The sequence below is a fragment of the Tympanuchus pallidicinctus genome, unplaced genomic scaffold (genome assembly GCF_026119805.1).
Source record: "Tympanuchus pallidicinctus isolate F22 unplaced genomic scaffold, pur_lepc_1.0 scaffold5, whole genome shotgun sequence".
NCBI lineage: Eukaryota > Metazoa > Chordata > Aves > Galliformes > Phasianidae > Tympanuchus > Tympanuchus pallidicinctus.
The window spans coordinates 48,368,532-48,654,356 of NW_026294769.1; the positions used below are offsets into that span (position 1 = coordinate 48,368,532).

Sequence of the window (285,825 nt, forward strand, 5' to 3'; positions counted from 1 at the left end):
TACGTTATGAATAGTCAGAAAAGCTAAATACACAAAGACAGAGGAGATCCATGAAGAGAAAGAAATTAATTGTAGCGAAGTGGAGACAGGCATGAGAGCAGTAAGTTCAATGTTGCTGAGTAAAGATGTAAGAGATTAGGATGAGCAATAAGCAGAAGGCCTCCCAGCTATAAACAGGCTGGGAAATGAGGATGCTGGGAAAGCTGTACAAATAAGCAGAAAGGACTTAAAAAGATATTTGGAGGAGCAAAAATAAACCCTGAGTGCAGCCTGACAGAGTGCTTTTCAGCAGCCCCGTGACGTGGCACTGGCACTTAGGGAAGGGCCAGGAGCATGCTCCTCATGGCCCAGCTGGATGATGGGCAGGATGTAGCCCAGATCCATGTAGAGCAGGCTGAGCTCTGAGCTCTGCAGGTGCTGCAGGTTCTGCAGGAGGTTACGTGAGCTCTGAAGGACTGCATTTGGCTAAAAGGGGATATCACAGGAGAGAGGTGTTTCCTAAGCAGTCAGGTTTTGATTTCATCTGAATGAAAGACCAGTAGTGGAATAATGAGAATAAATAACGATACAAAGATTAAATCAGATTTACTCTCTATTTTATTAAGATTTGGAAATGGTATTCTGACTGAGTAGAAGTGCAGGTTAATAGGACACAATCTAGGGTATGAAACTTTTATCTGTCAGCTAACAGTGTTCCGCAGACAACTTTTCAGTCCCCTCACACATGACATTTTCTGCATTTACATAAAAAAACGCAAAGCAGAAAATGCTATGATAATTTTAATCTTCTTCTAGCTTGAATTGCTGTAGAGAAAAAAAGAGAGAAATTGGCTTTTTCATTATTTCCTTTCGGAAGAAGATCAGATACCACATGGTCTTAAAGACTTGAATTAAGAGAGATAACAAGTCCTCTTTCCCAAAGAACTTACACTGTGGAGACGGGAAAAACAGTGGCTTTGTGTGCAGAGGGGATAAATGGTCTTTTCATTTCCAGAAATGCTTTATTTTCATATGAGTCATAGCTGGTTTAAGTCCTTCTAAACGGCTCACATTTCGGCACAGGGCACGGAAAGCCTCTGTCAGAAGTCCAGTTCCTTCAAGTCATTCTAAGGACGTGCATGAACTAGGGAAGCTTGCAGCCCTTCCACTGCCACGGTCTGTGTGCCAGTGTCACAGTGCTGGAGACATCGCAGCCATGCCACCACAGCTTTTAACGTTTGCACATGAGCCTTGCTTGCATCGCACTGAAGGGACACAGCTTTCCAGTGTCAGCAGGGACACAAAACCCCAGCCAGGGAGGGGGAGATTATTTGGTGCTAGCAGCAGGTTTTGGGGTAGTTTACTTTTGTCATGTTGTGTTTTCATCTAGAACACATCCCTGGGGATGGAGAGGGTGGCTCCTTTTGGGGAAGTCTTTTGTGCTAGCATTTAAACAGGATCTGTTCAGGATACTCACACTTAATTCATACCGTTCCACGTTTTCAGAGTCTTTTTCAGTCCTTTTACCTAAGCCTGAAAACTTTCAATTGTTTCCTCAACATTTCAAGATCGGAATCAGCTCGTGTCTCTGGGTGGAGATATCCTCTGGGCCACGGTATTGTTGCCCTGTCCCCCTGTGCTTGCTGGGACACCCAGCAGGCCTCCCAGAGCTGCACAAGTGCTGCCAGAGCCGCCACGGGTGTACGTGGACAAGTGCATCCTGAGGGATTTGGGGGCATGAAAGAAAGCTAAAGCAATGGGAGGCTTTGTAGCCTTCTTGGCTTGTTTTCCACCAGTCAAAAACAGCTCCTCATCCATCCCTCTGAGGGAGGTGTGAGAAAGACAGGGGAAAAGCCTCTAAGAGCTCCAAAATCTGCCACAGCTCTTGCTAAAGGGTTTCTGGATCATGTCACGTGTTTCTTATCACTAGGAGCCGCACCTGAGAAACAGAGAAGTCCTCAAACAAAATCTCATCTGACTGTTTTCTCTGCACTTATCAGAGTTGCTCTGTGTTATTTTGGGAAGAAATGGGAATTTTCAACCAGATGCTTTGGATTATGAAAATGATTTCCTTACTTGCTAGAAGAGCTTTGCACCTCCTCTTTGGCCTGTGTGGCTTCTGCCAGGGCTGCATAAGAGTCATTAAAACTCCCAGCAATTTTTGCTACTAACTGGATCTGATGTGGAAGCAATGCCATCCCTGAGGATCTTATTGAATCTGACAAAAAAATGAACATTACAGTCAGTACGATAGTCCTGCTTTGCCTGTTTTATATTAAGATCAGCTTTGTCCCACCTGTTCACCTTCCAGCAGACTTTGAATGCACCTAATGACAGATTTCCACCACTGGAGCTATCAGGAGAGGCCATCCTGCCCTTCTTCCTTTGTAGCCACCAGTCTATGGCTTGATTTGTTCCTGACACATTGGTCATACATCTGTCACATCCATATTTTCTGATACAAGTCCATCTTTACAATTTCTTTTAAAGGAAGAAATTTCCCTTTTAAAAGAAATTTTGAAAAAGATTTTCAGTGCAGTTGGATCAGCTCTACTCTGGAAATTTAGCAGTTTCAAGCAGTCTCAGCTGCAACCTATAAAAATTGTAGTCCTTCTCTCAGGAATATGCTGGATTTCCCAAAGCAGGAACACCACTGTGGCTCTTGTTTAACTCCACTGACTGGATATAATTTCCTTCCAAGGATATGTATCCCTCACAGAGATAAAGCCAGAACCCTTTTCCCAAGAACAATGTGTTCTTCACACGTACACATTTATATTGCCTCAGTCTGCATGTGGGCACAGCTGTAAGAAAGCCCTGGAGGGAGAGGAAGAGCCAGGAGGCAAGGCAAGGCAAGACTAAAAGGATTCATCCTCCTGTAGCATCACCTTATCTGACTCCAATATCATTTGTTTTACCTGCCCAAGCAGCAATGTGTCTCTCCACCTCTACATGCCCACTGTGAATCAGGGAAGAGAGCATCAGCCAACTATGGAGCAGTGCTTGGCACTGGGGAAGGATGCTGTTGGGGAGAATTTCAGTCTTGTAGAAGTATCATGGGCTATCTTAAATAGCAGCTTGAAGCATGGTGCCTTGTTGAAAGGAAAAAGGTGATGAATGTCCTAACAGGTCACATCTTGCTCCTCACCTCTGCCCTCATCTGGCATACCAACCCTCTCCCATCCCTTAGAAGTTTCTTATAGTCCAAAGGCCAGAAAACATTATTGAAGGGAAAGAAATCCCCAAAGTCCTGCAGGCTCACATGGAAAAGCTGTGTGTGGGCTTCAGGTCCTTCTGGGCTATTGTACCTGCAGTGATGGTGGTGGTGGCCGTGCTGCAGGGTATCCTGAGTGTGGTCACTGTGCGAGCCAGGGTGCTCTGGTGGGAACAGCAGGGCTGGTGCAAATGTCAAAGCTGAAGCCAAGAAGGGTGACAGGTAGTAAAACAATCAGCAAAGCCACTAGGAGCACAGTTCTGCCCTGTCATGTCAAGAGGTGAGAACAGAAGTTGTTCTGGTACCAGAGGCTGGGAAAAGAGAAAGGCAGCTAGGTGCAAAGAGAGTCAGCCACATCAAGAGCCAGGAAGGACAAAGACACTCCTGCTGAGCCAAGAGGAATGCTGGCTTTCTCCCAGTTCCTGGGCTCAGCCTAAAGGGAACCCTTTCCAGACTATGCAAGCTGATGTACTGATCAAGCTCGTTTCCATCCAAGCATAATTGGAAAGAAATTTCAAAAAGACGTGGTTAAATTTGATGTAAAGCAGAGTTGTGTTTTCCTCAAACCTTCCACAAAGCCCTTCAATTCTAACCCAAACTTTAACACTTCTATCTCTCCTGAGATTTACTTGATGTCTTGTGATAACAGGTGTTTCTCCACAAGCCCCAGCTCCTGAATGGAAATAATTACATTCCCACTGGGTGGAAAATATTGGTGATAGGTAGATGTTCGGAGTAGATGAGTTTAAAGGTCCTTTCCAATCTTGGTGATTCTTTGATTCTATGATCCTATGAATCTCAGCTTTCATAAAAAAGTAAATTTCTGTATCTCAGGGTAATGAAAGCAAGCTCAAAATTGTGAATCAAGCAAGTCATCCTGGCTTAGAAAACAGAAGATAGAAAGAAGTCTGCACTAATTACTGTGTCCACATCTCACTATCATTCAAGGTTCAGGACGTCTGGAGCCATCAGTGTGGTTCCTGAAGGACCATGATTCCATTCTTGGGTGAACTGCTTCATGCCAGCAAGAACTGCAGAATTGAATAAACTCTTGGTTGGTGGTTGTTGGACACCTTCATTTTATTGCATTTTGATGTGTGTAGAGGCTGAAACAACTTCTTCAGTGTAGATCAGGTGACCCCCAGAAGTCCCTTCCAACCTAACCCATTCTCTAGGCACTTGCACAGACACAGAGACACATACCCAAGTCAGATGTCAGGGTTGCTGGTTTAGATAAATCCATTGTTTCACCAATGCAAAACTTGAATTTGTCAGCCCCCAGTGCAGATTCTGTTCACTTGCAGTGAGGCTGCAATAATAAGATTCAAAGATTTTCAGCTTTCTGCTCACAATAATGGGAAGAAGTGTTTCACAGCAAAAAAAATGACAAGTGGTTACACATTGCTTCCTGACTTTTACAAACACTGAACTCTTCCAAGTACAAAAAATGAGGTACAAAGAAAAAAAACTCAATCTTCACCCTAAGGAGGCAGGAAGAACAGGACCTACATCTTTTGCTTGGCATCTCCGTCATTTGTTTTACAAACAGATTTCATTTCGGTGCACATTTAAACTGTTATATTTTATTTCTCAAAACACAAATACCTTCTTTTCAGTACAGAAAGAACTGATTGTTCCCAGTCACGATCATTGGCCCTTCTGCTGGTGAAGGACAGTGTTTTCAGAGCAAGCACATCGCTGGCTTTGCTGCCCTTATGCAGCGAAACACACAGTAGGTGCTGCATTCCTGCATCGCTACTGTTTTCTCCTGGACTGAAGGCAGCTGCTACAGGAAAGAAGCAGAAACAGAGAGTTTGAATTGATCCAAAGGGCAAAATGTTTCGTGACCTTTGAAACAACACTGCAGAAATGCACCCGTGCGCCAGTAACAGGCACAGCATCACTAACGAGGTTTGCATCGAACGGATCGGTCCGAAGGTTCGTTTGGAGAATGTGCTGCTTGAGAGGCTTTTAAAAACTCGCTGCACACCCTGCTAAGCAAAATATATTCTGAGCCTTTTCCCTTAACACTTCTTATTTTCTAACTAAGATAATTGAATGACTCAGTGAACATGGCTGGCATTAAAATCTTGGGGGAGGGAAAGGCAGAGGTAGCGAGCTCTAAATCCTCTGCCAAATCCCCTTTTCATAATTTATAGTCTGTCACCAGTTTATCACAGAGAGCTGCCCCTCTTTTTCTCACTCTGCAGGCTCCTTTCCCAGTGGACAGTCCATGCCAGCTGTCTCGGCAGCAGGAACGTCCTTTTTTTCCCAAGCCTCGACCTGTGGGAAAATCTTCATTGGCCAGTAATTGATTCCACCCTGCCAGCTCCATTACTTTAGCCTACAGTCAAACTGCCAGCAATCTGGAGACAGGCAGCCGCAGCCCTCCCTGCTCCCACCATTGAAGCCCGCTCCTACCCGCGCCGTTAGCTACCGGGCTGCGAGCTGATGTGTCAGCCCGCCCTGCAATTAGCACTAATCTGAAAATTGGCCTTTGCGAGCAAAGCCAAGCACCTGACAGCTAATTGTTTATGTCAGATTGATGTGCATTTAATATGGAAAGGTTATTTATCAAAGGGTACTTTTTTCTGTTTGTCTTGGTTCAGAGCGGGGAGAATTGCCACAGGCGCTTACAGCCCACAGCCCAATAAAGATCTTATACTTCATTTAACTTAAGGAGCCTTCTAAATACCCTTTTTAAACTCGCAGGGTAGTGCGGCGCGGTACTCATCTATTCACATTGTTTATAAAGAAACTGCAGTTATTGTTTTCAGTCTCTTTTTTGGGAATCAAAATATTGAGGGGTGAAGAGAGGTTGATGGCAGAACAGCAGCTGCCCGTCAGCCCTGGAATTAAAAATGAATTAAGATTTGACTCATCCCCAAACTCTTTCTTTACACCGGGTCACTTTGTATTTACAGTATTACCTAGGCTTTCCCTTGCTGCGAGCATCATAGAAAAGACACAGGGGAAACCATTGCTTCCAGTGATTGTAACGCAGGTTTTGCCACTCTTTGCAACTGAGCTGGGATTTCAGTGGTGATTTTGCAGAGACAGAAGGACCATCTCATTTGGCTCCTGACCCTGCGATCAGATGGCAGAAGGCAGAGGCTTGTGTGTGCAGATAAGCAGAAAACCCACTGATGACGATGAATTTGGCTAGCGTTGGTCCAGGGCGAAACACGGTCACTTGCTATCAGAAGCCTTATCTCAGAGTTTTCCAAGAGCAAATGCAATCATGAGACTGAGAAACAGGGAGCCTGCTGCAATTGGAAGCATCTTGCTGATGTTGCACAGGTCTCCATTTAGCAGTGCTGCGAATGGCTTAAGGAAGCAGACCCACGAGGTATTTAAATGGGAGACATTTATTTGGGTTGGACATTTCACATTGTGTGAAAGTCCCACTACAAACAATGTGTTTTTGCAATTTCTCTGAGGAAATGAATGCATCCTGCAGAGTCCATGAGGTCAGCAAAGATACTGGTGGTACGCAGCAGAGCTGCAGTAAGAAAGAATGCCAATGGAAAAGACAGTCTCCAGTATGGAAAACAAGTATGAAAAGTAGTAAATCAGATAGGATACAAACACAACAACTGTTTCATACAAATCATATTCTGACAGGGAAAAGCACCAGTGCACTCTGTATGAAGCAATTGTTCCCATTCATTCCACAGGTGGAAGAAAGCTTTCTCCGTGTATATCAAGTGTATCTCCTTTGTAAATGAAGCTGGTCAAAGGTTTCACGAAGTCTCTGTCCTCTAAATACTGTGTTTCAAAATACAAAAATACGTGATTTTTTATTCCTCCATTAACTTTGCAAAAGTTTTAATCCAACTGCACAGTATTTTTGCGCAGAAGAGATATTTAAAAAAAAAAAAAAAAATTAATTCAAATCTCATAATTGACTGAGCTTGCCTAAATAATAACATCTGTGCATTAATTAAATATTAAATGCTGCAACCGCGCAGGTCGAGGGAGCTGATGGTGCCCCCATTGTCTGCTCTCATGAGATCTCACCCGGAGGACTGCATCCTGTTCTGAATCTCCCAACACAAGGACATGAAGCTGTTGGAGCAGGTCCTGAGGCACGAATATGATCAGAGGGCTGGAGCACCTCCCTTGTGACGACAGGATGGGAGAGCTGGGGCCCTTCAGCCTGCAGAAGAAAAGGCTTTGAGGAGACCATATAAGCGGCCAAGTCTGCTGCACGCCTGTGCATCCCAGTGGTGCCCAAAAGGGTAGCTGATGGGCAAAATATTCAGCAACACACAGGGTGCTGCTTTGCCAGGCCCACCAGAAATCATGGCACTTGCTCCGATGCGTCCTGGGCACGCTAATTTTTTTAGGTGGAAACTGCAGGTGTTTTAGGAAGAGGAGCACCGGGCAGAGCAGAGACAGTGTGAGGCATGCCAGCACTGAGAAGCATGGTCAGCCTGTGCCCCTATGCTCATGGCTTTGTGTCCCAGGCACCACACTGTGCAGTGTGACAGGCCATCAGCAACACCTCTGCGTGCCCCATGGGTGTCCAGCACGGCACGTCTTCCCACTGCAAGAGCACCAGACCTGGGCATGGAACTCCACTCTTGGCAGCTGTGCAGGGAGCATTTACACAAGCAAACACTTTGTTTTAAATATGTGCTCGGCCCCCCTGGGTTGGTCTTTGACTGGGATTTAGAGATGTGTTGGAAAGTTTTGGCAGCGCCGGTTTCAACTTGGCCAGTGAGGAGATGCTGAAAGCTGCATTACTGCAGCCACACTGGAGTTTTGAAATGTGTTAATTAAGACATTCTGTTACCAGCCCTTTCCTTCCTACACAAGACAAAACCCACCAGTTTTTAAACACATCTGAAATGATTCGTATGGTTTAATGCTTTCCTGAATATGGATCAATTTTAATACTTTTATAACACTTGTATCCCAGCCAAAACAAAGCCAGTGACTTCAGCCTGATGGAAGCCCTGTTTAAGGCCCTCCATGGAACAGGTCTCAGAGCAGATGGGAGTTCAAGAAGTCATCTCCCATGCTCCCCTTCTTGGAGCAGGGGAGCAGAGGGGCGGATGTTGATTTGTGGTAATGAAAGCTTCACAAATTCCCTCAGGTAATCTATCCTACTCATTCAGTTTCCTCACTGATAGAAATCATTTTTGAAGTCTAATTCATCTCTTCCTTACTTCAGTTCAAACCATTACTGGTTTTCCCATCTTCCACACACATGGAGGTTGCTGTTCCCAGCAGCTGATGTGTAGGTATTTGATGCCCTCCCTATTCTCATTAGTCCAAACACCATCACAGGTATTTCAGTATTTCCTCAGAAATGCACTGCATGCTCCTGGGCACCATTTTCTTTTGCTTTCTGGTCTGGCTCACATCCTTTTTCAATGTACTGCACCCAAGACTGGCACTGCAGGAGGCCACAGCAGTGTGAGCAGAGTGGGAGGCTGAGCCCTGCCAGACTGTTCTCCTGTTACACGTCCCAGTAGGAAACTGGCTTTTTCTGTCATGATGTGACAATACTGAATTGTTACCCACTGCCATGCTTGTTCTGCAGAACTGCCCTTGATCACATCACCGGGAGGGAGAGCTGCTGGGATCAGGTGCTTCCCCACAAACCCTGTGTAGCACTGGGGATTTAGGCCAAATTCCTTCAAACCATCTGCTTCCAAGGGGCAGCCTCTTGTCTCTCCACATGGTCTTACATCCTGGGGACCTCCCTCTGTCCCACAAAAATGAATTCTCACCCAGCCCAATCCCAACCTCTCTGCAGAACCCTTCTGGTACTCTCCAGGCCGGCACTGCAGGTTACGTTTGGTGCGAAAGACACAGATTGCATGAGACAGGCGTCCCTGACCCCATGGAGGGAGGGACTGTTTGAGAAGAGATATAACTTAGTGAGACCAACACAGGATCTCTCCATTAATGGCAGGTCTTGGAGAATACACAATTGTAGAATCACAGAATCATTTGCATGGGAAGGGACACTCAAAGGCCATCTAGTCTGACTCTCCTGCAGTGAACAGGGACACCCACAGCTTGATCAGGTGTTCAGAACTCCATCCAGCCTGACCTTCAATGTCTCCAAGGATGGGGCTTTCACCACCTCTCTGGGCAGCCTGTTCCAGTGTGTTACCATCTTTACTGTAAAAAACTTTTTTCTTATATCCTGTCTAAATCTCACCTCTTTTAGTTTGAAACCATTTTCTGTCACAACATAGTCATGACAAGTCTTGGACAACATCACCCTTGCGCAGAACTGAGGCCACGAGGCAACCGTCAGACTTGAGAACTGAGGTGCACAAGCAAGGACAGATGCTGGAGGCTGATAGCATTCCCTTCTCCTTTGTACAAGGAAGCTGAGAGCTCTGCTCTCTGCTCTCCCAACATCAGTCAGCACCTTGGGGCAGCCGCAGGTGAGCATCTTCCAAATGCCTCCATCACAAAACCCAAAATATTGCTCTGGTGTCCTGTGTCCTTCTCATCTGAAATTTACACAAATAAAGACTTTGGATATCCTGCTATGTACAGGGTCACCAACCACCAGACCAGGCTGCCCAGAACCACGTCCAGCCTGGCCTTGAATGCCTCCAGGGATGGGGCATCCACAACCTCCTTGGGCAACCTGTTCCAGTGCGTCACCACCCTCTGTGTGAGAAACTTCCTCCAAAGAGGAGGAATTCCCATGCATCATCCATCCATCCTCACGCATCCTGGCCTGCATACAACAGCTGCCAGTTCAGCAAGTGTTCCAGGAAAAAGAAGGGGGGTGGGGAAGAGAGAATTTTCCATTATATAAATTTTCTCTTACTTAGGTATTAATATCACTAGATAATACATATCCCTGTAATCTAGAACAAGGGCTTACATCTTAGGATGTAAAAGCCCATCTCTATCAGATTGGAACACGCATGCCTTGTTTAGTTTGTATCTTGGGTTACTGCAAAAAGAAGAAAAAATATATGACCATTGCATCAGCTGAAACAAGGAAAGGATCTAAGCATATCCAACCAAAACAATGACCTGATGCAAGACTCAAGTTTATCAGGTAATGCTCAAGGGAATGTTTTAAATAAGGAAGAAAGAGTGGAAGTTAAAAAAAAAAAAAAAAAAAAAATCATCATTGTATTATTATTCAGTAATGTTCCTCTACCAGCATTAGCAGCTTATCTTGCCATCAAAGCACTTTTAGATAACAGGCTCAGTTTTATGTTGAGTACAGGCTGTACCAAGTCACTAAAACCCCACTATTGTTAAAGATTATGTAAAATGGTCAATCAAAGTGTCACTCCTTCCCGCCCAGCCCCCAGGCTGTTATGCTGCACAGTTCCGTATAAAAGCTGAGCACAAGGAGGGATGCTGGGAGCAAGGTGTTGAACTGTAGAAAATGGCACGATACAGAGCTGGTGGGAATGAGCTACTTTCCAGAGCCTGTGCTGTGTGGCTGCCTAAGGGAAGGAGGCAAAATATCCCATTTAATCTTGCACAACGATTTGCCCCCTTAGGCACCAGGGCACCTGCAGAGCTGCTGAGGACCTCCCTGATCCCAGAGCCATCCAGCAGCTCCCAACACTGCACAGGAGCAGATGCAATGCTGGAATGGGCTTGAGCCAGGTTGTTTTCATGCAGCTCCTCCAGACCACAGAAATCATGCAGACCCCAAGGAGCATCAGGACTTTAGGGATGACGCTCTTTAGCAGTGAGGGCAAAGCAATTACCTCAGCCAGGGAAATACCAGAGGACCTCAGCACGGCTTTGACTGAAGAAAAAATTGTTCTCCCAGAGCCATGGTGCCACATTCAGTATGTTGCAGTCTTTAGCTTTTGGTTTAAAAAGGTGTACATTCCACTTCATAAGCCAGCAGAAGCAAAGTGAACTTTCAGGCATACCACTGCCCCTAGGTTAGACACAGGTAGGCACCAGCCAGCATGCAGTGCTCCTGGAGTGGCCGCAGAGGACTGGTGGGGTTGGGTGGATGCTGAGGACTGAGCCCAGCATTAGCCAGCTGCTGGTTGATGCACACACGCATTGGATGTGGACACCTCATCTGAGAGCAGACCTCCATTTGGGGTCAGTGATAGCAACAAGAACAGCTGTACCGAGTCAGACTGGCATCTGTAGAGGCTCTGAGCCTGCCCCTTGCTGGCTTGTTCTAGACTTGTTCTAGACTTGTTCTAGACTAACCAATCCCCACTACACAGCAATGCCACAGACCTCTGACACACCTGCCCTTGACCTCTTTTTCTCAGCAACCGGTAGGCACAAACTGCTGCACCTCACTGCTCACGTAGCTGGGAAAACTGAATGGGCAGGAGAGCAACATATGTACGTGCAGGGTTTGCGTGAGCTTTTCACATGGATTTCCTTAACACTTGCACATTTCAAGACAGAGGAATAGAATTATAGAATCACAGAACTGTAAAGTTTGGAAAAGACCAGTAGGACCATCCTAGCCAGTGCAACTGCTGACCCATCCCCACCATGCCCACATGTCCCTCAGTGCCACATCCTCATGTTTCTCAAACACCTTCAGGGCAGTGACATCACCACCTCCTTGGGCACTCTGTTCCAGTGCATTACCACTCTTCCTGAGAGGAATTTTTTTTCCTAATATTCATTCTGAACCTCCTCTGTGCAATTAAAGGCCATCAAGGCAATCAATCAAGTGTACTGGAAGGAAAGCTTTTCAGAAATTTTCACCTAGATTCAACCACATACTCCAAGTACATGAATAGACAGGGAGGGAAGATAGGAAAGAAGATTTGTGCTGCTCGCAATTTGTGCTGGAGAGTAAATAAGAGTAGGAACAAGGAAAATGCTTCCTGCTTCTCAGATGTCCAAGAGGTGTCCACCACTTGTAGCTATAAGAGCAGAAAACATCCAGCACATCTTGTTTTCCTCTGATACACGTGGGGTCCTGGCAGTAATAGATATAAAAGAAACGTGTGTAGCATTGCACCAGGATACATGTTCCCTTCTGTGCAGCATGCATGCACACACAGGCACAGCTGTATCATGTGTTAGCAAGTAACAGAGAAGTTTAGCAAACATACCAGAAATAGCTCACATACTCAGAGATGCCGAAGAGGCTCACTGCACCGTTTCCAGAGGCTTGTATTTACTTTTCCTCAGCCATTCTAAGGGCAGGTGCTCATTTGAGTTTGCAGCCTGCAGTAGCCACCACTGAATAGAAGATGACTTTAAAAATCATCGTTTGTCTGTCACTGCATCCAACACCACCCCTCTCTACAGAGATCCCCCTTGTGCCCAGCTCTGGTGAGGAGCTTCCCTCAGCCCCAATTTGCTTCCTCCTCTTCCTTCTCCTCCTCCTTCTCCCATGGACTTTATCTGTTTGGCAGAGAAATCTGAAGGTTTTACAGAGGGTACCTGAGCAATTGTGCACGATGACCCAGCCAAGGGTAGGGATGTTAAACTGGAAATGACAAAAAAATGGAATCATAGAATGGTTTGGGTTGGAAAGGATCTTTAAGATCTCCTAGCTTCAATCCCCTGCTATAGGCAGGAATACCTCCCACTAGACCAGGTTGCTCAAAACCCCATCCAGTCTGCCCTTGAATGCTTCCAGCTAAGGGGCATCCACAACCTTGCTGGGCAACCTGTTCCAGTTTGGCTTCGTTGCTTAGCCTCCTGGCAAATAAATCTGTGAGGTGAGAGGAGGTGTGAGATAAGAAGAGGTGTGGACTACTTGTCTGTAATTGTTTAAACCTGGACTAAGGAGAGATGTTGGGACTGCAGAGACGGGGAGGAGACCCCAGAGGACAGCCAGCCCTGGTGGCCCTCATCCCTGCAGCGTGCCCTGTGCTGGGGAACCCCTTCCTCCACAAACATGTGGTGCCTATCTTCAGACCCTGCCTACAGAACCCCTCCCACTCCAATGACCCCAAGGTGTGTGGCCTCTGCTGGGTTTTCAGGGGGAAACAGCATATGGGAGTCACTCCATTCAGCCTTGCAGTTCAATTAAACAATAAAATAAAGCCCTATTCCCCACACAGGGCAGAGGGGAGGGGAACAGCCTCGGGTAGCTGCCTAATCACTCACAGAGCGACAACCCCACTCCTGTCAGCACAAACCAGCAATTACAATTAATGGGCTGTGGCAATCGGACGCCGGCACTAGCGGAGACGGCCGGTCCCACCATTTGCATGCAGTAAATTATTCAGGCTGTCAGCTGCTAGGGCGGCACCGGTCTGAGCCGCGGTTACCGGTTAACCGGTGCTGCGGCTAAACGCCTGCCACATGGCTCATTTGAGGAGCATCCAACCGGTCTGGTACCACTACTCGTCAGCCGTGTGCCGGGATGGCCGATCACAGCTGTGCCAACCGCATGAAGGGACAGCGCCCGCTGTGCTCACAGCTCATCTGTGCCATCCTTTGAGCAAAAAAGCCCCAGGAAAACCTGCAAAACCCACTAGCGTCTCATAAAGGTAAAATTCATGGAATCACGGAATGGCCTGGGTTGAAAAGGACCACAATGATCGTGTAGTTTCAACACCCCTGCTATAAGCAGGTCGCCAACCAGCAGACCAGGCTGCCCAGAGCCACATCCAGCCTGGCCTTGAATGCCTTCAGAGATGGGGCATCCACAACCTCCTCGGTCCAAGAGGCTGTGCACCTGAGAAGAGAGGAAAAGTGGGATGCTGGCGAGCAAACCCGAAGTCTTGCTGCACATGGTCACTGCTACTTTCACATGTGGTCATGAGCAGATGCTTCACCATAGGAAAATGCACATTCTGATCAGAAATCATATTCCTATACTAACGATGTAGCATCACATTGTAGACTCAGGGTTTGTCAACTAAATCAGAACTTCAAAGAGCCAAAAGCAGGGCTCCACAAGCTTCTTCATATAGTTTTGTGTCTTTCTGTAGAATGCGGATGGATGTGAATAAATACCTGGGACAGCTTTGTGTTCCCCTGGTCTTGTGATGAGTGGAGGTCAGTGCCCATAGCTTGGGGAAGGCTGATCTCATGGGCACCAGCTGTGTCCCAACCCACTCATGCCCCTCAGCAGCAGCTGCTGCCTCATGCTGCACCTTGCCACAGAGACAATAAGACAGCAATGCTTATACTCTTCAACCCAACAGTTCCTCAGGCTCAAGCAGGCACAAATATCAGTCCTGAAGAACATTTGATGATACAAAGGACACCAGAAGCTCCCTAAAGGTGAGAATGCAGCAGGTCCCTGGATGAGTGACGACAGACTGGTTTGGGTGAAGCCGATGTGCGCAGCCAAAACCAAAAACAGCCAAATCTGTCCATCTGCAAGAGACATATTTTAATGTTCCCACCCACACACAAAACATAATTATTTCATAATAGTCCCTGAGGATGAGGATGCAGAAAAGAGAGCAGAGAGCTGTGAACTCTCCCAAGCTAAGACACTGTGTTTCGGAAGCACAGCACAAAGAGCAGTAAATGTGAGGCAGAAGGAAGAGAGCAATTTGAAAAGTGCTGGGAAAAAAATACCATGAGCTGTTGTTTATGCACACATTCATCCAGTTCTTCATTCCTATTTCCCTAGGAGGAGAGAGGAAAGTGATGGCTCTGACACAAGCAAAAATAGGCAGTGTGTTTTCCTGGTCTCAATGACCAAGCTGTTTCTTCACTAGCACCTCAGTGTGGACAACTGCAGCAAAGCCCATTCTTTTTAATTCAAATCAGACTTGCTTTACACTGAAGTCAACATATTTTCATTGGTACACAGCCTGAGGGTGAATATATTTCATGTCAGGATCTTCAAATGGTTTAGAGCTGTCCCATGTGGCTCAATATGGCCCTCCCAGCAACACGATGGACTGCAGCACTGTCAGTTTTCTTGCGGGTACTTGGGACTTTCAAATACTAAGGGTTTTAGTAGAAAGGAAAAATCTGACTTAGAAATATAAGTAGTGACATGCATATGAAATAGTGGCAAACACAGCTCCATCCTCAGACATGGAGAGTTTGACATGAAAAATAAGGAGAAATAAAAGGGGAATGGCAAAACCAGCAAAACTCAAGCTTAAGGGTAGTTTGTCACTTTGCTTAGGAGTTACCTGCCTCTGAACATACAGGCAGATGAAGGTGCCTGTGTCAGTCCAATTTCCTCAGCACTGAGATCACACCTATTTGAAAACGTCTGGGTATATCTCATTCGGGCTGCCTGTATTTAGGACAAGCAATTAAGAGAGTGTGATTGTCAGCAGGTCAAGCTATTTCGGATCTACAAAGACTTAAAATCCATTCAACTGCTCAAATGCATGCACTGAATAGTCCCATCACGACCAAAGGGCCATGTAGCAGCATGGAAATTCAGACAGCGCTATGGGTTTTCGCACATCAGAGCCATATTTTTATCCTCATTGAGTCCCAAAGTACTTATGCATATATACACTAGCAGTAAAACAACAGAGTGATCCTTTATGACAGTATGACCATAATCCAACCTGACAAATGCAATTGTCAGCATCCCTTAAAGTAAATTATAACTATGCCCCCTTGGCTAAATCCTGAGCTCTTTCAAATAACAAAACAAACTGCTCTCTCCCAAGAATTGTGTTCTCTGCATTGTATTTTCTGACATGCTTTCCCACCACCAACCTTTCATCCTGTTGAACTAATTTCCATTGTGAGCCACAGAAGGCAGGGAGGATAACGCCTTTCATTGGCGGGTGAAGCATGGGGCTGCCCTGAGGACAAGCAGTAGAGAGACACATCTTTGCTGGGCCTAGCAGTGAAGTCCTGTCTCAAGGAGACCAAATGGAATAATTTGTATGTACAACTATGCGTTTCAGTGCATAACACGCAATGGCAGCTGGGGCTGACAGCTAGGTAAGGTGTTCCCCAGCTGCCCCTCTGCAGAGCTCATCAGCAGAGCATCACGGTGCTTTGGTGTATCTCTTTCCAGCCTGGTGCCTCACTGCTACCAGCAAATGAGGCACCTCCAGAATAAGGTCAGAGGCTTTGCAACCGGCCTTCTGAGAGGAGGGACTCAACTAAGCTCTGGATCTTACCGTGCTGGAAGGAGACACGGAGAGGTGCTGCCAGAGGCACTGCTGCGGCTCTGCCAGCTGCACACTTTCCTCTGTCTGTGTAAATGGAAGAAATATACCTTTTACATCCTATCATCTGCACACAATAACCATGCATGTTTGTACTATATACTGTGCACTATATATCTGGGTTGCACAAGGGACCATGCTCTTGTCCCATCCACTTTTGTGCACCTCAAATCGAATCTTGCTGCAGGAAGATCACATGGCCTTTCAAATCCACTTCAAAAAGGTGAAATGATAATGAAATTTCTTTCTCCTGAACACTTTGCACGTAGGCCTGGCTTTGCCCTTAGCTGGGGTGGGAGGGCAGTGATGCTGTCAGGGACATGTGCATGCTTTATCACAGGGATACTTCCCATGCCTCTTATCTTACATGCACAATGCAACACTGCACCTGCAGGGAAGGAGAATGAAGAGTGAGTTAAGCAGGTTTGTTTCCTGTGTTTTCACTTTGTTATCTGTATTTTCTTTACCATCAACTTTTGAGTTCTGCCTGTAAAACTCCAACCTTTGCTTCCTTTCTGATTTTAGGGTCAGACACAGAAATGTGCAAAGCTGTACTGATGTGATTTTAACTTGCAGAAAATTAAGTTTCAGGCCTGAGCCAAGGCTGCCCATATCACAGCTCAGATGAATAGGATATAGTTCAAGGAAAATCAGTCTAGGAATTAGTGGTGTCAATTCATCTGGTGAATCATTCTTTCTATGTCAGAGCTGGATCTCTACCCCAGCTTCCGAATGATGATATCAAGGGAAGATGAAGACTGAGGGCCCTGCTCCCACTTATTCCATCAAAAGAAGGGCTGAACCTGCCAAGTCCTGACCTCGGGGCTGCACTCTGCCCCTGTACCCGATGGCCTCACCCATCGTCGTCTTAGATATAATCCTCTCCTGCACACGTGCTTCACGTGCAAGCTTTCAGCAGCAGCACAAAGATTCAGAAGACTAACAGGTTTATCAAGTCATGCACAAGTCCCTGCTGTAAATGTCTGCCGCTCCTACTGCTGCAAGCGGCACAGCAAGAGGGTTCGGCAGCGTGCCCAGCCCTGAGTACAGCTTGCTTCCAGGGCATATGGCAGGAGCAATGAGTGCATCCTGCTGGGTGTCTCCTTGTGTCCTCACCCAGCTGCTAATAGCACACAGAGGCAAAGAAAGAATCAGCTTAAAGCCCTTCTCCTTGGCCCAAGATAATCAGAGAGTGACGGTGTGTTCAGCCACTGCTGCCACCAACCTTCGGAGGTCCCAGAGGACAGCATCCCAGTATTGAGCTGAAGACCTACAGCACTTCATTATGTGATCTAAACAGAGTTTGAGAAGGAGACCTCACAGATGCAGGCTGCAGCTGGATGAAAGTAATTAAGACCAAGGTTGAACTGCTTGGGAGGACTCAGCCCACCAGTCCAGTCACAGAAGCACAGAATCACAGAATGACTTGAGTTGGAAAGGACCTCAACCTCCCTGCCACAGGCAGGGCTGCCAGCCGCTAGGTCCTTGATCAGGCTGCCCGGGCCCCATCCAGCCTGGCTTTAAGCACCTCCAGTGACAAGACATCTGTAGCCTCTCTGGGCAGCCTGTGCCAGCACCACACCACTCTCTCTGTAAAGAACTTCCCCCCTTTCCCACAGAAGCCACCTCGGTGACCTGGCATCAGCAGTGCCTGACACAAGAGGCCATGCAGGAGTGCCTGTCTGCTGCTTCCAGAGCAGCCAAGCAGGAAGGAAGCAGGCAGGGCATCGAGCTCTGAGACAAGTTTGTAACACGTGTAAGCAGCAGCACACAGCTTGCCAGGTGCAGCCAAAGGAGGAACAGTGCCAGGAAAGCGATGGGGGCTTGCATGGATGCAGGAGCGATCATGCATGTGATGCCCAGCGATACACCTTCACACACAGAAATCAAGGATCTAGACAAAATGGAAGATTCAAGCTTTCCTTTTTTTTTTTTTTTTCTTCTTTATTTTTTAATAAAGATTTCCATTCAGCCATTTACAATGGTTGAAACCATTTATAAGAAAACTTAAAAAAAAAAAAAAAAAAAGGCTCTGGGAAGTTATTGGTGTGAACTTTCAGAGCTCTAAATTAAGGCCAGCCCAATTTTCCAATTAGGCAGCTTGATAGGCAAGATGACAAGTGCCGAGCAGCAGGGCAGGCTCTGAAGCGCGTTTTTATGGCCATTTCTCATGAGTACAGCAGCCTTTCTATACCCAACAGCTGAGGAGTGCACTTTCCCATGCCGTCAGGGGTGAGGAGGTTACGACTTCAGCATTGTGCCGGTTGTTTTTCACACAAGAACCCAGCGCGCTGCCGCTCGCTTGAAAGAGGCCAGCGGCCATGAAAGAGGGGCTCCCGGCCTCCCCGGCCTCCCGGCCTTCCGTGCCTGCCGCTCCAGCTTGCTTTAACCCACCGCTCTGCTGGGTGACCGGCGGGGCTAATTGGGAACAGAGACCTTTTTCAGAGCTGTTTAGGCTGTGAATGAAGCTCCAGCTCCCCGGAGGTGCAGCACACAGAGGGCCGCAGCCTGAGGTGCAAAGGGCGGGCAGGGAGGGCTTGGGGCCGTGCTGCTCTTTCACAGCTCCTGCTCTTGCCTCCTGGCTGCTCGCCTGGCCGAGGGAACGTCCAGCCCTCACCGTGCCCCACGATGGGCCTCAGGCAGCATGGCCCTGCCCGGCTGTCCCTGGACACCGGGATGAACACAGCAGAGGGGCCAGTCAGGACAAAGTGAAGCCACAGAATCGTGGAATCACAGAATCACAGAATGGCCTGGGCTGAAAAGAACCACAGTGATCACCCAGTTCCAACCCCCTGCTATGTGCAGGGTCGCCAACCACCAGACCAGGCTGCCCAGAGCCACATCCAGCCTGGCCTTGAATGCCTCCAGGGATGGGGCATCCACAACCTCCTTGGGCAACCTGTTCCAGTGCTTCACCACCATCTGGGTGAAAAACTTCCTCCTAATATCCAACATAAACCTCCCCTGTCTTAGTTACAAATAATTCCCCCTTGTCCTATCACCAATGAGCCCCTCAGCCACAGGCAGTGGCATCTAACTTGCCACACAATGACATCACACACCAACACCTGCTAGGCATTTCTGTGACTCTCAGCAAACACACCAGGCCCAATTAAATGTCTTTTTGGAGGTCACTTGAAGGAATTTAACTGCTAAGTCAATGCTGGCTTGCAACAAGTCATGGGAGCTCATGCAGGGGCTTTGGTGGAGACGCAGGCAACTGGTGAAGGCAAGAGGTAGCAGGGAGCAACAGGAGAGGACACCTGAAATATGAGCCCTTGGGCCGCTGTCGCTCTATCAAAACATCTCTGCTGTGCCGGCTGCCAGAAGGTAGTGGCAAAACACTGACACAGCTGCACTTTGACACAGCACGACTAAATCAAACTCCAAGTTGATGCACACCCTCACCACAGCATATGGGAGTCCAAATCTGAGGAAATCTGTTTGGCTGAACCTGTTCTCAGCTTGCACATATATGTAACAGGATTAAACCTGGAGGAACAATAACTGTAGTGAAAGAAGAGGATAGCAGTAGCCATATTTGCACTGTCACTGCAGGACAAGTGAAGGCCATGCTGAACAAAGAGCAAGTCAGCCTCCAGCATACACAGGAGGTACCAATTTCCACCTTAGCAGCCAGAAAACCCTGATTCCCTGCAGCCCTTTAGCAACCAAACCCCAAAGAGACAACCATACCTATCCAGCTCAGGAGCTGAACATCTCCACATCAGCAAAAGTAGAAGCTCTAATTTTTAACAACTTCGACAAAGAAAAAGCAGCAGTGTTCAGAAAGAGTGGCAACAGAAATAGAATGCCAACTTATCACAGGATGACTGAGATTGGCAGGGACCTTTGGAGGTCATCTGGGTGAACCTCCTGTGTTCCAGTTTTTGCCCACTGCCCCTTGTCCTGGCGTGGACACCACTGAATTGAGCCTGGCCCCATATTCTTTGCAACCTGCTCAGGGATTTATGGATATTGATGAGATCCTCCTGAGCCTCCTGTTTTCCAGGTTGAGCTGCCCCAGCTCTCTCAGCCTCTCCTCGTAGGAGATGCTTCAGTCCTTTCATCATCTCAGTGGTCCTTTGCTGGACTCTCTCCAGCATGTCCATGTCTCGCCTGGGGAGGGCAGAACTGGACACTGCTCTTCAGGCTCATCAGTGCTGAAGAGATGAAAAGATCTCCCTCAGTCTGCTTTCAATACTTGGCCTAATGCAGCACAAGGGTGCCATCAGCCTTCTCAGCAGCAAAGGGCACACTGCTCATGTTCAACATAGCATCCATCAGAGCCCCAAGGTCCTTTTCCATAAAGCTGTTTTCCAGCCAGTTGGCCCACACCATGTACAGGTGGCACAGGTTCTTTTGGGCCCTTTCTGAAGACAGGAGTGACATTTTATTTCCTCCAGTCCTCAGGAACTTCAGGTTGTCACAGTTATTCAAATGTGTTCAACACAATGTCCACATACTCATCTGCAAGGTAGGTCAGGCTGCATCCTGAACTTTATTCTCTGATGTCCCTGGTTGTACGTTTTGGTAATTGGCACATTAAATGTTGGCCTTCAATTTCAGTTAGTACTATATCTTATTTGTATTCAGTTGAATCATTATGAAGAAAAGATGATCGCTCCTCTGCCTGGTAACAAAAGTCTTAGGGCCTTTAATTCTATTTTCTATGCTGCTGCACAGGGACATTGAAACAACACAAGTTCCTGTGTGTGCCATGTCTTAAACCATGTCTAAGGCAGAGAAGAAAAGCAAAATGCCAACCACCAGCAGTATCAAATGAGATTTATAATATTAGCTGAGCTCTGTAACAAAAAATTATTTCTTACACTTAAAAAAAAAAAAATATCCACAACAAACTTGCTCTGTAAATCAAACCCTTAACATTTCTCATTTGGCATCTTAACACCTTATCACTGTATCCCACCAGCAAAACAGTCATTTCTTCTAACTTCTAAGCAAGCAAAAAGATGTCCAAAGTAATTTAAGTATCTTGCCATTTTCAGAAGTTTGCCCAAAGTTGTCAGGCCCCTATAGCAACTACCCAATAGGCTGAGGATGGCTTGGATCCACTTGCCCATAGGAAAGCAGCTCTCAGCTGCATATCTCACCCAGTGTAGCAAATGGGCTGAAATGCCAATAAATGGCAAATTTCCTCATCAGAGCTGCAGCACAGTGCACAAGCCTACTTCATTCTGATCGAACAGGACACAAGCCAGGAGGAAACAAGAACACTTGGGAGTATTTAAGGACTTACTGATGTTAGTCTAATGCAGTCATGGGAAGGATAATATTTGTCTTGGGTTATGGCCAGATGACAATGTAATGGTCTCATCTGGGTAGTCTAGACCCTTCATACGTGATAAACACTTCCCCAGAATGCATAATTTACTAAAAAGCTCATGTAAAGTACATGCTTGCACCCAGCAGAAATGCTCTCCAGACAGAGCACAGACTGGAAAGCTTTCCTAGCATAAGGGAATAATGATGCCAGAGAAAAAGTTGAACAATAATTTGCCTCAGTTAGAAATGGGACAGTAAGGAATGAGGAGGATCCCCAGCTTTACAAAATGCTCCAAAGAAAACATAAAGTATTCTTCAGAAACAAGTTCAGTGGCAAAACTTTGATGGGAAGATGCTAATTTGCTCTCAGTAGCAGGCCTGATTTTTTCAGCATTTCCCTTTTTCCCCATCTCATCACCTTAAGGCCTCAAATATGAAAGGGCAGAGAAGCCCCAGGGATTTACCAGGTCCTGTCATGGCACATCAGTCATCAAAAGAGCATTCCACTATTTTCATTTTTCTTCCAAATCTACACCATGAGAAAGCTATTCTGTTTTCCAAGTGCATGCAAGCTGTTTTGATGTTTAATTCCTAAAATAAAAGGAAAAAAAAAATCAGAAAAAAATTACTATGTCCTTCCAAATAACACAGTATTTCTACAGCTAAAATCCAGACTGGCTGTGGTTCCGTTTTTATGGAAGCTAATACTGCTCATACATACATCTGTAAGAGCACTGCAAGTGTTCAGGTGTTGTACATCCGTGGAACAAGAAGTGAACGTGGAGTAGAGAGAAGTTCATGGGCACTTCAGTTCACGGGCAGGCCTAGAAAGTGACCTCATGGCAAAATGCATGGCAACATCTGGAGCTGCGTACCAGTGGAGCCTGGTACCCAACGCAGCTGCTTGCTGCTGAGCCACACTGCACACCAATGTCCGTACGAATGTAGGGCACCCGGTGGGGTGGGACATGGAGGCTGAGGAGGCGGCCATCTCTGCTCTGCTGAGGATGAGTCCCACGCTGTTCTCTCATCATTTAGTATTGCATCGGAGCGTAACTTTTCCACTGCACCAAGGATGAATTACAACTCCTTGAAGTGGATCTATCATGGTTATCCACATTTGTCATTTTAGAGGTGTGGGTGGGACACAAAGCGGTACTCGACGGGAGTGGAATGGAGGACGGATTACCACTCTACTGAAGTGGGGTCTGTGCTGCTACCCAAGAATTTTCCAAGGAGAAACAAACCTTGAACACTTCCAAAAGTCAAGACTCTTCCAGGAAAGAAGCCTCTGAAAAACACATCAAAGAGCTAACATCAAATGTCTTCTCAGCTGCAGAATCTGAAAGATGAATTTTAGTAGCTATCTTTCAACCCATCTGATTGGTGCTTCAGAATAAGTCAAAATGCAAAAACGTAAAAGAAACACAAAATGCTCTGCAGAGAAATTCCTGATTTTGCAGTCCTAGTCAGATGGGATAAGACCTTCACTTGTGCTGGCCTAAGAATTCTCAGCAAATGGTGTGCTTCTACTTACAACTAAGTGCACGTCCTTATGTCCCACTGTCTCACTACACTGAATCAGCAGCATTTACTGGGCTCATGCTGATCACACGCTTAGTGCACTTGAGAAGAGTATTCTAAGCAGTGCTGGGATCCAGGCACGATGTCACAGCACCTGGTGGGATAGCTCTTGCCCTTCCTTTCTGTTGGTCGAAATGAGTTTTCTCAAGTATGAAATAATGTCCTCCAAATAAAACTGATACACGCAAGAGGTCTATGCAAAGCCATTCAGGAATCCATAACATGTGGATAAGGAGATGGCTGTGCATAGTTGGGTTGTATGGGTTGTATGAATACTTGTGTGCATTCAGAAGCAGAAAAAGTAAAAAAGGTGCAAAAAGATGGTGTGAAAAGAGGGAACACCTGGGGGTAGGTGGGCAACTAGCAGAAAAGGGGGCTGCATCTGATGTCATTCCGTGGGGATGGCACTACAGGTATCTGATCGTGTTGTCCATTTCTGCTCTGCTACAAGAGTTGAGTAAAAGCTGAGAATATCATGGCTGTTCTGTCATGACCAACGTTGGTGATACCTTAGTTTGCACTAAGGACATGCAGCCTATGCATGTTCTTGGTGTGTGTAGGTATTCCAGAACAAAACAAACAGCCCACAACAAAGACATTTCAGGATTCCCTACTCTATCATTGAAATTCTTTATGTGGGAGCTGTACAAAACCAAGGCAATGTGTAATGGGCATAGGCTACCTCAAGCAGAGGCTCATCTGAAAAGCCTCATTTTCTCATTTTGAAAAAGCAAATTATACATTTAGCAACCACTACAGTGTTTAAACGTCATCCTTTTTGATACCCTGTTGTAAAGCCAGCTTTAACTTCATAGGATGTCCCCTAAAAGTGAACACATGTATCTCCTAAATTTCCTTGTTGAAAGTTGATCAAGTACGTAAGGGTGTTACTGGAAAGGATTTCTCTTTGCTATTTTAAATCCTTTCTGGCTCCTTAAAAAGGCCTTCTTTCCCTACTTCAGTGGTATCTGGAGGCTAACACCCAACCACAGAATCATAGAATATACAATGATTCATGTTCAAACTCCCCTCTGTAGGTTCATTGAGATGAGTGAGCAAATTAAGGCAACAAAAGCAGCTCGTACTGCTTGCTTCCTCTTTTTACTTGGACCCCTGCTTATTTCAGAAATACAACTTCAGTTTGCAAAACTATAAAAATGACCTGTAAAAACAAATCCATCCCCTTCAGAACTATCACGCATTTTCCATGTGATTCCTCACAGTAATTTGAGCAAATAAATACCTTATATTACAGCATTCTTCTTGACAGATCATGCATGAGAAGTGCTTTAGAGACTTTCAGTGGCCTGCACTTAAAACTCTTTTCTCATTACAAATAGGCACAGGTAGGAACGGAATTTTGTTTCTTCTGTAAAATTTTTCTTCTGGGTAGAGGAATCAGGGAGAATCAAACTACTTGGCAACTGAGGCTGTGGAACTAGATACAAAAAGCTTTGCTTTCCCTTTTCTATTCATATGCTATTAAATGAAAGAAGAAACGAAGACAACCTTTAAAGAAAATACAATGCTTTTGGAAAAGATTTCTAAACAGATTACAGCCTTTGTGTCCTGAATTTTCTTGGACCACAAGAACAGTTCTGGAGTTTGGGAGGCAAAGCTGACCACCAGGCCAGCTACAATTTAACTGAATGACTCCCAGCCTCTGCTTTCTGATGCCATCTCATCCAAGTTTCCCTCAGATCTCGACAATGAAAGAGATACCTTTCATTGCAGTTGCAGCAGCACGCTGCTGGCTCTCTGCTATTCTGCTTGTCTGGGGACCCCTTCTCTTTCCTGATGTGACTGAAATACCATTCAGTGGTTATGTTGTAAAACTGACCTGACCTCAGCACATCTGCTAGGATCTATACGCATCTATACGCATCTATACAGATTGCAAATGACTGTGCAGAACCAGAAATCAAAAATGGTCTGATACCAAAACCATAGCATGCTTCTTTCTTTGTGCATTCAAATTCTCATTATATTTACCTTAAATATACTTGCAGAAATCTAAGGCATTCGGCCTACTATGTTGAAACGTTGCTTGGCCTTTTTATTTTTTTTAGTTTACATTAACAACCAGAGAAAATTTACTAACATGCCTTGGAAATGAGAAAACAAATTAAAGCAATGAATAACCTCTATTCCTTAATGCAAATGGAGATAAAATAACGATGTAATATAACGAAGACAAAGACTAATATCTGCAGTAAATATCCTACACTGTAACTTGGAAATGAGGAACCCTTAACACTGTTCTGAATGAAGCATCAGGAAGGAGCTCAGCAACAGGAAGCACGATGCCTCAGATCAACATCCATTTGGGATGAGAAGACTAACATTCAACTAATATTACCTGAAGAGATTTAGTTAATGGTCCGCATTTAAATGCAAAGGCAAATAGCTAGAAAGATGAGTGAATAAAAAATGAGCAAGAATCGGGTACAATGTGCTCATTGTCTTTTATTGATCTCACTATTTACATAACCAACCGGAAAGAAACTTTTTGTTCCTCTCCCAAGGGTACATTTCATTTGTATAATTTGCTCTAAAGCACGAAGTAGATTTATTTACATGAAGTTTACTCCTTTTGCTTTGTTTGCTTGCTTTCCACGAGCCCTAAAAGCACCGCGTCAGCTTCCAACAAAGTCGTATCAGTCGCTGCACCCAGGAACCGAGATGTGAGTTCAAGATCCAGCAGTCTCAGGCGCACTCGGGATCCTCTCTGATACTTGCTGCAAAGAAAAGGGAGAAGTTGAAAAAGCTAAATTTTGTTAAGTAAGGGTCTTCATCTCCTTACAGCTGCTCTCCTGCCCGCAGACTGAAGTAGCAGCCCCATAGCAAACAGTATGTTGTAATGGAACTTAAGTCCGAACCAAAATGCATCAGCACTAAAAGACTGGATTTCTGGTGTAAAGATAAACTAAACACGGAGTTTCTCAAAAACATCGGTGTTTAGTTGTATGTCTCTTTTCCTTTCATGCATACAGTCTTCGTCAAGGCTCACCTGCCACTGAAACTGTTTTCACCAAGAGGAAAGACAAATAGTAGATGGAAAAGCTTTATATACTCAGTGATTGAAAAATTAAGTTGATACACAATAATAACTGTGCAGGAATCTGCTGGGACTTGGTAACATTGCAGAGTTTCTCTTCCTTGACGTAATCCTGCCCAAGGAAGAGAAGACACTACCAAATCCGACTGAAGAGCAGTTATTGTAGAGGAAATTGTGTTTTCTATCAGGTATTTCACTTTACTATCTGGTATCATGCATACAATTATCTGCAGGGCAACACATCATTGAAGGGGAGGACAAGTCATCATTAGGTCAGTGGTGACACTATTATCAGCTAATTTTTCTAACTTTGGACCTCAGGCAAGAAAATTTCTCGTCCCAGTCTCTCTTCTAAAGCTAAACCCCACAACTATTGCCCTGCCTACAGAGTTGTGTTTTCTTTTTCTTTTTTTTCTCCTTTTGTTTGCCCTTTAAGTCACAGAGCTATAGAATGCACTGTGTTGGAAGGGACTCACAAGGATCACAGAGTCCAACTGCTGGCTCCACACAGCACCACTCAAAAATCAAACCCTATATATGAGAGCAGTGTCCAAACGCTCCCTGAACTCCGGCACTCAGTGCCGTGCCCACTGCCCTGTGCAGCCCGTTCCATGCCCACCGCCCCCTGTGCAGACCCTGTCCCTGACCCCCACCCTCCCTGCCCTGACGCAGCTCCATGCCGTTCCCTCGGGCCCTGTTGCTGTCGCACAGAGCAGAGCTCAGCGCTGCCTCTGTGTTCCACCCAACACACTTGAAACACCACCTACTTTCTTAAAAAAAAACCATAAAATTGAAGACATTTATTTGCCCAAAATGTGAGTAAAAACTGCCATGGTGAAGATATGGCACAGCCACCAAAGCCAGAAAACATTTTATGAGGGGTTTGATCAATTCTATCCCTTTGTCTGTTTGCATTTCAAAAGAGAACAGTTTCACAAGTGATTGTAATAATCCATGCAAGCTAACGTGACATTTAAGAATCATAATACAGAGGCAAATCAAAAAAAGACAATGCGTAAGACCCATAAGGATGGAAAGTACCTGCCAGGATTTGCTGGGCTCATTTAAAAGAGAATGTTCCCCAAAGATGTCAGGATGTTTTGCGATAAGGTGGAGGAAGAGAAAAGATTCTCAGTACTTCCTGCAGCCAATGTCCGAAGAGCCTTAAATGAAGATAACTGCTGGCTAGTGGTTTGTACTATTTAGGAAAATGGGCGAAATCTGTAGAAAATTCTCTAGTATTAATCCAAACTCTACCTTCTTTGACAGCTGCTGGCTAGGTGGGGTGCCTTAACATCCAACTGTCAGGCTACCCTGGTCCCTAATACTATCTTTGGCACAGATAACCACACCTGTCTGCCTTCATCACTGAGTGTGAGTAGTGGATGAAGCATGAGAGAAGGCAAACGGTCTAGAAATGAAGGAGACTGTATACAAAGACAATACAAGATTCACTGAAAAGTAGATGGTACATGAAATTATTAAAGCTTGAGTGACACTACATAGAGGGCCATGAACTACAGCATTCTGAGCTGTTTTTGGAAGATAAGGATATGCTTCCAACCAACTGAAACTTAATACTAGAAGCAGTGGGCTTGTGACAAATGTTAAGAGACCAGTAATCCCTCTGCCTTTTGCCTTCTCCCTTCTACAGGGAAAGCAGCTCACCAACAGTGTAAAGTAGATGCAGTTGTGAAACTGTTCAGGGTCCAACACTTTTCTAAGCAATATTGAACTGAATGAGGCTTAGAATGCAATTGGACATCCTCACTATATTTGGCAGTGCAAAGCAAGGAAGACACTGAGTTACATATCTCTAACTGGAATACAAAATATTACTTTCATCATCCAACAGCTCCTTTTGGTCTGTTTGCTAGTCTATAGGGGTGCTTCACAGAATAGATGGAATTATTTTATTCTTATCAAAACTTTAAAAGTGCTATTCAGAAACAGAAAAGCCAATGAAGGAAAGCTGTGCAGAAACTGTGCTTCTCAGAATTCATAAATAAATTAGATTTAATAAAACATATTAAGCACAACACCCCCATTTTAGTATTACAAAAATTTTGTTGTACAGTTTATACAGGACTCTCCTCAAGTTTTCAGACATGACTTCTGCATATATCTGCAAGGAAAATCCAAGCAACTCTACTTTTGTAAAAAACACTACAATCCAGATAACTTTAATCATGCTAAACTCATCTATTAAAGAACATTTTCCAGTCACAGCACATCTGATTACAGAGATCCTGAAGAACATCACTTTAAGAAGCTGACACAGTTGCCAATTTGTGTGAATATAAACATTTAGGTTTATGACAGATGTCCCCTAGAGCTAAAGCGCTTTAGAATAAACAAGAAGCTGTAGATAAATAGAAGAGTGATACAACTTGCAGTGGTGGTCTATCCACCACATTTAGGACAAGATGAAATGATAGGCTGCTCTATGCAGAGTAATCATATTCTATCCACGAAGGTATTTATCCTAAAACAGATAAAACCAGACTACATTTAAAGCAGATGCTTTAAGCAGGACCCAGAAACAACAGCAGGCATTTCATTATTTTCAGAAACTGCATCCTAGTAGACACAGAACACCAATGTAAAAGGAAAGAAGCTGTCTACTCCATTCTGCAAAAGGACTTGCTTTGTTCTTGAGTAACAGTGCTGGCATTCAAGACCATCCTATCTCATGACCATGGGCAGGAACCACTGACCATCGCCCAATCCCCACATGTGGAGCCTGTCAAGGATGCACATGTTTTTCCTCTACTACTTCACAGAGGCAGGTGAAAGCATTAAAATCACTTTGAAGCAAAGAAAATTTGCTTGCATATATATGTATATGCAAGGTATGGTAATATGCTAAAAAATTCTTTTTCAAGTAGTCAAATCTTTCTCTACTTCCATATGTCTTTTTTATAAAACAGTCATCAGAAGAGAATGACGGAACTCAATTCATGGAGACAAAGCACATGGGACAGGTATTTCATTCGGACCCTTATATCCTACAACACTTCTACACGTAACATGCATCCACATGAGAAAGCACTGCTTTTCTCTGCTTCCTCCTAAATGGCACTATCCCAGAGCACAGCTGTTCTCTGAATCTGCTTGCTATCAATCATACTTTATCAACTCCTAACCACCTAGCAGCAGCTTCTTTTTAAAAACAATGCCCAATTTTCTTGCACAGACATACTCCAAAATATAAACAGACACTGAGAGCTGAAAGCCAACCTATTCTTTTCCACTAATAAGCCTTTCCTCACAAGAGCTATCATCTTTAACTCTTTGAGAACAGTTTTTGAGTCAGTTGTGGCTGGAGATACTCCAGCTAGCACCCAGCCTGAGGTAGGAACTCACCATGGCTGGTACCAAGCCATGATCCCGACCCAGGCCAGCAGTGGTAGTGATGTGGGCACCCATTTGAAGTACTCACCAGAAACCTTCACCTGAAATTAAGCCATGGATCAAAGCGTTCCAAAAAGCTTTCTGTAGTTTGAACAAGTACACGCAGGCTTCTCTCCATCTGTTCTGGAGTGGGCAAAATGCTGGGAATAAAGGCACACCTCTCCTCAAGTGTCCATTTACAGAATATGACTTAAGTTGGAGGTCACTCAAATAATTGTTTCAGTGCTTTTTCTTTAGACTGTCATGGAGAAGAAATTTGAGAACTGAGTAGAAAAATCTTCTTTGAACAATAGGTCTATGCAACCATACATCACTGACGTATTAAATATGTAGGAGCAGTGACAAAATGCACAGTGGAGCTTTGACAGCACTGCTTACACTTCTTAAAGACACTTTAAAAGCAAATTAAAAACTAAACATTTATGGCCTTTTATTCCATTGAAAGTAGCGTGGGTTTTTTTTCCTCTGACAGTGCAGAAGTAGCACAGTGTGTGTTTTCAAACCCAAGCAACATGGCAGCTTCCTTGTGACTAACTACAGCTCTTTTATGGCCACCTGGCCCTTACCCTAATCCTTTCCTCTTTCCACTGAAGCTTTACATCTCTTAAAATGTTAATAAATTAAAGGAAACATCCCCCAAGCCCCAGGTCTCTTCAGTAAAGACTTTCAGCTTATAATTTTCACAAAGTAAGTCATTTTAATATGTCCCCTTAAAACGTATTTATAAACTACCCTGACAAGAAATAAAAAGACGTATCTTTACACAGTGAGATTGAAGGGGGAAGGTATGGCATGGCTTATTTCAGCTCTTGCTAACTTTCAAGAAGCCTGGGGAAGGAAATGTTATTTTTTAATATCAAAGTCATTTCTAGCTACAGCAAAGGAGTTAACTTAGAAAGCAATGAGCATGTGAAAATAAGGAGACTGTAACTGAAAAATATTTTTTATCATAATTATACCGTTTGCTACCAGGAAAATGGAAGAGCAGCTTTGCAAGTATGCAGTTTCACGTTGAGGAAGCATCCTCATTACTAAACAGCATCAAGAATTTTATTCACACACTAAATTATAGGTGCAAACATTAAAGTGTTTTGTTGAACTATCCAATATTTAATATTGCGTGTGATCTCAAATTAGCAAGCAGTCCTTTTTCCATTAAAACTACTCAAGTTATTATTTTAAAGTTCAAAGCAACAAACGTTTTGTTCTGGAGAAAGGTGCTTCACAAAGAATACAGTTACAGCAATGGCTGAGTCCCACGGGGTCTTCCCTACTATTTCTCATTGTAAAGATTCACTCACAGGTATCCTCTGTTCCATGTCATGAAAATGCAGGGCTGCAATTTTGAAACACAAACAGAGGATTTTAGCTCACATTCCTCCTATTTTACTGCTGTTTTTCAATTTCCATCGCTTTCTTTTGGAATGGTAAGTGGTGTAATTCAAAGCTAAATGAAATATTTAGGGTGCACTACAACCATTTTTGCCCACCATCCATTCTTCCACATCACCCACCCCACTTCATAAGCCTGCCTGTCTGAAGGGAACAGGAAAACAGCTATTAATCCTGCCCTATACTGAAGGCATTGATTTTTGTTTTTAACATTTTTGTTTGTTTTTAACATTTCCTGATACATTCTAGCTTTCCAAAAGTGAAATCAAAAGAATTACCTTCCTTGTAAAATGTATTTTAAAATGCACTTCATATCACATCAGAGATGAATGCCACAACCTTTTCTCTATGGCAAGTGAGGCAAGTTTTGACAAAAGAAACTTGCAAAAGGTGGCTGCTGTCATCTGAGAATGTGTATCATGTACAGTTATGGTTTCATGAAATAATTTATGCCAGTTACTTTGTCAGTCTATAACATAAAACTTGAGAGGAAACATCACTCCAAAAGAACAGAACTAAAGAAATCTGAGTCTTTCACTCAGATGGTTACATTTTTTCTCCTGTTTAAACTATGTAATGAACTATTTTGATTTAAAAAAAAAAATATCATAACTTATAAAACGCTAAAAAATAAAGATTATTGTATGCTTTGGTGTAATAAATATACTAATTTAGACTACAAAATATTGAAAAGCATAGCTCTTCATGCTTCTAGGCACCAGAAGTTCAGCAAACTGCTTAGAAGATGAAAGAAGGAATCCAGGAAAAAGATTCCACAAAGCATGCTCTAGCAGACACTCTTCTGTCCATGTGTCTGCAACTGATCCCTGTTGCAGTTTCTGTCCCTTTCCTCCCCCATGCTGGGACTACTCTTCATATTCTAAGTCTTCAGCCCTCCAAATCGCAACCAGTTTCCACGAGTCTGATTTTTGTGATCCTCTCCATCTGTGCAATCTTGATCTTTCTCTTTTCCTACACTCACTCACTGTTTCCCTAACCACGTCCTCATCTGATCCTCTCTCCCTAGAATCCCTGACCAGAAGCGTTCTTCTGTCCCTAGAAGAACTATGAGGTATTTTCTCCGGTCCTCTCTTACTTTGCATCCTCTTCTTCTTCTTTTTCTTACAATGCTTCTCAGTTTTCTCAGCCAATTCCAGTCCCATTGCACCAGCAATCCCGGCAGGTCTCTCATAAGGGATTAAAAACAGTGGGTTTCGATGAACCAGACAGACACTGTTTTTTGAAAATTCAAATCAGGCTGTTTTTCCCCCTCTTTCTGGGTAATGACACAAGCTATGGGAACAATGGCACTGCATTTAAAAACTTGCTCAACCTTTGCTCAACCCTCAAGGTTTGTACAGCATGGAGAAGCTGACACACAGGAAAAACATCGGCAAGCCAGGATAATTCTTGTACCGTCAGCAGGTTTTTGCAGACACATCTTCCAATCCTGCTCCCATCTGAGCTGATAGTAACTCCCACACCCTTTCTTTGTCTTTAAAGTCCACTGTCGCTATAAACCAGACCGACTTCCTCCTGGGAGAAGCCTGATGCAAAAGACGGGTGAAGAAGTTAGAATGGCTTACTGGTGGCAGAGCGCTCACATAGAAAATGGAGTTGCTGAACAGTTGAAAGAGATACCTGAATCTCCACTTGCATGTGAATCCAACTTTACAGATGGGAAAGGGGCTAAAGAAGGGGGAAGTTTGGGCACTAATGATTTTGAGGCCTCTATGAAGGGAAAATACTCAGAGAAATACTGGGAGGTGGGAGTGGTGTCTGGAGGAGGTGCAAGCTGAGGAGTACCACTCTGGAGCATGAGAGTGATGTCTTTGGAGAATACTGGGTTAGTAAGAACTGCTGTGTCTGAGAGAAAGCAGAGAGGAATGGATGGAGCTACCACTTGGTTCTCCTTAATCAAGCAGCTATGGCCACATGCTGAGGACTGCTCTTTGCCGAAGGACTGCTGGAAAGTACCAGCCTCTTTCGTGAAGCTCCCTATTCCCATGCCTTGCCCAGCTCTCTCTCTGGCTGTCGGGACCTACATAATGGCACCATCCATAACAACTACCCTCTGGCTTGCTCAGTCCCTTTTACCGTGACTTACACACTTACACAACAGCTGGTCTGTAAGAGGCAGACTGCACAGACGTACCCGAGTCACTCAAAAAAGAAGGAACAGAAGATTTTAGCTATGGATATCTGACAGCATTAACGTCGTGGTAAAAGTCTGAGAAAGCTGACAATAGGAAAATGGGATCATGAAGGGAGAAAGTACTGCTCTAGCAACAGACTATAAGCCTCACAATTTTCACTGCACACAAATTATCCTGAAGCATCACGGAGTGTGCAGGTCTTGAATGCATACCTGCATTTAAATACAAGAGAATACTACTCACATTTAAACACGCTAAGTAACACTTTCTAAAGTTTCAATTACTTGTTAGTGTCCCTTTAATCCTAATGTCTCAAGAACAATCTCGGCTACTTAGATTATGAATGAACAATACAAATACAGAACAGATTTTCTGATGAAAAAGAGGTCATGATGCTCCTGTAAAAGGGACATTTTCAGATTCCGTCAGGAACATTTCTTTGCATGCTAACACTTGCATTATTCATTCAAATGCTTTCACAGTTAATAAAAGCCTATTCAGAGACAACATGAAAATCTTACTGGGGAGTGGCACCTTATAAATACGAATGCTTTGACACTGTCAGTTCAATTTTCAAGAACTGGCAAGGAAGAGTGCGAAGCACGGGGTAAAAATACTTATAAAATCCAGCAGAATGCCATGCAGCTCTCTCAGAAAACCCAGTATTTGATGGCTTCTCTTTCTGCTAAAAACAACTACTATAAGAGAAATAGAGACGGAGAGGGGCAGTTTTGCAAAAGGTATGTTTCAGATTAAAAAAAAAATGTATTTCATGAAGCACAGAACAAGCAAACATAAAAATATCTGTGAAGAGCACTGTGGGTCCAAACAGGACTATTATGATGCTGGCAAGAGTGAGCACTGACTGCTAGGGCAGCTTCTAGAAATACTAAAAGGAGGAAAAACTTTTAAGAAATAGTGGGAAACGAGGTATGGCTAGACATAATTAAAACATTAGAAATAACAAAGATCATCATAAAGCTATGATGTCTGATGCTAAGGACATACAGATCACACCACTGAGTGTAACTATCAAAGGAAACTAAGAAGGTACAGCAGAAAGTTAGTTTTGAAGGCAATAAAGAAGAAGTGGACCGCTGGATATGTCAAAAGAAATATCAAGAGACATGGAGGGACAATTGGAAGTTGCAAACTGGAAGCACACAAGGACAAACTTCCAGGAAAGAAACTGTGTCACTGGGTCCACCACCAAGATGTGCATTGGGTTCCTGAAACAGAAAGGAGCAGAACAGTGCTAAGGGGAAGAAAAAAATATCTTCCCTATCTACCTGATCTATGTGATCTCAAAGAATATGACTTGGTAAAAACCAGTTAGGAGCATGTACTTCAGCTGTTTAAGGCATTACTGGATGCTATCCTCTGGGAAGCTTAGGGACAAAGGAATGGAGCAGAGCATTTATCATGGTCTCTTGTGACTTCATTATCTCAAAATTGGAAAAATATGGATTTGAAGGGTGGACTACTCAGTGAATAAGCTAGGGGGTTGTGGTCAATGGCTCTATGCTCAGGTGGAGGCTGGTTGATGAGCAGTGTCCCCCAGGGGTCCATGCTGGGACAGGTGCTCTTCAAAATCAGTGACACAGACAATGGCATCAAGTGCACCCTTAGCAGGTTTGCTGATGACATCAAGCTGAGCAGTGCAGTTGATACAAGAGAAGGAATGGATGCCATCCAGATGGACTTGGACACGCTTGAAGAATGGGGCAATGTGAACCTAATGAGCTCAATAAGGCCAAGTGCAAGGTGCTTGTCAGGGCAATCCAAGATACAACTACAGACTGGGAGAAGAATTCATTGAGAGCAGACCTGCAAATAAGGACTTGGGGGTCCTGACGGATGAAAAGTTGAACATAAGCCAGCAGTGTGCTCTTTCAGCCCAGAAGCCAACTGTATCCTAGACTGCATCAAAAGAGGGGTGGTCAGGAAGGAGAGGGAGGTGATTGTCTCTCTCTGCCTTGTGAGCTCCCACCTGGAGCAATGCATTCAGGCTGGGGGCTCCCAGTATGAGAAAGACACAAAAGTGTTGGAGCAAGTCCAGAGGAGGCCCCAAGAAAGTCTAAGGGGACTGGGCTTGTTCATCCTGACTCTGGGGAGACTTCATTGCAGCCTTTCAGTGTTTAAAAGGAGCTTATAAACAAGATGTAGACTGACTTTTACACGTTCTGATAGTGACAGGACAAGCAAGTTTTAAACTAAGAGGAGAGATTCAGATGAGATATTAGGAAGTTATTTTTTACTGAGAGGGTGGTGAGGCACAGGAACAGGCTGCTCAGAGAACCTGTGGATGTCCCACCTTGGAGGCATTCAAGACCAGGTTAGATGGGGCCCTGGGCAGCCTGATCTAGCAGTTAGCAACCCTGTCCGTGGAGGGGGGGCTAGAACTTGATGGTCTTTAGTGTCACTTCAACCCACACCAATTTATGATTCTATGACTCTATGATATTTTGATACTATGATACTTTATGTGTATTCTGATCAACAAAGAAACACTGATAAATTCTCATTAAGGCGGTATACAAAGACAAACTGAGAAAACAAGTAACTAATGAGGTTTTGGGTTTTTGTTGTTTTTGTTTTTTAATAGCCGTGAAACAATTAAAGCTCCATAGGAAAAAACATGAATCATTTCATCTTTTTCAACAGTGAAGAATCCAAAGATAGATAGTTAAAAATATCTGGGTAAAAAGGAAAAAATAGCTTCTGTTGTTAGAGGAACAAATTGAGAAGTAGAATTAGTACAGGTCTTCGCACAGTCAGATAACCTTATCCGCCACAGCCCTGACTCCAAACTCTCTTGGGAAGCAGCTTCCTCAAGGATTTTAAACAGTTTTGAAGTGGAGACAAATGTAATTTTCTCCATCCACCTCATCCATGTGATCTTTCAACTGGAGCTGCGTAAGCCTACATTTCAAACCAAAACGTATTTACTGTATTTAGAACTGCCAGCCAGAACAGAAGAAGTCATGACAAATCTGTGCATATTTCAGCAACTCCCAAAGAACGGGGTTCTCTGACAGGCTGTAGCAGAAGAAACAATTTGAAATATTTCCCTTTCTATGAAAACTAAGGCAAACACTTAATGTTATTTGTTTCTTATTTTAAGACATTTTCTCAGAACTGTTATATGGAAGACCCTGAATAGATGTCCTAGAAACAGTTTCAGAGAAGGCACATATAGTTTCAGCTCTTTGTACAATTAAACAATTAAGACCTGAAAGTACATCAGCTATACCTGCAGAGTCAGACCGTTTTTGTCAGTTCATCAAATTAGGCTGTTAAAACAACTACTCAGTGCACCAGCATTGCTGCACATGCTTGGGACAAACTCGTGACCATCCAAACCATGCCAACCATACCTTGTGAGCCTGCTTGCCAAGGAGAGAGTGTTATTAGCCGGGCTTGGCTCAAACAATTCACTGCCCACAAAGCTACTTTAATGTACTGTCTCTACTGGGAAAAAAAAACACAGTAATCCAACAATACATTACGATACTTTCCCATCACTGCAGCAGTTCCCACCACAGGCAACACTTTGTCTCCAACAAAGAAGCCTCACATTCTGCGTCTGCAAAAAAACCTATCCATACTGTAGGGATGCCAAGAGGAACATCTGTGTGCTCAGAACTACACAAAACTGGCTTTTTGTGTGCGTGTGCCCGTGTGAAAGAGCCGGGGGTGGGAGCGCGCAGACAATAGCTCGTGTGACTGCCTGGTAAGGAAATGCTCTTTCATTCCCTTCCTCCCTCCTTTAATTTATTTTTTAATCTGAACAAGGGAGTCAAACAGCCACTGCAGCTATCAACTACTTCTCCAAGCCTAAGGAAAATGGTTAAGTTTTTCCCACATTACTGGTTTTAGCTTGGGCTTACTTTCACCATAAAGGATTTCTTTACATGCTAAGCATATAATCTGAGGATTCTGGGTCTAATTTTCCATTTAGCACTAATTATTACAGCTGTACTTATTAAATGCTCAAGTACAGACAGCAAAATGTCTCCCACAGTATCTCTGTCTCCCGTAACATCCTTGTAGGTAAGCTTAGGAAGGAGTCTGGGATAAATGAGTGGAAAGTGAGGTGGACTGAGAACTGGCTGACTGGCAAAACTCACAGGGCACAGGTCTGGTAGGAGGCCTGTAACTAGCAGTGCTCACCAGGGGCTGGTACCAGATCCAGTCTTGTTCAACACCTTCATCAATGACATGGATAGAGGGATAGAGTCCACCCTCAGAAAGTTTGCTAAGGATATGAAGCTGGGAGGAATGTCTGATATTCAGCAACACCTGGTCAGGCTGGAGAGTTGGGCAGAGAGGAAGTTAATGAGGTACAACAAGGGCATGCGCATAGTCCTACATCTGGGGAAGAATAACCACATGCATCAGTACAAGTTAGGGGATGACCCACTGGAGAGGAGCTCTGCAGAGGACCTGGGTGTCCTGGTGGACATCAGGATGGCCATGAGCAGCAGTGTGCCCTTGTGACCAAGAGGGCCTGTGATATGCTGCAGTGCAATAAAAACAGACCAGTAGGCTGAGGGAGGTGATCCTGCCCCTCTACTCTGCCCTGGTGACGGTGTGTCTGGAGTACTGTGTCAAGTTCTGGGCTCCTCAGTTCAAAATAGGGAAATTCTAAGGAGTCCAGCAGAGAGCCACAAAGATGACTAGGGCCTGGAGCATCTCCCTTATGAGGAAAAGCTGAGAGACCTGGGACTGCTCAGCCTGGAGAAGACTGAGGGAGGATCCTTGTCAATGCTTATGAATATCTAATAGGTGGGGGTCAAATGGATGGGGCCAGGCTCTACAGCGGTGCCCATTAACAGAACAAGGGGCAATGGGCACAAAATGGAAGACACAAAGTTCCACACAAACTTGAAGAAAAACTTCTTTACTGTGAGGGTGAGAGAGCACGGGAACAAGCTGCTCAGAGAGGTTATGGAGTCTCCTCTGGAGACAGCCAAAACTCACCTGAATGCTTTCCTGTGCTTTTACTGTAGGGAACCTGCTTTAACGGAGGAGCTGAACTAGATGAACTCCAGACTTCCAATCCATACATTTCTGTGATTCAGTAATATGGATGCCTTTGATGGCTTTGATCATGAATATAACCAGTGAAATTTAGAAAGAAGAAATAATGAAAGACAACAAAACATATAAATAGTGTTGCCTTTCTGAATGGAGGGGATCAGTCATTTGGGGAGCAGTGCTAGAGAATGTGAGCTAGGAAATTACTCTCTCAAGAAATTAAAGTTGCAAAGCAATGAAAAGCCCAGTGCAATGACCATCGCTTACAAGAGAGCATCTGTATTTTGTTTCAGTACAGATCTACTTCACCAGCCATTTAAATAACCCAGCAATTATTTGCTGATGGACAGAAATACACTGTTTTGTTCCTCATTTAAAAGCATCCCCCAGTGGTGTGGACTTTTGAAGCAGTGACATTTAAAGATGTTCCAATTCCAGGCTACATATGAAAACGAGAAGGAACTCAAAGTTTCTCTGGAGCTACGGTTACTAATGCCATATCCTCCTCTGCTTCCTGCCTGTGTGGCGCAATCCCAGAGCTCAACAGATATCAGTAACTCTGCCTGTTTCATGCCTCACCTTTAATGCCAGCATTGTCTCCAAAACCGGGAGCAAGTGGCCCAGGGAATCAATTAGCAGTGACTTATCTGTTTCCCTAAATATTTGTAACTCTTTAACCAAGGGTCTGAAATTACATCTCTCCCTTTGGGGAAAACGGAGACAGGAGATGTAAATCTGGAGCGGTGCTCAGCCTTTCAGTCAGCCCCCAAAGTGGCTCACCTGGCAGGGAACGTGCTCAGGCCTGAAACCAGTGCATGTGTGATGGGGGCCCAGTGACAGTGTGGAACCACGCAGGTGTTCCCTGTGCACAGTCTCCAGCAGTTGTGAGATTCTGTGGGTTGGAACAAAACGCGTATCTCCACTGCAAACGCCTTGTAAAAGAGGTGAGTGCAAAGAAGGAAGTGCAAACTAAGGGCTTGTTTAGATAAACACAATTGAATGTGTGAATGCCCCATCCACGTTGTGGATGCCTCATGCCTGGTTGCATTCAAGGCCAGGCTGGAGGTGGCTCTGGGCAGCCTGGTCTGGTGGTTGGTGACTCTGCACATAGCAGGGGGTTGGAACTCCATGATCATTGTGGTCCTTTTCAACCCAGGCCATTCCATGATTCTATGATAAAGTCAGAGCATTTATTTATTCCCACTACTGTGCAAAAGAAAAATGTTTGACCTCTTCCATGCATGAATACGTATTGCCAGAGAAAAATACAAATAATTTAGTATGATCTCTGCAGATATACAGTGGATTTTAATTCCCATTTTGCAGTTTTGAGTGAAACTAATTTATTAAAATAGTCACGAGAACAAGGTAAAAGTGGTTGAAGTTAGTCCAATATGAGGAATACATACCCTTTCTAGGGAATTTCCCACTTTTTCTCATTGTTATTGCCATACCTCCAACCCAATTTGAGAGTGTGACTGTGCTGGGTTTTGAGCAAGTATGCATATAAAAACACCAAATCCTGCAGTATTTCCCCCTAGCAGCCCCCCCGGCCCATATCCTGACCTACTGGAGTGGAAAAATACCCTGCTAAATGTTGTCTCACTTCTCTCTCTGTACATTTTGCAGCCAATCCTTGATAATACACAACAAATATTCAAACCTTGTATCACTATCTTAATTCATTGCTGCAGTTCCTCTGTAGTGCCCTCAATTCCTGACCGTAAGCCCTATTGCCAAACTGTCTGCAATCTAAGGAAGTGAAAGTCCACATCTTTGTATGTAGCAGTTCTGCAAGGTCTGCACTTGGTCCATCAGAAATTATTTTCACTGCATCTCTGAAAGCTTTCCCCAGATTATGTACGAAATCACAGGAATAGACTTAAAGCCTCTCACTAATTTCTCTTTTCTCTATCAAACATCCACACTTCTCAAAGACGTCGAAAAGGCACTTCAACAGTTTCACTTGCTTTTCTAAAAAAGAAAACATTCTGCAGCAAACAGAAACGGAATGCTTCATTTCGTATTTTCACCTTAAGTTTACAACAAACGAGTTTTGTCTTTCAATCAGTTTTGAAGCTTTTCAGGAATAGAGAGCTAGAAAAATCCTGCTAGCGAATTACTGCAGATTTAGAGCGGAGGCACACATGAACAGAGCAGAATATTGGAAATATTTGCAAAGAGGCTCAAGCACGTTCACCCGTTACCCTTCCATACACTCCTCTAGGTCACACAACCCTTTGTTTTCCAATCTAATCTTTCAGTCTCTTTCTTTATCCAGCTTGCCCTGAAAACCAGCTTATCACCCCGGCACTCCCAGGTGTTGCTCTGCAGAGAGCTGCCGTGGAGGCTGCGCACTGGCTTTGCAGCGGGGCATTACCCAACCGCACCGAAGGAGAGTTGCGTACACCTGCAGTCTGATTTTTGTTCTGCTGTGGAAGAAATGGGTATCTTGAAGCCTATGAAGCCTGGACTGCCTCAGTGTACTTATCTAGCATAAATCCGAGCTGCCAGATCTGACCCTTCTCCCAGCTGCTCCTGAGGCCATCCCCATGACACTACAAGCTCTCTGACTGTCAAGCGGGTCAGGGAACTGGATCCCTGTGAAAACTAACCGCAGCAAAAAAAATAAGGTCAGTTTCCTTCTGCACCAGCTCCTGACAGCTCTGAATGCAGCTGCACAAGGGAGGCGGCAGTGCCAGCAGCTGAGGATGATGCCAGCAGCATCCTACCTGCTTCTGCTCACAACTGGAGACAGCACCACAAAAGGGCTGGAGACTCCTCTGCCTCCCTTTCCGCTACTGAAGAAAATCAAGAAGAATCAGATGGAGAATAGGGGAAAGGACAACACGCTGTGCTGGTCTATCGTATTAGCAGGATTCTTTAAAGCAAATGAAATCAATAGAGAATTCACAATTTAGAAGCCTAGAATAAAAAGGATACCTGAAATGTTAGAAACTAGCCTTGCAGTAAAGATGGCTTTTGGTTTAAATGCCAACTTTTTCCTCAAGATTCAGTAATATTAACAAAACAAAGAATTGTTTTGTCTCAATCGATGTTCAAATGAACTTGGTCATTGAAAATGGAGCTGCTTATCACTTTGACCTATCCAAGAATTCAGAGCTTGTGCTTGTATTTGCTAGCAAAAGTAGCAGAGATCTCAAGATTGCTGCTGTACCTTTTACTTCTTAGTCTTTTCTTTCTTGTTCAAGAATTTCAGCTCCTACTATTGCTTACATTCTCCTGGAATATGGTAAGACACAATTAATCATGATAACAAAATCCTATCTAACTTGTGAGTAAAACTAATTGTGGTACAGTATTTCTTTTCTATCATCTTATAAGGTGCCTTGCAACTTTCCCACAGTATCGAGTTCCCAGTATAAGCACACACACACACAGAGTGCCTAGGTGACAACTCATTCCAACCTAAACCACTTTTTCAAACAAACTTCTCCAAACAATGTATTATCTACATTTTAAGTGGGGGATGAAACTCTACCACTCTCTCCATAAAAAGGACAGGGAGGCCCATTGTGCTCAACAAAAGATTTAAGGGAAGTATTGACCGTACCAGCAGTCTGCAATACTCTAGGGTGGAAAGAATCGCGCTAGAAATTTTCTCACACTGAGAAAAGAAAAAAACTACCCAGAAGAGATTTTGTCTATTAACGAGCCAAACCTATTGCAATACTTTAGTAACTCCAAATAAAAGCATCTACATACTCATTTTAATTGTGCCTGCAGTAAAAACGCTTCTGAGGCTCCTGGTGTTAGTTCTAACAAGAAGGAATAACCATGCACAGACAAAAATAGGCATTCAGTCAGCTATCCGTATTCAAAGAGGTCAAATTAATTTTCACTTATGCTTGGGAATAAACTCAGATTACCCAGGTGATAATACACCCACGTAAACCAGAGCATGCTTTAGCAGCAGGAAAGCAGGAACAGGCTGATATTGTTACAGGATAGACGTTCAGTATCTGCCCAGCAGTTTAGCACCTGTAGATCCTGAACACTGTCAATCCAAAGGCTTCTTTAAGCCCACTGGACTCATACCCCTGTGCATTCTGCCTTACACACCTCCCACATTTCTCCACTCTACCACTGCCCACACCTGGGGAGTTAAACCAAGCATCAGAAGAAACCCAGGCGAAAGTGGGCTGCTTGAGTGGAAGCTATTTAACCTCAGTACTGATGGATGTGTACAACTAACACATAAAGAAAGTTATTTCAGTTCAAAAGCCAGTACTTATTCTGCTCCTTATTCTGCTCAGTAAGTCTTCAATGGACATACATATATATTTTAATTCATGTTCCTTGCACAACATATGATCAATTTGTTTAGCTTTTCACCTACAGGAAGAACAGTTATATTGTTTAAATAACTGGTCAAGACAAATCACCCCGGTAATACAATGTGACAAAATAGTTAGGTGTAATTAACTAAGCCTTACAGTTTCACTTTTTTTGCTCAGGAATCATTTTAATGCGTGAAAAGTCAAGCTATTTATTTAGCTTACAGGAGTTTATCAACATACCATATTTACCAGTAACACAGCAAAAAATTGCAAGACTGATGGCTTTGCTTTATTGACTACACTGTCAGACAGCAGTTCAGCTAGAACTACAATTAGTGCTAGATATTTGGAAATCCCTAGCAGGGGACTCAGACCGTCTGTGCCTTGGGCTTGCTCAAATAAGAGCAACGTTTGAAGACAACAGAATCACAGAATCACAGAATCACAGGGGCTGGAAGGCACCGCAAGAGACCAAGTCCAACCCCACTGCTAAAGGAGGTTCTCTACAATAGGTCGCACAGGTAGGCATCCAGATGGGTCTTGAATATCTCCATAGAAGGAGACTCCACAACCTCTCTGGGCAACTACAAAGCTGTTAACTTGTATATTCATTTTGCAATGAACAAACTCTTTCCCTCAAAGCATGTGCGAGGGAATTAAGAAATTAGGAGGAGAGAAGCAGAGAAGACACATCATGAGGTTATTTGTTGTTAGAGCAAGAGCATGGTGAGCCAGAAAATGTGAATTTTCTCAAGCTACAGCTTAGAAAGCTTGTTACTAACTTGTTTTGGAGATAAGATGATTTGATTGATCGCCTCAGATTTTTCCAGTGATTACCTAGCAAATGGAAAGGAATGAGAGCCAAGAAAACACAAATGAAGCTGAGGGAAAAGAATCAATTCTGGGTTATATCAATATTTCACTCAAATGCTTCCCATCTTGCTCCTAATTATTTCACAGTCATTTACAAAAGAAGTTGAGCAGATTACTTTGAAATTGAGCTAATGAACACTTCTCAGCTATCTGGGTCACTTAGAAGGAAACACAAAAAAGATGGTATGTTATATCCTGTAAATACTATTTACCCTGTACAACCATTTGTTTGGGGAATTTTGAGTGATTACTGGCACCTATTCTACTGGAAAGCTGGATTTTCTGCTTTCTTTAAAGCGTCTCAAAATGAAGGAGATCTCCAGTCCCACCTTTCACACTAAAGAAGGTCACCCCAGACAAATATTTACCTACCTTGTTTTTAAGAAACTTCGATGAAGGAAAGGGTGTTTTAAACAGCCTCAAGGTAAGCCCTCTCAGAGTTTCACCATCGTAACAGTTGAGTTTGTTTACTTAACATCTAAGATAATTGTCTAAGCAAATTGCCTAAACCAAGCCAGCTTTTTTTTCTTCTTCCTCCAATGAAGATCAACAGATATGACAAACCTTCTATGTACTGGAAACATTTCAAATACACACATTAAATACTGCTGTCTTGAAATCTTTTTGATAAATACAAATATCTTAGATATCAACGCTTCCTTTAATATTTGGTTAATTCTGATATTTATGACATGAAGGAAAGCTGCACGACAGCTAAGGTGGCAAAAACAAACTTTCAAAAGCAAAAGATGAAATTTAAGGTTCTCCAACATTGCCAATTCCATTCCTTTGAAATATCCAGGAGTTGGACCTAACATTGCTGGTTTTACTGCTACAGCAACCATATCCCTGAGCAGAAAACAAACCAACTTTTCTCAATCCCAGTTCAGTTTCTAATCCCCTTCTTCCCCTGAGGAAAGCAGCAATATTACTAGCTGGTACTCCTGGCTCCAGCAGAAACCACCCTGTGCAAACTCTGTTATCCAACACAGAAATTGTATTTGTTTCCCTCAGAATAAGATCGATGACTGACACATTGATAAAGAGACTGTGAAATGCAAATCATTCTTATTCAGTCCAGGAGAAATAAAACAAAAAAAATGTCTAGAAATCACTGTTTCTTCCTCACTTGCTATCCATCCTCCTGCCCCGGGCTGTAGGACAAGCATTTCTGCTCAGCTCGCATTCAGTCTGGGAGAACAACTGCAGAGACCAAGGGGCACTGAAAGTACTTGGGGATGAGCAGTGCTAAGAAAAGCTGATGCATTTAAAGATCCTGGCATGAAGGACCCAACAAATCCCCGTGTGTGTCCAATCACCATTTCAGCCCAGCCTAAGGGGCTTATCAAGGATTGGTATCAGACACTTCCCTAACTTTTCAGATTTCAAGGTTTTGCCCTGAAGCAGGGCAGGATAACAACTCCCCCAGCAAAACTCAAGGCCTTGTATTTCTGGGAACATTTGAAATATTTCTACAGTACAGAAAGTAGAACAAATAAATAGCAGACTCAAGAAAAAACGATGGTGGATAATTTAATTCCAAACATTCCGAATCTGACGGAACTTTGACAGACCAGAAACAGCGGGTAGAACACAAAGCATAAGGCAGGCTAGCTTGGGCAACACCACCATCAATTCTGCCTACATGCTACACACAGATGTATTTATTTAATAATTGCTTGCTAATAATGAACTTCACTGAAGAATCGCTTTGCTATGGGAACAACTGCCTCACATCAAAAGAACCTAATTTGTACATCAAAGTAAAAATTATGTTCAATCATAATGCCAGATGATGTTTCTTTGAATTGCCACCTAAAAAGAGCCTAGGACAAACTTAACTTTTGGCCTGAAGACTTTTGAAAGGAGAATAAATCTTCATTACAGTCAAAGAAATGAAAGAACACACTTTCACTCCGCATATTACAAATACCATCAGAAAGAGGGGAAACTAATTTTAACCATGCAGTGTGAGGAGGTGGGCGTGAAAAAGACAACTCCTTCTTATACATACTCCAAAGCTTCTCAGCAAGATCAAAGGAAGGCACGCCACATTTTCCAAGAGGTGTTTGCTTACATTCCTGAAGCAGCTTATGGTGCACGGGCCTCCTGGGCTCACAGAGAGACGCACTTCCATCAACAGTGGGATTCTGTCAGGCTCTCCTGTGTACTCCTCAAATATCTTCTCTATTCCACAAGCCTTATGTTGACACTTGTGGCAGACTCAAGATGTCCACATTATTGTACCACTGAAGTCTGATCTGCCTGCTCACAACGGAATACTGACTTCTTGCTCGCCTTTTCTCTGCTGCTTTCCCCTTTCAGGAACAACTTTGGTGTTTCTCTGTTGAATTCTTCTACTTCATTCAGCACTGGCCACAAGTTCTAGTGGTGGGCCCTGTGTAATTTACTGACGATGGCATGGCTTTATGTCACACACAGCACTTCCAGGCTTTCCCTTAATCCCCATTCTTCTTCCGAGCATTTCTTTTTGTGCAACTTCAGAATCTGACAGGATAAAGTTCCATATGGACAAGACCTTCCAAAAATTATGTGCTAGTAGTGACCAGAGCAAATACAGAAGAATGCACAAGCCATAATGCAAGCTTTCATTCTTTTTCTGTAAATAAAGGCAGAAGAGAAAGCTCCAAGTTCAAATCCATTTAGGTCATTAAAGCCTGCAGACCTGTATTTAACAAACAGCCAAGCTACAAGCACAGGTGGCAATTACGTACTTTCCATTTTATCTTTACATGTATGCAAACTCCAAAAGAAGTTAAACCTTTCGTGAACAGATTCTAATTGTAAAGTGAAAAAATAATGTTATAAGACCTTAAGTTCACTAGAAATCTTCAATTCAACTGGTTAAAATTAAGCAACAAAACCATTTCTGCTTATAAAAAAAATCAAGTCACACAGTCACTTTATCAGCAATGTAAACTCATAAAGTGCAGAGGTAGAGAACTTCAATGTACTCAATTACTTCCATTAATTGTTTATACTTCCTAATGAAATCAAACAGTTTTGCAGCCCGAAACAATTCAGCTGAAAGATGAAAAAGCAGGCCGTACCCTCCTTGCTTCGAAGTCCCTCTGCTCTTATTAGCTGCTGCTCATAGGAAACACCCTTCCTCCAGCTGTAAGGACAGTTGAGCAGCTGCCTTCACAACCAATGCCAACTCCACATATTCATACATAAAAGCAGCTGCCTGCCTGCCCATACAGCTGAAGGAGAAGTGCTGGAGGCACAAGCCAGTGTCTAATGCTGGCACTAATTGCAAAGGCAGCTGCTTGATTCATACAGCTGCAGGAAGAGAGCTAGGTATCAAAGTGAGAGGAGAAATGCAGGATGGAATGGCTGAAGCTATGTAATCCCAATTCCCAGAATTTATAAGAGATGCTTGCATCCTTACTCTGTGATCCTTGGCTGCCCATTTGTGAACTGAGGATAAATATGCCTATCCTAAAAAATGAATTCATTTGTGACTGTGAAGCGTATCAGGATAACGATGTCATACTGATACCAAGAAGAAACAGGGAATTCTATCTTCACAAACTATCCAAAGAACAAGAAAATATAATGAACAATTAGGGGTATAAATGTTACGGCATAGCTGTTCATTACAAAAATACCATTCATTGTATGTACTGAACAGCATTAATGACTTAATAAATTCAAGATGAAAATAGAGCATGGAGGTAACCTAAGCACTTTCAACTTCTGAGTGCTAGGTAGATTTTGAAAACAGTTATAACAAATGACAGGGATCTTTCCCCTGTGGTTGATTTCAGAAACATGTGCACGAGAAAGGAGTGCACATATACACAGCATGTACATAGCAGAGAAACGTACCTTGGTTTCTCTTTTGTGGCTCAGAGGACATTATGTAGTAGTCTATACTTCCCTGCAGGCAGTTCTTCATTTCTGTTTTGGAAAAAGCCACCTGCACAGATACTCTGCAGCTGATGACAAACACTGAACAATCTACATCCTCTTAAACTGGTAAAGAAATTGCACAAAATTCATAACACCAGGGGCTTTCATATCCCATTCATTGCTGAAAGGGCAACTACGAGGCCAAGGGAACAGACAGAACTCTACAGCTGGAAGTGATGAATAAATGGTAAAAGATGCACAGAACTAAAAGAGTTGGAGATATCTCAGAATCACAGGAGCTTCATTGGAGAGGACTTCAAGAAAGGGACAAAGCACAAGACAAAGCATTGGAATGGGGAGCAAATTCAGGGGCAAAAGGTGTTGAGGAGCTTTGTGAAGCCCTTCCAGCACAGTGCCACCTGGTAACTGTGGGTGTCATTTCCAGAGTGAGTCCAGAGGGCTCCTCCCAGCTGCGTGAGGCAGGGACTCAAACGTGGGAATCTCCAGTGCCCGTGGGAGCCAGCATCACACTGGTAGGTCCTCATGCAGTTGGGCACTTCTACATCAGGATCACAGCGTGCTCTTCAGTGCAACACTGTGATCCGCTATTCTCCATCCACAACACCTCAGCTATCTCAGGGTGAGATGTCCCCCCTTCCTGCCATTTTGCCTTACCTTCTGAACAAGTATCCGGGGAAAAAAAGAACAACCTCTGCCACTCAGAAATCAACGTCTCCGTTCTCAACTTGTCGTATACAATTATTGGCTATGAAATGACATAAATGCAATTTAATACCTCTACTATAGCTGCTGGGAGAGTTCAGTAACAGATAGCACTCATACACTGACTCATCAGAAACAATGCTTTTCACAATCCCCCTTAAGAAAGATTGATCTGATACACAATGGAAACCAACTACCTTGAAGCCTTCAGAAATGTTCTATATCTTCCTGTATTATTCCCTATAGCACTATTAAGAAAAAGTAAATTGAGTAAAAAGCGTAATAGAAAAAGTCTGTGTTTTTAGTCAAGCACACTGCTAAAAGCAAGCAGAGGATAATATAAAGAGCATGAAATCTGACATTTTTATAGATTTCTTACATTTTTTTTAAAATGCCTCTAGGGTTTGGTGATGTTTAAAGATCAAATATTAAAAATGCTTTAATAAGAGAGTGACTTGGGAAACTTTGTGTCCCAGACTTGGTCTTCTTTTCAACATTCTTTCTCAACTTTACTATGAAGTCATCATAAGCAAGCCAGCCCTGTAGGGTGGGCTGCAGACAGCCTTGGTGGCACCACCTGTAAGCTGCTTGGGCTCCTCTCATTCATCCACTGACAGCTGCCTTCAGTGCTGACATTACAGTGCAATACCATGGAGACCAGCTAGTAATGAGCAGTGCTATTTCCACCTAAAACAAGGAAAACATATCCCCATCCTGCAAGTGAGGATATAATTTTACATATTGTATACCATGTACGTATATATGACTGGGACCCTGCATATGAATGCAGTACACCAAACACCAAATAACACTGGTATCAAATTGACAGTGCACAAGGACCATTCTTCGCTGTGCTGCTAGCAATGTTTTCCTGTCTCAGAAGTGAAGCACACATTAAACCAAACACCCACACTTCCCATTACAGGCCCTGAAACAATCTATTACCAAACGCTCCCATCTCTGCAGGTGTTCAAGCTCAGGCTGGATGGAGCCGTGGGCAGCCTGACATAGTGGGTGGCAACCCTGCCCGTGGCAGCGGTTTGGGTCCACATGGTCTTAAAGGTCCCTTCCAAATCAAGCCTATGATTCTACGAACACATGGTCTTACATGGTAAACATCACAAAAGAAATGCTCCCATTTACACTGCAAAGAATGGTCACATTCACAACAGTATCTTTAAGCTGTGTACACACTATGCAGCCTTAAGCTGTTGCTCCTTTATTCATAGGACAATTGCTTCCTACAAGTTGTTTCCATTATATTCCAGAAGCAGTGTTTGGAAAGTCTGGAGAATCTTCGCACATGTTTGGAGAACATGATGTTCTCCATTTTGTTTCCCCAGCACTGTGTGTTACTATTCATCTCTAAGGAGTTCAGTGTTGTTGTATTGCTTTTCTACATTGAAAGCAATTAGGTTTTTAACAGGAATCTTCCTTACAAGCAAGTCTTAAACAGAAAAATACCACCAAACAATTGCAGTCAAACAATGGACAATAAATATTGTGAATTTAGCAAAGTCTATAGCTTTTAAAAACATGCAATTCTCACCACCTTTATCCAAAATATGGAAAACCATCTGTTTTCTGGACCATATACAACATTGCTACCTTAGCATTCAGCAATGCTTTTTATATAGGCAAAGAGACAGTGAACACGACTGAGGCATGACAAGGTAACCACTTTTATACAAATGTTGTTTGTACTAACTTACCAGAATTTATTCTCACAAATCTCAAGTAAGCAAAACACAAATTTAAATACTAATGAAAATGTCAAGCATTAAGGTCATGAGAAGAACCCTGACCACATCATTACTGCACAGCTCTGCAAAACCAAACAAGCAGAGAGGATGTTGCAGTTGCTCAACGTCACTCTTATCTGACTGCCAGAAACCAGGCCTGGAAACCTTAGGAACACTTCACCACTTGGTGAGGTGCTGTAACACGTGGCCCAAAGAAGTTGTGGATGCTCCATTCCTGGAGGTGCTCAAGGCCAGGTTGGATGGGGCACTGGGCAACCTGACTCAGTGCCTGATTTAGCAGTAGGCAACCCTGCTCATGGCAGGAGGGTTGGAACTACATGGTCTTGAGGTCCCTTCCAACTCGAGCTATTCAGTAATTCTGTAATGTTAAAGAATACCAAGATGGACCCCTGGGGGGAACACCACTTGCCACCAGTATGATCTTCGAGGTCCCTTCCAATCTGGGCCATTCTATGATTCTGTAATGTTGAGAAACGTTTCATTAATATATACAACATTCCTCTTGAGGGTTTCCAACTCGGAAACAGAATTTACTCAACCCTGAGTTTACTCAGAGTTTACTACAACTTATGCACAGAAATGTGTCTTACTGATGGCTACCCATACAAACTCAGGTATGTACGTTTAACAGACTGTTTTCCTCATAATGTTATCAACTCTTTAAGTGTAAGGAAAGGCACTTGTGTCATATGAATGCAACAAACAGGCAAGATGAGAAGCCTATAAATTTATTTTTAATGAAAGAGTAACTGATTTTAAAACAGCAGGATGGAAGAAGGAGAGATGAAGACCAACCTGCATGTGGATGAAGGACTTCACAGCCTTGGAGTCTGCCCTGCCCTGTGCTTATTATAATTAAGTGAATTGATGGAAGGAAGAAGATGGGACTGAAGTCCTTATAAGCAACTCCTCCTCTCTTACTGAACACATGCCTCAGTGATAGAAATAAGCAGGGCAGGTTAGATGAAGATAATTTTGTACTTTTCAGTGCCCTTCTCCATTTTTTTGTCAAATACTTGAAATCAAAGCCTGTCCTCAAAATTAATGTTTTTTGCTGGGTAATGTGGATCTATGAAGAAAGTGACATTTCTAACATAACAAAAGGTGAAGAAGTAAATAAAGGCATTTATGTGATGCTTGGAATGGAAGCCCCAAGGCAATATATACATTAAAAGAAGAAGAACATTTAAAAATAGTCTCAAATATATTTTGCTTTTAAAACACTGTTTTGTTTCTATAGTTCCCAGGAAAGCTCTGGAGTCACTGTCCCTGGAGGTGTTCAAGAAATGTAGAGCTGTGGCACTGAGGGACATGGTTAGTGGACATAGTGGTGATGGGCTGAAGTTGGGCCAGATGGCCTTAGTGGTCTTTTACAACCTAAATCATAAAATTCTGTGAAACGCTATGAAAGTCTATAATGTCACTAAGGACAAAATGTGAAAAAATACAGATCTTGATCTGTCAGAACTATTTTAAACAAAATATAGAGTACAGTTCACTGTAGGAATTGTGCATACCATGAAGAGGTTGCAATCAAAATGGTATAAAAAACCCCACAAACACTGCTGTGAAGGACAGCCAGAAAAAGAAAGGTAGAAAATACATCAGAGAGACAAGGATATAAACACCAAGACAATGTGTGCACAGCCAGGGCTGCAGGGCATATGCCTGAAGGGTTCCTATAACTGTGCACAGTACCACACACTCCTGTACTGCGCCTGCACACTCTATACCGATGTGACCTAAATACCCACCAACCCTAGCAGCAGGCCAGTCAGCACTCCTCAGCCTCCTCGCCTGGCCTCCTGCTGGGAAATGCTTTTGGCAAGGAGCAGCAGGGTCTGCAAGGAGCCACACGTAACCACGCATGGGACGCAGTCCCTGCAACCCACCCACCCAGCCCTGCTCCCACCACACACCAACAGCCCTGTGTTTAAGCGGGTGAAAAGGTTTTTACGCTTCAAACGCAGTTTGTTTTCTTCCAGCAAGCTCGCAAACAAAGGAGGGGATGTCTATACATTTTGTGCAGCTTTCAAAGCCATTCAGAAAGTAAAGGGGTTTTCAGGAACTATTTCAGGGCGCAGCGAGTCACGATGTTCAGTGAGATGCTGCCAATCCCAGAGGAAGAGAGGGGAGAGCTAATGCTTTATCTGCAATGCAGTCGCCGGACTTGGCGGGGCGAGCAGTGGGACGGGGCAGGCTGCCCTCCCGCGCACAACGGCACTTGTGTCTCTGAGGCTCCTTGAGCTCCTACCAGCCCTGTTCTGCTGCAGGGAACAAGGGCGCGTTTGTTCGCTTAAGCATACTTCTTCATTAAAGAAGAAATTTTGATTTGGGTGGCTGTCTCAGAAATGATTATAGGAAACAAAAGCATCTCTTTAGTTTGGGATTACTACCTAGGAAAACTTTGAATTATTCTTCAATATGCCCAAACCACGCACAATGGGATAGCAGCACATACACCGCCCGGAGTACCATTCGAAACGTCACAATTAAACCGCAGACTTTAATTAGCTGAGATTTAAAAAAACAGACAAGAAGTACTAAAACAGGCAAGCACGAGATCAGAATCAGAGCACATCATCACATGTAAGAAATTATTCATATTTCGGATGCCACCCTTCACCGCCCCCCTAATGCACCTTCTCCAATTCCAACATATGTCTGCGTCTCTGCCTGAGATAATTTCTGATAGCGGGCGAACTAATTAAACATTCCTCAGAAGCCACGGAGCTGAAGTCAGCACGTAGTGACTCAGTGCTGCAGCTGTCAAGAGAAGGTTCCCATCCTAATCCCACCCTGACCTCAGAGCTGAGCATGAGAACCTGTCAGAAAGGTGCTCTCACAGCACAGACAGCGAGCAGCAGCTGCGAGTGCTCAGCAGGCTGCAGACACAATTTTTTTTTTCCTTTAGCTCTTTCTGTCCTTTTTCTTTCCTAAACTGTCACTCGGTGTTCATGCAGCACAATGCTCATGCCTGCACATCCTTGCTCCTGTTGAGTGGGAGCTGCCAATAGCTCTTCACCAGCCCTACAGCTGCTCAGATGAAAGAATCGCAGAATGGCTCGGGTTGGAAAGGACCTCAAGGATCATGATGCTCCACCTGCCACATGCAGGGCCACCAACCTCCCCATTTAATACTAGACCAGGTTGCCCAGAGCCCCATCCAATCCTGTCTTGAACACCTCCAGGGACAGGGCATCCACAGCCTCTCTGGGCAGCCTGTTCCAGCACCTCACCACTCTCATAGTAAAAGAATTTCCCCAACATCCAACCTAAATCTTCCCTCCCTTAATTTAAAACCATTTCCCCTTGTCCTGCTGTTATCTACCCTTTCTAAGGGTAGATATTCCTCTCCTGTTTATAGGCTCCTTCAGGTACTGAAAGGCTGCAATGAGGTCACACTGCAGCCTTCTCTTCTCCAGGCCGAACAAGCCCCAGCTTCCTCAGCCTGTCTTCACAAGGGAAAGCAATGTGTGCCTCCACTCTGAGCCCAGGCAAAATGCTTACATCCTCCTTGCATAAAGCCTAAAAATCAAGGGCAGTATTTAAAGATATTTCCAAACCCAATTATATGTAGGTATTTGACACTGTTCATTCTTTTATTTAATTAACAAAATCATTAAGCTTCTTTTTCTTGAAAACAAAATCAGCAAAGTGCACCAGTAATGAAAGAAAGCAGGAAAACACTTATTTACTTGTGCTAAATGAGCCATTAGAACAGTGTAGAAGAACTGAAGAAGCCATGTGTAACAGAGTGACTGGGATATTTTTTTTTAGATATTCTAACTGCAATGTAATGCATACCTAAATATAATAGTAACTCATAGCAGAAGTGATCCATCAGAGCAGGAAATCCTGAAACTTGCCTTTGCACTTGGCATTCATTCAGACAAACCAATCTCAGCACTTCAGGTAGGCATGGCTTGTCCACAGCTTTCTAGATATACTGAAGGACAGCAATATTCTGCCTGCAGACCAACAGTGGCTGTGGTTTATCACCCTATGGTCATCACATTGGTTCCCAGTGAGCTCCTTGCAGAACTGAGAAAAGCCTGATTTTCTAAGAGAGGAATAACAAGGAACACAAATGTGATCACTGTTCGTGGAAGGCTAATTCTGAGGGAAAAAGATCTGTTTTAGGTTGTTTCTTTTTTGCTTGGGTTACTGAATTTAAAGAATTGCTCAGCATACAAAACTGCTTTCTCAGCCTTGCTTATCACCCAGAGCAGGACCTAGCAGCACACTCTACAGAGACCTATCCTCAGCACATGTACCCTAAAACTGCCTTTCATAACATGATTCCACCCCCTGCCACCAATTAAACAAGTTGTCAAGTTTCCATCTGTTCAATACTTGCATATGCAAGAAAATACATAATCCTAAGGAGATTTCAGTCCAACTTTGCTGATTTGACCCAGATTTTTCCCTGATTTTGTACAAGTGAGGCACTTCCCAATTGGAAGAGCTGGTATTTGTTTCAGTGAAGAAAAAAGTCTTCATTACAGGTACAAAAGTCACATCTGCACTAAGGTCTCACACAACATTTAAAAGAATACACACTGATACCTAAGACTATTTAAAAAAAAAAAGGCTTGATTAATACATAACCACATCTTCAATAAATTAGACAATAGGATTACAGACTTCTGAGTCATTTTCAGACACACAGCTTTCTTATGTTTGTCAAAGGTACTATTGTTTAGCTGACAGAAAGGTTAGATTCACTCTAAGGGGTGGGAATTGAGGATAACACGTGAATTCCACCTTTTCTCTCCCTCCCAGGAACAGCCTTTTCCATCTCATTTCTGGGACTGCATCCAACCAGCCAAAGACTCAAGTTCCATCTTTCAGAGTAATAGGAGAGAGGTAGGCTTCAGGCTCTTGGACAACGCTGTCATCTTTTCTCTGGCCATCAGGCTACTCTTAGGGAAACAACAACCACATAACCTTTCGATCAGCACACTAACTTAGAAAGCATGGCACTGTACTCCACAATCTTTGTCCCTTGGACAAAACTTGCATATGCAAAAGAGCTAGGGAGCAAATTTAAATTATCTAAAGGTATTTTTGCAGCTGAAACACATGGAGTTATTTACTCACAAACAAAATCTAAGGCTTGGAAACACAGACTGCTTCCTGAGGCTGCTCCATACACATGACAAGAGATCCCTCAAGCAAAAATCACTGAGGCACTCATTTATTTCCAGTACTAGCTGTGTTGCTTTAGCCAGGGCTTCCTCTATGAAGCAAACTTCACAAATGAGATATGAATTTAAATCTGTAAAAAAACAATTTTATATGAAATATTACCCCTGGGAAAAGGAAACAGAGACAAAGGAAGAATTGCATGTGACAGATGTTAGTCATGCCTCTTACTGTATTGCTACAATGCGCACGAGTATGCGGTGATGGGTGCAAGAGATGGGATCTAGCAGGAAAAAATTCCACTATCCCTAACCTATAAGAGCAAACAGAAAACTTTGCTTTTAATATTCAGATTGCAGTTTGGATCACCATGCCATCTTACTTAGCCAATATTCAGAATGACTCAAACCTCGGCCAAATAGGTTTGTGAACTATATGAAGCTGAGCCTGACTACAGTGACCATATAACTTGAGGCTCTGCTATGAACAGAACATAAAATATTGATCATAACTCTGTGTAAAAAGTTTTTGGCTTGGGAACAAAAGCAAGCACAGATGAGCTCTGTTAAATGAAGAATTATTCTTGCCATAAATGAGAATTCTGAGTTAAACATGCAGACCATTTTTTCCAATCAGAGATCTTTAACAGCCCATTATTAACTAAATTAATGCTTTTTTCCTTATGTATCAAAATGTCTTCTCTATTTTGTTTCTTCTTATCCTAGAAGTTACTTGATTTACTGACGTGAATACCAGGAAAAAGTTTAACACTTTTGCCAGTACATGCTGCTTAGTTCACTCTAGAATTTATAATTAATACTTTCTTCTGGGATTAAATTTAGTTACAAAACAAACTTCAGTGAAATCAGAGGTTCTACTCCAAGCTTCAGAAAGAAAAAATACTGTAATGAGAGATACTCTGTTAGGGAAATAATGGTAGACTGATAATGTTGTATGTGCTGCCAACCGGCCCAGGTGTCTGTCTTCGGTAAGAGGCCACATCACTGCTCAGATAAATGCAACTATCTGTCAGTTTGTAGCTGACATGTGTCAATTCCAATTCCCATAAAAACAAAAGTATTCTTACCTGTTTCTTACCACAAATGGTTCTATCAGCTGCAGAGTGCAAAAAGTTGAAATACAGTACTCAGACAGATGTTAGCCACACCGTTAGATTGCATGTTACATGCACTAACTGCCCATTTGTTCACTCAGAAACCTTTGAGTATATTTAATATTTTAAGGGGAGAACAAGCAACTTCTCTGGGAACAGGCTTTGGAGAGGTGTGCTTACTTTGCATGCTTTTCTTTACAGAGTTTAACCTTCCAAAACCTGACTTTCTATTCACTGTACTGACTGGCTAATTACATTTTTGTCTCTCTTCCTTGAAAACAACAGTGACTTTTTATTTCGTGTTCACACAGAGGCAGAGTAGTGTTCTTGTTCTCCATCTGCTGGCACTGCAGCAGCAGCTGACGATGATTTCCACAATGCTCACAGTGCTGATAAGGCAGCAAGAAGAACAAGGAAATAGACATAAAGGTTTTATCCTACAGCCATTACTATTAATATTTGATGAAGTTGTGTCTGTAATGAAGTGAAAGCAGACATAATAGAACCAGAAATAATCCCAAAACTAATCAGACAGAAAATATGAAGGTGATGACCTGAGCTTTACAACAGCAATGAATTTGCTGGTTTAATCATACTTTTTCTGAGTAAATTTACTTCAGAATGGAAATCTGTTAGCAATGCTATTGATTTTTATTTATTACATCATTACTTTGAGCACTTTTGAATTATATCATTGATATCACATTACTGATCTCATAACTTATATTGTGTCATATCCTGTGGTCCTTCTATTTGACCCAAGCTTTAATTGAACTTCAAATTAGTCCCCCACACAGACTAGAATGGATTTCTAACAAAACGTACAGGAAGATTAAATTAGTTTTAAAATCAAATCCCAAATTAAAAGTTAGAGATGTGTTCTGCACCCTTGCATGTCCAGCAAGTGAAAGAGCTGCTTCACTTGTTAGTGATCTAGAATGTGCAGCATGATTAAACTTCCAGTGGAGTCAAAAGGCCAAATCCTAAGAAAGAGCTCCTCCAGCTTCCCCTCACTGTACTCTGTCACACAGCTATTGCTCAAACTCTGGAAAAGGATAACCTAGTTGGCAAGAAAAAAAATTGCTTTTAAAGAACATTAATAGTGATTGCCACCATCCTTCAAATTCTTCATGTATCTCATTCCACACTCACTGGATTTAACCCAAATCTTGGTTTCCTTTCCCCCTTCCTGAGGTTCTGCATACAAGAGGGGAGAGACGCAGATGTTTCAGATGGTGCACTGACATCCCCTCCAGCCTCTCTTCACAGCAAGAAAGCTATGAGAGATAATCTAACTGGGATCACATGGCTTGTCGCAAGGATGAAAGGCGCAACACTATAGACCTCTGGCTGGGACAAAGCTGGGACTAAGTGGCTTTACAGAGTGCCATGAAAATGAGCTCTTCAGCATTTGTTATGAACAGCAGCACAGGAGTATTTCAGGCTCAACATCCTTGCATAACCTTGCAACATTCACTTGCTGGAGATCACGGTGTGGTCATTACCCCTCTCTAGCTAGATGTGGCCACTGTACAGCTGCCTGATGGCTGCCTAAGGGCTGCCTCTCATGTGCCAAGCAGGCCACTCACCCTATTGTGATAGGAGCCACCGCCAACGTTCTGCCCACTGTGACAAGGACATTGCATCGCCAGCATGGTGCCAGGAGCTGGTGGCTGCCTGCAGTGACACGGCCATGGCACCACCAGGGCTAAAGCGTCACTGTGACAGAGCTATTATCTCTCACCATTTGAGCAAGAAGAAATGCTTACATAATGAAATAAGTAAATAGGGAAGAAAAGTAGGTAACTGTAGCAGCAATTTAGAGAACGGCAGCTTAAAAAAGGTTAAATGAAATTTAAAAGAAGCAAGTCCTATTCACTTCCCAACTGTTAAGCCTTGTGTTGCTGCGTGATACTGAGAAATGTGGCTTGAATGCTAAGTTCTGGAAGAAAAATGCTTCTTGTGTTGGCTGTAGGTAAAATTTCACACTAGGGTATTAAAGATGTGCATAAGGATGTCTCAACATGAATGGTCCCTGTATGAATGGTTGTCCTCCTCCTTCTACCTTGATCCTACTCACCAACCAGAAGGACTGAGAATGGTAGTTAAGCTTCTATCCCTTGTAGGACTTAAGACAAAACTGTTAGTCTGCCTGTTTCAGTGTACAACACCACACATCAATTTCTCTCTTCACTTTCACAATACTACTCTGCCTGGTGATTTTCTAATGTAACCTGGCTACCTACTCGAGAAGTTCACTGAGCAAGGCACACTAGCACCCACCTTCTGCCCTCAGAGACATCAGAGAGAAACATTTTTATTTAAAGCTACCCTTCTACATAAACTTCAGTATATGCAAACCAGGAAATCCCATCACTTGCCTGAAAGTAAAATGTACTCAACATAAAGGAAAACACAGATGCTCTTGATGGAAACTCTCTGTTGTACAGACAAGTATGAAAAGTTTTTAAAAACCATTAGTTTAAAAAATATGACCCAAAAAATAAGTCTGAATCTAAACTGAAGATAATTCAGCAGTTACTCCTTCTTCTTTCCAGGAATGCAATCTTGCTTTAATTTGGTTGAAGATTTTTCATCTAGTTCTTGCCTGTATAGCCTCTTTCACTTGAGGTAATAATAAACTAAGCAGTGACTGAAAATTGTGTGCCTAATGAATGTATAAACAGGAAGGGGAATGACTGCTTACGAGGGTGGACAGTGATAGGACGAGGGGAAATGGTTTTAGTGGCTTTTACCATTCATGTATTTATATGTACTAAAATGCAAGCAACTATCTCAGCTCTTTGTTTTAACATAATTTAATCAAAATGAACATTCCACAGAGCTTTTCCAGAGCTAATCCTTTTATGCTGAGGGCAGCCCTCAATCACTGAAAATGCACTGCAGTACGGTGACTGACTTTCATCTGACATAAGAAGAGGTCATGCTAAGTACAGGTATCTCAGAGAACTAAAACCACACTTGCTGAACAGCCTGAAAGGCCACAGAAGTTTCTTTAGACCAGTGATTGATCTGCAGGAACCACAGGACATCACAGGTACTCTAAGGCGAAGGTAGCAACTGTAGCCTATAAAGATGAAGGCAGGCCATGGCAGCACTCCCAGCCCAGCACATTTTATGATGCCCAAGGCATCTTGGTTGGTCTCATCTGCTGGCCTGCAAAATCCTCTCTGGTTTCTAAGGGGACTGGAAATGGACAGGAATAACAGAAAGAAGGGAGCTCCATGAATCATCAGCAGACAAAGGGTGTGGAAGAAAAAGCCAACATGGTCCAAAAAGTCCACGGTTTCTTATGAGAAGACCACTAAGAAGGCAGAAAACACTGACGTCAAGCTTATGACACATAAGCTTCTCTCCTGTCCACAAAGCCTGTTAAACTACCCCTCATTTATTTTTTGTTTTAAAGAAAGTGAAACTCATTTAACAGAATTTTTAATAGATCCACAGAGGCTGTTCCTTATCTTGCAAGTTTTTGTAAGATATAATAATAAGGAAATGATTTAATTTCCTAAAACAAAAACAAATTCCAGTTATCACATGCTAAGTGGTGAAATGGAAATGGTTTTAAATGGTTTTAAGTTGAAGGAAGGAAGATTTAGGTTGGACATCAGGGGGAAGTTCTTTACTATGAGAGTTCCCCCGTCTCAGTTTAAAATCATTCCCCCTTGTCCTATCACTATCCACCCTTGTAAACAGTCATTCCCCCTCCTATTAATACGCTCCCTTCAAGTACTGGAAGGCCACAATGAGGTCTCCCCAGAGCCTTCTCTTCTCCAAGCTAAACGAGTCCAATTCCCTCAACCTTTCCTCAGAGGTGCTCCAGCCCTCTGACCATCTTACTGGTCCTTCTCTGGACCCGCTCCAAGAGCTCCACGTCCCTCCTGTACTCGGGGCCTGGATGCAGTACTGCAGATGGGGTCTCACAAGAGCTGAGTAGAGGGGGACAACCACCTGCTGGCCACCCCTTTTTTCATGCAGTTCAGAACACAGTTGGCCTTCCGGGCTGCAAGCACACACTGCTGGCTCATGTCCAGCTTCTCGTCCACCAGGACCCCCAAGTCCTTCTCCGCAGGGCTGCTCTCAAGGAGATCTTCCCCCAGCTTGTATAAATACCTGGGATTGCCCCAACCCAAGCATAGCACCCTGCACTTGCCCTTATTAAACCTCATTAGGCTTTCATGGCCCCACTTCTCCAGCCTGTCCAGGTCCCTCTGGATGGCTTCCCTTCCTTCCAGTGTATCGACTGCACCACTCAGCTTGGTGTCATCCGCAAACCTGCTGAGCGTGCACTCAATGCCATCATCGATGTCACTGATGAAGATGTGGAAGAGCACCGGTCCCAAGACCGACCCCTGAGGGACACCACTTGTGACCGGCCTCCACTCTGACACAGAACCACTGATCACAACCCTTTGGCTGCAACCAGCCATCAAGTTCCTAATCCACCAAACAGTCCACCCTTCAAATCCACACCGCTTCAATTTAGAAACAAGGATGTGGTGAGCGTCCATGTCAAAGGCTTGCAGAAGTCCAGGCAGATGACATCCACTGCCCTCCCCCATCCACCAAAGCCGTCACTCCATCATAGAAGGCCACCAGATTGGTCAGGCAAGATCTGCCCTTGGTGAAGCCATTTGGCTGTCTTGAATCACCTCTTTATCTTATATGTGCCTTAACACAGCTTTCTAGGAGGATCTGCTCCATGATCTTCCCAGGCAGGTTCACTGGCCTGTCATTTCCCAAGTCTTCCTTTCTCCCTTTCTTAAAAATGGTAAGTAATGTTTCCCTTTTTCCAATCACCAGACAACCATGATTTTTCAAATATGATGAGAGCGGCTCGGCAACCACATCAGCCATCTTTCAGAGCCCTAGGATGAATATCATCTGGCCCCATGGACTTATACACATTCAATTTTATGAGGAGGACTTGGACTTGTTCCACCATTACAGTGGGACAGAAACCACTCCACACACCCTCACCTAAAGGCTCATGGTCCTGGCAGACATGGGAAGCCTGACCACCTGTGAAGACTGAGGCAAAGCACTCATTGAGAACCTCAGCTTTTTCTGTGTCTGAGGAAGCCAGCTCCACACTACCTTCCATCAGAGGGGGAACACTCTCCTTGGCCTGTCTCTTCCTGCCTATGTACCCGTAGAACCCCTTCTTGCTATCTTTCACATCCCTTACCAAGTTCAGCTTCATCTGTGCCTTGGCTTTCCTAATCCTATCTCTACACACACAGACAACAGCCCTCACAGGATACACAACCTGCTTCCATTTTCTGCACATTTCCCTCTTTTCTTTCAGTTTAAGCTGCAAGTCCTTGCACAGCCTTCCTCCCCTGCTTGACTTCTTCTGCTGGGGAATGGAGAGCTGTTGGATGGAGAGAAGGGTGTCCTTAAAGAGCTGTCAGCTTTGTTCTGTGCCCATGCCCTTAAGGACAGTTTCCCAGGGGACACCACTCAGCAGTTCCTTGAGCAGACAGAGGTTTTCTCTCCTAAAGCACAGGGTCCCAGCTCTGCTTTTTGCCAGGCCCGCATTCTTCAAGATCACAAACTCCACCAAGGCATGGTCACTACAGCCCAGGCCGCCTCCAACCTTAACCTCTCTAATGCTCTCCTCTGCATTAGTGAGCACAGATCCAGTAAGGCTTCACCTCGTGTTGGTCCATCTACTGCCTGGACCAGGAAGCTGTCCTTGACAGACTCCAGGAATCTCCTGGATTGTCTGCCACCCACCATACAGCTATCCCAGCAGATATCCGGGGGTTGAAATCCTGCATCAGGACAAGAGCCCACGAGAGTGACACCTCCTGCAGCTGAAGCAAGAAGGTCTCATCAACAGCCTCCTCCTGATCAGGTGGCCTGTAGCAGACCCCAACCACTATATGCCCTTTGCTGGATCGATCCCTCATTTTTACCCACAAGCTCTCGACCTGATTGTGGCTGCTCCTCAGACACAGCTCTTTGCAATCTATCCACTTCCTAACATAGAGGGCAACTCTGCCACCCCTTCTATCCTGTCTATCCCTTCTGAAAAGTCTGTAGTCCTCAATCAGGATATTCCAATCACGGGATTCATCCCACCACGTTTCCATGATAGCAATTAGGCCATACTTTCCCAACTGTGCCACAGTTTCTAACTCTTCCTGTTTATTTCCCATGCTGCACGCACTGGTACAGAGGCATTTCAGCTTAGCTACTGGCCTCATTGCCAGTAGCCCTCCCTGGTACCTCCAGGACAAGTCTAGGGTTTTCCCTTACCACCTCCCAAGGTGACAGAGTTCCCACACTCTTCTCTGTCACCTAGTACATCCCCTTCTCCCATCATATCTAGTTTAAAGCCCTGCTAACTAGCCCAGCCAGCTTGCTCCCAAGAATATTGTAGCTTCAGAACTTTACTGTAACCAATGACTGCCTGGCTGAGTTTCTGCTCTATTTAAAAATGAATTAGACTAAATATAGATGGATTTATTTGTCTTTTCAAACTTCGGCCCTTGTAATTTCGTTTTCCTTGCTTCAGTATCTGATTTTAAAGAGAAAATACCCTGAACAGGGAGGAATTTGCTTTCTTTGTGCACAGAAGCCTGCAGCAAAAGTGCTATATAAAATACCACACAATTATACAACAATACCAAAGATCAAGTGTTGTATTTTCTACCTTTGAATTCACTTCCCCTTAACTGAAGGGGAAGTCACCCGAATATAATAATGCTACACAAAGCATAGATCTGTGTGAGGGCCAAATTTGCCAAGCTTTATATGCTACAAAGCCTCACTGAAGTTAAAATGGCACTACACCATTTACATCACAGTACAAAGATAGTGTCCGTAAGAGTTTCAGGTACTTGAGTTTGGTCTAAAATGGCGCCACGCTCATTCACACCTCTAGACATACACATTCACTTTGTATTGAGCCACATATAACACAACATTACACACACAGGAACCACCACGCTTGGTCTTTGGTTATAAAACACAAAAGCGCATTGCAGAAAATACGCCGGCTCTTTCCCCACAACACGTGCTGATCCTGAACATCCACACTGCACATGAAGGTATGAGGAATTGGTAGTAGATGTGTTTCTCACTCACTATTAACTTTTACAAACCCATATGACTACTGCTCCACAAAACAAGAAATATGAAGAAGTGCAACATTCATTATAGTTTCATAGTTTAACTGATTTGTAGTTGGCAACAGTTTGGCTGTCACTCTCCTCTGTTCAGCTAAACTGGAAATAAAATATTGTGCAGGCACTGTAAGTGCTATGGGAACAGGCCTTGTTTTGCTCTACAGTGTGAACTTTCTCTGATGGAACGATCCACCGGGTTCCCATGAAACAATGCATGACCCCAGGAAAAGAGACAAACTAGTGAGCAGGAGATATAAGACATATACAACAGGAAATAATCTTTATAGGGTCATTACCAACTTCCAAGAGTTTTTACCAGAGCACACCACAGACGGCAATTCACATCTGACTTCTTAAGACTTCCCTTCATACAGCCAGAACCTACTTGAATAGTGCAGAACAGGCCCACAGGGCACCAGCCAGACTGGCACAGGCAAGGCATTTCTCTGCAGTTCCTCCACGGGGAATTGCACAGTTGAAAACCTGAGAAACACTCCAGTGAGATGTGACTGGAGCAGGTGACTGTTGGCAGGGATTAAACGACAGTTCAGCACCTAACTAATTAGATGGGCTTCTACTGCTGTGACTTGCAGCAACTATTGACACAATCTACCACGTTAGAGTCCCTGAGGTGATGATGCTCCACGTAGAGACTCGAAGATACACACAAGCATGTTTTTTATTCAATCTTGTTACTTATTATTAAACATTAACTAGTAAGGACTATTTTTAGCTCTAAGGCTCAGTAGAGTCAGACTACAATGTGCAATATAAAATGCTGTCATACCTCAAGAGGAGATGATGTTCAGGCTTTCAGACTGGTACAGGCACTGAATTTCCACTGAAATTCAGTGAAAGAACTTCATTACTGTTTGCAACTTTGGAAACTCTCTCAACACATTTTTCCTCTTTTCAAATAGAAGCATGAGGCAAGTCAACCCACTGACACAGACCCCAAGGTACAGTCTTACAATATCTGTTTGCTAAAAGAAGGTGAAATATGTGCCTTACTGTGCACTCTACAGACATACCAACTTGAGCAGTTGTACATCTCCTGCTGCCTCTCTGAGTATGTGCCTATACATGCTCAGTGTTATTGGCTCACTCCTATCACAAGTCTCCATCTCTGTACTTCTCAATGTAAGATTCAGCAAGCAAGTTCAGAAAGTATACACAGTTTTATTGTTTGGTTTTTAAATTACAAGTTTGGTGTTTATTTAACCAGTATCATCCAGCTGCCCATCTTTTGACAATATATGCTTAACTGGACCAGCTGACACTTTATTTTTCCCTCCAATTGTTGTTAGACTATAAGTAGACTACAATCTTGGGAAACCAGTATGAATTAATAATTCCTATAAATAAATCATCAATATTCTTTTAAAAATGCAGTAATTGCCAATCTTAAAAGTATCATCACAGTATTTTAAAACCTTCTCAAACTCCTAAGTTCTCCCATTTTCCCATTTTCACACAAATATTCTTCTCAGTTTGCAAGAAGAGATTTGCTCTGCGGTTTTAACTAGCTCCTCCTTTAACTGCAGGCTGCTATGTGCAGCAAACTGCTGAAAAGCTTTTACTGACAGGTATCTCCCCTGCTCTCCGCAACCCTGCATCCCTTCTTTCTAAGGATACAATGGCAAAGCTGGGTGGGAAAGTGCTGGTCGGTTTTGTTTCAGGTCTGGACAGCATCTTGCTTTCCCACAACAGGTAGACACAAGCACAGAGTGCTCCTGAATGCATGAGACCTTGCCAGAGGCTCCAGCTACCAGTGACTGCCGCTGTCTCAGGCACAAGCATTTTCTACTGCCTGTGGCTCTTTGCCAAGCCTTAATTAAGACACTTCAGCGTGTCAGTGTTAACCCTCTAGTGCACCTACTTCTTCTCTAGAAGAAAAGACGACGTAAACATCTTCCAAGAAACAGCAGAGGAGCTTTCACAATGCCAATACTGTGAGGGCTCCAAACTTCCACACTTTCACACTGACAATTCTATAAGTGAAGAGGAATTAACCAGATAGTTGGCAGCATTGTTTTTAATTTAGCATTTCTAAAATTGAATGAGCACATGAGCATTCCTTCTGTGTGAGTTTGGTATGCAGTGTTTATTCTCTTTCTAAGAGTATCAAATTGTCAAACAGCTGTAATTTCTTTAACAAAATAAAGAAAGAATAGATTGCTGGCACTTAACCCCCAAGTAGTAATTTGGTGCATTTCTGAACGCCGTACAACAGAAATCTTTTCATTACAGAATTGAGTGGTATTTCTGTATTACCAGAGATGAAATGTAAAAATGGTATTTGCTGATCTATCAGTATCACCTATTGGTTGCATGCAAAGAACAACAACCTCCAGCTGAATGGGGGGAAGCTGTGACAATAGTCAGAGGGAGTCAAAGGAAGCTCGTGTCAAGGCTGACTTACACCGATTGTAATCTATATTTTCACGTTCCAAAAGCCTGTTTAGCCACTGCATCCTGCTTATATGCAGAAACCTTCCCTAATGAAAAGCAGTGCAAATCACAATGTGTTCATTCTAATAACTGGGAAAAAATAGCTTAACTTGAATGTGAAAAATGTCTGCATGCAGTAAAACCAGTACTGACAAGCAAACTGTTTGAATGTTTTTAGACTTATAAAAACATAGAAAAGTTAGTTAACTAGCCAACTACCCCTCATTTTACAGAGTATCACAAGACATCTGAAGCTGGCTTTAATCACTTTGGATTTTACACAGTCCAAATGAGGTAATTTATAATCCAACTCCACTTCTTTGCTCTTACTATGCATTAGCTCCCAGGTTAGGAAAAACAAACCATACTCATCTGATCAAAGTTTCCCTTTTTTGAAGTAAAATTCTCTGCCTTAGACAGTATGTTAACAACAAAAATGCCTGATCCTCCCCCATCCGTTTTTCTGTAAATCAGACATCTGAGCTCCTCAATTCAACATATCCAGAACTGGACGCATTACATCAATGTGCTCATAGCTTTTCTCATCATTGCATTACATTGCTAGTTTCATAAACTAAAATAAATAAGCTACCCAGTGGATTCATCTGCACTTTGAGTCACAGCACCACCAATCATTTTCTATAGGCTGTACAAAGACAGCTCTTAGAAACACCACTGACAACACACTGGCCTTAATCCATCGGTATTTTCCATTCTTGCTACCAGACCTGTACCGCTGTGATCCACAGGAGCCATGCACTGGAAAAGGGCTGTCCCACACCGTACGCTATTTGCAGAACTCACAAGGAATGACCTCTAACATATTTTTAGAATGGTTATTTCAGTTTCCGTGAAGTTATTCTGAACTCACAGGTGTGATCTGTGTGCCAAGGAACCGCTGTTTTTACACACAGGTTACGATATCCTGGGGCCCTTTGTAGAAACAAGCCAACTAATTTACGTTAGAAACATTTTTTTTCCCCCTTTTTTCCTGCTTTGATTCACACTTTATTTTCTTTCTAAGAAAGACATATAAACCATGCCCATTTAGTTTCTGGCTACGTACACATCATATATAAATGGTACATACATATGCATCATATTTTGGGTTGACTTTAACAGAAGGTATACCAGTTTCAGAAAGAATATCATTCATTTTCACTTCCAATGTGCAAAGAAAGATACTGATAGACAGTCTGCTATGTAGCATTATGATTGAAAGCTCACACAGGCAAACTCAAAGTAAAATTAAAAAAAGATATGTTAAAATTTCATTATTATCTATTCCACTATACTAACAACTTGAAAAAAAAATAAGCAGAATTCTTCATACAAGGCACATTAATTTTTATTGGCTTTTCATTTGATACATGCTACTACCACGAAATGCAAAGGAAAAGCTGCCAAGTGGTGATCAGAGAAATGCTGTTTCCCATTTAACAGTAAATACTTCAAGCATTATCATCTCCAAGACAAAAAGAATCGTAACTAACTCCAACTGAAATTCGTTACGCCTATTTGTCTGTTTTTAATTTTGTAAGCTACCACTGCTCTGAGAAAATGAATTAGATCAATGAAGTTACTAAGGATTATTCATCTGGGGAAAACTTAAAGAGCCCATACTGAGGTTGTTGTCTAAGATAAGGGGCCGGGAGGTTAAATTAGCACACTGCACGTAATCAGGAAACCTGCTCATTTCTGATTCTCAACTGAGCAATCAGTCTTCAGTGAGTATGCGAGAAGTCTGCACTCTCTGCTGTCTAAAACTGTAAGAAGTCTGTCTATAATGCCTTGTTTGTTGAAGCAGGAAACTACACTACCATGATTCCTTACATATTACTGCCTCAGTGCTCCAAACCATTGAGCATAGTTATTTCTACTCCCCTTTTTCAACCCTCCTTTCACTATATGAACCTTTCAAAGGTATAAGAATCCCACTGTGATTAACATGAATTTGTTGATGAGTCCAAGGAAACATCTGAAAACAAGAAATTGTCTTCACCTCTTTGAAAAACACAGTTTGTAACTCAGAATACCTGAGATGTCACAGGATGCACGTGCCATCCAAATTTGGAGTACCAAAGTTAAAACTCTGCTGACATTCTGCATAAAAGGCAAATGAGGGAAACATACAAACAAACCAAAATTAACCACAAAGCTCTTACCCTTTCTTGGGAATTTTCAAATGGTTCTTGGCGTTTTACATTTGGAGTGAAACAGGTGGGTTTTTTTAGACATGAAGTATTTTAAAGAGTGGAAGACATTTACATACTTAGGACTAATCCTCAGTATCATATATGTCCTCTATAGAGTTGAGGAGAACACTGTTTTAGACACACAGAGTCCATTAAATAAATATTCTTTGGTCTCTCCTCACAGCATGAAAAAAAAAAAAAAAAAAAAAACAGTAGATGCTGAAAAAGAAAGGCTCTATTTTGAATATTTTCTTTCTTTAACTAAAGAAATGGGTGAGTGGTTCAGGAGACAGCTACAAAGATGGGGAAAAACAACTTACTGTCTAGTATTTTTACAACATTATGAACCTATGTGAAAACAGATAAATAAAAACAAGAAAAAAAGAGAATATAAGTAGACCAGATACATCTTAGAAAGGTCTACAGGGAAGCTTATTCTTTTCTACAGGAATGAACAGCCTCAGAGTATTGTAATGGTGATGATTCAAGAATAACCAGCAATGTCTCTTGTTTGTAGATGGATTTGCTCTTTCCTTATTCTAAGATGCAAAGGCTAATCTATTTTGGATGCATTTTGGCTTTTTCACCATTGCTTCTTCCCTGTGAATGAAGAGCCAGTCTGTCACTCAGGACCAGCAAACTCACCTTTGCAGGAGCAAGTTTCACACTTTGAGTGATTGCAGACCTACAGAGATGAAGGACTATATACTTTTGCCATAGTGCTGAATTGAAGTATCTGCTCTCCCTGTTGCATTACACTCCAGGTTGCTACAGCTCTTCTAAATAATTAGATGCTAAGGACCAGCACTAGGACACAAATGCAAACAGAAGCAAACCAGTGATTCCTGCAAGAGATGGCTGGAAATGGGGGCTTATTGACTGCCCTGCTGTCAGGGCACTGCAGCTCGAAGCTCTGATGTGTCACGGAGGTCACCTATATGGGGAGCATTTCCCTCCCCCGTATTTTCTGCAGTGGTTGTCGTCTATCCTACCACAGAAAGTTGCATGGTGTTCTTATAATTATGTATGTTGTGCTGGGAGCTTTTCCTTTCCTTCCAGCAGAAGAGGACAGGGGGAGGAAAGGATGTGTCAGACCAATTTACATGCAAATCCTGCGCCTCCGCTCCAAAGCACTTTAAAAGCACAGTTGTCCAAAAATAATATATGGCCAGCAACGTTTTATTGCCTTTGTACACTTTTGAGATGTTGGCTAGTGATGATAAAGTTTGTTAACTGCAAATCCTGGCAGCATGGCCTCTAACAACCACAGCTATTGTAAGCAACTTGATAAGAAGAAATCAGTTAGTTACTGTGGGTGACGTTTGCAGAGATGTACCACACAGGCATTCTGAAGGACATGACTACAGAAGCATTTTACACTCTTCTGGTGTGAAACAACTTGGTAACAGCTGCATGGGGAGCCCAGCCATGCTACGTGGACAACCACAGGTGGAAGGCGGCAGAAACACACTAGCAAGTGTGAGTGGCCTTCTGTGGGCCTGCATGAGTAAATATCCACCTCGCTGCTCTGCCACTCTTGTTAAACCACCCCGTTTCCAGGTAATACTGAAGCTCAGCACTGGGAGCACGCAGCACATTGCTCCAAGGCAGCACCCCGATGCTAGCAGCTGCAGCCCTGACTGGGGAAGCACCTGAGCCAACAACACGGCGGCCCAGTGGGGCGGGAGGTGCCAGCTGCCAGACAGCTCACCCAGCACCATGGCTGTATGGCACCGCGGGGAGGCCTCCCACCCCGCTGCACTTCAACGCCTTGACAAACAAAATCACACCACCACTGTTGTACATGCTACTCTGTATTAACTATCTACAGCAGAGAAAAAGCAACTCTTTTTTTTTTTTAAGCGTTTTAAGTTAAACAAATCCTTGAACTTCCATGAATGGAACACCAAGATCTTTGCTCATTCTGGCATCAACAGCCAAGAAGACAGTGCAAGTTTTCTTTCTACTGTTCTTTCAACTTCATTTTTAAGCTCATAATCCTGTAATCTTGTTAGTATCCAATAAAAATAAATAGTTACAGAAGAAAGGCCTAAAATATTAAAAACATGATATCTTTAAAGCTGGAAAAAAAATCAAATGCCACACACTGAAATTTTCATTATGTGTGAGCTAGTCAAAAGGATTTTTTGGAGTCTAAAGCCATGACTTTCACTCTTGGCAAATGAGTTTGAGTGAGTAACCTGAAAGATATGTGAAGACAATCATTGCATTTTAAAATATTCTATCTTAAAAGCGCACAGGAACTTATACATTTTATATTGATGTGTAGCTTTATTTAAATAAAGCAGACATGACTGCTTTGAACACTAGCTGTGAGACATATGGCTGCACTTGAGTATGTATGTATGTATGTAAGTATGAGGCACTGAGTATGTAAAGCAGGCAAATGTTTGTACAAGTGTCAAAGTATGCCGTGATCCTACTGAGAACCTGACTGATCACAATCCTGAATGGCCCATTTTTAGTTCAAGGAGAAGAATCCTCACCTTTCAACTACTATCAGGGTTACTTCATGCCCCAGCACAGATGAACTCATAGATCCAAAGCCTGATAAACAGGAATATTTAGCACCATTCTTACAACGAACTCAAAACTCTAAGCAAAGACAGACCTTCAAATCCAAATTTGGCCTATGGTGCGAGAAGATAAAAAAATGGAGAAATAACCTGCTGCATTGATTCTTTTAAAAGAATGATTCTAAATGTTTTTTTTCTTTAGCTTAAATGACAGCAAAGCATGTTAGATGTACACTAACCTATTCCAGTCTTACATTAGTCCTTCCCAGTGGCTTACCATAACCCACAGGTTTAGCTAAATGCACCACTGATAATTGACATGCACATCAGACCAAAGCCTAGCACAGTCTTAATACATCTTGCAGAAGCAAAGGAATATTTCAAGAACCTTCATCTTATAGCAATGTGTAATTCAAGTAAGGGAAAGACCGAAAAGGGGATATTGTGTGCTCTGCTACACATCACTGCTGCTTTGTGTCCCCACAATGCTGGCAGCCACAGGCAGGCGATGCACTGCCAAGCAGAGGCTCACCACTTGTTTGCAGAGCTCTGTCTGGAGGAAGCAGGGAGCATTTCATTCCCATCTCCAGCAGACCTTTCAAGGCAGCTGCCAAGAACAGTCTCAGAAGGCTTCAGAGAGAGAGCAAACTCCAGTATTTATTCACTGAAGAGACTGGTGTGGTGCTGGGCGCTCTGAAGAGGAGTGAGAGGGAGTAAGCACAACCCTATCCAAAGGGTTAAAATGTTTTCACAGAATTTCAAATGTACAAAGTCATAGGAAAATGTCCATGAATTCAAAGTGAAGGACAGATTAGCAATCAACATATAATTAGCCTTCAGATCATGATCTCTACACAAATATTTGACACAAATGAGTACAAATTACAAATAAATTAAACTTCTATGCTGTATTTCCATATGATATATGGAAAAGTCCTAAATGTTTGGTTGGGATTTAATGCTGTAGAGGGTTACATTTTAAATGCTTTAATTTTTAAAACAAATACTCCATTAGTTCCAGAGGGTTTCAGAACTGTTAAACAAGCACACTGTATGCTTCAATACAGCCATGCTCCATGTAGATCCATACCAGCTGTGAAACTGGTTCATGAGATCCCATTATCTTTGGAAGAGCCTACGAGCTAATATGAAAAGAAAGACTAGAACAAGAGGTTTCAGAGAAAACTAATAAGCAATCCTTCCTTCCTTCTTATGAAATCATTAATAGAAGTAAAATTGCTTAAGCTCTTTTTCACTTAAACTACCACTGTGAAGTCACCAACGCTGATAAGTGAGATACAAGCTTTGTTGTATGGTTACTTCTCTACCTTTAGAGTCGTACTTCAGTTTCTCAGTTCAGTGGCTATGTGCTCACGCACTGTGACCACATTATGTGCACTTCCCTGTGTCATCGGCGGGTGCCAAGTCCCAGAGCAGTTCAGTAAAAAAAAATCTCCACTATTTTCTCAGAACAATTCCTTCAGGATTTGGAGGACTTGGGAGGTGGGGCATTTTCACTTACCCACGCGGGGTAGCTGGATATGCAGTTCTTAAGATAAAAATAACAAATAGTTGTGAAATGCTAAAAAAAGGAAAACACAAAATTTGCCTCCTGACAACCAACACAAAAGTGAGAAGTGAAAAGCTTTGTTTTGCTAGAAAAAGAGTCCCATGATTGACTATCACCATACTTGATATGTCAGTGTTCACAAAGCACAGAAACTTGCAGCACTGCTTGGCTGCTGCCATTCCCAAATTGCTGACACAGCCCCAGCAGCAGTGACCACACAGACTCCACAATTTATTAGGGCAAGTTTTAACAGCTACTGAGTACTCTCAGAATAGCAGTACTCCTTTCTTTTTAATAAATGAGTCTTTATGTATTCTGCATTTCCTCCAGCACAGCAGCAATACCTGCTAAAGATTTTTAATTTAATTTTGACTATTTGGGAAACACAGGCAAGGAAAAACAACAGCAGGGGCTGTGCTGTCAGCAGCTCTTTACACAGTATGGGTAATTGCTTAAAACGAGGTGTTGCTGCAGTGCTTCTATTATCTCTGCTTAATCCACGAGAACATTTGATGCAAAAATTATATTCAATTTCTATTCCCATTCTAGTCCCACACAAATGCATGTAAAAATAAAGGCAGCAACAACTGTGTTACTTTGTTAGCATATTAGTGAGCAGAAAAGGAAAGAAAATGACTCTCAAGTAACGGGCATGTAATAGAATTCCTTTTTTATCTATAAATAACATTTTTTATTCAGATCTGCAGAACTGTCTAATGTTAGCAAAGAAGCTGAATCCCCTACATAGGTTGGAAACACTCAGCATTGCAAGATTTGCCCCTCCTACTGGAATTTACCTGCTTTTGTGCTCATGTTGGGTAACGGCAGGTGAATAGGCTGACAAGGAGTTACAGAAAGTGACAGTGGAAAAAAAGCACCTTTCAGGCATTCTGTGTGTAGGAGTGACTGACAGAGTTAATTTTATCAGTCTTTCTGGCTTATTCCAAATGGCAGTCAACACCCACAGCTCTCACTGCTGAAACAGCCCCCTCTGTACAGCTGGCTGCAGATACAAATGCACGACTGAAGCATCAGTGGCACGCTTGCTCATAGTCAGACAGACAGATTTCTATCAAGTTGTTATCTTAGAACTGCAGAACAGCTCATGTTGGAAGATATCTCTGAAAATAGTCTGGCCCAATCCCTGCTCAACCAGACCACGCTGCCCAGGACCATGTCCAGGTGTTTTCCGGAGATCTCCAAGGAGACTCCTAAACCTCTCTGGGTAACCAGCGCTCTAGCAGCCACAGCACAGAACTGATCCCTGTGTTCAGAGTCACGGTGTGCCAGTGTGTGCCCACGGTCTGTGCCTCTTGTCCTGGCACTGAACACCACTGAACAACGCCTGGCCCCATCCTCTTGGTACCCTGCTTTCCAGTATTGATGGATACTGATGAGATTCCTGAGCCTTCTCTTCTCCAGGCTGAGCAGTGCCGGCTCACTCAGCCTCACCTCATGTTAGAGGTGCTCCAAGCTCTTCATCATTTTCACAGCCTTTCTCTGGACTCTCTCCCTCCAGTAGCTCCACATTTCTCTTGAAAAACACAGTACGAAGCCAAAAAAACTAAAGAATTCAAAAAGAAACTGGAGTAAAATCAGAAACAAAATAACAAAAAAGCCCAACTTTAATATTATGATTTGTGGGAGGCTTGACTCATGGTTTTTGAACGTGACGCTGATCTATCACCTTCAGAACACTCCCCTGGCTGTGTTAATCCCCTTCTCAGACTCTCTGACTGTATCTATTCTAGAGGGATGAATAATGACCACTCCTCAGCTTAGTGTTATATGATAGCATTAATTTTCCTGAGTAGGATTCACGTTACATGAAGACTTATAATTCGCATTTGGTCCTAGAAGTAATTAATTCAATTTCTCAACCTATAAACTAAATAGCTTGTGTCTCTGGGCAAGCCTACACCTCTCCATGGGTTGCAATGCAGAGATCACGAGCCAGATGAGGTAAAATGGCTGCCAAAATGCAAGGAAAGGCCACAGAAGCACAGTGCTGCAGCTGAGCCTGCTGTGCTAACAGGAGGGCTGAGAGCACAAGCACATACACCCTTATACAGCAAGTAGGGTGCTTCTGTAAGCTGGGCTGTTATTCCTTCTCTCCTACATATCAGGATTTAAGCCAGGAACACATGAACATTGATCTGTTGTGTGCTGAGTAAAGCACAGCTCTCTGTGCCCCAGGAGTACACGGCACCCACCAGCACTGCCAGAGTCCCTCATGCTGGGGAGGATGGGGTTTTCAGCAGGAACCACAACCTCCTGCATCTGGAGCAATTGAGATTCCTACAGCCTTACCAGGCTACTGAGGAAATTAATTGTACCTCACTCAAAGTATTTCAGGAAGAGACTCACTCCCCTAATGCAAGGTTATCTAATAGCACTGAAAGACAATAATTTCCAAATAGGTTCCAAAAAAGAGATTTAAGTCACTTATTCTCATAGATATCAGAATGAAATACTAGAAACAATTTTAATTCTTCTGCCAAATGATGAGTTTGTAATTCTAGTTTCTATAGTTTCTGACATCCGATATGTGAATTAGGGCAAAAGAGAGAGTGAACCCACCTCATGTTCTACAGACAACACTCAGGCGTTCCAATGCAGAAGTCCATTTCCCAAGCTTTATTTTCTATCGTGTGTGTGTGTGCACGTCCACATATGAGAAAATGTGTGGCTTAATGAGTACAGCTTTGACACAGCCAGAAAAGCCCCAGGCCTCCTATGAACTGCTTTGTTCTCCCAAGACATTTTATACAGCATATTCCATCTCCCATTTATCACGGTGCCCTGGGAAGACAGAACTGGCACGTTTTCACCAGTGAATGCTGAAGCTTTTTTGGGTTTGGGTTTTGGGGCTTTTTGTTTGCTTGTTTGCTTGCTTTGTTTTCAGTTTGTTCCTCCAGAGACCATCAAATCTCATAACTCTCTGCTACTTTAAACTAATGTAGGAATTACTGTCAGAAAACAAAGACAGAAAGTGATTTGCAAGACAGCTTGTGGAAGTAATCCTGGGTCCACGCTGAACTGCTCTTTTCGTAAGCAACACCTGTCTCATGCTATTATTACATTAACCAAAGCCAAAAGTATCTATCTGTGATGAAAAATCTGCAGTCCAAAAAGAAGTTTACAGACAGTGGGCTCCAGGAACTCTGGCAGCAGTCTTGTGTATTACAGAACCACACAAAGCCAGCACCTCAATTTGGGGTTGACTACAACCACCAAAGAAGGATCTGCAGTGGGTGGCAAGAACAGTCACAATTGTAAAGTAACCAAGCAAATAATAAGCTGTGTCCATAGGGGACAGAAATGCTGTAATTTCAGAATTGCACGCTGCCATAAATAAGTGCGAGGTTATTTACTGAAGCACAGACTAGGTTTGCAATCACATGGCTATTCTGTGAGCATGCTTTTGTAAAGAAAGCTGAAATTGTTCGACAGCAGACACAGCGGCACCGCACGCATTGTTTGGGCGAGTAGCAACGGTGCATTGCTATACGGTAGCTCTGTAGAAAAGGGAGTTCGTGCCACCTCCTCGAGTTTAGCTGTCTTAAGTATAAACAATAAGGCTTCCTTTTCAAGTTGAAGTATTGGTATGTGGGAACAGGACAACAAGATCAGTCCTGCTTACCATTTCTCCCTGGAATTTGGGCAGAGTTTGTGACCGAGGGCTGGCAAGAGTGCCAAAAGCTAATTTTGCTGATGAGTAGTGCCAACCACCTCGGTCCTCAGAGGATTTCAACATGGCATTTTGGTACTTTTAATCACAGCAAGAGACTGGTTTTCACAGAGTGGAGACTGGCTGTCTGATGATGTTTTTTGTAAAAGATACAACTTGGAAAAGTTTCAGGAAAGCATGTGTGAACTTCGTTTTATACTTCAGCAAGTTTGACCGGGTCATGATTATTCAACAAGTCAAGAATAAGCTGGTCTACGTTCATCCCTTAAAATGCAGAGGAATTTGGGCCTCCAATAAGTGCGTGCTTATTCGGATGGGTAGGACAACTTTCAAGCTGAAGAGGCTGAGGGGCGAGCAGGCAAGTCTGAAGAATGCTCTAATGACAGGGAGGTAATTGGTACTGCAAATTTATCAGCGACACGGCTCTGATGGACTGATGAACTTAAACCACTTAAAATTATAGAAGCACAAAAGAGATCATTGTTACACAAGGTTACTGAATTGTCCCAGGCTGTTTACTTATGTCACAACACGTATTTGTTGTTCTGGTTTGGGTTGTTTCGCTTTTGTTTTTCTTTTTAAATAGACAAAAATACTTAAAACGAAAAACAAAACAACAAAAAAAGATTTGATGATGAAAGTACAGAGAAAACTCTAACTCAGCCAGCTCTTGCTGATTACTTAAGATGATGTTAACATCTACGTTAGCAAATTATGCAATTTCTGCTGCAGTTATTTATCAAGGGGAAAAAATGGATATCTCATAATTCCCTACAGCATTATTATTACATACTCCTACAATACAGGCACCTTTAAGACATGCTAGCTGCTTAAAATCACACAGTAAATCTACAAACTCTACCAATTTATTTGGAAAACTCACTGATTAAGAAGTGAGCAGTAATATGCAAACCAAAAAAGTTTACTAGCTTCTACAACACTGAATAGATATAATAATATTAAAATAATTATAAATGTAGTTGCACTGTATATTTTAATATATTAGAAATCATAATTGGGGAAAAAAAAAGAATACAGAACAGCACAAACAGAAGCAAGATCACGTGAGCAAGGCAATGACACTGAATGATTAAGGAAGGAAGAACAATTCATTCCATGTAACAGAGTGCACCTTTACTTCATTTTGTTATCATTCTTCTACAGAGATGAACAAGAGCTACGCTCTTAAAAATCTGGATGGTCATCTGGAATGTGGCTTCTTTTTGACATCCCTGTCAGCACGGCAGAAATGCACCATCCAGCACCTCACTGTGCTCACACGCACTGTCTGATCTCCATAAACCTTTCACAAGTGTCGATGAATGTCAGTGGGTGCAAATTTTTCTGCATGGAGGAATTTGATGCCACACCTTTGCTTTACGCACACTTCCATGTCAGCCACTATTGTGTCAGAGTGCCCCTCTGCTGCCATCTGTCACACGGCAACAACATGGAAAGGAACCTCAGTGGGAAGGTTCAACCTCTGCTGCCATCCCACCAACATCCACCTCTGATGGCATGCAGTCATAATGAAAAAAAATCCCAACGCTACATTTCTATGGGCTTTCAGCCCCTGCTTTTTGGCATCTGCAGGAATTCAGCAATGGTACCTGCAAATCCATCACTAGTATTGTAACTCTCATACAGCTTGTTAGCAACTTCCTTCTTTCCCCTCGAGAATTACACACCATGCATAGATGCTATTTTGCTGGCAATGGACAGTAAAAAGGAAGTAGACTCCCATAAAAACAAACGTGTAAAGTTAAAATCAGCACTGTCGCAGCAAAAAATGTTTCCTTTATACATCACATCATTACTTTCTTTTTTAAAGCAGTAGTAGTAGCTCCACCAGTATTAGGAGTTTGATACGAAAGCTGTAGGATGTTCTGGGCTACCAGAGCATTGCGACTTTCCTGGGTTTCCTTCACTGACTCCAATCACACTCTGCCTTCTTTTTCCTCCAGAGCACACCTCTGGGCATCACCTTCATTCACTGTCTTAGATAGCTATCTAAGCAAGGGTTTCACTGGACACTTCCCAACTCACATTTTTCTTCCTGTTTCCCATTTCTTTTTCTGGGATATTTTCAGCTTCTCTCTGCCCTATCCACCGAGCACCGTTATGAACATGAACTTATGATTCCCAACAAGTTTAGTCCTCCTCTCATGTTGAAGGCTACCTCGTCTCCTCTCTGCCCCCACTGCAAAGGTCTGAAGCAGAACCTTTCTCCTTTCATCTTTCCTTAGGATTTGTGCCTCTCAGACAGAAAACAGGGAAGTCTAGCAGCAGTGCTTTAAAGAAGAAACATGCTTCATCATGCATGTTCTGTGAGGTGGGAACCTCATCACAAGGGGCACAGAAAAGGCTCAGGCATCCAATGCTTTTTTGTCGAGGTTTTCAGGCAAAGGTCTGCTCTCAAGCCTCTCGGCCATGTGCAGAATGTGGAGGAGCAAAATATCATTTGCAGTAGAGAAGGAGAGAGCTAGAAATCATTAAAACCAATTAAATTCAGACAAGTCTGTGGAACTAGCAGGGACACATCCAAGAGAGCTGGTTAATATCACTGCAAAGCCTTCTATCCAGACAGCAATGATGACTGAGCAAAAGCCTTCTCATTACTGGAAAAAGGTAACTAACTGTTCCTTCTACTGCTGTTACCTGCGAGAGGTTTATGCTTCCAGATATGCCCTGCTGGAGAACAGTTTTTCAGTGGCAGATGTCACAGTTTTCAGTTGTGCAAGTGTCACAAACAGCACAACAAAGAGCCAACTGATGAACTTTAGTGACCTCTGTTCTTGTACATGGAACTCGGGGACAGCAGTCAAGTGCTGGAGGATCCTGACGACTCCCCCGGTGCTCCTCCTGCCTAACTGGCCCAAAAGACAAAATCTGCTTGACAGCATCAGCAAGTGTAAAAACTGTAAAGCATTTCATGTGCACAGCACTATCAGAATTAAAATGAACACAAAGTAAAAGACTGTGGCACTTAAAAAGGACAAGCATCATCAAAATGCTTTATTTAATGTTTAACACAGTAATCTAGACAACTGAAACAAACCTTTATTTTTCTAAAAATCTCTCTGCTTCTCGGCCTAAATGCATGCTGGCTTATTTTTATAAAGAAACCAATGAATCGAGCAGCTAGCACTGATCAGAAGCAATTTTTTTAATTAAAAGAAAAAAAAAGCCACAAAAAAAAAAAAGCCATAAAGCATCACATGGATTACTGGAATTATGTCCACAGGAGTATCTACGGAAGAGCCACTGATGTCATCTGTCCAGACTTCAGTAAGGCCTTTGACAAAGTACCCCACAACATCCTTCTGTCTACATTGGAAATATACGGATTTGATGGGCACAGCGTTCAATGAACAAAGAACGGGCTGCAGGATCGAGTCCACAGAGTGGGGCAGGTCAATGGCTCAATGTCTGGATGGAGATCAGTGATGACAGGTGTCCCATACGGGTCACTGCTGGGAATGATACTCTTCCAGTATCTTCATCAATGACATTGACAGAGGTTGAGTGCACCCTCAGCAAATTTGCTGATGACACCAAGCTGTGGGGTGCAGTCAACACATCAGAGAGACGGGATGCCATCCAGAGGGACCTAGACAGGCTTGAGCAGTGGGCCCAGGAGAACCTCATGAGGTTCAACAAATCCAAGTGCAAGATCTGACACCTGGGTCAAAGCAACCCTCACTACCAATACAAGCTGGAGGATGAAAGGACTGAGCACAGCCCTGCTGAAAAAGCCCTGGAGGTACTGGTGGACGTTAGCCAGCAGTGTGCCCTCACAGCCCAGAAAGCCAACCGTATCTCAGGCTGCATCAGAAAGTGTGGCCAGCAGGTCCTGCCTCTCTACTCTGAACTGAGGCCTCACCTGCAGTACTGCATCCAGACGTGGAGTTCTCTGTATAGGAAAGACATGGACCTGTTGGAGTGAGTCCAGAGGAGGGCCACAAAAATTAACCAAGGGATGGAACACCTCTCCTACAAGGACAGACTGAGAGAGCTGGGGCTGTTCAGCCTGAAAAAAGAGAAGGTTGCAAAGTGACCTGATAGGAGCCTTTCAGTATCTCAAGGGATCTACAGGAAAGAAGGGGACAGACTCTCTAGCAGAGTCTGTGGCGAGAGAACAAGGGGAAATGGCTTCAAACTCAAAGAGGGGAGATTTAAGTTGGACTTAAGGAAAAGGTCCTTTATAGTGAGGGTGGTGAGGCACTGGAATGCCTAGTGACATGGTTGATGCCCTGTCCCTGGAGACCTTGAAGGCAAGGTGGATCAAACCCTGAGCAACGTATTTTAGCTGTGCACGTCCCTGTTCATTGCAGGGAAGTTGGACTAGATGACCTTTAAAGGTCCCTTCCAACTCTAAGGATTTTACAATTTTATGATCTATTAGAATCTTAAATATGAAAAGGCTTAGCCCTGGCAGTGGTCTGGCCTTTTTGATTTTTAAAGAAAAGAGTTGGAGAGGTTATGTGTTCACCACTATCGCTCTAAACCTTGCCAGAGCCAACCTGGACCACAATGCACTCAACAGCAAGGGAAACGAGACTTCAGCAAGCAAAGGGTGAAATCCGCCGTACAGCAGCACCTCTCCTTGTGCAGTTAGCTGTCAAACACTGACTGTGAGGCAGACTGCTTTGTGCTCTGCTGTATGAAAGATTGTTGGTTCTGGCTGGAAGAAGCACTACTTGCTCGAGAAGCGCAGTCCCATGGAATGACTTTGGAGCAGGTGACTCCAAACTCACCCCTAGCTCAACACTCAGTAACTGCTAATACACCACCTCAAACTGGAACTAAATCAAATGCTGTCATACTGAAATCCTTCCACCTTTCTCATGGACTTTTTTGGGGACACTGGTATTTTTTTTCCATTTTGTGAGATTATTTAAAGTGTCACCTATCACAATTAACTTCTACTTAAAACAGCCTTAATAAATTAATTCGCTAGAAAACAGTCAACATTGTTCACAGCACCCAGCCTAAAAAGACATGCTGTTTCTAAGTGGATTTCACACCATCCCTATCTATAAAATATTTTAACAATAGAACAAAAAGAGAAGAATTTGAAATGTTTCCCAAATAAAATTCACCCTGGCAACCATTCAAACAGCATAAACATTTTGATACAACTTACAGAAACAACATTAGGTAATGTTTTATGATGCTCATTAAGCTGTCATGTTCTAAATCACAGCCAACATCAAGTGATTTCTTCCACTCCTGTACTATTTAAGTCTGGCAAATATGCACTGTATATGAAAGGTGTCAAGTAAAATTGCCACAGGATATACTGGAAATCCCTGCACCGGCTGCATACTCCAACAGAAAGAAAATGTCTTTTGATTCTATAGCCTGATAAGTTGCTGGAATTGCTGGAAGGCTACAGCAATCTCTGAAAATAAAGCTTCATTACACCTGCACGGAAGAGTGCACTTAGTCCATTTTGGAAGCTGATCCTTTCAGAAAATTGCTGAAAGCCATTGTGATTTCAGTGGGAATTGGTCGTTAACAGCACAGGTGCAGATCATGCAACAGGCAGTGTCAGCATAACACCTTCCCACATTTTCTGGTTCTTAAGAATTCCATCTGATAATGGCAGAAGCAGGTTGTAACAGCAACTTTTTTGCCATAGATTAAAGCGCTGCTCATTTGGAGACAACATAGAGACACGTTCCTCTTCAGGACTTCATTTCCTCTGTGAGTTAAAAGAAAGGAGCAAAAAAAAATCATGTTCTTCCTAGCTGAAAAGTTATTTTACACTGGCTTTCCTACAGACCCTTTCAGCCAATTGTAAAGTCTCTGCAGTGTTCACTGAATTCCTATATTGTTGGCATAAAAGTCAAATTTAATACAGCATTCACGTCAGTGTGTACCAGGAAAATATATATTTATTAGTTACAGTGTATATTTAATAAGTAAAGCACATATTAAATAAGATCCTGTAATCATAACAATAAGTATTCCTGTTATGTGAAGTAAATCCCACATAGCAACCCACCATTGGTATTTATAACCAAATGCATCCTTGCCTGACCCTGGTGACATTTCACCAGCAGTACCTTTGGTCTCCAAGCTGATACATGCTTCCAATCTCAAAACAACCAAGACTGATAAAATATGCTTTTTCAAACCCAAGAAAGGACTTTCCCAAAGAAGATGGAAAGAGGGAGAACAGCCAATGAAAAAGAAAATTCAAATGGGCTCAATTCAATTTAGATTTTGTATTACTACTCTTTGAAGATTTATTTTACTTAGTAGTTTATTATGGGATGGAGTATTCTGTTGTTGGTTTTGCTTCTTTTTGTTTTACTTTGTGTGTGGCGGGGTGGTTTTTGTTTTTGTTTTTAAGGATGAAGAAGAACTGACAGAAAAATATATTCAGGTTGCTACTTCAAATTTGCCAAGCTAAGGATATCATCTTTTCCCTTCACCAAGGACAGTCTTGAGGATGAAGTCCCTTGCCATGTGTCAGTAGAACTGCAGTCTTTCACTTGCACATCCCTAGAAATCCTAACCATAAGGCTGAGGACTGAACAGGTTAAGAGCAGTAGTTTTTCAGAGAATCAGAGAATCATGATGTTAGAAAAACCCACTGAGATCATGAACCAGAATGAGGAGAATCTCACATGGAATTTCACACGGTTTCAGTTTCTCAGTAACTTCCAGCACTTTCAAAAATCAAAGGACATTACATAAGTAAGCACACAGTACCAAAGAAAACAAAGAATGAAACAACCAAGAACGCACCAAAAGCACGTCCTCATTAAGACACCTCCTACTTAAATGGCAAGAGAAAGGGGTTTCCCTCATAAGAATTCTAAAGAGCTGCTAAATACCATAAGAATTCTAAAGATACATTTTGGTGGAGCTGCTAAATACTAAAAAGCCAATACTCAGAAGTACCAGAAGAGCCATGCTCACAAAACAGACGTCATAAAACCAGGATTATGAAATTCCACATTTGAATACTAAGTTTGATTCTCTTCTGTTAAATAGCTGGCCTTCAAGAAATTATCTATCTGTAGATTAGTATGTACTTCCTTCTCCTTGGCACAAACAGTAAACATTTTGGTAACAAATCAGTAAATATTCTTACTGATAACATGCCCGTAAGATACCGAGAGAAAGTCATTTTCATCAGCAAAGGCATTAACAGAAATAACAGCAACGGAGCCTTAAGGCAGCCACCAAAGGTATATAATCACATCACTAAATACAGACCTCAAATTCTACAGGGTTCCTTTCAACTTCTGGAAGAAGGTACTGTAGTACTGTTTTGACTCTTTTTCTGGTGATCAAAAACAGTTAATCCCTTCCAAAGGGAACAACTTCTTATTTTAAGGTGCATAAGCAGCAAAAGACATTAAGCATCTGCACTTACTAAAAGGCCAGCATATGAAAAGATCGTATTTGTTTTGTTAAGGTAAACTTTATACAGTAAATCAATGAGCCACTGCCTTTACTAATTACACAGATGGAAACAATAGTACAAGATATTTGTTTGCGTATTTTTTCTACTACATTTTAATAAGCAATGAGATCCAAACTCAGCAACATCTCAATAGCATTGATGGTACACATAGTTGACTTAGACAGCAATTTGCTGGGTTTATTTCTCATTCCAAACTACTTTTGCAAATTTCACATTACAAACCCACTCAGTAATAGACTGGAACAACTATGCTATATGACACAGCACCTTACAACAAGTTAACGACAAACTACAGAAGATTGCCTGCAATTGAGTTCTTTGATAAACCTCAATAAATTTTTTTAAGTTCCAATTACAGAAATATAATCAACTTCACAAAAGGGGTAAGATTTATTTAAATTATTACTTTTCTGATGCAAATATTTCTACTTAGAGGATTTGGTCCATACAGCATTTAAACGCTTATGAAAGCATCAACAAATTCAGGTTCTGGGACTGAAAGCGATGTGAAATGAAAGCTGGGGACGTAAGGGTGTACTGGGATTAACGCTGCTACTCCACTGACACCACATTCTTGGTGCTGGGGATGCTGCCTGTATTACTAGGTGAAGAACTGCCTTCAGTTCCAAAATGCGCAGACTCTACTGCCACTCCAAGGCAGGGGGAGGCACGACAGTTTGTAGGTCTACCTGCTTTGATCACTAGAACAGACAGGCAAATTATTATTAGCCTAGATCCTCTCAATGCCAGGTTTACACTCCTAGTGCTGAGCACCAGCATGCGCCAACAGGAAAGAAATCCAACATAAAGAGCAAGATGAAAGGAGTAAGAAACATCAGACCAAACACTTGCCCACCTGGGAGATTTTTTTAGAAAGATGTACCTCACTGAAATACATTTGTATCCACACACTGTCTCGGCATCTCAGTATTACAGAGCACCACTACAAAACAAGATGCTAACAACACATGAGGAAGCATGTGACAGAACACTGGTTAGTGACTTAAATCGATACAAGAAGTTCACTATCACAAACTTGTGCATAAAGATGTCATTATTTCTGATAAAGTTTTTCTTAAAAAAACCAATCACTTTAGAGCTGTTCGTCACAGGAAACGTACTTAATGTTTTAGACACAGTGGTCTTGCAGACTAATACAGATGCTTCTCCTCTCTCAAGGAAAAAATGAGGAAAAGAGATGGATCTAAATGTTTTAATGTTATAAATTTTAAAAAATGGTATTTTGCTTCCATATTAAAATCAAAGCAATAAAGCATCCTGGAAACAAACAGGCAAGATATCTTTAAATAATACATAATCATAAGGTGTTAAGAAAGCTTATAAATGTGACTTCCACAGATCCAACAGAATCTGTTGCTCACCTACTTTTCCAGTTTAACTACTGCCTTCCCAAGTGTACTTGCTATAGTTCAGGACAGCACACTGACTCCGATAATCTATTCAGAACTGCAATATCACAAGTAAATAACGTACAAGCTCCCCCGTGTATCATCTCACATACATATATTTAGAAAAGACAGTTCCTGCCCACGGTTGCTTTCACTTGATACAGCATGAAAATTCCATATTCAGTAAATGGAGAAGCACGTCCATAAATAAAGCTTATTTTAAGAACTCAGATAGTAATGACTTCCCTGTTTCTCAGTGACTAAAGCCCCACTGGCCAAAAGGCGAAGCCAACTGCATCAGTGGGAATGGGACAATGAGAAAACTCCCTTCAGGGAGATTTGAAACAACAAAAAAAAGGAGTTTCTCAACTGCAGCTGCTGCAGAGTGACACAGAATTGTTCACTGCAGGGGAGTAGGACTAGACATCCTTCAGAGGTCCCTTCCAACTCTAAGTATTCGATTGCTCTAACTGAGGAGAACAAGACTCAATCAGTCTGCATTCTGTTCACATGTGCTATGCTGTCTCCTTAAAAATCACAGAGAGCAGAGGTTTCTCAAACACACACAGAAATACTGTTTATTTTACAAAAGTAATGGATTAGGCTTAAGGCCTTCACGATGAAAACCTGACTTTTCTTTTTACAGTACCACCTTCTTAAACTGACAAGATTTCCTTATCTGTAACTGAAGCACTGCTGTAACTAAGTTGTTCTGTGGCTTGATCAGAAATTGCAAGGATCTGTTATTTTCAAGAAACAAACTGAAGAGCACATTAACCGTGTTGAATCAAGCAGGAACAAAAGCAAAATCACACACAAACACAATGTCATTTTATCACAAAACTTATCAGTCCATTATCAATTTTGTGCCAGCATGCATTTCAGTTGAAGAAAAATTCTGTTACCTTGAATATACAAGTTATCACAAAATGTTAATGGCAATGTTAACAAATCACTCTAGAGCTGTAATTAGGGTTCTGCAAACAACCTACACCTTAAAGAAAACCAACTTCCTTTGGTCTTCATAAACAATGTAGATATCAGTAAAGCAAATTTACAAAAAATATATGAATACAACAGAATGACTCCTGAGCTACACAAATATTAATTCTGCACGAGGATTAAACTTGCCTAGTTTTAACCACATAATTCATACAAACCATGAAAGTCTAAGATCAAGTCCAATTACCTACTTGTTTGATATTCACCGATTTTAATCACTTACCATAATTTATTACTTACTTTCCATCTACTTCTGGTCTTTTGCAGACACAGTGAAACTTGCCACCAAAATCTATATAAAGGTCATCTTCTACAACATGGAATATTTGACCAATGGCGATTTTATCTTTGGCAGGTCCCATCTGAATCAAAGGTGAGCGTCTCAACATGGCTGCAAAGGATTCCGATTTCTCTGAAGAAACCTACAGATAAAGACAAGTATCATTTCACAAAAATACCATCTCCAGGAGGAAATAAATCGAACTCATAGAATAGAAAAAAGCTTCACTCACTAAATTACAAGTAAAGATTTCATGCCTCTGGTGCATTTTTATTAAGACACCTCGGGAGGCATCTGTTACATTTCTCCGACCCAAAATATTTCACATACTGAAGACCAAGTCTAAGACTACAACATATTCTACTACTGGTTGGGCAAGTTAACTCTAAAATGTATTCGCAAAATTAGCCCTGCAAAGAACATAGCCCGTATCTTTGTTACCTCCTTTGTGAAAACCAAAGCAGAGTTAGTACTCTGCAATCATTCATGCAACTATTTTTTAATGAACAGTACTTAAATCTTCATTTTAAAGAACAAAACCATTTTGACAAAACAGCAAAAGTAGAAAGCACACACAGGACTGATCTAAGACGTTAGAAAAATGAACCATCACTTTTCTCATTTTTTATTCTACAATCGCAAATAATATTTTGATTCAGCGACTAAATAAATATAATGCCAGTTATTTCCCACAGAGCTTTAGGAAAATGTGAGAACATACACCCTCCTGCTCTTCTACACTTCTGTTCTGCAGTCTGAGACTGATGGTCACGTGCTTCCCATGTCATCCTAGGCACACATACCCAGCTACATCAGAGTGAGGTCCTTCTCATACATTATTCATCTGATGTACTAAACACGACCACTGCTTAAGATTACTACCACTGAAAGGGAACACACATTGTGGAAGCAATCTGTATCTGAAATCCAGAAGGTGGATCAAAGGAAATCATTTTATTGGAGAGAAGAAATACTGCTGAACATTCTCATCGTGAGTTACTATTTCCAGTAAGATACTACAGTGACTAAAGATGTTCAGAACAGCTTATGAATGCGACAGGGATACATGGGCATATTCAGAATTTGTGGCCACTCAAAGCTCTGCTCAGTGGAGAGGAACTTGGGCCTGCAATTGCCCCAAAAGGTTGGATACCAGGAAAAATCTCTTCTCTGAAAGAGTGGTAACGAAATGCAACAGGCTGCCCAGGGGGTTGGTGGGGTCACCAACCTGGATGTGTTCAAGAAACGTGGAGATGTGGCATCGAGGGACGTGGTTAGTGGGCATGGTGGTGATGGGTTGATAGTTGGACTACATGATCTTAGAGGTCTTTTCCAACCTCAATGATTCTATCAATTCAGGACATGAAGTTTAACTAAATCACACCCCTCTCCCCACTGAGAAAAAAAGAGTAATCTAGAATTTGTAAACAAAGCATTATAATCTCTCTTTTGTAGTTACTAAGCCCTCAGAACAGAGGCTAGCCCTGACTGCTTCTCCCTGGCTTTCCATGGCACTGCAGTACAGAGCAGTGGGAAACAATCACAACATAGCGTGTAACACAACAGCAAAGGTAATGCACATCAGGAATTTTCTTCCTTCGCCACAGAATCACAGAATGGCTTGGGTTGGAAGGGACCTTAAAGATCACCTAGTTCCAACTGCCTGCCATGGGCAGCGTTACCAACCACCACCATCAGGCTGCAAGGTATTTAAATCACAGAATCAAAACCATGCCTTCCTGGAGCACAGACAAAACACACCTTGCATCTGCAAACATGTTATTTACCAAACACGACAGAATTGGGGGGCGGGGGAGGAGCAGGGATACTTTCCTCTGGCTGCTTCAAGCAAACACAAGAAAAGTCATCTACATTTCCTATGAACAGAGAAGAATGCCATCATTTTCAATTTACACATTTGAAAACTTTTACTCTCAAGGAAATCAAAACAAGCAACAGTTTGGAATTCCAGTTTTCCTGGAACGCGCAGTGTGCGCAGCTCAGACGCGATACAACCTCAGGAATTAAAAGCTAGAAATCTGACACCCCGCTCAGTTTGCTGCTTCAGAACATGGAACAGCTTAAATGTAGCATCCCGAGGACAAGGATCAAAGACGTGCCTTCCAACACACACATGCACACAGACAGAAACCAAGCTGCTGGTGATAGCAAACCACCAGCAGACAAGTAGGACTTCATACAGGAGTGCTACCATCATGTACGGTTTCAAGCATACGAATTTACAATGTAATCTAAAACCAAATACATAAAAATTAACTGCATAGGACACATTTGTAAGTGCTGCAAGAATAAATGCAAAACAGAGGAATTGAGAAAGTACTTACATGAGATGTATCATACAAATTGATGGAGCAGTGGTAACAATCAACATGCAATTTAATTCAACATAGAAGCCATAAGCTTGCATTCAAAGTGATCACCCCTTCAAAATGACTCTTTGGGCAAGAGATTACACATCAGTCCTCATACAGAAATTGGGAAATCTGCTTTAGGGGAAACTGCGGTACCAAAAAGTGCAAAATTCAAGTTTTCCCCTGATGTTCTCATTATAAAATCACTATAGAGTTTCAAAAATCACTCACTTGCCTTGGAATCCAACCGCTTGCCTCTCTGAAGTTATACAGTGATAAACCCTTCTCTATCATCTATTATCATTTGGGATCACAAATATTGCTTTCAAAGATGATGAATCACATCTTAGTTGCAGCTTGCCACTCAGCACCAAGCAATGCCAGCCGAGTACAACAAAACTCCCTATTTAACTACTTTGTCCATTGCCTGTGGCTCTTTTGCTGATTGTTTTAATCCCTCCTTTCCCAACTACTCCATTTCTCACTCTGTGCTCCTGAGTTCAGGGAAAATTATACCAGAAATGCTCACAGCAAAGGATTTTTTCTGGACATCCAGAAAGAGCAGCCAAGCGCCACACAGAAAAACAACTTTTCCAAGCAAAAATTAACATAGTCAAGAGGTAATGTATAGAATCTTAGAATATTATGGGTGGAAGGGATCCACAAGGATCATCAAGTCCAACTATTAGGAATCCTGTGTGCAGGAACTCAAAAATACATATAATTTAAATCCAGAATGGCAGTATACCTAATAATGAAGACAGAGACACAAACTCAGCTAGCAGAGATGCCAGCTCTTCAGAAGACTGTGTTTTCAGACAGATCATAGTCCCACATACTTCACCTGCTTTGAGACTAAACGTTTTACAAAAATCTCTCTAGGGTCCTTCAGAAATTCCTTTAAGTCTTGGTAATTTATAATAGAGCTCTTTTCCAAGCTGAGCAGTTCCAGCTCTCAGCCTTTCCTGTTTTAGGCTCTCTTGAGAACATCCATGTCTCTCCTGCACTGGGGAGCCCAGAACTGGACCCAGCAGGGTGCAGCCTCACCAGTGCTGCAGAAAGGATCACATCCCCCACCTGCTGGCAAACACTTAGCCCAATGCAGCCAGGCTACCACATGCCTTCCTGACAGCAATGGCACACAGCTGACTCATGTTCAACTCGGTGTCCACCGAGACCCCCAGGACCTTTTCTGCCAGCACTGACCCCTGGCACACACTGCTACATACTGACCTGCAACTAGGCTCGTGTCACTGATAAATCGCATTCACATCATTGCTGCTCCTTTCACACAATGGCACACTGTATGCAGTATCACAAAATCATAGGGGTTGGAAGGGACCTCTGGAGATCATGCAGTCCAACCCCCCTGCTAAAGCAGGTTCCCTATATTAGGTTGCACAAGAAAGCATCCAAGCAAGTTCTGAATATCTCCAGAGGAGATTCTAGTTAATAACATCGTTCTATCTCCCTGCCAGGAAAAAACAGACCCAAAGCTCTCCTCCCCCACGCAAACTCGCCTGGGAAATAATCTCTGTACACAACACACAAGTGCTGTCTTTATACACTGATAGATGTACTGGTTCCTTCCTAGAACATAAAGTCAGAGAGACCCGATTTAGCTCACGTACCAAGAATTCAGTTGTCATTCTTCACTGTGGAGTTTTCCAAGAAAATAATGCAATCTACTTCAATGGTATCACTGATCTGCAAGTGCACAGTTTTCTTCATCCTGCTCCCCGGAGAGGAACTTCTCAGGAGCATGAAGATCTAATTCCAGTATACAGGAATCATGGAAAGACTCCATTGAATCATCCCATCACGAATATGGCTGGGAATGGCCTACAGACAGACAACAAGCTAAAATACAGCACTTATTCCCAGTTCTTTGCATAATCTAAAGGAGCTTTCATTAGGAAGGAACTTGCCTCAAATTTTTAAAGAGATTTAATGGCATTTTGAGGAGTACCTTCCTCCATGATTTCTAAATCTCCTTACCTGCAATCCCCACAACGGGGCTACAAAAAACAGCGAGACAGTAAAACAGTGCTCTTCTCTGATTCTTACTGAGCATTACTGAGCTGGGATACATACAATGAATTGATCACTCATCTAGTTACAAAAGTTGGAGACCACAAAAAAGTCAGAAGCACAAAACAAAACATTCTTTCCAAGAACCTGAAGTGCAAAGACTTTCTTCCCCTTAAGAGCCTGTTTGATTTTTGCCTTTTCCTTGCCTACTTGATTTGTCTTTTAATTTTCTAGGTTTGAAAGTTATTCATAAATATTTGGATGCCTTCCACTCTCTCTGTACATAGTTTAATAATAATAATAATAATAATAATGCAGCTTTTTCAATAACAAAATATTCTGCAAGGTTATAAATACTAGCCGGAAAGCTTAAGAAGTCAATAGATTTAAAGCAGATTTAAACCCCAACAAGGTCCAAATGAAAGGAGTTACTCCAATGGAGGAAAGTAGCATACAGATTCTGGAACAAAGCCTATGACCACACAAGCAGGGTGGTCCTATCCCACCCACTGCACAAGACATCTTTCAAACTCCAGCTACGTGTTTTGTGTCTGCTTGCAAAGACAAGCAGCCCGCATGTTGGAATGCTAGAGATATGGATGAAACATGGAGAAGTGAGATGGGAGATTGGTAATCAGAGGGCTACAGCTAGGGGGGTGAAGACAGCAGCAGCAAGCAGCATGCAAAGATTGCAGTCTTCTATTCAACTGTGAAATCTGTCTCCTCAGCACTGCCACCCATAGCTAGAAAGGTTTTTACATCCCAGCTTAAAGTAATAAAATGAAAAAACTGATGTGGAATAACAAGTTGGTACAATGCCACATAGCTAAAGGAAAATGGCTGTGAGATGCCCAAACCTGACTGGAAAAGGTCCTGAGCGATCTGACCCAAGGTTGTGTTGGTTGGAGCTATGGGTCTGAACCAAAGACCTTGTTCAACATGCATTATTTTATTTAATGAATAGAGAAGACTGAGATCCTGCTATAAAGAATATTAAAATTCATTAAGCCTTCACCTGACCATATACGTACATTGATAAGGCCCTTATTTCGACCAGCAACCTAAAAAGACTCATGGCTCTCTACTGGCCTACCAGACTTTTCTTTTCCATACACTGTAACTACTAAGAGTGCGCAGTGTTAACTGGATATAAGCCTAAATACCAGGAGTTTTTAAGAAGTTGTTGTAGCCTCAGTAAGGTAACGGCTCCCAGTGATTCACAGCTTGGTTTTGAATTCCTCTCCAGTGCTCTTTGGCTATTTTTAAATCTAATTCCACTTTTTGCTAAAACATCCTTTTGAAATCAATTCTACGCTGTAAGCAAAGTACAACTAAAAACTCATCGAAAAACTGAAAAATTAGTAAGGAAAATATTTAAATGTTACCCAGCATTTTAAAAAACTTCATGGACAAAGCAGATGTGAAACTATGCACAATATAAAAAAAAATTATTCTTCACACAGCTCTGCACAAAGCAAAGTAGGTCACAAGTGTGAGCTGTAAGCGTGCAAGTAATTTTATACAACTGCCAGCAAAATTCAGCTCATAAAGTTCATGAGCAGCTGAATGGGATTCAAAGCTCAACGAAATCCCATCGATAGCATACAGTAATAATCAAAGACAGCACAAACTCAAGAGTTTACTCTTTGTGTTTCGCAACACTGTGTGTTTTGCAACGTTCCCACTGTAACAGAGCTGTTTTCCTCCTTATTAATGGCCAGAGGTTTTGTCCTATCTAAGAAAACAAAACTTAAAAAACTGAAACAATTGAAGTTCAGACTGCTTGCCAACAGATTGAACTCACAGTCCAAATTGGACCACCACAAAGACAAGGAAGATCTCTTCAGTTTCCCCACAACGAGAGACTTTTCCATTTTATTCCATGAAAACAGATAATGGTGAGAAGCTAGCATATCATTCTTGCTAATAAAGGGTTTTGAAAATTAACTACCATAGAAAAACTGAAACAAAAGCAAGATTTGTGTTATTTAATAAAGCTACTGAAGGAAAACGGTCCAAAGAGAAAGCATAAAAGAAGGACCCGTGATTCAAAGCAGAAATAAAAGCTGTGATTCAGGGAAAAATCTATGATTAATGACTGTAAAGTCACAAAGGACGGCTCTAAAAGCAATCAAGGAGAAAACTGGAAACTTCCCTGGTAGAAAGCAAGAAGACATTAACAATAAGATTCGTACAATTTCCTTTCCTTGCAAAGACTTTCTATGCCCAGACTCTGTAAACACAAGAGTTGTACCCCATCTCACACCATGATGATCTGAAAACTTCAGGGGAAGCATTTTAGCTGCAGGGAATGCAATGTATTCTAGCATTCATCATTTCAAATCTGCAGCCCAGCACAAGGAATAACAGAAAGCTCTATCTGGGATCACAACGGAGCAGATGCCAAACATTTATCTTCCCAGCTTTAAAGTCTCCTTTGCTCTTCTGCACATCATGTTCTGAAGACAAAGGGATTTGGACAGTAAGGGAACAGCATCATTTCTAAAGGCACAAACAAACAAAAGCAGAGAAATTCCAGCAGTAACACATCCATAAATTTCTATCCAAACCTGAGTAATGATGCAAATTTCAACCTCAGTGATAGCCAAAAAAACAAACCATCCAGCTCTAGATCCAATATAAGTAGTGTCTACAGCCATGTCTTCAAAGGAAATTTGGGGGGAAAAAAGGAAAAAAAAAAAAAAAAAAAAAATTAGAAGGGAGAAGAAAATACCTTTTTTTTTCATTAACATAAGGTGATATATCAACAAGAGAACCATGGAGTGGTTTGGGTCAGAATCGATGACTGAAAAAGGCAAAAAGCTCTTTTACCTACAATAGGATAAAGGAAATTGACTGCTATGCTTCCATTCTTATCTTTATTAAATCTTAATTAACGTTCAAAAACTCACATATTTATTTTAACTGTCCAGAGGTATTTCCCATCAGAACCTTAAAATTAAACGCATCCCCAAAGAATCACCAAAAAGCAAAACACACTTTTTCAGTCGTTCCAACCAAAAGAGGAACATCCATACATTTTCCCCAGTACAAAGCAGAAATGTGGTTTCAGTTTAGAAAGCAAAATAAACAAACCTCTTCAGCCAAAAAGGCTGGAAGTAAAACTGAAATTAAACACTTCGGCATCCCTTGTGAAAAGCAGTGACTAAGTGTGCTGGCAAAGCATCATTTACATTTCACTGAAGATATTAGAATTTTTGGCAACTAATTCACTGTGCAAGCCCAATGATTTGTAAGGCACTCTCCTGAAAATCTTGCCCCCTTTTTTTTTTCAGTAGTGCAGATGGAGTGTGAAGCAGCACAGCTATGGCCCAGGTATCTGCATAACCTCCAGGACCACGAAGGTAAATGCTGGCAGTGACTTGCCAATGCACCACAAGTGCCAACGCTCCCATGGCGCCTGCAGCACAGGAACTGAAGTGCCTGAGGAAAAGACCCCCACCCTGAGGGCACTCTGAGAAAGCAACGCCTCTCTGTACCACTTGTGGGCAGCTTGGGCAAAACCTTCCGACACTGTTTTAAACCTCTGTTGTAAGCCAGGGGACTCAACTCTGCTTTCACTGATCCATCGGCAGTTGGCTCAGCTATGGGCTCTGGAAAGTGAAGTGAATCTTATTTTTTCAATTAATACTTTTAAAAGCCCTGTTAGAAATCCCACACGGATATCTACGTGGATATCCAACACCAAAAGAAACACTGGAACAGAATCTCTGATGTTGCCTTCTTACATGCATGTTTTATGGTTGACAACTTGAAGGGAAAAAAAAAGTCTACGATTCTATGGCTGAAAATGCAGTACTTTATGTGAAGGTCAGACTAGACAGCTACAACGACCCTCTGCAGCCTAAAACTCAGTTGTTTAATCTTCAGTTACCTAAGTACCTATACAGTGTCAATAACACAGATACCACTTCTCCCTATGCTGTATGCAAGCAGTGACATTTCCAGACACGTAACTCCAAGAAAGATCTTAAGAGCTGAGCCAATTCACTGACTTCCACCTGGGAAGAGTTGGTACTAAGAAGGAGGCCAGTACACAACAGAATCCACAAAGCTAATGTGAACTGCACGCTGTAACTGATTTTCACTGAAAAATCTTCATTTTGTGCCCATTTTGTAAGAACCAAACCTCAGTTACATTAAGAATAGGACTTCCATATTTTGCAATAATATCCTAAAAGAACTAAAAAAGGTCACAAATGTTGTAAGAGACAAGAATGACTGCTGTCATACTTGCCATGAGGCACTGAAAAATGATGCTTGAAACTTATTAAACACACATTTTCCAAGCCAACTCCTACACTGGTTTTTGGTTTTTTTTTTTTTAAGTGTTTTTAAATTATATATTGGTTAGCAATTGAGAAAGGATTAGTCTTGTATTTTAAAAATAATGAAGGATTCACCATACAGTATTTGAAAGCGAATGACGTTCATACTTCAAGTTCAGTCTCTGCCTTGCTCTTAACTTTCCACCAAGCTCCGTATTTTGGCACTTGTTACAGTGCTGACTGAAGAATGGCATTTTATTTCTGCATGCAGAATAACTTCTAATTAGAATTGTTTCAGCTGTGCAGACAGCATTATATTTGTATGTTGCAATTGTATATATATAGTCCTCACAATAATGAGCAACATAATATTCTCAAGTAAGCGTGTTCTAAAGAGATGCAAATAACACTTACGCAAATACACGTAGCACTTAACCACGACAGCATCGTGGTGGAAACTACCCTTCCATATCTTCTAATTACATTTTTCAGCTAGGATCAAGCAGAACTTAAAAAAAAATAAAATAAAAAAGATCACAGGAATATTATTTATAAGCTGTGCGGAGTTCAGGTTTTCCTGAATTGCACTTTAAATATCACAACCTCTGAGCTGCACAGAAAACTCTTCACAGCGCTGTTAAGGCTTTCCAAAGCTTCTACCTGTTTCTACATATTTCTACATATTTCTACAACTCATCATCTAGATGCAGGATGAGAACAGTTCTTTAAACTTACAAAAGAGCACGTATTTTGGAAGATGACTTGTCACCAATGGATTACTACACACAGCTAAATCACAGGATCACAGAATGGCCAGGGTTGGAAGGGACCTCAAGGATCATGATGCTCCAACCCCCCTGCCACATGCAGGGCCACCAACATCCCCATTTAATACTAGACCAGGCTGCCCAGGGCCCCATCCAACCTGCCCTTGAACATCTCCAGGGACGGGGCATCCACAACCTCTCTGGGCAGCCTGTTCCAGCATCTCACCACTCTCTCTGTAAAGAACTTCTCCCTGACATCCAACCTAAATCTTCCCTCCCGCAACTTAAAACCATTTCCCCTTGTCCTTCTAATATCTATTCTTTCAAAGAGTTGATTTCCCTGTTTGTAGGTTCCTTTAGGTACTGAAAGGCTGCAATGAAGTCACTCCACAGCTTTCTCTTCTCCGCAATCAAAATCAAATGTAGGAACAAATGTAGGAAATCAAACCAAATGTAGGAATGCTGTTCATACAACAAATGTAATTTGTTTTTCTTTCAGAATTTACAGACTGCCCCTGCATGCCTTATAACACATACTGCACTACCTTAGTAAATCTAAAACCAGGTGAATTCTGACTCAGCTACACGTAAATCTGCCCCTTACTAACGTTATATAAACTATACTCTGTTTTGTTGGAGTTTGGATTTTATGTTATATAAATTGTCTCTGTATCTCTCCTGTGACTTTAAGCAGCCATGGTTAGGACGATCAGCACAGAACCACAGAGCACATCTGGAGTGGGGAAAACCATCACAGCTGTGTCACAAGGAATTAAGCACCTGTAGCTGTTTCTGGCCCCTTTCTGAAACTTCTTGTGATGTAAATTCAATGTCCATTTGAAACTGAGAGCGGTGAGGTTACATTGCTAATGCATTTGAATGCTACCAAAATCACTAAGGGTTACCTTCGCCCTCCCCCTCCCCAGATCCTATACGTTTGCAACCTGCTGCACTGGCTGACTCAATACCAACTTTCGTTGTCATAAAATGAAGGTTCTCAAGGTATTTTCAAATCTTCATTAGATACACTTGGCAGAAACTGGAAAATAAGAATTGTTTAAAATGCAACCCTTACTACTTTTTGAGATACATGAAAAGAGATGGGGAAAAAAAAAAAAAGAACCAGGAGTTGCAAAGAGTTCCTAAACAAGATCAGCTCTCAAAAGTGGGATTCCCACCCCACCTGCATGCTGAGCACAACAGGACTCACAGCAGGCACGATACCCAAAACATTCAGCTCTTCAGTTTAGTTCTGAAGAGAAATCATCTCATCTCTACACACCAGGGCAATCTCTAGCCCAGGGTGAGCCTATTCCTTGGATCCATGGATCCCCAAAAGGGAACCATCCCTGCTGATTGCTGGGAAGGATTTCAATTCCTGTCTAACCCTCAAGCTATCTAAAACTATTTGTTAAGACTGAAAGCGACCTCCAGCCACAAAGAGGTTATAGGTGCCCCATGAAACACTACAATTAAGTGAAAAATGTGCTACGTATTCTAGTTCTCAAGGAACTGCAACCTCAGTAGAACCATCTTCTGACTGATATCTCAGGTAGAAAGACAGATCAAGAAAACCAGTCCATATTGATCAGTACACTATAAATTACGTTATTATTATTATTCAAAACATCCAGTGTTACACATTAGTTTTAATCCAGATGCTGCTTAAGCAACACAGATATGTATTCTTCATGAAGAATATATAAGTACCTTTGTAACAGAGTGATACACTCCTTCAAAACTACTGCTTTTGTGTCTTGGTTTTTAACCTCTCCCCTGAAATACAAGCACCTATGACAGTTCTTTCTATCACCTACTAAAACACTTTTTATCATCCTTCTTCTCTTTATGACCAATGATACTTCATTTCTGAAGACAGTAACAAAAATTTAAGAACCTGAAATTCCTGAACATGTGACTTGCAAAACAAATGTGAAACTAGAAGGGTTGCTCGGAAAGTAATGCTTCCTATTTTATTCTGCTGGTCCAACACCGCAGAGGTGGATGTTGGTGGTATGGCAGCAGAGGTTGAACCTTCCCAACAATATTCCATTACATGCTGTTACTGTGCAATAGATGGCAGCACAGGGGCACTCTAACACAATGGTGTCTGACATGGAAATGAGTATGAAACAAAGAGCTGTCATTTAACTCCCTCACATGGAAAAAAAATGGCATCCATTTACATTCATGACGCTTGCCGAATGGTTATGGAGACCAAAACAGTAGCTGTGAGCACAGTGAGGCAGTGAGTGCTGCATTTCAACACTAACACAGATTTTATGAGTGCAGAACGCAGGCTCTTCTTCATCACTAGTGAAAACACACGGCTAATGGTGGGACTGTGTTGAAAAAGAGTGCTATGTAGCTGAGAATTTCCTCTATCACATAGTCATTATCATGCTCTTTGTATCTACTGTAGGTTAAATGGAAGTAAAAAGGAGGCATTACTTTCAGAACTACCCACAGATATACATTTTTGAAGGAATAATTTCTTATCTATTCAGGAAATCAGCTGTGATTATTGAGTGATACCAACCCACTGAAAAGTCACCACTTTGTAGATCTCTGTTACTTTTCTTTTGCAGAGATGGAAAATCACTATGAAATTTATTCTGTGGTCTGCAGACCAAACTACATATTTTTCACACAACTGCAAGTTCTTAGGCATACACATTATTAAATATGATAGCCCCTAAGGTTACAAAGTGAACATTATGATCACTGAAGTGAAAATCGAATTATAACACCTTCACAACAAGGATCATAGAATGGCCTGGGCTGAAAAGGACCACAATGATCATCTAGTTTCAACCCCCCTGCTATGTGCGGGGTCACCAACCACCAGACCAGGCTGCCCAGAGCCACATCCAGCCTGGCCTTGAATGCCTCCAGGGATGGGGCATCCACAACCTCCATGGGCAACCTGTTCCAGTGTGTCACCACTCTTAATACACTTGGTTCTCTTCTCTAATACAGTTGGTTCTCTTTAATATCCACATAAAGAATTTAACTACAAAGAAAAGACACGACGGACATGCTAAGCTGCTGCATGAGAGCTGTGGTTTTGAGAAGCGCTATGCCGAGGTGAAGGCAACCACAATAAAGACTGAACGCTGAGAGGTAGAAATTCAGAAAGGCAGGGCAGTCTCTGAGCAAAGCCCGTCCCTTCAAGGCGAGCTTTAAAAAAAAAAAAGGAACAAACGGCAAAACGTGGCCACATTCGCCGCTAACGAAGGCGCTCCCCACACAGCCGGCGCTGCACGCAGCCCGAGGGCGGCTCCACAGCTCCGCGCAGCGCGGCCCCCCCCTGCCGGCAGCACCGTCCGCCCGGTCCGCGCTGGGTGGGGATGGGTTCATGGCGGGTTAATGGTTGCACTGGATCATCTTTGAGGTCTTCCCAACCTCAATGATTCTGCGGCTCAGTAGCTACACGCGTAACCCCTGTTCTGAGAAAATGCCGGCAGGGACGCAGAGAGCCTTACAGCTGCGGAGCAAACGGCGCCGCCGCTACGGAAGGGGACCGAGCGCGCCTTGCATGGAGAAGGGCGGCGTCAGCGCGGCACAGGCGGCAGCAGAACCCCGCCCCGCCATCGGGAGCCCCGCCCCGCCCCACGGCGCCCTCACCTGTCGGGGTTCCGTCGCCGCGGTGCCCCCCGGCCCCTTTCGCGGCTGCTGCCGGAGCGACGCGGCGGCCGACGGCTCCTTAGGCGGGAGACCGCTGCACCGCCTCGCTGCCGTCTGCAGCCGCCATCGGGCGACCAGCCGCGCGGCGGCCCGGCTGCAGCCCGGCGCCGCCATGTTGTCCTGCGTGGTGGGCGGGGCGCGAACTCTGACCCCGCCGGGCGCGTGCGCGCAGGACCCGACTGAGGCGGACAGCCCGCCATCTTAGCAGGGAAGGAGAGATGGAACTGCACGGCCCGGCCGGCCGCGGCGCTCGCGCCCGTCGAGGAGAATCCGGGGCGGTCCGCGCGGCCCCCGGGCCTGCTCCGCACCACGCGTGGCGGGCCTGGCCGAGGAGGGATCCAGCGGCCCCTGCCGGACGTGGCGCTTCGAGCTCCGCTGCTCAGAGGAGCAGCCTTGTGACACAGCCTGAGAACACCGCGCTGCACAGACACTGCATGGCTCACACATGGGTTTTATTGAACTTCGGACATGTAATTGAGCATATATACACTGCAGCTGGCGTGCTAATAAAGGCGTGGGGAACCTTTTTTCTTCTATACATCTGCAGCAGTTGAAGGAGCACAGATCAAACACCACCATTTCAAAGCTTGGTTCCAGTTCTAAGTGTGGCGATAAAAACATTTGCCAATAATTGTGATCTTACCCACATCTTGTGTCAGAAACTGAAAACAGAATCTGAAGAGAACAAGGGCACAAAGCAACAAGCAGGAGAGCAGCCCTGGAAGGAGAGCTGTGCTGCAGCACAACGCTGGGCACTGCTTTTAGGCGTTAACAAGAGCAGGACGCTACAGGTCCTTCACAGCTACAGAAAAAAAAAAACACAAACAAACAGATTTTACCAATGGCCGGGCTACAGGGAAAACAACATCAGCACTTGAAAACAATTTGATGCCTAACAGAACAACTTTCACCCCAAGCTCATCCTCACATTTTTGTAGGTGTAAATGGGAGACCACTCTGTGAATTAAGATAATTCACAACTGATCAAAAGTTCAGAACAGTACATCTTCCCCATTATTTAGGACAAAATGCAATGTTGACAGCATCATCATAGCTGAACTGAACCAGCACTAATAGGCAACTTGCTTCTAATAGTCAGAGCCTTCCTAGTTGGATAACTCGTGGACAAATCTTAAGCCTGCTGAAGGCCTTTCTTTAAACTGGGAGTGCCCCTCTAAGTCCAGTGTCCCATGCAGGCAACACTTAACTGAAATAATGACAAGGGAGTGAAGTAGCAAGGTTCAGTTTGGCAGCAGCATAGATTCAAAATGGCTAAATTGAACAGTAGTTACAGATTCAGAAAGAATTATGTATCCACATGTATGTACAGTATAATTAACTTCTTCAAATAGTTTTTCATTGCTATATTTTTTAAGGTTGCCTTCAAATAAGGGATAAGTCCTTTAAATGCTTGAAAGGCATAAAAATTCCCCTCCCCACACAAAACCCCAAACAACCAACATATTTTAGTTTCAAAAATAATCTGAACCCACAACAAGCTTGTTATCAGTTAATCTGGTAAAACAACTACGTGCTAAATAAAAGCACATCTGGTGGAAAGAGCACAAAGAATGTTACAAGTGTGCTTGGTTCTTGCTTGCAGCAACTGGCAGTGGGGAGCAGGATAGAGGCAGGAATCTCAGTGGGTCTCCTCCTGTGTCTCTTCTGCAATCGTTTCTGTGGCACTGGCATTGGCAGCTGAGTTCAGAACTTCTCCAAAGTCTCCGCTGGCAGGTTTGCTTCCTCCAACTTTAGACTGAAGCATAATAAAGACCCTCAATGTAAAACTGCAGTTATTTGGCATGCCAGTTAGCTGCACCTCTGCACAAAGCAGCTTAATAACCCTCCTCAGCTCAGCTTTTCCAGAACTGAGCTACATCCAAATAAACTTCAGATTTTTTAGACAACACCTTAAGAATCATAAGCATGCTTCAAGATACAAAAAGCATGAAACAGCCCAAATTCCAAGGAATCCAGGCATGCAGCCTTTCAGGCCATTTATGTTTTAAAAGATTCAGAGATGAAACTAGTTGCTGTATGCTCTGTATGGATCTCAAATGGTTTTCAGTTGAGGCTGAGAGCACATCTTGAGTTCCACAGTGAAACCTGGCAGCTATGATGCTTTCACAAGGCAACACATTTACCTCTTTATTTCTCTCTGCAGTATGTATTGTGTGCTATTGTGTGAGTTTAGCTTGCTAGACAGTCATCAGAGCTGCATGCTATTGTTTGCATGCTTCTCATCTAACCCAGTGTGCCCAAAAAAGTAAAATCTAATTACTGGTACTAATTGTTTTTAAAAGCTGAGCTTGCTTTTTTGTTTCCTTGTTTAATTTGAAGAAGCTACTAATAGCCAAGTCAATTTATTTTTACAAACGCTGTCTGCAAATTTAAGATACAAACATCTTGCACATTTTATGTCAGAATCAAGACAAGCATCCCAAGCTGTACTATATATTTTCAATATATAATACTAGGTATGTTATACTAGCTGTTTGTGGAGGTTAGATACGTGTTAAACAATCTAGTTAAGGCATTTTCCTGGTCTGTTTTCTTCTCCTCAAATCATTAGGCCGAGAAACTATTTCCACTGTACTTAAAAAGGCATCACCTGAACACCTTTGACAATTTACCAGTACCTTTAAAATTGGAACAAAAAAGTTACCCAGAGCTCACAAAGGTCTTTGCTCCACATTCACAGCTCCACAATCACCAAGTAATGCTTACCTTTAAGGTTTCAACTTTCTCCTCAAAAGATTTGAAAGTAGGAGAATTTCTAGGAGACAAAAAGGAACCACAGAATTAAAAACATATCTAGTCAACGTATAAGTATCAGAAAACAAGCAAACAGTGGCTTTTTCCAATGTCAACATGCATTTTGTTTGGGGCTTTTTCCTTGTTTTTAAGAAAAGCCCAAAATACCTACTTACACTACAAAACTAAAATTCAACAACACTCAAGCAGAGCTCATTTATATCATTGCAATTAACAATTGCCAGTCTCAACACTAGGTTCTTGTATCACAACGTGGAAGGGAAAACAAGCAATTTTTCAGATTTAGCTTATTTATTTTATTTAGCTTATTTTTAGCTTATTTTTCCCAATGAATTTCAGCAGTTTTCTGGCTTATGGGTTAGAAGACTTTGTCATCCTAAATAAAGATTGGCTGTCAGATTTTTTTTTTTTTGCTTGTTCTAGGAAAATAATTTAACAGGCTGTGTGTTTAATTAACAGACCAGTTCACAACAGCATTTTCTGCTAATGTAAATTTACGGGAGACTCCTCTTGCCTTTTAATTGCTAGAGACAGCTTGATTCTAAATGCACAAGAGCAGGACAGCTTATGATGTTCAATATAGAGGTTCAGTGTACTGTTATTACTAGGATCAAAGGAGTGCCTTAATACTCCAATTAGCTGTCAATGCTGCTTGCAGATTTGTACAATAGCTTGCACAGCTTTCTGCCTCATGCAGAGTGGAAAATGCTTGCCTTCACTGGACCAAGACTGAAAACTGGAAGCAGACAAAATAAAGTTAAAAATGAAAAAAACTTCCAAAAAGAAGCTTCCCTTTACCCCCTTTGCTTGGTGGCTGTGTATGCCAGCCATGCCTGGATGCACTCTGTGATTTGAGAAAGTGCACAGGTATTCATAAATGGATTCTCTCAGGAGATGAAGGAACAGTGTGAAGCAACAAGAGGCAAGCACTGAAGTGAGCTAGGCACTTTTTGTGAAACATTATTTTCTACTCACTGTCACAGACAGTTCTAAAACAGACACCAAGCAACTGTCTTTTAAACTTGCACAATATTGCATGTCTAACAAGAAGGTGAAAGTTGTTATAGCTCTCCAAACAGCAGGAAAGCACAGTTAGTCACATTCCAGGTGTGCAATACCATCACTGTTAAGCAGAAATAAAAACAAATTTCATCCTACACATTAGTATACGAAATCCAGTATTTTATCTGTTAAATTCCATTTTGATTCCACGCTTGACAATAAATAAACCCAACAGCTGTTTTATGCATACATTACCTCATAATAGGCATGCTAATTGAATGTTGTATGGAGCGTATACTAAATTGCCAGCATTAAGGAAAAAAAGAAAGCAAGAAGTTAGTTGAAATGACAGAGGAAAAACTGGCTTAGAAAGATGACTTTTGGACACCACCTTTGGTAAACAGTCCATCACATCAAATGTTTGGTTTTGCTTTTTTAAGTTGCTTAGCCATGCACGCACACACACACAAGTACAAAAGAGCAAAAGCTGCAACAATTCTTTCCTTTCTAAAAATATTCAAGTGCCATGCTTGTTAGTAAGTGTGTGTTGTTTTTTTTTAAGCTGCAGTCTGTCTACCTGTTAAGTCTTCAAGCAATGAGACATGCTGCATTTACAGTTCTGATGATATCAAATACAAGGCAAACACTCAACAGCTATCAGTCAAGTCCTCCTGCTCCAAGGATTAGTCTGACAGTCAGAGTTCCCACTTCACTACAACACAGAAGTTTCATACTCATCAATATAAAATCAACTATTAGGAGAGAGCAGTTCCATCCACCTATATTCAAGATCAGCTTCTGGGTAGGGACAAGGGGGAAAGTTCTAGCTCCAATGCTGTTCTGAAACTCATGAAAATTCCTGTAAGCTGCCCACACTGCCATTCTGTAACTGTTTGTCTACTGACAACATGTACCTATTCCTATAAAATGACTGCAGTTGTATTATGGAGCTCCCAGGTAACTTCTAAGACCAACAGTTTCATGCGCTGAAAAATCAGTATTTACTCTTCAGACAAACTAGCCTTACATATTAAATGTTTGTCAAATATCACAGCAGCAAGTTAGAAAAACCTGTTTTTCACAGTAATTCAGGATGTTGAATCTTGGCTGGGCTTTATGGCATCTTTCAAGAGAATCTGTTTCAAGCAATTGCCAGGGTGCGGTGCAGCAACTAAAATCCTCACAGGATTCACCTTCAGAAGCCAAAGTAGTATCGCAGCACAATGGGAAGTACATTCACAGATGCCAAAGGGCTCCATGTTCATTGCACAGGAAGGTATCAGAGGCTCATTGAAACAACAGTGATAGAAAGAAAAAACACACACAAACAAATTGCCTTAAGGTTGGGATCCCTTAAGGCAGATGCACATCTGAAGGATTTTGTGGGTGCAGAGTACTGGGAAACAGATTCACAGAGGCTGGATGCTGTCCCACCACATCAGCCATATGAGCCACGTTTCATCCCCTTACCCTAAAGCCCTTTTCTGCTGTTTCTCATCTTCACTGGTGTTTTGAGTTGAGCCAAGTTTTTTCAGAGCGCACAAAGATGACAAGCTTCACGAGCACCATCTGCATTCTTTGCTCTTTGACTCAGATTACTGACATTCTGGTTTTGCTGCTCTTGCCAAGTTTCAGCATAGAAGTAGGTTGATGTTACCTAAATCTTCATGCAGTCACGCTGAGCCACTTCCACTTACCCTGCAAGAAGTGCCTCTCTAATTGAGAAGTTAAAGACTAAAGAGGGTGAAAATTACCTCTGTTTCTCCACATTTACAATCTGCTTGCACAGAAAAGCAGCAAGCTGTGTTATACTGCTTATCTTTTAACGGCTACCTAGAGAACTTTAGCTCAGTCCCACAGAGATCTTTTAATGGAAGAACTATTCACATCCCGAAAAGTTAACTTGTTATGCAATATATTTCACAAAACATCCTCAATATGTGTAAAGTATAACCAGAATAGATGGTTTTTGCACAGAATCATCCGGTTTGCAAGAGAACTGGATTAGATAAGTGAAGTTTATCCTTAACATCAAATCATTTATTCAACTAGCGCAAAGAAGCAAGACAAAATATTGAAGAACTTTACAAAGACAAGTCCTTTTTTCTTTTCCCAAGTGACAGAGTACCACAAAGCACTCAACCAGTCCAAGAAGTAGGATGGTTTGAAGACTAGAAGCCCTTTTTATAACACCCATCATCAAGTCCCTATAGTAACAAAAAAGGTATAGTAAGTTGCTCTCTAGTTTTCCATACACTTTTGTACACTTTGTACTTTAGAAATGATTATTTTTACAGTCACTACACTGTACAGTACATTTTGAAAATGCACAGGGAGATGTGTCAGTGTCCCTCCCTAGAAAACAAAAGCACTGGTTATTTCCTTTGTTAATAGTTGGGTTTCCAGTTGATATGCTGATAAATTGCGACATTTAGAAGTCCATGATCATATACTGTTCCCAAAGCAAGCAAAGGAAATTATTCTAAGACCTGCAAACAGGGTAAAGATGAGTATTTCTGCTCCACAGTATGGATGCAGCAGAGTTACGATTGCTCAGGAAGCTTACTAGGACCTGCAATCCTGGTACTACTGCTATTTTGCCTATAATGCTCATGCTGCCTTTACAAGATGTCCAGTTAATCAAGATACTCATATCAAGAAGAATAAAGGTATTAAGAAAAACCTAAGAAGGTACAGAGTTTTCAATTCCAACAAAAACCAGAAGACAGACAATGAAAGCAATAGTGACCTGAATTCACACTATCAGCTCTCTATTTCCATACTTTTCAAGTTCACCCCAGCTCCATTAGCTAGCCCCCTTGCTTCCAGGTACAACTCTTTCCAAAGTCAGTTTGTAAGAATGAGGAGCTGCATGGAATACATAGAAGTAGTCCAGCACAGAAGGAATCACACTATTACAGCTGAGCAGTCACTAAGCTAAAACAGTGCAAGAAACAAAGTCACAAGGAAAGAAAATGATTTAAGAAAATGCACCTGAATGTTCAGTACTTATTCAAGTATCAGGCCCATCACTTCTCAGTTCCAGGACAAGACTTTGACATCTATATGCTTCTAAAGTTCAGAGCTGTACTACCTTTGTAGTAGGCACTGCTTCAGTAGTCATGTTACAACCCGACCTGAATTCACTGTTTGAACCCGGTAGAATTTGGTCCTTACGAAAGCAAAACACCCTAAGTGTTTTTAATCTCTTGTTTAAGTGCAGTTAAGACCTAGAACAGCACTATTTTTATTTATTTAAAATCCACCTGAATTTATATTCACACTTTGAATTTCCACTGCTGCGATTTCTCCCAAGAAATGCAAGAAAAATGTTACTACTTAGGCTCCGTCACACCCCTTCCAGTGGCACAGGTTCTGATAGTAGCTATGTTGGCATTGAGTACTCCAACTTGAGCAGATGGTTGCATATTGAGGTATTAAATTCTTCAGGCCAGAAGAAAGCTCTGAGTCTGTGCTCGTCCTCATCAAATGAGCAGACCAATACAAGCACGGCAACACCACAGCCTTTAGGAAGAAAGCTGAACCCTGACAAGTGAGCAGCTAAGCCTTGCATCTGAGAGACAGACACCTCCCAGTCTCCCTCTGTCTTACTGATGACAAAGATGAGATTTAAGATGGGCTGCTATTCTTCTGCTTGAACAAACTCAACTTCCCAGGCACTACAGACAGGGCTAGAACTCCTCACTAGTATTCTAGGAGCCAGATACCTACACCTCTTAATACTGTCTGTGGCTATTTAATGAGAGTCAAAAAGATGAAGTCAGACACTGAAGTGCACAGAGGACAGAATATAAGATAAGAAGTTGCTATATAGTCAAGTTAACTACTGAAAAGTTCACACTCAGTATTTGCTTACAAATAAGCAGATGAAACACACTGCAGGCAAGGTAACTAAAATATCCTGTGTCTGGAGCTGATAAAGTATTCAGCTGAAAGACTGTTTCATCAGACAAACTGTGACCAATGAATTCATCAACTATTTTAGACTTAGACTCCATTGATTTGAGTAAAACCACAACACTAAACAACTCTTGTCATACACACCAAAAAGGGAAAATTTCTACTCTCAGCGCACAAACACTGTACAGACAAAGGAGGAATTCTGCACGCCATTGACCTCAAAGACAAATTTCATCTCAAAAAAAAAAACAATTCAGACTAATTTTCACAGATTCCCTTTTTTTTTCTTTTAAATAAGAAATAGAGACTAATTGATTATTACGTATCATCACTATTTCATGTTCTGGGACAGTTACCAGGTGAACATGAAGAAGGATCTTCCCTGACATCAGATGAATTGCAGTTTTACAGTAACACTGGAGAAAAAAAGAAGTTACCTTTTACAGATAAAACTCATTAAAAGCTTTTAATGGAGGCAGTCTGACTACATGCTTAGTTTCAGAAAAAATTCTTGCGTCCCACCTTACCTAAAGGAATGTGAAAATGCCTGTAGTCTGCACAATGCCAGAGTAAGCATTAAAGAGAGAAAGGAAGTTCTGATAAATCTGAAGCAAAATATTGAACTACGTTGCTCCACCTCAAAGTTTCTCACTGATCTTCAAGAAGCAAGAAGGAGGTTAATGGCAGCACTTGAAAACCAATGGCTGATTTTATTACACTGTTGTCCACCAATGCAGCAATATTCTGTTAGATTGTGATTTTGTGACTTGCTCAGTAATTGAAAAGTAAGTTTAATCCACTATTCACAGCAAATTAGAAACTGAGATGAGTAATTATGTGTTCCTGTTGTAGAAATTATATAATCACAGAATTCTAAGTTAAGCACATGAGTAGTTTGCATCCAGGAAGAATCCCCATGCAGCTAACAGCGCATTTAATGCTAAAAATTACCACCAAACTTACCTAATTTGCATGACAGGACTTTCTCATTTGACACAGTCAAAATATACTGCTGTATACCAATATTTAGGAATTAACAAATATCAGTAGTCTTTTAAAAGGTAATAAAATCAAGCCACTGTGGTAAGGTGGAACAGCTTACAAAGAAGTAAGACACCTTAAAAGGAATCCACACACATCCAAGACAACACAAGACAAAAAAAATCAAAACAGGAAAGGACAGATAAAGACATTGGTTGTTTAAAGGTGGTGTTCCACAAGCTGAGAAAAAACAGAGAAGTGATGATGCCATGTGCACTGGGCACACAGAAGCAGGCAGGAATGCTGCCATCAGCAATCCCATCAGAAAAATCAGAGCAGCAGTGTAGGTAACAGCTTTTGTTGATTTTCTCACATATCTGAAATACACACCACGTAACTCTTCCGCATCAGTGAAGAGATTCATCCGCACACAAGCAGATTTTGCAGCAAATCAATCAGCATTCCTAAGACATGCTGAAGGTTCGTGACAGATTAACTTTTTGAAGTGCTAGGTACGTTAACAGCACAACATTCAGCAGTCATCTGTTTCAATAAAGAAGGGCAACTGCTTGTTAAAAGTTAAAGAAACATACTTGACATCTTCAAACTTCTTCGTTATGACTGAACCAACAGAGGAAAATGCAGCAGAAGCCTTCTGACCTGCCTGAGACAGGGTTTCTGATGTTTTCTTGTACCTGTGTTCAAAGAAAATTAAATTTGTAATTTTAATAGGACATAAGGAACTTTCCAGTATACATTAAGTTTGTTTCAAACCCAGAAGTATATTACAACTTTTAGGTGGAGTAAACAAGCCACTTGAGAAGCTATTTTGAATTCCTGAAGTCCTTTCTGGCAATGGCATCTCTGCAACCTCAGATTTCCAATCAGGTTCACCAAGATGCATCTGCCACCCCACCCACGTGATTTTCTGCTATTGTGGGGACTTTCAAAACAGAAAAAACACTGCACAAACACAAAGAATGGCAGATGTTACTTTTGGTGCCAAACATCTAAAATTCACGCCAAATGGCTTTGTGAAAAACAATTTTCACCAGAAAAGATCATGTAGTAAGATGTACTCTGAACTATAAGGAAAAGTTTTGTTTTGCTGGAATATAGTGATATTGTATTCTTCCTACATGAACTACGTTTACATTTTCTCAGGTCAGAAAAGAACTCTGCTGGACTTGGGATATCTCAGCAGTCGCATCTCAGTTCTTTTAGTCAAATATATTAGAACTGCCCAAATTACAGGCAATAATTTTTCATGAGATGATACGGCCAGTAGGGTTAGCTATGGCCTTCTTGGAAGAAACCTATGACAACTCCCACAGGTTCACCTTAGTACAACTTAGCACTGTTTTATCTACACTCAGCTTGTTTCACAAAAGTCGAGTATTTAGATGTATGAGTTGCATAGTTTTCACTTCAACAGCTGGGACAGACTATCATCAGGAAGCAGTACATACGCTGCAGTTGATGTAACATCTTGCCAGCTTTTGGTGATATTCTGCTTTAGTTCCTGTAATGAGTTAATTCCCAGCTTTCTCTTGATTTCTGCTAGATGCTTCTCTTTGGCAGCTAGCACTTGTGAGAGTGTTTGGATTTCCTCTTCCACCTGTTGCAGCAGAGATAAGAGAATTGAGTTAATAAGTGATCTACATTGTTGTAAAACTATGCATTCATGAAAACATCTACTAGACATTAGTTATGGAAAGGATAATGTGTTTTTAGCATTGCCTCATCATTGTTTCCGACTACTAAAATGGAGTTTGTTAGTCAGAAAGCAGTCTACTTGCAGCTAGCTCTATCAGTTCAGTGCACACTAGGAAGCAGGTAGCACTGAGACTGTATGGTTAGAAATCAGTACCTTCTGACAGCATTGGCCTACGTGGAGCATGAAGATTAGTCAAACCTGGGACAGCTGCCAAGCCTGTATGCTCCAGGAAGCTCAGAGTATCTGCTCCACACAAGTTTGCCTCCTTGCTTGACAGAACTTGGAGAGGAAGTGGGGGAGGAGGGAATGGAAACAGTGGCAGACAAAGCAATTTAAAAAAAAAAAAAAAGCAACCCATACACCATACCAAAACTTGCTTGGTAACTAGAAGAAACCGTTGTGTGTGCACTTTCTCATTTACATAAATTGCCAAATGAGTCTCTCAGAATCATGGCCAGAGCATGGTTAGACACGTCACAGTTTTACAGCACTAATCCATAGGCTGTACAGGTGTGACAAAAGCCAAAGGCATGCATCTATCCCTACCACACTGGACCACACTACTGCAGGACATGAGGCTGCTCACTCATTTAGGTGCCCCTGAAGGAATCTCATTACCTCAATGTACCTCCTTTTGGATACCTCTGAAAATCAGCATGATACACCCTGCTAGGACTGGATTTCCCCCACAGTCTTCAATTGATTCTTTCAGCATGGAATATACTCAGAACTACCAAACACAAGGCTGTACTGAATACAGCTGTACATTTATTTCATAGCTAACGTTGGTACGCCAAACTTAAGCTTAAGTTTGCAGGGAGCTACAAAGGAGAAGAAATAAAATTAAAAAAACCAGCCACTCAATGAATCTTGACTTTGACAACATTTTACATGTAATCAGCAGGCTTGAATATTTGGCTGTTCCTCAACAAGTGCTATTTCTATTGCTTTTAATCTTTCTGCTACTACAAATTCTGGACAAAAACAGTTACATGATTAGCCATCATCAAAGCAGTGTACACAGAGCATCCTTCATGAAAATAACAGTTTTAAATCACACCACATCAGTTCAGACTATATTTGGTTTTGGCTTCAAATAATTTTCTCTTTGACAGCCTTGTTTACTTGCTTCTCACATAAGGGGAAAAACGTTACACACTTACAGATTCTGTTTTAAGCACTGTATGCTAATTACTTCTAGCTTAATTCCTCATAGATTTAACATAGATACCTTCCTTTTCTCATCACTCTCCATGCTACAGTACAGAAGAATCCCATACCCAGATTCAGAGGGAATACAAAGAGCACTGACTGTGCATTCACAGACATTGTTACAGCAGATTTTTGTTCTCAAAACCAGTTAAGAACTACTTGCAAGAGATTTACCTTGGCAAGCTCCTTTCTCAGCTCATTCTGTTCTTCTTCAGAGAGAGTTTCTGACATGCCAACTGTAGCAGCAGCATCCTCTCCAACCTCAGGTATAGAATCAGCTCTCAGCAGCCCTAGTGGTAAATAAAATGTTAAAAGCCAAATCAAAACATGCTGCCCAGATAGCAGATGGATGTACAGCAGTTGATGTACAGCCCCTTTATGGCAGTGCATAATAAAGACTAATGAGAGGACATCAGAGTCACATTCCCCAAGCATTATCATCATTGAATGGTTTGGGTTGGAAGAGACCTCTCAGATCACCAAGTTCCAACTCCCTGCTATAGGCAGGGACACCTCCCTCCAGACCAGGTTGCTCACAGTCCCGGCCAGCCTGGTCTTCAATGTTTCCAGGGAGGGGGCATCTATAACCTTGCCAGGCAATCTGTTCCAGTTTCTCACCATCCTCACAGTAAAGAATTTCTTCCTGATATCTAGTCTAAATCTACCCTCTTCCAGTTTAAAACCATTTCCCCTTGTCCTGCTGCTACATGCCCTTCTAAAAAGTCTCTCCCCTCTCTTCTCACTAAAACAAGATCTGCCATAGACAAAAGCAAGTTCAGCAGCAGCAGGAAAAGGATTACACCTCAAGTAGGAACTCTTCCCTTGGATCTTGCGCAACTTTCTGTCCTTAGTGTATGCCTTTTCCTTCTCCCCTTCCAAATCCAGAAACCAAAACTCCACCAGTTCCTTCTGTACGAAACACCCCTGTGGTCCTTCACAGCTTCTGGCAAAGGAGGGAGAACAATCTCCTTTTCATCACTCAGTTCACAATTTGTTTCCTACTCTTAGTTAGACGCTTTCTTACAGCAATTACAGCATCACAGAAGTTCCCAAACTGGAAGTGACCTGCAAGGACCATTGAGTCCAACCATCTCCTATATCTGAGATTGTTGTCCAAACGCTTCTTGAATTGTGACAGCTCGGGCCCTGTCGCTGTCACACACAGCAGAGCTCAGCGCTGCCCCTCCGCTCCCTGTGAGGAGCTGCAGCCGCCATCAGGCCTCCCCTCAGCTCCTCTGCTCTGTGCTGAGCACGCAGTGAACAACAAAAGATTTCCCATTTTGTAGCTTTGCCGTGGATACTTAAACACACAGCTCACCACAGCGAATAATCCTACGCTCATTTGCAAAAGACCAATCTGCAGAAAAATGGCATCCCAGGACTACCACTCTACTCAAGTTCTAAAATTCAACAAATTAAACTAAGGGGAATATTTTGTTTGTAGGGATAGAGAGGTGTGCATGAGTGTGTGTGAGAGCAGTAAATCAGGCCTGGAGCAGTTAGGCATGGTTCCCCCAGCCAGCCGTTCTGCTCGCAGCAGCCTGGCACTGCAGCGCCACGGGTAACCTGAGAACAATTGCCTTCTCTATCCTTTCATAGAGTTCAAAGCATACATTCATCCAGACTAGCTGAGGACACATTATTTAACATTCCCTTACTAATCACTACAGTAATTAACCAGATGCAATTCCACTCTCATTTCAGCAGCTTTTGATGGCATTACACGACACTATTTGGCTTGGGAATCCAGCAACTCATTAACGAGCAATGAGACCATTCCTCTGATTTCCTTGTAAGACTCGGTATCAAATAGATATATTTTGATAGATATATTTTGACAATCAAGTCAAAAAGTCTGTTAAAAAAAAAAAATAGATTCTACAAGGTTGTATATCTGCAAAATACTCGCAGCAGATAGCAGTTGTAAAGCCTATAAAATAACAAGTAAAGCTCAATTTCCACAGATTATTTCCTGTATGTTTTCTACCTGTATTTGTACAAAGAATAACTCTGCTCTCTGCTCTATGGGCAGACATTTCTAAGAGGCAAGGCAGCTGCAGAGTTACTGATGGGGGAGCACAAAATCAGTATCACGTTTTCCCAGAAATTTACATCTGCCTTACACAAACATAACTGCCTACAGGTTTCCCAATTATTTTCTGGCAGAAGCTTAAGGAAAGGAAAAAATGATTTAAGTTCAATGTCTAAATCAAAGCACAGCACTACAACCCTGAACACAAATGACTACGGCTCTTCTACAGATAAATTATCTGGTTGTGGGACATTGAACATATTTCCTTTTCTTAGCATCAAGCTGTTAAGAATGCCTAACTTTTTATCTGATCGTTATCTATGCTATTAATTACACATGTTCAACTGAAGGAAGAAATTCAAATTGCACTTTTTCCCCTATGTTGGCCTTTGACTGTCAGCCTACCCTCCAGGCGCAGTCCTTTCAGGGGCTACAGAGCTCGCCCTTTCAAAACCAAACAGCAGAAGCTTTTCAGGCACTAAAGAGCACACTGACTATGGAGCATTAGCAAATCCCACTGAGAGGTTGTCCAATCTCATTATGAAAAGTCATCTGGATTAGCTCACCAAAAATAGATCAAGTGAATTCAGCAGCAGCAAAACGTGCTGGATCATCTCCTGCATCAACAGCTTGTTTTGGGCATACACCCTTTGGAAAACTGGTATATTAATGCAGTTTATGCTGCTTGTTGCAGCACATCACCAAACTTGAGATTCAACACTGAGAAGGAAAACGTTAAGGAGCAGGAAGAGACCTCTATATGCACGGATTCTTTAGGAAGATAGGAAATCAACTGCTACTGAGACTCCTCCACACCTCACCCAGTTCATCCCATCACATCTTCCCCTTCTTGCTCTCTGCCGCCCTGCCATTTAACTAACATGTCTATCCAGCCACCTATGCTCTCATTACCAATCACCTCTACACTTGTTTTATTCCCATTTCTCACTTCAATACTTGTAGGACGCAGTGCATCTGCACTACTGGAAGGCAATGCTTTATTTTTATTTGACAGTTCTTTACTTTGGAGTTGAAAAAACAACGCATTTGACACTCTGCTACAATCGAGTTTAGCATGATCTTTCCTAGTCTCTTAAGCAAAGGGAAAATTCTGTAGAGATAACCCAATAGTTGGAAACACTTATCCTGTACTGGGAAAACCTGCATCATTTTAAGGTCAGTATTTAGGTGTCCGTATTTCTAAGACTGACATATAGTCACAAAAGTTTACTAAATCTAGTTAAATTAATCAAATAGAGCCATTGAGAATTTAATTGGTTGAGTCTTATAGAAATCATGAGCAGTCAGGAAAACAGAATCTAAGCCCACATTATTCTTCCAGAGTAGACAAAACATGAAGCTTTCACTCAGGTTCTGCTCTGGGGTTTGCTTTGTTTATCTTCAGAGCAAGTTTGTTACTTATCCTGACCTAAAGTACCACCACTTCTTGGCCTGAATTTGGAGATAAGCCGTAAACACAAGCCATTTAAGGAACCACTGGTCACTTAGATGAGCAGCAGCCTCTGGGGTGGGGAAGGGCTAGCCTTTCCAAAGCCTACATTCAGGCAGACAGGCAGTGCTAACATACTCAAGATGAGTCCCTTTTGATCACTACACAGCTGACAAAAGGTACTTGTTAGAGCTCAGAAGAACAAGCTATTGGAATGATGCTAAATTTCTAAGACTTGAATAGTGTGACTAACAGAGTATATTTATTCACAATATATAAGATCAAATTTGAAGTACAACCCATTTGTCTGAGTGAAAGTAGCAGTCAGGTTTTCTTTTGCCAGCTTGGGCTTCTCCTAAGCAAAGATCAAAGTGAATGAATATGAAAGCAGCAAAGGTTGGTGCTTACTGCCATACATCAGCAGTACACACAGAGGACAGCTGCTGCCCCCCTAGAGGAGGGGTGAGATGCAGAGCTGACTGCTGCTCTTCAGCACTCTGTGGTTCATCTAGGTCATGCAGAAGTTTGGTTTTATTCAAGCAGAGCCTTCTCAGAGGACACACTTTAAAATTTTAAAGAGCAAGACTACGAGGAAGGAAAAAAAAAAGAAAAAAAAGAAAAAGCTAAGCTTTCTGTATTTATAATTACCCTGGAGAGTCAGGAACTGGAAAATAATATGCAACAGCATGGAAGAAAGATGGCAAAAAGCAGACGAGGCTGCACCAAGAGGCATGGTGCTGGCTATGTGCACACCAGGTTACCAGCTGGAAGCAGGCTGGAATTAGCACCAAGCTCCTGCAGCACAGCGTGCAGCAGCCACTGGCAAGTACACCAAGTGCATGCATGGGTAAAATATATGGCGTTTCAAATGCTAGGTGGAACAGAACCCATGTTTTAGAAAGTATTTCTGGCAGTCCATGGGTTTTTTTTATACCAAGGTGGCAGCAATGAAGTAACTTCAGAGCTCTAGATAGCTTAAGTACGCAATTCCTGCATTTTCCTCTTCACTAAATAAATAAAAATCTAACAGTCAAAATAGTCTGGCTACAATATCTTGCAGATATTGCCCTTCTGTTCCTAACTTTATTGCTTACTTTGTTTTCCCTAAGATTGCTTCTCTACAGAGTTGAAAAAATTAGCCGAAGCTGGTAAATGAGACATGACCTACATGACATACCAAAGCTAACAGATCACCACAGTTACCAGCAGGACTTTGATCTTCATTTAATCTATCTTTCAGCCAAATCACCTTTCTACAGATCTCAGCCACCGAGCTTCCCACATAAGTTGTTAAAAAGAAGTTACCAGACTTGGTCAGCGTAGGTGACTCAGGTGGAGTAAGGTTTATGCCAGGTGACAGGTAAAGGTAGTTTCTGTCCACTCCTGTATTGAAATCAAAGGGTGACTTGTAATCCTCGTTCAGATCCATGCCAGGAAGCTCAGAGAGCACCACCACCCTCTGCTTCTACTGAAGGAGGCATCTTCTCTTTGGGCAGCCGCACCAGAGCACGGGGCTTTCTTCACCCCCTGTTTCTTCACCCGGCTCTCGCTGTACCTCATCAAATTCAGCCAACACCTCTCTTAAATTCGATGCAGCCGTCCAACAAGTAATTTCTTAACCATGTTGTAGCTTCTGCTGTTTACACAGCACAAGACTGAGTTCTTGTCAATTTATAACCAGAGCCGGACTCAAAGAGACCGTGCCTTTAACAAACACCCACGGTGCGCTGCTCCCAGGCTGCTGGAGAAGCCTTCCTCCTTCCTGCAGGACCGCATCATGAATTTCCAATCATTTAAATAAAAAAAGGTCAGCTGACAGCAGCTACACTAGGATCTCCTTAATCTTCTAGGACACAAAAGGATTACCCGCAGTAATCTATCCTGTATACCATCTGTGTAGGACTTTTTCCTCTGATTAATGGAAAATTCTGCCCGCATAGCTCTGCTTCCCCAGCATTCCCCAGCAGTGCAGCAACCAGTGGCTAAATTCAGTCCCACTGCCCAGCATCACTCTGCAGGGTGAGTCTGAAGGTAACAGCAATCACCTCCAACGGCTGCACCGATATCTGCCTGGCTTATTTTTTTTTTAGGAAGGTGCTGATGTGCATTATGGTATTTGCCCAAGAGGCTAAACATACCCACGTATGAGACGTGTTTGGCCTATTTTTTTTTTTTCCTTTCTTAAAATAAATAGGAGCACACTGCCCTGTGCCCTTAGAGCTGCAGTCACTCATAGCAGCCAGCTTTAAGCCAGGAACCGGTAACACCGGAACACATGGCCATGACAAAATCTATTTGTTTTGACACGTATACTATGAAGAAAGACCAGCGCGCGCAAGCCATCTGACTTCGTGCTATAAAGATCCAGCCCTGGGAAGCAGAAGTTCTTACTTAAAAGAGGCACTTAGCCCAGTTTTGCAGCTCTTTCCTACTTTTTCTCCCCCTAAGGTCAGCTCCTTCCACTGCAAACACAGCTCCACTAACAAGAGAGCAGCTTCACAGCTAAGCAGTTTCCTTCACTGAGCTCTCCCAGCTCCATGTTTTGTGCCTCGGCTGTGAACTGCAGTCTGAACACACAGGAGTACAATCAGATGTAAGCTAATCTTCTCCCCCTCCACCCCCCAAAAGTGACACTGTAGGGCAGATCTGACCAGAGCCATTCCACCACTCTCTGCACAGCCATAAAAAACAAAGGAGTGCTGCCACATACTCAAGTCAGTGTGATCCCGAGGGATACCAGAAGAAAGCACACCACTTTAGCTTTAACTCCTCCTTTCCACCGCAGGAGCAGACCTCCAGGCTAATTAAAGAGCAGTCCTTTAGGCTGCAGACCTAACCTGGTTTCTGGAGCAGGCAACCTGCAGGCTCCTAACAATGCGAGTACAGCAGCCCGAAATACAGATCCCCACTATTTCCCAAATCCACTCAAAAGACAAGAATATGATGTCCCTCTGCATTGCTGACATGTGACTTGAGCACCACACAGATTTTTTATTTTTATATATTACAGTATTACAATATTACTAAATTTATCTAACAAAGGTCAAACCTCTGGTCACAGGTATTGGTTTAAGCATCCAGAAAAGGTAGAGAAGAGTACCATAGCTGCAGCAGTCATAGGCTGCTAACCAAACACATCAACATGAAGAGCTACCGACACTGTTCTGCAGCCTTTCTTCACACTATCCTGCACAAAAGCTCACGCAGGAGCTGCACTAACTGGATTAGACAAATGAAAAGTTATTAGAAGTGGCAAGGTGGAAAAGCAGGATGTAATCAGCTGTCATTCTCCTGACACAGAAAGCACGAAGGTGAGTTTAACCACCCCAGAGACTCATTCTTTGTAAACTAATCAATGCTAGCACATTATGACTGTTAGAAATAGCGACTGCAGGAAAAAGAACCTCTAATGGAGATTCATTCACTAACACTAACAGCTAGGAATACCATTTCCTGGCCAAGGGCATTTAGTTAAAGTCTATACTTACATTCTTGTCTCTTACAGGAAACTCCCTGCATCGCTTTCTAATGAACGGTATGAGGATAAACAATCTGGCCCTGGCACTCTTCCTGTATCTTCACTGCACCAAAGTTGGTTTCAGATCCCTACTGACATCCAGATCGACAGCCTGAGAGCTCTGATCCGGACACCAGTTACATCACAATAGAAGTGTGTATGAGCCAAACTCTGCTATTCACCAGCACCGTAAACCAAGATGAGTTCAAGGCATTGCCCATCACTCCACTGTCACTTCAGGCGTCAGGGAAAGTTTGACACATTACATATCTAAGCTTCCAGGTTAAAGACTGAATTCTTTCACCCTGGCTAATGCGCAGTCTCTTTGCTCAGATTAAGCTAGGTTGCCATAGAGCTAGGTTGCTACAGCAGCACCCAAACAAGCCACCTATATTTCCCATCAGCCTCCCACTGGACTTGCTCAAAGAGTGGGCACATGAGAATCTAATGAGGTTTAACAATGCCAAGTGCAAGGTGATGCACTTCTATGATTCAGTTGAGGCAATCTCCTTTGAAGACTGGCAGAAGAACTCACTGAGAGCAGCCATGCTGAGAGGGTCCTGATGGACAAGAAGCTGGACTCAAGGCAGCAGTATGCTCTTGTAGCCCAGAAGGCAAACTGTATCCTGGGCTGCATTCCCAACTCCCCACTCCAGGGAAGACAGATACTCCCCTGTCAGCCACTGGAGTCTGCTTGTTCCTCCCCAGTGCAGCCAGGAATGCGGAGCAAAGCAAGACTGCTTGCAGAGCTGGGCCCTGCTAGCTCTCATCTTGGGTGCCCTTTGATGTACAGCATGAAGCTTTTGGACAAGGTTACTGACTCACCACACTCTAAGCATTGCTAAACAGTGGCAGACTCCCCTCATTCTGCAGCCATTCTAAAGTGTCCTTCCATGACCAAAACATCCCATTGCAAAGCCTTCCTCCCCCTCACTCCTCAAGGTAATTCACAGCGCATTGAGATAGCTCAAGATGAATTAAGACCACATAGATGTACCTCCTGGTGCAATCATATACATTTCAGAGCTGTAAGAGGCTAAGTATAGACATATGTTATGAGGCTTAGAGCAGTTATTCTGCACGCTCAAGTATCTTTGCTGTCTGCCTTGCACATCAAATGCACTTCTTACAGTTGTACCTAGATATTACTGCAACTATCAGCTGCAAGCCCATACCCGAGGAGTGCAAGAGACCTGCACACCAAAGACAGGAAACAGTGGGGTTTTGCTCACTACACAAGAAATTAGAACTGAAAATTTTGCTGTGGGTACTTCTGCTGCTTCAGAACTTACACTTCTTTGTCCTTAACAAGACAGGATAAGGAAGCAGGCATCCACACCATGCTAGAAGCTGACTTTCAGAAGACTGACACTAAGGTAGATTACTTCTGTCAAGGACACTTGAATCAATTACTGACAAATTCGACTGAATGTTACAAAGTGGCTCCAAAAGGCTCAGCAAGGCATTACCACAGGCTTCCCACCATTAACCATATTGTAATCTGCTCTTCCAAGGTTCCAGTGCATGTGAAGGTTTCTCATGTAACTACTGAGCACCAATTTAGCAGATCGTACAGGTCATTAATCATGTGGGAGGGGAGGAAACTTTCTGCACAGCTAGAAGAGCTGTTAAGACTGAGTAAACACTACTAGCTGGCTGTATGCCTGCTTTTTGTCAGCACAGTTCCTTCTGATACCACTGGCTACCCAGTTATACAGCCTAGCTTCCCAAGGCTCAGCCCAAGGCCACCCAGCAACAAGTTAAGTAAAGCAATAACGTTAAAGCATTTTAACTTGGTAATGACTAAGTAAGGCCAAGACATTATAGTAGTCTTGCAGATAAACTGCTTTCACATGTTTAAGCCTTGAAGGAAAATAATTTATTTACATATGGAAAAAAGTTATATTCTCCTTTCCCTGAAAAAAAAAAAAAACAAATCCTGCACTGTGTGGGCACCTGCAGCATCCCAATTCCTTGATGACTTTAACACTTGGGTCTGCAAGCAAAGGAGCGTGGGGTGGAGGGGGAAAGAGCATCATCAGAGAAGGGAAAGATGAGCTGGCTTTATGGGGAGCAGAGCAAGAGAGATTATCTCCTGTTTCAAGGATGACTGCTTACTCAGCTTGCAGCTGGTTTGAATTCACACCTCCTGCACTGTGCAGACAGGCAAAACTGCAAAGAGACTTTTTAGTACCAGCAACCAGGGTAAAGACTTCCAATAAGATCTTCCCTTGCCTCCATCTCTCCCAGGCAGGTCTCAGTGAGGCAGCAAATAAGGCTTCTGTTCCAACTTTAGATAAGTTTTGCAGGGCCTAAGCCATTTTTAAGAGCTAAAAAGTCACTTAAGAATCCTAAACCAATCTAGGCTCTAAACTATGAATTTGATCTTCAAAGCCTCGCCAGTTTATAGACAAGTAAAGCCTTACAGCACCTGATCCAAGGCTTAAAACTGCTGTAGGATACAAAAATGCTGTGAAGCAGTACGACCAAGCCAAACAGTAAGCAAGCATTCAGTTAGTACATTTATGCCCAGATTGGACATTAGGAAAGATGTCTTTTCCAAAATACTGGTCAGGCATTGGAACAGGCTGCCCAGGGAGGTGGTGGGATCACCATCCCAGGGGGTATTCAAGAAACACTTAGATGCTGTACATGGTTTAGCAGAGAAATACTGGTGCCAGGTGAATGGTTGAACAGGATGATCTTCTTGGAGGTCTTTTCCAACCTTGGCGATTCTATGATCCTGATTTGTACACTTTGCTCTCTCGCCTTCATTTAAAGGTCAGTTCATGGCACAGATGGGGTTGCAGAGCAATAGCAGCTGTTGAAAAGTAACAGCCCAGGCTTCTACAGCCTACTGGTAGAGGCCAGCAGATTGATTTAGAAGTTTAGGGATTTGCAGTCTTCTAACAGAGTCCAACTCACCACGGCACCAATTTCCTGCCCCCAAAGACTTTCTCTGGACCAGATCTTCATGCAATAGCACTGTCTAACGGGGTCCTTCTTAAAGAAACATCTCCAACATTTTCCTAGGAGTAAACTATCTTCATTCACTCACATTAAAAACAAAGCAAAAAAAAAAAAAAAAAAAAACAAAAAACAAAAAAAAAAAAACCAACCACATTAGGATGATCAGTATCCTCCCAAGATAAACCATCCTGAAACACGGACACTGGCGAGCTCAGTATCACTGGGTTGCTGGTAGTGTTCTTTTCTTAAAGCAGAGTTTCAGCCCATGTCATTTCCAACAGCTGAGGCATGTCTTGCAGCAGCAGCACTTCTCATTTCTCTTCCTCCCAATCCAATTACAAACTCAGACTAATTTCCAGAGATGTTGTGAAAGAGTAGATCCACATTTCAGCATATTTTGCAGCCAGACAATCAAATACCACAGTAAGATCCATAGCCTTTTTGAATCAGATAGAAAGCTTTGCATTCTCAAAGCTTCTCCATGACCTTTTGAAGCCACCTCCTCCAAGATCTGTAAGGTTTTTATTAGGGAGAAATCCCTGCCTCATCTCAAGCAGAGGTCAGAACTAACCCACTTGCCCACTCCAGCAATAAAAGGTGAGAAGCATTTCCAATCTACAGGAATAGTCCAGGCCTGTGGCAGCAGCACCCTCAGATCAGCCATCAGGTAGGGCACTGCATCACCTTTGGAGACATGGAGCCAAACTGAAAGCAGAGAGAAACATTTCCAAACAAGATCAAGTCAGAATACTGCCAGGAGGAATTTGCATTTAGTTGACTTTAGCTGGTGATTCCAGTTCTGTGGCCATTCTCCAGAGACTCCAATCCCTGTTTAGAGACTGAAACAGGAAAAAACTTCAGGAAGATACTGTTGAGCTGCAGCTAGGTGACAGTTAAGTGATTAGAAAGAACAGAGGCCATGGTACAGAACACGACTGTTTTAAACAAAGTTTAAGTCTGTTATTTCTCAATCTAATTAAAAGCTTTACTAAAGTGAGTTTGATTGGAATGATTCCCAGCTCCCTCAGAAGACAGCTCTGATCTCCTGTGCTCTTAAGCCCTCTTCCAGCTACACACAAACGCCTCTGCCTCCAAAAAGAACTCCAAAAAAGCTCAGTGCCAACCTCACAGTATTATGTCTGACCACAGAACAGTTACAAGTGAAGCTGAATCATGTACTAAGAAAGTTGAAATCACCAGGGAAGCACCATCTGCAGTGTTGCTTTTAGTAGCACTAGCAAACACCTTCTCAATGCTTGGAGTATGACTAACTCCCACTATGTATTTACCAAGCTCGCACCTGGATTTTGTACAGTGAAGAGAAGTAAACTCCACACTAAAAAGGACAGAAGCACAACAGGTGACAGTACCCAAAGCACCTGTACAACCAAGCAGTACACAAGTGTATGCAAACAACAAGGCTTAGGAGAAGCAGTCTAGCAAGTGTACTTTGGCAAGCATAGCAACAAGTGAGTATATTGGTTCTGAGCTTCGTATTCGAAGCAGAGAGACTCCAAATCCACAGCTCAGACCCAGGCATGGAGACCTGGCTTGGTGGAATCCCACAGCTTCTAGCGCATCATTTCAGTATTCCTCACAGGGAGCAGCAGAGAGGTGCTCTGTCAGGAGGTCTGTGAGAACGTGCCACACAAATCTGAGATCCGTGCGAGCAGCCAGGCAGCTCAGTGCGTTTGCGAGTGCATGCTGTACTGTGGCAAGCAGCTCTGTGCTGGGAGGCGTTATCACCCTGGTGAAGATGATGGCTGCACAAAGTCACAGCCTATGAGAAAGGATGGGAGCATTGGTCCCGGTGCCACACACTGGGGGAAGCGATGGCCTCCAACTTGTCAAGTGGATTTGCAAATACCCATCAGTTGACAGAATTAAGTGCAGTTTTCTTCTGTATTTTCTAAACGGAGGCACGGAAAGGAATTTCTGAGAACATCTGGGACTTCCACATCTCCCCAGTGTTCAGGAAAGTGATGTGACTGCTAAGTACGGGACATGTACAACAGCAGACTGCTTTGATTTCAGTTTGGAGTCCGTAGGCAAAAGGCACCTGACCAGTCTAGTTCAGCCAGGTTCTGGAAGCAGCAGCCTGTATTTACATAAAGGGCCTGACTTACACTTTGTTCATAAGACAAACGAAGGCATGAGCAACTTCTTACAAATATACGATATGTGGCATCAGACCTTTAACTCTTGCTAAAAGTTTTCCAAAGCCATTCACTTCTCCCCAACCCTGTCCTCCAGAAGGCAAGTGAATGTACGACTCTTTGTCTCAGTGAACTTTTTCCACAAAAGAAAAGCTTGAAGATAACAAATTTGCTGTCAGTGTCACTACACTAAAACTACTACACATGCTGTTTAAAACAGAAGCCTCTCCTCCTTCAATCGACTGATTTAAAAGTGCCTGTGAAAACTAGACTGAAGTTGACTCCAAATTCCCATGTTGACTCCTCAGTTTATTCCCCACCTGCCCCACTGCAGCTTCCCTATTTCTCCAGCAGCATCCCCCAGTTCTTGCTGTCACAGTCTCCTAGCAAACATCTTTGGTCCAGACAAAAGCTGCTATGAGAACAGTCAGTAGGAGACGCGGTAGGCAACGTTTAGGTATCCTCATCCCTTGCAACCTCACTGCACGTTTGATGGGTCTTAATAGAAGCATCACTTGAATGCTACTGTTACACACAGAGCTCAGTGGCACCATGACAGAGATTCTACCAGGTTTTTTTGATACCTTACATCTAGTCTGTCTAACCCCCTCATTGCGTTACCCTGCCTTCCTCCAGAGCTGGCTTAAAACAGATGATGATGTATCACAGTACAGCTGACAGTACTTGACATAAAACAAAACAAATAAGGGCAATCACCAAGTAAACATATTTACCTGTTTTCTACTCCTTTCAGAGGGTTTGCCTAACCAAACTTAAGATTTAAACTTCTGAAATTCAGCAAGTGAAATCCAGTTATTTTTACTGCATAAAGCTTCAAGTTTAATGTCTATAAAGCAAGTAACCACAAGGAATAAGCTGTATAGAAACTCTATTAACATTTCTACTATTGTTTTGTCTGAGGTGAGAGCGTTAAGTGCCCGTGAAATACTAAAACCCTCCTAAAACCCTCCTAGCCAGCAGCTGAAGTACATATATATGTTTTAGACATGCCCCAGAATCTCTCAGAATGTAAGAACACACACCGGATCTAATGATCGCCTTCACCAAACACTCAAATCACATCTTCAGCCTTGTAATGTTTGCTGCCACAAACCCTCCAGGAACCAGCCTTTCCACTAGGTACATAGGGGCAGGCAACAGACACAGAGCCGGTTACATAGCATGGTCAAGCTAAAGAGCAGAAGACAAGCCCATATTGTTTATTTACACTTCTCACCTGGCACAGAGCACTGGTGAGCCCACCACCAAGATGCAAGAGGTAACACAGAAACACTAGCATTGCACCAAAAGATTGCCTGCTTTTGCACAGCCATTCACTGTCACTGGATATAACTGAATAATCCTCATTAGGGAGCACTAATTTGTGCTGTTCTCTCTGCAACAAGTACAGGATTTTACAAGCTACCCATGCAAACATGGATTGCTTGGAGTGCCTCACTCCAGCAAGTCTTTGGCTGCTGCCTGCCCATAGAGTACACAGCACACCCAGCCAGGCAGCACAAATTCCTGTAGTGCTTCCAGCCTGCTTTGGAGCAGCAGAGCAACAGTTTTTACTTGCAAAGAGTCAGAGAATCACCAAGGTTGGAAAAGACCTCCAAGATCACCCAAGTCCAACTGTCCACCTATCACCAATATTTCCCACTAAATATGCCCCTCAGTACAACAACTAAATGTTTCTTGAATGCCCCTAGGGTCAGTGACTCCCAGACCTCCATTGGCAGCCCATTCCAACATTTGACCACTCTTTCCAAGAATGGGGAGGCCGACCCCTCACCTAATCACAATCTCCCTTCAGGTAGTTGTAGAGAACTCTGCACTTGTTCTTTTGAACTTCATCTCACTGGCCTCTCAGCCCAGCTATCCAGCCTGTCCAGATACCTCTGTAGAGCCTTCCTACTCCCAGGCAGACCAAAACTGGTGTCATCTGCAAACTTAATGAGGGTGCACTCAATGCTGTCATCCAGGTCATCAACATAGATACTGGACAAGAGACAGGCCCTGATACCAACCCCCGGGGAACACCACTCATGACTGATCACCTGCTGGATTTAATTCCATTCACCACCACTCTCTGGCCAGGCCCACCAGCCAGTTCCTCACCCAGCCAAGAGTGTACTGTCCAAGCCAAAGGCTGCCAGCTTCTGCAGGAGAATACTGCAGGAGACAGTGTCAAAGGCTTTACTGAAATCTAGGTAGACTACATCAACAGCCCTTCCCGCATCCAGGCAGGTCACTAGATCACAGAAGGAGACCAGGGTGGTCAAGCAGGACCAGACTTTCACAAACCCTTGCTGGCTAGGCCTGATCTTCTGGTTGTCCCCCACTCACTGTGTGATGTCCCTCAAGATGATCTGCTCCACAACCCTTGCTGGAAACGAGGTCAGACTGCCAGGCCTGTAGTTCCCAAATGCTCCTTATGACCCTTCTTGTAGATGGAAGTCACATTGGCAAGACTTTAATCCTTTGGGACCTCTCCAGTCGACTACGAACACTGAAAGATGGGAAGTGGCTTGGTAATCACCTCCACCAGTTCCCTCGGCAACCTTGGGTGGATTCCATCCAACACCGTGGACTTGTGGCAGTCCAGGGGGAGTAGCAGGTCTCCAACTGTTTCCATTTGAATGGTGGGGGATTTATTCTGCTCCCTATCCAAGACTTCCAGATCAGGTAGATAGACTACACCATGTCCTTGTCATGGATTCTGTCATTGCTGCAAATTGGTTATGCCTAAAATATGGCACTTGAATATTTCTGCACTACTCTTAATCTTGTTAAGGAAACAAGAAAGAATCCCATAACTGTGCATACAATAAGCCATGAAGAATTCAGTCACAAAATCAGCAAGTCTATGCAGGGTTTTCTTTGGCTTTGCTTTTTCATTGTTATTTTAAATATAATGCAGTTAATGCATCTACCTTTAAAGTAATATTACCACTGAAGTTTCCATTACATTAATAAGTGCTCTGAGATTTTATGATTGATGCCTCCTTGAATGACTTTTAATGCTGTTTGAGCTGAGTAAATTCTGTTAAGAGACATTTGCTCTTACTCCAAGTCAGACTCGGACAATCAATTAAATGAAATGGCTAGCTGACAGAGATATTACTGTCACATGAATCAGACAGCCATAAAACAGTGATTGCTCCAACAGCAGAGGACAAAGAGAAGGGTCAAGAAAGCTTGTCTGGAGATGATTTCACATTGAGTGGGAAAGCTTTTAAGGATTTCTATGTCCTAGAAGACCTCGAGTATCCCTTTTCTGACACCTGGCTCCGGACAGAAGATGCAACTTTTCACCTCTGGGTGACATTACGGGCAATTTATATTTGCTTTTTCACAACCTACACAGGAAACGCCTTCAGATTACTGATCTCAAGCCTCAAGATTTCCAAGCAGTGTTCTTGTATTTATGCATGACATAATTCCGTCCCCATCTACTCCACAAAAAAAAAAAAAATCCTAAATATCAGTGTACTTGGATAAGGTGATCTCTAGGCTCCTTATACTCCTACAGAGCATTGAGTAGAACAAGCTAAGCCATTGATTTTACTGACACACGAAAGCCTCGCAGTATTTCAGCTTGACCTGAACATCACTAAAAACCCTAAAATATAGCTTTTCACAACTAACTGAGGCTTAGTGTCACTTCCTACCACACAAGCTCATCCATCACACGTCCCATTTCACAGCAGTAAATTAAAGTAAAGTAAATTAAAAAAAACCCTACTCTCATTCACTCAAGATACAGCCATGCTACAGTCTGAGCGATCAATTTTCTGCTTAATAGATTAGTCTAGTAAACTTTTCAACCCTAATGCTTCAGGGATGGTCTAACTGATACTCAGTAGAAAAGCTTCCAGAATGACAAGAACACAGAAGAGATTCATGCTGCACAGGCAGTGGGGCGGTCCCAGGGGAAGAGGAAGACAAGGGCTCACTGCAGGTCACATCAGGGCCAGCCACACTGCAGGCACAACACCCAGACCGTCACACAGCTCACAGGAGACATCCCGACACTCCAGCCTTAGCTGGAACCCTCACCACCTTGCTCAAGGCTCCCAGTGTTGTCCAAAGCAATCTACACAAGTTTGAAATCAAGCTGCCACTGCACTGGGAGGCAGGGAAGAAAATGAGCTAAAATAAGAAGGAGCTTGGCCACAGCAGTGCTGTTTGCCAATACGTTCCCACACACTACCATCTTGGGACCAGTATTACAGAGCTGGATGCAGTAGAACCTGAAGGAAATACAAAAAGCATCTGTACTGCGCAATGCATGTAAGATAGCAAGCTTGTGACAGAGTCCCCACTTTCCTTCCAGAGAATAAGCTTTCAAAGTTCAGATCAAGGATCTATCCTTTTTCTTGACATCAAATCCTCTCTAAAACAAAGTTGTGGAGCACAGAGCACGAAATCACAAGTGGCTTTTGAGAAGATGCAGGACAGCAGGACATGCTGTCAATGCTCAAAGCTAAGCACACTGCAGTAAAACAGCTTGTCTGTCTTCTGCCAAGAGGGTGACATCTGGCAGCAGGAAAGTCAATATTTAATTGAGTCTCCTTTCCCAGCGCTGTGAAATAGGCTGGGGATGCTCCACATCTCTGGCAGCACTCCAGCTGCTCAGAGCTGGTCTTTAGGGACCACCTCAGCCAGGTCCAGCAGTGCTATGGAGATGGCAGGCAGCAGTTCCCAATCTGCTCCTGCACACTGCAGCCTGTCAAAGCTGAGACATAAAGCTCAGCTTTGTAAACAGTAATCAGAGTGCTAGGAAGAATCAGCGGGTTGGCTTACAACAATGATTAGCTTCAGGCAGGAGATCTGCTGCTTCTCAGTACTCAGGAGTCCTTAAAACACTTGCAAAACATGTGAAGTGTGCTGATATACATCAAGTTTATCAAACCTTTCAAATGCCAGGATGCAACATGTGTAGTCTGAGACCAGCTGAAGAGAGAGCTAAGTAGGATTGTTCTCTGCTCAGCTTCAGATTCCTATTAGCTTAGAGTACTTTAGAAAAAAAATAAGCAAATTAGATGCAAACAACCACCCTCATACACACAGGCAAAACACGCTGATTCACCATGCTAAGTTACAGTGACAAAACATTACCTAGAAAGATTCTCCTTCAAAGTTTTTTCTCTTCACCTGGGATCAGTGCCAAGCACACAGACACCTGACTGAAAACACCAACATCAGCCCAAGACACTTCCCTTGGTGCATCGTTCAACTGCATCCTAAGCTTATGGGTCTCTAACAAAGCTCCACCCCCCTCCAGCTGCTACAGAAGGGAAAGCAAAACAGAATTCTGCCTTTCTGAGGCTTCTAACCTCTCCCACCACCCACGGCAAGCTGCTCCCCAGCCTTTGCAATCCTGTAACATAATATTGCCATTGCTTGAGACTGGAGATTCCGTGGCTCAAAGTCTGTCATCACTGGAGATCTGCAGCTGGACCAAACTAGATTTCAGTGGTAACAAATGCAGCAAAAAAAATTATAACTAATTAAACTAATTATAAATAACATATAAAGGCACTGCATCCTGTAAATTTAGATGTAACAGAGTGTTATTATTACTGGTACCTCATCTGCATAAGTAGTCTTTCTGTGGTAATAATCAGATCTAAACCAATAGTTATTCTTGAATTAAAGTTTCAATTACAGTAACAATTAATTACTGGCGCATACATAATGTACACACACAACGTGTGCTTCCTCTTTGCCTAGGAAGGTTTAAAGCACAATGCACGTTTCCTGTGCTGCTGGCAGGCCAGACACACAGTTCACTCTGCTTCTGTCTGTGGCACAGCATCTCACTGCAAAAGACCTCAGCTGTGCACTCTCAGCTCAGCCCAGCCAGTCAGCACCCCAGGATGCTTCCTGCTTGCCCTCAGACTCTGCAATAGAGAAGTCAACTTGTGCAACAGGAAAGTTGCAACCTTCAGTGACAGTACTCACACCATAATAGCACTGGTTTCTCATGAGTCAGCATTAGCCTACCTCCTTCTGCTAGGGTAAGAAATAGCACAACACGCCTTTTTCCACACACCAGCATTTGCTGGTAGCCGGTGTGCTCTCCCTTGTATTTTCCCTCTCCAAAAGGCAACAGACTGCGTACTCCAACTGCCACCATTTGTAACTGCAGCTGAGAAATTCATATAGCTGCCTACACCTCTGGCAGAGGGGTTGTGTTTTCATAGCAGGGCAACCACAGTCAACACCTGCGACAGCTCATGCTGTCACTCTTTGCTGCCAAAAGTGCTGCACACCCACTCAGCCCCCTTAACCACAGGGAAAGAGGAACGAAGAACGGGAGGAAGAAGTGGCAGGAGCAACACCAAACCTTTAGGAGACGCTATGGGTAGCCTGGATGCTACAGATGACATTCATATGAAAAGGTCTGAGCTTGGAGGTCTAGCCCCTAGCATGAGGTTTTTGGAACAAAAGCTCACACCCTCTCTGGCTAATACAAATTCAGACATGAGGGATTCTGAAGACACCCACTACCTTTAACAGGAGAAGAAATACTCCCTCTGGAGTCTTAAATTGAAGCTGACAGACACAGTAACAATTCTGGCTGAACAACAGCGTTTCAGTTTTGTGCTTAATCTCACTTAATGCTTGTTTTCCTTTTCAGTCATCCTTTGTTTGACATTTTTCTGCTTACTCACTGCAGGATATTAAAAGGACTAGGGTAAAAACATCCTCTCCTCCAATGCAAGATTCTCTATATAGCGCACGCTACAAGGACTCCAGCAGAGGTAACAGGGAGCATCAGCAGTCTATCTAGAGGTGACATTCCCTTAAAAACAACAACAAAAAAAACCCTTAAAGCCAAATGTATGCTTGTTTGTTGTGATGGGCTCAACAACCACCACCTCTGGTTTTTCTCTGTAAAATGAATGGAGCTTCTTTCCCTTCCTTGTGAAAGCTGGTCAACAAAATGTTGGCTTTCAATAAGACTCCCTGCACTGTTTCTGCTGCCATGGAAACATCACTTTTTGAAGAGCTATAGCTGATATCCTCCTTTACCTGGAGTAGCATCCACCACCACCACAAATCAGCAATCTACAAACAACTCACTGATGGTATGTGGCATGATTAGCCCCTCATCTTCAGGCTAAACTTCTCTGCATGAGATGGGGAACACCTTCCCCATGAAAGTCATCTGTACCTCTTCCTGCTGAAGGAACAAATGCTAGTAAAAGAAGGAGTCACAGAGCTGAAATCAGGCTCATGAAGTACAAGAGTCACTGGAAGGTGCAAGGAAGTCCAGTTCAACTCACCGACAGTGCACTTGCTCAAGAGGCACCTGATGAAGGTCTGAAGCAAGATCATTTGACCACTACATACATAACAGAGTGGGGGGGTGGAACTGAAGGGAAGTAAGACAACCATGACTAAGGCTTTCTGCTCCCTCCCATGGAGTTTAAAGAGGCACCCGACTGCATAAGAGTCAGCTGTGCCCATTTTACCCAGATCAAGCAGAGCAAGGCACTGATCTCATTCACACTGTTACAGTTCTGGTGCAGGCTTTTGTTTTGAATTGACAAGGCTAGGCTGAGATTTCAAGGTCTCTTGGCTGTGCATTTGTAGAGGGAAAAAGGGGAACCCAAAGGCCTTTTCTGAGAGCTCTGAAGCATGAGAAACTGCAGAAGAGATGGCTTGCGTTAATTTAACACTGCTGGGGTTTTAAAAGCTCAAACAGTTACAGCTTGGCCTTGTAGAGCCCAGAGAAAGCCAGTCCTTAAGCTAAGTTCCACTACCCCAAATGGTCTGAGAGCAGTTTTTCTCCAGCTGGGTGGAAGATTTTCCTGATAGGATACCTGCAAGCCACAGCATTTGCAACAGGGAAGAAGGACAGAGGATCTGTGCACACCACAAGCAAAAGCCTCTTTCAGGCCTTGTCACCACCCCACCTGCTCCCCGTCCTCCTGAAAAGGGTGTGACAGCCTGCAGTCACCCTCCAACTCCCAAGCCTTTGACCTAGCAAAAACAGCTGATGCTGTTCCAGCCACCCACGCTGTGCCAAAGCATAGGCACACGTGGCAGCTATTGGAGTGCCCCTCCAACACAGCACGCTGATCCCAGCAACTCAGCCACTGCACTCATCCACACGCCAGCTGAGGAGGGAAGCTCAGCCACGTCATCAAGTAACTCCTCTAACAGCACTGTTGAGCCAGGACCCTCAATGTGGATCAGAACAAAAACTTTCCCCCTCTCAAAGATTTCAAGCAGACCTGGCTCTGTTCAGCAGACCTACTGATGTAATGGGCCTTCCATTCTTCAACTCGCTGCTGCAGACGCCCAGGTCAGTGAAATAATTCCTCCTTTACAGTTCAAACTGTCCTCTGTTCTCTTTTATATACTTATCAAGTGTTTGGTTTTATAACAGCACAGCAAAAATAATTCTTTCCTCCAGCGCTACAAATAGTGATAAAGAAAACAAATAAAGCAGAAGAAAAAGGTGTTCCTTTGTTCATTAGGACAATGAGGGAAGTTCTGTCCTACTGCCAGCAGTCAGTTCCTTCTGAAAAAAAAGAACGTTAAAGTGCACTTTATCAACCCCAAACGTGTAAAACAAGGCTTTACAAAAGGAAAGGCTTATATGCTGTCTTATGGAATCAATGCGCTGTTTAGGAACTCTGAGAACAAGAGATTTTGAAAGACATCAGTTTACATAACTAAAGAAGTGCAGAAATATAAGAGGAACCACCTTATCACCAACTCTGAGATTCTGCACTAACAGGCAGCAGTTTTGCTCTGTGTTTGTTTGGCTTCCAGCAGTACAGCCTAATCACTCAGAGCACAGCAGCACGCTGTGTCAGTACTGTTGGTGCTGCTTTATCCTCATTTTCCATTGGCGTATGGAACCAGCACAAACAGGAGCGCAGAGAGATGCTCTTCTGCAAACAAAACCATGCTCACTTTAAAGATGGACGAAATCATGCAACTTCAGTTACTAGGCCATGCAGAGAAAGATGGGATTTCTATTCATGGCATCTTAACACACAGCAATACAAGACAGGTCTCCTCATCTCAGGAGAATACTACAACCCTTCAGCCTGAACTAGCAGCACTGTTTCAGTGCTTATAATCACAAATCAAGAGACTCCAAGTGCTTGAAGCCCCAGTTTTCCCAGAGAGGCTGGCAAAGGAACATGCACTAGGCACCATTTAGAGGAACACAGCCAGCCCAAACATTCCTTTGCTGAAAATGAAGCCTCTGCAAGCCAAAGATCATAGGCTAGTACCTTCCCTTCCACTCTCCCCTGACATGAGGACTCCGTGCATAAGTCAAACAGAGACTGCTTCTTCACACATACAGGAGGTGGGAGGAGTAAGGAAACCACCACAGCATTCTGCAACTGTGGTGTCCAGCTCAGCCACCAGCTTGTTTTGGAACTCTACTACATATAACTGTGCAGCAAACTTAATTTCACATAGGCAGCTGCTGGCCCTAAACCTCACTGTATCAGCAATCCTATACTCCCAGAATATCACCTCAGAAATATACACATTAATAGCTGTTTAAGCATTGCTGCCTTGACTACACTCAACAAAAGTGGAAGACTTGAATACATTGCACACCTAGAAGATTAACCTTGTCTAAGGCTTTCTTGGCCACACTCCCTACGTGGAGACTTTCATCTCCAAACTCCTGCTAGCTAAGAAAGCTGTCTTCATATCAACCTAAATGATTTCACGATTCTCAGTCCTATAGTAATACCATGCAAATAATAACAAGAAGTCACATGCAACCTCTGACTCTAGGTTTTAAACTCATTCCTGGCTACTAGAAGCAACACAGGGTGCTCACAGCAGCCCTGGGGACAGGACTAGGCAGCCTGGGTTTCCGCAAAGTGCATGTCATTGGTGAGTAATACCATATCATCAGGCAGGATTTCCAGCACAAGCACTCCAGTTTGCCAGAGAGAAGTCTTTGAGGGCTGGCCAGCTGAGCACAAGCCATTAACTGACTGAGCACAAGCACGTTGTCTTTTTCTAGATTTTCCCCATGTACCTACAGATCTTCACCTCACCAGAATGAGAAGCACAGTCCCCCAAAATGAAAGCAGCGGAGGAGGGTGTTATGCTATGTTTGCTCCATAGCAATCTTATTTCACAGCAGATATACTGCTTTGATGTACAGCCTGGGGTGCAGCACTCTCTTTATTCAGAGCCATATTTAAACCAAAAATGAGTTCAGTACCAAAACACGCCTCTAGGAAGAGGAGCATTATCAATAAAGCTCTTGAGAGCCCAGTAGTTAACCCTTTTTTTCACTAGAAGCTGGCCAAGACCCTAAAACTACTACAACCAATCCTGAGAGAACTTCAGGACACATACCAAGGCATGCATTAACATACTGCAGTTGGAATCAAATTCAGAACGAGCCAACAGCTGGCAGAACAGTCCCATTCGCCAATCCCCACGTCTTCAGGGTTTAAGCACACACTGAAAATAGACACAAGACTTGGGAAGAGTTTGGAAGAACTGGCTCGAAGCACTGCGGCAGACACCGACCGGCTGGCGTAGGAGCAGCGCACCCGGCCGTGGATGCTCGCAGGACCCGCAACCATCCCTAGGGCAGGGCCGCCGCCCCGGCACACACACCGCTCAGCCGAGGCCGCCTCCTCCCCCGTCCAGGGAAAGCGGCCGCGTGCTTCGGCATCGCGCAGGCGTCCTGCGGCTCCGTGCGCACCTCCGGGGTAGCTGTTAGACCGACAGATCCTGCTCTACCCGCACCCATACATATATACATATGTATATCGCGAAGCCCGGAGCCGCGCTGCCGCTCGCGGCACCGGCTGGACGCGAGCCATCCGCTCACGCCACGCAAGTTCCCGTCCCGCTTCTCCGCTCCCGCCCGGCCGCCCCGCTCCTTCGGCAGCCCCGCCGGACCTCCGCCCGCGGGACGCGGCCACAACACGGCAGCCCCGCCCCGGTTCCGCGTCTCCGCACAGCTTCCCGAGACACCCGGGGACCTCCCGGCCAGGCCGACCCAACCGACGGCCGCGACAGCCACGAGGAGCCGCGGTCCCTCCGCAGCCCAACCCGGATCAACGCCGGGCGAAGCGAGGGGTGCGCGCAGCCACCGCCGGGAGGGCCGTGCCGAGCGGCTCCGGCAGCCCGTCGCCCCGCCGTACACGGAGCCCTACCAGGCTCCCCGTGAGGCTCCATGACGGCCCCGGCTCTTCCGCCGTCTCCCCGCCGCGGGGCACCGCTCTCCCGCCGCCGCCTTCCCCCTCGGCCGCCGCTGCTGCCGGCGGAGGCGCCGCCCGCCCTGGCGAGGCGGGGCGGGATCGCGTCACTGAGGCGGCCCTCCTGCCCGGCCCGGTCCCGCCAGGTGAGGGCGGCCCCGGCGGTGGTTCAGAGCGCCCAGCCGCCCGCTGGAGGGCTGTGAGGGGAGTGTGAGCGCCGCCAGGGGATAAGACGTCGAGACTGAAGTTTAAACGCTGAAAAATAAGATTTGAACACCAGCTGCTTACGGCTGTGCCGGAGGAGGCCCGACGTCTGCCTGTCCACCTGGCTTGGGACTGCTCACTGACCGACTGCCCCAGGAGCCACGGCCCTGAGGTGCCCGTGCCTGATGGGCCACCCTCGGGCAGCTGAAGCACAGACCCTGCCTCACAGAATTATCAAGGTTGGTCTAAGATCAGTAAATCCAGCCATCAGCCCGTCCCCTCCTTGTCCACTAATGATGCTGTATCTCCATGTTTCTTGTACATCTCCAGGGATGATGGCTTCACCACCTCCCTGGGCAGCCCATTCCAGCACCTGACCACAGTTTCCAAGAGTAAATTCTTCCTAACATCCAACCTGAACATCCCCAGCACAACTTAAGGGCATCACCCCTCATCCTATCCCTGTTACCTAGGAGAAGTAGCTGACCCCCACCCCACTACAGCATCCTTTCACAGAGTTAAAGAGAGCAATAATATCTCCTCTCAGCCTCCTCCACAATAAACAGCCCCAGCTCCTTCAGCTGCTCTTGGTAAGGCCTGTGCTCCACATCCTTCACAGTTCATTGCCTTTCTCTGGAAATGCTCCAAGGCTTCGATGTCTTTCTTGTAGTGAGGGGTCCAAAACTGAGCACAGTACTTGAGGTGCAGCCTCACCAGTGCTAAGCACAGAGACAGTCACTTCCCCGCTTCTTCTGACTATGCTGTGTCTGATAGAAACAAACCAGGATGCTGTTGGCCTTCTCAACCACCTGGGCACACTGCTGGCTCACATTCAGCCAAGCATCAAACAATACACTCAGGTCCATTTCCTCTACACAGTCTTCCAGCCACTCTGCCCCAAACCTGCAGCATTTTGTAGGGTTGTTGTGACCAAAGTGTTATGACCCAGCACTTACTGTTGCTAAAGTTCATACAATTAGCCTCACTCCATCAACACCTCTGTGGGGCCTTCCTACCCTCAAGCAGATCAACATTTCTTTCCCCACTTGGTGACAACTGCAGACTTAGTGAGTGTATTCAGTCCCCTCATCCAAATTATATCCCTGCCTCTTCTCACACAAAGCACAACCTAGCCAGCTCCCATCTCAAAAAGATACTAAAGGTGGCATTATTAACTTCTGGTGGCTAAGTTCTGTGTATCTTTTGGCCACAACACTGTTAATCCAACATCAGGAGTTCTAAGGCTGGATTTATTGACTTGTCAACCCAAGGCCAAGCTCCTCCAGCTGTGGTTCTTTTTCTTCCTTCAAGTCCTTATCTAGTGTTTTTCTCTCTAGTGTTGTGTGTCTGTACAGTGCTTGCACACCTCAAGTGGTATGCACATCATGCAGCACTGGGTTGTCTGCTTATTGGAACAACCCACACAGGCTGAGTAAGTAGACAGGAAAAGCTCCTTCTGCTTAGCAGTGTGAGCAGTTACACAGGTACAGCATCTGCAGCAACCTTTTATGTTATGCTGCAAGCTGCCTTCAGTGGTTCCACCTTCTAGTTATTATGCATTTGCTGCCAAAGCATAGGTACACTCACAAATTGCACCAAGTTGCTGAAATTAAACCACAATTTTATTTTAGCTTCTGAGATTCATTCCCTTGTGGGGCTTGCTAGCACAACAGGCAAACCTGAGCCCCATGGCTGCGTTACGGAGAATCAAATAGCTGAAAACAGACCATGAAGTGCCTGTCCTACCTACAGCCTGTGTTCTTCCTGCAAAAATAACACCAACCACAGAGAATTTTTCATTATGTAGTTTGAAAAGCAGGAGACTATCAGGAACATTAAGCTACCAAACATATCGTTTGCTCCATCCTTTTCAAATCCCCGGGCCTTGATATCTATCATTGTTTGTTTGAAAGGTCGATGTGCACACAGAACCAGCAGCAAGGCATGCCTGGCATGGCTCTTTGTGAATAGCCAGATTGTCCCTGACATGTAGCATGCAGTCACATGGGGAAGCAGAGCACAATGGAGAGTCAGGAGGTGCCAATTCAGGATGTCCTTGCTTCAGATAACAAACAGCATCAAATCCAGGTACTTTTTAGTGCACAAGGCAGTTAAAGACTTAAGCTTTTGCTAGAATAAAGGGACACTTGCTTATGTCCTAGCATATACAGTCACAGCAGGAGGCCAGTGGTGCCATAAAAATAGCAAGTAGATAAAACAAGGTATAAATACACAGGGATATACTTTTATCTCATAGCACAGCAAGTAATTTAAGCATGGTTCTCACCAGAGAAAGCTCATCCTGCGTATCTGTTACGACTGTTAAAAAAAATACTTTTTTCAAATATCTGTACAAGTAATCTTTTCTTAAAATATTTTTTCCCCATGGCATGCCACTTGAAGCCCCAGGCTTCCCCACTGAGCAGCTGCTATTTCCTACAGGATCTATTTCACAGAGGAAGCCATCAAGAGCATTACAATTTGCATCCCTTCACTTTGCAGCTGCTTCACCCTAGCAGCACCAAATGCCTGCCAGGAGCCAACCTGCATAGCAGGGAAGCTGTCAGCATCTGCTCAGTGCTTGAGGGACTAGGAATACTTAGCCAACATATCCAAAAAAGCATGAGCTAGCAAGTGAGGACATACATGCTATCCTGAGAGCTGGGCACAGCTGACAGAAGTCTGGCACTGAGCAAACAGCAGTGCTTCACCCACAGCTGCCCCACTTAGGAGTGTCCTCTTCAGCCTAGGTGCAACCTACAAGTGCACCAATTTTTGCTGAATTACAAGTTTAGCAATTCTCCAATTCACCCAGCAATTAGGTTTCCTCAGCACCTGCAGCCTATTCAAAGGGCAGAAATGGCTACCTGCAGATCTCAGCCAGTTCACATCCCTAGTTGTCTTTTCCAGAAAGGCTTTAGATGCAAGGACACTCAAAGCCATCTCCAAATATGATAACATAGCTCCTTTTTACACAGTCCTGTGTACATAGAGATGGAATTGTTTTAACAAGTATCTGTAACTGGTGCCTATTAAAAATAGTACGACTGTTGCCTAAGGCTCCAATTATGACCCCAGATTATAAACAAACTCAAAAGCCTGAGCCTTCCCTGAAGGCACTGTTGTCCTTACAAAGGAGAAGTGTGAAGGGCAATGGGAGCAGCAGTGTACGGAGCTACTATGCTTTGTGCCTTGACTTCTTGTTTCCTCCAGGCAGTTAGATCCCATGCAGGTGCCACTTGTGCAGGAGCACATGAGCAGCAGCAAAGCCAGAAGCAGCTCCTGGAGCAGCTGTACACCAGGCTTCATTGCACAGCCATGGGGCTGCAGTCAGGCTGCATCTCCTGCTGTAGAGTCAGTTCCTGGTTTTAATATTCACAGTAACATCTGATCTAGGGCAAGTATAACAAGAAAGCAGTCAGAAGTGCAAAAAAGTCAAGGTTTCAGAGAATTAATATATATAAGTTCACTCAATCCAGATTTAAGACAACCAATTATTTTCCAAAGATGCTGCTGTATTTTTTTTGTCTCTTCAGCTCCATCACGGATGTGATTACCTCCAAATAAGCCATCCTGTGTACAAAGAGCTGAGTCCAATGACGAGCTGCACTATTTTAAGGTAGCTGTTATGCTGATGCACTGCCATGAACAAGCATGGTTGTGCAATCAAGCTACCAAGAGGGCTGAGTCCTAGCATATTTCTGATCTGCATCTGTAGACATACTTTGGCAATGCAGCACAGAGTTGTGTGCTGCAGCTTGCAGAATTCACATGGTCCCTTCAGTTGCCAGATCAAGAATCAGGTACAAATGAACGAAACCCACAGAGCCTCAACATCTAAGCAATACAGAATGCTAAAGAAATCTGTCCTGAATGCCTTCCCTTTCTGAAGCTCTAGTACTTCACTTGGCACCAAACAAGCCCTCCTTTCATTCAGAGCCTTGAGTCATCTTCTGGAAGAAATCTGTCTTAAGGAACACATCCAAGTTTTTATTTCAAAACGCGGCAAAAGAGCACAGTCAGCTTGTCTCCTTCATAAGGCAGTGCCTAGAGGGACTTAATTACCCAAACAGAAGGATTTCGTTAGCATAATCTTAAATGGAAGACGAGTGCATACTGAACTATAAGTATTATGGGCAAATAAAAGCTGCAGATACTCAGTGAAACTGTACTTGCCATATCCTAAGTGATTATGACTTGGGTATTAGGGGAAGAAAACCAGACAAGCAAGCAGTTTCTCTCCTACTACCTTCTTGCCCAGATATCTCACCAATCACACCCCAAAAGCACTTACTAGATCAAAGTCATCACCGACAGAGGAGCATAGATCAAGTCAGAAATCCTTTGCAGTATGTCCCATCTCAGGTAGTTTTAGAATTCCATCTGCCCAATTGACTTTATTGTCAAGAACAGACACTTCACACGTGAGTGCCTTTTTAAAGTCTATACTGTTTTTTTTTTTTAAATCTTATTTACATCCTGCCAAAAGCCTTTGGTGGAAAATAAACCTCTCAAACCTCATAGCATCTACAGGTTAACTTCAGGATCCTCTATACATAACTGGGGTGGATAAATTCCTGGTGGAATTCTACAAATGCCATAGGCTCCATCTCACCAGAAGTGCTGTAACTTGCTGAAAATAGCTGCAGATGCCTTTCCATTTCTTTAAAAGAACAAATGTTTTTTCAGTCCAAGGTCACTTTTGCAAATGGGAGTTAAACTGAATTGCTCAGATACTCGAGAAGAAAGTTACCCTGTGGTCCTGGTCGTTGGCTATCAGCACAGCCAGGGCAGGGCTGGTAGCTGAAGACCTCCATGTTCTTTTGGAGGCATCTCTGAAAGCCAGTCAGAGTGGAGGGCTGCACCACACCCCCAGTATTATGCAATAGTTACTTTGATGCAGCATAGTTCTGGAACAAATCCTTACAGGAGCCCAGCCTTCCAGCAACAGAGGTGCTTCATGACACCCATCTGCTTGAAACCCGTTTCCTGTAACCGATCCAACAGGATGCATGCAAAACACCATTAGCTGAGAACTCAAACCTCCCCCCCGTAGTAGCGTTTGACACCCACTCTATGCAGCAGCCAGCAAGCATGCAACAAATAGACACGAGGGAAGGGAGGAAGAGCAAAGATAAATAAATGCTATTAAAAATAAATAACGCTTGCGTTAAATGAGCGGCAGTGTCGCTAGAGGGAGCGCCTGAGCCTCTGTGGGTGCAGGAATTCACCCACCAGGTGATTTGTGGTCTCCTGGTTAAGGAATGGTACAGGCGCGCCTAATTTATTTAACAGCCCAAAACCACTAACAGGGCTTATTTCACATGCAAAACAGATTGGCATAGATATACACACAGATACAAGAATGCTATGACCTTTATCACATGAAAGAATAATATAATCCAATTAAGTTGGTGCTAATATCACTATCTGCTTTGCCAGTTACCAAAACTCACACTGCCTTTAAGTTCAAGGTCACTTTTGCAAACGGGAATTAAACTGAATTGCTCAGATACTCGAGAAGAAAGTTACCCTGTGGTCCTGGTCGTTGGCTATCAGCACAGCCAGGGCAGGGCTGGTAGCTGAAGACTTCTGTGTTCTTTTTGGAGGCATCTCTGAAAGCCAGTCAGAGTGGAGCGCTGCACCACACCCCCAGTATTATGCAATAGTTACTTTGATGCAGCATAGTTCTGGAACAAATCCTTACAGGAGCCCAGCCTTCCAGCAACAGAGGTGCTTCATGACACCCACCTGCACTTTGCACTGCTTTGGTATCACAGCTTCCTTTAATAATATTTGCCCCTGAGCTGTTTCCAGATGTGATGAGTATCTTGCTGGTAGAAACACAGTACTTTCTTTGCACACATATTACCATCTGCAACAAGCACCTTTACTGCTGTAGCAAATATATTGTAGCCTAAGCTTTTGTGAAACTACATCTCTGTCAGCTAACTGCTGGCAGTCATAAGTATGACATTCCAGAACAGGAGCTAACTGCAACATTTCCAACTTCTAAAAACTGATACAAGGAATAAAAGGAGGTCATGTCTTCAGTAGCTCATTATTAGACTATTGTTAAGGCTGCAGTGCTGTACAATTACAGTGGTAATTAAGAGCCAGAGGATCTAGGGTAGTTTTTCCAAATGTAGTTAATGTCCAGCATATTCCTATGAGATAGCCAGGTATTGCCAGGTCTATTTTACTGCTGGTAAATCAAGACTAAAAAGCTTATTTGTAATTTGCTAAAAGCAGACAAGAAACAGAAAATAATAATTGGAATTCAAGTAAAAGCTTACAAGGACAGGAAAGTAATAATTAAAAAGGCCCAATTAACAAGAACTACTGCAAAGTGTTTATGAATGTTATAAGGAGAAAAAGACTATAGCAGGAGCCTGCTCACTAGCATAATGCAAGCCATAGAAATTCAGCCTTTACGCTCCTTCGGTAAATGCTTTTTCCTTCCTTATTTTGTAAATAAACAGCATCTAGTCTTTTTAAGAAAGACAATTTTCACTTTGAGATTCTAAGCACTTTGCTGTTGTCATTGTTAAGGCTAGCCAACACTATGTGAAAATACAAGCAACAAATCAGGCTGTAAACACTAAGATTAAAGATTCATTTACCTCATAAATGTTTTACCAGCAGCACTGCTGCTTCCTGCCACCAGCACCAGGCAGGAGACACTTCCATCACAGTCTCTCTTAGAAATATGCTTCCAACATGAGATACACAAATACCTATGGTTTGTCTCATCCAGTTTTTCCTACAGATTGCTGGAAAAGCAGCTCTGCTAGGTCTCCTGATGGTATGTTGTAGCTCCTACCTGCTCTCACAAAGCTCATTTTGAAATTCCTTGCAAAATCCAGTCTCAAAACTTCTCCATCACAAATAGACTTCAGGAAGAACAAAACACAACAAGCAAACCTCCTCCCTTCCTTTCCTACCATTTATCTATTTGTTCAGAAGCAGCCTGGAGATCACCTGATATCTCAACAAACCCAAACTTCTATGAGAAGGTCTCAGAAAATGGGTCACCCACTTCCCTGTTCAAAAGCAAATGAAACACAGCTTGATTATGCAAAGTGAACCACCTGGCATCCCCTGCCTGAATAGCTGTCATTTTTTTCCTCATCAGAGAAAATCTCAGCAGTTGTTTTGTTTGAAGAGCCTGTCTATTTCTGCCTGAGTGGTACATCAGCCTGTGTGCTAAATGCAAACGTGACAGCGTTCTTATCTGCCCTTGTGACTGTGGAGGCTTCGTGCATGGTAACACTGCTGGCTGCATACCTGCAGTTACCTGCCTGGCAGCCCAAAGCAGAGCTGAACCCCACTTACAGAGGCACTCTGCCCCCTGCAGCACCAGCTGGGCCACCTATGGATGTGTAACATCTCCATTCCGAATTTGCATCTCTCAGTTATTCCTTTCAGTTCCACATGCGATTGCTTCACGCTTTGATAACCCTATAAAATCAGTCCTCTCCACAGCAGCAGCTCTCTGGATCCACAAATAAGCACCAACTGGGAAAATATCTGAGAAACCCGTGTGTCTCAAATCTCCCCCTACTCACCTGGAACTGTATTTCTAACAATTCACGTTTTTCATTTCCATTACTTTACTAAGTAAACAATCTGTGTTTCTGGTATAAATCCAGTTGTCAGATTTGATGCTCACTAATGATCCTGTTCCCTTTATGACTGTAAAAGTCACTGAGCATGCTGCCAACAAGGTGGCTTTCTTATGCAGTTCTGAGAGAGAGGCACTTCATAATGTTAGTGTAACCTCACTACAGAATATTGTTTGGAAGTGCTGGAAGATGAATAATGCAGAGCTCCTTGCAAAGCTCCTGGAGTGTAGTGCAGCAGGGGATGGAGCTACATGCTGGGTTTGTTCAACTTTTGCTTTCCTGTGTAATCCAGCCCTTCATATTCACATCCAGTCTCGGTGCGCACACTTGTTTGCCCCCTCTTCTGCACTTCCATGGCAGGACCAAGCTCTGCTGGGTTAGACCATGTAAGTATATGTGGGCTCAGAGTGGAATGAACTGAGGGCCAATGTTTATTTGTTCTGCAAAGTCCTAGTGGCTTTGATTATGATGTTTGGTTATGGGATCTCTGTTTATTTAATCAAGGTCTTTGCTGCAGGTTTACAAAGAATATTTTGGTTTTCTCTGGAGGAGAAAAACATGTAAACAGTGTTGTTGCTCGGGCTGTAGCCATTACTTTCCTACCATGGTGAAGAACTGATACTTGCAGCTGTTCTTTCTGAACAGTGAAATCTATGTTTTTATTTCCGTTATTGTGACAGCACACACTAGTGTCCCTAGTGTGCTTTCCACTTCATATATTATCTACTAATGTCAACATGAAACCGTCTAGAGCAAAGTCAGTGGTTTCTTTTCAGTTCTTATATATTTTATTCTCTGATGTTTATATACAAAACAAATTAGGAATGTGTTGCTGTCTCTCTTGCTACTTTTAGCATAAAGAGAAAATATCACAGATAACACAAATAACTCCTGTTGTCTATGCCATGATAAAGTCAGAGTCAGCTGGCTGGTCTGAAGCTTTTACTGCTATCAATACTGAAAATGGGAGAGGAATCAGACTGCCCATTTAACACGTGCCTTGAAGAACTTGAAGACATGCTGTGTATTGTTTCACCTTACCAAAAGAGTAGTAATAAAGAGGTTTATTTAACTGTGAAAGAGCAATTAACTTTTGAGGTTGAGTTTCCTGCTCCTGTGAAGAAGCTTGGCTGTATACAGCATATCTCTTTCAAACTACAGTCTCCAAGTGCCTTGCAGTATTAAATATGCCAGCTAAAGCCCTAAATAATAAATAAGGTGTGGGGAAGATGGACCTTTTAGCAAAGCATCTTCTGTCTTTAAGTAGTCATTTATTTCATATTAAATAGAATGTATATTTCTCTTCCCCACTCCCCAAAAAGAACAATCATAAAAAAGATCTCAGCTGATAAATGCTCCACCTATTTACATGCTCCTCCTGCCTGCAGTGGGGAATGCAACCGGAGGAGGTGTACATGCTTATGAAGACCACTTATGCACAGTTCCCTCAGCTTTTACTTGCCTAATTGCTTGGCTTTTCAGACACTCTGCTTATGCAGCAATGACAGAGTCACAGGGGAAGTGGGCAGCCCTTAAAAGGGCTACACATACATTCATCAGCACTCAGGAGCATGTTGGCACCTCGCAGGTGGTGTTCTCAGCCTTTCCCCAGGAGCACATCCAGGCACTGGGCAATGGATGCTTAACAGGTCAGTGGCAGCAGGTTCCCATCTCACTGCTCCATATTTCTGGCTTGCAGCCTGCCTTACCATGTGCAGACCACTTGGATTTAATTGCAGAGCAGAGCAGGAGGAAATGACAACAAATCAGTGAACATTACATTTCTTTATTTGCCTTTTCTTCTTCAGGACTAAAAATACCGAAAGGAATTGAGAAGAATGTACCCTACTGCAGCCTTAGTATAACTGTATGTGCTCAAGAAGTGAACAGTGCAGAGGGGCCAAGCCCACATGCTTACCCTAAACAGCCTCTTTCTTACTGCTACCCCTGAAGACAAGAGAAAACCTTTGAAATCACAAAAATGGCTGGGAAATGGTGTCTGGTAGCATTCTGATTCTTTTCAGTTTCTTTTCAGATCCAGAAGCTTGAGGGAACGCTCTGACCATCTCCTTAGACACAACTCTGCCTCCTGACTAATTTTAGCAACACTGTGCTATCCTCATCTAGATTGTACACAGTAAAGCCAAAACTGATTAATTGACTCTACCCCATAAAGAAAAGGAAAAAAAGAAAAGAGTTAAGTAGCATATGTGAGCAAAAAAAAGGAGCAAGTAGGATTTAGTGGGACTCCTGCTCCCATTGCTGAACATCATCAGTCCCTGAACCAATGTGGGTACGCCTATGTGAGACTGGGTTTGAGCAGCAATTCTGATGTCCTATATATCCTCATACAAAAGGAGATTTCATTGTTTTTCATGAGGTACACCTACAGTTGGACATATCCAAGTGATCTTTGCTTAATGCATCACAACTGGGTTTAACACAACAGGTCAACGTCAGAGCATTTCCTCAGATGAGAATTGGAGTTTTAATATTTGTTTAGCACCTGCTGTGCCCATCTAGAAGGTAACACCGTTCCTGTAAGCTCTGAGCCTTGCTTAGTGTCCCCCTGAACCAGAGGACTGGGTGTGATGTGCAGGGCCTCGCTGCTGTCTGAGCCCCTGTGAAGGCAGATGTGTACATGTGTGCCACTGCTTCACCAAAGGCTCATTACGTGATGCTGTGGGACAGCTGAATAATACTTCTAATAAAAACATAGCTCTGTCTTCAGCCTGCTGACTGTTGTTCAGAACATGCTTTATCCTTGTCAGGAAGCTGTCAAAGGCTGGCAGCAGTGCTGAAGGGAAGTTCCAGTGCCATGGCCCTGCTCAGCCTGGAGGTCACCTCACCAGCCCCTGGTGCTGGGGCAGACTGGGGTGAGGCAGGGATGGAGCTGAGCCAGGTGAGGTCTGCACCGTGGTACCACAGCCCATGGAAGTGCCTCTCCTCCAGTAGAGGGCCTCAGCTCAGTCAGCCATGCTCCACAGGGCAAAGCACCCTATGCCATGGCAAGTAAGCCTGATTTTTCCATCCCCACAAAGCAGTGCTATTGCTGCCACCTTCTCCTGATGTCCTTGGATAGCTAGTAGTCCAAAGAGAACTGTATCTCATTAGTATAAATGAGAATTTTTCTGAATCTTCAGCAGGGTATTTGCTGAGTGACTTTGGGATAAAAGGAGATAGAAAAGGATAAAAGGAGAAAGAGTATTTTCCAGACTAAAACAGGGATTAGGAGAAGATAGGTTTAGATAAGTAACTCAAAAGAGCCTTCTAATAAACTGCTCACTCCTCTTTGCAGAGAACATGAAAACCAAGGGGGTTGTCTCTGTATATTAAAGAAGTCCATCTAGAAAAGCTGGTTACTCTCAGTAGAAGAATCAGAAAATAAATGTTACTACTACCGTTGCTCCCCATGCTAAGCTCAGTGTCATCTTGCCTGGAATGTGTGGAGGAGTGAAGGAATGGCTGCACATGACAGTTGTGGGGCCAGATCCAGAAGCCCTTGTACATGCTGTACATGGGAATGCATAATGATCAGGCTCTGCTATCCTGTTCATTTGCCCAAATTGCCAAAAACCTCTGACTGATGCAGCTGCTTTCATTTTATTAGTTTTACAGTATGTGCTGGCATAAATGTTTGTGATGCTCTGTGGCCCAAAATCCTGTTTTGGGGATTTTCAAGGCTGGATTCTAGTGGGGATGAGAAACAGTAATCAAGAAGGCGACAGGCACATGAATGGACAGAAAGCAGACAGATGGCCCAGTTGGAGTATTAAATATACTATTTTTTCTGTGCTAATCTTATTATTTGAATACTGGCAATTTGCAAGGGAGAGGCTATAAGTTATAAATGAGATGGAGCCTTGGTTAGGTCTGTAGGATGGAGAACATAACGAATGTGCAGAACCAGCCAGGAAAATCCTGCACCAGAATTTACCACTGACACTTTGCAGGGCTCCTCACTGCAGTGGAGCTTCCTCCTCCTCCCAATGAACACCACCGAAATGGGAACTCATGGAGGCCAACCACTCCAGACAGAGATAAAAAGGAATCTGTAATCCGTTATCTGCCTTGAGGGTGGGAAGAGACACTTGTGGAGACCTGAAGCTACCGGCAAGCAGATTCTCAGCCATGTTGTGCTGGAGATCTTCTGGGATTTCTTCAAAGGACAACAGGCAAGGCCACGGGGAGCAGGGCGTGAAGCATGCAAGGGAGACATTCCAGTAACCACTGTCAGAGCCTTTGAACCTGAAAGGATTGAATGCTCAGGGCTCTTTTCAAGATATAGTGGTGGACATGGTTCAAACTAGAACGGGAGATAAAGAAAACCAAGGATGGCTTTCCCTCTCTCATTCCCCTCATTCCTGAGCTGGTAAAAGCTCAAGGCTGAACTCTGCTGTTCAACATGCAGATCCTCCAGGGATCTCATGTCTGTTTAAGTCAAGGCAGATATTTAATCCATACTGGATTTTTACATGACGTAGGAAGAAACAACTAAGTTTTAGCTGTAACGTAATACAGCTCAGGAATGTTCCAGGAATATAATATATCATGCATCTGAAAAGCCACACAACATGATCAATGAGAGAACATCTGGCCATATAGCTTTCAGCATTCACAGAATTAGACCTGTATTTCTAGGAGAAAAGTTAAGAAAAAAAATATGACCATCAACCATTTTAATTTCATGTCTGACTAAAATTCCTGTGGAAAGGTACAGTTTGAGCTTTTCTTATTTCAACTCTCATACGTTGGTCACTCAGAGCATCCTGGTTTTCTGTCTTCTCCCAGAGCAGATGCTATTCTAGCCCATGCCAAGAAAAAATGGTTCTGAAGAGAGGATAGAGGTAGAGCAGAAAACAAAGCTATTATAGGTAATGTTGTTGTAGGTGCTGCTGCTTGACTCACTTCTCCAAAACCTTTCAGAGCTAATCTGGCCAGGAGTCTGAATTTGACATCTTCCACTTTGGGCATTCTGAATACCTTTGGATACCTTATGTCAGGCAGCAATAAGCTAAAATTTCTTCCTCATAATGCCAGAAAGTGAACTGAAGTGAGATGGAGATAGATCATAAGGAGAATATTCCAGGGACTAAATGCCAGGCTACCAGCTCTTCAACTGAAGGGATCTGAAAGAAGAAGAGATGCCAAGCATTACTAATGTGTAGCAATGTCTTCAAGACACAGAAAGGAAGTGACTGTGGGGATCCCTCATTTTACTTGACCTAAATACATGTATATTCATTCTTTGAATATTTCATGCTGCTCTGGCTTGTAGCATGCATTCCACTTCTGTGCCCTGGTTTGAATGCTTAATTTTGCATGTAGTTTCCTTCAAGAAAAGTTAAAAAAAAAAAAAGAAAGAAAACAGAAAAACACAAAGAAAAAAAGCTGTCAAAAAATGAGTAAAATTGGCATTTTCATCCATAGCATCTGAGGCCACAGAAGGGATGGTGAAAAATGTGCCTGCAGGGCAAAGTTCTGCACAGAACTCTCTCCTGCCCACGGCACACCATTTTTCATTTAAAGCTCTGAGAATTATGCACTGTGGAGCTCCACTTGGTTAATTTATTAGCCCTCACATTAATCCTGCTTGTAAATCATGGTAACAGGCAAGAACATAGCAAAAGGTGTAGACTGCTCTGCCCTAGCAAGGAAACAGAGTTACAATAGAAGGTTCAAACATGAAGAAATCTTGATAAGTCAGTTTAAAATATTCCCACATTTTCTATGTTAAGGTATCCCATCAAAACCCACCAGCAGTCAGTCTTTCATCGACAAGGCAGATGCTCCTGTGTATGAAATAGAGGGAAATATTGATAAAGAAACTTTTTTCAGTATCAAGGCTCCCAGAATTTCTCAGGATGAGATAGAAAAAAGTAGTTCAGAATTAAAATAAATAAATTAATGGGACAGCCACTTTTAAGCAACAACTTTGAGTCAAAAAGAGAAAAATTTATTCTCTTTTTCTTGGAATATCTCCATTCTGTATTGGTATGCACAATGATGAAGCTTTCCCTTGGCCATTTTGCACACAAACAGGCAGAAGTCAGCATCTCCATTGGGATTTTCACATCTTCCTCAGTTATGCTTCTGCTATAGATGAGCTGGCTCACTCACTTGGACTTGTCTCTTCCCACTGACAGTACAGAGCTATCATGACCTGCTTGTGATCAAAACACTGAACTGGGTGATGTCTAAAGCCAAACAAGACAAATTAAATCATGAATCATTTACACTAAAAAGATAAAATGGGTAGCACAATGAGTGAGGAAAATGCCCAAACCTGCAAAAACGTCCTGACGGACTCATGGTGAGCAGCCATTTACTGAATTTGCCAGCTTCAGTCGAGTGTAGCAATGCTTTTGTCTACCCATAGGGACATCATCCTGCATATCCACAAGGCTCTCTGCCTGATTTGGTGAAGATCAAAAAGAAATCTCAGGTTGTACTGTATGCACAAAGGAAATATTCCACGGTGGTGCCAATCAATAAATGATGAATTGCTTTGGGCACATCCCGGTCATAACAACCATGCTGCTCTGATAGGAAGATTTTGCTTTAGAGAAAGCTGTATGGGATCCGTACAGAAAAGAGGATGGGGAGGAATGTGTATAGTGGAGAGCAAAAGAGATCACAGATCTCAGCACTGCCCAGAAAGGGAGACAAAATTTGGGAGGGACAGAGATTAAGTGAAAATTAAAACACAGAGAAGTGGGCTTGTTAGGTATCCCCTGGAATGGATCTCAGAAGAAAAAGGGGAGGCTGGTGGAAGGAGAAAAATAAAACAACCCAAGTCTGGGCTCACTTTGATCCATTGGCAGGTGCAGTCATCTCATTGTGAGTCAGAATTCAATGTTTGTCTGGTGTCAGATTATGATGTTAATTGTTGGTTTTAAAAGAGAAAAGATAAATGTTTGTATCTGATGATAGTGATGATGATGATGATAAAGACTGCCTGCAGGCTAATCATTCTTTGGGTGGGAGGGAGGGGAGTATATCAGTGAGTAAACTGCAGCATATTGGTCAAAAGTACCTGAAATTAAGGTTTATTTCTGGGCTCTGTGTACTACATACACAACAATTTGACTGTTCTGTGCAATGTGCTAGAATTCCTAAGCCTAATGTTTTTAAAATCCCTTACTTCATCATTACTAAAATCTCACTCCAGTGCCACTAATTTAATAATTTGCTTGTGTGTTGCTGGATGCAGACATTGCCTTGAGTCAGAATAACTTCCAGCTCTTCCTCCTGCCTGGTGGCAGACAGTAAGAGGATGACCCAGCAGTCGCTGACTCAGCCGGGCTGAAAAATGAGGAGTTGGCACTGCCCGGTGTTCCCCTGCCTCCATTTGCAGATGTTTGGAGCAACAGTAGCATCCAGTGGTCAGACTGTTAATTACATGGCTTTGCACGCTGGCAGCGTCTTCTGACTGCATTCTCCTTGCAGTAACAAAGCTGGTGAGAGAAAGCCCTGAAAATTGAGGATCATACTCACAAGATTAAACTTGTGAGTGGTAAGATTAACACATCAGTCTTGCTTAAAGGCTAGTGTGCTTCTTTTCTGCTCGTGTCAAGTGTGAGTAGAATAACCTGTTATGCTAGATTTGGATTTGCAGAACTGAAGGTTGAGCCCAGACCCAGCTCAAGGCAACTGGACTGTGTTGTTCAATATCTAGCAGGTGGTAGTTATGATTGGACAGTTAAGGCTGGATTTTTTTCCCTGGAACTGCAGTGAAGTTGGGTCCCCCAGCACTACCAGCCTTGTGCTGCTTGGCTGTGGCTCTGCACATCTGTTCCACGACCTCGAGGTTACCTGGCCTGGCAGGGGCAGTTAATGGTTCTCCAAAGCCCATTAATGTCTCTGTGCTCCAATGCAAACATTAGCAGACTTGGAGTGGGGCCCGCAGCAAGGGCTGCCGTGCTTCCTTTTCTCTCCTCTTTTAACTGATGGGATGTCCAGGACAGGAATCTTACAGCTCTCACACAGAGCTTGGCCCAAGTGCTGGAGAGAGGAATTGCTCCTTGACATCTGTCCTCTCATCCTTATCTCCTCCCAAAAGTACTATGAATGACTATATAGTCATTCATATGACTATGAAGTCTACGGATTCGGGTTCCTTTCAGTTTTGAAGTCGTTTCCTTCAGGTTCCTACTAACTGACATGAAATGAGGCATCTCCGTGAACAACAGCCATTCAGGAAGGAACTTCTTGCTGCTTCCTGGGGACCATGCTGGGAATTTTCTCCTCCTGTGTGCAGTATTGCAATGGGCACTGGATAATGCTGAACCCTGTGTGCCATGGGCTCACTTGAGATGTTCAGTGGATGGATGGCACAGGCACACCTGCCTCTGGAACAAGCTGAAGCCTTTCTTCTACCCAGCCTCCCTTTCCGACCAGGGGCTGTGGCATTTTCATACCATTAAGAAAGCACAGGAACAGGTTTCCCAGAGAGGTGGTGGATGCCCCATCCATGGAGGCATTCAAGGTCAGGCTGGACAGAGCTCTGAGCAACCTGATCTAGAAGTAGATATTCCTGTTCATTGCAGGGGAGTTGGACCAGATGGTCTTTAAAGGTCCCTTCCAACTCAAACGATTTTCTATGATTCACTAGCAGACAGCTACAGGCAAGGCAGATCTCCATGCTGAATTGCTGTCAGGGTCATAAATGCTCTTCTTTTCAGGTGGCTTCTCCGCATTGGTGGGGACAGGGATGCTTGGTGACTTTTTAGAAGTTTTGATGTCTCTTGTAAAAAAGATTGACCACACAGAACACGACATGGGCTGCAGATGGTGCATGCCATTTGAGCATGTACAGGATTACAAATACTAAGCATTGGGGTGCAAGGCCAAGGTAAATTCATGCCTCATAAAAAGCTGTTCTGTAAACATTTTGTGGATTCAACATGGGAAACCCAAACTGTTGCAAAAAAATATATAGCTGAAAACATTCCCGAGCTTACAAAAATGCTATTTCAATATCACTGAATTCACCCATTAAAAGAGCAGACAGCAGTAAGTGCGCAAGAACTGGTAACACATACAGCTGTGGAAAGAGAGACTTGAATTTGTGGACAGAAGTGATTTACATCAAAACAGCAGGTGTTTGGGAGAGGTCTCAGAACTACTGCAAGCAGCTTTTTCTCTTTGCCACTGTTGAGGGACCTTGTGCCCATAACAGTCAGGTCTGAGGAGTAACAGGAGCTGGCAATGCTAAGACTCACATCACATCCTGTTCTGGAAACTGTGTCCCCAGGACACTGCACAGACCTACCTGCAGGACCCTGAAATCAGGGAGTCCTTCTCAGGTGTCTCTCTTGGGTTTCCTGGTAAAGCAGAGGTCACTGCCACAAGCATCTACTGCTAACAGGGCTGCATGCAAGCTGCCTGCTGCTTGGCATAACGTTTCTGCCCAGCTGCAGCTGTGGTGGTTCTGAGGAAATGGGATGGGATGATGAATTAAGCAGGATGAGCAAAGGGGGCCTGGGACACATCTAGGTGAGAGCTAAGGAATGCCTGAAAACAGGTGTTAAATATCCTGAGATCACTTTAGAGAGAACTTTTCTTTAGAGCTTTCCAATTGCTTAGGTTGGAAAAGACGCTTGAGATTATCAGATCTAACCACCACTCAACAAGTTCAGCCTTTAAACCACATCCCACAGCATCACATCCACACTTCTATTGTCTCGTACATACACCAGCATTTCCCTGGGCAACCTGCCCCAATACCTCACCACCCTCCTAATGGCCAATCTATACCTCTCCCAGTGCAACTTAAGGCTGTTTTCAGCAGAGTGTGCTTTCAAGAGAAAACAAAATATCTTCCTAAGCTTTGTGAAAACAGAACTAACCTTGACTTCCTACGCTGATTTCCCAGGCAGTTCCCAGCACCATCAAGTAGCACAATTCACAGCTCTTTTGTCTGCAAACACATCTCAAGGCCATTTGAGCAGATTGAGGTGTGGGTGTTGGGGCTGATCTGTTCTGTACTTCCCAGCTGGTCCTGTCCTGCTCTCTGCCCATGACCTCCCACTTGTATGTGTGATAGAGCCCAGTTCCACACCGCTGTCCCGCACCAAACCCTGTTTCTGGTCAGCCAGTGCTGGTGGAGCTTTGCAGCACCCCTGGGAGTCATTCCAGGTACCTTCAGATAAAGCCAGAACAGCCCCCCTACTGCCAACTAACAGAAGGAAACTTCTATTCAAAATACTGTGGTTCATGGGTGCTGAACAAAATGTTTTCACTTTCTCCACTACAAAGTTATTCCCAGAGTAGCAACAAAATCTCTCATCGAGTGTCGGATCCCACAGACAGGAGGGCACGCATATGTTGGACCACACCGCTAAATATGAGAGTCCCTGACCCGGAACGAAGTGTGTGTGAAGATAAGCCCCGGGCCTGCAGGTGGAGCAGCAGAACCATTGCACAACAGCAGCAGCAGTTCCTACACCTCCACATTCCTGCACAAAGTAAATACAGCTGCAGCCCTCTGAAACCAGGGGCAGCTGCAGCTTGGTAGGGAATACGGTACAACTGATGCTAGAGAAAGAAGAGTCAATGAGGAGAAACACCAGCTGCAAGTATTAAAGATACTTTCCTGAAATAGATTCTTTGAGTAGAAGCCTTGAAAGTAACATTTTATGTATACTTCTGCTTTTTGTAAAGAAGGGATGGAGATGAAGGTCAAAAGATGAAACCTTGGCAATGACAGATGTGCAGAGCACAGACATAAGCACACTTGGCAGCAGCCACTGCTGGCTGGCAGCATGCAGAGAGCTGCTGAAGTTCCTGTTGGAGCCATTGCCATCAGCTCCCTCTTTTCAGAGTGCCCAGCCTCAGTAGAATGAAAGGCTGTCTACTCATCCATCCCAAAAGTAGGAAAAGCTGAATCATGGCAACGTATCGTAGATGACAAATGACAGGAATTCTTTGATTTCCATTCCCCTTTTTATTTCCTAATTTCTGAAATAGGCAGCTCTGTCCCACAGTCATTTAAAGTCTGTATTTTTTGTTTAGATGTTCTGAGCACTTCCCTGTCCCCACCCCTTCACTGAGCCACAGAGCTGAGAACCGAGATGAGCAGGGGACGGGATGTTGTAATACTTGCAGGACGTTCTGTCTGTTTCTTTAAAAAGAATCATCCAGACTGCACGTCTTTAACATTTTATTATGTTTTATGAACCTTATGCCCTTTCTAAGGCTTGTCCTCGCTTGCTTAGCAGTGCAGAACCATGCTCCTCACTGCAGGGCGAGGTGTCTGCATCTGCACTGCAGAGCTACCCCACAGCCAAGCCGGAACGGGCCTTGCGTACCAAACCCAGACTGTGGGAGATTTCAGTCTACACTACCAGGAAACAGGCTGCCTGTTACTTCAATCCATAGCTCACCAGCATCTCCAAGAGCACCATTAGGCTTTATCATCCCAGCCAGTGCTGAAGAAAGGCGTGCCTGACTGTCCCATGCTCAGCCCCAGGTAAGAATGCCCCGTGCATTTTCCTGGAGCAGTGTTCTCAGCTGCAGGCTCAGTGTCAGATGCAGCCCAAGGCTGGCTGCAGCAGGGGCCTGCAGGGTGCTGCCTATCTCTCAGCCAGCAGTATAGCAGCACTGTATCTCAGCCCAGTGCAGCCCCCTCACTTTGAAGGCTCTGGAGGCACCTGAACGCAGAGATGAAGCGAAAGGCAGAATTTGGCACAGGGATCTATTTTTGCTCCCATTCCTTTCCAAGAATGTAATCTGTTAGATTATATCAAGCATTTCCTTCTGAATAAACAAACTGCAGCATATTTTCCTTTTGCTCCAAATGTACAATTTAATTACCACAGAAGAGGGTTTGGCAGCTCCAGCTGAAGGCAGCCCCCCAAGCAAACAAGTGAGCAGATAATACCCACGGTGCACCTCAGAAGGCTGTATTTATGCACCTATGGCCTGATTTGGTGATGAAGCTTAAATGCATGAATACTCTGTGGTTAGCAGTCATACACTCATAAATCACTGTGTATAACCAAAGTGCAGCAGGAGAGCAGCTTCAAAAGACCTGCTGAAAGGCCACCACACAGAGCTGAGACTGAGGTACACCTGGATTGGTAGCTGCATTAGGAGAATATCGGCACTGTCTGAGAGGCTGGGATGTTTCCAGGCTCATATGTTTTGTTTTTTTTTTCCCAAAGATCAGATGTAGATAAAAGTGTTTTTTTACTCTGAGTAATTCTTTGAAGCCAACAGTAATTGTTTTGCATTTTTAGAATTCTGTAGAATGTGTTCCAACACCCAGTGTTTTCTTTGCAGCTCAGCCTCCAGGAATTATCTGGTTATGAAGAATCCCAAATTTTGCTATACATTAAAATTTTGAAGTTCTCCTTCACATATGAGAAAACCTGAAAATGTGAAGTCTCAACTACATTTTCTGATCTAGCTGTGCATGCTCCTTTTCACTGCAGGTGAGTTAGACTAGATGACCTTCAAAGGTTCCTTCTAACTCCAAAGATTCTATGATTCCATGATTCCATGAAAAAAATTAAATTCCATAGTTAGATAAGGACCCATTATCTCCTTTATGTACTGATGTTGGGAAGAAAACCTATAGGTCTGGCTATTCACCTGTAGTGTATTTGAACTTAAAGCTTAATTGATTCTGTCTGAGAATTGATTTTCCACTTTTCCAACAGAGGAACCTAATCAAAATAATAAAAATAAGAAGCACGTTTCACAGTGTGATAAAGGAAAACACACAGACTATTTAAATATGTGCTGAAGAGACCAGGATTTGTATTCCTAAGTGCTGAACAACATTCAGGAGCAGTAATAACTCATGATAGGAGACCATATTCTAAGTTTTCTAATCAGACATTGTCTGGAAAGTCTCTGTAGCAGCTTTGGCTCAGCCCTGCACACAGCAGGCTCAGCAGCACTCTGCCCATGTTGGAAAAAGGCAACCACTCAGCACTGGCTGCAATCACCGTCTTTTTCCTCACTTGGTTACCTGGAATAAAAGGTCTTAAAATGATGGTAGTGGGTTTCACTTAAGGCTTCGCTTTGGTTTAATTGTTCCAATTGATGTGGTTGTGTTGCATGGGTAAGACCAGTTGTTTTGTAAAATAGCTAAAAGAAAACAACCACAACAAAATGACCGTGCACTCTTCATGGCACCATGCAGCAGCACAGGAGAAAAGAAGGAACTGATTTTGTTAGATTCAAAATGCTGAGGCAGAATTGATACCATCGAGCAGCAGCTACACGGACAAGTAACATGAGCTGCTCTACTGCTCAAGACAGTCATGGCTTTACAACGCTGGCCTGCAGATGAAAGGAAAATTAGGAAGAGAACAGAGCTGAGATTCTGTTCCTTTGAAAGGCTTCCAGTAAAGGCGACTCCCTAATTTTGCCTGCCAGAGATAAGAGAACGTTTAGTGAACAAATTAACTCGCCCTTCCCATGGAAAACAGCGCAGTGCCAGAGCTCCAGGCCCGGCTGCAGAGCCCTTCTGCAGCACTGCCCGGCTGCAGGGAGGCGGCGGCGAGGTCAAACGCACCCACAGATGGAGGGGAGATGGGAGGAGGAGGAATGTGTGCAGTGGAAAGCAGCTCTTGTCCTTCCCGTGTCCTTTCTGTGCTTCCTTTCACCCCCAATCTGCCACCTGACAATAATTTCCCTACATGATTTTTGAAAAATAAGTGATAATTTTTATTATAGCATTTGCAACAACTGGAAGAAAAAATGGCCTCGGTATGCAGAGCATTCCCTGAGGCTGGGCTCTCCAGCTCTGTCACATCACAGAGGTGCTAAAAAGGCACCGGTGCCCCTGACCTCCCAGCTGTGCTTTTCTGTTGCCTTTCCGTCTGCAGAAATTGAATTGCACTCCATCTACAGCAGTGGAGACCTATTTTTTATTTATTTATTTTTTTTACCCTTTGCCTCCTTAGAAAGCCAAAAGAATCCTATAATTAGGTTGGATGGGGCCCTGGGCAGCCTGGCCTAGTATTAGATACGGAGGTTGGCAGCCCTGCCTGTGGCAGGGGGATTGGAGTATCATGATTCTTGAGGTCCTTTCCAACCCAAGCCATTCTATGATTCTATGCTTAGTCATCCTAAAGGCCATGCCAAAGGGGGGTTTGATATTCTTTGCAGCTTGAAGGAAATTATATGAGATTTTATTAAACTGAAAGTGCTAAAATCATACAGCTTAACCATTTTACCTACATTTTCTTTGTACACAAGATTCTCAAGTGCAGGTTAAAGATTTCTAGTGATGGTGCTCACCCTAGGAATAAGCAGGCTCTCACCCCTGTACTCCAAATGCCCAATAAACACATCCAGCAATAGTGAGATCCTGTTTCCACCTGGGATGCTGTGGCCCATGTATTCTGTCAGAGCCAGCATAGCACAGCATGCCTGAGAGGTCAAGAGGTGCTGCACTGTAGCAGGACTTTCAGAATGGGCACAAACCTTAAAAAGGAGACTGGCTGTCTCAGAAAAGAACTCAAGAGAAAAGCTGCTCCTCTCCCTTGTCTGACTTTTTGTCTCCACCAGCAGCATCTCAGCTCCAATTATTTTTCTTCTTAACAACACCCTTTCCTTGAGCATTTATTTCTAAAACCACATCTTTGCAAACAAAGCCCTCAGTTTCTCTGTATTTCATATTTGATGTTCAGCCTGGCCCTGCCATCCTATCGCATTCCTGAGGATTTTAATCTCCTGTTTCCCAGAAGCAGCAGGGTCTGGCTCTGCAGCCTTCGCTGTGGTGTGAGGAGTCAGTCGTCTTCCTGTCCGCACCACCAGTGCACTGAAGTACAGCTTTTGCACTGCTTAAAAGAAAGGTCTCACACTGCAAACCACAGGACTAACTTAAATTCATTGTCTGTTTGTAGACCTAGCCTACAGTCTAGATTCTATACCTGTTCCCTTTAGTGTTCAAGCTCTGAAGATCTCCACACGTACAGCAAACCACCTGCAGTAAGAGGAATATGGTGTTAATCAGTGCCCACTGCCCAGCTTTCCTGGAAATGTGGCTGTATGTGGTTTGACTTCACAGGTAATATCTCAGCACAGCTGCAGTTTCACCACTTCTCTGTTGCTGTCAGCTCTGTTAGTCTCCAGTCCCACGTGTACTGCTGATCACGTTTTTGTCATGTTTCTCTCTGCTTTTCCATCCCCATCTCCCTGTGATCCATTTCAAAGCTGGCAAATCCTTTAGAAGTCATCCTATTCAGAGCAGTGGATTCCCTGCAGAAATCAGAGGCGGCAGATAAAGCAGAAGAGTCAGTTATAGTCCATACCTTGCTAAGCCACAGTGCACTCAGGCTTTAAAAAGATGGGGTTTGATGTGAGATGTAGCTGAGAGTTGACTTGCCAGGCCCCAGGGCTTCTGAGCAACCAGAGCTGCAGCGGAGTCTGTATTTTCCATGAGAACCTCCCCACCACTTCCAGCATTCTGAAGCTGAATAAATCCTCTCAGAAGTTGATATTTGCAGAGGCTTTAGGCTTGCTTCACACAATGCTTTATCTTTATTTCCCAGTGTGGGATTTGCCTTCTGAGTGTTTGTGCAATATTTTAACGGCTTTGGCTTCCAGGTGCCCAAAGTGCCACTGATGGGCACAACAATTCTTATTAGAAAGCCTCACCAGTTTCCTTTCTACTTCTGACCTTCACATCTGCTGTTATTTGGTCCCAGCAACTGAAAGTGGGTTTTCTATAATATGGGTCAGAACAAAAGGACAGATCCCTCCTTTCTGCTTGGGTTCAAACCGTGACTTTGAATGACCACATAAAACCCCAGTAATGTCCTTTTAATAGCATAACTCCAATGTCAGAACATATTATATGTCCACTAGTGAGCCTACCTCATATAGAGAGAGCACCTAAGCTTTGCAGCCAATCTCTTTGCTTGCAGGGCACTGTACAGTGAGCCCTTCAGCTCCTCTATCATCAGCATAAAGTTCTCCAGCCTTATCCAGCAAAGCTGGAGCTGGACCAGAGAATATGCAGTGATCTACACTGTTCCCTAACTGACCTGGTATAAATGACAAAGAAATACTAAAGAGCTTTAAGCTGCTTATTCTTTGTTCTTCTTCATCAGAACCCCAGGCTGGCCTGATACTGCTGTGCCCAGCTTGCCAGAGATAGGGCTGAGGAATGGGGAAACCCAGCGCTAGGGGACTTCAGCTACTGTGGTTGATTTTTAAGGGATTCAAGACAAGTTATCCCCAGTCTTTCCTCATGGCCCAGCTCCAAAGAGTTCGCCCATGAATCCAGTTTTAGTCAGGTTCATTTTGGCTTTCACACGTAAAAAGTTTGCTGAGTTAAAATTATTATTTTATCTAGACTGGGTGAATCCCTTTCTGTGTAAGCAAGGAATTAATAAGAGCTGTCTCATTAGCATAGCTGTCACTAGTTTTCCTAGCAAAATGAGTTTCACCAATAAAAGTACTAACATTTGGCCAACATAATCAAATAGTGATAGTGATTGACAAGAGGGAATGGTTTTAAACTATAAGAGGAGGAATTTAGGTTAGATGTCAGGGAGAAACTTTTTCACTGAGAGGGTGTGAGGCACTGGCACAGGCTGCCCAGAAAAGCTGTGGTTGACCCATTGTGGAGGCATTCAAGGCCAGGTGGATGGGGCTGGATGGGGCCCTGGGCAGCCTGATCTGATGGCTGACTGGCACTTTGCTTTGCAGAGAGTTGCTACTGAATTCTGTCATGAAATAGGGTAACTTGTTAAATTTTTCATACTTGGAATTCATTCTAGTCTTTTTCCTTTTGACAAACAATTGCTTACTGCAACTTTTTACAGGAAGGCACTCATCTTTTTAGCATGTTAATGTTTCACAGATGCAGGAGTGCAGAGATTCCCCTCTAAAATTTCCACCTGAAAAAGAACATGTGAAAATCATTTAACTAAAGACCTACGATTAAAGAGAACACAACAACAGGAAGGAAAAAAAACAAAAACAGCAGCATCCCCATATTCCTTGGCATCATTGTACAATATAGCAGTGTTGTAACACTGACCCTGGTATTTTTCAGCTTTTACTTCTTTGTCCCATATGCCACAGTGATATTTGCTAGTAATGCATTAACAGAATTCACATTCCCAAAGCATGGAAACATTTTTTTAGCTCCCACCACAGTAGATGTGTATTGAATCAATATAGTTCACCACATACTCAATGATCAGAAGTACTGCGGAAGTAGCTTCACAGAAAATGACTTTACACGTTTCGGTAATCATTAGAGGCCCCAGGCATTATTCTTGCAGTTAACCCATTCTGATTTGTTGTCCATTCCTACCATATTTATCATCACATTATTTGTTCCAAGGTTCTTGATCTTTGGCTTTCAGTGCCCAGCTATACATCTTCTTTTTGACAGTGGCTGAAAACCTATGCCTGAAGAACATATTTCACCTATATTGTGTCTGGACAGTTTCCTGGGCACTCTTCCCTTCTCTTTGCATTTTTCAATCCTTGTGGTAAGTCAAAGGGGAAATGCAAATGTAACTCCCCTCTCTGGGGTAACAATGATTAAGTTTTACTTCGCTTCCAAGACTGGCTACAAATACAAATGTACAGCTGACACTGACTGGATGTGTGTCAGACTGGTAAATATTTTAATTTATTATTCAGTACTTGTACTTTCTGTGCTTCTTGGTTATCAAAGGTTGTGAGATTCAACAGCTTTTGAACAGCAGATCAAGATAACTCTGGCTGACCCCCATTTCCTTCTACTTTATTTCTACTTTAGCTTAAGCATCTTCATTCTGTTAATATTTCCCATGTTAGGGTAACAGCTGGGCGATACATTGAGAGCCTTCACATCCTGTTGCAGGTGAGGAAAGGGAAGAGTGAGTACAGTTTCACACACTCCTGGGAGCAGGCAGGGCAGCCCCAAACTTGCCCCTTGGCTTGGGGGTTTCTACTTAAAATTCTTGTGATACCCTTCCTCAAATGTCATTGGTGTGTATGAAAAGAGTCTTTGAGTGAACAGAGAAGAGCAGCCTGCCTGTGACAAGGTATCAAGGATCAGTGCTATGCCTTGAGTTTGGCATAGGGCCTTTGGCTGAGGTGCAGGTGGCAGCAACTGTTCTAAGTACCACTGATGCAATTCCTCCTCTACACCTTCAAATAAAGCTGAAATATCTGGAGCTGAGCTGCATAACGATTCGGAACAGACAGAGGCAGAGTTTCCACCAGCTTGGTCTAAAGGGCGCAGTATGATGACACGCTCCATCGATACCGAAGCACATGTGACATTGTCTGTGGGTGACCTGAGCACTGAGGATCATTCACCCTCCCTGTCAGTGGTGTGGCAGATGGTCTACCAGCTGGGTTATTTAGTCACTGAGTTACCTCTGAAGTTACAGCAGGAGAAAGCATCTTCTGTCCTGCCTTCAGAATAGTACTTAGGTTCACCAAATTGATGCCTTGTTTCCCTCTCTAATGAATGCAGTTTTCCCTTTGCTATACACAGACTCTTGGCCTCTGCTGGGGATGTGTGGCCATTAAAGTTGCCCAGAAGGATACTTAAAGCTTTACACTGTTGTCATTTGTCTTGGCAGAGGTTCTTTCAGGCTAAAAAACATCTTTGTTTTCACTGACAAGCCAGTAGAAGTCTTAGACATTTCTTGTGACGAAACCATGTTTTACATGGGATATATCACCAGGAGCTTACTGAGCTTTTTTGCTTGACCTTCTGTACTTCCTTTTTTCATTTCTCTAAGTAGTTTCTTATGTTGCTGCTGGTTCTGTTCCAGTTAAATCAACATGTCAGTCAATCAGACTGGCCAACAGTGATTCTAAGAATTAAGATTTTTCTTTGGTACTGAATGTGTATTTTATGCTTCCATGTCTATCATTATTAATAATGAAAATTTCAGCATTACCTGCAATATACTGTTCCTTTTTCATTACTACATGAGATACACAACTTGCAAGCTACTGCATTCAAGGGTTTTTCCTACAAACAATCATGATTTGTATCTTTTCTGAACTTCAAGTTAAGCCCATAACACTCTGATAAACTGATTTAACAGTAGCTATGCTGGGGCATTGCATCCACAGCCTCAGATGTCCCCATGGCTTTGCTTTCTATCAGGTTTTGAAAAAAAGAGTGATGTCATAGCCATGGTCACACCACCTTCTGGCAGGAAGGGATGAATTCCCCCTCTCTTCCCCTTGTTCCTGAGCCAGAGATGAAAAGAGACCAAGCCCACCTGCCAAGAGCCTGATGCGTCACCCCTTGTCTGCAAGTCTGATACAAACACCCTTTCACTGGAGGGATGAGAGCCTAAAGGTAACAGCTTCATTGCTCAAAGACCTTCAAATGACAGGCAGGTCTGCCACTGCATACAGCTTTTTAATATCCTTTGTCACAGTCATTCATTTTGCTGTAAATGTACCACTAGGAAGCATATATATAAAATGGACTTCATGTTATAAACAGATGATTTACTGCTGCATGTACCAGAGACCTTTATGGAGCAGTGAACACCACAATCATCATCCTTGCGGAAACAATCTGAAGAGTCGGTGGGTCTCTACAGGGGACCCTGTAGGGAACAGAATCTCCATTAGCAGTGCTCTGTTTCCTCAAAGCTCATTTAGTGAAAGAGAGACATCTTCCTTGGATGTGTGTGTGGACAGGTGAGTGTCCTCTGCCCTTCTCCAAGACCCCATTTCACTCGTCCTCCCTCAGGAGCTGAAAGAGGAGGACTGTGCTGTGCTGTGAACATTAAGAGCCTGTCCCACCCCATGCCTGGTAGACGTGAGTTTGCTGCTCACTGCTCTTCCCTGTTGGGCTAATGCTGGCATGGTGGGCAAAGCACAAAGCATGAAGTGACAGTGCCAAGGTCTGACCAAAAGAGAACTGAATAGAGTTGGCAGGAGAGAAAAGTCTGCTAAGACCTGACTTCAGACATCCATGGGAAAATAAACATCTGGTCTGGAGAAGGACTCGATAGTCCCAGGTAAATCTCCACAGGTTAGACCTGATTTATCTCACTTAAAGGTACTATATCAAATGGTCTTGACTTTTAATTTTCTTTGAAACAGCTGGGAGTTTCCCAAGATAACCCACTCATGACAGGGATTATATTTAGTGTTACACTGAAAGTGAATAGGCAGCGATGTTCCCTTAGAACACATTATATCATGTCTAAAAAAAGGCTGTAAGAGTTTATTGAATCAGAAACTGGAATATCCACATGTTTTGCTGGAGGTTGTCAAGAGCTATTGCCCAACACATAGTTTGCACCATCACCCCTGAAACAACCCAAGCAGTGTGACTATATAGCCTGTAGTGCTTTGCCCTGTATTTTTAAACAAAGCTTCATTTTTCTCCATGTTTTCTAACTGCCAAGATCTTGCTAATTCTGCAGAGCAATTACTCGTCACACCAAAGGAAGGCAAGTAAAGGGTTCTTTTGCTGAGGTTTCCTTTGCCTATGAACCATGTACATGGGAATGTTGGTTAGTGGCTGTGCCAGGAAAAGATAAAAAACAAAGGGGGCAAGCCTGTGTCCCATGCTGGGTAGGGAATGGGAAGGGAGACTGGAGAAATGGCTGAGCAGGCCCAAGCCCCTTGGTGCACAGTAGCTGCAGAGAAGGACAAAATAGCATTAAGCATGTGCAAGCACAGGAATCCTGATGTTAGTGTACACTGCTGCCAATGAGGCAATGAAGTTAATTCCATGGATGTGAGTCCGGTTTCTTGTCTTGCCATGCAGAGCAATAGGTGCACCTGAAAATAAGGACCTTCATGTGGTCTTAAAAGTTGAGACTGTGTAGACTGTCCGAGGACTTAGCTACAAAGGCACTGCAATGAGAGGATCACGGAGAGCAATAAAAAGGCTGAGTCCTGCCATGGTAACAGGTACATCATGTAAAACATTGCACAAATTCAGCAAGCTTACACTTAAATTAGCTACATTTCTCGTCCCACCCTTCTGTTGTAAAAGGCTGTTGTAAAATATGTTATGTGTCATGCACTCTGACAAACTCAGATGAACTCAGCCTCTCAGCCTTCAGCAGCAAACTGTGCGTCTCCCACAGTTTGCTGATCATCACACTTGGAAGGACAACACCTCAACCATCTATTTCCCCAGAGAAATATGACATTTCCAAAAAGCCACAGAAAATTACCTATGTTTTTAAAACTAAAATCTTCACTTAGATCAAAGACACTCAGTAGAAACATGTGCTTGGCTTGCAAGGTAGCAGGCTCCAGAGCCGCAATGGGCAGTGTTCAGTTGTTGACCCTAATGGTGTGCAGTTGTCTCAAACATTGCTGCTTGGCTGCTTCCTGCTTAGCAAAGACAAACCCAGACTCAGATGCACTACCAGAAGCCAGTTCCAGAGCTACGTTGCTGCTAAAGAAGTGTGTTGGTTACTTCCAATGGGTCTGCTGCAGGAACTGCTTTACTTGGGTCCCTCTGCATGAGGTTCAGATACAGCTTGGGGCTGATGCAGCAGGAGCCAACTTTCCAATTTACTCCTATTATTTTGTCTGTCATAATACTGTATTTAATGGCATTGTAGGTTTGTTCCTAGCAGGAGGAGAAAATAATTCTATGCAAAATGTGATCCTTGGCTGTTTGGTCCTGTTTGTTTGCAGGAAAATGCATATACGCCTGTCACCAAAATGAGTGGGACACAAACAGTGCAAGGTCGCATTGCTCACTCTTTCCAAGGCTGCTTTTTCTCTCAGCTCTGCTTGCCCAAATTTTCCATCTCCAGGAGATCTGTCTCAAGGAAATGCTCTCTGCTACTTTCTTTTCTTATTTTTCCTGGCTTGCAGCCTCTAATGTACTTCTAGCAGCCAACCTGCTTTCCTCAGCATTTGCAACTCATTCCATCAGGCTGTGTTTTAGTGCTTGATTGTCCTTCATGCCATATGTTATGTAAGTTCCCACCATTTTTAGCTATCACAGCTTTAGAGGCCTTCCATCCAAACCGGAGAAACCATACACAGATTGCCCACTGCTTCTCGTGAGGTCTATGCCAACTATCTGTAGAAGGCTAATTGATGTCAGCTTGAAATGTTCTCTATCAGAGCAGTAGGATTCATTTATATTCACTTGCATGGATGGTAACAAAGAGCCAGCTCCAATAGAACTCTGGAGGAAGTCAGGAGAGAGAAACTATTGTGAAATAGGCAGAAGTATCCATTACCACACACTAATTATTCTGTACTTCCTCCCCTGTTGTTCCTAACATGCAGTGAGTTCAAAGCAATTTACCCAATTTTGAACTTCATTTGTCTAAAATGATGTTAATCGCAACCGTTTCTACTTCCATAGCTCCACCTAAACCAAGGAGTTCCCAATGTCAAGGGTTGCTTTCACTGTCTTGCCCATTTTATCCAGCCACAAACAGCTGAAGTGCTACTTCCAAGCATGCTGTGGTGTAGCTCAGCCTCAACATTGGAGGTGAGCTCAGCACCTACCTAATGCTGAAGGGCACACTTTTGGGAAACCAAGTCTTTCTTGCCTGTCCTGCATAAGAGTTCTGCACATATCTCACACGCACAGAATAGCTCTGTACAGAGGCATTCCTCTCCCTCCTCTGGGCTCATTTCTCTGTGCAGAAGATGACAACTGGGGCAAGGAGAGAAGGAACCACCAGCCAAGTGAGGGGACAGGAGCACTTTGAGACCCAAAATGCCTGCAAAATTGATTTTCTGAGTGAAACAGAGACATTTGGAAATGTGGGGTGATGATACCTCTGATTGTATGTGGGCATCTAGTAAAGGCCTGGTGGAAGGTAGTATGGATTTGTCAGAAATATGTTCTTCCATTCAGTCTTGTGTTAATAGATTGCTGAGAGAGTTTGATGTGTTAGTGATCATTCACTTTCCCTAGGGAAAGTGAAGCAGACGCTTACTCTTGTCTTTAAAATGCTTTCCTTACCAATCAATAAGCTGTTTTTTTCATAGCCAGGGGGCTTAATATTCACTAATTCTCATCTATCTTCTCATGCAGGATTTATGCTTTCTAGAGGCTTTTTGTTGGTTGGGGTTTGTTTGTTTTCTTTTGCTTTGAAATGTCTGTGTGCGTATGTGTGCAGTCATCTGGTAATTTCTAAAGTGTCAGCTGGATGCTGGTGAAGGTGAGGGCTGGCTGCAGGCCGCATACATGGCAGGCAGAAAACATTTCAGGCCAAGCAGCCTGCAATGACCTGAGGAAAGGCCCTGCCTACATATCGAGTGATGTGATGTAATAGGAGTGGATCTACAGAGTGAAACAGCTCACGCTAAAAGCTTCACATCCCCATTCTGTGCCTTTTAGGGAGGTTAATTGAGATGAGCTTGTTTGGCTCGGTGGACTGAACTTGCACTGTGGTTGGAGAGTATCAGACGTGCTGGTGGAGAACACCTTGCACTTTAATTTAATCTGAAAAGTGTGGGATTTACAGACTCCAAGCCTCCTTCATCAGGGGACAGCTTTTTTTCAAAAGCACATTCCTCACCCAAAGCACTAATGCAGATATGCAGAAGGATTCTTGAAACATTAGGTTCAATTTAAACAAACAGAAAAAAAGTTACTAATGCACGATGCCTAGGAAGGGTCAAGCTGTGGGTTCACAATACATTGCAGCTGACATTAAAAAGACAAACAAAAAAACAAAGGCAAGCAGTGTGCAGTTTCTTCTTTCTGCATGCTTTTGCTTGCTTTTTTGGCAGACCACAAAGGAAGCCCAGCTGCTTAGATCTGCAGTCTGGACTTCACTAAAGAAGTCCGACATCAAGAAGTTAAATGTTGAAATGCAACCTTGCAGCATCTAATAATAAGCAGTTTTATTTTAAATTAAACATCATTCACTTCATATTTTAAACAGAGGAGAGACAGATTTTGCTTTCAGTTACTCTGAGTGCATAGTGGAGCAAGATTTATTCTCTAATATTTAAATGAACGGTATTCATCAAATTAGTTTTCCTTCCACGCCCTTTATTTACTTCTATTTTCTACCACAAGTTCCAGGATGGATTCAGCTCAGTTTTTCTCTTGGGGGCTGTACCCACAATATTACCTGATGCAAATAGGTTGTGGTGACAGAGTTTCTTTACCCCAGCAAGCATACTGTTGGAACATGCTGCTCACTGCCACGGTCCAAAAAGCCATGAAGGGATGACTCATGCTACTGATTTCATTTCCCTTACCCACACCTCACAGTTTGTGTACAGTTCTATTTTGAATAGTAGGATGTGTGAACGTGCCTTCAGTCTTTTTTTTCCAGCCTGAGGAGCAAAGAAAGGGTTTTCTTTCTATTAGTGGGCCGGTGCTCATCTCATGATGTGGAGTCCATTTACAACAGCACAATGGACGTTTTAACTTCAGTTTATCGCTCAGCAGCTGCATGTGGTATTTTCAGAACTGTTTGTGAGCATTTCTGATATAGATGGCCAGGCGGAACTGCGCTGGCCTGGATTTTGTGGAGAGACATCAGCATTGCCGGCTCTGAGTTGGTGGCCGCTTTGTACAAGAATCTGTGTGCTTCTGTCTGGGAACGTAACCAGAGTCCTTGTGTGGTCTTCCTCTGTTAAAATCAACCACAAAGGTTTTGTGCTGTGGCAGTCCTCCTTGACTCCTGCCTACCTCAGTGGTTCTCCTCACACAACATTGGTGCTGTAGGTGATCTGCTGCCAGCTGGACCTGTGTGCATTCACAGCCCTGTGCAGGCATCGATACAAACTCCAACACAGGTGCATGGGTATGTTGCTGCTTCAGGAACCAGCACACCAGACCTCCTCTGATGCATGTTCCTGCACTGTGCTTCTAACTGGAGCCACCAGAGGTGGCCAGGCAGCTGCATGATCCCAGCCACAGCAGCAGATGGGTGTGAGAGAAGCACTGCAGAGGGCAACCAACTTATTTTCTATTAACATCTCAACAAAACCTTGGGCAAAAGCTTTCATCATTGAGGTGAAGAGAAAGCAAACAGGTTCTCTTGGAATAAGTCACACCTGACCACACTTGACTGGTGCTCCTTATCCCTGGTTGACTGCCACTATGGCAAAGTCAGGACTGGGGCCCCCAGTACAGACAGGACTTGAAGCTCTTGGAGCGGGTCCAGAGGAGGGCCACTAAGATGATCATAAGATGATCAGAGGGCTGGAGCACCTCTCCTATGAAGAAAGGTTGAGGGAACTGGGCTTGTTTAGCCCGGAGAAGAGAAGGCTCCAGGAAGACCTCACTGTGGCCTTCCAGTACTTGAAGGGAGCATATAAACAGGAGGGGATAGTGATAGGACAAGGGGAATGGTTTTAAACTGAGACAGGAGAGGTTTAGGTTAGATATTAGGATGAAATCTTTCACACAAAGGGTGGTGACACACTGGAACAGCTGTCTTCCTCTGCTTTGAGATGAACTTGGTAGTGCAACATGAAGAAAGGTTTTGGAAAGGGAACACAGGCCCAGACCAGACAGTGAGGGAAAGAAAGAACATCTTTTTTGCAAAACCTAAGTGCACACACCTTACCCGTGCCATGCTCCCAGCTCAGTACTGCAGACAATCATTCCAGGGCCCAGAAATTTTTGTTTGTTGTTGCTGCAGCAGACACTGCCCAGTACCAGTATTACAGCATATTACTCCCTCACCTGATCTTTTGCAACAGTTATGAGCCCTACACCTGGCAGATAAGCTGTAAACTCCTTTTTGGAGAAGAGCCAGCATTGCACATGAGAAGAGTCATTGTATGGCAGACCAAGGTTGGGCTGCCCTTGTGAAATATGGTGACCAAACTGTAAGCATAGGAAACCTAAATATAGCACGAGTTACTATGATCATTAGCACTCCAGGAAAAGGAAAGAACACATTGGAAAAAAGGTAAGAATAAGTAAAGAGATGCTAAGGAGGACATAAAGAAAGTGAGAAGGAATTCTTATACTATTCATGTATTTTGACACATTGTAACCTCAGAAAGACAGAACAAACTAGAAACAAGTAGTAAGATTTAGCATGAGAAAATGAGCTTAGAGGTGCTACATATATGTTAGTGATCTGCAAAAAAAAAAAAAAAAAAAAAAAGTCACATACAACAGTTGAGGTGCCAACATTTGCAATTAGGTAACTAATTTTGTACTTAACTGGTCTTAGATGGGACTTGTTTCTAAATGAGTTGAGAGACCCGTGTGAATCACACATCGCAAGGTTAGCCTGAACTAATTACAAGCTGTCCAGTAAAATGCAAGTATTTAGTGAATGTGTTGCTTGTAGCAAAGTCATACTGGTAGGATGTGTAGGATGGATGCTTTCTACACAGGCTATGGGTACTTCAGTGCTCAGACTGTTTTCCTTCAATATTTATTTAGTGCTAGGCTAAAGAGAGGCTTGGCTCCACATTTGAAGCCTAAAATACTATTGCAAGGCAGTGGATGACAGAGGGAGGATAGAGAGGAGGCCATCTGTATATCTCACTATAACTGGACCTGAAATGGCCATCCCCAGATGTGGAATTCTTTCAGACTTTCCCACTAGTACTTACACTAATACTTATAATAGTAATCATAAATATAATAAATACAACAACAGTAGCAAATTAAGTATTGATTTTCCTCCATCCACACTAATTCCTTCCATCTGTGTTTTATTGAACAAGATACAGGAACAGCATTGAATGAGCTTGGCATTCTTATTCTCTGTTTTGCCTTCAAATCATGGAGCAGGTTAAGTCAGGTCTTCTAGAACACTAACAGAGTTTATAGCAAAACTGTTCTTACAGCAGCTCTGCTGCAGGTCCAGGCAGAAATGAGGCACTTACAGCCAAGCACTTACTGCTTACCTTGCATTCTGCACCATTCATCTCCACACCACCATTACAGAACAGATAGGAGGTTCCAACTCTCTCCCTGATTTGTTTGTATGGTTTTGCTTTTTTTTTTTTTTTTTTTTGGGGGGGGGGGGGAGGGGGGGAAGGGTGTTGGTTTGCTTGTTTGTTGTTTTTACTGTTAGCTGAAGTCTCCAGTTCCTGAAAATAAGCAATTAGATGAGAATCTCAGCTTCCTTTGAATCATTTTGTCATTATCTTCACTGAAAGACTCTGAAAAGCACCATCAAAGGTTCAAAGAACAAATCATCCCAATAGTTCACTAGATGCTTAAGAGCCTAGTTAACAGTTTTGAGGTCTGATTCATTGTTAGGGGGTGTCTGAAGTGAGAAATTAGGAAACTGACAGGCTTTTCATGTCAAACAAGTACAGCAGCTGCAATTACTGAGAAACTTGTGCAGAGATCACCTTCAGGTTAGGCACATGTGTGTGCCAAGGCTATATGCATGTATGTATGTTTGCATGTTCTATACATGTGAACACAGGAATGAAGGTGTACACAGTTTTTCCTGGAAGGCCCTTTCCATTGAAACCAGCCACCACCATTGAAGATGGGACAGAATTAGTCACATTTTCACACTTAGTTTATTCTGTATCGTGGTAGTTTCATGTTCTCTGCCAGTATCTGCAGGGAGAGCAGACATCATATGCATAATTAATGTGTCTGTGAGTGAACCAGGATGTGCACAGTGGCCCTTGTCATCCTCTGAAGGACTGCAAGGCAGTAAGCTCATGCACCCAGGCCTCTTCCCCAGAGCAGGGAGGGAGCCTGGACCGTTCATTCCAGGCGAGCACTGAAAACACTGCTTCAGATCTGCCAGTTAAACACTTGCAAGGGAAAAAAGAACAAGCCTACCACTGATAAAAGATAAAACCACCACATAAACTTAACTGGGCTAACCTTATCTTGTTATCTCTTAAATTAGCAGGGTTCAATCTAATTAAGTGCTCACATGGATGCAGCCCAAGTTGCGGTGTGACTAATCAGCTCAGGGCCTGCTAACAGCGCTTGGGGCTGGCTGTGCTGCAGCCTGCAGCAGGCCCTGCTCCTGCCCCTCATCGCCCCTCCAAGGGTGTTTTATGGATGCACTTAGTGCTTTTAAGGGGAGTTTTTGCTGGATTATTACAGCTCTTAAACAAAGCCCAGCAATCAGCGTATGCTTGTGCCTTCTTGCTGTTATCAGCTGTATTTATTATGCCAGGATTGTTGCCTAATACACTTAAACTGAAAAGCTGTATTACACTGGAATTTCTATGACAGATAAAACCTGAAGAATCAAACTTTATGGGGGTTTATACACATGAGAGTTTGATAACCTGATGCCACTTATTTTTCAGAAATGCCCAAGAGCAAAAATTGTAAGGATTTAGAGCAGACTGGGGCGTCAGTAAGTTCAGCAGCCAGCACCACACAGGGAGCTACGTTCCTAGCATTTGTATCTCTGCTGCACATAGCTGGAGCACATACCAACCATCCCTTACAGCTGTGTGGTCTTTCATAAAGGCCTATAGAAAGCCTTGAATCTGAGTAGGAAAACAGCTACCTCCTCCCACACTGGTTATCCTTAGCTACTAAATGAGGGTTACAGCAGAGAAAAGCAGGCACCTGGTCTTCCTGATTATCACCCAAGCTGTGCACAGAGAAACCTAGAATGGTTTTAAACTGAGACAGGGGAGGTTTAGGTTAGGCATTAAGAAGTTGTTTTTCACACAGAGGATGGTGACACACTGGAACAGGTTGCCCAAGGAGGTTGTGGATGCCCATCCCTGGAGGCATTCAAGGCCAGGCTGGATGTGGCTCTGGGCAGCCTGGTTTGGTGGTTGGTGACCCTGCACGTAGCAGGTCTAGCAAACTAGATGATCATTGTGGTCCTTTTCAACCCAAGCCATTCTATGATTTTATGATTCTGTGAAACTTGTGGAATCCAAAGGAGGGAGAGTTTCTCCCTGTAAGCCCTGCATGGATCCTTGGAACAAAGACAGCTTCACCAACAACCTGCAGACCAGCTCAGCTGTTCATGTCTTTAAGCAGACGAGAAGGTGACATCCCTCTGAGTCGCTACCTCCCCTCATGTGGTTCTCTCAACCCTCTGCCTGCCCAGGTGAGCTGTTTAGCTTATGAATCCCCGTCACAAATCCCCCTGCTGTGACTAGCTGCCATTCTGCTGACAAGACTCACATGTTCCTACAGAAGCTCTTGGGACTTGGACACTGCCAGAAGGCCTCAAGGCAATGAGTACCTGTAACGGCATCACACCACACCTATGTCACAGCAAGGTCAGGCCCATTTCCCATGTTCAGCTTTACAGAAATGGCCTCCAGCATGGGGCTCAAAGGTGGCACAGCCACGGGTGCCAGAGCTCTGTCATAGAAATCTCATCCAGGCATAGAGGAGAAAGCGCCAGAATACAAATGGTGTTCCAATGTGGCATGTATGGGCATCCGTGGCTCTGCACTGACTGCTATGGAGGCATGCATATCAGCAGCCTGGGAAATGGCATCTTCTGTCATTCCTGTAAAGGGCTCACAGGCTGTGACACATCCACTGGCGTTGTCCTTGGACCCTCGAAGACTGCACAAGCATCCCTCAGGGTTGAATACACCCTTGCCATAGGAGATTTACTGCTGGAGTATCTACTGTGCATTGCCACGCTGAGTTTTGCACTGCTGGGGCCAGATGAGGGCAGACTGCAGGGGCATACAGCCGTGGGGAAAAAGAGATGCAATTTACAAAAGATGCAGCAAACAGGACTGGTGATGCCTTGTCACAGATAATCCTCCATATGGTGCCTCTACAGAAGGAGCCAGGACCTTTCTCTTTCAATATCAAGTGCTATGGTAAGAAGATACAGCTTCTGTTCAGCGTCCAATAGCCACCTCCTAGACTAGCATAACTGGAACCACAGACTTCTGATTGGTGGAAGAAGCAGCAAGCGATGTATTAAGGAAGGGACTCCATGCTGTGTCAACTGGAGCACATATGGACTCCTTTAGAATAAGCACAGAATCAGTTTCACCATCACCACCCCTGGTGCACTGAAAGCAAGACAGATAGCAAATTTTTTACCTTAAAGAGAAGGAGCTGCCTTCTCTTGGAATATGTGTACCATGAACTGAACTGCTCAGATGCAGACTGCTAGCTTTACTGCTGGGATCCAGCGCTGCTGGCACCCCTTCTCACTGGCACCTAGTGTCATTGGCATACTGGCACCCAGCATTACAAGCTCCAAGCACTCCACGTTGGAGGGCCCAATGAGAGCCCTGTGTACCTGTAGAAAAGTGGGAAAGGTCACAAACTAAAAATTATTTTCTTCCTTTCAGAGACAAACCTTGCAAATGACATTTTCATATTCTGGTAGGTGTAGGTGCCACCATCATCAGCATTTTGCACTATTTCAGATAAAATCGTGTCACAAGTGAGCTACTGTGAAGTTCAATCATCCAAACATCTCTCGATGCTTGGATGATAATGCAAGATATCAGATGATGCAGTATCAGATAATAATGCAATTCTTTTCAGCTCTACCAGACTGGGGTTAAAGCAAACAGTAGTGCCCATACTCAGTAAATAGAATCATAGAATCATAGAATTGCTCAGGTTAGAAAAAATCTTTGAAGATCATTGAGTCCAACCGCAACCTAACCATACTACCCTAACTATAACAACCCTCTGTTAAATCATATCCCTGAGCACCACATCCAAATGGTTTTTAAGCACATCCAGGGATGGTGACTCAACCGCCTCCCTGGGGAGACTATTCCAGTGAATAAATTCATCATTTATGTTCCGTTTCTAAACAAGATGAACTGGAAGCTGTCAGTGCTGGTCCACAGTCCACAGAATCACAGAATCACAGGGTTGGAAGGAACCTCAAGGATCGTGAATCCCCAACCCCGCTGCCACATGGAGGGCCACCAACCTCCACATTTAATACTAGACCAGGCTGTCCAGGGCCCCATTCAACCTGGCCTTGAACATCTCCAGGGATGGGGCATCCACAGCCTCTCTGCGCAGCCTGTTCCAGCACCTCACCACTCTCTCTGTAAAAAATTTCCCCCTGACATCCAACCTAAATCTCCCCTCCCTCAACTTAAAATCATTTCCCCTTTTCCTGCAGTTATCAATCCTTTCATAGAGTTGATTCCCCTCTTCTTTGTAGGCTCCCTTTAGGTACTGAAAGGCTACAATGAGGTCACCCCGCAGCCTTCTTTTTTCCAGGCTGAACAAGCCCAGCTCCCTCAACCTGTCTTTGTACGGGAGGTGCTCCAGTCCCCTGATCATCATAGTGGCCCCCCTCTGGACCCTCTCCAACAGCTCCCTGTCTTTTTTGTACTGCGGGCTCCACACTTGGACGCAGTATTCCAGATGGGGCCTCACAAGAGCAGAGTAGAGGGGGACAATCACCTCCCTGTCCCTGCTGGCCACCCCTCTTCTGATGGAGCCCAGGATACCATTTGCCTTCTGAGCCGCAAGGGCACACTGCTCAGTTATTCAAAATTCAATGTGCTGCAGAAAGCAGATTGTTCATGCTCAGCTCAGGTGCCATGTTTAGCTGCGTGCTCCAACAGCTGGAGCAGCAGTTCTGGTGTTCCATGCTCACAAAGCATCGCCATCCACTGATTCTCACCTAGAAGGGCAATGAAAGGTGAAGGCAGTAGCTGTGGCGCCACCCAGATATGCCACCTCTGCCCCAACAGCTGCCCAGCTGTCCCTCACTGCTCCCTGTCCTCTAACACAGGGACACATGGATCACTGCTATGTCCAACAGCTGCCCCAATTGCTCGGGTGCATCTCAGATGCTTCAAGCTGAGTGGGATCATGCACTGGTAAAGCAGCAAACATGTTAGAGGGCAAGAAGTAACACCTTTCTCCAGCAAAAGGAAGGCAAGAGATCCCTCAGCACAGAGCCGTAGAGCATCTGCCTTGTTTGGCTCTGGATAACTTGGGATAAATCCTCAGAAACCGTAGCACCACACAGAAGACTCAAGGGGACTGAGAACCTAGGTAAATCAGGCTTACATTAAGTAGGTTTATCTCCAAACAAAAGCAAGATAAGCAGGGAGCCAAGGACTACAGCTACCCATGTTGTCAATGCCAGCCTCAGCAAGCCCGATGTCTTTGGCAGATGCGGCCCAACTCCTCAGACGCAAAAAAGAGAAGCAAGGCTCTGTCATGTATGATGCTGAAAATCCTGATCTGACTCCTGGAACCAATTATTTTCTTTCCTGTCACCGAAAGACTGACAAAAAAAATCAAGTCCAGCACATACAGGTAGGTAACTCCCAGTGTTGCTTTAGTGAAGAGTAGAAAATAAAACCAAACCCAACAGCTGCTTTATGGCCAAAAAACACAAACTTAGTAGGAAAATGTCAAGTAAGAATAGTGGGTAAAGCATGCGGGTTGTTCTTCTACCCTGCTCAGGGCAGATAAGCAATCAAAACAAACACATTTATCTGAGGGATCTGCTAATCCTCTGCACAAACAGCATTTGACCATGCAAGTTACAGTGGGCTTAGTGTTCCTTGAGCATTGAGAAGCTTAACGCTGCAGTGCAGTCATTATCCTGTGAGCACAACCACAAAATCCAAGCCATGTTTGCATGCCCTAAAGTTACCCAGGGCAGACGTGGGGACAAGGGCCATGCATATGCTCTCACTGCATTTCGGCCCACCAAATCCCTGTTGCATGGCATGAGGAAAGCAGTACCGGGAGGGATACTGGCACAGAGTTTGGGGACATAAAGGATTCATATTCACTTTTCCTTATCTCATCAAGTATACTCATGAATGTGTCCTTCTCCCAAATCAAAGGAGCCTGTTAGCTCCTTCTGTCAGCGTTCCAATACCAGGGCAGCAGAGCCTTGAAGCTGCAGGCAGAATGCAGTGGATGATGGCACAGCCCGAGCTTCTGCCCCTGGGGCTCAGGGATACAGTGAGGGAGGTTTGCAAAGCCTTTCTGCCTTAGAAATGCTGCCAAACCTGAAAGCAGAGGGGTTCCTAGCAGAACACACCCTGCAGCCATGCATGCTTGGGGGTTGGAAATCTGGGAAGGTGAAAAGAAAGGATCACCCTGCTGGGAAGTGAGGGCATCTCCCCTTTGTAGCTTCTCTTGTGCCAACCTGCCACCTTGCCAGGCTCCCAACCTGCCCCTGCCCCACAGGCACATGGAGCTGACCCAGGAACATGACAGGTCACTGGCTGGATCTGGGGCCTCCCAGACACAGGCAGGTTTTGTTTGGAAATGCATTTCTTCTTGCTGACTCTGACCACGTCAGTCAGCTTTGAACTTTGTTTCAGATTTTGCAAGTGAACTGGAGGGGACTGGAAAGAAAAAGAGTTCCCAGAATACAGAATGCTCTGCCATACACTACCACAAAAGCAGAGTTATTCATTCTGAAAGAGGAACCTGGCAAGGCTTGTGGGGAAGCTGAGGGAAAGGAAAAAAATATAAGTGTTTCCCTATTTGCCACATTGGAAAGATGATAAAGCCATTTCCTCAGGTGTTGTCCAGAAACAAGGAGCTGAAATTGGACATAATGAATACAAAGTCAGAAAGACTAAGGATGTGTCTCTGTCACTGTTCATTGCTGGAGACAGTATAGAGATCAGGCGGATGGAGCCTGATCACCACGTACCTCAGTGAAAACATTGTGAAATAATTACGAGTTACAATTCTCTGTAACATTACAGAGAACTCCCTGAACTGAGAAAGGGAAAAGGAAGAGCTAAGAGGCTGTGGGAGCTAATCCCATGGGCTCTTCTTGAGATACATGACTTGCATGTGATGCCCGTGAAAGGCTGAGCCAGCTCAGAGTGGCTATAAGGTAAACCTCTGCCCGTGGGTCTGTGGATGGGTCCTGGCCACCTCCATCTGCTGGCTTTATTGCCCACATCTCTGCAGGGAGAGGGTCTTCCTCTGAATAAAAAAAGAGTGCTTGGCTTTGATCACAGATCTGCCTTTGTCAGGAGCTGTTTTTTATTTATTACTGCCTGCTTAAATGCCACTAAACCAGTCACAGCAATGTTACCTGCCATTCTTTTAAGTACCTGTCCATAGGGACAAACTATTTTCCAAAAGTAGGGACTTGATACCAAGCCTGGGAAAAGATGTGATCTAAAGTTTTTCAGATGCCATGTATTTGGCACTCATTAAGTAAATTTCATTTATATTTACAAAAGGTAATTGGAGATAAAAGGTATCTTTATTCCTATTGTATAAACACAGTAACTGAGGCATGGAAAAATTAAGTGACTTGTTTGTGGCTGTATAAAATTTAGGCTGTGGCTAGAAACATAGTACTGACTCCTAGCCCTGAACCCTTTTAGTATCTTTGCTACTTTCTCCTGTCAAAGATTCAGCCTCCACTGAAGATTAACAAATTCTATAAGTACAACTTCAGAAAGTTTCCCATAAGTGGTAAACTAACAAATCCTGCTTTTTCTGCAGATTTGCATCCTGAAAGCCAAACTTCTCACTTGTAACAGGCTCCCATGACACCACCACCCTTTCCCACAGCTCCTTCCCACATCTGCTTATCTCACCACAGCCTCTGGGCCACTCTGATGTCTTGTGAGAATCCCGTGGTCACCACCCAGAGCCCGCTGGACCCCAATTTCTTCATGAAAGCAGGCTAAAACACAATCACACTGCAGCTGAAGTGCCCATCACTCCCTGGAGCTGTGGTAAGCAGTGCAAATTTTCCTGTTCAGCAAGCTGCTCAGTGGGGCATTTTGGAAACAGAGTAGTTTTTCAATGTCAGTCCTGTTTGTCTTCTATGAAAGCACAGGAGGGATTAAGCTCCCTTACAGTGCGGCTTCATTGCTGACCCTCAGCAAAGCAACGGTTCCCAGTGCATGTGTTTCTGCAAGAAGCCTTGACTATCCTGGGCCACAGACTGGTGGCCAAACAGGCAAGCACAATCTTATCTCAGTGCAGACCTTGGGGCAGGCTTCTAGCTGCTCTGAGGTTCTCATTCTGCTTTTCTAGGAGTGGCACTAGACTGAAGGCAAAATAAACCCTTAAACCACAGAGTGTATGGTCAGGCCACCTGGGGTCACTTCTTTAGCTCTTCATCATCTTCTACTCTTTTTCCTCATTTTCCTATTAGTTTTTCTACTGCCTTTTCTTGTCTCTCCTTTTCCACCTTCTCAGCCCATTCCATCCAGTGCGATACACTCCAGCAAATGGTTCTCCTCTTTGCCTCTTACTCTACCTGGCATTATTACTCAGTAGGAAGCATGACACTTGCATGGTAAAGAGACCTTCATCTTGGCAGGAAATGAGTTCCAGAGAACAGAAGAGGCATCTACTTGGAATCATATAATCAAGGTTGAAAAAGACCTCTAAGATCATCTAGTCCAACCGTCCATTTAACACCAATATTGCCTACTAGACCACATCCCCCAGTGCCACATCGCCACACTTCTTAAAGGTATGATGACACACCTCCAGGTATGATGACTCCACCACCTCCCCAGGGCAGCATTACCAGTACAGTGCATTACCAATCTTTTTGAGAATAAATTTTTCCTAATATCCAACCTGAACTTCCCCTTGTACAACATAAGACCATTCCCTCTTATTCTATTGCTCCTATCCTGGGAGAAGAGGCCAACCCCCACCTCGCCACAACCTCCCTTCAGGTAGCTGTAGAGAGACCCCCCTGAGTCTCCTCTTTTCCAGACTAAACAACCCCAATTTCTTCAGCTGCTCTTCATAAGACTTGTGCTCCATATCCTTCACAGCTTCACTGCCCTTCTCTGGACACACTCCAGAGTCTCAGTGTCTTTCCTGAGGGGCTCAAATCTGAACACAGCACTCAAGGTCCGGCCTCCCCAGCACTGAGTACAGAGGGATGATCACCTCCCTGCTCCTGCTGGCTACATTATTTCTAATACAAGCCAGGATGCCACTGGCCTTCTTGGCCACTTGGCCAGTGGCCACTTGTGGGCACGCTGCTGGCTCAATAGGATACCTGATGTATGGTAGTGCTGCACAGCAATAATGCAGAGATTCAACAAAAGGGTGATGACTCTTAATTTGGAATAAAAAAAATTCTGCACTGGGTAGCCTATGACTAAGGTCCTTCCTTCTTTCTTTACTACTTAAGTATCTTCAGCTTCCCCAGATTTGCAGTCTGGGACTTTACCATGGGAAAAATGAAGCTTGCAGTTGAAGAGACTCTGCCTCCAGTTATTCAGTTATTAAGAGCAAAACAAAATAACAAAAACCCAGGCTTGCCGTTGGGCATATGGTCTGTTTGTTGTTTTCTTTTTCCTTTCTTTTTTTTTAATGCCTAGGTGTTTCTCAGCTCCTTCTAAGAAACTTGATAGCAATCAGCTCATTATTCATCTAGTGCTTTACAGATCATTCCTAATCTTTTGTATTGTTCCTGCCAGCAGAACAGAAACACAAGCCCCTTAACTGTGTTACCATAGCTGGAAAAGGAAAACTGGCTTCTACCAGAACTCATTTTAAGGCGGACTTCAATAACAGCTCAGTGTTGAAGACATCACAGCGTTCAGGTGAGTGGAGAATTGAAACGTGGCTGAATAGAGTGAAGTTCACCTTACAGGAGGCATTTCCAGCCCTTTAACTCAACTCAGCAACTTCACAAGCTGCAGTGATCACAGAGGATTCAGCACGAGGCATTACGCATTATCTATTTCACGTGCAGTCTCATATATGCCTTTAAGACAGTTGAGACAGAATCAGCTGCGTTATACAGCTCCTCTTTTATGTTCTTTGGGACACTTGTAGTTCATAGCCATCCATAGCTCTACCTTAGCCAGATGTTTTCAGTGAAATGCAAAGAAAATCAACTGTTTATCTTCTGTACAGTGCTGACAGTAGATCCCACATGATGTCCTGTCAGCTCCACTGCCTTACTTTAAATCATGAGCAAGTTACCACTAAGCATCTCAGGTAGACAAGCAGTTACATTTGCCTGGGAGGATAAACACCATCATGGGCCATTCCCTACTATTGGCAAAACTGCACTCAGCAATTCACTGTAACAGATTATTATAGCAAAGCCTGTATTAGTGGATAATTTTATATTAAAAGGAAGTCCAGAATTACCCATGAAATCCACGATAATCTCATGTGCACCTTAGAATAACTTGTTAAAGACTTGCACTGCTGTAGAGCTCACTGTCTTTCATCTTCTTCATGTCAGAAATAGATGAATCCAATATGTGTCCACTTTGAAAAACAGCATGCACTAGAAGAAAAATGCTTAGAATAACACTGCTGCTTTAGCATACTATTCTTATTTCTTTTCCATGAAATATTTACCAGTGTGACTTCTTTCCTAGAGATTCCTTTCTCACATTTCCTTATTAGAAATGTAAAGTGTCATCTTAGCTACAGTCTGTGGGCAAATATCTGTTTCCAGTTCCTTGATTTGTAGTCTAGTTTACTTATTTATAAAAGGAAGTGAATAGATGCAGGAATCCCCAGGTGATTCAAAATGCATTTCTTTGTGACTGTCTATTTTTCTTAACACTTGATTCCACCCTTTTATGTATATTCCTAAGTATTTAGCAAAATAGAATCAGTGTGATTATTTGCATAGCATTTGCCTATTTTTTAGTTCTCACCATCTACATGAAACATATGGATAATGGATCACCAAAAAGCCAAACACTTTAGCTTCACCTCAGGCTGCTTGAGCTCTTCCAAGATGAATGGATGCATGATTTCTGCTGAAGCATTTTGTGAACTGAGGTGGTTCTATCCTCACTGGTAGTTTTGCAAGGTCTTTATGAGTATTAGCAAGCATGGCAAGTACACAGCTGGACAGAAATTAGTTACTTTGGTTCATTCACTGGACAAAGATTCAACTTGAAAATGATTTACAGCTGATGAATCTGCCATTTTCTGCCACTTACTTAATAACTAGACACCCTGCTTCATAGAAAGGGGAAAAAAAACAGGAATGGTCTTGCAATTAAATCCACAGTCGGCATTACCTTAAGCCTGTGTCAGAATAAGAAGAATGTCAAGGGCAAAATGAACATTAAAGCTGTTCCACTCACTGGAAACCAAGTTCCTCGTTAATGAGTTACAACCATAAAGCACTTGTAAGCCATACTGCCCTGTTTCATTTCCTCCTCCCCTGTGTCGCTCTGCTGTGGCCGTGTGTTGCTATTGGAAGTGGGGACAGGCAGCCAGGATACCAGAATGAAGTGGAACAGACTCCCTTTGCTGAACAGTTAAAGTAGTCCTGACTACAAAGAGACAGCATGCTTACCTTTTCCAGTTTGTTTCCTCCTGATCTCATTTGCTGCTGACACTTGTACTGATAGCACTGCTGTTTCCTTAATGAAATGGGAAGTTTTGGTGCATTCGAAAAATTTTAAGACTAGCTACCATAAAAAAGAGACAGTAAAAGGAACATTAAAGGCTGCCAAGCCAAATATCTATAAACAGGCAAGACTATAATGATAGAAACGAGAATGTGCATTTGCATTCTAGTAGCTAGTCACAGAACATACTGTTTGGGTGGAATTTCTGCCTAACTAGGAATGGGATGGGGAGGCGCAGCCCATGAGTTATTGGTCAATCTTCACTTTTCAATCCTCCTTCCTTTGCTCATAACACACCACTGAAACCCTGATCTGAAGGCACAATTAATAATTTCTTCCCAGGCCGTGCTACAGAAGAGTTGCCTTATTATTTAAGCACATCACAAACACAAATTAATTTCTTTTTCACAGTGTCTCTCTGGGAAGAAGAGAATTGCTGTGAATTTCTCATTTCACAGCTGACAGCTGAGAAGTAGTCAGCAATACCCACAATATTTTCATAAGTCAGGCAGCCAGCTCTTGAGCAGGCAGTCTGGAAGAGAGAAACACCACCAATAACAACTTTAGAGAGGCCTGATTTAAGCAGCTTGTATGAGATTGCTGTGAGCCAAGGATAGAGCACAGTTCTCTATTAAAACATCTGTCTCCTTGGCTATGCTTCTTTCAGCTCTTTCTACCAATACAGCTAGAGTCCAACAGCTTCTTTCATTCAATAAACCTGACCCATTCCCAAAACATGTCCATGTTGTTCACCATTTGAGCTGAAAATTAACAAGCAATCACATATTTAAAACTCCTGAAATAGAAAGAGAGCAGATACCTGACTTTTTGTTGCGTAGGCCCATAGGTAACAGAAGTCAGCATTTCCTTGGATCTCAACAGCAAAAATTCAAAGTTAGCCTTTTGGTTTTGGCTCCTTAGAAGCCATCCCGACAGGTTAGGAGATAGCAGGTCTCACATCTTAGTGGCACAGATCAGCCGGACTGGACAAGCAAGGATGGTCTCAGGTCAGCTCAGAATGCCCCAGACTTTGTGACCACAGATTATCTCCTCAGAATAAACTAAAGTGATATATGAACAAAGATGACTTTGTGATTCAGTGATTAAGTTCCTTCACCTTCATGACGTGCCCAGTAACCCATTCTCACTGATTCATCTCAACATTTCTAGTAATTTTTGGTTTTAACAGCAGAAAATGTTGAGAAATTAGAGAAATGAGAAATCTTGTTTCACTTCAGGATCACCCTGTAACGACAAGGCTGCCCTTATTTCTATTAATAACCAACTTACCTAAACAACATGTTAAGAAACTGAAAAAAGCAAAACCTTTGACGCAGAAGGAAGTGAGAAGCTCATGCATGCTAGACTTCTCCCAAACAGGTTTACAACCCTCAGCTCCATAAGGCGGAAAAATATTAAGAAGTGGGGCATAACCAATGAAGTAACCTCTGGGGCAAATAGTACTGAAATTATTCATTAATTGTTTCATTTCTTCACCGTATAGCTTTACCAAAAAAAAAAAACCAACAAAAACAAAAAACCCTGCCTGACTTTTTATGTTATGTGTGATGAGGAAAAGCCTCACCAGGTTCAGCCAGCATCCAGCTGGCAATGTACTGGCTAAGGAGTGACACTGAGCCCCTGCCCTCCCCTGCAGCCTTCCCAGCTCCAAGCAGGAGCTTGCCCAAGGGCACAGAGCTGCCTGTGTGAGCAGGGGGAAACAAGGAATGGTGTGGTGTGGCCTGGGAGGAGAAGATGGGAGATGGAGCAGCCACCAGAGGGTATATGGCATGAGAGAGATTTCTTCTTGCTGGGTCCTGGTGTGGGACAGCCTGGTCTATAAACAGCCGTGTCTCAGGGGCACTGGTTGGGGATTAGGATGTCATAGAGTCATAGAATCATAGAATGGCTTGGGTTGGAAGGGACCTCAAGGATCATCATTTCCAACCCTTCTGCTGCAGGCAGGGCCGCCAATGTCCATTGGTTAGAGATGTGTGTTCAAGGAGATGTCTGAGCTTTGCTTGAAGCTGCAGCTGTTTTTAATACATCTGCTGGGTTGTTTTGCAGTCACATTGCAGAGGAAACTTGGTAGTTGGTTGTATACAAAGAGAACTGCAAGCTCATCTCATGGAATGTTGCATTTAACACACTGACTTCATTCATAACCCAATCAAAGACCTCTATGGAGAAATAATCTCAACCCTCAGCCCTGCTAAACTGTATTCTGTTGATCTTTTTTTTTTTTTTGCTGCTTTTTGAAGTAAACCTTAGTGAACGATGAATTGCTGCAACTCGATTGAGCTTTATTCTTCCCTCGTGTCAAAAACATACTGGAAGAATGACTCTTAGCAGAGAGAGACCATGGGGTCCAAGGAAAGAATATGTCCATTGCAACCCTCCCTCTGTGAATCCCTTTGGAAATGCATTCTACCATGCTGAAGGTAAACTGTGTCATATGTCCTATGCCACATCCATCTGGCTGACCTATCAGGATCAAAACAGAAGGCAAAACAGATACTGAATCACACATACACAGAAAATGAAATTAAGAACAACCTAACTTGTTAGAGATGTCTCTGTGCATCAGATTAATATGCAACTTCAATAACACCAAATCACAGAATTGTAAGGGTTGTTCCTCAGACCTCCTCACACAGAGGCTCTGAGTTTCTCTGTACCCGTGGCAGCACGTGAAGGAGAAGTTGTACAGGAAGAGGACAGCACTGTTATGTTAACCTGTGTCACTAAGGCTGTGATGTCTGTCTTATATTTTCTATGTGAGATAACAGCTTCCCTCCACTAACTGCTTCACTTCAATTCTGGGTGACTGGTTTGGCTGTAAGAAGCAAAATATAAACAGAAGTTATCATTTCTCAAAATGATTTCCTTCTGTCTTATTTGTGCTCATTACCTGTCCCTTCCAAAAGACTTTTCCATTCAAGCATGCCCACATTTTGCAAACACATACACACACAGGTATGTAAAGACATGCATAAGTATACACATGCCAACATACACATATGCACCAGTTTTCTGTAGCATTCACTAAAACTGCAGATGCTACTTTAGTGCTTTCATCCACACCGTCCACTATACTGTTTTATTAGAGTTGGAGGGTTCAGTTTATTACTGTTGTAATAACGTCAGGTAGCACTCCGGTTTGTGGCTGACTATAAGTCCTACAGTGCACAAGGACTCCTTGAATTCTCCCTTCTAACGGTGACTCAGACTGCAGGAACTTAAGCTGCAAGTAATTCATGCTCAGTTACCTTTATAACTTGTCTTTAATTAACCAATGCGTGCAAGAAACCTGTTCTCCAAGCTGTTCAAAATGTGGCTATTCAACATTAATCCGTGGTCTTGCACTATATCAACAGTCACCAGCACAAATGATTGCAGCTACTTGACTTTATTAGTTTGGACAAAAGTGAAGTCACTGTAAATAAAGGAACATTGTTTCAAGCCAGTTTGTCCTATGAGCGTGGTAATAGTCCTAAGGCCAATTCAAGCCCAAGTTCCCAAAGTGGCTTAACATTCTAAAGGCTACTAATTACTTACATTCTGAGCTGATGAAACTGGTTATCTCTAAAAACAAATAGGTCCATTTTCTTGTGGTAAACTTGGGTGGAAGCACTTGCCAAAACAGTTTGTAAACTATACAAACTACTGGGCAGTAATAGACCTAGATTATAGCTGACAGTCTCTGCCTTCAGGATTATTCAGATTCTTCCTCTCCTCCTAGCCTCTACTTCTATTGTTGAATATCATCAACTGCCTACTTAATTCCAGAAATAAATTCTTTTTGTTTATGGGTGAAAACCGCATGTTGTATTTTCTTCACTATCAAAGCTTGCTTGTGGATTTCTCTGGAGTTGCATGTTCCCACCTCCACACTTATCATGCTGCCACCATGGTTGTGCCAACATTGCTTGTTTGCAGGGCTGCCTTGTAAACTGGATTAATTAACTGACCTGGGTAGAATTAAGAAAGGAGAGGAGAGGAGAGGAGAGGAGAGGAGAGGAGAGGAGAGGAGAGGAGAGGAGAGGAGAGGAGAGGAGAGGAGAGGAGAGGAGAGGAGAGGAGAGGAGAGGAGAGGAGAGGAGAGGAGAGGAGAGGAGAGGAGAGGAGAGGAGAGGAGAGGAGAGGAGAGGAGAGGAGAGGAGAGGAGAAAGCTAAAGTGAAGCTCTGGCTTCCCTCAGCATCACCTTCAAAATCATCTTATTTCTTTGATGAAGGAAATACCTTAAGTTTCCTCACCGTGGCTCAATTTGAGTTCTAATTCAGGTCAGGAAGCATACTAGACACTACCCAAAATCCCAGCCATCCTCACTCAGCCCTTAGGCAGCAAACAGAAAACATATATGGGAAGTCCAGATGTTGCACTTATTCATGCAGCCCCATAAATCCACCTTTCACACAGAATGCCCAGCTGAAACCCATGTGCACTCTGCTTGCCCAAACTTCACAATTGCGAGCAGCCAGTTGTCTACCACAGCTCTGGAAAGAGATATTTACTGTGAGAGACATATGTTCACATAAATTATTTGCAAATCTGCACATTAAGTCATTCAAAAATGATCATAAGATGTCACATTTGAAGATGCGCAGAATTTAGCAGGCCGATAAATGACATCAGCCCCTGCAGATGGACAATGCAGTAGCTCTGACTTCTTTGGTCACTATTACTCTGAAATCAGTTGCCTCCAAATGGGTAGTATGTTGGGTTTATGTGGACTGCTACAGTGATGTCTGCAAGAAGAGATGAGGAGTTTTTTCCACATCAGACTGAGACAGGTCCCTCCAGGCTTCAGGCTGGTGCTACAATCTATAGAGGGGGGCCTATGTGGCAGCAGTGGATGAAGTCTGAAGGAGCCACAGTCCATAGATGCCTCTGCAGGAGCAGCTCCCTGTTGGAGCTGCAGCCCATGGAGAGCAGCTCTTGGTGGGGCAGGAGGACTGGGGGAGCTGCAGCCATGGGGAACGTGTGGAGCACTGTGCTCCTGGAGAGTGGGCCCTGTGGTACAGAGCCGTGTTGGAGAAGTGCTAGGAGAGCTGCAGCCTGGGGGAAGGCCACATGGGATCAGCTGGAGAAACATGGCGTCTGTGGGAGGGACCCCATGTGGAGCACAGAGTGACCATGGACAAGCAGCAGAGATGAAATGTTGCAGACTGACTGCAGCCTCCATTCCCGTTCTCCTGTGCTGCTCACTGGGAGGAAGATTGAAGAGTCAGGGTAAAGCACAATCTGAGAAGAAAAGAGATGGGAGGGAAAGTGGTTTTAGTTGTTTTTCTTCTTCCTAGTCTATTTTTAATTGGCAATAAATTACATTAATCATCTCTATGTTGAGTGTTCTGCCTGTGGCAGTAATGGACGTGCTATCTCCCTGTCCTCACTTTGACCCGTGAGATTTTTTCATCGTATTTTCTCCCCCTGTTCTGTTGAGAAAAAGGAGAGAGTGGCTGGGTGGGCATCAGCCAAGGTCAGTCCACCACAGATAGACAAAAACATAAAGCGGGAGTAAAGCCAATTGCAGGGGTAAGAAGGGTATGCCAAAGTCCAAAGCAGGGAGTGCCCTGGGCTGATTCTTTGCTTTAGATCAGACTTGCCGAACTTGGTTTTCTACAAGTCCTGTCTTCACTCCACCTAGTTGTGGACAAGCCAAAAAACAAATCCAAAGGCCAAGCTTTTCAATATGTACTTCAGAACAGGGATTTCTACATGAAGAGGATTTACATAGTTTGGAAGTACATCAACATGGAAACAAGGACCTTTTACCTTCCAGCAAGAAAAAAAAAAAAAACATCTTCCAGAGAAATATTTAACTTTTTCTGCTTTCAGACAAACAGTCCAAAGTGGGTGAGGATGTGCTTATTTTGGCAAGAGTCTCCCAAACTGAACTGTTTTGTGTGTGGTTAGGAGAGCTGGATGCTAGCTCAGTAATTTGCTAGTGGCATCTTGTGGTGAGCAGTTCTTGCGTGGAGACTGACTAACAAGCCAAAATGTAGGTCACCATGGGTGGAGTTCACAGCCTTCCAGCTCTGCTGAAGTCAGGATGCAGAAGGTACTTCTACAGAATCTGGAGTTTGTCATGAAACCTGAATACTTGGTCACTATATGCAAGCATTCAGAACAAGAATTTAATAGGGTACTCGTTTCCATGTAATGGGCTATAACTCCCAGTCTGCTCCTGAATTATCTGTTATTTAGGTGAACTTAAGGCCATGTGCAAAGACGTGGATCTTATTCTTCAGGGTTTAAATGTGCATGGGTATTTGCAGTTATTAAAACATACAAATAAATAAATTCTGTTAGTAAAGATGACGCTCATTAGTCATGTTCCAAAAGAGAAATCTTCCAGCTCCTAAGCTCTGACGGCCATTTGACTGTGAAGGCTTTATCGCTATGGTGGGTGACAGCATGAAGTTCTCCATCTGTGCCTGTCGCCTGTGGCCAAACGTTCAGTGAGGGCAGCCAGGGAAAAGCACACATTTCTCAAATGGCTGCTCAAAAGAAGTTGCGTGGCAGTCTACTTACTCTCTGCTCTTCCTGACACACTTGTTTCAGGGGAAAAAAACCAACAAAAACCCACCACCACCACTGACAACAATCAAACAAACAGCAGCAATTAAAAAAAAGAATCGTTTTTCCAAACCAAGAAGCCAAAACTACACACCCTTTTATGCCTGCACACCCTCCGCAGCTGCCTTAACTCCAGGCTAAACCACTTCTGTATATCTGCGTAATCTTAAACTTAGCAAATTAGAAAATAAATGGATGTGTATGCATTTGAAACAGCACTTTCTCCCCCAGGCTTTATCTCTCTGTAACCGCTGAGGTTGTCTGACAAGGCTGTTCCTTAGAGTCCTGCTGGAAAGGTTTCAGCCATTTGCTGAGCGTTTGATGTACCATTAGGATTCTCATTGGGATGCTCTGGGGGGATTTGTGAAAAACTGCTGCCCCTGGAGAAGACATGAGCAAGTCTTGTCTATGCACAGTGGCTGCACAGCCCTGGAGTTACTACTGCATGTAGCATCTCTCGTATATCCCATATCAGGCTTACTACCTGGAAAGAAAAAAACAGCTCTACTTGTCTCTCTGACAATAACAAACCCACCAGAAGAGCCTGAAAGTGGGCTGTGTGATGTCTGTGTGAGATGTACTGTACGCTGCATGATAAAAAAAATATCTTGTCCTAAAGACTTTAAACAAGCAGAATTTTTATTGCCACCAAATAATGTAAACAGAAATTTGTGCCATAGGGCTTTTGTGTTTGTAGTCTACTACCTGGTGGAATAAAGATTAACTGCAGACAAAGATATTGCATGAAGAGGAAGCATGGCTAGCACCAGCTCCATCCTGTATCGGGATGTATTTTACAGTACGTCTGCTGAATACAAGCAGGCAGCAGTGTTGGGCACATTCTCCCACTATGCTGGTCCCTCCAAGGTGCGGGGATACTCAGTTCATAAACCCAAAGGTGGACCTAAAATAGCAGCAAAATCAACACAGACTAGCTAAGGGGAGCTGGGGAAAGAAGTTATTGGGCACTAAAGAAACATCTCAGGTAAAAACGCAGGAAGAGGTCCAAGAAGAGGTAGGTGCTGTGGGACAAGACAGGTTTGTTGCCAATTGATGTGGGCAGCCAAATTCCACCCTGGTGTCACATTAGGCATCTGATTGCTTTCCTGGATCAGCTGCGATGGACTCTTTGGAGTTTGCACAGGAAATCTGTGGTGGAGTAGAAAACGGATCTCTGTTTTTCCAGACCCCGGAGCCTTAACCACAGCCTCCTCTTCCTCCACTGACTCTGACTGCACAGGGCTGTTCCTGTGCCATAGCCATTTATTTCTCTGAAGAACAGAGGTTGGCCTTTCCAACACGAAATGCACACCTGTTGTCCATAAATGCTAATGATACAAGTATCACTTCATTTGGAAAGTACAGGCTCCCACCCAAAAACACTGACAGCTGGAGTTTATTTCCTTTAAGATCAAACACTGAATATGTTAATAGGCTTTGTCTCCGTAATCTGTTCCAACATGATGGTTAATATCTGGCAATTGGGCTAAATTAACAACCAAGAGTAACGGGAAGGCTGAAGCATCCAAACAGACTGCCACGAAGTTACCATCAAGCTGTTTGCTGTCAGGGGAAGGTTTTCTATCATAAATAAATATGTTACTACTAATGCTGATGTGTAACAACCTAGGGACAGCAAGGGGGCCTTTGAAACTTCAAATATTGACTCCATAATGCAAAAACTGACTCCAAATGTAAAACTTAGAGGTGTTTCTTGTTCAAATATATATATTTTTAAAGTGTAAAAAGTGACAGCAAAAACCTGCACTGCCCTGCCTCTTCTTGACTCCCTGCCGTGATGGCTGATGCATGCTCCCAACCTCTGCAGTTGCCCCACCTGTCCACCCAGCACATACAGTCAGTGATTGAATCCAACAGAATCAGATTTCATACGGCGTTCTGGTACCTGAGGAGTGATGCAAAGGTGAGATGATGTACAGGAAGGAATTTAAACCTGATTGAAAACCAGTGAGAATGCACAGTGTGAGAAACAAGGGGATGCACAGATTGTGTTTATATATTCAGGCTTCATTAAAAGGACGTTCAGTTAAGTACATCGTTAAAAACAGTCCCAGAGGCTCTCGGTTCCTGAACTAATGGTGTTTCAAACCAACAAACTGCAGATACTGAAACACTGCAGAATTTCCATTGAGTCATTTGGACAATACAAATGTAGTATTTCAAGCACGATATTTCCTAGTAGAATCCTTAAGAAAAAAAACAAAACAAAACAAATACAAATCTACTGTTCTCACTGTTCGCACTTAATGAAAAGTTGTTAAAGGAAGATGGTTGTGGGTACGAATATTGAAGACATTGATGAAGGCACAGATTTCTACTTCTGTTGCACAGCAAGAACGTTGATCAGTACATAGACCTGCTGTATTTACGTGCAACCAAATCCTACAGTACATTGAGAGAAGACGTCTTTGGCCTGTCCTTTCCATGATTCTTCCTAAGTTATTTAGTTATGGAACTGTATCACATCAATAATACAGTTTCCAGCGAGCACTGTTGCCTTTCAGCTTTCAACCTGTGGTTTGTAGATGCTGAGGGTGATGATTTGACTGTTACTGGAAATAGTGCTGTCAATGCTGCTGCATTTGACGCATCATGGAACCAAATCTCATGGAATGGTGGAATCACACAGTGGCTGAGGTTGGATGGCACCTCTGGATCCAGTTCAACCCCATGAAAAGAGGAAAGAAAAATGCTCAGGACTATGCCTAGCTGGGTTTTGAATATCTCTAGGAAGAGAGACCCCACGACATCTCTGGGCATCCCTGTGCCAGGGCTTGACCACTTTCATAATAAAGAATTAATTAATTTTTACTATTTTAAATTAGTTTTTTTCTTACATTTAAGCAGATTTTCTTGTTTTCTAATTTGTGCTTATTTCCTCTTGTCCTTTCATTGGGTACTACTGACAAGAATCCAGCTTTGTCTTTCCCCCCCCCCCCATTATATTTTTTTGTTATTAGAATTAGGATTCCAAAGGTAGGGAGCTACAAAGAGGTCCTACCACTGAGTCCAACTACCATGTCATAATGTTATGTGATTATTAGACATTAATATGTCTTATTTCTTATTATTATGTCTCTGTTACACCTTTCCTTCAGATATTTCTCTGCATTGATAAGACACTCCTCACCCAAAAGGACTTCTATTTTCAAGATTTGTTTATTTTCTTTCTGTGAAATTGGTGGTTTCCTAAATGCTGGCCCTAATTCCAGAACGAGTTTGAGTTCCACAGGACTGCCTTTGGCCCTAGAGTTTCTTGGATGCATTATTGCCTGATGGGACAACATTATTATCCTTAACGAACACATTATCACTCTCTACAACTGCCTGGAAGGAGGTTGTGGCAAGTTGGGGGTTGGCCTCTTCTCCCAGATAAAAGCCATAGGATGAGAGGAAATGAGCTCATGTTGCATCAGGGGAGGTTCATGTTGGATATTAGGAAGAATTTATTCCCTGGAAGAGTTGTTAAGTGCTGGAATGGGCTGCTCAGGGAGGTTGTGGAGTCATGGCACCTTGGAGGTATTCAAGAAACATTTAGATGCTGTACTAAGGGACATGATTTAGTGGGAAATATTGCTGGTAGGTAAATGGTTGGACTAGATGACCTTGGAGGTCTTTCTCAACCCTGGAAAGGCTATGATTCTATGACTATCAGATAAAATCTCAGGAATTATATGATGAATAAAAATACGCTGTTTTAACTAAGTTTCTGTTCCTACTCACTATAAAGACCATATGTCTTTTAAATACAAAAAAAAAGGAAGCTGTCTTCTTTTAGGCAAATCATGTAAGAAAGGTTCTGAAGGGAAAACAAAACAAAACAAAACAAAAAACAAGAGGTGGAATAGGGATGATATTTCATCGTAATTTTAAGCACTTGGTTCCGGGAAGCAATCCAATCCATGTGACATAGTGCTCAGATGCTCCATACAGTCACTAGAGAGTAATCAAATTGAAACACTTCCCCCTCTTCTCTGGCAGCATACTGCAGTGACTACACACCCCAGCAGCAATTCAATCTGCTCAAGGTTGTGGTTTCCCTCTTTCACTAACATGGAAGTAGGAGGAAAGTCGTGCCCCTTCCTTCATCTGGCACCCAGACCACAAAGCCTCCTTGGAGGATGGGTGCCTGAAAGACCAATGCCAGAGTCTCTGCAGTGTTCACAGTCACCCTTCAAAATACAGGGATTTTGGAATACCTGCATAACGCACATACTGAATCCCAATCAGAAGTGCATTTCAACAGCCACTCGGTGAGGACAGTCTGTGTGAACACGCTCTTGGCTGACCTTTGGAAGCCAGACAGCAACTAAAACCTGTGGAACCAGGTAGAAAGAGGAAAGAATGTTCCTCATGATAGCCTGGCAGCTGGCACATTTGGCTTATGGCAAAGCAGAATTGATGCTCAGATCCTATTTCTACACCATGCTACCTGCTATGGGATAAAAGCTTGCTTCTCTTCTGCCACGAACATGACGTCCTATTCTCCAAACACATCAATCTTCTAGAAACTGTGAGCAGCTTCACCTCCAACTGTCACTTCTTTGGCTGTGAATTTTCCTAGCACAGCTCCTCAGAGGCTTCTGTCTTTTTCTGATCCTAACAGTTGGATAACTTGCCCTGACTCAGTAAAACCCAAGCTTTTTTAAAAATAACAATATTTGTATTGCAAATTCCAGCACGTCAAGGGTAGGAAATAATAGATCTGTGCTGTCTCAGTCTTGTTCTGTTTTCCATCCATTACTGTCCACTGCTCTGTCAGTGAGCATGGGAGCTACTTAATGTAGTTATGGTTCTGACATTAATGTCAACACTGCCCTATGCATGCACTGAAGGGAAAGAATTACAGCAGCATAAGCAATTAAATCATTTCCTCTTCCAGCACTAGCTTTTGTAACCTAAATAGCAGGCCCCTCCCTCCCTCCCTTCCTCTTTCCCTCCTCTCCTTTCTCCTTTGCTTCCTTCCTTACTTTCTTCCTCCATCTCTTTCTTCCTTGAATAGAATAGCATCCAGTAGAATTTGGAGCTCTAAGCCTCTTATACTGTACACTGAATTGAACTTCAGGACTGTCACCATATACCCAGAAGGAAAGCTGTATTCTTAAAGCTGCGGTGAGGATGCAGAGCTTGAGCTTAAAAGGAGCATTGGTGTCACTTCTGAGCTGCTGCTCTTTCTCCTTTGTGCACATGTTGGACAACTTCTACTATATGTGCTGCTGAGGCATGGGGTAATCCAGTACTTGGAACGTGGGCCATGTTAGCGTGATAGTAGTCTATCCATTTCTGCTTAGGAGTGGGAAGAAAGAAGAACTGTTGTCTCCAGTATCAAGTTATTCCTGAGAAAAACTAGAATAAGAGCGTATGTGCTGTGTGAAGGAGGTACCCTAAAATATTTCTTTCAGTCTTTCGGTTTTTTTCTGCTTGAAATACAGCTTCAATGTCTTTGTTCTATATAAAAAGAATTCAGTGCTTTATGTTTGGAGAAGAAACATATATTTAACTACTGATTTTGTCGGTGAAGATGTCCATCATCACTTTTTTTCCTGAGTAAATAAGCTAACTAGCTTGACTTCCAATGAAGTACAATTGGGCACTTTAGCACATTCCTATGTAATACCCTGGGGATACATCACAGGTTAAAAAAAAAACTAAGATCTGTGGGAAGCCAGATAATTTTTTAATGAGAAACAAATGTGGAGCCAACACCCTCTGCTCATTGCATTCACTGTCCTACTTCTTCCTCAACAGGCTTCATTTGCAGTGTAAATAATGAGGTTCCTTGAATGAATCCCCGACTATTTTTGTTCCCTGGTTAGCTTATGTAGATGAAACCTTAACATAGTTGATAGTACACTTTTTCTGAAGAGTATTTTGTCATCCACATGCTTGCTGTCTGCCAGGTCCAGCTGTACAACCCAGCCATCAGGATCAGAAGTCATTAGGACAGATCTTGTGCAAGTCAGAACCAATTCTCTCCTTTCCTTGGTAAATTATTTACATGGGATATACAGGAACAACATTTTATTCTGAGACATATACCCTGGTATAAAATATGGTCAAAGCTATGGTGGACTGAGAGATGTTCATGGGAAGGACATACACACATAAAGGCATCACACAATTTTGTTTCCCTAGGAATGAGGGTGAGTTGCACGTTGCATGCTTGCAGAAAAACAGATGGAAAACAGCATCAAAGAGGCTTCACATCTGACTGCTCCTTTGCTTCCAGGTGTGTCACACACAGCAGTGACCGTGGGAGAGCTCCAACAGGAGAGCTCCTGCTGTCAGCCCAAATGCATCACAGTTATCTAACAAAAGGTGCTGAAGGGATACGAAATCTTCCTGCCAGTTCAAATGTGTTCATGGGAAGTTTGAAGGGACAATTTTATCCCAAAAGACCTTTTTCTTTTCTGGTCAGGTGCAACCTGTCTTCTTCCAGATGGCATTAACATTTCTGTTCTGGGTAATTCAACAGAAATAGCACTGTGAGTTCACATCAGACCTGGATTAGGCTTGCAGTGGGTAGTTACCCAGCTTTAATGGGAAGAGAGCAATGTCCGGGTATACAGTACATTGTGTTTGAACATGCAGAGGATTCAGAAGTCATGAGAAATAAGCTCTTATTTCAAGCTCTTTCAGCAATTTCCTACTTCACCTTTAATAGTCCGTGGATCTCTTTGTCTCTTTTTTCTTAACTGCAAACTGGGGGCAATAATTAACTTTCCGATGTAATGAGATACAGATGACAAATGGGAAGCATCACTGACATCCAGAGAACTCTTAGCCCCTCACTATTAGCTCACAGCTATTAATCTGTTCAGAAGTACCCTGTTAGTTTCAGAAGTTGCAAAAATGTTTGCTTCTACTGTCACATATGTGGCAGTAGATGAGAATTAACTCTTCTAAAGTTAATAGTAAAGCCTCGCTGAGTAAATGCAGAATCAAACCTTCCCAGTAACAAAATACTCCAGAGTCACTCTCGCAGAAGCTGAACTTTCCTCAGCCAATTCCAGCACCATTATCTTCTCCTGTGACAAAAGCTACTTCTCCACGTTTTGCTTCAGGAAACCCTACAGATCTAACATTTCCCAATCCAATTTGTTTTCCCAAGTCAGCAGTTTAATTTTCTCACCTGGAGAACAGTTATGTCACTATCCTGGATGTACTCACTCTACAGTTTTCACATGCAGATACTTAGCAACAAGAAGCTTTCACCATCTGCTCCAAGGATGAAGATCACAGATTGATTATATCAAGCTATGTATCTATATAACATCTATTTTACTCAACTAGTGCTTAACAACTGAGTAGCCATTTCAGAGATCTGAAAAGTAACAATATAAGAAAATCTCACATACACGATTTCCAATGCTTGTAGATCTTTAAATGTACACCATATGCCACCTCACAAAATAAAATTCTCTAATTTTATTTCTATGCAAGTTTTATGCCACTTCTGCAGATTTCCAGCCCAGCCTGCAGTTCTGTGAAAAGCTGCCACTTTTGTGTAAGGTATGTCTTGTTTTCTGGTTATTAACATTTAAGGTCTGCGTGCTTTTCTGGGAAAAAAACAGGCATTAGAGTCTGGGTCTCTCAGGACTTCAACTTAGAGAGAAGCCCTCAAGGTGTGGTCAGGAAGGAAGATGCTCCAGAGTATGGATGCATGCAGAGCACCCACGCCCCTGCATCAGAGGTGGCAAACTCTTGTACCAAAGGCACTAGCGAAAATATTGCAGCCTGTTGCTGCTGGGACCAACCCAGATCCATCAGTGACAAAAATGGCTCCATCAGTGCCCTGCACTGCCATGCTAAGTATGTAGCCACAGCAAAGGCTAAAGATGGAGGATTGCAAGCTGCGAATCCTTACCTTATAAAGACCACTTTGACTCCGGTTGGCACCCGTGCAGTATATACAGAGAGAAACTGAAGTGTTCCAGGCTCTGCTGTCACCCTCAGAGCTAAGCAATAGCACACAGCCCTACGCCTTCCTCCTCTAGACACTCCTGGCTCCAACAGGAGTGAGAGCGAAGCACTGCCCTAGGTGAGCACACAGGCTGCAGCAGGTTGCTGGGCAAGCTGCAGTGAGAAGGACCGTGGTTGTACTCAGCAGTCAAACCAAACACCAAAGCCTTGTTTTCCTATGGTAGTGAGCATTCATGCAGCCCCGGTTTCAATGATCCACATCATGTCGGCTACCTGGCTGTAAGGCAGTCTGTCTCGCTTAAGGGAGCTGCAGCAGGAAGGTGCCTAGGCATTTCAGTCAGCCTACCCCATGGCTGTCACTGTGGCTTGAAGGAAAAGTCAGGCTGGAGAGCTTTGCAAAGTGTCTTTTCCAGGTTGAGATCAGGAAACTCTCCCTTTGGTTACAAAAATGCCAGGCAACACCTTTCAGAGGAAGCAAAAAGATTTGGCTTCTGGAGGCGATGGAATACTTGTGCCTTATCCATCTCTAAGCATCTGCTCCAGTAAGAAGACCCTGCAAGGCCTGTGCTCCACTTCTCTCTCTCATAAACAAAGATTTAGACTAAATATGTATTATTCCCCTAAGACATCTTGCACTGCATATGCCAACATACATCTTAGATTCAGTTCTAATTTTACAAGCGATTACCCCTTCTGTTCATAGGAAGGGATGCTGGTCACACCAGCATTTTTTTTCCTTTTTGGCTACATGAGTTGTTCTGACACAAATATGCAAAAAGCTCCTGGATCAGTTGAATTTTGTTGAAAGCCCAGCATCAGCTTCAGGCTTGTTAACTGATTTCCTATCAAAGCAGTTCTTGTTAGCTCATCAGTGCTGTATTTTCACAGCAAAAATTTTTCACAGTAAAACACTGCTGTAATTTCCCATAGGATCCAGGAGAGGATTGATCTCCATAATTGATAGCTACAATACAGAGAACCACAGAATCACAGAGGTTGGAAAAGACTCTAAGATGATCCAGTCCAACTGTCGATCCATTCCCCCATGCCAACTAACCATATCCCTCAGTGCTACAGCTACCCTCTTCCTGAACACCTGCAGGGACAGTGACTCCACCACCCCCCTGGGCATTCTGTGCCACTGAATTAACACTTTTCCTGAGAAGAAATTTTTCCTAATGTGCATCCTGAAAGAAAAGTATGTTTACCATGCTTTGCTACTGTGTTTTTCACTTTACTGGGCCACTGGAGGCTTTAGAACCTCCAGCTGGAAGTTGACCATCATATTCCATGCATTCCACAGTGGGAGAAGTAGGCAGTCTGGGCCAGGTGGTTTCAAAATATATATATGTATGTATCAGTATATCCTCTCAGTATATATATATATGCAAAACTGAAACACTTTCAAGGCACTTATAACAGATCAGATAGTTTTTGGTTAAGTAGAGTCAGAAGATCTGGGGAATCCTTAGCAATCGCAAAGAGGGAATCAAGACCCAGAAAAAGCTGCTTATTTTAAATTGGATTTTTTTAAAATCTTTTTGTTCCCTCCCACAAAATAGCCATGTGTGTTCTGCATCCTGGCAAAAGACCAACAACAAATTCTTGAAAGACAAAGAAGAAAAACAAACAGCGGTTTAAATTGGGAAACCACAGATGGATACACAGCATAAACAGATATAGCAAAAGCGAAAGCTGAGGGAGAGATTTCAAAAAACCAAAGGATTGAGCTTTGACAGAAGCAGGGTGAAGACTTGCCTGCGGCCCAGAAGCAAACTCAGACCATGAACAGCCCGCTCCACACAGTTGCTATTTTTACAAGAGTAAAATTGTTCATTGCAAATACTTCAGACAGGTTGATGTGGTGTCTGCAGTTAGAATCCAGACTTCACAAAGGCAATCTAGGCATGTGGAATATAGGCCAGTGATATTCACCTTTCAGAGTGGGGGAAAAATGGTTATTTCAGGAAGAAAACAAACAAGTCAGCTCAGCTAGTGGGAAGGGCTGAAAAACATGGACTCAGTAAGAGGGACTCAATTCAGTTACCTAAATAAGTTATTTACTGCCCTCAAGGTGCCCTAGGGGGTCCTTTTGGAACTCACCTGCTACTTTAGGAGGGCAAGGGTCTGCTTTACCTGAAGTGCCCTCTGCTTTACCCTGAAGTGTACATGGTTGAGCACCATAGGACTACGAGTGTGGGAAAAGACCTTCAAAATCACCAAATGCAAGCATCAGCCTGACCTACCAAGTCCCATCACTAAACTGTCTCATCACTAAACTATCTGCCATGTCCACATTTCTCATAGATACCTCCTGGGATGGGAACTCTAAGTTTTCTGGGCAGCCTGTTTCAATGCTTGAGCACCTTCCCATGAAAAAGTTCTTCTTAAAGTCCAGTCTAAACCTCCTCTGATAGAATGATGCCAGTCAGGACATGCTGGGTAGCAGCTGCCTGTGTCCAGCAAAACGATCTCATTCCCTAGATATTACTTAGCAGAACACTCATGGGAGGTAGACACATCCATGAGGGCTAAAGAAAGTAACACCAAATAAAATATAGAAATTACAGGGAAAAACAAACAAAACACACACAAGAAGAAGTAGATGAACAGCAAATGGATAAATGCCATTTGAAAAAGTTAGAACAAAGACTTCAATTCACCACTGTGTATACTAAGGCATTAAAAAAAGGTGTTTGCTCTAAGGAGACTTGCATTAGCAATTATGGCCACCACTCTGGCTCAGAGGACAGTGGCCAGTGGCACAAACCCCAGCAAGAGGCACGTCATGAGTGTGTATTCTGGGGTCCTGAGCAATCTGCTACATGCACCCCCATTTTGGGCAGCTGTTGGACCTGGAGATCTCCAGAGATGTCATGCAACCTTAGCAGTTCTGTGACGGTGTGGAAAACAGAGCCATAATGCCTCTGTGTTATTATCTATCATATACTAACTATATAACGCAGCTGATGAGCATATAATTGATGTCATAGTCAAGGTATTTGCCTGAAATAGTATACCAATAATGGCAGTGGTTTACAGTGGACTGCAGCTTGATTCTTACAGGCTTATAAAACAACGCCTTTGCAAATCGCTCAAACATTTCACTTCAAGTGAAGGATATTCACAGTATAAATGTATTGTTTGTAGTTGTTCTAAACCAGCTAGTCATCTAAGGACATAATAGTATGCAGATTTTAGAGAAGCCATATGTTGTTTGGAGAATAACTAAGCAGATGTAGAAAAGCTCATATTAACGATAGAAAAGAAAGGAATACTCAAGTGCCAGCGGTCTATAAAATAGCCCAAGGAAAATCTGGAGTGAGTTATACCAAAGGAACGTGTGTGAAGGGAGGAAAAGAAAGACAACATAACCATGCAGAGAACCCATTGCCTGTCCAGGCCATTCAGAAGAAGTAGTTAGAAATGCAAGATGAGATCTATAAGAACAGGGAAGATTGCCCAGCTAAGATAAAGGTGCACATAAGCAACCTGTGACAACAACTGAGTGAACAACTGAGAAGAATATGAATAAACGAGAAGCATAATTTATGTAAGGAAGAATCATAAAGAAGAAGAAATCACATCTTCTCTTCAGCAACAGGTTTTGGAAAAAGTCTTTCTCAAAATGATCTCCAAGAGGAAATGGCACGAAAGACTGAAAACAGGGAAGGGTCTAGCTGAGGAAGGAAGGAAGGAAAGCAGGAAGGAAGGAAGAGAGAGAAGGAGGAGGGAGGTGGGAAGGAGAGAAGGAAGGGAGGAAGTTTGCCATAAAGAGTAGGACGTATCTGCGAAACCTCTCTGCTGTTTAAGCAGCTGGGACACAGGAATACCTTCCTGGCCAAGGTCTTTGTGCCAGGGTCCTTTGCAAGGGTTAGGCCTTTACAGACCACTATTCTGACTCTGTCTGCTGAAGATTTTATCAGAACTTCATAGGAAACTGTAGCTATTTCTTGACTGCTTTATTCACACAGTGGCAGGAAAACACAGTGAAATACAAAGGATAAATTCTGTGGCATAGACCATAAACAGGTGAAGAGATGTGGCAGTGAAGTAACAGTTAGAAATGCAGCAAAATGCATCTATGCATCAGCATAGTAAAACAAAAGACCTTGGAAAAGACTTAAAATTAGGGAAAAAAAATTGCAAAGGTAAGTATCACAGTTGGGCGAGGCTGGTACCACTGTCATTAGCTGAAAATAAAAGCTAAAGCAAAACCTGCAAAGATGGGTTTAATTTGAAGAATTAGGCACTAGAGAGAAGTCTGGACTTTCTCCAGCGCCATTCAGCAGCCAAAGGTGTGAGCAAGATGAAAACCAGAAACCAGCCACAGCTAAGAAGCGTCCCAGATGCCTGAACGTGAAGCAGGAGTAGCGAAGACAAAGAACTACAGAGGTAAGACACAGGTCCACAGCCAGCTCATGGAAAGCACTCCCTACCTCAGATCACTGTGTTAGTTACAGGAAATGCTATGGCAATGAAGCTGATAGCATTATGTGGGGAAGATTTTCCAGCCATGGTGTAATGTAAAAGAAGCTCAACCAAGTGTGGTTTGGTTTAGTGGCCAAAACTGTAATACTGTGAAGAAATGTGGCATTCTGTTCATGACACTGCAGGCCACATGACCTTAGTGCAGAGCATAAGCTGAATACCACAGATAAAAAATACTTCACCAACATAATTGAGGACATTTTGAAAGGATAGTGGAAGAGATTTTCCTTCCAGTTGAGCTCCTGTGTTCTCGCCATATAGGACAACCCATTTACACACATCTCTGAGCAGGACGTGACCAAGGAAACATCCTTTTTGTGGGGGAGGCAGCCTAAAAAAACATCACTGCTTACTGAACCACACAACAGCTAGCATCTGCTCTAAGTCAGCATTTAATGGGATTTCTGGAGAAAACACCCATGCTGCTCTCTAGCATTATCTAGTGTATGTTATGAGATGTGAGAGAGCTCGCTTGTGCCCTTGCCAATCCCCAGGCACAAGGTTCTCAGTCTGCCATGCTTTGCAGACTCATCCCATCCCATCTCTATTCTCACTGCAGTCCTACATGATGCAGAAGAGGAGGCTGCTCCATTCCTGCATTTAGCAGCCCTAAACTTGTAAGGTATTAAATCAGGCATGATTTAATTTAAATGGGATGCTGAAGAGGACGTGTCCTCGATGATAAATAATCTCTGAAAGCAGGCTTTGATGGTGCAGTCTGCCTATGCTTCATGCCACTGAATGCTTAATTGGAGCAGCACACTCAAATTTGCAGTTTTATTTCTCCTGAACTTGATGGTAGTCCGAGTATTAATGTAATACTACAAACAGTAGAAGCTGTAGTAGTGATCTCTAGAGATGAACATATTTGGAGGGGAAGGGAAGCAGGGAGAAGCTAAAGGATCTGTAATTCTCCCCATTAGCATCATCTGGTGTAATATGCACTCCAGGCCATGTAATACTAGAACATTCTTGTGACTGCTTCCAGCACAGACAGCAGCTGCATTTGGTCTCAGTTCAAAGGAGTGAGTCTGCATCTGTGTTTTTTGGGTAGCACATACTGGCCAAAAGCCTTCTGGAAATAAGTGTGAAACCACCTTTGCTAGTAGGTGAGGGAGCGAGAGTAGTGAACATGATATGATTTCAATTTCCTACATAACTTGACAATATGACTTTTTTCTTTTTTAAAGATGAGAGTAAACCTAAATTAAAATAAATATGCAGAACCGTTCAGCAATGATTCTTTTCCAAAGGTCTGAAGCAAAATTTCCACCGTGTAAAATCCCATTACACTCGAGTGCCATTTACAGATTAGTTATGCCAAACATCATTTCGATTAGACCTTCAGGAGCAGTCATGGGTCACTGTAGTTCACATTTGGTAGTTCTGCTTTCAAAGCATTGCAACTGTCAAGAATTCATTCATTCATTCAAAAGAACAGAAAAATTAATTGAGTGCATTTCTTAATTGAGAAACCCAGCCAAGAAAGTGGCAACATTTTAGTCAATAATTTCAGAAAAACATAACAAAACAAAACCACAAAAAATAAAGCGCCTGCAACAGGCGCTTTAATAACGTTGAAACAGGATTTCTTCAGACATACTTCTCTAGAAACAGGAGAATGTTGTACTTCTTTTAGTCACAGCTGTTCAGTGTACCTTCCATCACAACTCAGTTTGATAGCTTCTTGCTTTCAGAGCTAACAGTTGTTCAGAAACAAGGATTAATACGTTCAAGACTCAAATTGTTCATATGAGCAGAATTCATCTCGCATTTTTGTTTTCCCACATGAACATTTGTTTGTGACTTCTATGTCTGTTGTAGATTTAAAACATTGGCTTTGATACAAACTGTGCATTATTTATGACAGACTGGACAAGAGGCAAGTTGCTAGCATACCTACTGAGCTATTACTCAACATGTTATAGAAATATCAACTGAAATGCCTTACCTCATAGTCAGATCAGTTTCAGACGGGGCATTTAATAATACCTGTGAAAAACCAAGTGATAGGTTTATGTAAAACTTGTCAAGGGAGATGTTTTTATACATCAAGTTAAATTCAGAACACTACTCCCCCAGGAAATTAGGAAGTGTCAGTATCCACTTTCATCCCGCTTTATCCTCCCCTCAAAAGCTGGCATTTCAACATTTCCTACATAAAGCCAACGCTAACCACTGCTTATTCATCACTGAGAATCAGATTTCAGCAACAGATGCAAATTCTGCTGCAGTTTTACTGATAATTACACTAGTCAGCCAAGTTAATTGTATTTCTCACCAGCCGTTACTCTCCCACTCTCAAAGATTCCAGTAGCTGCATTTGACTTTTTAAAGATACATCCTGGAAAAGAACAGGGCACAGAATGCAAAGCTTTTAATTGGGAAACTTCACGGTGGAGAATCGCATTAATGCAATGATAGAGAATCTTTGTTTCCAGTCATCTCAGTACTAAACTTTCATTTCCCATTGCTCCATTAACTTGAAAGTGTTTGTTGCTTCGAGTAAAGATATCCTGTTCTTTGCCACAGGCGTGGCAAGCTGGTCATACCACATCTTCTGTAACACATCAGCCAGGGAGGTCTGAGGGAGAGCACAGTGCTATAGTAGAGCTGTAACACTGGGATATCAGCATAATGGAGGAGCTGGGACAAAAATAATTTAAATCCCATCCATTTTTTTTTTTTTAATAAAGCACATGTCCCAATGTAAAACACAAGTTTCTGGCAAGCTCTCATCATTTCTCAAATTTAGAGTGCCTTCTTGTCATTCCTACATGCATCTGCAAACTACGACTTGGGCGAATGAGCTGCTGTAAAGGAGCACACAGCCTGTCTTTCCTACTATTTTTCCTTGGGGAAAGGGCAAAGAAATTTTGACTTCAGGATCACCCCAACTCATGCAATGAGTAAGAGAGTCAGCCAAGCATCGAAGATGACACAAACATCACCTTCCAAGTAAAACAGTGGTCTACCTTACCTTACTCCAGGATTAGATGTGTATTAACTGCTTACTTGACTCAGAATACTTCTTTGAATAAATTTTGGGGGTGAGTAATTTAAAGTCTGATTTACATTTAGAGTTGTGCCAATGAAACAGTCTAGCTGTACTGAAATATGACCCAAAAAAGGCTCTTAAACTGAGCTCAGTAAATTAGCCTGTTTTAGAGCCAGACGCATCTAGAGTCAATGATTTATAGTAAATTACTCATAGTTCCACAGTCAGGATCCCACTGAGGAAGGAACAAAACAATAGAAGAATCCTAAACAAGTAGCATCCAATTAAGAAATGAATACATAACGCCTGTTGACCAGAAATAAACATTTCATTCGTATTGATGTAGATACTTCATCTTGAGTGGAAATGGCTACAGACAGAGTCTTCTATTACTCACAAGTCTGTTCATGTTCTTGCCGCAGTACCCAGTTTCTTTCCAGTACTGCATTAAGCAACATGTTGTTTGCTCTCCCTTCCTCTGCCCCAGGGGAGAGGTTTGTGGAATGATTTGCTTTGATAATTTGGATGCTTTTCTTTAATGTACATGTTGCAATGCATTTATGTCATAGAGGCTTGTTAAAGAAATCTTGTTTACATTCAGATGATGATCTTTGTGATATTCTTCAGCTCCGGAGGGAATTCATTCCATACTGGGCCCTGGCTTTAAAAGCCTTTAACCTCCAAAGTGGAGTACATTGAGGCTAAAGAGTAAAGCCTTTTTTTTTTTTTTTTCCTTAATTTTTGTCTTACTTATCTGTCTTGAGTTTTAGCCCATTCTCAACAGTTTACGGGCTGGTTCAGCCTGGTTCTGTGACCAGAGGGGCAAGAGGGATCCGCGCCTCCAGAAAAGGGATACAGGGGACCGCAAAATAATTGAAAACAGCAGCAACGATCTGAAGTGGAACAAAATAATTTACTAAATATCGTATCAGCAAAACATGAGAGAGTGTATGTCTGAAAGGTGGATAGGCCTCACCACAACACTGAGGTGAGAAGTGCAGTCCAGTTGAGCCGATGAAGAAAAGCAGACGGAGAAGAGCAGATGGAGAAGCGCAGGCAAAGAAGAGAAGGTGAAGAAGAGAGCATCAGGTGACCTTGCCAGGAGTTACATCTCCTCGCTGACTGCAAAGCCTCCTGGGGAAATGTAATTCTTCTTCTCCTCCGGACTGGTACCCAGAACTTGAGCATCAGCAGTCAAACCCCCAGTGCATTACATGATGTTATGGTGTGGAATACCGATAACCGAAAATCATAAAACCATGACATTCCACCCCTTATTCTACATCAATGTATCATGCTTAATATATGCAAACAAAATATAAATGCACGCACATACAAACTTATGTATAGACAGATGGAATTACAGACTGCACTCCCCCAACATCAAATTCCCTTGTGGTACACACTGAACATCCCTGTTTCTCTGCATCACCCACCAAGTGGACCCAGGTGCGTGGGCAAAAACAGTTCCACGAAAAGGTATGCCCTTCCCAGAAGCTGGAAAGACCCAAACTGCTTTACACAGCATGTTCTTCACATGTACTACAGGGACCTTATCTCCCTCTACAGTATGTAGGGAGCTGGATTGGGTAGGACCATCACAACTGACCGACCCCCTTGTGTTGACCAGCCAGGTGGCTTCTGCCAAATACTTCTCCCAGTGTTTAAATGTTCCACCACCCATTGCTTTCAGCATGGTTTTTAACAACCTGTTGTAGCGTTCGATCTTACCAGAAGCTGGTGCATGACAGGGGATATGATAAATCCACTCGATGCCATGTTCTCTGGCCCAAGTATCCACAAGTGAATTTTTGAAATGAGTCCTATATCTGACTCAATCCTTTCTGGGGTGCCATGTCGCCACAGGATTTGCCTCTCCAGACCCAGTATGGTGTTTCAGGTGATAGCATGGGGTACTGCATATGTTCCAAGCCACCCAGTGGTTGCCTCCACCATGGTGAGCACATAATGCTTACCATTGCGAGATCGTGGCAAGGTGATATAATCAACCTGCCATGCCTCCCCATATTTGTACTTTTGCCATCGCCCTTCCTCTCAGAGAGGTTTCATCCTCTTGGCTTATTTAATTGTGGCACATGATTTTATCATCATGATTCTATGATTCTATGTGTCACAGTCATGAATGATTTGTGCAATAGCATCCATACTTAAATCCACCCCTCGGTCTCTAGCTCATTTATATGTCGCTTCTCTTCCTTGATGGCCTGAGGTCTCATGGGCCCACCGAGCTAGAAATAATTCACCCTTGTTCTGCCAATCTAGGTCGATTTGAGCCACCTCAATTCTGGCAGCTCAGTCTACCTGATGCTTATTTTGCTGTTCTTCAGTAGCCCGACTCTTGGGCACATGAGCATCTATGTGATGCAACTTTATAACCATATTTTTTGTTCGCAAAATGTCAGCAATGTCTTTCCACAGTTCAGCAGCCCAAATAGGTTTACCCCTTCTTTGCCAGTTATTTTGCTCCCACTGCTGTAACCACCCCCATAAGGCATTCGCTACCATCCACGAGTCAGTGTAAAGATAGAGCATTGGCCACCTCTCCCGCTCAGCAACATCTAAGGCCAGTTGGACAGCCTTTACCTCTGCAAATTGGCTTGATTCTCCTTTCCCTTCAGTGGCCTCTGCAACTTGTCATATGGGGCTCCACACAGCAGATTTCCATCTGCGATGCTTTCCCACAATACGACACGATCCATCCGTGAACAGGGCATATTTCTTTTCATTCTCTGGTAGTTCATTGTATGGTGGGGCCTCTTTAGCACGTGATACTTCTTCTCCTGGTGGTGTTCCAAACTTTTTGCCTTCAGGTCAGTCCATGATGACTTCTAGGATTCCTGGACGGCTGAGGTTCCCCATCCGCGCTCGCTGTGTAATCAACGCAGTTCACTTACTGCAAGTGGCATCAGTAGCATGATGGGTGGAGGGAACCTTTCCTTTGAACATCCAGTTCAGCACTGGCAGTCGAGGTGCCAGAAGGAGCTGTGTTTCAGTACTGATTACTTCGGAAGCAGCCTGAACCCCCTCATACGCAGCTAAGATCTCCTTCTCAGTTGGAGTGTAGCCCTCTTCCCACCCTCCATACGCCTGACTCCAAAATCCCAGGGGTGGGCCTCTTTGCCACAAACTCCAAGTGGGACCTTTCTCTCCAGCAGCAGTGTCATAAAACCATGACACCCATCTTCTATAAGTGATATAATCCACTAATAAATAAATATACACATTTGTATGTATGTTTGAATGTATATCATGGATGATGCGTGCTCAAGATTTTTTACTGATGGAGGGTGCAACTAAAACAGTTTGGATACCACTACCTAGATCATGGTTTCCTGATGATACCACATGCTAACATCACATTTCTGTCAGTGTTCTTCAAGACAATGCAATATGTAAAATAGTTGTCAACCATACTTCAAAGAAGCTCCATTGTTGTACAGAGCTGCTGTGACATTTCCATGCTGCATGGATATCCCTGGTGCCAGGAATCTCATGTAGGTACATCGGTGAACTGTTGTCCAACCTAGGAGTGGTAGAGTTGAGAAAACATGAGAAAAGGCAAGACAGATATGTCAGCGTGGGGGTCTCCCAGCCAAATAGAGATGATTAAACATGCTCTGCTTTATGATCTCCTATTTGGGCATCAGCACAAAACACAACAGAATTTCTCCCAAAATGTGGACTGAACTGACAGTAGGACTGTGTGTTCCCACAAAGTAAATTAGAATGGGCATGTAAATTCTTCAAAAAAAAAAATGTTTGTGAACACCATTTCCATCCTGCTGAGACTTCTGATCCAAGGGCTGACACCATCATGTTATGTCCCCAAAGCCTCAGCAAAACCATCTAAATGAGAGGGTTGACGTGTTGGGCAACCAGTGCTAAGTGCTTTAGTATCATCACCTAGTTTTGTAAGTGATGTGTCCCTAAATTAAATCAATAATACTAAGGTACCAGTGATGACTCTTAAAATCCATGTGTGTCTCTGAAAGGTTTTTTTTTGTTTACATTGACAAAATTAGTTCAGTTAAAAAATATGCCTGATCTGTAAGAACACTTAGAAAATAAACTTCTAGAGAGTCAAATAGCCAATTTGATTTAGTGTACGTAGTATTGTAATCTCATTCATTCTCACACAAAACCCAAATGTTTTCCAATTTGTGTATAATTTCCAGAAAAGTCTGAGTAGCTATACTGAAGTAAGCTTGAATTTTCCTAATTAAAACAGACTTTTCACAGCACTAGATGTTACATTTTTGGCAGGACTTAAAAATGAATTTTCTTCCTAGTAAGAATAGACATGACTTTCTCAAAAATCCACCTGAAAACAACTGTTCCCCATAGCAACATAAGGTTGCAGTCTCAGGTGCATGGATTAATTGCTTAGGGTCAACCACCTGCCCACATCACAGAGAAGGGAGGAAACAAGGTTTTAAGCAAGAATACTTTAGGCAGGCATCAGCAACTGCTATCAGTAGGATGCAAAAGAAAGGGATATCAGCATTCAGAGCTGCTGATGCTTCTGGGACATGATCCAGGTTCACACTATAGCAAAAGCAACAGCCACAAATACATGGGCAACGTTTTGCCAGGCACTGAACAATGTACTCTAAGAAGGCTACAAATATTACTCACTGTAGTAATAATTTGAATAGGAAAATGCAGTAGGCAAAAGGTCACCAGCACTGATTTGTAGAAGTGTAGCAGCACTCTATGTGAAGAGGAGCAGCTGGTATGATTGAAGGCCTTTATGGGGTTGGGAAACACACCTTAGGAAGAAGGCTGGCAGTAGGACAGTGCAAAGGTGGTCCGTTTTGCTAGGGACAGCACTACCACCCTCTCACACCAGCCTGCTTTGGGAAAGAAGCAAGCGCTGGGTCAGCAAATGACTGGTGAGTATGAAGAGCACTTAAGTGAGGACAGAACCATGCGTCAGGACCGTGGGCCCACTCCTGTCCTCCTGGGATTTGGCTTTCTGGGCTCTGGGCCAGCACTAGTGACAGTGCTGCTGGCCCTGGGGAAAGCTCTTCCCAAATCTTTGCCAAGAGGCCTCAGCAGAGGCTGTCCTTCCTTCCCACGACAGCCTTTGAGTTGAGACACTTGCCTTTGTTCTTTGCTGATGTTACACCGTGGCTGGGCTGCAGCCATGCCTCTGCATCACCTGCAAGACTGAGATGAAAAGGTTTCCAAGACCATGTCTGGCATTAGCAGTGACCATGAATTTGCAGTGGTAGGACTGCAGCATCCTATAATGAGTACATTATTAATCATGTTTGAGAGCGTTCACCCTGTTCCTTACTAACCTGGTACTAGCATCCTTGCTGGCAGATCTCACTCTGTTTAAGGAACCTTGTAATAAACTTGATTTTCTGACTGATAAAAAATACCCTGTAAAAGCATTTCTAAGAACCACCTGAATTTCTTTCAGCAAATGGCTGTTATGCAGAACTGCAGTTAACAAAATGTGCCACAACAAACGTATTTACAAATGTGCTTCCCTAACTCCTCCTAACACAACAGTTCACAAATGTCCTGCAAGGACTCTTTAATAAAAGCAAAATTTCCAAATCTCACTCTTGTTCATTACTGCGCAGACTAAATTCACTCAGTTGAGATTCTGCAGTCCACAATCACTGTAGTAAATACTCACTAATTAATATGAGGACAAATTAATTGAGACAGACATGTCTCAAGTTTTGTTTTGTTTTGTTTTTTGGTTTTTGTTTTTAAATGATGTTTTATGAACTTTGATAATTTAAGATGAAGTAAGAGTATCACTGACCTGCTGGTAGATTTAGAAATAAGCTAAAGTGTATCAGGTTGCCTGGATAAACAAGAGATGGAAAGCAGATATTGTAACAAAGAGATGGCCAAATCGGATTACCTGAAGTCAGCAGTCAGAAAGTTAGGAGGAGGAGGCTGCACCCTGACTGAACAGGCGCTGATCAAAGCCACAGTGAGAGCGCTGTTGTTTAAACACCCAGAATGGGAGCTTTGTGCTCTCCTTGAGCGCATCTTTCACAGCTCATTCACTCTCTGATGAAGCACATCTGTCCGAGATACAGACTGTAAAATACCGGACTGCTAAGGAGAGCCATCAAAGAAAAAAAGTTGTGAAGTACCAAGAAGGCACTATTTTTTCAGTCAGGCACGTGGTGAGATCCCATGGCTTTAAGAGCTGATCAACACTCAGAGCAGAGGCCTAACCAAAGGCAGACAAAAAGGATCAGGAAGATCTCAGTGAGAAGGATGGCAGGCAAAAAAGGGAAAGGTCACTTTAAATGAGGGCCGGAACTAAGAAGGAATTGAATGCATTTTTTAAGGCAAAACTAGCCACAGCTATAGCCATAGGAATACAGGTGGTGGTACTGTGGAGGGGAAGGCTCTATGGCAGCAAGGACAACCTAGAAAGACGGTGATGAGGACAGCTGCTTACAGCCAGGCAGACAAAACTCTCTTCAGAGGTTTCTGTGCAACTGGACCCATCAAAGTTGAGGACTAAGAGGAGTCACATACATACACAGTGAGCGTGAGAAGTGCAAACAGGGAAAGAATGCTGCAACCAGCTCCACGCCAGCTTCTCTCCAGTGGCATAAAATCATCGTGATACCAAGCCCTCACGTGGACTGCCATTTGGCTGAGGGGTATACTGAATTTGGGGTTGAAGTTCTGGGAAAATATTGTGGATTTAATTCTGCAGGATTACAGTCATTGCTATTCGCCCCTTAGACAGTTTTCACATTGTTCTGAAGAAAGCTTTACAAGGGGTATAAATTACCTTTTTTAACACTTTCAAATAAAAGGGCGTAAATTACATCTTTGAGCACTTTCAAATTGTTTTACAATGCGGGAGCCGTACAAAAGTACTTAGCATAAACGAGAGCTGAGCCAAGAATGTGTAACAGAAAAGGCAGGAACATGTTCAGAAGAGTTGTAATACCCACAGGACATGCAGTCATACACTGGCACTGAGTTTGCAGACAGGTGTGCCAGTGGTTGACATGGTTGTTCTGCCAGTTGTTTCCCACTCCTCTGCTGATAGCTTCCACTGTTTCCACCCATTCAGCTCTATTGGCAAAAGAAATTACGTGAGCGCTACTTCATGTGCTTCTGACAAGTCAGATGGATTAGTCAGTGAAAAAGGTTTAAACTAACCTGTTCATTTTGCCTGGAGCAAGTTAAAGAGCTCTTAAACAAACCCTTTAATCAGCAGCTATGGCAGCAGCAATCACAGCATCAAAGATGGAAAGTGGCAAAATCTTCAAATGGCACAGTTAGATCTGGAACACAATGTGTGTGAGTTCCTGTTATTGGGAATTACACTTTCCAAAGCTTTCTTTAATTGTGATCTGGAAGCAAGGACTGTGACATAACAGGTGTGCCTACATCAACTTGTACCACAGTGGAAATTCCACAAACGCTCTTTCTGAGGACACCCAGGGCTGCCCAGACAGCTGAACTCATGCTGCCAAACTCTATACAGGTATTTCTACTTTGGCTGCACCTGAAGTGCAGCACAGACGTAACCTCAGGCCAGTGACAGCATTGAGGTTTTCAAGTCCTTCCTTCCTTGTGAGCTTCCTGCATTATTTCCTCTTCTTGGTACTCGTTCAGTGGAGTACTGCTGTCCACACCATAAAGAGGCTGTTTATATCGACTGTTTTCAGCTAAAATCTGTTTTTCCAATTTTGACATATGTGCATTCACTTCTGCCACAGTAGCAAGGCGCCAATTCAGACACACTTTGTTGTGTGATTCCCACAGCAAATAATCCTATTCTCCAGAGTCAAGCTTTTACTTGAGAGACAGAAAAGCCTCTCCTATTAGTGAATTTCTAGCTTCAAAAATCCCTTAATATCCAGGAGCTTTTGATCTGAAACTTTCACATGTCTAGGAATAGATATTTCCAATAACACAAAAAACATGTTAGTGGAACTCCAACCCTTTTTAAAAAGAAAATCTTCTTTATTTTATGAACATCCATTGCAGAAATATGCTCCTGGAATGGATAACATCCCCTTAGTCTTTGAAGATATCTTGGAAAAGCCAGTTTTGTCATGAAAGTATTTGTTAGGTCACAGCAGGAATTTGGAAACAGAAATGTCTCCAGAAATAACATGCTGTTCGTATCAGAAGCATCTTGCTGAAAAAGCTATGATCAGAATACACTGGAAATGCAAGATATCTCTCATAGCATAATCTGTTTCTCACTGAATTCTGTTGCCTCAGACTTCAAATACTCTCCTCAGCTCCAACAAAAGGAAACTCTGGGTATGTGCAAAAAGCTCACTGCCCCCATAGCTTGCATAATGTCCCTCATCAATAGGATACTCTCCATCATGGATCGCACAAGGTTGGGAATTCAGTCCTCAGGGTCTCACACAATGGATGTTATCATTTAAAAGCAGAAGATCCTATTCTTTTCATAGGAGCTTGCATATTGTTCACTAAAACCCTAATTGGGCAGAACATACAAAGGCACATTTAAATGCTTTAATGGAATTTTAAGAGCATTGAATTAAATAGCATGGAATTGTAATAGTATTATGTATGGAATTTTTCAGCAATGATATTCATCCTCTAAGCAGTTTTATAAATAATTCTCTTCATGTACATATAAATAAGCACACAGAGTGATAAACAGGAGTCCATGCAATACATGCTGCTTTTCACCTGCTCAATTAATTATCCTTTAACAAAGCAAGGCCAGCAACTGGCAACAGCACAGCTCAGGTGTGCGTTATTCTACATGTGGTGCAAAACGCCACACTGCAGCAGCACATGTAATGTGAAGCATCCAGTATTTATTCCACTCCCTCATGTGAGGCATGAGAGCTCTTCATTTACAGGAAGCTACATCACTTTATGATTTTTTGTCAATGAACCGTGGGAGATTTGTAGGTCTTTCTCTAATAGAAGAGAAGGAAGCGGAGAGAACCAAAGGATTATCAGAGAAACAAGAAAGCTGAAAGCTGGAGCTGGAGAATTGGATTTCAGACTGAATAAAACAGCTGTGCTATCTACAGGACCGGGGCAGTTAAGCAGTGAAGAGTTCTCTCTGGCACTGTCTGGTCAAAGCATGGAAAAGGAAATAGATATTCGTTAATAACAGAATCATAGAATGGCCTGGATTGAAAAGGACCACAGTGATCATGTAGTTTCAACCCCCCTACTATGTGCAGGATCACCAACCATCAGACCAGGCTGCCCAGAGCCACATCCAGCCTGGCCTTGAATGCCAACAGGGATGGAGCATCCACAACCTCCTTGGGCAGTTGATGTTAATGTCTGAATATATGGACTTTGGCAGTAAAAGCTACTGACTCTCACAAGATTGTAGGGGGAAAGCGCATGTTAAAAATGTCCACCAGCTGCACATCAGTGATTATTTCCAGCTATAAACCTCAGCGGTGTGCGGGTTTGACAGGGGAAGTAAAAAACTGCTGATGAAGAAACAGTGAATTAATGTTACTATAAACACATTCTTGCCACAGCATGTCAGAATGATTTTTTTCAAATATTTAGTCCCAACATCTACATAAAACTTCATTTGCAACAAAGAAGTCTGAAAATAAAAACTTCTGCAATGAAGGTAAGAGGTTTTAAATTTTTTTGTGTTAAATGTTAAGAGAAAATTAACAGGTGAAACCTATGTTCACAAAGACATTCAGTAGAAAGAACCAAATTCACCCATGCAACTTAAATTGTGGTATCACAGAGGCACTACGGACCACCTTAATCAGCCACAGCAGTTTGATTGCTGAGTGCATGGAACAGAGGTGGAATCTCTCGTATCGGGCTGACAAAGCAAGGAATTAGTGAGGTTATTTGGGAAGAGCTACGTCACTAAAGGTTTGCTGAGTAAACAGTCCGGGAGAGGCTGAGACGTTGTCCCTGAGCAACCCAATGTAACGGAGACCAGTCCTGCTTTGAAGTCCAGCGGTTCCTTCCAATCTAAATTATTTTATGATTCTCTATCAATTTTATTAGCAATTCTAGATTAGCCATTGCACTCAAGCGCAGATTATCTTTGCATTCTACTGCAGAGACCTATGGCTCCTTATCATGCAGTTCTTCACACATTTTCTAAGTACCCCAGTGCATCCCGACATGCTTTAAAACATTCCCGGATGAATGCTACGCTCCTGGCTGCAACAAGTCTCCTTCCTTACACGTGGAATGTAAGCTCACTGCAACACGTTCTAGTTTAAACGTTTAGAAGAAAGATTCAATATGAAAGAATCTACACCGCCAAGCATTTAAGAGCAGTACAGTTTTCAAACGGTTGAGAAACTGCAGTGCAGACGAGTGCGAGGCAGCAGTCAGCTGACAAACGCTGACAGGCGAGGATCTCACACACCAGTGAATTGTATTGTAGGAACTGCCGCTCCGCTTTGCGTTTCACAGAGGCTGCATCGTGGGAACCCTTTGCTTTGAGGGATCTGGGTTTGAACCGCTATCTCCACCCCGTGCCCCGCTGAGGCACAGCAAATTTTGTGATGCTTCATCTCCCCATCTCCAAATCCTCACCGAAATCCACAGCACTTTTGTTCCCCTCCCCTCCTCCTGGAAATGTGACACTGCCTCAGGCAGCTCTTTTAATCCATCAGAGATTCACCATCCACCCCCGGAATTTTAGAAAGATTTTCTTAATCCCAACCACGAGAAGATAAATTTTCACTAAGTACCTGGTAGCAATTACCAATTACTTGAGAAATTACTTTTCCCAAGGCGTTTTTGGGAAGGAGGAAAGCATTCTCCTGTACAGCGTTCCGTACACCACTTATAGCACTCTTGCAAACTCTCGTCACAGGTTTCTCTCCCAGTATCTATTAGGACTCGGGAGAAAAAACAAAAAAAAAGAAAAAAACAAAAAAAGCGAACTCCCGGGAACTGTAACACAGAGCGAGTGCCGCTGCTATTCCTGACGGCGTGCGCCCGCAGTGCACGACACCCGCAGCCCCGTATTTGTGCCGGGACAGCCGCGGGGCCACCGCGTTCTGCTTTCCGCCGTGCTTTCACCCTGCCCTGATCGCGGCCAGCTGGTTGGCCAGCTCTCCCCGAGCACGGCGTGCCACCGGGAGAGAAAGCGCAAGGATGACCTCCCCGATCTCATCCACAACCGACCTCACGTGCTCGCGGCCAGAACGGACGGTTTTCTGAACAAACCGACCATCCGACGGCCGCGTAAAACGACGGCCCTAAAGGAGGGGCTCCCGAGGAGCGCAGCGGATGACGGCCCCGCGCCCCCCGCCCGCCTGGTCTGCCTCACTTCGCCCTTCCCGCCGAGAGCGGCCCCAGCGCCGCCGGTCGGGTCGGGACGCGCCGCACGTGCCGGACTCGCGCCGCGCCTAACGGTCCCGCACGCGCCGCCGCCGCCACCACCACCGGCCGCTCCCTCGCGGCTCCCGCCGAGCCCGGCCGCACCAACGGCCGTCCCCGGCCCCGGGGCCGCCACCGAGAGCCGCAGGGCCCCCCGCGCCTGCGCGGGAGGAGGGGGACAGCGCGGCCCCTCGCGAGGAGGGCAGAACAGAAGGGCGAGGGGGCGCGCGCCCCTCCGGTTGCCGCGCGGTGGGCGGGGCGGGGCGGGGCTCGTGACGCGTCGTAGCCGTCGCGCCCGCCCCGCCGCCCCCCGCTTCCCCCCTCCCTCCTGCCCGGCCGGCCGCCCGCCCCCCGCTCGTGCTCCCCCTCCCCTGCGGCGGCCGTCCCGGTGCATTGTGGGAGCCGCCCGTTGTTCATTTGCCATTCGACCCGATCCGGGGCCTGTCGGGACGGAAGCGGCGCCGAGCCCGGCCGGATCCATTGTGGGCAGCCCGCGGCGGCGATCTAGGCCGGAGCCGGGTGGGGGGGGGGGCCCGGACGCGCGTTTTCTCGGCCGCCGCCCCCCCGCCCTTCTCTTCGGGCGGCCGCGGCGCCTCCTTCCCGCGGGCGCAGCCCTCGGCCGGGCGGGGAGCGGCGAGGGGCGCGAGGCGGCGGGGGGCGCGCGCGCCCGCCATGTTCGCGGAGATGAACCGGCGGACGCTGGCGTTCCGCGGCGGCGGCTTGGCGGCGGCGGCGGCGGCCGCGGCGGCGGCGGGAGGCGGAGGGGCCGAGGCCTGGGAGCGGCGGGACCCCGAGGCGCTGAACGGGCGCGGGGCAGACGAGGAAGCGGAGCTGGAGGGGCTGGAGGCCGAGGAGCTGGAGGCGGCCGGCGACGAGAAGGAGCTGCTGCTGCTGCCGCCGCCGCCGGACGCCGCGTCGCCCCCCGCCGAGAGGAACCGGCGGACGCTGGCCTTCCGCGGCGGCGGAGCGCCGCCGGGCGCCAACAATGGCTGCGAGGCGGCGGCCTGGCCGCGGAAGCGCTATGACGGGCGGGGGGCGGACGAGGAGATGGAGCTGGAGGGCGCGGAGGGCCTGGAGCCGGAGGGCCTGCTGGAGGGCAAGGAGCTGGCGCAGGACGGCGGCTCGCTCAGCGACAGCAGCGACGACGAGGAGGACGGCGAAGGGGGCAGCCTCGGCGACGGCAGCGGCGCGGAGGGCGGCAGCTGCAGCAGCAGCAGGCGGTCCGGGGGCGACGGCGGGGACGAGGCTGAGGGCAGCAGCGTGGGCGCGGGGGAGGGGGAGAGCGTCCGGCACTTCCCGCTGGCCAGGCCCAAGTCGCTGCTGCAGAAGCTGCACGTCTCCTTCCAGGGCTCCTGGCTGAAGGAGTTCCCATGGCTCTACTACTGCCAGGAGACCGGCCTCATGTCCTGCGCCTGGTGCACCGCCGCGGCCGCCGCCGCCGCCCCGCCCGAGCTGATCCTGGCGGGCGGCCCCGTGCCCGGCGGCCACGACGAACTCTGCAAGGGCACCCGCAACTACAAGCGGGCCCTGCTGCTGCGGCACCACCTCTCCGCCGAGCATCGCCTCAATGAGCCGGGCAGCGCCGAGCAGGTAGGCGGCGGCCAGCCTTCCCCTCCCCTTTTAGCAGGTTTTCTTTCTTTCTTATTTTTTTTTTTCTTTTTTCTTTTTTTTTTTTCTTTCTTTTTTTTTTCTGGTGGCTTTTGTGTTGTTTTGCTCTTCCCCCTTCCCTTTCCCCACGTGCGTGAGCTCTCTCACACGGCTCCGTGCATCGTCCGCAGCTCAGCGGACCCGCATCCCCGGCTGCCTTTATCTAAAGCGGCGGCAGTTGCGTATGCACGGCAGTGTTCTTGCACTGATTTACAAATGCGAGTTACAACTTCCTCCTGCGGTACTGGCGGAGGCAGGGCAGTGTCCGGCCTGTGAAACCGGCATTCACCGCCGTGAAATCGCCGTTGTTCCGCCGTCCTATCGCACGGGTGTCCGTGGTCCGGGCTCGGTTTGCTGCGGGCCGGGCTTCACCGTTTCAATCTTAACCAAACGGGTTGCTTTAGATCGAGTTACTTAGCCCGAAATGTGTAATTGCTCGGTGTTTGTTTGAGATAAACATGTGGTTTCCTGAAAGCCGCGTTAATACGCCAGCATCTCCTCTAACGTTTTTGGATTGGCCGAGCTCTTTGTTGTTTCCTGCTGAACTTAGAATTACTGGAGTTCTTGGCTGCTTTCGTGGATGAGTCGGGGTGAATTCGATGCTCTTCATCCACAAATGTTTTAAGGAATGGTCTCGTTGAATCGCCAGCCTTCCTTCCAAAGGATGCCTGCGCTGCTTGAAGCCCACTCAGATGGGCTAACTGGCCTGCGGTGTGCTGTGCTGTGGGTTAGGTTCATCCTGGAGCTGTTGGCTGCACTCAGACCCCCAATCATTGTGGTCTCCCAGTTTAGAACTGAGCTCTCCTTTAAGCCCCTACCGTGGCTGTGCAGACGTACCGGCATCCAGCTCATAGCTTAGTGCTTGCATTGAATGTGTTGTTTGAGCACCTTAAGGAGCTCAGGATACCTTGGACAAGAGCTGCTGCTGTAATCTGTGGGTAGGGCATTAGGAGGGCAGATACCTTAGGTGAGTGATGTTCTTAGAGCTAGTTGTAAAGGAACGCAAGTTTTGTGTGAAACTCCTGCAGGATTGCAAAGCAAACATTATGATTTGTGGAGCAATAGCAGTCATCCAACACGCTGTTTGGGATTTATAAAGGCGACGATCACCTTTAAGATGAGTAATGCTCCCTATTGGGTGAGTGCTTTCGCTGGCTTTGTGAGGCGGCTGTTGTGCACGCTTCATGGCGGTAGGTCACTATCAGTTTCCTGCAGTCTGAGGTTTGCTATTTACTCTGCAGTATTTTGGCCTGACTTGCCTTAAATACCTTCAGTTTCTATTTTGAATCTCTCATTTGCAATTTATTCTCTGTTTCGATAATGTTGTTTTTGTTTCGTGTTTGCGTGTTGTGTTCCTGGCCATCCTGCTGTGGGTGATTACCCCACAGAGGTATGTCCTGTCACTGTGCAGCCTCCCTCCCAGCAGATATTGTTACTTCGTGTCACATGTGAAAGTTTCTTTTACTGCCCTTAGCTATGTGTAAATAAAACATACTCCATGCTGTTTTTTCTTACTAAAAGTAATACTCTTTCCTTCTGTCCTCCGCTCCATGCTTTGTCATAAGACTAATTGATGTGGAGGAGAAAGGGGTAGCTTAAAAGTTAGTGCGAGTATTACTTGCATTGGAATGTTAACCTTTCCTTTCCGTGAGAATCCTTATAAAATGATCCTCTGCCTTTGTATCACTAATAATCTATGGGGGAAAAAAATGATGATTGTAATAATGAATGAAACAGTAAGTGTCAGTGCCTCTTTTGCACTACATTACTTGGTCCAAGCCTTACCTTTAAGTTTCTGTAAGGTGGCTGTAGGAATGGTTATTTTGAGTAGAAACATTGCTGGGTGCATCCCTGTGCAATTGCACTTGAGTTGAGAACTTCTTACAAGGAGAGGAGTTCAGTTTTTCAAGACTCACTGTAGTTTTTCTGTGGTGCACTTGTGGGTTACACTTGCTCTGCTGTAAATATGGTTAGGAATCGGTGTTTTCTTTGCTCTTATTGTGTCCTTATTATCCCCTTTCATGTTTGTAAAGCACTCCTCCTTCTCTTGATCCATATGTTTAACTAATGCCGAAACAATAGCCCTATTTTTATCTTAACGCCTTGATACCAGATACTTGGAACAAAAGTAGGTAGTTCGTACCCTGACTGTATTTCCAACGTACATAATGAGGCAGCAAAGCCTTTTAAATTTAATGAAATTTGGGAGAGGTCTTTCACTCTTTGTCTTAGAGACAATGCATATGTATTCCTGACTTGACAACTTTCAACTGCAGGGCATGTTTAGCAGCTGCTAATAAACATATGGCATAGTGCCACCTTTAAGTGCAAAAAGGAAATGGTAGGTGTTAAGACAGTAAAGCAGTGGAAATTTCTATAGATCTGTTGGATATTACACTCATGAAGGAGTGAGTGATGATTTCAGTTTATTTTTGGGATACTTTTAATTCAGAATGCCAAAACACACAAGTGGTTACAGCTGCTGCAATTCAAGGGTATGGAGCTGTCAGTTGGTGCTGCTTTCGAAGACAAAAATCTCCATTCTTTCTTTCTGTTTTAGTTAAACTTGTTTGTGTTTCCACGGTAAAACTTAATGAGAGATATAATGCAGTCTGAAAGTATCTTCAGTTTTTTATTTAATAGACTTGTGGAGGAATTATTTCTCTCCTAATTGAAAAGAATTGAGACTTACTCGGAAGTCACTGCCAAACATTTTAGTTCTGTGATGAATTTAGATCTGCGAGTTGCAGATTTATCATCTGTTTGTGGTTCCTATCCTCAAAGCTGCTTCTTAAAACACATTTTTATGTGGACATAATTTGAAGCTGTGCTTTGGCATTAGTGCCAGAAAAGCTTTCTCCAGCCTAGCAGGCGCGTTGGTTTAGAGCAGAAGCTCTCCAAAAGAAGGAAGGCCTTTGATGTGTTACTTTTTCCATTTGAACTGTAATTGTTTGCTTTGTGTGTGCACGGATGAATAGAAGTCGTGCTTCAAATGTAAAGTTGCATTGTAGTGTTCTAAGTTAACTTCTCCAATTACTCTGGCTGAGGAGGCAGTCAGGCCTTCAGAGTAAGGACGGTCACTTACAGTGGATTTATTTATGCAGTGCTCTTCCCAGACCCGGAGCTACTCGGTTGGGTGTTGGGCACTTAGTGTAGCAGTGCCCAAGTGCTGAGTTTCCTGAGGGATGCTGAGGCTTGTGAAGCAGCAGCAGAGCGTCCTGCGTGCAGCTGGTGGGGCTGTTTTCTGGGAGGATTTCCCTCTGCAGCCACACTCGCGTAAGAAATCTATTTTTCAGGAGGAGAATTAATTTGGGGGCATCGTAAAGTTGCTGTAGAGCAAGGTGTGGCAGTAGGGAAGGGATTGCAAAAATGTGGCTTTACTGCTTTAAATATGCATACAGCCAGGGTGGAATCTGTGGTCAGAGTGCTTTCCTTCACCTCCCTTCTGCTTTCACTCTTAGGAGGAGAGCGTGCCGGTGGCACGGCGAGAAAGGAAGCAAGTTTCTAGTAGTGCTTCTGATGGTCTTTCTGCTACAGTTAGCTTTTAGGTGACTTTCACTACAGAGTTGCACATACAGAGGAGTCATTTTGTCTTGGGTGTATTTGGAGACCAGTTAACTGAAACGGAGCTCAGTTCGTGTTATGTTAGACCGCTGCTTAATCTCACCTATAGAGGGAAGCTTTTCAGGCTGATGCTGGAAATTCCACAAACAAGAATGAAAGTCTTCCATTCTATTCTGGGTTTCTTATCAGTTGTCAAGGACAAAGCTGTTTGGTGGTGAGGTAACTTAAGCTAGGGGAATATTTTTGTTTGTATTCTGAAAATATAATTGGCATCTAAGGAAATAGTAGTTTGTGGTACTCATCAGAAAAACAGTTCCCTTGTGATGATTGCTATGAGCATAACGTGGATAATAGAAATTTGAAAATAAATTTTCTTTGATTTTTTTTTTTTTTTTTTTTTTTCCTGTAATTATTTTCTTAACTTTACCTCCCAGTGAATTGTATTATACTTTCTCTGTAGAGAGGGGAGATGTTTAAAAGTCTCCAAGGGACATTTTTTTCATTTTTCCCATAGTAAATGCTAACTCTGTCACACTTGGTTTGCACAGACTTGTTAACTGTTCTGATGTCAGGGCTTTCGTTTAGCTCACAGTACAGCATTAGAGTTGTTGGCTCCCAACAGCAGTTAACCTCTTGTGTTCAGTACTGCAGTTAGGTGGAAAAAAAGATGTGTATGCTCTCTGTTAACTGTTAATACTTCTCCCTTGCTTCTGTGTAGTCAAGCATAAAAAGAAAAGGCCTTCTGCAGAGTAATTTTCAATGTTGCCTAGTCTCAGGAAATGAAGTTCCATCAGGTGTTGTGGCGTGTGCCTGAGTGTGTGTAAGACACAAGCCACTGATGTTTGGCTGCGACCAGAGTGGTGACACTTCAATACTGTCACTTCTGTTTTTATTCTGACCCAAAGTCAGTCTAGTCAGAGTTTTGAAACTGTACTGTGGACTAAGAGAAAGTCTGCCTGGCTCTGAAATGCTCAGAACTCGGTGGCAGGCTGAGCTGTTGCATCTGCGACGTGCTTCCTGTTTCAGTGCTCTGATCAGAGGGAGTGCTTGCCTTTGTCAGAGAGCACGCAGAAAGAAATAAGCTGAGGCTGGACAAAGATCTGTGCCTCATTTTCACATAAAAGCCTAATTGCTTGTCTTGCTGCTGCTTTCTTTTTTTTTTTTTTTTTTTTTTCTTTTTTTCCACTGAAGTTTTTTTTCCAAAAAGGGTAGAGGTTTAGAAGTGTCTTGAATGTGGCAGCAAACTGAATTTTCTCTGCAGGAGATGCTGGAAAATTTCTCCTCTGATCATGTTGGACGTTGCTTGCTGCTTAGAGATAGAAATAATCTCTTCTGAAGTATTTAGTTTGACCTCATGATTCTATGACCTCAGCTGTCATTCTAGTGATCCACACTGGGATTATAACTTGAAGCAAGTGCTGATTTAAGGCAATAATTCCTGTATGGTGGAAAATGGCTTCTTTATATAGCCAATTCCGCCACAATTCCAGATTAAGGGTAGTACTCAATTTCAGGATACGATCTAGCCCCAGTTTACATCATGAGCTCGTGAAAACCCACTTACTGAAGCTGACCTGTAATGTTGAGGTAGTGCAGTTTTTAATGCCCCCTACCTCCTAGGTCTGTGAGTCACTTTTGAAAATTAGAGGAAAGAATTTTGCAAAATGCAGTCTATTCTTATCCAAAATCATAATGGAACCAGCCAGTTCCAAACTATTCTTAATTGCTAGGAAGGGTCTCTTAGAGATCTAGTGGAAAAAAAGGTGGTGTCATCGTCAATGCTCTTGATGTCACCTATCAATTAATGTAAGTATGAGGGGTTTTTTTGTTGTTTTCTGCTTTGTTCTAGCTGCTTCTCTTGTAGCAGGTCTGAATCATCACTGTCTAAACAACAGTTATAAAGTACTGTAAAATCTGCTTCAAACCTCTCGTTACACACCAGCTTCTGCCTGAACTAATTATTTAGGAATTCATTTCTTGGTGTTGGATTGTCTGATTCTACTGCTGGGAAATGTCTGAAGCTATGTTTAAGATCACTTCTTGACAAGGTCACGGAGAGGCATATAAGTACGTGTTGTCCATGTATGATAACCAATTAAATGGTGTTGCTGGGAAGTTTCAGTGTAGTTTGATTCAAGGAAGTCTTGGCTGAGTAGTGTAACAAAAGCCTAACTTTTGTTTGGGCACCCGCAGCATTCTGTTCCCTTGTATTACCAGTATTTAGTCTAAGGCCTCTACAGTGGGAAATTAAAAAAAAAAAAAATTCCTAATTTGTAGAAATGCACCTGTTGTTACAAGCACTCTAATGCTATAGTTTCTTTAGAAGATGTAGAACAGTTAGTCACAGGTTGGGAGATCAACTGATCATCTTTATGTAATGAGCTGCTGTTGAGTCTGGATCAAGGTTCTCTATTCACTTCAAGGGGAGTTTTCCAAGGAAGAATGAACTGCGCATGTGAGAGCTGCCCAGATAAATCTTAGGAAAGAGACTGTGAATCTTTGATATGTGTGGATTAACAAAGTCAAGTACTTCATTCTTGGCTAAATCTTACTTTACTTTTGGCCCAAAATATTATTTCCTTTGTCCTTAATGGCAACTTCCTTGCAGTTTTGTTCCAAATATGGGAGGAGGGTGCAGTCTGGGAACGTGATTCTTAGATGATGGGAATGTTCTTTCAAACATGCATTCCAGCCTGCATTTATAACCAAGATTCTAATTAAGAAAAATGGGAATAACATTACCTTTAGTTTCTTATCCTTTTAGTAGTGTTGTAGGACTAAAGAGAACATTTGTGAAAAGCTAATTGTTTCTCTTCCTAATTCCAGGAGTCGGAGTTACCGTCAGAACTGAATAATGAAGGATACTGTGATTTTAACAGCAGGCCAAATGAGAACTCTTACTGCTATCAGCTCCTGCAAGAACTAAATGAGCAGAGGAAGAAAGGCATTCTTTGTGATGTCAATATTGTGGTGAGTGGGAGAGTCTTCAGAGCTCACAAGAACATCCTGGTTGCAGGCAGCCGCTTCTTTAAGACTCTGTATTGCTTTACAAACAAAGAAAGCCGTAACCAAACCACTGTTACCTATTTAGATGTTGTTGCTGTTCAAGGTTTTTCTGTCATTTTGGACTTCTTGTATTCTGGGAACCTCGTGCTTACGAGCCAAAATGCCATTGAAGTGATGTCAGTGGCCAGCTACCTTCAGATGACGGAGGTTGTCCAGTCTTGCCGCAATTTCATTAAAGATGCCTTAAACATAAGTATAAAATCAGAAGCTCCGGAGACCGTTGTCGTGGATTATAACAGGAGGTCTGTTAGTAGGGATGGTATGTCTCCAAGGGATCAGAAAGTTGCCAGCTTCTGGGCAACACGAAACCTTACCAACTTGGCAAGTAGCATAAAAACTGAGAACGATGGTTACTCTATTGATGAGGCCCAAATTGAAAGCTACCAAATGAATGACTGCAGTTGGGTCCAGGACAGCTCACCTGAAATGGCCGAAAATGAGTCTCAAGGTGAGGGAAAAGTTTTTGTGTGGAATGACATGGGCTCACAGGGACAATCAGTTCAAGAACCTGGAAAAGCAAGAAGGAAAAACCAAACTGCAAAAAGATTTATTTATAATATACCACCTAATACTGAAGAGAACTCAGAAGATTGCTCAGTGTTGCAACCATCAGTCCCATATCCAGAAGAAGATCTGTCATTCATTAAAGAAGAAGCAGGTAAATATTGCTTAATATCAATCACTTAATTTGAAAATTAAATTTCTGAATCAAGTATGTGGCAACGTGACTTTTTTACAGGCATGGTGGTGGGTAAGGTGTTTTAGTAAAATCAGCATGTCTTTAGTATTATTCAGCAACCTGCTTCTCCCTCTTGTGCTGCAGCAGTGCATCTTCTGCTAGAGAAAAGAACTGTCTAACCCATCCCACGTGGTACGTAACGTGTTCTTTACAACTGAGGTTTGGTTGCAGGTCCTTATCAGAAGCTAAAATCCTCATGTCTACATTTTAATCTCTTACTAAAATTAGGCACAAAATCAAGACGTGATAGCTGATGCTGATTGCATGGAGATGGCCTTATTACTTTCCTTCCTTTCACTAGCAAAAATTTTTGTGGTCATCTCCTTGAGTCTCAACAAGAAGCAGAAATCAACGTTGCAATACTGTTGATTCTGTGTATATCTGGAAAGCTACAAGATGAGGTAACGCTGCCTGTTAACTCTTAAAGCAGGTAGATTTACGCAGCAGATGGGGAAGAGATACCACAATGACATGTAGTGGAGAGATCTTTGTGTTGAACTGTCCTTTAAGCAAATCTTGGGATCTGACTTTTCGTGGCCTTGGTTTTTTGTTTTCTTTTTTTCTCTCAAGGATCATTGGTTAATAAATGTGCTAGAATAAGGTTAAGTGTGTTCTAGGTAAATTCTGTCACATAGAATTTGGGGTAATATAGTTTTTAATTACTATTACATTGCATGAGTAGCTGAAACATGTATTTTTTGAAACACTGTTTTTTGTCTGTATCATTTCTAGGTAGATTATCAACCTTGGAAGTATGACTTCTGAATATTTGCAGTTTCAGAGTTGATTCTTGAATAGAGTATGGATGTGAGATGTAGCTAGAACAAAGTTCTTGAAATGAATGTTTCTGAGACATTTTAAAATGCATGTCTTTTTCAAATATCTCAGAGGCTTGTGAATGACCTTTGCTTCTCAGGTTCAAATGGCAGAATCTGGGGGGTGGGGAACAACCCACACGTAAATTAACTAGCTAGAAAAAAAACAACCCACCAAACTCAACTGTCTAACAAAAGCACCAGCACTGAGACCTGTGGGTACATAGTATTTCTGTGGATATTATTGTATTCCAGTGATGAAAAAAGGAGATTTGAAAGCAACTTGAGTTTTCAGGAATGTCTAGGAAACCTGTCTTTATTCTGGTGGAAGGAGAGGTGACCTTAGTTTGTTCTTGAAAAACAAGACTGAAAGAAATCCTTTCAGGAGTGCTGTGACCAAGCCAATTGTACTGGGGCCCCGAGATGCCTTTGCCCACAGTGTTAGAAGTCTATCTCTGTTGCTGGCAGCTGCTGAGGTGTGAGGAGGCAATACGTGAATAGCAGTCCAGCAGATGGCACGTGGTATCTCTGTGCTGCATCACATATACATGAGCACCACATCAACATGTGACAATAGAGAATACTGCAGACTGAAGCTACGGGCACCTATATTTGGTTGAGAGCAGGAGCAGACAACACAGGAGATGACGTGCTGTTAGCAAGTAGCGTGACACAACACGAGCAGATGTGGGAAATCAGCTGTGCTCAGGAACTGACACTCACTCTGTGAATGCTTGAGTGGGGCTGCTTGTCTCCGAACTCAGTGGGTAGGTCCACACAAGCTTTTCAGTTTAGCTTGAGAGTACTCTTGTAAAGTGGATTTCCTGATCTTCTCTTAGTGTACTTCTGTTAATGTTGTGAAGCATGCTTGGCCTACAGAGAGTTTCTTCTGTGTGGAAGGAAAATGGAAGCTGTGTTTCAGAAATGTGCTTGTTACGTGCCAACCACTGACAGACCTTAGGTCCACAGCAGCAGTGTTAGATCGAGCCTGAAGTAAAAACAGCTCTGAATGTGTATGGTAGGAGGGTTGGGTCTTCAGCAGGCACATTAACAGATCTACTTGTGCTGCGTGGCACTACTTGCTAGCATGCATTTAGCTGCAGCAGCTTTAAGAAGAGCAGCAGAAAGTCTGGAGCAGGAATGGGGATCTGAGTTGCCAGAAATTGCACAAATATCGAGTTCCTGACGCAATTTAGTGCGTGGTTTTTACTTCTGATTTATTTGGATTAGACCGTTACGGTTTTTTACTGTTTAAAGCATTACAGAGAGTAATCCAGCTAACAAATGGTGTGCTCAGCTACAGAAGTAAATGCTTGTTTGCATTCTGCAGACTTGGAATAGGTGTGCTGGAGCTTTATCGTCGAAGTAACGGATAGTGGGGCAGTTCAGTGATGACTGAACAAGTACTGAACTTGTTCAGTTTTCTGGACAGAAATACTGAGGATTCCAGTCTTCCACTGTACTGCAGAATTAAGTCATAAAATATATTTCATGCTACATCTTGATGCAAATAACGGTATTAAATGTGTTGAATTTATGCTGTGGTGTCAGGTCCAAAATCATGGAAAGCTTTATGATTGTAGAAAGTGAATTCATTTTGTAAGTAAACTAAAAAACACAGAGTATTGTCAACTAATGATCCCCTTGGTACTTTGATTGCAACATGAGCAGTACTAAGTAAATAATCACATATTTCTGTCAGTACTAGAACTACTTTGGAAACCACATTTAATAACTTTATACTAAAGCCTTTACTTTTAAAAAACTTATGTGAGAGATGGTGGAGGTAGAGCATGATACTGCTTACTTTCAGTCTTAATTATGCTTCAGTAGCTGGTGTTTTCTCCTCTACTGCTTGCTGGATAAGTTAGGGTAGATTCCATAGATGATATGTGCTTTTGTTCTACAAAACACTCTGTAGTTCTTCCCTCCAGACCCAAGAAAAGGTGCAAGAGAGAGGAGAGAGAGAGAAGAAAGAGTGGGGAATTGGAAGAATGACAAGAATGGGTTGTAGAATAACTTGCAGGTTACATGATAACTTTTCAGTTGCGGATTAAGTTTTTTGTGAAGATGGAAAAACTAACAAAATGAATAGGCAGTCATAAACTCATGAGAAAATGTTTTCTGAAACAGACATAAGACAATGTGTTTAGAAGAAAAAGAATGAATAGTAAATTCTTGTGATGCAAGCTAAGTAATACACTTGATGTCCCTTTGGTTGCTGAAAGAGAAAGAATGAGCTTCTACAGTTACACTTTGTGGTGTGCTGATGGGGATAACTAACACCAGCTGTGGTTATTAGATGTCTGATTACATGCAAAGTGGGTTGCTGTGTCCTTGATGATGGTTTTAGGTTGTTTGGCTTTTCTGCAAAGGGGGAAGAAGTACCATAGATGGCATGGTGGAATGGAAGCCAGTTTAAGGACTGCTGCTCTCAGAATGAAAACTTAAAATGGAAACCAATGCACAGAGATGGGGGGGAGGGGGAGGGAGCAGCCCAAAGCCTTTTAATTAAATTCTGTACTAATTGGAGTTTCTGACTGGGCTACTAGGAAGGTGTTAGATAAGTCATAGTACAAATTTCTGAATTATGCTTTTGCCTCTTAGCCCAGCAAAGCAAATGTGAACGTGAGTTTTCCCACAAATAGCTATGAGGGTACTTCAGTTCTCCTTCCTCTCACTCTGCATTACCAGTGGTTTTATATTTAACACCTTGCCTGTAAGGAGCACATTGAGTTGCAAAACACTTTGTAAAACTGAGATGAGTTTGAAATTGAATTTGGTTTTGCTTTGTTTATCTACTTCTACTGATGCTTTCAAATGTTTCCCAGGTTTAACTATGTGAAATAAAATAGCTGAGTTCCTTTTCACTGAACTGTACAATCTATCTTGCAGTTTCCCCTTCTAGTTGATAATCTGTTAAAAATGCCTTTACTGTTTACAACCAGAGTGCATCCTGCAATTAACCATTTACCACGGAGGAAATAACAGCGCGATCAGTCGGTATCTTTTAGTCAGTGTCCAGTACATGAAAGCTCAGCGATTCTAATTAATGATATTTTTACTGTCTATTTGTAGATTTTTATAAATTTACACCATGACTGAATTGTTTTTCCATTTGAGTTTGTGTTTTGGAATATGCGTTCTGTTCGTAGGCTTCATAACAAAACTGTGAATTATTATTCCTTACGCTTTCCAGAGCTGACCATGTTGGTTCTTAGGAGTGTTTTAATGGTGTAATCAGTTGGTTTTGTGAAGCTAACACCAGGCCATTTGTTTGCATGATTTTCAGGCTACGTAATGTGATAATGTTGGTTTGGAGGGCATCTGACAAAAGGGTAACAAAACAAGGACAGGGTGAAAACAGCCTTTTGTGGAAAAAAGTTGTTCTGGATAAATTTGTAGGTTTGTAGTAAGGATTAGAAGACTAAAGAAGGATTTGCATTCAGTTGGCTATAAAAGCAACTACTTTTCATAATGTTACAAGTAGTGTCTAAAGCTGCTTATAAAAAATGTAGTGCTAGTCACAGTTTTTGTCATATGTTGCTCCCTCAAGTCGTAACTTGATAAACATTTTACAGTAGAGTTAAATAACTCTACTTGAAGAAATCAAGACTGATGAGCTTGAGCTTGTCTGGACTGTTTCGCATATGAAGACAACCAATACAGCATTAGGAATGGAAGCTTTTTTTTTCCCCCAATCTTCTTTCCTGGTACTGTACCCTGGTTGAAGGATTAGAATTGTTTAATGAATGTTTAACCTCTCTATTTGCTCCATTTCCTATGTAATAAGGAAATAAAGGCCCTGTGGATTTTGAAAGGCATCCAGAGAGAGTCCAATAACCAGGAGTCCATCCCAGTAAATTTGCCTCTGTTAGGGATGATCCTGAATACAGGTAGATTCCCACGTTCTGATGGAATAGACAACTGATCTTATGATCTTAAGGGATGCAATCAAAACACAGGCAGCATTTTGAATTAAAGAAATCATCAGTCTGAAGCGCTGACTTAATCTTTCCATTACCTCAGCTATTTAAGAAATGGTAAGGATAGTGGCAGCAACTCCATAAAGAAAAGCAGAGGCTGCATATCTTTCAGATTCACTTGGGATATGCAGCTCTGCCTGCAGAAGTTAGCTGTGCCATTCTTTCAGCTGTGTTCCCTTCTGTGCCTCAAAAATGTAGCCCAGAAAGTCAAATCTGAGCAGTGAAAGTGATTTTGATTGAGAAGTTTCAGATCCTCTTGGATTGCTGCTGACTGTAATGGAATGTGTTTAGAATACAGATTACTTAATATAAAAAAAAAAAAAGAAAAAAACACACTATTTTCTTCCTGATAATGATTATTCTAGAATGTAGATAGTGTTTTTTTTTTTTTTTTTTTTTTTTTTTTTGCCACAGCTCCCTGATTTCCTAGATGTTTGTCTTCACATGCATATCTACTCCTAGATTGCAGCTAGAGGTCTGCTAAAGGACTTTTAATAATGACTTCACTGACACAAAAACACCAATAAGTTCCCCATTTAACTTCCAGATTTTCTTCATTGGCAGACCTGTTCAATTCAATTAAACTTCTGTAACTGCCTGGAGTGCTTTTACACTAGAGTGGCTTTGTATCATAAGAGTTTATAGAAGTGTAAATTGAACAGTTGCTGTTCAGTTTCTTGGGGTTGGCAGGCCTTAGGGTTTGGTTGTTCTTTTGCTTTTGTTTGTTTTGTTTGAGAGAAAGGATTGGCCAACCTCAGCATTTGTAGGTATAGTATAGTGGGCTGTACGCTTCAACTGACTTTAAGTTTGACCAGGGAATGTTTCCTTTCAGCTGTATTTTCAGTTTCTCCTGTTGAATTCTCTTTGCTGTACAGCCATTCATTCTCTGTGCATTGTGAGAATTCTGAAGTTGTCTCCCACAGGTCTCAGGGTAATTTCATGGGGTGGAAGAAACTGAGGCAGCATTTCCTTCTTGTACCGGTTTCTGGCAGGCATCAGTAAATTTATACAATCAGAAGTATTTGCATCGTAGAAACTTCATACTATGAGTAGGATACTGTTGTATAGCAAGGTTATATTATTTCTTTGGGAAGGTTTTCATTTGTGCTCTTTGTTTGTTTTGTACAAATCTGTGTTTTTACAGGTCTACATCTTAGTCTTGTACCGTGCTTTTCTTCAGAGCTCCATGAAAAGATGCAGTGCTTTGGTTGTCCTTATCAGGCTTTGGCAAAGTCTGTCTGAAATGGATGATCCTGAGATAATCATTTTGGTCAAGGATGCTGCTACTTCTAAGACTGCCTACTAGAGAAGCTAACATAAATTAAGCATTCTTGAATGTTTTCTTAAAACTGTTCAGCATAGAATGTTGTTCTGACTACAACAATCTAGGCAGCAATGGTATTTGTGCTTGTGTCTTTATGTAAGAATAAATACTAATGGAGAAGCATGTTTTCTTAGTATATTTGTCTTGATTTAATTTAGTTCTTTCTTGAATGGCCTAAAAACAAAATGTAGCTAATAAATAGGGAGCAATAGCAACTCCCTACCAGTGCAGAAAGAGCAGCTTTACTGTGTGGAGAACCCTTATGTTAGGGCTGAAGTGGGCATAAAGTTGATGATTTTCCTTTTTTACTGAATGCCTTTTCTTCTACCACTCTGCATCATACAGCTGAGCACTGGGTGACTGTGTAGTAACTGAGGAAAAGAACCAAGGGTCTTTGGGGGCAGCAAGTTGAATGCGAGTCAGCCATGCATCATAGCAACAGTGAAGGCTAACCTCATACTGGCAAAATTAGCTAGAACCTAGCCAGTGGGCTGTGAGAAGGGATAATTTCCCTGAATCCAGGGCTTGCAAGACCACATTTAAATACTATGCCCAGTTCAGGGCAGCCCAGGATGAGAAAGGTATCATTAAGCAGGAGGGAGTCCAGTGGGTGGGTACTTAAGGAAATCTGGAAGACTGGAGAAATGTTGAGGAGAGGCTGGGATACAGAATTTATTTAGCATAGGGAAGCTGGAGGGGCATATACCTGCAGTCTGTCACCGTCTGAAGTGGATTTTATAGCATATGAGTCCAGACACTTGCCTTCCTCTGTGCACCTCTGAAAAGCATCTGTTGCAGCAAGGCAAATTCTACCTGTAGGCAGATTGGACTGTGAAAGCAGTTTTGTTGGAGCAGATTTCTTAGAGGGTTTATGGAACCTCTGTCTTTGTAGACATTTAACACTTGGCAAGGTTCAAAGCCAGATATAATCCAGCTTTGAAGTTAGCCTTGCTTTGAGCTGGGTTGAACTAAGTGACCTTCAGAGATTCTTTCTGATCTAAGTTCTTCCTTGAGTCTGTTCCCTGAGATCAGTAGCTCCTCCACAAATAAATGATGTGGATCAGGACAGCCCTTAGTAGCTCACATTTCACTTTTGTAGCCTTTATGGAGAGATCAGCAAGCTGGCTTTATAAGCAGTGACAGTGAATGACAGACTTTTGGAAGGAACATAAAATAAATAGATTATTGTTTGGCAGCAGTTGGTGGTTGTCTGGCAGAGTTATTTAGTGGTTCTGCTTCCGTAGTTAAAGCGGTAAACCAGTTTTCATGAATGGGAAATAGCAAAAAATTACAAGCCATTGGGAGTGGTATTTGGAGTGTTAGTAGATTGGATTGGCAAAATATCTTAAGTTTGTCAGGGGGTTCTGTTGCAAGAGGCAGTTCAGAAGTAATCTGCTTTGACCTCTTTTCAGAAGCAAGGTTAAAGAAGTGAGTAATACGCTGGGAATGAACAGCACAATGTATTTTCTTCACCTTGCCAGTATGTAGCTCTTGGCAGTGCTGTTTTTTTTCTGTCACATGTTACTTAACATAAGCAACAAATCCAGCTCTAATAGCAAGCCAGATTGTATCAGTAGATTACCAGTGCTCTCCTTACAATCCTTGAAAGCTCTGGCCTAATCGCTTATCTGATCTACTTTCTGTCTTTTTTAAATTGGTCTGAATAAACAGTCAAGTGTCAGAAAAGTTGCAGGGAAAAGCCGTGTTCCTTTTCCTCCTCTTTTGGAATGGCTTTTAGAAAGCAGAAGTTATTTATTATGGACAGTTATATCTCCTGTGAAGTTTTGTGTCCTTCCATGCACTTTACCTCCGTATCCGTTTCTGTAATGACCCGTTCAAAGGCTTCTATCATTGATCTTCTCATTGATCTACATAATCTTCTCCCACCCAGTGTCTCCTTTCCTTACCAGAAGTTCAGCAGATTTTTGGATGCAGAAAAAGCAGAACTGTCAAACTAAGGATGTTTCTGCTCACGTGTTTTCTTTCTGACGATACTCCCCTCACCTCTTGCCTTTAAAACTTCAGTGCCTGAATCTAGTTTATCCTTTTGTCTGAGAAGGAGCACATTTTAGAGAGTAAAAGTCTTTTGTAAGTTTTTCTGTTGTGTAAAAACCTACGCAACCACTTAATTGTATTTGGAACTGTCCTAATCTCAGACTGACATCTTGAGAGTTTTAACTGATAGTTAATCAGTTTGTGTTGCTTTATTCTTATTTCGGTTTGTGGCTTGTTCTTTTGATTTTGTTTCTCTTTTAAACATGGCACGCTGGTAGAAACCTCTTCTTCATGAATAGTCCGAGTATGGCTGGATGTTGGAGGCTATTTGACATCTGAATTATTAGCTTACACCTGTTTTTAGAAATGAACAACACTGTTGAAAGGCATGCTTTGATTAAGACAAGGTTGTAGACAGATGAACTGGTCTGAAGATTATTGCTTCTAATCACTTGTCTTTTTTTGTTTTCCTCCCTACTATCTGTGTTCTCTCGTGTCCCCCTCCCTCTCTGTCTGATCTACCAGCAAAATAAAACTGCTTTATGCTGTTGCCCTCGGTCTCCTGTCAAAATCAGTTGGGCTGTGTTACCTTGGCAGGAACAAGTTAGACAGTGACTGCAGCTGCAGGCAGGTTTGCAAGGATCTATAGTCTGGGTGGGGGTAATGGGAGAGACTGATTTGAGCCGTTGGGTGCTCTGGCATCTTATGCCATAGCTTAGCAACAGTATGGAGCTTGTCTGACTGTAGACTCTGTGTTCTCCTTGGGAAGCTACTAGAGGCTAGGCATTGCGCTTCCTGGTCGCACTCTGTGTCTTTCCTGTGTGGATGAGCCATTGGACATTCAAAGTTGTTTGGAACACATTGGGTATACGTTCTATCTAGAAAGTAGGCTTTCTGAGTCAGCAATTATTTTGAGAAGGAATAAGTATTAGGTGTAATTAGGATTTACTTAGTCGTTTATTCTGCAGACTGAAATGTATGCAGCAACCTCTTATCTCCTGTGGTATCTATACCAGTGTTCTTTCATGTTGCAGCAGGTCTTTTTGCATTGGAGGCAGACAGATTTAGTAGCTTTTTATCTGCACTAGACTATAGGTCTTAAGTCTCTTTGGCTCTCTGCCGTGTCTTAGACTAAGATCTAGACCTACCCAGGGATTTGAGCTCTTAAGTTTGTTCGAACTTCAATATCAGCCGCGAGCAGAAGTGATCCTTATGACATTCAGAGTGTGTCCTCTTAGTTCCAGAAGAACTCTCCAAGCATCAGTGTTATAAATGCGATTGGTTTGGTCGATCTTTACTTATTGGCAGTCTTTTGTGTATGCTTATTTAGAAGGAAGTAAGGTAATATGCCAGGGCACAGTGTGTGCTACACCTGTGAGCAGTCCAGTCCTTGTCTGTTGATTTTACAGATAATCCTTTTGTAAGGGAGAGGAAAGTGATTAAAGTACTTCAACTGTAGATCTTCTGCTTTCAACAAGAGACAGGGCATTTCTATTGGGGCAGAGGGAGACAGCTTATAAATAAAAAGTCTGATGTTTTAAACTACAGTTTTGTTTTTCTCTGTTAGCTCCCAAAGCCTGCTTTAACTCGGAGGCTTTGGGCCCTGAGGTCTCTTTGCTGTTGCCTGGAGATGTACAACAGTGCTTCTTCATTTCTTGCACATTGCTGAAGGAAGGTTTACTGCTCACCTCAAAGGAATGTTTAGTTGGCATGTCCATAGGGTATCTGTTCTATTGCTTGAGCTGTTGAGTTGGCATTGCAGGAGTATATAGCTTCAAATTAGCGTAAGGAGTTCTTGCCTCTTTTGGACATAAGAACGACTAGAGTCTGTAGTTTAAAAGGGTTTTATTAAACTGTTGCTCTCGCTATCATGTGGAGGGAGTGTGTGTCTTACCTCCCCCATACCTCCCCGAATTTCTTTTTATATCAAAATATTAAGGTGGATTAGTTAAAATACTGATGTTTCTCTAACTTTGTCCAATCCAGCTCAGTTTGTGAAAAGCTCAGATAGATGGAATAGCTTTATGCTGACCCTGTAGTTTGGTGGCTGCTTTGCTTATCGTTTGCCACTGTGTGAAAGATCTGGTAAAATTCTACGTTTCCTATTTGTTCACTTATTTTCTTTTGAACCGTTGTCTTCTCGTGTTGCAGCTGCAATTGCTGCTGCCAACTGTAATACTGCTTGAGCCTTAAATATGACTAATGTCTGTGCCTAATACTGTGAAGATATATAATCTGTACTTTCTTTTCCAGTAAAACTGGAAGTCAGAAGTGTTTCAGTGTGCTGCTTTTCCCACTAGCTGTATGAAAATGTAGTTTATCCTTTAAGAGAATTTCCTTTCCTGGAAAAATCCTTGGAACGAGCAGTATAGGGACAAGTGAAAAAGCCTGTGGACTATTAAAACTGACTGTCTCAGGCTTGAGAGGAAAAAATAGAAGTACTTGCTGTGCAAAGTCCCTCTCGAGGTTTTTGACAGCAGTGACGTTTGGGAATCCAGTGTGGTGGGGATCTCAGCACCATCCGGACGAATGAAAGGAAATGTGCCAGTTTCCATTGCAGTTTGTTTATTTAACAACTATGTGCCTGTGAGGAAAGTAATGGATTTATGAGTTCATGTTTTCCAGCAAACTCCTGTCTTGAGGATCGGGGGTAAGATTGATTTGCTCTCTTGCCAGAAGAGTCTTTGACCTACAAACACGATTGTCAAATGCCTACTGTGATTTTTGGTGAACTATTTGTAGTTCTGTGCTCTATGTAATCTGTTTTCACTCATGCAGATATTACAGAAGTGTAGAATTCAAACAAGTGAAAATCAAGTAAATATCTTTTTCTTTTTAAGCTGTTCTTTGCTTCTGACTAATTCTATTCTTCTAAGGGGGAAAAAGCTACGAAAACCATACAGACTTCATGAAGAACTTGTCTAAAGACCCAAACTAGTATTTCAAGCTGGTTTATTTCTAATAATTATGATCTCTTGAATTGATGTGGTTATAGAGTAATGGGGATGATTATCCAAAAATGGATTTAGATGTAGCTGTAGGGAGACTTTATATAAATAAAGGTATGTAAAGCACTTTATATACCACTGAGATAGTTTAAAGCAATAAAGCAAATCACACTTCTGATGGAAAACGTGTACGTTTGTACCAACCAGTACTCTGTTTGTGGTAGACCAGATGAAGTCACTGAACATAGCAGCTCTGAAGAGAAACCACTGGAAAACTTCTTAAGTGCTGTCGTGATGATAGTGAGTGAATAAAATATCCTTACCATAAATGCTCCTGTGGTATGAAAGAGGCTTTTGAATATTTCTCAAGATGGGGAGAAAAAATGATGCCATGGAGAGTAATCCAAAGACCTAATTTCATTTAAATCAGGAATACAGCTTTATTCATCTCACTATGAAAGACTATGGAAAGAGTTTTAACGTTTTAAACTTTTTTGTTGCGGTTCAAGAAAGAGAAATAGTTTGAGATACAAACTGACTGATGATAAGCAGGAAAGCTGAAGTAGTACTGTGTCTGTAATAGGGACATCAAGTGACTTCAAGTATGGACTGCTGCCGGGGACATCAAGTGACTTCAAGTATGGACTACTGCCGGGTACTTCAAGTGACTTCAAGTATGGACTGCTGCCGGGTACTTCAAGTGATTTCAAGTATGGATTGCTGCCAGAATCTTGGCCAAAGGATGCTTGGGAAAATGGCAAGTATATGTGATACAGAGCAGGTTGCTTTCTTTTGCTTCTGCTACAAGTGCTTTAACCTGTGTGTCACTGCTGGTAATATTTGATTAACTTCCATAGAGATTTATTAGATTACGTGTTTACGTATTCTTCCCCCTTTCCTTTTACCTTTTTGGTTAACGTCAATAAAGCTGCTTATCTGGAGAGACTAAAATGAACTCAAATATGTGGAAGGGTGAAAACTGAATATAACTTAACTCTTGTATCGTGCCTCAATTTGTAGGTGCCTGAAGTCCTCAGTGGTGTGATTGTTGTTAGTTTGTTCTGTTGTTTTTTTTTTTAACCTTCCTTAGTAAGCTAATAGCAGATAAATAGACTTTGAATGCTTAATCAACTTTTTATCTGTCTATAAAAGTGCATCTCAGTATTCTTCCCTATATATAAATAAAAATTTAATCACAGTAAATGCTTTGAACTCAGTGCAGCTGTAACTAAAGCCCTCTTCAGTCAGATTGGTGTTGTGGAAGAGTAGGTTATATAGCTTCTGTGCCTTAACCCATTCAAGTGAACAATTATGTGTAATTATTTTGTCTGAATACATTTGGAATGTATCCCAAAAACACCACATCTAAGAGTGTTATTGCTAGATACTTTAAATGTATTGTAGTAAGAAGAGGAAGAATTTAGGAACTTACAGGAGCAGGCAGTAGTGATGCCTGCTTCTCTGTAGCACTTTGAGATATTACTTGTGTTTATGGTTTACTTCAAGGAATTTCAGTTTTACAAGGGAAGAAATAGAGGCATCAGAGGTGAAATTTACTGGTGAGCAAAAGATTAAAACAGGCCTTTTGAGATCTGCCTGCTGTTAAGTTCCTGTCCTACAGCCCCGATGCCCATCTGTCCAGACCCCTGCTGATGTATATAAGACTGCAGTTAAAAGCCCTACAACTCAGGAACTGTTTTTTCCACGTAACCCATTACATGACGTGGTGACACGCGGCTTGTGTGAGTACTCAGACATACCGAGGCCCATCTTTGAACACTGGCAAAATTTAACTTGGATGTCATGATGAGTTTCTGATGCTTTTTAACGGTGTGCATCTTACACAGAGGCGTGCACATAACTGGCCAGCTTTGCTTTCTTCCTGCCAGTGTGAATTTTAGAAACTCTCATACATAGTGATGAGGCCTTTGAGCTTTTTGGATGCTTCCCTTGTATATGGTTACAATCATGTTCATAAATTCTTGTCTCACAGTAAGTCCAGTCTATATCTTTTTCTCAAAATCTTTATTCCTATGTGTCCTTTTTCACAACTGTCACAGAATCCTAAGCTCTTCTGTTTCACGTAGCAAAAAGCAGCTGTAGTAAACCTTGGTTTTGCAGATAACCTTTGAGCAAGCTGTGTTGTTCCTGGTCCAAGCAATACAAATAACTCTCTTCATAAGAAAGAAAACTGGGATATTGCTACTTCCAGAAGTCTTTTCTGCTCTTGTTTTCTCTTCTATGCTTAAACTAAATTAGATTTGGAGGGCAGAATAGCTAAGATCTGAACTAATCACCTTTGTAGCTATTTCAGAATCGCGTTGTCTCTGCTGTCCTCCTTTTGTCAATGTCAGCATTCATTTCTACTTGGTTATACCTTTTTAAAATTGTGATGCTGATTTGTATCTTCAGGTGGGTGGTTCTTGCACATGGTTCTAAAAGAAAAATATTGGGAGAAGGTTTTAACTGTCTGAATGCCACAGAATCCGGAGCACAGTGGTTTTGATTATAGTTGACCTCTGTAATGTGGAATATTGCTAACTAGTCACTTACTCTGACTCATGCAATAATAACTATTTTCAAATAATTGATCTGTACTTAATGTTCCTTGTTTACAAATCAGTGTTTTTTTCTAGCAAGATCACACATGCTGGGCCCACCAGTATTTGTAGTGTTCTGCAGGCAGACATTGTCCTGATGTGGCTGATGAAAACTCACGTGGGTGCTTTATTGTTTTGGCATTTTTGGCATTGGCTTGTTTTTGTTCACCAGGCAGAACAGACTGAAAAAATCTTGTTTCATCATCTTTTCTACTGATGGCTTGTTTTCTTGTAGGTGATTCCTCTACTTTAATCATGAACAAGCTGAAGTGTCCACACTGTAATTATGTAGCCAAATACAGAAGAACACTAAAGAGACACTTGCTCATTCACACAGGCGTGAGGTCTTTCAGTTGTGACATCTGTGGGAAGCTGTTTACTCGAAGAGAGCACGTCAAGAGACATTCCTTGGTAGGTGGCATCAGTGTGTGTGTGTGTGTGTGTGTGTGTGTGTGTGTGTGTGTATGTGGAGTCTTCATTTACATTCATCATAGTGTAAATAAATTGGATGGAGATATCTATCTATTTAATAACTGCCTCTTGTTATTTCTGGGAACATGCAGTATCAAAAAACACTGAGAGAATATTTCAAGGTAATTTCATGTTACTGTTGATAAGATGATGGTATTTCTCCAAGCTGTCATCTTAAAAGTATGAAGTAAAATATAAAAACAATTCTTGTTTTACAACATGTTTTAAACCTGCTTCATCGTGAAGGTTCCTCTAGATCTCTGTAGCCTCCTTGCAATTGGCTTCTTATTCCCAAATAAGTAGAAAATGCTGCTTGCTTCTAGGGTTTTATCTGAATGCAGTGAAGAGCTGCAAGTCTTCCCAGCTTTCCTTTCTAACCTGTTATCATAGAATATACTATATGTACATCAATAATATTTTTTTTCTGAAGTCACTTAAGAATCCTTTTTTAAAATGATTACTTGAGTCTTATAAGAATGTAATTCTAGAAGGTATTGAAGAACAGGAGAGGATACAACTTTACATGGGTGGACAGTGATAGGACAAGGGGGAATGGTTTTAAATGGAGACAGGGCAGATTTAGGTTAGATATTAGGAGGAAGTTTTTCACACAGAGGGTGGTGAGGCACTGGAACAGGTTGCCCAAGGAGGCTGTGGATGCCCCATCCCTGGAGGCATTCAAGGCCAGGCTGGATGTGGCTCTGGGCAGCCTGGTCTGGTGGTTGGTGACCCTGCACGTAGCAGGGGGGTTGAAACAGGATGATCATTGTGGTTCTTTTCAACCCAGGCCATTCTGTGATTCTGACAAATAATAGTTTTCAGATTTCTTAACGTGCCTACCTGTGGAACAGTTCATGTTAATAGTTATGAAGTAAATCTTAGAACCAGTGTTCCTTACGTTCCACTTGAATTCTCTCACCTTAAATATGTTTCCACCATGAAATTGCTCCCTCTCATCCTGCTCCCCTGTTATAACTTGGTGAAGACATAAGTCCATGAAGGGAGGACATCAGGGGCTACCAAGTCTGAAGAACCTTGTCCTGTATCGTGTATAGGTGATGGAGGTGATGATGGCATGGAGCAGTTTTGTGACTCGGTAGGGGAAGTAAGGTCACTATTGCCTTGGTGGTGATACCGTGGAGATGCCTTACTCCAGGAGGTAGCAGCAAGTACCCTGTAGGTCTTGTAACAGGACCAGTACAGTGGCACTTCAGTTTTCTGTCCTACAGTATCTGACCAGGTCTTGAGGTAAAGATGTTTCCTCCCGAAGATGAAGTCAAGCAAGGTGAAAATCATTGTAGAGTCAGTTCAGTTCTGTGTTTAACCTGCAGTGCACAGTGGATTCAGAAAACCAATTCCTCCCCGACTCACACAAGGAACATCTAAAGAATTTTACTTTGTGTAAAACAGTATGGTAACAAGTCTAGGTGCTGGAGAAAAATACATCCTGTATCAGCTGTAGATATTAGGAAGAACTAAAGTACTTATTTGTATCTTGGCCTAATTTTATGTTGTTCTTCTCTTAGTTACTTAGTTCTCTTAGTTCTCTTAGTTCATTCTTCCCTGTTCCTAAAAGCACAGCTTTGTAACACTTGCTTAATTGGCTACATATTAAGGTTTATTTTCCTCAAGTTAGTCCACAGTAGTTCAACTTTGTGTGCAGGCTCACCCTAAGGAAGAAAGTGGAAATGGAGTGAAAAGATATTAGACTTGGCTTTGCTTGACTGTCTAGTGGGAGTAGGGAGGTGGAATGCTCTTCCATTTCCTACAGAATTTAAACTCTTGTTTGTGGTGGTTCTGGAGCTTAATATTGTAAAGGTAATTTTCTAAATGGACAGCATGTCTGTTATGGTACTGTGTGCAGCATAAACTTGTGTTGTCTTCTGTGCCATTCAGTGGCTTTGAGCAGTGAGTGGCCAATGACTGCTTGTTGAACGGGCAGCTGTTTAGCTATGTGCTGAACAGTAAGGTGGTGGTTGGTTGTGGGAATAGCTCAAGTGGAAATGAGACTCTAGGAGTGCTCTTTCTCTGAACAATGTTGAGTTGATACTACGTGATTTTTTTATTAGTAATTATCATTAGTGGTATTTTAGTGTGATGCATGTGTTTTCAGCTGTTGATTTCTTTTCTCCATAGGTGCATAAAAAGGATAAAAAGTATAAATGCATGGTATGTAAGAAGATCTTCATGCTAGCAGCCAGTGTTGGAATAAGACACGGATCTCGACGCTATGGAGTTTGTGTAGACTGTGCAGATAAATCTCAGCCTGGAGGGCAAGAGGGAGCAGACCAGGTGCAGGACACAGATTTCCCTAGGGATGAAGAATATGAAGAAAACGAAGTGGGAGAAGGTGATGAAGAGCTTGGTGATGACGTAGAAGAACAGAATGACCAGTCTCGATGGGATGAATCTGGTGAAGTTTGTATGCCTTTAGATGACTGACGAGAGCATATGACTTCAGGGTGCTGCAGATGGACACTGTATGGATTGACTATTTGACTATTTGAATTTTGGACTGAAGGCTTGTGAGATATGGTACAGGCTGGATGGTAGTTAAGTTGCTGTGAAAAATGTAGGGTCAAAGCCTTATAGCAAAAAAAAGGATTATTAATTTTTTATGATATTTGCACAGGACTGTACAGCATACAACCGTTCGGTTGAATTATACAGAGTCCTCACATCTACAGTCAGTTATCAAAAGAAAAATGTATTTTTTATTATTTATAGGATATAGCTACTTGGGTCCTATTCAGATATAGTAACTGTACTTACATTACACATTCATGTATCTGTTAACATGAATGAAGATTGCAACTTGGTGTGGAAGTACAAAGACAGCATCCCCAAATCCACTCATACTTCTAGTGAACCAGTAATGCTAATTTGGGCTAGTGGGCTTGCTTCCACAAGCATGTCTTTGCCATACAAACTTTACCTCTCCCATATGCTGATAGGTGAAAGCCAATTACTTAAATATGCATCATGGATAATGCCAAGAATTTATTGAAATTTGGTTTTAAAAGTTCTGGCTTTAAGCCAGCAGGTGGTACAGGTGATAAGCACTGGAGAAGTTAATAATGGCATTAATTTAGTCTATTTCCTCACAGTTTTGAATTTTCAAGAAAGTTGCTATTGACTTAGCAGTTCCAGAGCAATCTGGCAGGAGAAATGACCGGTTCTCAAAGAAACAGACTGATCAGAGCATGGGCTGCTCTTCTGCCACTCAGTCAGAGACAGTCATACTAAAAAGCGTCTGTAATAAAGCTCCTTTCCCCCCTCTAAGGCTCCTCCCCTTCACATTTTTTACTTCCCTGCTGTATACCTCAGTCCTACAAAATAAAAGTCCAAGGAATGGAGAAAGTGTCATATTAAACAACTTTTTGATATATAATTTCTTGTCCGCTTTTTGGCTAGTTGATGTGATATAAATTGGACACTAGGCTCTTGTGCCCATCGTTCGTCACTTAAAATGAACACAAACTATTTTTTATTCTTTTGTATTTAATGGGATATTGCTAGCATTTAATATAAACCAGTTACATTGAACTCTTTTGCATTTGACTTAATTTGCTGGATTTTCTTTTTTTAAAAAAGGAAAACGAAACAAAGTCCAAAGCAAAACAACGCTCCTTGAGTTGTGTACTTTTCAGGATGATCTGCTCCCTATGCTCTTTATTTCAAATTTTCTATAAGGCATTTAAACTTGAATTTTTGTAGCGATGCGGATTTTTTTTCTGAAGCTTGTAATATTGTACCAATGATTTTCAGGCCTCTTTCGTAGGGAGGGGAGGGCATTACATCTTTATCTTAAACTCTTGTGTGTTGTGTAGCCGAAGACAAACGAGTTGAGGCAATCATCAGAACAATCCATCTGATGTGCTGTTATGTCACAGCGAGTAAATATGCAGAGCATTTACCATAACACATAGCTAGGCCAGTGTGACAGTACTGTATAAAAACCAATTGAGGGTCACCATATTCTTCAGCTTTGTTTCATTTTAAAAGGAGTATATTTTTCCTATTTTATATCAGGTAACTAAATTATGCTAGTTGTGTGATAACCTTGAGCTATGCTTTGATGGACAGAATCTTAGCGGTGCTCCATCTGATCCAAGTTGGTATGTATTGAAAGAGACGAGCTTTACTGTTGTCCTTTCCATCAGTAGAACAGTAACACGATGTGAAGACATTGTTTTTGCTGATTGAAGCTGAGATGAGTTTGAACTACAGTTATATGGGAATTAAAATACCTTTTTTTTTATCATCAATTTGTTTCATTGGTAGTTTCCACGTTATTGTAAACCTGACAGATGATTAGTTTTCTCGGGGTGGGGTGGGTGGGTGCCTTTTTCTTTTCTTTTTCTTTTTTTTGTTTTTTTCTTTTTTCTTTTTTCTTTTTTTTACACTGAAGAGTACATCTTTATTCTCATTGTTCTATACTGAAACAAGTAATGTGTAATTCTGGTGGGGTCCAAAGTAGAAATTAGTTGGGCAAAGATGATATGAATGAAAAAGTATTTTAAACGTTAAAGTAATGTTCTGCTTTGTGAATATGTAAGTATAGCATAAAGATTTTTCCATCCCATTTATCCCCTTTAAAACCATAGTTTACAATTGGTAGATCTGTCTATATATATAAATATATATATATATATATCTGAAATTCACCTAAATCTGCTTTATTAGAATACTGCTCACTTAATGCTTAGAAACTGGACCTGGCTCTACATTCTCAATGTATCTTCCTTTTTCTGTTGATTTTTTGTTTGTTTATTTTTTCCTCGAGGTATGAACTTATTCTCTTGGAACTGAATCTTCTTTTACTACTTAAATCATTTATGTATATCTGGTAAATTATGACCAAATTTGTTGTTAGACTGCATACAGTAAATTGAAATATACACTTGGTACACTACAGAATTGTTGTGCTTTATTCTGGTTATATTTGGAAAAGCAGGATTTAATAGAAATCAGTGTTATTTATAAATATTTGGTTATTACTCACTGGCCTTAACGTTCTGTTGCGTTGTGACAATCACTGTTTCCTTGGTAGTGGTGAGCTGCCCTTAGATGTTGCATGTAATTGCTCTTGGTAGAGCTGGAGGGAGAGGGATGACCACTGCAATGTGATGCTAACTCTTCAGCAGGTGGGGTGAGACATTTAATGGTGATCCGGTCTTCTTGTGCTGGAGAACCAAATTGATTTGTTTGAATGTGATCTGCAGCTCTCTGCTGCTATCAGATGTTACTTTAAATATATTGCTTTCAGTGCGTAAATGATTTCCTAACAATTACCATAAAAGGGACTACTCAAATTTCTTTACCAGTGTAAAAGGTGGGAACAAATTTGCACTGGAAGCCATCTTCCTCTTATATGCTGGCACTCTGCTGTAATAGATATCATAGAGGATTAAAAAAGACCTAAACACTGCCCTTAGACTGTCTCCCTTATCCTTCTAGATGTTCTAATTTGATATCCAGTAACGTATTTTATTTTCTGATAAAATACCAAAACAGAGGGTTTGAAAGGAACCTCTGGAGATGGTGCCCCTGCTGAATGAAGCAGGAGCCTTACTGCAGGTCACGCAGGAAAACATCCAAGCAGGTCTTGAATACCTCCAGAGGAAACTCTGCAGCCTCTCTGGGCAGCCTGCTCCAGTGCTCTGTCACCCTCACAGTAAAGAAGATTTGCCTCTCATTCACATGGCACTTTCTCTGTTCCAATTTGTGCCCGTTGCCCCTTGTCCTGTCACTGGGTGCCACCAAAAAGCCCAGCCCCATTCTCTTTTGACACCTGATACCTTCTAAACTGAGTGAGAGTTGCTTATATGGGGCAATGTGCAAGGACAGTTTTCTGAAAAGGGCAGTGTGCATTTGGGATGGACAAATGAGTTCTCCCCTCTCCATGGCTGTCTGTTGGCAGACATGTTGTGGAGAGTGGGTTGCCTTGTTTTGGTCACTTGAAGCAGTGGTGATGGCCTTCTAGAAAAAAAATGCACAGAGCACTTTCTTGCAGGAAATTAGGGTGCCAGGCCAAATGGAATCGCTAAGTAAATTCACTTTGATTAAAAGTCTGTCAGGGGAGGTGTGAAGGCAGGAAGGCAGTAATGTGTTTTGTGCCTAAGTGGAATTAGCTGGCACGTATTTTTCAGTTGTAATGTCAGGTGCAGTTTTCAGGCAAAATGGATTATTTTCAGTGGCATAGAAAACGTACGTATTTACATTAACCAATGGGTCATCTAGTCAAATAACTTTGTGAAGTGAAACTAGTTTTTCAGCCAGAGAGGATGGTGTCTGGTTGTAAGCACAGTAATGCAACTGAAGAAGTAAGAGTTAAAAACTGGGGATCCTAATAAGGATGCAGTTACTTTGCAGGCACATGTATTTCTGAAGATGCACAGTTGTCAGTTATTTATTACTTGCCCCCCTTCCTTCTGAGCAGAAGAGCATCATCAGGTGACGTCTGAGGCTGTGGCATCTGATAGGTTTCTATTGGTTCACTGCAGTCATTCTGCTGAGCAGAAGATGCTTTCTTTGCCCAGCTGTACGCTGGTAAGGCTTGTAATAGGTTCCTTTAAGGTTTTGGCCGGCTGGTAATGAAAGTATTTCATCCGTAATATTTTTTGCAGCCTGCTGACTCTGTGTGGATGCAGAGGTGTTTTCATAAGACCTTACGTACCTTATTGGCTTATCCTTTTTATTTTGTTGTTGTTAAATAGGCTTGGCAACTAGTAAGGGAAATGAAAAGATAATCAACACCCCCACTCCCCTTGCCAAAAGGTGAAAAAGGAGAAAAAATTTGGAAACAATGTGATAAGAAAACAGTTTGGTTTTGAGTTGTTACAGTTCTGCTTATTACTCAAATGTTTCAAACATTTCACTGTATTTTTTCTGTAGCACAATTTCACGACAGCCTTTTGATGAAGATGCTGTGCAAGAATCCCAGTTTTGGTTTTGTTGGTCATTTCCAGACTAAGAGCACTGAGAAATTTTTGTGGAGGTATTTTAACCATATGCTGCAGTCGTAGCATCCTTCTGCACTGTGGGTGTAATCTGTTGTCCGTTCTCTCCTATAAATGTGTACTCTCTAGAACTGAGATCTGTCTTTCATGTGTTTTAGTAGCACAGTGTGTTTCACTGAACACGATGGTAAAGGTTCAATGCTGAAAAAGAAGTTGGTTTTCATACAGTTTTTTAGCAAGTTTATAACAAAATATGTCTTTTTTAAATGAAGAAAATACATGCTTGAAATCCAGGGGCAGGAGAGGTGGTGAGCTGGACACTTGTTGGTGTTGAAGATAATATATATATAATAATATATATAATAGTATATATATATATATATATATATATATAAAATACACTGTTATTTAAAAGGATTTTTATGTTAAAAAAAGGTAAAAAATACATTAGGAGGCATCTATGACTTCAGCCAATTTCATTTTCCGATTTTGTAAGTACTTTGTATTTCACATTGCTGCAATTTGAACAAACGTTAAGATAGGCTTGTTTTGCTTACCTGACTTGTTTTGGATTGGCTGCTCCAGAACATGGACATAAATTATTTCTCACACATTGATACATAAACAGTTCCAGGAATTCCAATAATTTGTTCCTCAGTCTTTAACTTCCCGTACTGCAAATGAATTTGAAACGTAACCATTTGATTCCATCTGGTTTCTTGTGCTCTGCCTCCTCACCCTCTGCAAGTAGATGCAGAGAGACTTCTTAGGGTGGATAAGTGACTATGTACGATTTCCTGCATGTAACTTCTAACACAGAGTTTATAATTTAAGCTTCCCTCCTAATAAGGCAGATCGTGTTAAGATAACTGATATCTCCAAGCATTCTAAAAGCTATATGTACCTAAAACGAGATCCTAGGCAAACTTCAGCTCAATCTTGAGCTGACTTAAAGGATGGCTGCTGAAAAGCCTGGATCCCTTCAGAAGTGATCGTGCAGTGTGCCTAAACCCCTTGCCGTGGTTCTGTTCCTTCTCTTCAGTCACACCAACCTCAGGTGCTTCAAAGAAATGCTTTCACCTGGCTTTCTCGACGGCTGCTGGGGTGGTTAATGCTGGATGTGTTTGAACTTCAGGCTTCTAAGTGGCTGTTGCTTTTGTTAGGTTATGCACAAGTGGGTTCCCTCAGTTGTTCAGAAAGCCATCAGCCCTTTGTCAGTACTTTTGAGGGCTTGAGAACTCCAAGGTCTTGTTTGCCCTGCAGAGAAAATGCTAAGTTCTGTGTCCCGGATAGATAAGTCTGCTGTGTAATATTATGTGATGCTTTCTTGTTAAATTTATGTAAACTATTATGTTTTGCCAGAGTATGAACTCTTACACTCAAGAACTTCAGATTTAACAGCACTAATTTTGTGCTTGTAGTTAGAAAGAAGCATCGTGAAAAAGAAATAGGTGAAAACTCAAATTCAATTGGATAGAAATGAATATGCGGACAGCAGAAGTGGTAGAAAATGGACTGCAAAGTTTGTAGGAAGGTCATGGAAACTCAGTTTTGAGTGAAATGGGCTGGACGTGACCCAGCAGTGTGCCCTGGCAGCCCAGAGAGCCAACCATGTGCTGGGCTGCATCAGAAGAGCAGCCAGCAGTGCGAGGGAGGTGAGACCTGGAGAACTGTGTCCAGATGTGGAACTTTTGGTACGGGAGTGATGTGGACCTGCTAGAATGCATCCAGAGGAGGGCCACAAAAATGATCCAAGGGATGAAATGCTGTTCTATGAGGACAGGCTGAGAGAGCTGGGGCTGTTCAGCATACAGAAGAGAAAGCTGTGAGTTGACCTGTCAGTATCTAAAGGGCGACTGTAAGAATGGGTGGTTAGCAGAGATAGGACAAGGGAAAGTGGTTTCAAACTGAGAGGGGAGATTTAGATTGTAAAAATAAATTCCTCCTTATATTCAATGGTGAAGTACTGGAGCACATTGCTCAGAGAGTGAGCTGGGGGTCGGCCTCTTCTCTTGTGTCATTAGTGACAGGACCAGAGGAAATGGCTTCAAGCTATGGCAGGGGAGATTCAGGCTGGACATGAGGAAGTATTACTTCTCAGAAAGGGTGGTCAGGCACTGGAATGGATGCCCAGGGAGGTGGTGGAGTCACCGACCCTGGGGGTGTTCAAGGAAAGGCTGGATGTTGTGTTGAGGGACATGGTTTAGTAGGAGCTATTGGGAATAGGTGAACGGTTGGACTGGGTGATCTTTTAGGTTTTTTCCAACCTTGGTGATTCTATGGATGCCCCGTCCCTGGTGGCATTCAAGGTCAGGCTGAACGGGGCTCTGAGCACCTGATGTAGCTGTAGGTGTCTTGTAAGATTTGTATTGGCACTGAATGTCACAACTATCAAGTTCTCAATCTGTGGCTTCCAAAGGAAGGCTGAAGCGCAAATATTGGAGCTACATTTGTTTTTCTATATGAAAAAACTATACTATCTATATGACAGACTATATCTATATGACAGAAAACTTCCTTCAATGATTACTTCAGACAGCATTGTGTTCCTATCCATAGAGTAAAATGGAAAATACATTGTTCGCATATTTGGATGTAAGGAGCATTTTGTCATCTCAGTCATTTGTTAGAGCCAGGCAACTTCATAAGAAACAGTAATCAAATCTCAAATTCCTCATATCCTGAAATGCCTCCAGTGTGAAAGACTTGTTAGCCAGCAGTGTGTGCTACGTTCTCCCTACATACTGTGTCCCACAGTTCCAGTGCATTCAAACAAACCTTGAGCTCCTTTTTCTGGGTGTAGATCTGACAGTTATCAGTGAAGAACTGTCATGAAAGAAGTCCCACCCGGTATGTTTTTCATGTTTTTCTTGTGTTTCTCATTGCTGAAATTCAGAAAGTTTTTTGTTTTTTTAAAGTTCTGGTTTAATTGGAAGATTATTTTAATTTAAGTAATTATTTTGTATGGAACACTCATTTGGTGAGTGACCTGCATGTCATTTTTTTTAATGTTGTCATACCACATTTCTGCAAGTTATTCTCGGCAGCCACTTCAGAAATTGGACTGCCAAGGTCATAAGATATAGTATTAATATGGCTGTGCAGGCAGTGGCTGTCATCTTGCCCAGAAATCCCAGTAATTGGAAAAGGAGGTGGAAAGGTTTACCTTTAATCTGTGATTAATTGGAATTTAGGTAGACATTTGCTTTAAAATCTTACAGAGGTTGTGATGTGTCAAGGAATTTATAAACTGCACTGGATATACTCCACTAATTAGGGTAAGTTGGCGGAAGTTACTCCTACTGTATTTAACTCAACTCTTTTTCAAATCTACTGCAGTTGTAATCTCAAGGTCCTTTTTACCCTCATTCCTCTGCCACAATTCGCAGTTTTATATCATCTATTGACATTGCAGAAACAGAAGGATATGAAGGCGTAATGCTGCCGAAACAGCTGGGAATCACTTTTTTCCTGTCAAAATGTGTTATTCTGCCCTAGGTTCTTCCTAAAATGCTGTTTTTTCCTTTCAGGAAGGCGTGGAAAGAGATGTGGTGCCCACTGTATGCTGGGGAAGAGGTGGTTAGCTGGTAGGAGTGGCAGAGCTTCATGCTGAAAGCAGGCTTCTCCCCTGCAGTGCTCTGCACGTTCCTCGGAAGCTTTCATTTCGGAGCGTGCGTGGCAGAATAAGGAGGCCCCCCAGTCAGTCTGAGTTGATACAGTGGTTTTTGGTGCTTGTGCACCATGTAAGTAAATAGGCCCTTGTTTCAGTGCTGCTTTACCGTAGTTGTCACTGTTTGTGCTGCTTGAATAATACGAGCTACTGGAATGTTACAGTCTGATTGCAGCATTTGACAGTGCTTTTTAGAAGCCCTGTTACCTGTTTTGCTATAGCCAGCCAGGCAGGCCAAGGGAAGTTTTCGCTTCTGCACTTGAATGCGGTTCTGTCAGTGTCTCTGTCTTCCTTCTAGCACTCTGAAGTACTGGGAGAAACATTTCTTAAGAACTGAAGCGTTGGAGTACCTGCGTAAATACGTGGCATCTAATGAGCATTATTGGAGGTTCCTTCTCTTTGATGTATGCTTAGAAAAGAATCTAAAACTATGTGTGGTTTTAAATTGCCACATCAAATGGTTTAACTTTAGAGTCTCATCATTGTGATGGATGGTGACTCATTTCTCATCACAGGCTAAAATCTCAAACAACCGCTCTCTAAAAATCACTCATACCTCTTTATCTTGCACCAAATAGTTCTATTTCTATTCACAGTTAAGAGCAAAACAAGTCCAAATTATCTTTTTTTTTTTTTTAAGTTCTGTGAGCTGGCAATAAAGCCCATGTAGATCCCTCGTTCTTCCTTTGCTGGAGAGATGAATGCTCTAGAAAGGAGTTCTATAGGACAAATCCCTCATGGAGTTGGGGAGAGCTGACTATGAGGCTTGAAGTGAGCTGACAGTTATAGAAATCATTGATTTAATTATTATGAGCTAGAAATAAACAATGGAAGGGATTTTGCCATTCTCAAAACAAGTATCTCCTACTAGGCTCCAGGGTTTTGCTTTTTTTTTCCCCCTTGATGCTGCCTTGCTTTTTTCCGAGTTATTTGCTTTTCCCATATCTACTGAAAGCCAGATGGTTACAGTGAATGTTTGGAGTGTTGTGGACACTGGACAACTCTCACTGAAAATGGTCTGCAAATGTTGTGAATCCTATAGAGAGCTGACGTGCTGGAGCTCTTAATAAATAACCTGTAAGCAAGCAGTGCCTTTTAGTTTTGGGTTTGATGTTGGGTTTCTTGAGCAACTTTTCTAAAATATTGTAAGGGAAGTGTCTTAAAATGAGGTTGAGATTTTATGTAACTTGCAATGGAACTATATTGAGCTAACAGTAAACTTCTGAAAGTCATTTTTATGTAAGTTGGTGTTGAGCTCTTAGGGCGTTGTGTGCCTAGGTGATGGCTGGTCCTGATGGAGGCAGCCAGTCAGCTCTGTGGTGAGCAGGAAGCAATGAAAATACAACAGGAGAGGGAATCCCAGCCTTCACGCAGCAGGGAGGAGCACCCCTGCTTGGAGGAATTCCTTTCCCAGTGAAACTGCATGGGATTGGATGTGTGCAGCTTCCGAAGGTGCAAGAGCTGAGTCAGCCCTGCTGGAATTTGAACTTTTGTGCTGGGGCGCTCAGAGAAGTCTGAGCTTTTTATACCCATCCCTCCTAACAGTGCTGGAGAGCTTTGTTAGCACCTTGTAGCTTTATCTGCAACCTGTTGTTGCAATGTGAAGGCTGAAGTCTTCAGATTGCCTGATTTAAATTCTGAATTTGAAACAACAACATGAAAAACACCACCGCACCTGCTTCTGCTTTGAAAATCCAGTTTGAAGGACACCCTGCGTGTGAAGCCTGCGCTGTAAACGATTTCAGTAAAAAGAAGGGGAAAATTAACCAAACCATTGCTTTTCAGATGCTAAAATAAAAGCTCCTGGACATGTGTCTCAGATGGTTGCATGCCAAACAGCGTGTCTTTAGGCACCACTGTAAGTGTGAGTAAAACATGAGACAATGTGGCTGTATCTCAAGAAGTACAGGAGATCTTCAGGGCAGGTGAAGTAGAATAAATCAACCTCTGAAGCTCAGGCACCGAGGTGCAAAGGACAGCCCTGCAACAGGGAAGTCTTGGCCATGGTGCATCTTCCTAAGCAGCACTCATCTTCTGCAGAGCATCATTTTCTCCTGACATTCCCCCTGAGGGACACATGCCTGCATATCAGATGCTGTACCTCTCTCTGGCAAGAGGGTTCCTGTTGCTTAACTTGCACCCTTCTTTAAGTAACATTAGGAAGAGTATGATAGTGTTGAGACTTCAGTTATTCAGCAAGTCCTGTGTCACAAGAGATGGCGTGTGCTCAGCCTCTACATTTGATACCAAGCTTTGTCTTTTAATAGAGATCACATGAGATAGCTGATATGGATGGCAGATTTGCAGACTTGTCACGCTTGTACCACTATTCCTTCTTGTCACTGGTGACTGATATTGTAGGTTTATTGGTGCCTCATATCTTCTGCTGTTATCAGCTAAAGAGCAAGGGTCACGGATTACATTTCTGATTTAAATCCTTTTTATGATGTTTGCCTGCTAAGCTGCCAATGTTAATAAGCTACTTTACTCCTAAGCTTTATCAGATTGCTACTGTCGTTAAATCTCAGTGAGGTAAAATTTGAGCTTGTCATGGTGATTTAAAAGAAATAAATGAGAGAACTGGCACGTATGTTGTGGAAAGGATGAGTCTCCTTTTATTCCAAGCTGTAGCTGTGTAGAACTTACTGTACTTAGGCAGCTATTTTCAGAATAACAAAAATCATTTCCTTTTCTATAAAAAATAATCCATGCCCAGTTCCTCACATAATTAAATCACTTATACTGAAAGAGAATGCTTTAGGAAAGGGCTCTGAGGTGCCTTCTGGCTGCTGGTTCTGCAGGCTGTGGAAGAGCAAATAGAGGCTGCACATCCATCGGCTTCTCCTGAGGGAAAGGACATAAAAGCACCATTTCTCAAGCCAGGACACTTTCCTTTCTGCTCTGGGAGCTGCAAAGTTGTATTCTAGAACAAACAAAAGCATTTAGTATGTTGGTAAATTCTCACCCAGCAATTTATATTCTGCAAAGCTCATTCAGAAACATTCTCCTGTGCATCTTCTGATGTCATAGCAGCTGTGAAGCAGTGGGACACCTCCACTGATGCAGATTTTTATGAATTTGGCATGCAGGCTCTTGTTCATCTCTGCCAAGAACGTGTAACTCATGATGATGACTGCTGAAAAATAGTGGTTAGTAGTTGAGAATTTGCTCTATCAAACAGTGTTATCATGCTCTTTGTATCTGTTATATTTTCCATGGAAACAAATAGGAGGCATTACTTTCAGAGCAACTCCACATAGTTATATGATGACTCAGTCTAAGAATGCAGAGAAAGTCATTGCTCTGCTTTCTAGTTAAGCTGACTGGAAGACTTCAGATTGAGCATCCTGTGTCCAACTGATAACAATCTAGGTTAGGAATTCAATTCTGGAGAAGATTACATGACTTCATTTTCCAAGGGATGGCAGTGGTTTTGTGCAGTCCTTGCTGGGTCTATCATGTTCTTTTTCTTTGTGAGATGTCATCGTTGGAACTCTCCACTGCCTTCAGCCTTGTAACTTCTTCCATTAGTAGCAACTTTCCTGCAGCTTGCGTTTGTATAAAATAACCAGTCATCCAGATACCTGCTGCATACATTTTTAATGGTAGGACAAGGGGAATGGTTTTAAACCAAGACAGGGGAGATTTAGGTTAGATCTTAGGAGGAAGTTCTTCATACAGAGGATGTTGATGCACTGGAACAGGTTGCCCAAGGAGGTTGTGGATGCCCCATCCTTGGAGGCATTCAAGGCCAGGCTGGATGTGGCTCTGAGCAGCCTGGTCTGCTGGTTGGTGACCCTGCACACAGCAGGGGGTTGGAACTGGATGATCATTGTGGTCCTTTTCAACTCAGGCCATTCTGTGATTCTGTGATTCTAATATGTGTTCTTTAGTTTGGCGCAAAGAATGATTATTGTCTGTGAAATTCATGCATTGAAGAGCATTTTGGAAAACGAGAGGGGGAGGAGTCAAAAGTCAAGTATTTGCAGTTAAATTAGAATCTGTTAAAGAACGTTAATCATCAATTTATGTCACTTTTAGGACTGAGCTTTAATTGAACAATTCATTCTTTCAAGAGATGAAATATCTTCCTGATGTCCCACTCTTACTGCCTTTTAAGTTTTTCCTCAGAAGGTGTTTGTGTTAGATCCTTGTCAAGAAGTGATGCAAGTGCATTTGATTTGATTTGCAGGAATTTGCATGGAATTAGTTGAAACAAAGTAACAGCAAGACCCAATTCTTTGTGCTTTTCTTTTTTTCTTTTTTTATAAATGTATTTTTTATAAAAGACCTTGACAAAATTTCAGGAGAGGCCATTTACCTTTCACCTACTTTCTGCCAAATATCAGTATTGATTTTCAAGCTAGCTGCATTGTTGCATCACAGTGTTCCTCACATTCAGCGCTGTCTCCCATTCTCCAGCCCTGGAGGTGCTGTTTGATTTCAGGGATGTGCTGTGCCTACCGTGTTGCTCCCCCACTCCTATGCATGCAGCTGCCTTTGGTCACCGTTGGAGAGTACGACTCTGGGCAGGGCCGTACTCTTACACTACTCAGCCTAATTTTGAGCTCCTTCTAATGTTTTGTCTTGTGATAAACTATTCTCAAACAGTTTCACCTCTCTGTGTGTAACTAGCTTACTTAGACACACACCTCTCCTCTGCTGAACAGAATGCTGTTGTGCCAGCACCCGGTAGGTGTTATCTGCATGTCTGCAATGTTTAAACACATGGCAGAGTTTGCAGGCATTCTCATGGGGTTTGATTTCCCATACCTACAGCCTTTGCAAGGCCATCTCTCTTCCCAAGTTCTTGATGAATATTACCTATTTCTGATGACTGCTACTGCTAAAGGGGAAAGGAGGAGTACAAATTCATTGTTTCCCTGAGTTGTGCAGTCAGAATCATGGAATCACAGAATCACAGAATGGCCGGGGTTGAAAAGGACCACAATGGTCACCAAGTTGCTATGTGCAGGGTCACCAACCAGCAGACCAGGCTGCCCAGAGCCACATCCAGCCTGGCCTTGAATGCCTCCAGGGATGGGGCATCCACAACCTCCTTGGGCAACCTGTTCCAGCGTGTCACCACCCTCTGTGAGAAAAATTTCATCTAATATCTAACCTAAACCTCCCCTGTCTTCAGTTAAAAACTATTCCCCCTTGGCCTATCGCTATCCGCCCTCATAAACAGCCATTCACACTCCTGTTTATACACTCCTTCAAGGCCACAGTGAGGTCACCCTGGAGCCTTCTCTTCTCCAAGCTAAACAAGCCCAGTTGCCTCAACCTTTTTTCGTAGGAGAGGTGTTTCAGCCCTCTGATCATCTTAGAAGAGACATCAAAGCTTGCTTCTGGAAAGAGATCAGCCTTCTTAACAACCAATAAACTGAGGTAAAATGAACAAAGTAAATGTATACAGGCAGCATTTGTAATTAAAGGAAGAGAAACTGAATTACATGCTCTACTAAAACTAAAACAGTAAACTTTCATCAGAATTGGGGAATATAGCTCTTAGCCTTAACTTACAGTGACGCATATGAAACATTCATGATCTCTAGCCTTAGCTCAGGCGTGCTTTTCCTCTTAAACAAAGGCATGTGCTGGATTTGCGGCAGCAGCAGAGACTCATCTCACCCTGACTGTCTATGTTCATCTCATGTGTTCCTCTTGACTACTGTACAACAAGATAAGCTTAACCCAGGAGACACTTTTTTTAACTATAAAATAAACCCGTTCCAAGTGGAGCTAGTGCTCAGTTCAGCTCCCCAGCACGGCTATTGCAGTTGCAGATGTTTCTGAGAATCTTGACCTTCAACTGTTGTTAAGGAAGGCTGTGGGTGATTCATAGACCCGAGGTGGTATTTGCCAGCCCTATGTGTTTTTTTTTTTAATAATTTTTAGGGTTTGGGTGCTTTTTTTGAGCTTTAAAGACTAAATTAATACTGTAGGCTGGAGTTTGGTTTGATGTCAAGAAATCAAATGCAAGTATCTGCGTCCAAGGAAGCTGTCCATTATCATAGAATGGCCTGGGTTGAAAAGGACCACAATGATCATCTAGTTTCAACCCCCTGCTACGGTGCAGGGTCACCAACCACCAGACCTCTGTGTGAAAAACTTCCTCTTCATATCTAACCTAAACCCCCCCATCTCAGTTTAAAACCATTCCCCTCGTCCTATCACTATTCACCTTTGTAAACAGCCGTTCCCCTTCCTTTTTATCTGCTCCCTTCTAGTATTGGAAGGGCATCAGAGAGTACAGAGCCAGTCATTACCCTGACTGCATTGGAAGTCTGGACTAAGATGTTTGCTGAATTCCTTCTAGCCTATGAGTTAATGAGGGCTTCTTTTAGGGTAAACTGAATCACTCCATAGGCTCTGTTGACAGTTTAAATAGGTAGACAGCTAAGTTTGAGTAAATCTGGAGTAAAAGTCTTTATTTGATCATGTAACAAATTCCATTTTATGTGTCCTTCAATTTCTAGATGTCCAAGAGGCAGAAAAGTTGAGGCTAAGAGGCAAAAGAGCAGAGTTTACTGTGAAAACAGCCTAGAAAAATAACGTTGTGAATTATGATGCTTCCTCTGGTTCTCTGTTGAGGGAAATGGGATTTGTGAGGTACAGAGGGATGCATGGAAATGACAGTGACAATCATCTCCAGCAGTCCAGAGAACTCCAGGTTTTTGTTAGCAATTAGAGCCAAAGAGAATCTGTTTATTCTTTATTCTTCATTTCAAAAAACAAAGTGGTATGGCAACTTTGAAGTAGTAAATGTATGAGTCAGCCATGGCAAACGGAGTCAAAAAAAAGTTGGGCAATGTTAAATCTGCCAGAGAAATCCTCAGATTGGAATCCAATTCTTTAGATAAGAATTTCCTTAGAAGTGCTTGCTTCTTATAATTACATTCTTAACACCATAATATGCAGAACATATCAGAATATCTATCATGTGAGAATCTGCATTCACCTTTGATAGACTTACAGAGTATAATAATTAGAGGGACTCATGAGTTAAGAAAAAGCTCAGCAAAACAAACTGATGCTGACATACACAGATAATGTCAGCTGATAGCTTTCTGCCATTATGAATTGTTTTATAATTATGTAATTAAAGCAAGTCTGTACAAACCTTCACTTTCAGGAAGCTATAAAAATACATGTAGCTATAAAATTATATTTAGCCATTAATTTATTGTCAAGTCTGTCATTTCTGCTCATAAAATGCTTAATAAAGAAGCTCACACATGCACAGTCTCATACATTTATCTAGGAACTGTGCTCCATAATAGTATAGCCTTAAAAAAACTACAGCTTTACAAATGCATGCAATTTTTTGTTGTTAATTCCTTTTCAAATTGAAGCTGTTTCTACAGTTCTAATCTTCCAAAGGCAGGAAGGCACTTAAAACCTATTAAAGTAGACCCAGACTTTGCCAAAAACTTTGCAAACATTTTAGGTTTTGTATGTAGAAACTTTAGACTTGGAACTAAAACTGCTGCATATTGGGCTTCAGATTTTTTTCTAAGTTTCATTTCTGTTCCATTGACAGAAGGTACATCCCAGGGCTTCATGGGTAAAATAGATATTTGTAGACATTACGTCCTGTCACATGGTTCTTTTGGATCTTACACAAGATACTGTACGCAATGCAAAGGTATCTCAAAGATCTCTCAGATTTCTCAGACATGGAAGAGCTGATGATGAATGAGGATCCACCAACAGATTCACCACAAAAAAGATATCCCTCCTTGTCCCATCACTGTAAGATTGTGTAAAAAACTGGTCTTCCTCCTCCTTGTAAGCTCCTCTCATATGCTAAGGCTGCAATGAGTTCTCTTCCGAGCCTTCACTTCTCCAAGCTAAACAAGCCCAACTCTCCCAAAATGACCTCCTCAGTAGACAACAAAAAGGCTGTGCATGTTGTTTACCTGGATTTTAGTAATGTCTGATGCTGTTTTCCATGGCATTCTCCTAGATAAACTAGCTGTTCATGGCTTGGAAGGATGTACACTTTGCTGTGTGAACTAGCTAGGTGGACAGGCTCAAAGAGTGGATGTCAACCCAGTTGGTGGCTGGTCACCTCAGAGTTCAGTCTTGGGGACAGTTCTGTTTCACTTTCTTTAATTAGTGAGGGGGATCTGGGTGAGGGGATCAAGTCCACCCCCAGAAGGTTTGTATACGATACCAAGGTAGACAGAACTGTTTATCTTCTTGAGGGTAGGAAGGCTCTGCATTTGGATATGGATAGGCTGGATCATTTTGGCCACACCTAGTTGCATAGCATTCAACAAAGCTTAGTGCTGGGTACTGCACCAATATACTAACAACCACACATAGCAGTACAGGCTTCAGGAAAAGTGGCTGGAAAGCTGCCCAGCAGGAAAAGATCTGGGAGTGCTGGTTGACAGCTGGCTGACTGCAAGCCAGCACTGTGCCTAGGTGGTCAAGAAGGCCAGCAGCCTCCTGACCTGTACCAGAAACAGTGTGAGCTGCAGGACTCAGCTCTGGTGAATCACGCCTTGAGTACTGTGTTTGGTCTTGGGCCCCTTACAGCAAGATGAGCATTTTGTTTCTAGAACACATTAGAGAAAAGCAATACAGTAGGTGAAGGGACTAGAAACAAGACCTAAGAGGAGCAACTGAAGATACTGGGACTGTTTCATCTGATGAAGAAGAGGCTGAGGGGTGGCCTCACCACTCTCTATGCCTACCTGAAAGGATACTGCAGTGAGGCAGCGTCAATAACAAATACCAGGGAGAAGAATAGGCTACTCAGTACAGCAGTGGAGGTACTGATGTGCAGACAGAACTCTAAGTGACATGCTTTACTGACAAGATTCAGTAGATCAAATGATGGTTGGAACTGATGATCTTGAAGGTCTAAATATCAAATAAACAGAAATATAATGGGCTCTTGCAAAAGTCTTTTGAGTATTTCCCTTAATCTGAACAAACTAAAGAAAGGAAATTGTATAAAACTGAAGTGGGCAAAAAAAACCCAAACAAACACAACAATCACAGATGCAGAAATGGCAAGATCATCGGTCATGAAAAGTTCCTCAAGCTTAGGCTGTTATTTTTTTTCCCCCTCCTCCCAGAGAAACTACTAATGCTTAACAGTTCGTACTGAAGCTGTAAGGCCCTCTCACAAAATAAGTTAGCCCAACTTTGAACTCCAGTACCATAGAATGGCCTGGGCTGAAAAGAACCACAATGATCATCCTGTTTCAACCCCCTGCTATGTGCAGGGTCCCAACCAGCAGACCAGGCTGCCCAGAGCCACATCCAGCCTGGCCTTGAATGCCTCCAGGGAAGGGGCATCCACAACCTCCTTGGGCAGCCTGTTCCAGTGTGTCACCACCCTCTGTGTGAAAAATTTCATCTAATATCTATAACCTAAACCTCCCCTGTCTCAGTTTAAAACCATTCCCCCTTGCCCTATCACAATCCACCGTCATAAACAGTCATTCTCCCTCTTGTTTATATGCTCCCTTAAAGTACTGGAAAGTCACAATGAGATCTCCCTACAGCCTTCTCTTCTCCAAGCTCAACAAGCCCAGTTCCTTCAACGTTTCTTCATAGTAGAGGTGCTCCAGCTCTCTGATCATCTTAGTGGCCCTGCTCTGGACCCGCTCCCAGAGCTCCACGTCCTTCTTGTGCTGGGGGCTCCAGGCCTGGATGCAGTACTGCAGATGGGGCCTCACAAGAGCTGAGTAGAGGGGGACAATCACCTCCCTCTCCCTGCTGGCCACCCCTTTTTTAATGCAACCCAGAACACAGTTGGCCTTCTGTACTGCAAGCACACACTGCTGGCTCACATTCATCTTTTCATCTACTAGGATCTCCATGTCCTTCTCCACAGGGCTGCTCTTACAGAGATCTTCCCCCAGTTTGTATAAACACCTGGGATTGCCCTGACCCAAGTGCAACTGAACCTCATTAGGTATGTTCCACAAATATTTTTATTAGAAGTGTTGAGTTATCAACTATATCTACAGTTACAATGCATTTAACTCCCTGCAACTGGAAGTAATATGGGATATCTAAGGATGTATTCATTACTAAGGTAATCTGAACTTAACCAGTACGCAGCTGCTAACATTATATATATATATACATAGAGAGAGAGAGAGAGAGATACAGTAGAATAAAAGAAAATGGACAAGATAGATTGGGAAACTGAATGCTGCCCACGTCAAGTGATTTACATCTTGCTTTATACAAGCAATTTCTCTTCACTGGGAAAGTACTGACAATTAAATGAACCTTAAGGTGCTTTGGGGGCTGGCACAATTTTACTTCCTTTGTTTTTCTCCTGCTTTATTTATGACCTGCCAAGTGCTTGTAAAAACAAGAAAGAAAAAGTGAAGTCTTTCTTTTAGCATTTAACAATGCACGCATTATTGGAGCAAAGAAGTTTGAAAGCTACTAGGGTAATTCCCTCTGTAAGTTTTAGCTAAAGCACTATAAATCACAATATCATCTTAAATGTCGGTATCTGAAGTGCTGGTGTTTCTTCCTACGTGATTAGTCACAGAGATAAAGATGTATCAGCAGTAACAAAGGGCTGCATCACCACCTGGTGAAAGGGCTCAATCTTCCTAGTGTTATGCATGCATTAAACATGCACACACACACACACACACACACACACACACACACAAATAGGTTTACCTACTGGAGCTCCTTATGTAGACTTCTTGAAATAGGGCTGGTGTCATTATTTGCACCAGAAAATTCTTCTGTACTGCTGTTTCAATTTTATAAGTTACGTTCTGATTTAAACAGAACAGGATGGCAAGTTTAAAATAGCATTACATTTGCATTCGCCACTATTGTCTCCTAATGATCATGTCCCTGTCTCAAAGAACAATATCCATTCTACTGATGAGCTAAGAGTTTGCTTTGGAAGAAAGCTTAAGCTGTATAAAAGGTAACTGCCTTTTGACAAAATGGCATGCGAACAAATTCAGAAAGTAATAGTATTGTAGGCACAGAACTCAGAAATTAAAAGATACAATTTATTCTATCCTGATTGTTCTATTAAGAGGTGATGTATAATTGATGAATATACAGATGTTATTAAGGAAAGTTAGGCTAAACAGGTTATCACACCAAAGAAGAATGGATGGAAAGCTTAACCTCATCCTGAGCTCATTGAGAAGACTCCAAGACAAGCAATCTCCAAAAGAGATCCTTCCCCACTGGTAGTCAACTTTTAAATGGGGTCTAGGAGAGGTGGAGCCAGGCTCCACCCCTTCCAATTGCACAGGTGAATTGCCTTCATCTGTGCTCCCAGGGCTGACTCATTCCTCACCTCAGGTGGTCAAACAGAGGTTCAGGCCGAGATTCAGCAGTTCCCATACAGGTGACAAGTAACTTCTGGAGACACAAGAATAAAACAACTGCTAAATCCACTAAGATGCCCCAAAGGCAGTTTGATGGTGCATTGTCTCCATTAGAGCACAGACCTACATTTCAAAGAAAGGGGCAGTCGACAACATCACTAGGCATGCCTGTGTTCACCAAAAGAGTGAGGCACATACAGACCTAGTAGCTGTGCATCATGCTCTGGATTCTTTGGAGAACATGCATGTGTTGAAGTCTCTGCTTACACTACACACTGCTTTTGTTACCTATTCAATGAATAAAAGGCACTGAAAGGAGACTTGCTCAGTCCAAAAACCAGGTAGAAATAAATAAAACTTATTCACAAATATCACAGGATGCTCTTGAAATATTAATGAAGGGATCTTAAGTTATGCTTTAGTCTCATTCAGTTTTATTGCAGCGGCTCTGAGGCAGGCACAGATATCATGACCCAGCTAATAAGATTTTAGCTTCTTAAACAAGCAGTCACTGTAAACATCTCACTATACATACAAAGGGTTTACCACATGGGTAAACCCTTTTAGCACTAAAAGGAAGGAGAATAAAAGGGAGGAATAAGATTTGCATGAGGCATCTTGTCTTGCCCTTTATATTATCACAGACATCTAAATTTTTGATTTCTTTGGAAACAGAAACAATAAAACCTTATTCTTTTTGCAGCTAGTTCTTCATCGGTTTACACTGACAGACATTAAGCCACTTAATGCACTGTGTTGCTGTACTTCAGAATATTAATAATTTCCAATTTCACTCATCTGCCTCTACTTTTGCTATTTGTTTATTCAAACTTCTTAAGTATTTTCAGCACTAAAATAGAACAGTCAGTATTGCAGCGTGCTAGAACCTCTTAACCTATGAGCAATTTAACTTACTGATACTTTCCTGGAGGATATCTGAATCTCTGTGGATTTTCTAACACTTATAAATGTGACATATGATGTTAAAACTGGCAGTTCCTCTGCAACAAAATGCTTCTGCCAAACCATTAGTGGTTAATGCGTTCTAGTTTACATTCTTTCAGAAAGATGGAAAATCAGAGACTGAAGTTTTACCCTGAAAAAGGAAAAAAGCAGCAGAGGAAAATGCTATTGGTAACATGTTTTATCTGCCTCAGTCCACTCAACCCAGTGGTAATTCAAATATTTCCAACATAGATCAGGTCCAGGCTGGCATGTAGGTTGCTGGACAACCTGCAGGAAGGAGTGAGCCAGCCACACTAGTTAGAGCAACATCACAGAACTGCTTAGGAACCCACCTGCATCTCCAGCCAGGCTTTTCCTGCAAGGCAATTATGGGACTCCACAGCACCACCTCTTCTTCCCTAGTAGCCACTTCTAGTGCTCCCTCACTGCTGACTGCACAGTTAAATACTGTACCGTAACACTGCAGTGTGACAGAAAGCACAGCAGAAATAGCAGAGCAGCAAAGTCCTAGGCTACAGTGAGGATAAGCTTAAGTACAACAGCTGTAGATGCAGAAACAAAAGGGAGAAGAAAACCCTACTCACTCTTAGAAGGCAGAGATCTCCAATAAGCTACCCTTACCTCCACTGCCAACCCTTAAATGAGGTCTAGGAAGGGGAGGATCCTGACTCCACCCCTTCTGGTCACTTAGGTGCATTGCATGCAGCTGAGCTTCCCTGGGTAGGCCCTGCTTTCCTAGCTCAATCCTGCTTTCCTGCTTTCCTAGGTGCTCAATCACTGTTTCATGCTGTGATTTAGCATTTCCATTACAGGTATGTTGCTTGTGGCTAATGCTTTGTATGAAGATTTTTGTGCTGTGGCTGGGAAGGTCAAAAAGGTTGGCCGTACTGAACTAGTTTTAGGTATTTTTGTGCTTTTTGCTCAGTGTTGTGGTTCTCTGTTTTACGTTTCTGCATATAGACAGAGACACAGCTTACCTTCAAGATTTGTACACCTTTACCTTCCATCCCTTTCTCTAGGGAATGGTGTTTCTGCTTGAAATGCCAAATGGGCTCATGTGGCTAATGGTATGGCTCCAAACCACAGGGTAATGCTGGGAAGTGGTGGAATCCTTATTCCTGGAAGATGTGTGCACAGAGCACTGACAGCTTAGTAGGTGGACCTGATGATTATCTTGAAGGCCTTTTCTAGCTTAGATGATTCTACATTAAGTGCAGACCAGATCATATAGGGTTGTTATATTTTTAATGTGGCTTTATACTTAAGAAGAGCTTAAATGATACTTGAAACGATATAGAATTAGATCAATGTAGCAAATTGAAAAAAATAACTGCTTCAGCAATGACAGTTACATCTCCAAAGGTTCTCTTATGACGTTTTTCTGATAGTTCAGTGCCTACTGTTTTGATGTATATCAGGTGCCTTAAAACAATATGTTCCTAGTGGTGCTGTAGTCGAAGAGCTGTATGTAACTAAGATTTCTGCAATTTCTTTCTGCACTAGTTATGCCAGCAGCACAACTCCTTTCACTCAGTTCTGAATGCTGCCTTCCTTTTCAGAGTCGCAGCGCCTGACAAAAATTGGGCTAACGCTTCAGACAGCCAGCACGTCAAAATGGAGTTAGGAGGTAAAAACTGAGCTCTTCTTCAAACCGTGGTAGAGCACTCTAAGCACTGAAACCACTATGAGCAAGCACATGATGTCACATTTGAAATATAAACTAAGCGTATTTGGGATCAAACTGAGGGAAAATTGCTACCGTCTCCAGCAATTTTCCTAAAGATTGCAATATATTTTTCCCCTTTGTACCTCAAGAAAAGGGAGGGAATTAATCCTACTAGGCTATTTTATCTGAGGGAGTGGAAATTCACTGTGTGCACTTGGATCAAAGTTTTCACTCTCGAATTCTTCACAGAATAATAGCTTTGGAGCCAGAACTGCAAGGGCAGTAACTGTAACAGTTACTGAATAAATGAGGTCAGTCAGGCTAGAGAGTGAGGTGATTGTACTGCCTGGTCAAACTGGTTGGGGAGGAGGACACAGAGCATCAGAGCCAGTTGCTGGAGAACAAACTTCTTGGGGCAGGAAAAGGCCAAGTGTCAGTGAGCTGCAGAGTCACACTTCAGGGATCTAATACAAGAGGGAGCAGTAAATATTTAGGATTGGACAGCTACCTTCATCTCCTACAAGGCATTTTCTGCAGGAGCAGTGATTTTTGGTTGGCCATTTTGGCCAGCTCTCCTTATAAATTACTGTTTAAGAATTGTTGGCTTCATCATAGAGCAGTGCAGGCTTGTTTTTGCCAAAGTTCACGTGATAACTGGAATCGTATACTATCCAAAATTTTCTTACTGCTGGCTAGAATTCAATGTTTTGATACAGCAAATAAATGGGTAGCTGATGCTCTAATTTGCAGCAAACAGAATACCACATACCACTTCTGGACTCTCAGTCTTGTTTAAGTAATGAGCAATGGGAAGGTGCTAGCTTCTGTGCTTTCTGTCGCAGCTCATTTCATTCTTGATATTTCTTCTCAATATTTGAGTTAGAGAATCAAGGGCTTGCAATAGAACAGAACTTTCCTAAGGAAAAAAAAAAACAAAACAGAACAGAAACCATAGGCTCTACAGCTTACATAGTACTTGGAAAATATGAGTCAGGTCCACCCTCAAGTTCAGAAACCAGAAAGCAAATAAAAGAACCTAACAACATTGCTCAGAATAAATGACCTTAGCGCAGGACACCTGACTGAGGATGTGTGGAGGGGGAACTTCTATTTTGTTAATCCTCAAGCTTGGCACATCTGCCACAAGCTAAATAAACAATTGTTATTGGAGTCAGAAAAGGACAAGCTAATGTAAAACAGACTGGGGCATAAATTAGTAGTCACAGTGGTCTTGTCACAGGTGAGTGCTTGTGAGATAAGTGACTAGAAATGCCAAACAGACCTGTGGAATTCTTGGGAACGTGTTTTTCCAACTTTAACCACTTTATTTTAAACTAAGAATTAGTGACACCTGTTATTAAAAATGCACACAGAAGAATAGAAACACTGAAAACTGTGAAACTTGCTAGAAATCTTCCTTCCCACTTTGGCTTCTCTGCCATCTTAGTGCCTGTGCAGTCATGTGCAGTCCCAGCTAGAGTGAATAGTTATAAAAGTCAGGTTCTCTGCATCAGAAGCTAAGAAAATTTCAAGCACTGATTTTTATTTCTACATTCCAGTGTTTTATGGGTTACAATCACTTTTTTTTTTTTGAGAACTGTCAGGAGATAAGCCCTGAGAATCATCTCATAAAGATGAGAGCTAATAACAGCAAAGAAAGTAAAAGGTGGAATTCTTGCAGAATCTTAACTTCAACAAGTCTTTATGGGGGAGGGGAAGAAAACATGGTGCGAGACTAAAGAGAAAAGTTTGACAGCTGATAACAGTACCCGTGTTCATTTCCTGGAGCTTTAATTCTGACAGCAACTGTAAAAGCAAACTTTGCCACCAATTGTCAGGAAACGCCATGTTACTGCTTTGAATTTATTTATGGAGTTAGTGCTGGCTTGAAGCATTTCAGTTTCAAGACAATACATTGGATTAGATCATTGAAGATGATCACAAGGACGCTGAAGAAGAAACCGTTCAGCAGTTGTCAAAATTACCATCCCAAATTGACAGATAATTAACACTGCTAACTTTGGCCAAATTAGTAGCAGACCAGCACACAGAAATATGTGCTCTGAAAATATCTGAGTGGAGGCTATTTCTGGAGTGCTTCAGCAGCATTATGACAGAATGTTTGTTCTTGTGCTCCAGCCAGCCTTAATCGTCATCTCATGTTTCTGGCTTCAGATTATAACTATCTGCTTAAAAAATGACTTTTGTCTGAAGTGCTGTTAAATCTGGAAAGCAAATATTCAGCTCTTGGTCTGTGAGAAGTGCTGCCTGCTCAGGTTCGTGCTGATTTCATCAGAACAGGATGAAAAGTGCACATTCAGATTTATTTTTCAGATGTGAAGATGATCCTAGAAGCATTCTTGAATCTCTGTGATGTGGTTGTTTGGGTCTAACACCAAAGCAGGTTTGTTTGGTGGCTAAACTGTCTTGATAGAGCTAAACAGCTTAGACAGCAGATCTTCATTTAGATTTAATTGCAGCAGTATCTAATTAGCAGTTATATATTAAAGACTTGAGAGTCTCTGATCTCTTCCAAAGTCACCAATACTGCCAAAACTACGATCTCATGGGAATCATGAGACTGACCTACACTGAGATTTTTGCACTTAATTCATAAACACAATTTCTTCAGAAGGAAAATAAAACCGACAAAGCTGTCATTCGAAAACCAACAAACAATACAGAAGTGATTGAAAGGGCCAAATGTGGGGGAAGGCATGAAACAATGGAAGAGCCGGTAATGAAGGGCCTTGCCCTGGTGTAAGCAGCAGTCTAAGCATCTCTTAGCTCCTGTGAAGTTTCAGAGATTTTCTTGCTATCGTTAGGAATAATCTAGGAAATAAATATATATCTTATCTACAGAGCTATAATGGTGAAACTGTGCCCCTAGCAAGGGTGGGTACAGCCCTACTCTGCTTGGCTGCCAAATTATGGGGTGGGTCTATAGCAAGGGCTCCAGACAATGTTAGGTGTAGCTAATTTTTCACGTTTCTCTGCAGCACTATACAGATACGCTCTCTAGTTCACCTGATCTGATGTGCAGACATAAAACCAAAGGCATAATACTCCATTGGAAAGGAGGGAAGTAAGATCAACGGTCACATATAATAGGCACCTTATGTCCCTCCTGCATTCAGAACTCCTGGCTGCTGCATTACTTTTGTCAAGAGCATGCTCGAGTTTAGAAGTGAAGACAAAAAAAAAGGCACGTGACTCTTTTTCCTTGAGTTTATCATCTTCCTTCCTACGGCTCCTTGGCAGATGACTAATTTCCTCTTCAGTCCTCATGGGAACAGACAGTACAGCGTGGTCCCTGGCTGTTTCAAGAATGAATCTTTATTTTGCTAGGAGAATCTCACCCCGATGCAGAATAGCACAGCCAGTGTGTGGCTTCCATATACTGTCTTTCTATGATGCAGCTGCTGACCACATCTAGAATGTGGAAATGAAGCATTAAACCTATAACTTCCTTCCCCCCCCCCTCCCCCCCCCCCGATAAAGTGGTTCCACAATGGAATGAAGAAATGAAGACCTGTAACTTTTCTTCCTCTGTTTCACCAGCTCTTTCAGTCTGGGAGGGGACTTCCAACCATGACTGTAGTAAGAGAAATACTGCATTAGTCCACTCATCTGCATGTCCTCCTTCTGCACTTACACTGATCTGCCAGTTTCCATTTGGCCACTGGGCATGTACATCTCTTCCAAGGAATCTCACAGTACCTAAGGAGAAATTCTGATGCTCAACCAGTAACAAACATTCAATGCAATACAAGCTAAACAACAAATATGAATAATGAAGAGGTGTTTCCCAGGGCATATTTTACAGCCAAACTTTGAAAACAAGGCTACCAAGAGATGGTGCTGTAATGTTACCACCGCCATTATAATGCAGAGTAGCTATCTGACCTGTGTGCTTCAGCACTCTATCAGATCAGTTGTACTTCAGAATTGTAGAATCTTTAGAATTGGAAGGAACTTAAAGTTCATCTAGTCCACCTCCCCTGCAATGAATGGGGACATCAACAGCTAAAGCAGGCTGCTCAGAGCCAGGACCTTGAATGCCTCTGGACAGGACTTCCACCATATCACTGGCAACTTGTTCCAGAGCCTCACCACCCTCACTGTAAAAGGATTTTTCCTTATATCCAACCTAAATCTCCCCTCTTTTAGTTTGAAACTGATTCTTCTTGTCCTAACACCCATTTGAAACCATTTTGCCTTGTTCTATCCTGCAAAGTTTGGCTAAATATCAACTCAAAACATAAATAATCCCAAGGACTTTTCCCAGTCATTTGGACATTTTCCAGTTTTTTGCCATGCATTAAACCTCCTTTCTACAAATACCTATGCTGTCACTTTTGTGAACAAATGCAAAACACTCTTGGAGTTATCGTAAATATAGACTTGCACAAGGAGACTTTTAATTTATGCCAGCTGCACAATTTCTCATCAATTAATGTCCTTTATATTCCTAGGCAAGACTCCTGTTTTTTTTCAGTTAAAAGACTAAAACTTACATTAGCTTGTTCTAACCTTGAGGTTAGGATTCAGAGATGGCATAGTAACAAGATGACCATTCAATCTATAGTCACCAAAAAGATAACTAACTTCAATATCCAAACGAAAGATAAATGTTCATATGAATGAAGAAGCAGCTGAGGCAGTTTGTCAGAATGCTTTCCTAGTGAGAAGAAAGTCCTTGAAAGTCAGCCTGTTCTCACAGTTAGGATCACACCCTCAGGAAACAACATACAGATTCTCCCAAACACAGAGAACTGCACACGGTTTCCAAATAAGGAATTCTTTGCTGGGTCTTAAACAAAGGAAATCACCCCCTTTTTCTACTGTAAGTCAAGTGAATCATTTTTCCCCTAGAAAAGAATGAAGTATATTTTCCTACATGAACGTATGTGCTTCAGTATTCTGAAGTTCCTATGCTTTCAGTTTTGATTTTGCAAAAGGACATAGAGATGATGTCTTAAGTTAAAGTAGGCAGACTTGTTTGTCCAGCTTTTCAATATACTCTGCTCCAATTGATTTGGAAGAGCCTGCCTATCAAGACAAAATGGAAAGCATTTTTTAAATACAAACTATCTGAGGTCCATAGAAAATGAGTTCATATGACAAATATTTTGTTTACTGCTGCCCAAAAAAAGGGACCAAACACAGCAGTCCATAACTCACTGAGGAAGGGAAAAAGGGGTATTACCAACTGTCTAGTCTGCTTTTGTTCTGCTGGCCCTCTACTGAGTAGCAGGCTTCAGGAACCTGGTACAATCAAGGTCAAAGATTGCTACACTTGCATGGATTAAAACAAAAGCCTATGAGCTAGTAGCTGACAAGCCCTTGCCTTGCTGTGCCAGCAAAGCCACCTCCACGTTACTTACAGAACAAGCTTGTGATCTCCTGGACAGAACTGACAATGGTATTTATGTCTACGTCTACAGTTCCTGTCCGGAATTCTAATTTTCCCCCTATACTACTGCTTCATATCAAGTTCTTACTTCCAACGTTCTAAGAGCTGTTTTAGCCCACAGGCAGACCTCTCAATTAATGCTGCAAGATCTAATAAAATCAGGACCTAATTATTAGTGATTTTCCCTCTCTAACCCAAGAAGCTGGTGGGTATCACATTTAGCAGAGGCGTGTTCTCTGGCCATCCCACACCCTATACCTTTGCAGACAGCAGCGGCTTCTAGCTGGAACGTCTCCACACGGTGCCAGCAGGCCTCTCAGTGATAGTCCCCAGACCTGGCCTAAAAAATAACAGTGTTAGACCCTAAGGAGAGAAACAAAGCTGGAATTGCCATGTACATCATCTATGCCCACTTTTCAATTCTAATCTCGGTTCAGAACAACAGTTTTCTCCTCCAGCAGACACTGGAGTTCCTTGGACTTTTGGACTTCTGCTGGTAACAACAGCATAGTCAAGACTGGGAGAAGTTTACACTTGTTTTCAGATTGTTTTGGTTGTAAGGAAATAATTCATTCTAGAAAGATTCCTCTTCTACTTGGAGATAGGGGAAAGGTGTTGAGGAATAAATGAGAACGCTCATCATTCTCCTGTTTCATTTTTTTATGACACAGGGGAAAGCACTGCATTCCAGCCTCAAAAAATGGAGCGCTGGACAAATCCTGCTTTCAGCCACTTCTGCTCAGTTGCATTCTGTCACTCTCTCTCTCAGCTGCACTCATCCCCAGGAAGACTCTCTCTTGCCAGGCATATGACTGTCTCCTCCTTCTCCCACCCACCAGAGTTTCCCTGGCAGCTGTGTCTTAGCCTTGCTCCAGCTCTTAGGATGTCTCCACCTACCACTTCCTGCCATGAAAACCCTTTAGATTTATACCACATCTGCAAACTTGGATAGTGAAGCACGAAACCCAGAGCCGTATCACCTTTCAAAGGCAAAATGGGGGAAGGGATGCAGAAGTGACTTAATACACCTTGGCACCTCTTTTTCTGTTTGGATTCTAAGGGATAAGCACGCATCAGGAGCTGAATCTGGTTTAGCAGCACTTGAATTCTTCTAACTCATTCCTGCAGAGCCTGTAGCAAATAACAGTCACAGCAGCTACTGTGTGGGCATGTTTATGACTGTCCTATACAGCTCTCAGGATAAGACAGTTCTATGGTGATCTTTCATGATCCCTCAGCTGTAGTAACCTGGCCTAGATGTGATTCTTAGCAATTGTTTGGGCCCATTATGCCATTCACTTGTGCATGATGTGAAAACAACACAAACCTCTGGGCTAGATGGATGTGTAAGGGTGCAACAGATTTCAAGTCAGACAGAAGTTAAGAGAACGGGTGGGGAGGTGAGTGCCTCAGCTCACTGGGAGGAGATGTTCCACAGGAAGCTCAGCAAGAATGAGCAGTGTGTCTCAGGTTCCCTCTTCACAACATTTTTTTTTTTTAATCTGGAAAAAAGAAAAGCAGTGAATTATTCCAAAATATCAGTATTTAGTGGCTTGTTTTGTTTGCTCCAAGTTATTAAAAATTGAAATACCAAAAATGAAATCTGTTTTCCAGAACTTCGCTCCACTGCTGATTAAAAAGAAACAAACATTTCTACATTTTATTTCTATCTGGTATTTCGTGTGTCACTGCAGAATTGTAATGCTCAGGTTGTATATGCTTCAGGGAGACTGAAAGAAAACAGTTTCTACTGTATGTTAAATCAGAGAAACACTTCTACTACAATGAATTTCTCACACTGTACAAAAAATGAACTTTGATGAAATGAACTTTATGAAATGAAATTTATCTCTTATTTACGTACCTTGTACATAAAGCAAAAACAATGAATTTCAAGATTCCTAAAGAGAAAAGCTTTAGTTTTATAACATAGGCAGTGGGGACAGAAGAAAGACATAGACAAAAGGAGATCATTTATTAAAAGCTGATCATTATATAGAAGCAGAAATATGAACATTTCTAACAATGTATCACTCAGAAGATGTATATACTATGAATCCTTTTCAAGCCCTTAAGATTCATGTGTGGAATGCAGTAAATGCCGGAGGCCCAAAACAAGGAATGTGTACAAATGTTTCAAGGAATTAATTTAAAATACTACAGGGTTCCTGCATGTAATGTGAATTATCCTGAGTGAAGTTTCAAGGCTCTTTATGAATGAGATCGTATGGAATATAGGAAGCTTAAGCAGTGACACAAGTGATATCCATCAAAACAAAAGATGTGATAATTTTGAGATTTTGCTCTGCTGCATGATAATTTATGCCTTTCTCTCCTTTCTTGTTTTTCTTATAATAGAGAAACCTCACTGCTGACCAAAAGTAGTGTTTTCTTTCCCCCAGGAGATCAACAATTATAATATTTCCTATCCAACCTACATTTCCGTCCCTTGTTTCCTGGAGGCTATTAAGAGTCCCCACCATAACAGCCTAATTGTCATAATAGAAAATTATATCCCGTTCAGTTTCTAAAAGAAAAAACAAGCTCCAAATCCAGGAAAGGATTCATGGCTGTGAATCATTTAAGAAGACTTTTTCCTCAAAGTCTCAAATACTTATATGTGTAACTTGTATTTAAAGGTACCAAACTGCCCCTAAGTCCCTTGGGGTTAAATTGTGGCTCTCTCCTTAGCATTTCCTATAGGTATTTCAGAGAAATTTTTGTTCAGTTTTCTGCTGCCAGGCATTTCAGAAGGGAACAGATCTCTGTTTCAAATCTGTGGATGCCATAAGGTATCAGAGCAATTAAGAGCTGAGCCGTTTTAAAGCTATCACTGGCAACTTTCAAACTTCCATCATCTGAAACCCACCTACTGTCCCTTCCTATTATGTCTTCCACCATTGATGTGCTTAAACAAAAACACTTCTTCCATGAGCCCAATACAACATGCTGCCTTCCTCTAAGAAGGCAGTATGCCTTTTTCTTTCCTCTGCTGCTTTGCAAAATCCTAGCACTGGAATGCATCAGTAAGTTCCTTGAGCACATGGAGTCCCAAGCAGTTAACATGGGAGAGTATGATATAAATAACAAAACCATAGAATCACAGAATCACCAAGGTTGGAAAACACCTACAAGATCATCCAGTCCAACCATCCACCAACCGCCAACAGTTCTCACTAAACCATGTTCCTCAACACAACATCTAAGCGTTCCCTGGACACCTCCAGGGTCAGTGACTCCACCACCTCCCCAGGCAGCCCATTCCAGTGCCTGACCACTCTTTTAGAGAAGTAGTATTTCCTAACACCCAAGCTGAATTTCCCCTAGCACAGCTTGAGGCCATTCCGTCTAGTCCTATCACTAGCTACACGAGAGATCAACACACAGCTCACTGCAACCTCCCTTCAGGCAGTTATAGAGAGCAGTAGGGTCTCCCCTGAGCCTCCTCTTGTCTAGATGGAACAATCCCAGCTCCCTCAGCCGCTCCTCATAAGGCCTGTGCTCCAAACCCCTTCACTGCCCTTCTCTGGACAAGCTCCATTGCCCCTATGTCTTTCTTGTGGTGAGGGGCCCAAACTGAACACAGTTCTCAAGCTGCATAATAATATAACTTATAGCCCATACATTACAGGGCTTCCAATCTTCACACATGCTTGCAAAGCAACTTTCAGAAACTACTTAATTTAGGTGAGAGTTTTTAGCATCACTACAGTACGCAAAATACCAAACCAGTTCATGTGATCACACAGCCGAGTGGAGTCCAGCACAAGGCAATATGTGTGTACACAGTTTGGCTGTGGCAGACTGTTGCCCATCCCAGGATTCCTGAAGCTGATTTCTGAACAGTTTACAGAGAGCATGTAGGATGTGTTACTCTTCTGCGCTACTCAGTTGAAACTGGGTGCCAAGTTGGAGGAGTGAATTATTTTGGAAGCAAAAGATTTCTTGAAGTTTCCTGAAATTAGAAATGACATATGTGCAGTTATGCTAGCAAGACGCTGTTGATGCCTGTACTTAACTGTCTCCGTTTTCTAAGTTAAATGATCTCATACACAACCTCAGCACCCCTGGTGTTTCAGCGTAAGTATATTTCGTTCCCCGTTTTTATGGAGGATTTCAGCGCTACAATTGCAAGCTAAATGAGCACAGTTTTGCTAAAAGCCTGTGGCCTCGTGACTGATTCAAAATGTTGTTTATGTCTAAAAATATATAGACGTGGTTGAATAACGATGTTTGCTTCAGAACTACTGAACTACAAGGTCATCCTCCCTTTTACAGCTGCTCAGCAGCAGGACTTTCTATGAGATATTGTTGTTCTCGATGAAAATCACATATTTTAGTAAAACTTTGAACAGTTTGGAGAGGAATACTAAAAAAAAAAGAAAAGAAAAAAAGTGCTAAGAAAAAAAGTTTGCTATCCTGCAAGCTTGCATGCCAAACGTGGCTAAGGCATGGGCACGTAGCATCACAGCAGGGTAAATACTGGGAGTCTGGGCAGAGATGAGCGTATCCTTCAGGCCCTGCTGCCATCAGGAGCCTGCCGTGTGCACAAACCAGCCACAGATCTTCCCCTTGGGGTGACAAAGGATCCTTTGAGGGAGAAAAGCTCCCCATTTCCCCCACACTTCCCCCTGAGGCTCCTCGAAGAGGCCCTGCAGGCAGTGACGGCCCGGGCTGACGTTCCCGCCACCCCCTTCCCTCCCCCCCCGCTCTCCACCATTCCCGCCCAGCAGCGGGAAGGAGGGCGCGGAGCCGACATAGCGGTCTGTGCCGCTGTGGAAAAGCGATCCCGTTCAGTTCCACCCCCCGCCCTTCCCGCTGAGGGGCTTGGGAGAAACCCGAGAGAAGTCATCTTAAAATGCCGTTGCGTGGGGTTTCCTTCACGCCATGCGGTCCTGTTTTGGGGAAGAAAATAATAATCCGAATTTAGGTCACCGATGGCAAATATTTATTTATTTCTAATAACCCAGGAGAGCAGCAGCGGGGAGTTTTCCTGGCTCAAAGGGGTGGAATTTTACATGCAGCTGGGTAAAGTGCTGAGCTTGGAGAATGGGGCTGACAAAGGCAACGGGGAGCTGGCGAGACTGGAGGAGGTGGTGAGGCGGCTGAGAACCGAGGCTGGAGGAGCAGCTGTGGCTCCTGGCAGTTGGGAAAGAGAGATCAGATGGGATCTGATGTGGGCAGATGGTGCTGCTGCGAGTCTTTTCCTTCAGTAGCAGGAAAGACTGTGAGGAAGGAGGTGGGGAGACAGACGGTAAAGCAGGAGCATAAAACTGGGTTCCTGAGGTGGAAACACAGCAAGTTGAAAGAGGGGATTTTGAGAGGAGTGCCAGCACCTGCACAAAGACAGAAGGAGAAATGCATAGCTACCAGGAGGGGAGGAAGGGGTGCCCCCTATTGATAGATCAGCTGGGCTGGAAACATGGAGGTGCACCCTTGACTTGCTGTTTCTCCACTCATCTGTGTAAAAGGTGATAGATTGCCACTGACAGAGGCTTACCCCCCAGCTCAAATGGTGTTACATGAAGTGAAAGTGTCCAGCAACCTTGCTAATGGTCGTGAGGTAACATATATAGGATTTCAGATGATGGAATGCATGTCCTCTCTCTCCTTTCAATACCACCTGCAAAATTATGCTGCAGAACTTGTCCTTAATTTACCATCCTTCTGCATATCTGTCATGCTGTAGATTTCAGTGGCATGATTGTGGTTTTCTGCAGGATGCTTCCCTTCCTCAGTGTGGAAGGTGGATGGTACTCAGGGGAGGAATCACAGCTGGGCAATGAAGGAGGGAGTTATCCAGCCAGCTCCTGTTTTACTTTTGTAGATATTGGAATACATATCGTGACAGATATGGGGGAGGTCTCAGTAGAAAGGAAGCCTTAAGATTTGGTTAGAGGAATATTTCTGCAACACCAAAGCTTGATTCGGTTTCCTTATGCCACAGATGCCCATAAGTTGTTCCTTGTCTCTTTGAGGTTGTTGTCAGGTCCCTGAATGCAGTAATGCAACTGCCTGTGGCACCTCAGTGTGGATGATTTACAAGCCAATCTAATAAGTGATTGCTTCAGTGCTACTATGGAAGTAGTGAGCTGTGCAATGAGTGGGACCGGCTAGCTGAGATGTGGGCTGAGAGGAAGAACTTCATCAACTGCTTTTGTCATGGGAGGAAAATTTCCATTGACTACACTCCAGGTCCCTCTTTGCTAGAGTAGTAATGGGAGCTTAAGAGGTTGTCCCTCGCCTGTAACAACGTCTTCATTAATGTTGGTGAGTTACTTTGCCATCTGAGCCCCCAAGCAACAGCCATGAATAATTTTCTGTGCAGAGCAGGGTTAGGGTAATGTTCAGCATGTAAGAACACAAAAACATAGGCAGAATGCAGGAGAAATCAAGTTACTGACCAGGAGTGAACGAAGTGGTTGCCATTCTGCTCATCAAATGATGCAAAAATTCTACAGGAAAACAAAACAAAGCAAAAAACAAAACAAAACAAACAAACAAAAAAAAAGCAAAAAAAAAAATGACATGTAATTAAAGACTGTGTCTTTGCTAAGTGAAGGACACAACTCTTAACTCAGCATTTGACTAAAATACTGATTTCCTTTTAGATATTCTGTTCATTCCAAAATGCCTCTTTCAGCCTCAGCATGGTCAGATCTGGTCAGGACAGCTGCACCCCCATTTCTCCCTTCCTGTAAGTCCTAGGAGGGTTCTGCCAGTTGTCCCAAAGCCCAAGGAGCCAGGATGAGCTGGTAGGGGCCTACTGCATCCTGCCTGCAGCTGGGACAGTCCAGTCCAGCATACACCTTCCCCCTCCTGAGCTGGACAGGGGCTGTTGCAGTCATTTCCTCCCCTTAGAGCAGCACGGGAGCTGAGAGTTGTGCATCCTCAGTCAGCGGGTATGTTATTGATTTGTTGAGATGCAAAGAAAGAACAGAGCATCTGGGTCCTGCGATAGGATGGCTTACCCCATGAGAGATCAGTCTGCCAGAAGTTAGAAGGGCACAAGTTTCCTTTGTCCCTTTTGTTTTAGTGAAAAAATAAAAATAGAAAACAGAGGTTTAAGGATTCTGGCCCTGAATATAGAGAATGATATAGCCTCTTTATTTGGTGACTGCTCTAAAAAACCTGCTCCCGTGTTTTTTAAAGAACTTCAATGGTGTCTCTAACTGAGGAAATGGTGACTGTTAAAGGTGGCGGATCTAGACAGCATAGTGCATGTTTGTCGTGTTACTTTTGGTTTGAAATGAGGGCAGCTTCAGGGACAAGTGGCCATGTTCCCAAGCTGTATTTTGTGGTTTTACAATCACACTTTCAAAAATGTTTTCTCCTTCCTGTTGCTGTGTGGAAGATCCACTAAAATAGCCATGAAGATTGCCAGTACACCAGGCAAAGGGAAAAAACATTGCTAATAGCATCTGTTTTGCAGTCTCTGTGACATATAACACGGAGAGACAAATAGGTTTGAAATGCACGTGTGTTTTAGATCGTTTTAATTTGACAGCAACTCTTTAAGGACGTAACATTGCCCCCAGAATTTATTTTACGTTTCCCAGTAAATAAGAGTTGTTAGACTGCCAGGCGTGGTTGCTTTGGGGCTTCTTTAGTTGTTCCTAAAATCATGTTATAAAAACTCCTAAAATACAGATTGTGGTATTCCGTATTTTTGGAAGGACTTGTTCATCACATCCCTCAGCACTCCATGCTCTGCTTTTGTGCTGCACCTTTTTTTCTGTTAAATCAGTACTCTAGGAAATCAAATAGAAATTTGTCTCATTGAATAAGAAAATATGAAGAGTACATCCCTTCCTGCCCCCACACTACGATGCAAAAATAAGGAGCTGAACACACAAGTGTTAGGGCACAAGTTTTCGCTGGTATGTGACTGTTATTAGCACGCTTTCTGGGATGGCCTCGGTGCGTGCAGGCAGCATTGCCCACGCAGTGCCAGGCAGTGCTATTTCCAGTGGGCAGCAGTTTTAGGAGATGAGGAGAACGCTGCTGCCTGGACACAAGCTGACAGCAGAGGGTGTGCACTGGATGGGCACTGAACGTGTTCATGTTACTAATACAAACATAACTGGTATTGAGCTATAAAGAAGATATTTCCTCATTTTCAAATGGAAAGTAGGGGAGCAAACGGTAAGATGAAACAGGACCAGTAATAGGAGATCTTGGATTACACTGTAGACCTCTTCATGAAGTTTAAGGACCGTAAGTTTACCACGTTGATGTTCAACGTAGACCTATTTTGCTAATCAGGTAACTAGCATGAAGGAGTGCCATAAATCTCAGCCTCATAAAGTAGTTTTCTCTCCTGCAGCTTCCCGTGTAATGGCCCTGACTCTGTGCACAGACTCTATTTGGAGAATCGCTTGTCAGTGGAACATGTAGGGTACATGGGCCTGCATGCCTGCCTTCCTTATAGAATGAGTGGTGATTTCAGTTACATAGCACAGGCCTGACTTATGTTTCATTTGCAACATATGTATCTAAACAGTCTTTCTTCAGTCAGAAGAATGTACACCTAAGATCTGAAATATGAACGACAAAGGAAAGGGTGGAAGGGAGAAAGTAGGGGGATACAATTTGTGTTTTCTTCTCCCCCAAGAAGCCTGTAACCTTTGACAGTGAACATCTTGTCAGCAGAATGCGTTAACACCACAGACACTACTGCTAAGCCTGCTAGGGTTTGTCTGTGAGGACGAAAATCAGTTTGAAGGAGCATGAGGATGTCAGGAACCTGTCTCCATCAGCATGCCACTTCAGCTACGTGAACACTAAATTTGGAGTTACAGCAGCTGTAAAAAACAAAGCATATTCCAGCTTTCCTTCCCCTCCCTCCCCAAACCCCTGACATTCTGAGTTCTCCTTAAATGTCTGTTGTCATCTTTTTAGGTTATGCGCAGTTTCCACTTATCACAGGCATTTAATAGGAGCAGTGCCAAAGGCTGTGGATTTGGGATAATAAGAGTAGAAATTGGGATGGAAAAATGACCAGAAGAAAATAGAGGCCTTACCTACTACTGTCCTTTTATTAAGCAACCTGAGAGGAGCATCAGGGAGATGCCAGGCAGTACTTCATCCTGAGGTAGCACATCAGTTAAGACTAAAAGTAATTACTGGGAGATTTGCAGGGTAAAGATTGTGGTTAAGTATGGATGATGTTTGTTCTGGCAAGAAAGCTGCCTGTGCAGTTAATTACAGCCACTTTTCATTTGTCTGATTCATGGTTGCCACACCTGAGGAAAGTGAAGTCCAATTATCTTGGAAACAGAACAAGGGAACCTATGGGTACCTTAAAACTGCCTTCCTCAAAAACACGACATCAAACACAAGTCCTCACTTCTAAAGCAGCTCTGCTTTGAAGTCCCTCAGGTTTTGCTCCTCTCTTGTTGGGGAGCCTAAGTCACAAAGACTTTCAATGGAGTAACTTGCTGACCTGAAGCTTTATCAGAACAGTAGTTTTGTGCTCTAAAACATTTGTAGGAGAGCAGGTTAAAGAGGAGACTGTCTGCATGTGATATACAAAGAGAGCTATTTCCAGCATGAGGTGGGATGTGTGTGGAATCAGGATGTGCTCACCCATGCTTGTTCTGCCGGTGCACTGAATTCATGTGCTCAATCTGTTCTTCGAGTTTGAAATTTCCAGTAGTGCCTCTGGGATTTAGGTATTCAGTTTTCAGTGGTGTTTAAATGCAGTAATTAGAAGTACAGACATTGTGGGGTCACAAGGAAGAGAAGAGCTAAGTGGCTTTGAGAAAGCACACCTTGAGCCAGTAGCGTTCGCAGTGTGTGCTCCCAGCCCCCATAGCTGCACAGCGCTGCAGTGAGAACGGTGTCCTTCACTGAGCGGTTTGAACGACTTGTTTGTAAATTGCTCTCTATGTTCCTTATCGGTTTGGAGAAGCACAAGCTGCTTCTGAAATGTTTGATGATCCTATTCTTTATCTTACAGGAAGTGCATCCTGGCTTGACCCAACTAAATCCCAGTGCTTCTGCAATCAACTGTCACTGCTTTTGCGTATCTCTTGAGTGAAAGACTGTGTGTGCTGTAAATGTCAGAACTTTCTGACCGATACAAGGCCACAAAATTGTGTATGCCCTTTTTACTTCAGTATTTCCTCGCAACCATTCCTCAAGGGGGAGTGGTTTTAAACTGAGACAGGGGAGGTTTAGGTTAGATATTAGGAGGAAGTTCTTCATACAGAGGGTGTTGATGCACTGGAACAGGTTGCCCAAGGAGGTTGTGGATGCCCCATCCCTGGAGGCATTCAAGGCCAGGCTGGATGTGGATCTGGGCAGCCTGGTCTGCTGGTTGGTGACCCTGCACATAGCAAGGGAGGTGAAACTGGATGATCGTTCTGGTCCTTTTCAACCCAGGCCATTCAATGATTCTATGATTTTATGAACTATGGAATGCAGACAAGTGGTAGAATTTCCCTACGCAGTTCCAGTTATCAAGTATGAATTCTGCATAAAATCTGTATTTGAACTTAAATGAAATATTACGGAACATTTAAGTGGATTTTTATATAGCAAATGGAAGACTAGTAAGTAGCTAAAAATGTACTTCAACTTTGGAATTTTACATGAAAACCACTTTCTAAAAGAAAACACCCTTGTTTCCCCTTTTTTTCTCAGTTCCTGAGGTACTTGCCACAGCTTGTATTTTATGTGCTGAAATTGGTGTATTAGTCACTGGAAGGAAACAAAGTGATAGAAGTTGTCCTTCATTTATCTTTTATATTTGCACACTCCTTGCCTTTTGGGCCTGACTCGGTATCTTTTGTCCTAGACAAAGCACTCCTTTATCTTTACGTACTCAAACCACCAGCCCTGTGGAGAATGCACATCTTAGAGACTAGGAACCTCTCCCGTGCCACAGTGAGGACAGGTGGGCTGAATGTGTCCAGCTGCTTTTGTGAACTCTTGGGACGTGCAAGGAGAGCAGAAGCGGACAGGACATAAACACAGTTTAGACAAACTATTGAGTACAGCAGCGTAGCTGATGGCTGTAGAGCATGGCTACATTTTTGTGTCTGTTTTATGGTGCTCCATTTTGTGACATGTCTTCATATAGTTTGTCAGCAAATCTTTAAGAACTTCTGGTTTCTCACTTGGTGGTTTATGTTGCAGTTTAAACTGACCGTTTCATTTTCCCATTATTTTTTTTTCCACTGGGATCCTAATGTTCAAGGCTTTGCCCACATTCATCCTTACTGATATTTACCAATATCCTCATTGATTTCAGTTCCTCCACTCCTTTCTTTTACTCAACACAAAATGTTCATTAGCTGTCCACTGCTAGCTAGCCCTTTTTCCTTCCCTGCTAGGGACCATCTGATTGTATGTCTCAGATAACTTTGAGCTACTTCAGAAAATACTGCATTCAAATGCCTCCAGTTTTGAAGCCTCTCTTGTTACGTTTCCTTCAGCTGTACACTGGCAGATCAAAGAGGCAGAAATCATTGCCAGCTTGAGATAAAATATCTCCCTTGCATCTAAGCACAGCTCATTGCATATAAGCACAGACTATCTCATATTTTGTCTATTCTTTTCCTGTGGCTGCTGTCCCCACTAACCCATTCTTCAGTTTCCTATCTCATTTTGTGTTAAAACCTCCAGCTATTGAAAGCACTAACAGGACTCTGAAGTTTATCTTTACAGCAGACCAACAAGCACCAGCCTTTCAAAAAGCAGGATCTGCAAGAGGGTGTTCCTGTTGTTCCTTCCTAAAGCAAGCTTAAAGCAAGCAGGGAATTGCACAGAGATGTGAATTACACTCCTTCTGATGGCACAAATAATTGAATGAAAGCATTCTCAGTAACTCAGCTCAACAAGCAAGATAGGTGCCTTGGGCGTATAATCCAACTTCTGTTAGCCTGGATGATCACTTAGGGTTAGTTATTCCCCCTAACAGCATGCTTTGCTTTTCATGTAGATTTTATTCACCAAATTGAGTTGTGTTTTAACAGGAACAGATCAAAGAAGATGTCTGTTTTCAAATCAGAAACAACTCGATATAAAATGTCAGTGCCACATTTCTCATCTGTGCAAGGTGCAACCTCTGCATCCAGGAGGTCTTCCTACAAAGGCAGAGCTCCCAGCCAGGAGGGAGGCTTAGGCATACACAGGTTACTACCAAGCCCATCCTAGTTTCTTTCAATGTGTTCCAGCAAACCATGTTTAAATTAAGATGATTGATTCACTAATTAAATCTTACGTGCTTTCTTTTTTTTTTTTTCCTGGAGAAATGAACTTCTTAAGAGCTCTGTTTTCCTATAAAAAGAGTTTTGCTCTAAATTTTGAAGCAACTGTAAAGCTCAGTATATTTGACAATTAGCCTATATGGAGGACCTTAATGTAGATTATGGCTACTCAGACCCAACTCTTCCAAGTTTTGATCAGGAAAAAAAGTAATCAAATGTTTACTGAACAGGACTATACCAAACTGGACAAATCCTTACCATAATTTTCCTTGACAGAAGAGTCATTTCCAACTTGGCGTTCACCTCCACCAAGCAAGTTCTTGCTATCTGCCTTACAAGCAGAAGAACTGTTCAGTTGTGCAAGAAGGAAATCAGCAGAGCCACAAGTTCTGCACTCAGAATAAAACTGAAGTCTCAGAAGAGGAGACGAAGTTGATGGACCACATTCAGAAGTTCCAAGAGGCCACTCTGGTTTGAAATAGACCATATGGCAGGGAAGTGTTAGGGTTAGGAATTGAAACAAAAATCCTCAATATTGCTGCTTTCACAATGTACAAACTCTGTATTTTTCTCTAACTGCTGACTACACCCCAGTGAGAGGTACCTCTCCTTGAATATTACTGTCTTTGTCTATGCCTTCAGACAGCTGCACTGAATTTCCCAGTGACGCCTGCAGTTCTGACCTCTACAGTGAGAATCTAATAACTCTTCCCATCTGTCTGGATGAAGAGCTGTGGTAACCAAGCGTTTCCTCTGAAGTACACATGCATCCTTCTCCCCCTTCTTCATAGCTGCATGCTGACACAGCTTTGGAAGTCTTTGGGTGAACAACACACACTGCAGAATCTCCTTTTGCAGTTTAGGGATTGTAGGTGCCAGCACACTCTCACTTACCCTAAGAAGTAACCTGGAGTAATTGAGAGGTAGCACGACCTTATCCTCTTGTCAGCTTGCACTTTGGATAATTGCACCCTGCTTGCTTATATCCCCTTCGTGCAGTGTGCCATTCACTTCCCATCAGAGCCATGCAGTTTTCTGAGCGGTTAAGATACATTTCATCAACAAGATGGTGAAAAAACAGTATTTTTGTGTGCCTGAAATTCTAGATTACATATATGCAGTGGGTGTCTGAGAAAAAAAAAAAGAACGTGAACAAACTGCACACAGCCTCGAGTCTCTAGGCTATGAAGAAGCCCCTGCATCTGTTCCTGAAATTCGACTCCTGATGAAACACACACCACTCAGGCTCCAGATCACACCTTAAGATCAGAAGAGAAAACATCAAAACGCCAGACAGAGCTCAGTCTGTCTCATGGCTCCCTTCTCTCCCTTTAGGATAGAGTATGCCGCAGTCGGGGAATCAGAGTGCCCAGAGTTTATCCTAAGAGATCAAGCCGGAGGGATTTCCTTGCACACCACAGCTCCGGGCTCCTGGCAGTAGGAGGCTGCTGTGAGGCTGTGACAGCCCAGGCAACCTGAGCTGCCGGGGCAGCCTGTGAGAGCCCTTCTGCTTTGTGTTGCTCACACCAGACCTCATGGGAGTGGCGTCAGAAATCTCCCACTGCATGTCTCCCTTTGTGAGGGTCAGACAGATCACCACAGCACTTAAAAATATACTTGCATAGATATTACCTCAGGGTAATTACCTCTATGCATTCTAGTTACAGCTCTGTAAACCCATCCACAACCCATTCACAACGACTTGTTGATGTTGTGAGCTAGCATTATACTTCTCACCATCTACTAAGATGGGCAGTACCACTGTAAATTTAATGCTAACTCATACAAAATGAGTATTTCTCTCCTACAACTTAGGAAGAAGGAACACCGATACCTCAAATTAAGCAAAAATAGGACTCCACTACTTTGTTCCTTCACGTAGACTGAAGGAAACTTGAATCACCAAAACCTGCCCCTCCCTCCCTTCCTCCCTTAGAGGTCTCTGAGGTGGGCTCCCAGCCCCATGAGTCAGGTTGTGTCAGCTGTGCCCAGCTGTGCTGCCCACAGGGCCAGCTGCCCTTAAAGCACCTCCACAGTCTGTTCTGTATTTCCTTCATGTTATGTTCTCCAACACTTGTGGCCATTTGCCGGCTCACTGATGGTAATACTCCAGGAACTCTTATCAGATATATTTATTACCAAGGTTGTAATGTTTTGGGAAGGCACAGGCTGGCTAAAGTTCAAAGGAGGACCACAGAAATGGAAAATAACGCCTCAGGGTGATTATTTCAGGAACCTGAGTAATGTGCCTTACTAAAGAGATGGTTGAAAAAGGCAGCCTGATGAGTGGGTGGTGAGACTCACAGCTGCAAAAGGTGTTGTAGCACAGAGCTCCTCAGTTCTGCAGAGCAAGCTCTTTTCTTGCTATTGATGTGAGACCCTCCAGCGATACATAGATTGGATACATTTCTGGGGAGATAAGATAAACTGATCACCAGGGCGGAGTGTGGGGGCACCAGTAAACTTGTCATTGTTTGAGGTTTTAAGAGAAGGAAGCGGTGCTACTTCATCAGAGGCATGGCTGTGTGCAGAGAACAGGACTTGTGACCGACGCCAGGCAGAAGGATGTTGGGGTCACTGTTTTGAATCAATAACATATGTAAATCCCTTGTTCCTGCAACGCTGTCTGTGAAGGTTAGCAGTGGAAAGACACAGTGTGATCTACGAATATCAGAAAATGAGGTGCTGCAGCTTGCCTTACTATGAGTGGATTTACTTAGATGCAGAACAGCATTAACAAGAAACAACAGTGGTCCCTTTTAACCCCAGGGAAACAATGAATCCTATGCCAAAGCATAAAGCAAGAAATCTAAATGCATTTGTTCATTTGACCCTTTGTTCAGTTGTTATTGGTATTGTTATTGATAAGGTCGTGCTTACTCCACATAGCTCTTTTGTTCCTGAGCTGTTGGGATGCTAATTGTAGCTGTTTGATGGGAACTCAGCTTCTGCAGAGAAGGTAAAGACGTTTTCCATCAGCTGACACTAAGGAAGATAAAATGAAATCACCCATTTCTCTTTATCAATCTTGAACAGCTCTTATCTTTACAAGAAGGGTGACAGAAAAGAGGGCAGTACTAGGGACAGGTGTGATTCTGTAACTGTGGATGAGGAAGCAGGGTTCACCTCCTTTTTAAAAGCAGTAGCTCCACACTGTTAGCTGGAGGCTGTCAAGGGGCCAGCAGATGGAGTATTTAGGGAATCTGAAGTGGAACTGATGCTGTGGAGGACACAAAGGTGGTCGTTCTTAGTGCTTAAGGAAAACAAAAGCTTGCTTTCTTCTGGAAGATTTGTTGCCCTGTGGAAGATTTGTGGAGGCCATGATGAGAGTTTTAGTTGGAGTGCTCTCCTTATTCCTTTTCGTGGCTCTTTTGTTTCTGAGCCGTTGGGATGCTTGTTGTAGCTGTTTGATGGGAACTCAGCTTCTGCAGAGAAGGTAAAGAAGATGTTTTCCATCAATTTGTAGTGAGGGGCCTAGTAAGTTCTTTCTCTCTATAGTTCATGTTCTTTTATTGTATAAAGTTATAACTGTAACTTCTATTTAAAAACCAAGTGGTGATGTTAGGTGGAACTCTCCATTTCTAGCATTTTTACTGGGAGCTGTGCCTATCCTAGAAGTGATAATCGGAAAGGGGTTTGAGAAAGACATGAAACTTTGCCTAGACTTCACAGACTTAAGCTGGAGACAGAAGGGGGAAAATAGCAGGAAAAAATAAATGTCTTTACATACATATGCACCAGTCACACAATCAGTCATATGGTGCTGCACTGGATCAAAGGGGAAGAGCCTAGTGTGAGATTAAAGGGGGGATAATTGCAAGCAACCGGAAAGTTTTATAGTAGAGGTGATAATAATATACAGCAGAGGTAGGAAACTGCGAGGAACAGAAATGAGGATAAAATGCAAATAAAAGAGATCCTTTGATCCTTCTGGCTTTCTCCCTCTATAACAGAATTATTTTATCACCTGCTTACTTCATTTCCCTTCCACTTTCATCTAACTTTCCTCTGATAACTTCCTAGTTCCTCTGCCTTGACTCAACAGCAGGTTTACCTCCCTGCACACAGCTTGTAGCAGTGCTGTGCAGGATGCATCTTTGTTGAGGGCTGACCCTAAATGTGAAACATCTTCACTCAGAGATTGCACTTTTTGTCTTGGAAAGCATCAGAACTGATGGGGGGGAGGGGAGCTCTGAAAATGAACCCCTCATAACAAGGCACACGTTCAGACTGAAATACCAGAACTTCTGCACACCGTGCTGGGTGAGAACATAAACCTTTAGAAGAAAGAAAACCCAAGAAAGAAGTAGCCTGGGTATAGAGCCCAGGAGTGGGATTTTCAGAGTATTTTTGGAAATTTCTGATTTTTACCAAAGCCAAGGAAGTAAAAATCATTTCCTTTTCTCCCTCCATTCCTTACTCTGTATCCTCTTTGCTTTCCCAGGTCAAGAGGTCTGTGAACAGAAGGAAGGAACCCTGCCCCTTATGTAGAGGACATCATTTGAGTCTTCTAACAGAAATGCCAGCACGTGAGCACTGCAAAGAGCCTACTCTGCCCCAGCTAAAAGCTCAGGCCGGGCATGGTTATATGAGTCACCACTTTACTGACTGCATACCTCCAGCTTGAAGGGAAATAATGGCAGTGGTACCAATACACAGCAGAGTAAGAAGCCTGCAAGGAGCAGAACAGGAGAAAAACAAGGAGAGGTGAAAAGAAGAGCCTATTTCTGCTCTAATAGGCTAAAAGCTTTGTTGATGTCCTGGAAAGGGCAAAAAAGCATTCTGCTTGTCTGGCAGTGATATCTGGGGGTGGCTTGCTCTCTGCTCCTTCTGGGGTGAGATTTTAGGCTTAGCTTGAATGACTCCCATGTTTGTGTTTGCAGTTCCAGCTCTGTAGGCAGATGAAGACATCTCTGGTGTGCTCCCATTTCTGAGGGTGCTCTGGAAGGATGGCCGTGTAGGCAGCGCTCTTCCTGACTCCAATAAAAGCAAGGCTGCAGGAGGGAATTTGGCTTCTGTAGTGGGATTCCAAACACCATTGCTTGTATGGGTAATGTTGGTGAGAGTCTTGCTGCTTCGTGAGTAGGGGAGGTCCTGTACCAGCTGTGGGGCAGAGCCAGGTGCATTGATAGGGCAGGAGGCAGGGATAGAGGGGCAAGTCAGAGTCACAACATGACACTGTGCCTGCTGCAACAGAGGTTAGGGCTGGGTTAAAACTGCAGTGAACCCTGTTCTGCTCCTCGTGGCTCTGGGGCTTTGACAGCTCACTCCTGGTGAAGCTTTTGGCAGCTGCACTGTGACCTGAAATGGGCTCACTACTGAGGAGCTTCAATAACAATAGCTGGGATTTCACTTGTTGACCAACTTTCTGTTCCTCTGGAGTCTCAGTAAGGTGGGTGAAATGGTTTGGGTGATACGGGTGAATGGTTGGAGGCAGGATAGTGAAGATGCTCTGTGTACATGGCTCACTGTGATGGTTGGGTTACAGCAAGTGGGGGAAATGGGGCAATGAGAGGAGCATCAAGGCACGAGGCGTGCACATTCACCTATCAGTCAGTCAGGTGCACTTAATCACAGAGAGAGGGACTCTCTTTTGCCTTGCACAGAACAAGGTAGCTCAGTACTAGTGACAAAAAGACACAGGTATGTCTCTGACTGCAATAATCTGGGAGGAGATTGCTGCTGCTGCTGCAGTTGCTGCTGTTTTTTTGTGGGGAATTTTGCCAAATTCTTCCCCAAGTTTAAGAACTGCCTGGTAGACTGGTTGTGTTTAATAATGTGTGAGATGCTGAGCCAGTTTATGTGCCCAGATGGACACGAAAGTCCAACGGCATCCTGGCTTGAATCAGCAATAGCACAGCTAGCAGAACCAGGGAGGTGATCGACAGTGGGGAGGCTGCACCTCAAGTACTGTGTTCAGTTTTGGGCCCCTCACTACAAAAAAGACACTGAGGCCCTGGAGTGTGTCCAGAGAAGGGCAATGAAGCTGTAAAGGGTCTGGAGTACAAGGCTTATTGGGCCAGCTGAGGGAACTGGCGTTGTTCAGCCTGAAGAACAGGAGGCTCAGGGAAGCCTCTAATGCTCTCTACAGCTCCTTGAAAGAGGGTGGGAGTTGGCCTCTTCTCCCAGGTCGCAGTGATAGGATGAGGGATAGTGGCTTTAAGTTGCACTATGGGAGGTTGGGTTGGATATTAAGAAAAAATTATTCACAGACAGAGTGGTAATGCACTGAAAGGGGCTATCCAGGGGGGTGGTGGAGTCATCGTTCCCAGAGGTGTACAAACAATGTGGATACGAGGCTCTGAGGGATATGTTTTAATGATGTGGTGGGGATGGTTGACGGTTGGACTAGATGATCCTAGAGATCTTTTCCAAACTTAACCATTCTATAATTCCCATTAGGATTTTGCATTCTGAGGAGTTAAACACGAAAATGAAAAGGGCCGGGGGAGGCTCTCGGGGTTGTGCTCCCCGCACTCTCAGGGCTCCCCGCCAGGCTCGGCGTGCCGCTGCCTTTTGCCAACTGCAGCTTCACTGCAGGCCACAGGAGGTCAGCACTATACAAGTTTGCAGCTGCGGTGGTCGGGCCTCAAGTTCTGACGGGCGCGGGACGTGCGGTTCCCACCTACGGCGGTGAGACTGGCAGGCATTCGGCGGCGTTGAGCAGCAGCCTTGGCCTGCTCTTATCTTTAATCTCATCTCTGATAAAAAGGATTGGTTTGTAGTTATTTTTCCCTTTTCTACATGTTTTCATTCCTGAAAGGAATTTGGGGAAATTGTTTTCTAAACCAAGTTCAGTTTGGTGGATCAGTGACTTGCAGTCAGATTTAGACACCTCAAGCTATGCTATAGCTTCATTAATAACAAGCTTGGTAGTTTAACCCAAACCTTGGTAGTGATTCATCCTACCTTTTTCCCTGCCCCGTCTGTAAGGTTGGCTTTCCTGTTGTTCTTTATTTGTTTGATTGATTGGTGTCCTTTTGTTTGACAGCTTCACAAATAAATAAGTCTTGCTTCAGAGTGGGACACCGTATTATAGTGGCTACAGGGCAAAGCTCAGACATTTGCCTTGCCTTAAAACTGATGTGTTTGAAAACTCCTTCCCCAGTGATTGTGAGGGAGAAAAAATAGATTTTATCTGTTCATGGTGGTAACATCTGGAAGTTGTAAGACAAGAAAGTGCAGATTCTTTCTTTCTCCATTCCAAAGCTAAATTTAGAACAAAACACTGAATGTAGTGTTTACTTCTATTAGCTAAAAGAACAAGTGTAGTTTATGTGAGAAACGCTGAAAGATCAGCAATTTCCAGTC

At 43.0% G+C, this 285,825-nt stretch overlaps 3 protein-coding genes and 2 long non-coding RNA genes across 10 annotated transcripts; 1 reads left to right on the plus strand and 4 right to left on the minus strand.

Annotated features, from left to right (window-relative positions):
• Window positions 1-25,564: 25,564 nt before the first annotated feature.
• MRPS28 (mitochondrial ribosomal protein S28) lies at window positions 25,565-99,479 on the minus strand. Its single transcript, XM_052704646.1, is given in 5 exon segments — window positions 25,565-25,856; window positions 85,673-85,854; window positions 98,799-98,993; window positions 98,995-99,233; window positions 99,398-99,479. Coding segments are annotated over 5 exon segments (852 nt in total). The 3' UTR covers window positions 25,565-25,702.
• Window positions 99,289-139,635, minus strand: TPD52 (tumor protein D52). Of its 6 annotated transcripts, none has more exons than XM_052704026.1 (8): window positions 139,544-139,635; window positions 110,641-110,756; window positions 109,007-109,155; window positions 108,131-108,232; window positions 107,084-107,110; window positions 102,891-102,932; window positions 101,586-101,634; window positions 99,289-100,614 (listed from the first exon to the last, which is right to left on the minus strand). In XM_052704026.1, the coding sequence occupies exons 2-8, from the start codon at window positions 110,695-110,697 to the stop codon at window positions 100,498-100,500; spliced, it is 543 nt and encodes a 180-aa protein (XP_052559986.1). In that variant the 5' UTR covers window positions 110,698-110,756; window positions 139,544-139,635; the 3' UTR covers window positions 99,289-100,497. The 6 variants fall into 6 exon arrangements, with proteins under 6 accessions (XP_052559986.1, XP_052559983.1, XP_052559985.1 ...); XM_052704023.1 differs by lacking the exon at window positions 139,544-139,635 and adding an exon at window positions 138,765-138,843; XM_052704025.1 differs by lacking the exon at window positions 139,544-139,635 and adding an exon at window positions 133,766-133,907.
• A 5,318-nt stretch (window positions 139,636-144,953) lies between these two features.
• LOC128091100 (uncharacterized) lies at window positions 144,954-152,128 on the minus strand. Its single transcript, XR_008211239.1, has 3 exons — window positions 151,488-152,128; window positions 147,923-148,049; window positions 144,954-146,765 (listed from the first exon to the last, which is right to left on the minus strand). It is a non-coding gene; the product is annotated as an uncharacterized LOC128091100 (long non-coding RNA).
• Window positions 152,129-207,491: 55,363 nt separating this feature from the next.
• LOC128091101 (uncharacterized) lies at window positions 207,492-213,116 on the minus strand. The gene is made up of 2 exons (XR_008211240.1): window positions 208,953-213,116; window positions 207,492-208,865 (listed from the first exon to the last, which is right to left on the minus strand). It is a non-coding gene; the product is annotated as an uncharacterized LOC128091101 (long non-coding RNA).
• Window positions 213,117-213,766: 650 nt separating this feature from the next.
• ZBTB10 (zinc finger and BTB domain containing 10) lies at window positions 213,767-241,194 on the plus strand. The gene is made up of 5 exons (XM_052704013.1): window positions 213,767-214,709; window positions 221,157-222,054; window positions 233,787-233,960; window positions 236,039-236,214; window positions 238,411-241,194. Exons 1-5 carry the CDS (start codon window positions 213,792-213,794, stop codon window positions 238,714-238,716), a joined length of 2,472 nt encoding a protein of 823 aa, XP_052559973.1. The 5' UTR covers window positions 213,767-213,791; the 3' UTR covers window positions 238,717-241,194.
• The last annotated feature ends 44,631 nt before the right edge of the window (window positions 241,195-285,825 follow it).

Coding starts and splice junctions, on each gene's coding strand:
- TPD52 (XM_052704021.1), bottom strand. CDS start 115,377: ATGGATCTGAACGAGGATTACAAGTCACCCTTTGATTTCAATACAGGA. Junction 109,156..110,640: donor TGAGAAAGGAGCTTGCCAAG/GTAAATCTCTTG, acceptor CTGCTGCAACAG/GTGGAAGAGGAAATCCAAAC. Junction 107,111..108,130: donor AAGAAGTTTGAAGATGTCAA/GTATGTTTCTTT, acceptor GGCATTGTGCAG/ACTACAGGCATTTTCACATT.
- ZBTB10 (XM_052704013.1), top strand. CDS start 213,792: ATGTTCGCGGAGATGAACCGGCGGACGCTGGCGTTCCGCGGCGGCGGC. Junction 214,710..221,156: donor AGCCGGGCAGCGCCGAGCAG/GTAGGCGGCGGC, acceptor TCCTAATTCCAG/GAGTCGGAGTTACCGTCAGA. Junction 236,215..238,410: donor ACGTCAAGAGACATTCCTTG/GTAGGTGGCATC, acceptor TTTTCTCCATAG/GTGCATAAAAAGGATAAAAA.